Raw genomic sequence first — 226730 nt, forward strand, 5'->3', positions numbered from 1 at the left:
GTACCGACCGAATTCAGTCAAAAGTACCGGGTACCGATTCACGTAAAACCAAAAGGTACCATGTTTAGGTACCTAAATGCATCTTTTACCACATAAACACAAAAAAGTACCGAAAAGTGGTACCGGTACCGATTGCCAGGTATCGGGCATCGGTACCGTATTGTTTCAAATGTGAAAGGTACCCATCCCTAACAGTTACTGTTTCTGCAATTCTAAAACTACTGCAAAATTTCTTTATATCATTTTTTAACATATTTTGCTCAAAAATCTTACTTTTCTCAGTTTGATTCCTCGCCTTGCTGTAGCAATGTCAATTGTGTTTTTTTTTACACCTGACTGCACCCATCAGGGATTCAGGGAGTGATCACAGATAAGAGAACTTAAAACTTTGGATAAGTGTTATAGCAAAAGACTCTTTGGTCTGGTTTGGGGATTTTTAATGAAATGTCTGTTTGTAATGTTTAACAGATGTGTCATGCTAAGTGACAGATTAGGTGGTCTTCCGATCAATTTCTATTTAAAAGGAGAGGAAATGATGTGTTGTGCTGCTGCTAGAGATGAAATCTCTAAGTCCTTAGTGATCTTTTTTTATCCAGGCTTTGGTAGAATAACACTTATACTTTGTAGCAGAGTAGTTATCTCATATTGCGCTTTATATCAATCTAATTACTGGCGGTTGTGTGAGTGAAACGCAATCAATACACCAAAACTTGACAGAGAATCAAAACCAGGACCAGCCGCACGGTGGAATGTGTGGTATGCATGCTCTAACAGACGCACAACAACAGAGGTGAAAACAGGATCGAGAGGAACAAGTTCCAAACACACTGATAGTCAAAAAATTATAAATGTCACGACGTATTTTATTATGTATACAACTCTTGTTCACGTTATTATGACAGGAAACCCGTGGAGCTGTTCCGTGTTTTTCGGTGTGGTGTTAAAAGACCACCCCCGACCGAATCGGGAAATGGTTTCTCCCTCCGTAACAGCGTCTGTCCTGCGCAGCGCTGACTGCAAATCAATGAAGCCAGTCAAACAAACGGGGCTGGGCGATCGAAGTTGGGACAATTTACGGAGGTTTACCGGATAGTCGACGTCAAAAAGAATATGTATACAGTTAATACAAATAAAAAGCTATTTTTGTGTCCTTCCACGGAGTAAAGAGGATATCAAATGTCGATTTTTTTCTTTGTATCCGAGGACTTTGGTATATTTCTGTCGTGAATTGTAGCTTAACTAAAAAACTACCCTCCTCTTTGGAACTGAGGATGATTTTTGCAAATACTGGAAACCCACTAAGGACACCGTATCGCAAACAGGTAAATACAAATTCTTTTCATCATCGAGGATAATACAGTGTCAACAATGATTCTTTTTACAGATAAGAGCTGAAAACCCAACAAACTTAAACGACACTCTTGTTGAGAGAAAAACTTACTTTGGTGTATGTATTTCAGTCGAAACTGTAATGATGCGTTCACGTGTGCGATGTTAGATTCCGATCAGGTACTTTTGCATAATGCATATGCAGATACCTACAGCTCGGGCTGTTGTCCAGGGACGATCCTGCTGGAGTTACAGAGCAAAAGAGCAGTCTGACCTCTTTTAGTAGCATCAATTATGGGGACGCATTATTACGTACACATAAGGTGGCATTGAACTCACCACTTAACAAAAACTATGATATCTGAAAATTCAACAATCTATCGGGAAACGTGCTTTTCAGACGTGTTTGTGCGCCTCTCTTTGATTGATCTCACCTAATTGGTCATTTGAAGCATTCCTGCCATCAGGAGAAAGTGTTTGTTTTCCTGGGATTTGTACAGAATTAAACTCTATGGATAACTAATTGTCCACTGGTGCGTTCACTTTGTCCCACTTTCATATAGATTTTTTTGGGGGGGAAAACACTCCCTTCAGCCCATATATTTGAATAAGCATATTTACCGTGTCGTGCTCATGCTGTCATCCTGTGGCTATTGAGCTTTGTGGGCGAGGCCTGTTCCTGGAAGCTCTGTGTATTTCCAGCTCGGATATGACGGGGCTCTGCTGGTCTGGAGCTGCCTGATAAGATGCCGTCCTCTCCCCATCACGGTCCCTCACAGTCGCTCACCGTCCTGCAGTCTGAGTTGTCAGTCAGGCAGATGTTTGAAAACAAGATCTCCTTTCGAATCTGTGGGAAAAAAAAGAGAGTTGGCATGAGAGAAATCTTTAAAAAAGGAATCTTAATAGTATGTGACTGGCATTTTAAAGTACTTTTAATATGTTATGCATGCATTTATAGCTGAAAATCATTGTAAAATGATGCCTTTTGATACATTTCTGGATTTAATTGTGTGATGACTGCTAAGGTTGAATCTTTTTTCCACCCCCACTAATCTCCAACTTGTTTGCATTTCTTGCATTAAGTTGTTACTGGCTTGGATCTAGCTGCTGGACAACATGTCCCTTATATTTCTTCTTACAACTTCACCTCCCTACTCAAACACACAGGGAGAGGCTTAAATCACCTTTTTCAAGGTGTGTTGCATTATTTAGTATTTGCAGGTCAAGGATACATTTTGTGCGACACATCAGCTCTGACTCTGGCACTCTGGAAAAAAGTTTTTCACATTTGTTGTCAGACTTAAAAGTAGAAGGCAAATATAGTTTAATCGCTCAGTGTAGTCTATCTGTTGTCCATTGCTTGGAATAAACCATTTAGGGATCATGAGACCAGCTGTAATGTATTTCATGAATATGTAAACAGAGTCTCTCTGATTTTTCCAAGAATTGCCCTCGACTTCTCTTCTGAAACCTATAACCTTCCCTCCAGGCTCAAGTCCAGACTCGGGTTGCTCAATCCTGTCGCCACTTCATGCTTGGGATTCCTTGAGCTTCCTCTCAGCTTGTGATTCCTCAGTGAGGGGGGTGAGTGGGGGGATAATCAGTGCCGGATAGCAAAGGAGAAGAAGACAAATCCCTGAAGGGGACAGCTCTCTCCAACTAGGACATCTGTGTCTTATAGACATTAAAGATAAAGTTGCTCAACAACTGGTAGATTTTTCCACCCTTGCTCTCCAGCGTTTCGGCCTCTACAGCTATTATGAGTAATAGTTGGACTTTGTAATCAACCAAAACTAAATAGAACTTGGGAAAACCCAGTTTGGTTGTTTAGAAAGGAACTATTTTCAGCCATTGTTTTGGGAAAACATGCACAGTCATACACGAGATCCCTCCATTCAGGGGAAAAACAACGCTTCTGTCAGAGATAAGAGTGCTAAGGGTCAAGAAGTCACACGTGGTTGTTTATGTTGACCTGTGAGTGGCGTATTGTGCGCCTCCAGGCTGCGTGACATCAGTGAGACACTGATGTCAGAGTAACAAACCCCTGTGGAGATCGAATGTGCTGAATGTGGACGTGCCATGGAGATAGATTTGCAGGAATGGATCACCGCTCTATCAAACGTTAAACCTCAAACTTGGAAGTTTTTCTTTATTTAGATGCTTTGTCATCGTGTACTTTTACAGATCATCATGAGATCACCAGGAAATCACAGAGACGGAGGAATTATTTATCCTGTGACAAACCCACAGATGATACTCCTCCTACAGATTTTTAATTCACTGTTTTAACTCCACAGTCTGCAGCTTCAGGTTTAGCTTAGTGCTCTCATCAGCATGCAGACAGTTTTTTTTCAAAGCTTTAATGTCTCCTAATATTAGCTTCTTGCCTCATATCAATAAGAATGAAGCACAGTCAGCACTGAGCTAGTGTAGCCTTTGCAGCTAAAATGAATGGTAAATACTGGACTTTAATTCATAGGTGGACCAGAATTATTATGATTAATATTACAGAACATGTAGAGGATGTGAAAATGACTCGCTTTCACATACTGCTGTCTTACAGTAACTGTTTCTGTAATTCCAAAGCTACTACAAAATTCCTTGTTAAAGTTTTTTTTCAAAATATTTTGCCCAAAAATCTTATTCTGCCCAGTTTGATTCCTCACCTTGCTGCAGTGGTTTTAAAGTGTGTTTTATTACACCTCCAATCACACCGAACTGCACCCATCAGGGACTGAAGGTGTGATCAGACATGAGAGAACTGAAAACTTCTGATCATCGTGTCAAACCAGACTCTCACACCTGGTGTTAAGCTGTCCTTCGTGCTAAAATAAGGTTTGTCCTGTAAAGTCCAGTCCAGTTCATCCCTTCTTCTTTGTTTCTCTGCCCCGTTCCAGCCACCTGCGGCCCCATCGTCACACCCCATGGCTCCACCCAGCCCGAGCACCAACAGCAGCACCAACAACAGCAGCAGCAGCAGCAGCACTGCAGGCTGGGACCAGCTCAGCAAAACAAATCTCTACATTCGTGGCTTGTCCCCTTCCACCACAGACCATGATCTGGTCAAGCTCTGTCAGCCGTGAGTACAACACTTCCTGTCGTCATTATCCACTATTGAACAAGTATTGATTTTTTTGGCTTGGTACAGTTTTAATTTACAGCTGCAGCCCTGTTTGGATATAGAGTTGATCAAAGACAAATAGGATGTGGAAAAAGAAGCATGAAAAATTATGCTAGCGTCTACACACGAACCAAGCGTACATGGGGAGGTACGTGACAGCAGGTGTGGCGCTCTGGCTGCCTTTTCATGCATCATGTGTCAATAAAGGAGAGATACTGTCAGCACTGGGTTGATCCAATGCTCTCTTTGTGAGCTGGACATGTATTTTCCGAGCAGAAAGCCCACCCTGATGCACCATGGACATCATAACTATCCCTTTCCTGAGGCTTCTCAGTGTGACTCAAACAAAGCTGCAGAAATTTGCATGAGCTCTGATGAACACCTGTATTCTGATTCCAGGGCATCGTTTTTACATTGTTTGAATCTTTATCAGTGCTGCAGATGTTGACCAAAGAACAGCACAGATTGTTTTGTTACTTTCATAGCAAACTTAATTATTCTTATTCGTTTGCTAATTTATTTCATCTACATGTTGATGTGACATCTCAAACACAATAGTCACATCATTTGAGATTAAAGTTCAGATGTAGGTCAAAGGTTCACGCTCTTTCACCTAGTTTAGCATTTAGCCTAATCCGTGGTTAAAATACCCTCCTGGTGGAGAACAGGTCAGATCACGACCTGAATCTCTGTCACACCAGATTAAAAAGATCATTTCAACATGGCGCGGACTTACACTACATTACATGCAATAAAGGCACTTTTTGTACTGATTGGAAAAGTTTAAGAAATCAGTGAATTCAGGTTTTACACTCAGTGAACGCCAAATAGTTAGGTGGAGGATATATGGACTCAGCATCCCCAAAAAGGAGCTGTGTCCACTGGCTGTGTTTTTCTGGCAGCACCTGTTTCCTGTTCAAACCGAGTGGAGTTGAAGGTTTTCACCACTCAGCCAAAGAGCAAATATGCCCTCAGTGTCAGCTGCATTTATTAGCTGTGCTTACATCAGGACTCTCAGCTGAAGTAAATTAACTTCTGTAACAGATCATAATCATTTCTCAATCATCTGTGAAAATCAAGAAGGGAATTGAAAATGAGACTTTCTAGATTACACAGGAAAGTGAGCTGTGTTATCTAAGGGAAAGAGAAAAACGCGATGGGATTCGGGAGGAAACAAACAACTTCAGGATCAAAATTTTTGTGAAACATGCTAAACTTTTCTACCACTACTTCCCTGTGCTTTGCATTTATACCATGACTGTTCTGTTGCAACCTTTAAAACGACATAAACCAGAACAGACCACTGATGGTTGCAATCTCTTTATTGCTTCAGACATGTGTCTGCACCTATGTACAAACGTGTGATTCAAAAATGGAGCTGTAAAAAAAGTGAGCCATATGCAAAAAAGTTTTTTATAACCTTTATTTCAAAGCTTTCTTTTGATATCTATTTTATAACGAGCCCTTTGAAAATGTAATCATTACTTACATTCATTCACTTCTTTTTTGTTGTGTATTTGTTTTGAAAAATATTTTGTTGTGCAGTGTTGTTGCTAAAGGCAGAAGTATTTTATTGATGAGTGATTCAGAGCTGAAAAATAAGTCTCCCTGTTCATCTGTGATCTGACTTCTCTAAGGGAGATGTTGTTGAGTGAGGCTCAAATAAAGGGGGACTGTTAAGCTTTGCGCTCACATGGTGGGGATTTTTCAGCACCCCATGGAAACCACTTCCTGTTTCTCATATTTTGTTGGTGATGTCATAGATTGTAGCTCTACCCTCCCTCTGTGTGTGTGTGTTTTATCACTGGCGCTGCCTGCAGCATAATCCAGCTAACAATGCCTCGCCTTTCTGCTCCTCCCCCAGGTATGGCAAAATTGTGTCAACAAAGGCCATCCTGGACAAGACGACAAACAAATGCAAAGGTGTGTGAAGCTGTTTTGTCTTTTTGACACCGCCCTCTTTTAGCTCCTCTCCACTGAGGTGCGTATCATCGCTGCGTTTCACTCCTGATCACTTGTACGCTTTGACGTGAGGTCATCCAGCAGCTATGCAGTTGTCTCAGATGATCAGGGTTAGTCAGGAAACAGACATCCAGGCTGCTTGAAGCCGCCTCTCAGCTCGTGTTATTTTAAGTCGCAGCCCTGCTCTGTGGGTGTGTCGCTGCCGTGAGTGGGAAGAGCTGTGTGGCTCCTCCTCTTCCTGCCTGGCGACAGTGATGGTCTTGGTCTAGTTCTAGTAGACTAAAGAGCGACTTAGTGATTCTCACTGCTGCTGATGGGATTAGGAGGACGCTTTGTCACTCTCCTCTGGATTAAACAGATGCCAGTTAATCGAAAGTGTTCAGTGAAAGGCGACACCGTTTAAGACCTCGCAAAGCTCCGGCTGATTTGTAAATAGAAGCCACAGATCCTTTCAGCTGTAACTCCTGAGAGGAGATGAGTTTAAAAAGTATGTGAAGACAGTTTTTAACTTTGGAGTCAAACAATTCACTTCTTGACACAATGTCCCTTCTGAAAACACCCTGACATATTCACTAAAGTGTAGCTCTAATAGGTTATATATAGCAGCTGCAGTAGAGGTCCGCCCTGTTTGTACCCCCCAGGACAAAGAGCTGACCTGAGCTGTGAATGTCACACTGGTATCTGCATCCTCAGCATTTTCTACCTCTTTTTTCATGCACGAACACACAAAAGCACACAATAATACATAGTTAAACAGACCTATATGATATGGAAATGAATGTTTGTTATGTGTGTTATAATCTTTAATAATCACGCAGTGCAGCATCAGGACTTACTCAGCCCACACAGATGTAGAAAATCATCTTAACTCTCCTCCTTGTGTCCTCAGGATATGGCTTTGTGGACTTCGACAGCCCTGCCGCAGCTCAGAAAGCCGTCGCTGCGCTTAAAACCACTGGTGTCCAAGCTCAGATGGCAAAGGTGAGGATTCATTACAGCCTAATCCTAAAATCACACCCGCACAAGACACCCAGTGACACTGTTGACCACAGGGACGACTTAAACCTTAATCAGAGTGGTATTAAATAGCAAGACTGGATCCTTGACTGCAGTGTGAATGATCCCCTACATTCGCTCTGTGCACTGCAGCAGTCAGGATGAAGGCACGAACTGGAGACATACAGTAGAGCATTTCCAGATCCACTTTTTTGAAAGCTAACATGCATTTCTGAGTTAGCGTGAGTTTGCAGCAGCTCTGTCCTCGCTGTGTTCTCATTTTGACTTCTGTTATATAAACAGTGAAGTGAATGCTTTGTTGACACTTTCTCGATGATACCTTTTGGATTATTTGCTTACACTTTATTTATTTACATATAGTTTATTATTTATTTTACCATGTTTGCAGAATTACATGTCCGTACGTCTCTCAAAGGCTGGCTGTCAGCAGACGGCTCCTAACCAGGCTTCAGATCAGGTTCAGACAACAGAGGCGCCAAAAGTTTGGCTATAGGGTGTAGAGACGAGCGCTGCTGACAGCAGGATGACGTCCCAGAGAAACTATCCACCGTGTGAACATGTTTGTAAAGTAAGCCTTCCCTTGAGCTGAAGGCTAGTCTTTCTGTCCTCTCTGAATAAACATGACACATGCATTTAGCATCCCAGTGGACACGTGTGTTCGTTTAGTTTCTCAGAAATGTCCATGCAGGAGGGATGAAAATCTTTCCCTGCAGATTGACTCGAGGTTTGAATGGATTACACATTCGGTTTTAAACACACCGTACAGGAAACTGCTTCACTACTCTGAAGCAGAGCTGTGTTACTTCAGGCATCTGCACTTTCTGACATGAGAAGAGGAAGTAAATAATTGTGTGTTGTTATGGTTACAGGAACCAGCCAGGGGAAATTAGTTCCCATACAGCGCTGAGCAAGAACCCTTGGCCTGGTTTCCTTGTCTGGGGATCTGTGGAGCTTCTTGACATGCCTCCGTGCACCCATTTTACTTTTTTAATTAAAGTAGAGCAGCTTTGAGGGGCATGCCCAAGTTTAATCTTTGTATTGTGGGAGGTAAATGCCTTTATAAAGTGTGAGCCTTGGGCTTAATGGACTCTCTGTGAAAGGTCCCTTTTCCTGTTTTCTTATTTTATCTGTCCAGGCTGCCTTCAATGGGCAAGCTCTCATTATTATTTCAAAGGCAGGTGGTGGGAAATGGCGAGATAAGAGTTTCCTCTGTTTTAGCTCGTGTTGTTTCAGCACAGACAGGGGATTCTCCCACTGTGGATGTGGAGGGTTATAAGTGAGGTGAAGTTGCACAGGATGGATCTTTAGATGCTGGAAAAAATCTGTGCTTCATGTTCCTTTAATGTGAAGAGAGTCCAGTGTGTACATCAGCGGGCTAAATCAAGGATGGGGAAGTGAAATCAGCACATCCTCATCCTCTATTACCACAGCCAGAGCGCCGTTCAGGCTCAAACTCTCCTTGAGCTATTGTGAAATAGTGGCCTTACAAAGTCACACCACTCTGAAAGTATACAAATCAAGTATACACCTTTTAAAACAGCTAAAGAATAACATCTTTAGAGTGTGTCACGTCATTTTTACATAATTGCAAACTCCAAGACAAGCAGCAACCTCCCTCCGCCGGTCACACCCCTCTTTCTCAGAATCGTCCATCACACTTCAGCGCTGACAGATGGGTGGCGACCAATTTAAAGCGACAACAGTCGTCTTATCTCACCGCCATATTCCTGTATCCTCTGACCTTTTCAACACTTTGAGTTCTTTCTTTCAAATTTCCCTCAGGTAAAGGCAGAGGCGGCGTAAAACAGAGCAGACATCCTGCTAATTAAACACTTTATCAACTTCTCAACTTGAGGGTTAATTCAGGCAACCCCCCCGAGCGGTAGAAATGCACAGCTCTGCCGTCAAAAACGTGAGTGGCATTGCAGAAAAGCTGGATCTATACATGAGGGTCTCACATGACTCCATCCTCATGTTCAGCAGCAGCACAGACTGTTGCTCATTCAGTGTCCTCTGATCAGACATGTTGATTTTTCTGTCCGTGCATTACTTTTAGTAATCCAACCTGTCCCTGCAGCTGACTCTGAACAACACAGCGCTGATGAATATTAATGGTGAGAGCCTCCTCCCCAGGGACTCGTAGCCGTGTCTTATGTTTCTGCTGATGCTATTAAAATACGGCGAGAAATCGGCTGATGTGAGCCTTTAGCCAGCGTGGGCTGCATGCAAATCTCCGTTTTTATCCGCTCAGAGTGACCCTGAGACAGACAGGAAGGAACAGAGTCATGATAACCCCATCACTGATGTCAAAAGAAGAGATGAAGGGTCTCCTTTACTCCTACTTCTCCTCTTTTTCTTCACATGCTTCTGAAGCCGATATTACGAAGGAATGTGTTTGTGTTTTCTGGGTGTGTTTGAAGCATGTCCTGCAGTGTAATTACATTACAATACCTCTGACTTCCTCCTCACAGCAACAAGAACAAGACCCGACAAACCTGTACATCTCCAACTTGCCGTTGTCGATGGATGAGCAGGAGCTGGAGAACATGTTAAAGCACTTTGGACAGGTCATATCCACACGCATCCTGAGGGACTCCAGTGGGAGCAGCAGAGGAGTGGGATTTGCAAGGTTAGAGTCAATACTCAGAGAGTGTTTTCATACAGCTGGTATACATTTCAACAAAAGTCTGACACATGGAAGGAAGGAGAGGAACAGAGGAGACAATATTTACTAAGTCCTGGTGGTCAAAGATGAAGGGAAGTTTAAAGATGCCACAAAGAACACGTCGTCCAAAAATGCTCGAAAGTTTTGCGTCATAAAGCTCCTTCCTGCAGCCAAGCTCAGGATCTGTTTCGTTTTACTTTCATTTCTAAAAATAAAACTCAAAAAACACCGAGCTATGTTCCAGAAAACACGTCAGTCATTTAGAGCACACTGCAAAAAACAGACATCTTATCAAGTGTTTTTATCTTGTTTTAAGTAAAAAGTGTCTTATTTTTACTTGGTATGAGACACATTCAACTGGTCCGTCCAGATAAATGTCTTTAAATTTAAATTATTTAGAGACAAAATTGAGGTCTGAATTGCTTACAACAAGTAATAGAAATCTGGAAATGGAACAAGAAAAATTTGCTTAAAATTAGAAAAATGTCTTAATACAAGAAACTTTTATCTTCCAATCCAATCCAATCTAACTTCATTTGTTAAGCACTTTAAAAACAGACATTGTTGGCCAAAGTGCACAAAGAAATTAAATAATTAAAATAAAATAACATAAAATAAAATAAAATAAATAAAATAAAATAAAATAAAATAAAATACATGGCTAACAAGAGACAGGGGAGACAATTCATGTGAAATACAAAACAGTTAAAAAAAAAAAATTAAAACTTAAAGCATCATTAAATGGCACTAAAAGAGCAATCAAATAATTAATAAATAACATAAATAGAGTCCGGCATTACTGTGTGTTAAAAGCCAGAGAAAAAGTGGGTTTTAAGTTTAATTGGCAGATTTTTTAACTTGTTTCAATCAAATCAGACCTAATTTTTGTCTTTAAATAACTTGAAATGAGTCATTTTTCTGGACTGTTAAGGTTAATGTGGCTCATATTAAGTCTTAAAAGGCGTCTTCTACTGAAAATAAGAAAAAAACACTTGACAAGATTTCAGTTTTTTCAGTGCAGGTCACATATGGACGAATGGTTGCTCCTTTAAAAAGAATAGTTTCACGATGACTGCTGTGTGTAATTATAGTGGCAGTGCTCCTCACACTCACCTAGCCTGACGGGGTCATGAATGAATTATATCAAGGTGCATCTAAGGAATGTCTGTGGGTGTGGGTGTGCACTGTTTGATCCATGTGTGGCCTTCGGTGACTGTGCAAATTCCTTAATGAGCATGTACACATTAGGCCGGCTCTATTGTATACAAACCCCTCCCCTCTCCTCTCCTCCCTTCCTCCCCCATACCCAGAAATGCTGCACTTTATGGAAAGTACCTGCCTACCCTTACACTGCTCTATCACTGATAGCTGTGCTCTGTGTCTTTTATAACCTCAGGATGGAGTCAACAGAAAAATGTGATGCAGTCATTTCTCACTTCAATGGAAAGTTTATTAAGACACCTGCAGGTGTTCCAGGTAAGACACACCGTGTAATTATCTCACGCTGCAGAAATGTGACGTAAACACAACTTTAACTATCTTCTCATGAGGAGGATAGGAGGATTCAGCTTCAGATATGTTTTTTACTCCTGTGTGATGCTGATGGACGGGGTTCAAGTGGTCATCCAGTGGGAGTCAGAAGGTCTGCTGGTAAAGCTCGGTACACTCAGCCCTAAGTGGCAGAGCACAGACAAAGAGAGGCAGAGAGCGCGCTGCTCTGTGTGGCCTCCACTCCCTCTCTAAGCTTTTTAATTGGATTATTAGACTGAAATAGTCTCTGCTGGCCTTGCCTCCTCTAGGAAGGGGAGGGGATTACAGCTCCACAGCTGCCAAATTAGATGTCTGCTTTCCCAGGCTGCCTCGTAAATGCACTCCCAGGCTCCAGGGAGGGAATGTATAGCACGCAATGGCAAACAGCCCCGTGCATGTGTGTATGTGTGTGTGTGTGTGTGTGTGTGTGTGTGAGAGTGATAGAGTCTGACACTAACACAAACCCTTTATTCTTTTTATTCTCTGTTTAGCACCATCTGAACCCTTGCTGTGCAAGTTTGCTGATGGCGGACAGAAAAAGAGACAAAGTCAGAATAAATTTGCCCTGAATGGTCGAGGGTGGGGGAGGGACAGCGACTCTCGACTGGTGAGTGTTATTGGGTGATGTTAATCTCTAATCAGACAGGAGAAGAATAAAGTTTTTGTAGCAGAGTCATGTAAAGGAATTAAATGACTTCATTTTGTCATAATCCTGCTTTTTGTCCTCTGATGTTGATTATTTAGTCTTGTAGAGAGCGCTTTCCTACAGGTGTGAGCACAATAGGTACAAATAGACTTTGTGTGGTGCTGTTGTGTTTGTGAAGTGATGCGTGCTCTGGTTTAGTTGCCGAACCTGTGTTTTCTTTTGCTACCAGGCTGGAATGACACTTACATACGACCCCAGCGCAGCTGCTCTGCAAAATGGGTAAGTTTCAACAACAATTTGAGTCGCACAGTCAAGGCCAGATCTGTTTCACGAGCCTCACGTGCTTTATTTTGATCTAAATGTGAGTAATTCTGTGTGTCTGCAGGTTTTTCCCCCCAGCGTACAGTATTTCAAACAGGATGATCGCCCAAACGTCCATGTCTCCCTACATGTCTCCGGTTTCAACATACCAGGTTTGAATCCTTCTATTAAAAGAAAATGTGAAGCTTTGATGCAGGAACACAACTCAGCATTTCTGTCCTTAAACCACGTGTCATCAGGATTTAGAAATGCTTCCTTTGGGGTTTGGGGATGTGGGTTATATGTGTGACAAAGGGCGCTGTGGCCTTTCATGCTCTTTTGCTGTGCCAATCGCTGTAGCATGTGATCTCTGGAAATAGCAGCTGTTCAGTGCCAGGGTGTTTACAGAGTGTGTTTGTGTGATGTTCCAGGTGCAGAACCCATCATGGGTGCCCCATCAACCCTACATAATGCAGCACCCAGTAAGAGCAAAATCTTTCATCATCACAACTCTTTCTCTCCTCTTTTTTTTTTTTCCTGTTTGATCAAAACACTTCCCTCGATGTTTGTCACAGAATAGAAACATTTCTCCGTAAACAGACAGACACAATATGGATAGTAGTTTCACATAAGGTGACACTGAACCTTGAGAATTTACAGTACTCGAGTGCTTGTATAGGAACGTAAAAACGACCGCTTTGGAAAACTGCGTGTTTGACGACAGATGCCGAACATTTTACAGCAGATGGGTTTGAATTGAGAGAGAAGAGTCCTTTCTTGCTTTGAAACGGAGCCAGCAGAGATGAGAAAACACTGCTAGCAGCATCAGGACGGCCAAGATGCTTATAGACAACTTGCTCAACTTGTGACTATTCACCTTCTGTTGTGGTTATTAGATGTTGAGTCTTGTGAGAATACTCAGTTTCTCTCTAGTTGTGCAAAACTCACCCAGCAATGACTGACTGGGTGCGCTACGTAAAAGTCGTCTTTCTTCTTCATCCTCTCACAAGTGTTACAGGCTTGCAGGATATTTGGAGACAGTTTCTCTCATCTGCTTCCACTTTTCTCCCAGGGAACAGTAATATCCCCCTCTATGGACCCATCTGTGTCACTACAGCCTACTTCAATGATGGCTCCACTTGCACAACAGATGAGTCACCTCTCTCTGGGCAGTGCAGGAACGGTGAGAAAACTCTGCATTGATATCATCAAATATTTAATCTAGTCATTCATTTTACAATGCACAAATCTAAACTTGTGTTTTTTTGTTTTCTACATCGTACAGTTTATGGCGGCCAACACAGCTATGCAAGGAGCATATATCCCCCAGTATGCACACATGCAGACATCAAGTATTCCCGTAGAGGTACGTGTATCAACATCACTGCAGCCGCTGCTTTAACATTACATCCATTGTCGTGGAAATAATCCGTGTTTTTCTTCTTCCCCTTTAAGGAAAATGGTGCACAGTCACAAGTGGACTCTGGAAATCATTCCCCGTACTCCTACCAACAAAGCAAGTAGCGCTGAGGTAACATTTGGACAACAGCTTCAACAATCATGTCTACAACATGCAATGGATGCTAAGGTTTTTTTTTTTTCACTGTCTTTGCACGGGATCGGCAAACGTTGAAGTGAGACTATTTTTGGTATCATTTTTTCAGAGAGAAATATCTGCGTTCATCCAGTGATTCCGATTACACGGAAAAGAGTGAAAAAGTTTTATTTTCATACTAGAAAACGTTTATTTTGTTACCAAGGATTTCCACGGGATACACGCGAGAAGAATCATGTGACTCGATGTTCAAAGTGCATGAGAGTAAATATGTCTTTTGTTAATATTTCCAAACCTTTTTTTTTTCTCTTTCTGAGGACATTTTTGAAAAAATTGTGTTTTGTGCTTGCTGTGTGAGTGTTGCTATGGTGAAGTGTTCAGTGTTGTTTTCTTGTAAAGTGATTTCTCTTAGTGCTTTAGATTGATCTTGCTGTCAGATTTAAAAAAATGCCTTTGTGGTTTTTGATACAGCTGTACAGACCTCCACAGAGAGCGGCAATAAGCAAAAAAAAAGAGAGACATTGCCTTCAAAAAGAATTATGTAGGAGTTTTTAATGAAATCTGTGTTTGATTCTCCCCTCCAATAACTGATAGAAAAAAGGACTGCAGAGAAATCCCTAAATCTTGCCTTTGGATTACTATTTATTGCTGACTAGCAGAAAAAAAGAAAGAAAGAAAAAAATTTGGTAGGATGGGGGATGAAACAGGATAAATGTGTTTTGTTCGTCTGTCATGGTTTTGTCTTCTTGCATCATGTGAACTTTCATTCTAACGTGTCTTTTTATTTGAGAAACTAACAGGAAAACACAGACTCATGATTGTGCAAAAAAACTCAACAAAGCCTTGTAGTAGAGCTTCGGCGAAAGTCCAGTGAGTTGGGGAGTAAAGTGAGACAAATGTGTTGAACATGTTGCACCTCGCTCTTTGATAGGAAACAAACAAACCTGGCACTTTCAATTGTAACTTACTCCACCAAAGAAATAGCACGTTATATCTCTTCAACCAGAAAACAAGTGACGCTGCAGTCAGATGCAGTTTGGACAGTGTGCCTTTTTTTGTACATTTACATTCATTTGTTACCGGACAGACACACACAAGCATGAAGGAAGGCCTGGATCAAAGAAGTGCCACAGATGAATAATACCTAGAGAGAAATAGTGCTACACTTCCAATCCATTATGATCTAGCACTAAAATTAGATATGTAATTTATGCTTAGAGCTCATAAAAAGCTGGCTTTCTGATTTAGTGGTCCTCCACTAAGCCTGTGATTCGACCTGGTGTTCAATCAGACCAGATATCTACCTCAGAGTTTTCTTTCTCCTCTGTACTAGGTCGGGTTTGCAGGTCCAGCCCGCCCTTCCAGACCAAAAGCCACGCTCAGGAGCTGGCCACATACAGCTGTTTCCTTATAGGTTGTTTTGAATACTTTTCTATTTTCTTCAAACCATTTTTTTAACGATGTATTATTGTAACCATTAGGGGGTCGAGAAAAAGTTTCCATTCACATTCACAAATTCTCTTATTTTGAAAGTGCTGCGGCTTATATGGCAATAGATCCCAGGGGGTGATCTCAGATGTTTAAAACCAACAATGACAACAAAGCGTTTGGGTGTTTATCAGGTCCGCGCTCCTCTAAACAAATACATTTGTTGCTTTGTCTTGGGTCGAGACGAGCTCGCAGCACGATCCCCCCTCTGTAGTCCAACAAATGTAAAGGGCCTCTGTGATGATACTTGAGATTTTCCATGTAATGCCTGAGACTGAGAAGTAATACTGTCTTATGAGATTTATGCTGCTAGTGGTGTCTGAACCAAGTGCCATAGTATCTGGGTCAAGAGTTGCAGAGGTTGCATCAAACAAAAATTGCTCATATAGGTAATCACCATGTTGAACAGTCATTAAGTTATAAGAAATTTTTCTAATTTATGAAGATGCTTTTTTTGTACAGACAACTTGAGGAAATAAGAGATTTTCATAGAGCTATATGAAAGTTTATTGTTTTTATTTTCATTTTTACTTGTGCCACATGATTGCCAGTGGTAACTATGTACAGTTTAATAAACCTTCCTCTGTTTTTTTTCTTTTTGTAGTGTTTGTTAAAGCCAAAGACTTTTTTTTCAGTAGACTGTTGCCTAAGGTTCATTCTTTCATTTCTTTGACATTTTTGAATAAAAATTTTCAACTTTTGACCTGTTTTCCCTCTGATCTTTTTTGGCAATTACTGCTGCCTGTAGACTGTGGCGAGCCAGCCTCTGCCACTGCATTGATTCATCTTAAAATACACATTTGATGTTGTCTTCAATCACTGACACTTTGTTTAAATTTAACTACACTTGCTGCTGGATCTTGGCTGCAGCCTCAAAGGGATGAATTCCAAGAGCTGTCTATCACTTTGTCTCTCACCATCAGTTTAAGTCTAACACAGAATCTGTCCTTCTGCGAATTTGGGAAGTATGCACTCATTTGAATTATCTGTCACAAAACAGATGGAAATTATATCTGCTAGAGTTATATTTACATAAAACACAAATTATACCTCATTTAAAGTTAGCAATTTTCTTTTGATTGCATGTGAGTGAAACTCTGTGCTCAGGCATAAAAAGTACCCATTAATGTCTCTTTATTTTGCATCACAAATTAATGAAATATAACACATAATAATCTATAGTCTGTCCTGCAACACATAGCTATTAGGTAGTCATCTTTACAATGAGTGTTACAGCTTGGCAGTGAAGAATAGAGTATTTACATCTAAGTTATAACTATTGTTTGGCTCAATTACTGCTTTTAACCCATAGGGTGAGGACCCGGTAAGGCCTTCATCAACACTGTTACATGGTATTGACAACATACATGACCTAGACAAGGTGGGTTATGGGTATCAGGAGGTATGGTGTAGGCATGATAAGACGGGGTTGTCTGTGAGCAGGCCTCGCCATGACAGATGGGTCCCCATGGTATCCTGCAGGGTGTTGTGCCACCCTACGGGAGGCCACCCGCTCCAGACGAGGAGCAAAACTCACACTCCAGCTGCCTGTGTTTGTGCCACCTGCGCCTACTAGAGATAAAGTTTTACCCCTTAATTATACCACAAACAAAACCAACCTCCCCTCTTCTCTCTTAGTTGTCGGCCTTGTCCCCTTCTATAGTTGCCCAGGTAAAACACTCTGAGGATAAGGAGGGGCAGAACCTCATGTTTAAAAAGCTGCAAGCAGAGAGTTGTTTGACTGATGAATTGATCCAGTTGCTACACACAGGTTTTTTGTCCATGAACTATTTTAATAATCAACTTTTTTAATATCTGAAGAATATATTTTAAGTGCTGATTATACTATTTTGTCAACCTCAGTGGTTCTGTTCTTTGCTGGGTATGGAAAAGCTGTGATCCCTGCTGAGTCAAATAATCACAGTCATATAATTTAAAATACCAAATGAGTACTGGTGATAAAATTGAAGCAAGGCCATTGAAAAATCAAAATTTCAGTTACAATTACAAGTGTAAATTTCAATGAAACTAGTCAAAAAAAAATCCTCTGTATAAAGACTTATTTTGCATTATTACGGATTCAGTCACAATTAATTGATTATAATTGTGGCAGTCCTTTTAGTCATTTCTGTGAAAGCTGTTGTCTGACTTGCCTCCTTTATTTGTTGCTTAAAAATTATGAAACGACTTAGATAAATAAATAAAAAATGTAGTTTTGCTGTTTGTTTTAAGAATGTGCGAACAGCACCACCTAGAGGCCCCTGTGTACATTAAGAATTAAATGTATGTCCGCATTTTATCTTAACTTATTCCAAAATAACGAAGCTTTGTTTAACATAAACCATGCTGTTTGAATCAAGAGATGTTAAAAAATACTGAAATGTATTTTGTGTTTTAAGTGTTTTAAAGCATACATTTTAAAATTATCTCTTTCCAGGTATTTCCAAAAAAAATTGAGTTGGTGGTTTGAAAACAAAGCAGATATAATGAGTAGGTTTCTGTTGTGCTCGCGCCGTTTTCACCCGCTGAGCTCGTGTCGGTGAGCGCTCGTGCTCAGTGTGGGTGGGATTTCTCTTACGTTACTGCGGATACTTGAGTCGAGCAAGCAACAGTCAGAAAAAGTAGAGCCACATGACTTCACTGTCTCCTCATTCTGTCATGGAGTCTCTGAAGAAAATCCGCTCCCGACCTCTGTTGTGTTGTGTTTTCGTGTTGTGTTTTCAGCTGCAGTTGGCTCTGACAGGAGGTAAGAGGCTCTCTGCTACAATACCGTGATTGTTGTGTCTCGCGCATAGCGATGCATGCACGCAGCTGTTGAATTTAGAGTTGCGTAGGCCTGTGTTGTATTAAGTGTCCTCAAAACTCTCACTGTTTGCGTTAGTGTTTGTTTAGTGTCGAGTTAAAGTCGTGTCAGGACACACTGACGACAGGAAGACATTAAAACTGGATCAAACCAACTTCCCTGAATGTCGACACTGTTGTTGTGTAATTTAGTAACATAACCTTTAAACGGATGTTATCACAGTTCACTTGTGCAGGAATGTGTAACCTATTTGAAGGATGTGTGATTTCCAGTGTTGCGAAAGTCTGTGTATTTTGTTATCAAACATAAAAACAATGTTTAGACCTCAAGGACTGGGTGTACTACAGACAGGGACCCTTGCATTTGCAGGTGCCTGGCATTGTTAAATCCTATTGAATACACCCAGTTTTATGCTTAATGCAAGCAAATATTCATTTTTAGGTGATATTAAACTCACCTGAACTCACTACTAACTGACTTGAGAACAAGATTTTAAAAGATATTATATTTTTCAGTGAGAAAAAAAGGGAGAAAAAAAGACATACCAGAAGGAATTTCAGGAAAGCCTGGCTCGATTTGCATAAATACACAAATAAAGACAGAGAGGTGCACAAGTTGAAACAAGTCTTTTGACTGTACTGAATGTCAAACAGTATGTGTGATGACATCTTTTAACCAGAGCTGCATTATTAAACTAATATTCCTGCTTTTTTAAGTAGATTTAGTAATTCCAACCATTTTTTTTTTCGAGCCAATGTTGTTTTCAGGTTTAGATTGTTCAACTTCAATGTGTCACTTTGCTTGCACCATCATTGTAAGAAGTATTTCCTGATACAGAAATGTGGCAGCATCTTAAAAATGTGCAAATTTTCATGTTTACCCAACTTTGTGGTATGTTATAAGGTTTGGTGTAAAGCTTATCTGTCATTTTATGCCAATTTTGTCATGTTTTGTCCTGTGATGTTTCTTAGACTGCCCTGCAGATGGACGCACCTGGGTGTCATTCGGAAACAGCTGTTACCACTTTGTCCATGGAAAAGAGGAGATAACCAAACAGTACTCTTTTGACAAAGCAAAAACTATCTGCCAAGGATTCGGTACCTGAGACCACTCTTGCCTCTTTTTTCTAATAAGTATTTCATTTTGAGAGGTCGTGTTTTATTCTGTTGCATTAAAATATTTTGCTTTTTTCCAGAACTTTTGACCATCCAGAGTGCAGAGGAGAATGACTTTATCATCAATTACAGCCCTGAGGTGTGGAAAGGAGTTGTTAGTGTGTGGCTGGGAATGTATTATGACACAAATGGTAGGTACCACATGACCAGAGGACTTTTTAAAACCTTATATGCAATTATTTAAAAGTGTATTGGTAGAAAATAGAAACTTGATCTGAAACTTTTTATTGTTTTGACTCTGTTAAAGTTGAAGTTCCTCTACATCTCAACCAGCACATGACTGACTTTACTTGTCTTTGGAAGTGTTTTTGCTGTGTGTGTCAACGAAGTGTTGATGTCATGTCTCGTGTCAGGTGAAGACATGAAGTGGTTCGGTGACAGCCCAGTAAAGTATACTAACTGGGAGGACAGCACTTCCCCCTCCGACCTGGTGCCCATGGATACATGCGTGGCTCTCAACAGCAAGACAGGAAAGTGGGAAAATGTCAGCTGCCTGGATGATTTGGAGGGTGGAGTGATCTGTGAGACGAATCAGAGTAAGAGTGAAGAAATGATGTTATACCTGAGAAACATTAAGAAAAGTAACGCTGGGAATGTTTCACTGGAGTCTCACTGTGTTTTTCTTTCTTTCAGAGGCAGAGGAAGCCAAATCAAGTAGGTGAACCTTTGAGCTTTTTGTTCATGGTTTCTTTACTTATGCCTGTGTGATTACATGTTTATAGCGTTGAGCTTCCTTACATTGTTACTTCTCCGTCCTCTAGAACCCAGCCCGCTGCTGTCCGCGCTGGTCATTCTCAGCGTGTTAGCTATCGTGGGAGTCTCTGCAGTTATTTGGTTCCTGCACCAGAAGCACAGTCTTGGCTCCACAATCGTCACGGCATTCGAGTACCACCCTCCATTCCGAGTCCTGGACACAGACCAGTCCTGTTTGGTGGAGGCTGAGGAGACTGACAGCGCGCCGTAGGAGAACTTTACTTTCACACTGAAGGGAAACAAAAGCCCCCCCTTTTACTGGGTGGGTGGGTGTTTATGCAAAGATTAGTCCAATCAAACAGTCACAGAAGTAGTTTGGGATTTATGTCATGCTTTGAAATAATCTAGTGTTAGAGGAAGAAAACTGATGCCAAATATTAACTCCTCACAGTTTCTGCTTGTAGTGTAATCTGCACTTGCGAAAGAATCACCTAACTTTTTCAAGTTGGTTCATTTTCACCTGTAGCCTTGTCTACATGTGATCTGTGTTTGATTGAGCACTAGGTTATCTTCAGGCACAGCATTTTATCTTGAATAACTTTGAGTGTCAACTTTCTCTTTTACGTTACTGACCTTGCACATTGAAAGAGGATTGGACTGTATAAGACATTTCCTGTTACTCAACTACTTCAGCAACTTCAGTGTTGTATCCTGTAAACTTGGGAGGCTAAGAAGGAGACCGGATAATAATAATATATGAAAAGCAATGCTGGATTCTACAGCTCACATGATCCAAAAAGTTACATTTCCATCGTCAGACCTATTGGGGTTATTTTTTAAGTTCCCTCTGGATCATAATATAGATTTTGTGGAACTAGAAACATGATGAACAAAGTGACCTTTTTTGTGTAAAATCAGTGCACTATCCCTTTAAGCACTACTCAAAGAAGCAGGGATTCTCAATCCTAAGGGCACATGTAAATAGTTGTATTGAAACAGAAGCCTTGTTCGATTTTGAACTGTTGCCATTTTTATTCAACGTATGTTAAAAAAGAAAGAATTGCACATCCAATGAAAAGCTACTTTCAACTCATTCTGCTAAAAACATCATGATTTGTTCCTCGATTAACCAAAATATGTCAAACGAAGCTACATTTGTTCAAAAGTGTCGCCAGAAATTTATAACTCTTTATCCACTGATCAAAATAAGTTGTGTGCATTTTGAGTTGATGTTACTTTCCTTGCATTATCTGTGATATAGTTTGAAGAGGTTTATCCTGATTGAGGTGTTATTAAATCGACAATCTAGATGTGACTGTGTGATGTGTTGCTGCAGTGTTGTGTAAAATAACCCTTTTTACATGTTTGATAGCATGGAAGCTTTTGTGCAACTTGTCACAGTAAAGTATGTTTGACTGTAAAAAGAGCTTGTGTTTGATTTGATTGAACTGACCTGAGTCTAAAAGTTTTATTTGTTATAGCCTGGTGCCAGCACTTTGTTTCTTTTTGGGAACGGTGTCCAACTGTGGCAAAAATGTGCTTGCTGGGGAAAGAGGAGGAGCAGTTTCTTTCCATTCAGTGTGATCTACATAGAACATCTCAGCTAAATATATATATGTCAATCCATAATTGAAGAGAAAAGGATGAATTAGGACACCAAAATTGGGGATCGAGTCTAATTAGTTCTGAGAGGACATCTAAATCACTGTCATACGAGGAGTGTCACTCCCTCCAAATGTCCAGTGACTCTGTTGAAATCTCAGCATGGGCTCAAGATGAAAGCTGAACTGAGAGAAGTCAGCAGGAAATCTCTTCTTCTTCTTCCATTCATACGCACTTATTTTTAGACTGGAAGAAGTCTGTCGTCTAACAAACTTCCTTTGAATCTTTGCATCAGGTCCCTTTTTATGTTGAGTGGTTTTTTGTGATGTATTGGAAAGATTTAAGGCGCTTATGAGTCAGTTACTTTGATGTATTACAGCAGAAGACTAAAACAATAAGCACAGCATGTCAGAGTTTCAGGTCATTTCAGGATTTGGCCACAAGGTGGGATAGTGAATCACATATTTGTCAAATCCTGTGTTAGTGAAGCGGTTTTCTACCATCAGTAAAGGATGTTCTGAAATATAGATGATAGACAGTTTGACACAGTTGAATAATGATGAGACTTATGTTGACTTTCTACTAGAAATCAAATTTAGATGTATGAAAGGTCTTGAAAATGCTCTCTAAGGTATATCTTGTCAAATGATGTAGTTCCTGGTCTGGCTGTGGAGGGAGTTTGTTGTCATTGGGGAATGGAGCAAAGAGTCAAAGGGGCCGATAAGTATGGGGTTACATGTGAAGGTTTATGTTGAGCAAAGTCAAAACACAGCCTCTTTTAAGTCTGGATGTAATTCACAAGTAGGGATGGGTACCGAATTAGGTACTTTTATAGGTACCGACCGAATCCTCTCAAAAGTACCGGGTATCGATTCACATAAAAACAAAAAGTACCATGTTTAGGTACCTAAATGCATCCTTGTGACTGTGAGGGAGTGGAAGAGTAGAAGATTTTCCATGCTAGAAATAAACGCAGCATTGCAAGGTAATATATTGAAAAATAAATATGTCAAATTGAAACTCTTTTATATTTTATTATTAAACAAAGTGATATTTTTTACCACAAAAACACAAAAAAGTACCGAAACTTGGTACCATTGAGTACTGGTACTAATTGCCAGGTACCGGGCATCGGTACCGTATCGTTTCAAATGTGAAAGGTACCCATCCCTATTCACAAGTCTCCCTCTTATATGCATAACCTTCATCATTGCACATCTATTTTTCTTTTTACCATACACATGGTTAACTTTGTAAAAAAGCTGCAGACATGGTTTTCTAAAGGCTAATTTAAAGACTGAGGTGATTTGCTGATGAATATGCAACTAAGTAGAATTCATTCAAGATGCAAATTCTGATTCAAACGGCAATCTTTGATGTTATTAATGATCTATTTGGGAAACTTTAAGTGTGGCTCAACTTTTGATTTCATCACATGACAATGAAGAAACTGATCTACCAAGTCTCTGTACTGGTGTGGTTGTCTCACAACAGGGCAAATCTTAAACAGTACAGTATAATAATTGAGTTTATCATGTCTTAGTCTGACTGTTTTTCCTGTATGACCTGTACATATTGGTTAAGTATCACCAAAAGGCTGTTGTTATATCACAATAGCTGTAATGCCCCCCAGAAAGACAGCAAATGATTTTATTAATACATCTGCACACAGCTGCTTTAAGCAGGAAGCGTCTGCGGCTCCGTGCTGACCCAGACTGACTAATTAAAACGGACATTGGTATTCATGAATAAGAAATGACATACAGTAGTCCAGCGGATGGACAGAAAATGAGAGCCAAGTTGGATCACAAGACAAAGTTCAAGCCTGTGAATCATCAAATTATATGAAAATAATACAAACAGGATGAAAAATCAGGGCCCAATCTTAGGCTTTACAATATTTAACTTTAAACACACACACCGAAGTGCTGGCTCTAGTTTTTGTGTGGTCACAGCTTCTTCCTGCCTTTTCTTTTTTCAGCATGTTTTACTGTGTCAGGATTCTATATACAAATCTATTATTTTTGTTGAGCTCATCCGCTGTTCATTTCCTGGGAAAGGTGTCTGTATACAGACGTGTGAGGCATCTGTTTCCTTTGTCCTGGAAGTCTCATGTCTTTCCTCCATTCATCTATTCTGGAATATGAGACTTAAAACACAGGAAACAAAAGCTGCTATCAACATGACTAATCTGAGACCAGCTGCTATATATACAGTATGATGATATACTCTGTTTTTTTACCACCTAAAGAGGCAAAAACATGCTGCTTTTTTATCCTGGACTTCACATACTAACACACATTTTTTCAATCTGACATATTACTTAACGTGTTTAAGCAACGGCTTAGGAACACTAAGTTAGATCCCAAACACTCTCACATTTAGGCTCACAGATGCAAAATCAAGTGATGAAAGCACACAGTTTTTTAGTTCACACACTGTGCCATTTTCTAAATCAAATGCATGTGCTTTGCTGGAAGGCTTTAGTGTTAAAGGGATCAGAGCATTGTGTGCTAACATGATTAAAATCTGTACAGTTTAATATGTCACCCAAAAAAATCAATGACACAGAGTCCTGTGCCTTTGGGGCACACTGAGTTTTCAGTGGACTGATGGAAAATAATTATTAAAAAACAAAAGCAGCATCCTAATTTGTTTTCCATCAGTCTCCAGAGAGATCATCTTTGCTGTGTCTTTGGTATCTCATTATACTTTCTAATCAAGACTCTTTAAAAATCCCTTTAAAGGGGACAGACGTTTGCCCTTCCCCCAGCATGCTGCTGCATTGCAGCCATCGACTGCCACTTATTATGTTACAAATGTCCAAGGTAGGCTGACATTTGATTGTTCAAAGTCAAATAAAAAACCCACACAGTATTAAAATAAGGTTTCTGGATGCTGCTCTGATAGCTCTCCTTGCTCATTTCTCAAATGAAGATGGTCTTAAACAATTAAAAAGCCAGGTATCCTGCAGCTTGGCTGATGAATATACCAAATCACTTTTTTTCCCCTCGTGTGTGTTCATCCAGCGGGCGCATGTTTCACTCAATCCAGACAGTCAGGAGCTCCTGTGGGTTGGAGGAAAATCAATGAGCACAAAGGTGAGCAAGCAAATAAAGCTGTTTTAAATCACAAATGCTGATCAAGGACTCTTTTATCCACATCTTAAATTCAAAACAGGCCTTTGTGCTTTAATTACACTTTCCAATTAGACCAACTTCATGGGCAGAGGGCTGTGGAAAAAGGTGCATTACCACGAGCCTAAATCCACTTCATCCCTCTGAACACTGACAAATCTTTGAAAAAGATGTTTTGAAAATCACAGGGGTCTCTCAATAATTCATAAAGATGATAACCTCCTAACAAATGTTGCTCTTACCTGATATAAGATTATTACAGACCTAAGTAAGAGTTGTTGTTGTTTTAACAATGCGGCAGAGACTCAACAAGCCTATATCAGTGAGCAGCTTTTGTCTTGTTTATTACATTTCTATATTGTAAATGTTTGTTTAAGAGAATTATGACAAATCAGATATTTATCTTGCTTTATCATCATTCAAAAAGCTGATAGTGGTCCTTTTTTCATCACTGAACAAAAGGAGTGTGTCATGCTAATTCACAGCATCACCATCACCACCACCTTGGTGCACTTCTATTCTGTTATATCTATGTGGTGCTACTCATTTTTTCAAAGCAAGATTGTCTCTGGTTATACATTAAAGCTCCTGTGAGGACTTTTTTTTCTGCAACAACAAAATTGAAATTAACCGTGAAGCCTCTTAACGACCTATAACCCACTTCTATGTGGAACATTTTAATGTTTTTAAACCCTGTAAAGGAGTAAGTGTTAGACAAACACTGGAGAAACAGTCATTTTGATTACTTTTTCATAGTTACTATTCAAGTGGAGCTATACATTTCAGTGTGATAAGAAAACACGATGAGAATTCAACACATGATACACTTTGTCCACTGGGGGCGCCAAAATCAACACAAGCAGCAAGTTCCACGAAGAAGCTTTAAAACTAGAGCTGATCCTTTTAAATCAAATAAGTAACTCAACTCTTGGATAGTTATGAGCCTAAACATTTATAGTTTAGGCTTGTAGTATCAATAGTCTGAATCAATATAACAGCTTTTTTTAATCTTCAGCAGCAGTCTGAGCTTTTTTATATCATTTTTTTTTTTTACTGATGAACAAATATAAATGGATTAAACTGTTAAATTGGCTGAAGTGGAATTAAATATTTTTTCTTTCTTTCTTTCTTTCTTTCTTTCTTTCTTTCTTTCTTTCTTTCTTTCTTTCTTTCTTTGTTTTACTTCACTCAGTTTGTCTGCTTCACTCTTTGGTAATCAAGTACAAATGAAATACAAAATATGCATTTAAGCTCTTTACTTTAAGTGTGAAACCTAAATGAGAAAAGATAAAAAAAGAGGCAGGACTGTATAACCACCCTACCTGCAAACTAACACACACAACTAGTTTTGGTTCAATTAAAAAGAATCAAAACATGCACCTGTTTGTGATGGAGTCAATATAAGTCAGTCTGCACATTTATATGAAAGATAGACTTCACAATTTCTGCAGTGCATTTACATTTCCTTCAAACAGATAGGACTACAGATGTCAGTTTGTACACTTGTGTCGCTGGCTGCAGTTTTAGGAACAAAAGTTTGCATTGTAGGAGCCCTGAGCTGACGTCACTTCTCTTGAACTGCTTGGAGAGAAACGGAGGAGAGTGTGTGTGTGTGTGTGTGTTCAATATGCGAATAGAGACCAACACATTCAGTCACACTCCCACCCCGGACTCTATTACCTACTGACCAAATCTCCATTCATCTCTTTCAACATCCCTTAAACAGCGCTAAACTGGAAAGCAAATAAGTAGCTTTGTTTCTTCTTCACCGTTTAAAGGGATACACCGAGTTTCAACGGTAAGGTGAGGTTAATTCCACGCGCATGTCTCGTCAATGTATGTTCCGCTGTATGTTATTTTGCAATTGTGTGTTGCTCGTGCTAAGCTAAACTGGTAGCATCCTCTTCGACACTTGCCTCATTGAAACGTCTGCCCTCGGAGTTCAGTTCGGTTTCTAAGCAATTGACAAAGTTCTGGAAAAAGTAGATACAGCTTTTTGCTGGTGTTTCTTGCGTGAAGTTTTTCAGGCTTACAAAGAATATAGTGTCGAAGTTATAACTTAGTCACAGAACGGTGAAAGAGTTTAGTTTGAAATGTTAAAATGTCACCGCCGGTTAAATCGAGAGGCAACGCTGCTCATCTTATCTTTTCCTTACATAGTGATTTTTTTTCTTTTTTGCCAGCTGGTTCACTCACTAAATTTAACGTTTTCCCGAAAATATAAATAAGCAGTGATGAAATAACAAGTGTATGCACTCATCTTTAAGCCCCCCATGAGTGGGATATTGAAAGTAGTGATCGTCTGTATGTGTTTTGTTGGGTTTAAGCGCACAACATGTTAAAAGACCAATCTCCGCATGTAATAAATGTTATTCTGTTTAATCCTTTTCGGGTATCTTTACATTAAGTGGTTTGAAATCAGTGTTTAAGCCGGGGTTAGTCAGTCTCCTGCTCGTCTCCCCCCTGTTCTGTCGCTTCCTCTTAAAAAGCAGAGTGCAGCTAATGCTGCAGCTGCGGTCTGGGCTGAATCCTACCCTTTGAGATTATGACAATACCCTCCATTTTTCTGCTTTCATATTAACAACAAGGCAATCGCCATCTTGAGATATTTAAATTAGAAGGGGTCTGTTTCCGCGGTGTGTCAAAGTTATCAAACTTTGGAGACGGAGAAATCTGGATGATGCACATTTGTCCAGTAAATGGAAGCAGCATTTTAACCAAAACATTGATTTTTTTTGAAGTTATATGGAGTTTGATTCATCTTTATGAGATTTTTATCATTGTTTTGATTTTGCACTTTTATTTTCTGAGGCATGTCCTTATGTATTGAGACTGTTGAACTCTTAAGTGGGTGTGAATCTGGATGCAAAAGCACATTCAAGCCCTTTATAAGCATAAAACAGGGCATTGTAACATTGCCTTGATTTCCCTGCCACACATGCAGTGCACTAAGTGCACGGTTAAGTACAATTCTGCAGTGAAAGGCTTATGCATGTTTGAAATCAAGTGAGATTTAGCACAGGTTACTCTTTTTTTTTCCCTGCAGACACCTCCACATGTAAAGAATTATACGACTGTTTGTCTCCTAATTCTCATTATTCACAATAAAAGTTTTCTTCTTTGACACGCAGTCACTATGTTTATGGACAAGACTTATTGAAGAAGAGGATTTTTTTTTGCATTGAACTTGTTTCAGGCTTTGCCATGAGTCTATCATTCACACAGCTTGATGATTAGATTCATTTGCTTTTTCTGTTATAAAAATGTCATTCATTGTTTTTTTCGGGCTCTTTTCATTTGTTCTAATCATTGACTGTAATGAACTGATGTGTTGTCTTTGCACACAGCTTTGAGTGGAAAAAACAGTGAACTGATAAAGTCCATCATTCAAATGGGTTCAGTAGCCAAGGCAGCGAGATAAATCAGATCACAGCCTTGATGTGTTATGCATGCATCCAGTAACTGCCGATGAATCAAAACACAGGTAGAAGGTCACTAAATTTGCCTCATATTTATTCAGAGCACATGTCCTTGAAAATCTCTACAGAGAGAACAGTGTTGAAGTGCTGTGCGCTAGGATTCTGATAATTTATGTTAATATTTTAACATCGAGAAAGAGGAGAGTCAGCAGCTTGGCATTTGAATGTTAAAAAATATTGAAGGGTTTTGTTCTGCAGGCTCCAAATGCAAATGTAGGACGGGGTTTGTAAGTGATTCTAAAGGGCACTGTTACATGCACAGTCTCTTTACACGAATATAAAATCATCCAAACCATCCTGCTAAACAAGTCAAAGAACCCAACATCTGACAGATCTGTAATGTCACAATCGATACTGCACACAGCGTCTCATCATTTTGAGATTTCTGTGCATGAGGCCTGTAGCAGTGTACATCCAGTCATCTCATATTTAATCTGTTTGCTCAAAGTCCGACCTTTTACTCTTTGTCTTTTAAAGGATCGAAGAAAAAAAAAAGCAGGACTGCTAATAATTGTATTTTCACCCTGTCTCTACCACTCTTACCCTTTCCACGAGTTTGCACTCATTAATCAAAGGTGCCGCTCTCCTGCTGAGGGCTGAGCAGGTTCATCAATTTGGCAGCCGGCTTGCTGTAAGGAACGGTGCCGAGGCTCTTAACACACAAGCATAAATAAATCTGTGGTCTTTATATGCAAGGCCTGAAGGTTAATACTGTATAATGCAATGTACCCTCTTTGTCTGTTGTGATTGATGTTTTAAAACATGTAAGGCTTGACAGGAGTCCCTTTTTGTAGGTCAGTGTTGACACTTTATGATTGGGTGAGCTAGAGGGGGTGAACGGCACGAGGGAGGTGGATTATTAGGAATATGTCAGGGAGATTACTCTTTTTCACTCTTCTTTCTGGTCTATTTTCTCTCTCCGCCCTGGAGATGCTTGTCGCAGTGCTTTATTTGAACCAATGATGCTTCAGAGATTGAAGTCTCCCTGCTGTGTTGATGGAGCTGATGTTTTAAAACGCTAGTGGTCTGCTCTACTTTTTTTCGGCTGTTTGGTATTTATTTGTGTCTTGTGCTGCAGGAAAACGCAGCTTATCTGAGAATGAATGAACAGACCAAACCATTTCCAGTTTTTATTGTAAACTGCCCCCCATATTAAACAAATATTGACCTCTGCACCCCTCTTTTTATTGATCCTCATGCATTTAAAATCTGGTCACCACTGCAACAAAACACTTCCTGTTGAAGCTGTCTAATGCAACTGTAACAGACACATTTTTCAGTTTCACACATTAAAGCTACATTGTTTAACTTGAGAAGAGATTAGGGATGCACCGATCCAAGTTTTCTGGTTCCGATACCAATACCAGTACCTGGGCTTTGGGTATTGACTGATACAGATATTGTTAAGTAATAACCTGTATGACCTACTGTGGGATAAGACTGGCAATGTTTGGGGTAAAAGGCAAAAAATAAGCGGATGGAAATACTGAGGATAATTTTTATTTAAGATATAAAATATTTGAATGTTTACCAGAAAAATAAAGCTTCAGAATGGGGATGGGCACGTACCTATACCAGCTATCATTATCAAGCCGATACCAGCCTTAATTTAAGGTATCAGTACTCGTAAAGGCTTCTGATACCCTCCTCCCCAGTAGCTGGCGCTACATTGCAGCGGTTTGACACCACAGAAAATATGAGTCAGGTCCTGTTCAGACTATGAATGAACCAGGGAGAGTTGACAGTTAAAACTATTTTAGATAGCACTTAAGTTTATTTCAGAAAATAACTTTTTGGCTTTTTGCACTTAAGTTAATTTATGTTTTTAAAAAGTAAACTCAGGGAGACTTGTTTGCATTTTCATGTTGGACTTAATGGCAGTTTGACTGAGCTGCCTTTGTTTAAAATTATATGTCACTAATAATTAGGGCTGCAGCTATGGAATATTTTTGTATTTGAGTATTCTACTGAAAATCCCATCGATTAATCGAGTAATCGGATAAAATACATTTTTGTTTAGTTAAAGAGCAGTTATTTTTCAAATGTAAATTTTTCTCTTTAAGAAATAGAATTTTCTGATACAGCATGTCAATAAGAGCACTTGCTTTGGTAGCTCCAAAATTTGTAAACACACTTTGACACATTTTTTGTGCCTTGTACATCTCATCAAATGTTGCGGACCCAAATGGCACCCGTTTCGTAGAATGACCCATTAGCCTCCAAACTCCAGAAAAGAAGCTAGATTTGTTGCTAGTTGCTATTTTGTGTAAGAGGTAGCTTGAGGGGTCTGAAAACTCTCTTAACATGGCCTCAGCTCTGTTTGAAATACCACTCTTTGATCTTTTTAAAATCAAACGATTCCTCGAGGCAGAGAAAATTACTCGAGTAATTTTTGTAATCAAGTAGCTCGAATCATTCGAGGAATCGTTTCAGCTCTACTAATAATTGAAACTTTATGTCTCAAAAGCACTAGAGGTATCAGTACTTGGTATCGGTGAGTACTCAAGAGAGGGTACTCGTACTGGTATCGGTCTGAAAAAAAGTGGTATCGAACTACTTCAGAATATACAGAAATACTATTCAGTGGTAAACTTTTATTTCCTGTTGACTGGTAATGCAGCAAAAAAAACCCCAAAAAACCAAAACAAGAAGTAGCTGAGAGCGCCAGTTGTTTGCCTGGATAGGCCCCTCCACTGATACCGATCCAGCTTTGAGTGGCACCAATACTCAATACATGTAGTTGGAGACTTTAAAGGCAATACAGGATTCTTTTGAATGAATTAAAAGTCTTTTTTATACTATACCTCAAAATGTTTTTGCTGAATGGCTCAAATGGCTCACAGGTTCCCTAAACGTTCTCTGTCATGATCCGCTTCCCGTTTTATCTCCTGATTCAACACGCGTGGAAAAACATTTTCCTCCAGACCTGTCAACCAAATCCTCCCAGCCAATGAAAATGCCTTACATACATTTCCTCAGAGACTGCGCTCATGATACTACAGATGCAGTCATAACCAATATTAACGCTCACCCTGCCGCTCCAGTAAGCTGAAACCCTCAAATCGTACAACACAAGGAACATTAATCACGACAAAAGGGATTTGGTCCCAATGTTACCTGTCAGTTTATCACACATGAGGCTTTCTTCCCCATTGTGTGCTGCTCAAATGATGACATGGACTCAGTTAGAAGCTCAGCGAAGTAACTTGAGAAGGCTTAGTCTTGTAAAGTTCAAAGACACGTGGCAGCATCCAATTATTTGAAACTAGAGGGTGACCTTTTCCCTGTTGACGTATGCTCACATGTAGGAGACAGTAATCTCTTTTACACTGGGAGCCACAGTAAGGAAAGGTAAGGTGACCCACATGACGTACAACAAGTGTTGTTGCTGTTGAAGTGAGAGCGTTAAAGCCAAAGTTCTGAATACCATGATTTAGAAAACTCTCCTAAAGAGTGGTTTCTTTTATTTCTTTTCTTTTTTGTAACCAGGTCACAGCCCTTCATCTAAAACGTAATTCATATCTGAAACAATGAGGATAACACATGAACTGATGAACCAGTAGTATCCTGAAAAGTGAAAAGCAATAACAAAAAGTTAGAAAACACTGAGAACTACTTTTTCTCAATGTAAAAAGTGTGATACAGTCAGTTTCCTGAGGTCATTTGATTACTGAAAGATCAAACAACAGACCATAATTCTGTTTCCCTCTGGTGTTTTTGTCACGTCCCCTCGCCCTTTTGTCGTCTTTTGGAGATGAACTTTGATTTTCTGCTGATGTTGGGAATGGAAAACTCCTCTCCCCACGGGTCCGACCGTATTACCATTTTTATTTCATTTCCATGGAGGTTTCAGATCGGAACAATGCTGAAGGAGTAAATCGATACACTCCTGCAATAAATCTGACTCTCTTTGTCTCCTGTTTCAGGTGGAGGGCAGGGATGTCACAGAACTGAGGACAGACTCATATGGTATGTGTTTGGTTACATCAGCTACCCATCATCCATCTCTGCCATTATGCTCTTTGAAGTGCCTCTTTTGATTTCTGGACTGGGAACACTTCTTCTTTGTCAAATTGGAAAGAGTATCTAATGAATGGGAATACTGGACTTAGAGCCCACCTCATTTTAAAGTATTATTTGGATATAGGATTAGAATTTTCCAATTAGCTTAAGATTGAACAAAGTCCCCCTTTATGAAATTAGTTTGTGCTGCATTACACTTTGCTCTCATTTTTTGTGCATCTAATTAATTCCCGTCTTTCTTAGAATAAGGCTTCAGAACATGTTTAAATCTCTTGGGGGAGGGAGGCAAACTTTTTTGACTATGGGTCATATTAAGGCAAATTACTTTGGAGTTGGAGCTATTGTTTGGCTTTGTTTTACACTTTAATTTGGGCTACTCTGCTCATACACGTGTCCTAGCTCCTATTAAAAATGGAACTGTTGCCTCAAGACTGATTTGATGATTGGGTTAGTTTGAGTTCCTGTCAGCCTGAGCGCCTCTCTTTTAGAAAGTGTGACATGTGGTTTGTGGTTGCATTGAAACATTTTCTACGAAATTAGTTTGGGCTTTTTTTGTCTTGCTTGTGAAATCATTCTTTCTCTGTTGTACATGATAAAAAAAATATATGTAACACTGTTTTTTTTCTACGGTAAATAGGCAGGGGTACCAAATTAGGTAATTTTATAGGTACAGACCAAATTTCATCTGTAGCACTGAGTACTGGGCAGGATTACTATTGTAACAACACATCATCAGTAGGGTAAAACTAACCTGTCTCACGATGATCTAAACCTCTAGAGGTTGAACAATCCAACGCCTGGTAAATTCTGCTTCACAATGATAGGAAGAGCCATGGAAGGATCAGAAAGCGACATAGCTTTGAAAGCTTGGCCGCCACAAGCCAGTGTGATTTGACACGCCTGTGGTAACTTTTCTGACACCTCCTGCTTTAAACCCAAAAAGTCAGAAGTATTGTGAGGCTCTGCTGTCTGTATGTAACCATACTGAAAATCAAGATCCAGCAAGCTTTTTGCCCTTCTGCTCTACGTGAGCATTGCAAGATTATATTTAAGAATACATTTGTTAAATAAAAAAAAAACTTTTGAGATTATATTATTAAAAAGATATGTTTATTAACACATAAACACACAAAAGTACAGAAAACTGGTACTGTTGAGTACCAATACCAATTGCCACGTCCCAGGCATTGGTACCATATTGTTTCAAATGTGACAGGCACCCATCCCTAACTGTAAATAATTTGTTCACACTCAAGTCGTCTTATTGCCAAACACTTGGAGCTTACACATCAGTTTATTTGAATAAGACACAAAAAAATCTTTAATTGCATACGATAATATTTAGGGATGGGTACCTTTCACATTTGGAATGATACGGTACCGATTCCCGGTACCTGGCAATGGATATCTGTACTCATTGGCACCAATTTTCAGTACTTTTGTGTGTTTATGTGGTAAAAAAGTGTGAATTTGTGTAATAATAAAATGTAAATTCTTTTAAATTTAACATATTTATTCTTCAGTATGTAACCTTGTAATGCTATGTTCATGTCCAGCACAGAAAACTGCCTACTCTTCCACTTCCTCATAGTCACAAGGATGTATTTAGGCACCTAAACATGGTACCTTTTGATTTTATGTGAATCGGTACCCGGTACTTTTTATATGGTTTTCGGTCGGTGTCTGTAAAAGTACCTAATTCGGTACCCATCCCTAACAATATTTCCCAATTAGTAACGCTTAAGATTGTGAAGAAATAGGATGAATCCTATCAAAACCTCACTATTGCATCCCATGTTTTATTATTTACTTTTTCGAGTGTAGGTTGAGGCTTTTACATCTTTATTAAGAGGAAAGGAGATGGAAAGAGATGGAAACTTGCTACTGGTTGGAGTCAAACCTGGGGCCTCTGGCTTCTTGGATACTAACCATTAGGCTTAGCCGGCATCTCTTAACCCCAGATTTTCCAAAGCTAAGTATAACGGCGGGTGGGACTTCTCCCTGAACCTTTCTAGAGGCAAGAAAGCTGAAGTAATGCCAAGAAATTTATGACCTATACATATCCACCCTCTGATCCAGAGGAGAAGACTCCCTCTGTTTATGTGAGCGACCCTGGAAAGAGACAGGTCATCTGCAGCGCCGTACACAGACTGAGTTGAAATGGCAATGGCAAAATGAGCCTTTTCACAGGAACCCCATCATCTGTAAACCAGAACACTCTCACTCAAAGCCCAGTGAGTTGAAGCCCTAAAGGATTTATTACAGCGGTTATGAGTAACCTTCAGTTTACCTGCAGGGACCAGAGCGAAGTTTCAGAAACAGCTGCCAGGTTGGCCAGTTATTGCCAGCCAATGTTTTTTCTTTGCCAGGAGCTGATGCTGGGGTTGCTGTTGGGTATTTCACTGATCATTTAAAGAAAATAGGCTTAAATTTCTCATGATGTCACACCTAAAACACAAAAAAACATCTAATCAGCTTCTTTTAGAGACATTAGCTTCCTGTAAAAGGAAAACAACTTGGACTACTTCTGCTGAAGTTGCAATTTATCTTTCATCCCCACTTAAGTTATTCAAAATACTTTAATCTGTAACCTTTCTAATCTGTTTTCAAAACCTATTGAGAAAACAGAAATCAGAATGAAATGTACAGAAAGATCTGGGCTGTTTATAATGGAGAAAACCTAATCTCCATCATGAGCATTATGTCCCTGCAGCTGCCTTTGAGTGAATCCAGGCTGGCATTCATCTCATACCACTTCACGACAATGGAGATCCAGAGCACACAAAGGACATGTCTGGCTCCAGACAAAGCAGACGTGTTTGTTTCTGTCGAAGTGTTGAGGGAGACGAAGTGAAGCAGCACAGTTTTTCTTTAAACCTCTTGTTGAAAACTCCATTGTAATACACAGATATGGCATCGAGTCGATTTCACCCGACGGCTCAAGTTTATTCAAATATTTAAACAAGTTTTACAAGTTTATCAGTTTCGGAGTAGTTTACAGAGTTTTTAAAGTCTGTTTCACTTCCAGTCACGTTATGGAGCCAATCTGCCTTTGGTAACAAAAGCAGTGCTGTTTAAACAGCCGTCATAAATCATAAAACTGGTCCCGCTCTTGAATAAGAGGGAGGAGAGCTTTACAGATTGGTGAGTGTTGAGTTTTATGTGCACCATCATTTTCTGTGTTCTGTATTGTTACACAGAAGGAAGTGGAGTTATGACAGTTTTCCACCCTCCTGTTTTCAAATATTTATGGGCATCGGTTAATAGTGTTGCTTTACAGAATATAGGCTCCACTGTGTGACTCTGCCAGCAGAAAGCTTCGTCTGTATTATATGATGTTGTATGTACAGTATCAGAGCCCGCTCGTCAATGTGCCTGGCACATTTTCCTCCCAGAGGGGAGCTCAAAAAACATGCAGAGAGGAGAAAAGTAAAATGATGAAAGAGCTTTGTGAAAGGTATATCAAAGAGCCTGAGAATGATGCAACAACAAGATATATTAGATTTAAAGATTCTGCATTGACACTGGCTCTTCTCAGAAGTTTAATGAATACAGAGCCGTGTTTGACGTCAAGGCATCGCACCAATCCAGAAACACTGCTAAAATTCTGCCTCACCTCAGATCAAATCAGACAGATGAGACTAACTAATTCTTACTCACTTCCTACATGTGTACAGACACAGCAGAGATTTTGTAAAACGAATGAAAAGGGATTCAGGTTGCTCAAAAACTAGGGATGCACGATATTGGATTTTTGTCGATATCCGATATGCCAATATATCGAAACCCCTTTTGGCCGATACCGATACCGATAATCACAAGTTTGTTTTGTTTTGTTTTTTTTTTCACTGTAAAGAAAGCTAAGTCTATCCTGTACTGGAATTTATATGTTACTCTTATTGTGATGGTCTTATTTGTTTAAGAAACACACATAAAACAAAACAAAAAACATTTGATTTTACCATAAATAAGAAATGTATTATTTTTTCAAACTCAAGACATTCAGTATTGAAATACAGAAAAATAATTTCTTTAGATCACATGAACTTTAAATGTACAATGCATTTTTAAACAAGTTGCATTTGGTTATTTTATAGCTACTGTAACAACCTGGTGACAGACACAGAGCTCTGCAGTGCAAATAAATGAAGTGCTACATTTTATTTAAGAAGCTTATTTTTCAGATGGTAAATAATAATAATCCTAACTGAATAGCATCTTATCGGCTGTGCATATCAGCAGAAATTTTCAAATCTGCCGATACTGATAAACGTGTTTTTAAGCTTTTATCAGCCAATACCGATATTGTGCCAATAATATCGTGCATCCCTATCAAAAACATATAAAATCAACATTACTTAAACCATCCTGTTCACTTGTGTTCACTTGTCACGTTGGCTTTTCATAACTTAAACCAGTCTTTTCTTTGAGACAAAGATAAACCACGGCAAACCTGCCCACTCCATCTGACAGACTACGAATAGAAATGTCTGATTTATAGGGGAGAGTATTGGCAAGAATCGCATGAAACAATACAATATGTTGTGATATATTGCAATATTCTACACAATTAACTCTTTGATTGAAAAAAACTTTTCTATTGTGTGTTTGAAATAATGAAAGTCAGATGCAATGTTTCATACATACAGTTAACTTGAAAACATAAAGAGCATCAAGTTTGTCACTTAAACTACTGTGACGTTCGATTAATGTTGAAAAAAAAATTATTGGGTGAAAGACGTGCTCAGTTGATGAAACTGATGAATGTCACTTGGTGTAACCAACAATACTCATAAAACATCTAATATTGCACAAAACATGACTATGATTATTATTTTATCAGTCTACTACACTGTAAAAAATAAACTTCAAATGATTTTAAAGTAACTAACCCAAGAATAGAGAGAAAACATTGGTGTTTACGACATTAAAACCCACATCATCAAGTTTAGGAATAAAATATTTTTAATGAATTTTGAGATTATATTTATAATACAGTTTATGGGAAACATACAGCTGAGTAGCTCTGCGGTGCCATCTACCGCAGTGGAGGAGCAGAAGACGTATTGTACTTCCAACTCACCAAAACTGAATTTTTATTTTAACTAAAATATTGATATTAAGAGTTGAGATATCAATATTTTATCACAGGTCAAAGTATTGAAATATTTTTCTATATTGATATTTTTTCTCACCTCTACTTATTATGTTTTTTTTTTATTTATATAGGTTTGATGTTGAAAATGTGTGTTTCGAGTAGGGCTGAACCATTAATCGAATTAAACCTGACATTGCAGTGTAACAGAATGCAATTTTTATATCACAAAGGCTGCAATTAAAAAAGAAGAAGTTTCATATAGAGACAGAACTGGAGGAAATATAGCAACTTGTACTTCTTCTTTCTTAAACCCAGAAAAAGTCAATATGCTGTTTTTTCGGCAAAATGATCTTTTATTTTTCACATTATTGTTCATACCAGGCCTGTTGTTCTGCAGTGCTTTGTTCCTTTCTCTGACTTTATTTAAGGTAATTAATGATAGTTATATTACACATCAACAAGACTTTAAATTAAATCAATCAGTCAATATTCCACTGTGACTGTAGTTAAATAAAGATATGTTATTCCTATCAATTCATACATCTACTCATGCATCAATTCATCTCATTTCATCATAGCATGTAGACCTGGCCTACAGGAAACAATTGTTTATATGATGACAGTATCCTTCGTTGTGTTGTTCATACTAAAGAATAATTTATTGCTTGTGTTCTGTGAATAATGCAGAAGATAAATGTCCCCCTACAAAAACAGTATGCAGTATCGCAATATTGGCCCCAAAAAATTGCAAGTAGATTATTTTCAAAAATCGTTCAGCTCTAGTTTTGAGGATGAAGTTATGTAAGCTCAATATTAATCTCGTGATTTATTAGTTTCTGTTGTTTTCACTTGGAGTGGACCAAACGAGCACATTTATTCCAGAATAATCAGAGAATATTTGTCATCAGTTTTCAGATCGTGTGCCTTTCCTCTGGGGTCAGAGGTCAAGCAGGCCCGACCTTTGGGAAAACAGCAACATGATCTCCTGAGGAGTTTGTTGGAAGACTGTCTGCCTGTAAAAGCATCTGTGAGGTGTGCAGATGGCATCAAAGAAAATTGAATTTTCTTTGGTGTTCAAGGCCAGCTGTCTGCTGCTCCCTCTTCACTGTACGTCTTCATTTGATGAAAGGGACCTTATTTCTGAGCTTATCAGCAACATCAAAAATCAAAAACCTGCAGTTTGTCCTCTAAAAAGCTTCCAAAGTATGGATTTGCTGCCGTGTTAAGCTGGTCGCGTTGTGCTGCTTGTCTGTTTGTAGAGGAAAACAGGAATCCTGCAGCTGCAAAATCTCAAAAAGGAGAATACTTGAAATAAATGCTGATAAAATGCTTACTGCTCTGGAACAGCACGAATGCCACTTAAGTGGATGAGAGTTTTGTTGGCAGAGAGGATCTGTGGTGTCAGCGCTCAAACGGGCGTGGAGGTGACACCAAGGTGAACGCCGTGTTGTAGAATGGTTGGAAATCATTGATATTCTGACTCGGCGGCTGCAAATGGCTCGGTGGCAGATGGAGTCTTTGTCAGGGAAGAAAAATGGCAGCTCGGGAGCATCAACGCCATTTTCCCTATCAGCTCTGCTGGCGGGCGGTGACCTTCTGCCGCTCACAGACATCCCCAAGCACATGATCAATTATCTCACTTCCATTGTTTACCAAGCTGGTGGAAAAGGGTTGAAATGTCAATTTTTTAGAGAGAGGCTGCATGTGTAATCAAGAAACTTGTAGTTGTTGTTAAAGAGCAATGAGAGGGTGAGTAACATTTGGTGATCGTGCAAACACAGTTAAAATGTCAGAGCTGGAAAATGAACACGCAGCAGCTCTTTGACTCCTTTTACCTCATGTTGCTGATTTGATGTCGATGCACCAATTCTTTAAACTGCACTGTTGATTGAAGAGCGTCCTCAGACGTGTAGAAATATCACAAGGGGCCAATTTGCGAGTGGTTTTCATTAACACCGTTAGATTCACATAACACATAAACATTTAGAGGAGGTGAGGATGTTTATGCAAATAATATCAATTTGGTAATGGCTCGTCTCATTACACAGATAACACAGGCACCGAGAATAAAAACTGCGTTATGCAGTCATTATTTTTGGCTGTAAACAAATCTCAGGCAGAGTTAAATGTTGAATGAACTCTGGGAAAAATGAAGCAAATTAACAAAAGATGCAAAAAGCAAATGACAGTGAGACAGCGGTTTAATATGTATGCATTTCAGCTTGGTGGTTGATTTCATTAGTGGATCTCATTGTTATGCATCGAATGTCCGCCTGCAGAAAAATTACACTATATTCATGTAGTCAATACTCAGAGGCAAACATTTAGTGTTGAGTGGCACCTTTAATTTTATTAGGATCTTCCAAGTTTTGTTATGTTTTCTTCATTATAAATGAAACTGGAATTTCCGTTCAACTTAACTATTACTATTAGGTAATCTTAGTTATTAATATCCTGAGTTGTTCAATACCACTTTTTTCAGACCGATACCAGTACGAGTACTCCTTTTTGAGTAATCACTGATACCGAGTACAGACACTTCTAGTACTTGAGACATAATGTTTTGATCATTAGTGATGGATCATTTTGAACAAAGGCTTTAAGGTCACTCAGCCATTAAGTCCAAAATAAAACACAAATAACTCTCTCTGAGCTTACGATTTTTTTTAATAAAGTCATAAACTGCAAAATGAAACTGACAGCTGTCAGAGTTTTAGTAATTTTTACCTCTGCCAAGGAGTTTTTGGGAGAGTTTGTCTGTCTGTGAACAACATAACTCAAAAAGTAACAAACGGATCTTGATGAAATTTTCAGGAAATGTTCAAAATGGGATAAGGAAGATGTGATTAAATTTTGGAGGTGATCTGGATCACCTTCTGGATCCAGGATTTTTTAAAAGGATTCTTTATCATTGTGAGATAGGGCCGTTTTTACCATATGTGTATATAACTCCACCATAAATGGTCAGATTGCTTTGAAAAACGATACAAGACAAGATCACCATAATTTCTGACAGATGTAAAAGTACGATCCAGATCCTGGCAATATTCTGGATACTAAGATCCAGAATATGAAATATGTACTGAGTCATCATAATTTTCAACACTGTCAGGTGAAAAATTATTGTACAAACCTGCAACTAACAGCAAATTGTAGTAGACAGTCTGCTGAAAGGGAGTATAACATTAAAGTAGGACTAAAGTGTTGGTGACAATCACAATATGCTTGGTGGAGGTCTGCGCTCTCTGAGTGATTTTCTAGTTTAAAATAAACTGAAATGCAAAATAAAAAAGTTCAACGTAGTTCTCCCTGGTTCATTCATGTTTTCTGAACGGGACCTGACGCATATTTGCTGTGGTGTTAAACCTCAGCAAACCTCGATGTAAGAATTTTTTCTTGAGGATCAGCTGCTGGTATCGGCAGCTTTCGCGAGTACCGATACCTTGAAAAAAGGTTGGTATTGGCCTGATACCCGATGCCGATACTAGTACTCGCCCATTCCTAATCCTAAGTTCGTTTTAGCATTAGCATCTAGCATTCAGCTATACAAGCCCATGTTTTCCCTAAGCTGAATGTGTGCAACAGCATCCAGATTTGAAGTGTGAATGATTTTTAATAGTCTGCGTACCTCTCATGAAAAAACTGTTGTGATATAGGAAGCCAAACAGGAAAGTTGTTTTCTCTGTCTTTAAGCAGGATGATATTAGGCTGCCGTGCCGTGCACCTTCCAGCCCCTCTGTCAGGCCCGGCTGCACACGGCTTTTAGAGGACAGAGCTTTTCCAGCTTCTTTAACAAGAATTGTGGGAAGAATTCTCCATTAGAGAGGCTCTGTGTGCGCACAAGGTGCTCCATTTCACATCAGCCTCATACAGCCACTCTACAGTGAGTTAAACAAAGTGAATCCATTTAAGTCTGAATTCAGTTAATCATAACCTGGTCAAACTCAGCAAGATTTTTTATCCCACACCCTTCAGCTCACTTCTTTACCCCCTGTTTGATCCCACTGATTGAATATGACAACATAAAGAGCAAAGCTTCATTGAAAACACACATAATGAATGTTTAAAGAGGTGTAAGGAAAGGGGCAGGCAGAGGGAGGAGAGTAGGATTAGAATGCAGCAGACCTGCTAAATGTCTTTCTTTAAAGCATGTGATGATCTGTTTATTTACGGTTAACTTGCAGTCATTGCTGAAGCTATATAATCCAGTACACGGTGTGTACACAGAGGTAGGGTGAGCAGGTGATGGAAATATTCATTTTGTTGCTGAGAAGAATCTATTTTATGAACATGGCTCAGAGGCAGACAGGAAATTAGTTATTTTCTCGCACATTTATCAAAATAAAAATAGTCTGATGAATATCCCAGGTGACTCTTTCACATCTACTGAAGCCACAGCTGCATGTGCTGTGAGCTTAGTGTTAAATCTCTAAAGGTTTTCATGTGTTATTGAGTTCTGCTAAAACAATATTTTTAATCTCTGATAATAAAATGTACTTTCTATTTTTATAACCCTACTTTCCTAAATTTATAGTTGGAAACAATAGTTTGGTTTTCCTGCCCTCAACAAAGAACTCTGGTTGGCAAATCTGCAAGACAAAAAGAACGAGACAGAAGTGGAACGTTAGCAAGGATTGATAACAGTGCTTTGTTTTTAAGACAACAGTAAACCAAAAGTAAATAAATAAATATATTAAATAAAATGCATATGTAAAAGCTGGTTGAAACTTTTAACTGTACATCGCAAAAGTTTGAACCCCCAAAATGCAGCATTGCAAAATAAATAAATCAGTAGATAAGGTCTGATCAAAATTCATTTATTGAGAATTAGTGAGCTGTTTATGATTTTAAAAACTTACGGTTTAAGTTTGCTGCTTACGAGCTTAGCTTACAGATGCAGCTTTGCGGTGGAACTGGAAGTGAAATTGGCGGAAAAACACGATGAGTAACCAAAACAAGCATGGAGAAGAGGGGCAACGCCACGGAACTTAAAGGCGGTCGCCGCTTAGTGTATCAGTCCGTGTGCACAGCGTGCCAGAGATAAACAAACGCAGGTAGTCTGCCAGGACGAAGAGACACGATGAGAACCAGAGCCTTACTTAGTGGTGTTATTGTATGAAAGTAACGCGCTGAAAATTCTCTAAATAAAGCATGAGTGCAGACCCATATCAGATTCTTTCGGTGGGAGTCCATTTATTTATGTTTTTGGTCAAGTAAAATATGGCCCTGTCTGAGTGCAGAGGAAACCGGCAGAGGAGCAGGGAGGGGGTGTTTGGTGCGAGCGCTCTGGGCTTCTGCTGCACAAAAACACTGCTGTAGGGGTAATTTCTGCCCTAAACCTTGTGATAGGACCCAACTTGTTCCATCCTGGAGCATCACTTTAATGCCCTGACAGTGGCAATAAGCTTTAATTTTGTATTTACATTTTGTAAATTTGATTTGCACTAAATATGTGATTTAACTATTACTGTATAACAAGTACTGATTTAGTGTTTGCATGACAGATGTTATGGCACTTTAACAATGTGATTAATTATGATTAATCAGGGAAATCATGCGATTAATTACAATTAAAAGTTTAAATCGTTGCCCAGCCCTATTTATTTTACTTAGTTACTCTTAATCTGTGTATCATTGCTTGGACTCTGTAAGACAACTTAATGGACAGCTCCCTTTATTGAAATTTTGAAAAAATCTTTTCAAAGCTTTAAAAATCCCTGAAAAGTCCAAAAAAACAAAAACAAAGCAGCAGATCATGATGTAGTGTGCGGTGTCAAAGTTTGAAACCCTTGAGCCTTTCATATTGTTATCTTACAGATCTGTACCTGTGATTTCCGGACAACTTCATGTTTCTTTGTTTTCGAGGAATGTGTGCTGGTGGTAGAAATATGATGCTGGACCCTCCCTGTCTCCAAGTGAAGCCTGGCTGGCTCAATGGTCCAGCGATTGACAAATTGCGCTCTTCTTTTGGCAGCGGGACACTGCTCAACCGTAAGGGCATTCTACCAAATGACAAAGTCAAAATTCCTGATTATCCTACTTTTCTTTACCGTTGACCTTCATTCAGGACGTTGGGTGTATGCACAGGTGTTTGTTTGAAAGTAACCAGCATCATCTGCTTCAATAAAGCAGTGGACATATGGACACTGTGTGACTAATGCTTTGAAAGGGACACTCGGGATCTGTTTTATTGCTTCATTTGGCACACTGCAGTCCCACTTCCCATTAGGGTTGCCATGTGATTTATGTTGTACTCTTTGGAAGATGAGAGAGAGGCACTTGGAGTGAGAAAGCATTGAAAGCAATGTTTACCTTGATCCTTTTATTTCATCTTGGACATTGACGGTGGAGAGAATAGGTTAAAAGCCCTGTTAGGGCAGGTGTTTAATGCTGTTTCTTTAGTCATCCAAACCATTGGGATGTGTTTGAAATTACAGTTTCAAACCTTACAGACTGACAAAACCTTTGCCTATTCATCCACACTTTTAACGGCATGACACCTATGACAAGCAGCACCATTTTACATCATCACACCAACATCCAGCTATAAAAAGAAAGCACAAGTTTCCCATCATTAAGCACTATAAAAGTCTATCAAACGGATCCTTATGGATGTTTTTTGAACAATGAAATGAGCAATAACCACATTGTGCTTGGATACTTTTTCTGTCATTCTGCTCATTTGTATCTAAAAAGATAGAAGCATCTTTTTTTCCTGTTTGCCAGGTGCAGAGTGACATAACCTTTACATTGACACCCTGTGCTCTTGTTTAATTCGTAGCTGTCTTTCCTTCCAGATGATTGCACGTGAATAATGCTCAAGCTGTCTCTTTGTTACCATTTAAATGCACACATTTTTACATCCCACTAAGATTTTACTCTTGTATTCAACAGCTAAATAAGTAATTCAGGTTGAGACACGAATGAACAACTTACCTTCTTGTATATATTTGAGATTTTAAGTAAAAGTGCGAAAATATTGATATGGCGAAATATCGCGATACTTTGACCTGTGATAAGGTATTGATATTTCAACTCTTAATATTGATATTTTTTTAGAAACAAAAATTCATATATTAGGTGAGTTGAAAGTCTAATACGTCTTCTGCACCTCCACTGCAGTAGATGGCGCCAAAGAGCTACTCTGCTGTATGTTGCCCATAAACTGTAAAATAATTATAACCTCAAAGTATATTCAAAATATTTTATTTCTAAACTTGATGATGTGCGTTTTAATGCTCTTGACATTAATGTTTTCTCTCTATTCTTGGGTCATTTAGTTTAAAATTATTTAAAGTTTAATTTTTACAGTGTAGTAGACTGATAAAATAATAATCACAGTCATGTTTTGTGCAATATTATTATTTATTTTTTTATGAGTAACATTGGTTACACCAAGTGACATTTGTCAGTTTCACCAACCGACCACGTCTTTCACCCAACAATATTTTTTCAATGTTAGTTGAACATCACAGTAGTTGAAGTGACAAACTTGATGCACTTCATGTTTTCAAGTTAAGCGTATGTATGATACACTGCTAAACACTCTTAAATGTGTAGAATATTGCAATATATGACAGTATTGTGATATTGTGATATTTTCTATTTATTATATATTATATTATGTATTATTTATTATTATATTATTTTAACTGGTTTTAGTAGACGGCATCACATCACGCCAATTTTAGCCTCTCTACACTGGCTTCCTGTGATTTTTAGAATTTATTTTAAGATTTTATTGGTGATGATACTTTTAAAGCTCTCATGGGACTTGGTCCTAGCTACATTTCAAAGCTACTGACACCATACGAGCCACCTCGCAGCCTCAGATCCTCTGGTGTAGGTCTTCTGGTTGTTCCAAAGTCGAGGCTCAAAACCAGGGGTGATCGACCTTTCTCCATCAGAGCTCCTCGACTTTTAACGACCTGCCAGAGGAGAAAAGGTGTGCAGAGTCAGTCGCCTCATTTAAGTCTCTTTTACAAAACTATAGACTTGCTTTTACGTGATGCTGTCTCTTTTTGTTTTTTCATCCTTTATCTTGTCTTTTATCTTTTATCTCTTTCATTTCTATCTTACCTTGTTTTTTCTGTTTTATTTCTTGTTCATTATTTATCATCACTTTTATTATTATTTAATTGTTTCATTATTCTATTAACACTCTTAACATTGTTCTTTTTATACCTGCTGTCCTGTTCTCTGCTACCAACTCCTTTTTGCCTTTTATCTACTTTATTTTTATTTTCTTTTTCCCATTGATTGATATTTTTAGCCTTTATCTTGGTCCTCAGGCTCTGATTCTCATTTTATATTGCATGGTTCTTGTATCGCCTGGGTTCATATGGGTCAAAGCTTGTGTTCCATGTGTGATGCTTATGTTTGTTTTTATGTTGTGGCTGTCAAAGCACTTGGTAAACTTCTGTTGTTAAAAGTGCTATACAAATAAAGTTATTATTATTATTATTATTATTATTATTATTATTATTATTATTATTATTATTATTGTATAGTGGCATGAATTGTATCGTGAGGTTCTTGCCAAACCTCAACCCTAATTGTGAAGATGTGAAGATGAACAATGCTTCCCTCAAATCAGGATCTTTGATCACACGTGACAACTTTGAGTCAAAAAGTAAGAAAAAAAGAAGTAATCTTTATCGTAATGCGTGTTACAGAAGAATGCACAAACATTAGAGGTGCATTTTATGTCTTAACAATAGAAATCCAGGAAATTATGGTGAGTAAAAATGTAAAGTTGTCCCATAACATGCCCTACTGAGCAATATTCTTCCCCTCTCTTCCTTATCAGATGATAATACATATTATAAAGATGACTTTAGGAGATGCAGCTGCACAAATGATGCAGATTAAACAGGAAGGGTGCATTTAAATAATGTGTAATGTTGTGTAATGATTATAATAAAACCGTAAATGTGTTTACCTCGAATAAATATACATCAGGTCATGAGCAGTCATATAAAGGTATTTAGTCTGAAGTGATGCTATTTGTTAGGAAATATGAGGAACATTCTCCCTCTACCAGCTGCATTTTCTAAACAGCAAACAGATTGATAGCAGCTGATTGGGAGATGAAATTACCTGTCCTTTTTTTTACCACCCTCCTCCCTGCATGCGTCTAATTAAAAACTGCAGGCAGAGCATTACAATTTATGACTAATGTTTGCTGCTGATGGGGCAGCAGTAGGCAGGAGCTCGCACAACGTTTTCATGATGGATGCCTGTCTCTGCAGAACATGTGGGATTTCTGTTTCCGAGCTCCTGTCTCACCCTGATCACTTCTGGAGAAAATGATCCGCATGCAAACTGAAAACTGTGCTAACGCCACTGTGAAGGACGAACGTGTTTCTTGAAGCATTTGTCATACTGAGGCCTCGCGTCATTCATCAGAATCATTTGCCCCCCTAACTACCATCCCTCCCACTGCATTCATAGCAGCATTCAGCGGAGGGCGATATGAAGAGGAATTAATTATTTTTTTGCACTGAAGGTCTTCCTTAAAGATGGATGGGCCCTGAGAAATAATGATAACAAAACGCCTATACCTTGTGTTTTCCCTGTAATCCTCAAGAGCCAAATATGGATTATCCTCCCTGCAGTTTGAGCACAGGTGGATCTCTTTGCATCGCTCGCAGCATGTGTTTGCTCTGGCGTAGGGGGTCAAAGAAGTGATTACACTAATGCATACAGCAGTGGCTGAGACAAGCACATCAGTGAATAACAGAAAGCTTTGCCATTTGTTTACTGACAGTGATGGGACCCCCACTGTTTCATCATCAGACTGTCCCAACATTGCTTTGCCATCTGCCACCCAACCTTAAAGTCAGGGTTGCTGCTCCCTCCAATCTTTATTTACAGTCTACATCCAGTCATTTTATACGAGCCGTTCCACTCTCCATGACAGCCATACTTCTTACCCACATGCATGCCATACTTCTGCAGAGCACATTTTCTTTTTGCTCAGACATAAAAAGAGGCACTGAGCGAAAATGGCAAACCTGAGCAGAAGGGTTCCTAATCCTTTAAAACAAAGGTTTGATTGTTTTCCTTACTTATTGCTCAGAAAGTGGCATGGTAATAAGGGGCGTTTTAAATTATGAGATCAAAATTCTTAAACTATATTGATTTATTCTAGAAATGAGAAATATTGGAATCTCTTCTCTCTAAATGTTATGAATGTGTGATTCAGAGTTCTAAGAAACTCTCTGCTGTTCATGAAATTAGGAGTTCCACAGAGCTGTGTCCTCGGTCCACTTTCCTTTTCTTTCTTTTTCTCTTTCTTTCTTTCTTTCTTTCTTTCTTTCTTTCTTTCTTTCTTTCTTTCTTTATTTATTTATTTATTTATTTTTTACACAAGTAAAAAAACTATAAAAAATCTCTTATAAGGGAGTGTTTTTCTGGCGATTAGGGGCTGTACATCATGCTCCACTTTGCTTTTTCTTTCTTTCCGTCTTTCTTTCTTTTCTTTATTAATTAATTTATTAATTTATTTATTTATTTTACACAAGTAAAGAAACTATAAAAAGCACTTATGTAGGAGTGTTTTTCTGGCCATTGTTGTACATTTTGCTGTGGAATAACCTTTTTTTTCCAAAATATTTTTCATTGAAAAGGTAATACAGCACAACATCTCCATCCATAGAAATATGAATTACCTTTTCCTTTTTTTGTAACTATTTATGCATATGTAAACAAAACAAAAACTGATAGAAATTTGGAGAAAATAATATTAAATCAAAATTACAGAGTACACTGTAATAAACGAACAATGAAACCCCCCATCTCATAATGACAGACACACATATAACTGTGGTATACAAAATAATGCACAAACAACAGGCACACATTCAATCAGGGAGTACCTCTAAATTAGTGAAATAATAAATAATAGGTTATAAAGTTTTTCCTGATGTCTTTGAGCCATCAGGAGATAAAAGGATATTTAGCCGACTTCCAATGCAACAATAAAAAGCGTCTCACTATGAAGGATGTAAAGGTATAATGTCCTTCTGTGTAGAGTTAAGTGTATGTGAAGTATCAGGGATCCCAATTATGGCAATTTGAGGACAAAGTTGGAGATTTACTCCAAGAACAGTTGACGTGATAGTAAAATAACCCACCCAGAAACCTTTCAGATCAGAGCAAAGAAAAAACAAATGGCTAAAGGTGAAAGGGAGAGCCATGACATTTATCACATTTGTCTTCCACCTGTGGATATAGTTTAGATAGTCTGGACTTGGAGAAATGTACCCTGTGTAAAATCTTAAACTGAATAAGTCCAAGATGAGCACAAGAAGTGGTCCAACGTATCCTCTCTATGGCCTGTTCCCAGAACTCCTCCAGTATTTGCATTTCCAGTTCCTCTTCCCAATTATGCTTAAGTTTAGCATTTGAGTGATTGTTAAAAGCTAAGATAATGTCATACAACTTTGAGATGATTCCTTTGTGATGAGGAGCAAATGAAAGCATGGTTTCCCATTGCTGTTCTGGGGGTAAAAAGGGAACGTTGGGGAAACACTTAACAAAATTGTGAGTTTGAAAATAGCAAAATAAATGAGTTACAGGAAGGCCACAGCGAGATGACAAATGGCAAAACTATCAAAGACACCATCTACATACAAACGCTTTAATTGTGTGATACCCTTCTCATACCACTCTGAAAATGATGAGTCTGAGAGTGATGGAGGAAATAAATGGTTGCTGTGGAATAACTTTGTTGGAGTTTCCACACAGCGTAGTCACAGCCCAAAGAAGCTTGATCCTGCTCCCTTTAAATTAATATCAGGAATTAGTCCTCATGGGAAGCCAGTTGGTCCAAAAAATATCCAAAATTAAATACTTAGATTCCAAATAAGTTTGAGGAGCACGTCTTCATCCATAAATGGCTGAATCAACAGTCTCCTCAGTTAAACTTGTAAGTTTTCTTTGAGTACAAGTGAAAACAGAAAATAAGGAAAGGAATAGGCTTCAGTTGGCCTTGAGATTCTCCTCAATGTGTGGGGCTTCTGTAGTTCTGCCCCTGATGCAGGGCAGTGTGACGTTTCCTGGGATGGGACTACAGCACTCTTCATCATTGTCCAGGTAGAGAAGGAGTCAGGGCCGGGAAAAATAACTCGCCACCGGACGACACGGACAGAATAAAGAACTGATTGAAAATCACAGGAGCGTGGTATTTCAACTCAACTGTGGGTGTACCATTGAACTTCTACCTATCTGCAGTGACCTGGCACGCTCTATTTTCTGTCAGTCTCTGACCGTTTAAAAGCCGCCATAAAGCAGCCTCTCATCCTGCACATCTCGCTCGTGTGTGTGTGTGTGTGTGTGTGTTTGTGTGTGTGTACACAAAGCAGAGAACGGCAAGAGGCCGAGTGATTATTTACATAACTGCTGTCAGAAGCAGGAAAGGTTACTTTTTATTTCCTGCTATCAAGAAAATCACTCAGGCTAAACAATGAGTGGCATAGCTTTTTTTGTCAGAGCGTGTTGAATTAATTTGATTGTCCTCGGTGGGCTGAAGGACACTGGCTGTAATTTTGAGGTCTGGGAGACACGTTGGTTTCACAGTAATCATGTTTATAACTCGGAGAAGAGAGGCTGTGATATCATGCAGATTAGCTGACCTCAAGGAACGCTTACTAACTTAAAAAATTACTAAACTCCATTTAACTCGGCTGCTAGATTTTCATAGTTGTTTGAGATTGAAAATTTAGAAAACTAGCAGCAAAAATATGACACAAAGAGCCAGAACAGCCATTAACTCTGATAAAGAAAGCACTGCAAAATGGTGCAAGAAGCCCAGCTTTTAAGCTGACTGTATGATTTCTGTTTGGCTGTTTGTGTATCCAGGGCAACATGTTGTCTTAGTAGGTTAGTTCTGCCTCTTCACAGCAGGGAGCTCCGGTGCTTGATCCCAGGCTTAAGTCTCTTCGGACTTTTACTCCTTCTCATGTACCAGTCCTCTGTTTTTGTTTTTGTTTTTTTTTTACTCTCCCTTTGCATCACAAACACTCATAAAAGGGTTTCTCATCCGTTGGCTTGAGTTTACCCTTTACTGATGCAGGAATGTTTGTATGTGCATGAGGCAAATTTTCCTGCTGATTAATTAAAGCCAGTATTTGATCTTCTTTTTAAACGATGTATAAACTTGACTGCATGGCTTAAGAGTGATTCTATAATTAGGGGTACATTTCAAGTCCATGGGGTATACTTATCCTATCTCATTGGCTGATATTTCACTTTCATTTAATACAGAAAGTTAACAAGTTCCATCATTTATTTGGCAAAAAATGTAAATCATGTGTTGAAATTTGCAGTTTTTGTGCTGTCCAGTTTCTCAAATGTCAAGTTTACTTTCACATCAAAAGACATGTTTGTGAATACTATTTTCGGTATTGTTTAAAATAATCATTGAAATCTGACAAAGGTGTTTTCAAAAGTATTTTAATAATTTATATGGATAAAATAATTCATTTTGTGTGTGTCCGAGAAATCAGCGTCAACTGTGTTACCCATTGAAAAAAAGACTATAAATCAGCAACAGTTTGCTCCAAAGTCACATGACTTAAATCAGTTGAAGTCCCATCCTTTTTGGTGGGAACCATGAAGAAAGGGTGACATGCTTCAACTCCTCCTCATCAACATTTCATCAAAATGATTGTCTGTACATGGGGCGCATTAACTGTTCATCAACTGTGTTATCAACATTTTCTCCTGTTCTTACAATAGATTAGAGCCCGACCGATATGGGATTTTTGGGGCCAATGCTGATACCGATACTGGGGGCAAAAAAAAGCTGATATCCAATATATTGGCCGATATCCGACATGTCAACCGGTGTCCGATATATTGGCTGATGTATATATAATAAATTCATTGATATACACAGGATATTTACTGTATATGAACTCAAATTATTATAATACCCATATGATTCAAGACAGACAGAACACTATTAAATTAAAACAAGGAACTTAAATTAAAAAACTGTCAACATAAGAACTGTAGTTTAAACCAATGATAAATAAGGACAAGCTGTAAACACAATAATAAATAAAGAAGTTAAACTTTTAACACAGTAAGTAGAAAAAAAAGTCAAACTGTAAACACACAATGAGCAACTTACACAATGCCGTTCTATCGTCTTACATTAGATAATGTTGGACGGAGGTGGCGGGCACTCGGGCAGTGTGCAGCCCAACTTACAGACACACAGGAACAGGAGCGACAGAATCTCCGTGGAGCAAAATTTTTTATTATCGGCAACATTTTGTCCGATGTTGATTAATCAGTGACAGGCATAATTGGCCCGATTAATCAGGGCTATACTATAGATGTTAAAAAAACAAACTGTGAAGAAAATGTGCAGAAACATGAGGTGATGGAGGTCAGGTGGTGCCATGTTCGAGGTCTACAGTTAGCACAAGAGCCAGAAAATGAAGAAAATGTCAACCGTGTTACCATCACAAAATGTAGTGTTGTAGAGACAAGTTTGTCCCGTCATCTGTGTTACCATGTGTTTTCAACCGTGTAATATGTGATTTTTGTGCCATGATTCTTTTAAATTTTGTTTAAACTGTGATATAAATGATGAGGGACATTTCGAGGGGGCGTAGTGTTTCATAAAAATGTCGAGTTACTCTTAATTCAGTTGTTCCTGTAATGTGACTGACAGAATGTTGAGCATGAAGTGCTGTAACGAAGACAAATTCCACCAACTTTGTTGTGTGGCCATTAATAAATGATACTGATTCTGCTTCTGATTATACAGATGTATTTTGAAAAAGTCACAACTTTTGTTCATAACAATGCTTGACAAAATCATGCACCAAAATTTTTGTTACTAAAATATTTAAAATTCATGAGAGCTTAAGCTTGACAACTAATGAATTTAGTACATTCCAGGTGTAACATTTGCAATCAAATAGAAATTGAAACAAAAACACCTATATTTTTTCACTTTTTGTTTTCCTGAAATGTTTCCCTAACTATAGAATCACTTTAACATTTGGAGAGAATCCAGTGACATAAGAAAGTGATACAAGTATCAATTTTTTTGTGAAAATCCAAAGACATAAATCATCAAATCAGTCGCACAGCGTTCGTTTCATTAGCCAGATTTCTTATTTGATCAGTTATAATAACCTGTGTTTGATGATGGATGACATTTCTGTCCTGTGTCCCATTCTGTTCTTGTTGATGGATTTATTGTTTCTTGCTCAGAGATATTGTACTCAGGGACGACAGACTTCATTATGTTTGTGCCTTGCATCATATGGGTGAATATGGTTTAGATGAAATCAGAGTCATTTGTTCTGTAAATCTATAAATAGACACCTCTGGTGTATTGGCATCTGGTTTCAAAGGACCTACATACTGCTGCTGGAGATGTCTGCGCCGAGTATTTGTCACGTTATGTGTTAAAATTAGCTCAGTGGTGTTAAACATTAATCATGTTATCCTTGTAGGTTGAAAACACCAAGAATTCTTTCTGGCTTCTTCCTGGTTTAATAACCATTACACTCTAAATTTAATTTTCTCCTAAACATTGTGTTTATTTTAGTTATGATGCTGCAAACGCGGCTTTCTTCTGTAAGTATCACAGTGATGGATTTAGTCTGCAACACAAGCTGTCAGGAAGAGAAAACATTTTTTACATGAGATGCAAAGATCATTTACACAAACATACTGGACATTTCAGATGGCAGATGACTATAATATTCCTTTTTGAATGTTTCATTATCAATATGAAAGCACCTTTTGTTCTCTGATGTGCACAAACTCCCTCTCACATCACCTCAGGAAGGCAGTGGCCTTTGCAGCGAAGCATGTCTGCAGCTTTCATGTCATTTACGTCTCATCAGTGCTGTTCCTGGTGAGGGATGATACTTGATATTCAGAGACGAGCTTTGTCTCCTCAAATTAATCAGCCGCTCCTGTTTTCTTGTGCAGAGGAGAATCACCAGGGAGATCTAGGAACTGTTGCTGTAATGTATGATACTATAACAAAGGCGGGCTGTAAAACACAATCTGGAAGCATGCGGTAAAAGAGGATTTTTAGACATGGGCTTTTGTGATCAGTGGGTTGTGAAGTAGCATAAATAATGGAAAAATCCAGGAAATGCAGCACTGATGAAAGAGTACAGCTCGTGCTACGATCTCTGTGGTCTGACAGTCATCAGACAAAGCGGTGAAGACCTCCTGCTTGTGTTTATTCATCTGTATCTGATCTGGATGTAAAGATTGCCAAAGGGATAAAAAACAGAAAAACAAACATTAGCTTCTTTAAAAGCTCGCTCCTTGGTTAGACAATCGCTGCTCGTGTGGCTGACATCAAAGAGCTGTGAAGGTTTTTGATATGACAGGCATTTATGAATATTTAGCCAACTGAGCACAGAATCCCTGATTAAATAATCATGTTGATGTTAATTGGGATGAACTTTGTTCTGCTGATTTGCTTTACATCAGACATAAGTCTTGTAATTAGACAAAACAAAACAGCAAATTTATTACTAGTGCTAAGTCACAATCACAAATGTCAAATCATTAATTTAGATTTAGCAGAATAATTGTACAAGTATCATTTATCCAGAGTTAAACCCAGAGTTTTTCACATATTGTTTATTTTAAAAGATGATTCATTCCTTTTTATAGTTCAGCATTTAAGAAGACAAAAGTTAGAGTCGTGAATCGTGGATATCTGGGGGTGAAATCCATTGTTGTTTTGACGGTGATGGAAACAGAGTCTCCGTGTGGGTGTGTGGCGTGGGTGGGGGTGTGTCCCCTCCCTCTTTAAGCGTTGACTGGATTGTTTTCGACAGATATGGAGTTTGGAGAGCGGCTGGTGTCCCCGTCACTGGCACCATCCTCCTTTCACATGGCCTCCCCCTCCTCAGCCAGCTCCTCCCCTGCTCCACCCAAAACACCCTCCACCAAGAGCAGCCAGACCCTCGACCCTGCAGGAAGCTCGCCTCTCACCACCTGTGGTACGTACACACACAAACACACACACAACTTTGGTGCAAAATCAACTTTGACCCTGACTTTTCATGTGTGATTTACTCCCTGGTGAAAGAGTCTGACTATGCTCCACATTTTTGATGAGGTTGAAGATTTATTTTGGGGAGTTTTTGCTGTGAGTGTGTAGCACCAGGAACAAATTAAAAGTCACCCACAAAACAGCCTCAAGTTTATATTAATAAATGCAAATGAATGCACAATTTCACAAAACTTTGGAGGAAGAAAAATTAGAAAGAGGCTAATTTATTTGGAGAGCCGTCCAACTTAATTTCCTGGAAAACACTGAATTAAAACAGTGCATCAATAGGGGGGCTTAAGACACCTTCCTCCAGCTTTAACATGATAATTTCTGGATAGCAATGGAAGTGCCGTTGAGTTAATGAATGCCAACAATTAAAAAAGCTTTGTACGCCCTTGTGGATGTCTTTTGACAACCTTTAGCTCGGGTTTATCCTGTGTGATTTGACATGTCTGTCAGCCTCACAGCGTGCCAGCAGCCGCCAACATCCTCTTGTTTTCTCTGCATACTAATTGTGGTCAGAGCCATTATGCATTGAGCAGCGGTGATGCATAAGCTGTCAGATTACCCCTGACCACAAAATAATGTGCAAATTTACATACCATGGTTTGTGATTATTTTTTTTTCCTCCTCCCTGATAAGATGCCCTAAAATGTGTGTGTGTGCGTATTGTTTTTTTTTCAAGGTATCACAATGAAGAACACATTAGAGATGCTGTAATAAATAATTCATTGTCAGACCTCCACACAAAACGTGCACAGAAATTTCCTTGATAATTTATTTTGGACTGAGCACTAAACGCTCAAAGCACATTGGCACCTCTATAGTCGGATGAGGATCAAGTAAATTGAGTTCTGTCAAGAGATTTCTTATCCCCCGTGGGAGGCAAAGGGAAAAAAAGGAAATCACACAACCAGCAGTGTTTGAGTAGTGGTACTCAAGCTTTTTTCACTAAGAAGCTTTGTAATAGCTTTAAGGACTTGAGTTTACCTCAGAAACATCCTCATGAACCTTTTCCACAGACAAATGTGGGTCTCAATCCATGGTGGCATCTGAAGAAAGGCTGTGATATCTCAGAAACGCTCACATGAAGGGAACAGTAAAACTTTAGTGATCCGTTTTGATGAACAAAACAATCGGATGTTTTAGCATTTTTCCCATTGCATCAATAGGTATAAATTGTTTCTTTCCAATCAAATAAAGCCAAAAGATAGAAATATGTTGACATTAAGTTGATGTAAAAAGAAAAGATTAACTTGCAGATTCAGTTGATCATTCAGTTAACCCTAAACCATTTCTTCTTATGGATTAATTGTTAGAATCATGAGTTAATTGTTTAACTCTTTATTTTGTCGAGTCTTTAACTGCATTATGATTTTCTCTTAAGTCTGTATTTGTGTGCTGTGTGTGAACTGTTTGGTAGAGTTTCTTGATATTCAGATAAAATAAAGAAGAGAAGCACTGAAGTAGCATAAATTTAACACTCTCTCCACTGTGGTCTTTCTCCTCCAGGTCAGCTGCCAAAAATCAAAGGAGAAAAACATTTAAATCTGCCACCAGGCTCCAATGGTTCTCCTTTGGTCGGCCTTCCAGCTTTTGGCCCCTACGCATCAAACTCAGGACGCTCTGAGTTCGGGGGCCTCGGGAGTCTTGGTTTGTCTGCTCTGGCTGCTCACTCACAGTTTGGCGCAATTCCAGGTAGAGATCCTGTTAAATTTTAAAATAGAGATTTATTAAATATACTTTACATTAGGGATGTCCCAATCCAATACACTGATTGGTATCCACATGGCTATTTTTGGAGGATCGGATAGTATTGGATTGGAAGGGGGGAGTACTGGTATTGGTATAGGGTATCAGGCCGGTACCAGCCTTATTTCTTGGCATTGGTACTTGCCAAGGCTTTCGGTACTAACATCTGATACTTCTGATATTTATTTAAAGCATTTACGTCGAGCAAGTTCTCCTAGCCCTGATTTCTTCAGTTTAACACCACAGCAAATGTGCGTCAGGTCCTGTTCAGAAAGCATGAATGAACCAAGGAGAGTTGACAGTTGACAGTTTTATTTTGGACGCAATGGCAGAGTGACTGTGCTATCTTCATTCAAAATGATCTGTAATTGTTAACTGAAATTTTATGTATTAAAATACTAGTAGTGTTTGTACTCGGTATTGGTGAGTACTCTGGGGAATACTCGTGTTGGTATCGGTCTGAAAATAAGTGGTATCGAACATCCCTAGTATTGGATTTCATTTACGGGATCTGGACCGATCCAGTTTTCACGTGTTTTCAAACCACGTTGCAAACATGTCCGCTGTGTGGCACTACTTCTCCTTGGAAAACAATGATAGTAAAACAGCATCTTGCAACATTTGTAAAGTGAGTGTTCCTTGGGGAGGTACAAACAGGGCTCACTTTAATATAACAAATATGATTCATCATTTATGGAATCATTCAACGGAGTATGGGAATTATCAGAGAAAGTTATTGGCATCGGATCGGTACCGGCAACACATGTGAAAAAATGTGATCGAAAGTCAAAAAACCTGTATCAATAAATCCCTGCTTAACATTATCTTGTATTTCCTTTATGATTGAAGTGAAACTTTTTCTTAAAAACAACTTTATTTTCTTCTGTTTATCGGGGAGATTTCACCACTCAGAAATGGAAAATTTGGAGATACTTTTCTGAAATATCATACATAATACAAAAATTCTCTGGTATCTTGGTACTTGCTTTTGAAATTTTCATAATCTACCAAATTTACTTATCAATCAATAACTTAATCATTATTTTACATAGTGCCAAATTGCAACAGTTTATGACATCACACATTTTACAAAGTAGGGTCTGGATCTTAATCTTCATGCCAATCAACACTGTGTCATTTAGTAAACACTACTTTCAAGATTCATGTTGTCAAGTGTCTGGAGACTGCTGCAAAATTAGTAGTCGCAGGCTACACTTTGCCACCACCACCACCACTAACCTCTTAAGTCTTGACATGCTGGTAGTTTTGATTCCCTGCATGACTGCAGCAGATAGAGTGGCTATTCATGACTGACTCTTCAGTATCCCACTCTTCTATTTCAGACTGGTGGAGGCCCACTGAGGCACATGCCAGAGGAGCAGCAGCCTTCTTTCCTCCTCTTCTGGGTCTTCATCCTGTGTTTGCATCCACCTTCAAGGGCCACGATCCTATACCCTCACAGTTGTGTACCTCAGGTAAACAATACCCTCCACATGCGTTAAATCATTCAAGATGTTATAATTAAAATTGGAACATATTGCATATCCCATGTCTTGTTCTCACGAGTGTCCATCTAAAGAATCCATCCAGTGCCAGTTTCTGTAGGCGTTATTGGAACAGTGAATGGCAGGAGTGCTTCTTCTCCTACAGGGAACTCTGCTGTGAGCACGACTTCATTTCCAGCAAAGGGAATCAAGGAGAAGACTAAAGCCAACAGAACTCAAAAGAGCAGCCAGGATGTGAGCCAACTGCAACAGACGAGCATTCAGAAAACAAAAGAAAAGGTTACTGCTTTACTTGCTCTGCACAGAACTCAGCATTTGATCCAGCTGTCTTCTCCACTGTTAATCAAGACTTCCGTTATCGTTTAGAAATCCATTAAAAGACCACTAGAGACCTCCAGCATGAGTGGCAGCCAATCTGGATCGCTGTCAGACAGCTCCAGTGATGGTGAGGAGAGCAGCAGTGATGCTGATGATATGGAGGATGATGAGGAGGACAATGATGAAGATGAGGAAGACCAGAGCATTGACAGTGGGGACTCAGATTCAGAGAAAGAAAGTCCAGGGAAAAGGAAAGTCAAGGTAACAATCACTATCCTGCATTACTGTTTTTTTTACTCTATGCTTCTCTATGATATATAAAACCCTTTGCTCAGTTTGTTTCAAGATGCTATGAGGAGGATCTGTTTTAACTGCACTCCCTCACCACCTTGTGGCCTGGAGTCTCCACACACTGTTGTAAATTTCTTTTAGTGAGGTGTTTGTTTGTTTTGGATTTTAATGGAGCTCGGATTGAAACAAATTTTCTTTGTTCAAGACAAATTTTTACTGGATACAACACACTGAGGTAAGGTATTTATCAGTACAGTTACGTAGCGCTACGGTTTGAAATGTGACATCAAGCACATGTCAAACAGCTGGCTATATGTAGTGCTATCGGCAGCCCGGTGCTCTGACATATCTGTAGGCTAACGTGGCAACAAATAAACACTGTCAGTTTCTTATGTAGTTTAGTAGCTGTCAATATTTAGCTCAGCTGGCGGCCTGGTGCTCTAAGACATGTCTGTAATGTGTAATGTCAGTAAATCCTGGTCATGTCCTGTCAGTCATCTACCAATCAGAGCTAACGTAACCTCACTCTTCATTTTATTGATAGACTCTCAAGTTTGAACAGACCACTGCAGAATAACTGCTGACTGTGGGTTGGAATGAACATTATCACAAACAGATTAGCTCTTTTAGCCTTTAGCTCGTGCTCTATCTCTCTCTTGTTTATCTGTCTTCTGCTCTTCTGTCCTTTTTCTGTCTGACAGTTAGGCTCCAGTGTCCACCATCACTACAAAATTAATCACAGAAATCGTTTTCAGCAGAGAAAAACGCAGATCTCTGTGTTTTATCTCTTCTCACTACTAAACTTTGTCAGCTGACGTGAGACCAAGACGTGACGTAAATCAATCCAATCCAGTTGACCTGAACTGGAAGCTAAGAAGTAGCAATTTAAAATAATCTGTAACCTGTAATATTGGAAGTCCTGATAATCTCATTTTAAAGCATGGATTACCATCAGGCATATATCTAGAAGGAAGACTTTTTCAAGATCACTTTCAAACTCCTCACAGCCTGTTTAGGACTTAGAAGTTGTGGAAAATACAGTCAAAAAATCCTTATGAGGGTTTTGTGGCTAACAGGTTTAGTTGTTTTTTTTCTTAAGTGATAGTTTTCCTGCGTTAAAATGTCCCCTCTTTGGTAAATGTTAGATTGTCAAAAGCTTGGATGGTAGTGGGTGGCAAACAGGATGTATGTGCGAGCTGACAGGGTTGCCACAGCAGGAGCTGACATGACACGCTGTCTTCTCCCCCTTTTTCCTCATCCTCCCACTCAGCGGCTGACACAGAACACTTCACAGAGGAAAAAGAAGGGCTCTTGCTCTGCTGAGGAAAATATGACTCATGACAGTCACCATGACATTGTTGCTTTGACTTCCTATCGACCCCACTCCTCCTCTGATCCTGCTGCACAGCCACAGTCCACAGCCCTGTTCCTCCAGAGCTCCAGGACTGCAGAGGACAGCAGCCAGCAGCACATCAGTGTCATCCAGGCCACGGGGCTGGCAGCTGGAAACAGTCCTCAAGGAAAGTCCAACCCAAATTCTGTGTCCAGCTCACCTAAATGCTTACCTCCCTCCAGCCCGCCAAAGCACAGCTCTGTCTCCTCCTCGCCCAAACCTCTTGCTCTCTGCTCCCTATCAAAACCTCTTTCACTGTGCTCCTCGCCCAAACCTCTGGCCCTTCCTTCTTCAGCCAAGCAGACAACACAAGAGCCCCGACTTAAATCCAGATTCTTGCTGCCCTCTTCAAAACACAAAAAAATAGTTAACGGCATGATGGAGAGCACAGCGGATGAAAGATCATCACATCTGAACAGCTTTAAAATGAACCAGGTGAGTCAGTAGTGTTAAATTTGAATTGCTTTGTTGAAGCTGAAACTGCTAAAAGATAATCATCAGGTAATTTGGTGCTTTTTTTTCTTCATTTGCTTTTGTATCATGAATTCTTTCTCATTTGAACAAGATAGAAGATCTTATTGGAAATTCCACACTTTGAGTCTAACTTAAAACTTAACATACTCCCCAAAAAGATAAACCTATAATAGACCTTAAATGCATTTCTTATCATGTTTTGCACAATGAAAAGCCCTGCTTTTAGTCATTGTCCATCATCTTTTTCTGTCAGAGGATAAATAAAATCAGAGTATTCCCAGTGGACACAGAAAATTAATGCTTATGCACTATTATTAGGGCTTTTATTTTGCAGCATGTGAGTCTGACCGCTACATGACTACAAGTGACAAAGCATGGAGCTCCACTGGGAATACTTCACAAAACTGACAAGCAATTAGCTCTGTTATGTTTTGGGATGTTTGTTATCAAGAGAGAGAAATCTGTCTCTTTTAGAGGACTCTGTTATTGTCATTATTTTGAAAAGTCTATAACAAGAGGCTTTTAATTCATATGATGGTGGTACATTAAACACCAGACTCTGACAATGGCAACAAATACACGGTGACAGCTAAAGTCGCAGGATGGCACCGAGCCAAACAATTTGAAAATATTTTCCGCAGCAACTTTTTTTCTCCTCAGTTGTTGACAGGCATGAACCGACTCTTCATTGTTCCTGTCTCTTATTACACCTCGAATTTCTTCCTTCACAGCCCACAGCGATGTAATGTGAGTGACAGTTTGTGTAATTACTTCCTTTGTTCCTCTTTGTCTCCCTTTTCTTTTTCATTTTATTTATGAAGCCCCTCCATTCCAAGGACTCGATGAGGCAAGCTACGGCTCAGCCACCTAAGAGCCACGGCCGGTACAAAAGCTCAGCATCCTCTTCCGCTGATGAGCCGTGGTCAGATCCGTTGAGGAGTCATTTACTGTCCCTCCCACACAGCAACGACTCAAATCTGTTCCTGAGTGGCCCCCTTAATGGACTGAACCACAACACAGTTCAGGAAGCCCCCTTGGCCCTAATCACTAAACCTCGCAGCCAGAGTACCAGCAGCCTGGCTAGCAGACCCCTCATAGCAGCCTCAAGCCCTCCATATCCAATGCCCATCAACTTAAGTACTGGCACCAAGGAAATGTCAGGCAGCTCTTCTTCCTCTCTTAAATCTTCTGCCTCATCAGTGCTGGCCAACAGATCAAAGAAGACCAAGACTACCAAGTCTCTGAGAGCTGGGACGGGCCTCTCTAAAACTGACCCAAACTGTCCACCTGTAGACTCAGTGCAAGGCAGCGAGTCTGACATCCACAGCAGCAAAGACTCAGATGATTCTTTAGGAGATGACTGCGATGATGATGAAGGCGATGACTCTGAGGACGGAGACTCTGGCAGCAGCTTGTCAGGTTTTATCAAATCTAAAATTCTCTAATGACTAAATGGTTCTTTGAAACATAAGCATCACTTTTTTATGGCTTAGTCATCAAGGAAATGTAATCATCATTTCATTTTGTTCTTTTTTCCTTTCTGCAGAGTCAGAGAGCAATCTGGAGAGCGACTCAGACTCTGAAGAAATAAAAAAGAGAAATGGGATGGAAGCGGATAGCGACGCAGACAGGACTCCTCGGAAACTGTCTAAAGCCTCTGTGTCTACCGTCCAGTCCTCGTCCTCCTTGGATCTTTCAGCTAACTCTTCACTGCTCAACCTGCAGATCATCAAACCTCCCAGTTTACCCAGCAGCCTCCTCAGCCCTTCCATTACGATGACCAGCTCAGGGGCACTGAGCAACCACAAAACCACAGCGCCTCCTTTCACATTTTCTGCAATGCCAGGTAACAAATCGGTGGTTGCTTCACATTCACAAACTACAATGTACTGACTGTACGATCCACTCATAAGGAAAGTGTAACTATGAACTGAGTCTGCCAGTTATCAGTGGAAAAAGATCATTTTTACACGCTGGAGAAAACTGAAATCTCATCAGGTGTTTTTGTCTTAATTTCAGTAGAAAATGTCTTTTTAGTCTTGATATGGGCCACATTCAACTGGTCAGTCCAAAAAATGCTTGAAGTTATTTAAAGATAGAAATGATAAAAATTCTGCCAGTGGAACAAGAAAAAAGTTAGTTGTATTAAGACATTATTCGGGTTTTACGCAAATTTTGAGCAAATTTTCTTGTTCCAATTGAAAGATTTTTGGGATGCATAATATATTGGTATCAATATCGGTATCGGCTGATATTGGTAATTTTTTTCTAACATATCAGTATCAGCCAATTATTGTGTATATGTTATTACTCCTCATTAGCTGCCTGCATTTTCAGAACATCTTGAATGATCCCAAATAATCTTGTTTTCTCTGACTGTGTACACACAAAACTACCTAAGAAGAGTAGACTCTCTCCTTTTATGTCTCTCCTCCAGTTTTTTATCCCAAAATCAGACAATACGCACTGTTTTGATCATGTTCATCTTGGGCACTCCATCCTTTGATTCTCTCCATGATCTCCGTCATCTTTTATCAAGATTGCGTCGCCCTTTCTCTCTGAACTACCTCGACACATCATCTCAGATTGATTTTCCCCCCTTTTTTTTACCAATATCAATATCGGCAAATATCGATTATCGGCCATAACAACAATATTATTGTCAGTATTGGTATCGGTATCAATCAAAATTTTCATATCATTGCATCCCTAAAAGATTTGGCAGATTTTTTTTTACTAGTTAAAAGTAATTCAGACTTCATTTTTGTCTGTAAATAACTTGAAAAAAGACATTTTTTTCTGGACTAACTAGTTGAAAGTGGCTAAAATCAATTATAAAAAGACATTTTATACTTAAAATAAGACAAAAACACTTGATAAGATTTCTTTTTTTTGCTTTGCAACATGAACACATTTTGTTTTTGGCTGGAAACGAGCTCGCTGAGAGAAACTGGTCGCGTCATTGTTGTGATTCTTTCCTGCAGCTTTTGCTTTCATAACACAGGCGGATGCTTTATGTATCTGATACTGGATGAGTCACAGAGCATATTATGTTACAAACAGAGACAATATCTGACATGACATAATGGGAAAGTCTTCATTTCTTGTTCAGTTGAGCTGTGGAATAATGGACTCTTCATGTTGCGGCTCAAATTCTGATGAATTCATTTTATTGGAAACAAATTATAAACATTTACACCAATCAAAGAAGACAACACCAGCAATACCAACATCAGAGGTGTTAGGGTTTGGTGCTGATCGTTAAGTCACATGACTCCAAAGGTTTTGTTGTTGGTAAAACTTTCTGTCACTTGTGCAAAAGATCCCTGATGCTCCACTGGTGAAAAATTCAGTCTGGTTGTATAATGAAGTTTCCTGTCCAGTAAGTAAAGCCAGACCAAATGAATTCACTGTATATGTGTATCAGGGCGTCCTCTTGCAGTAGTAGCCCCCTCCTTTCTCCACGCACTGGATAAATCTGTAAACATGGCAGGTTTGTGGATTCGCTCCGTCACCCCTGGAGGTTTGGAAAGCGCTGAGTCATATCTCCTGTTTTGTTATAGGATCTGGGAAAAGGAGGAGAGTGACGGATGAGAGAGTTCTGCGGTTGCCTCTTGAATTTGGGTGAGATATTGTCCGTGCACTTCATATGAGAAAAAACACAAAGATCTGATTGTGTGACCATTTTCCACGGTGTTTACTGTTACTCCTCCTGCTTTGTTTGTGTTTATGCTGTTGGTGTTAAGAGGTAAATGTCAGGTTGCTGAAGGCTATCAAATGACCTTTCATAAAAGGTCATCTACAGATATCTTTACACTGCGAAGCAACCAAAGACACATGATCACCCTCTGCAAATGCGATAAGATCTTTGGGTTTGCACCATTTAACAGAAATAACATACGTTTGGGTTCATTTCATTTGGATTAAAGCTCCTCTGAGCAGTGTAGACGTCACTTTTAATGCCTGAAACCTTGGCACCAGGTGGGAGGATTACAACATTGAATCATAAATAATCCATCCTGCATCTATAGTTGTGACATTTGATGTGGACAAATAGTGAATTGCATCCTCATGCTTGAAGAAGATGGTGTAAATGTTTTATAAAACTATTTCTGGTTCCTGATTTTGGAACAAGCAATCTTCATGGAGATCTAAGTGGAAGTAGACCACAACAACATCCTCGCCTTCCTCTTCAGGGTCTTTACAACCTCAGTCTTAAGCCGTAGGTTGCAGTGAGCAGGAAATGAAATGAGGCCCAGCAGCTCCACATCCAGGGGTTAATTGCATCCAGCCTCCACACAGACATGCAACATTAGCAGCTCCCTGCCCACAAATTCTGCAGCCCTGGGATTGGGGCGCCTTTCATCTTCTGGGGATGTTTTTCATCAGCAGGTTCACAGGAAACAGAGGCAGCAAGACTGTACTGAACCAGCACAAGCTCTGTCCACAACGACAGCACCACGTGTCATATCTATAAGCCTGGGCTGCTCTCCAGCGGAGCGCAGGGGAACTGAGGGGTTACCCCGCTTGGCCCACAGCCACTTTGGAGTGTGATTGATTAAAGAGTCAGGGGATAGGGAGACCACAGAGTAAATGTGCAAAACACACAGCTGCAGAGATGTAGACTTTGTATTTCTTCTTGTGAGCTTGACGTGAAGCTGTCACTGCATTGTTACAGCTGTGGTTACAGTATTTCTCAGATGTAAATAATGACATGTCTTGTATGCATTTTGCTAATTCTATATCAAGGTGGCAGAGAGAGACCAGAATCAGGACTGTGGCGGGTCGTCTTCAAGGAGAGGTTGCTTACTTTGCTCCATGTGGGAAGAAGCTGCGTCAGTATCCTGATGTGATGAAGGTACCTCTTCTTCACAACATGATGCTTTGTTCTGTGTGAAGTAGATTTAAAACCCCTTTATTGATACAGGATGTTATTTAAAATCATGTGGTGTGTGTGGGTTTTTTTGTCTACAGTACTTGCTGAGGAATGGAATAACTGAAATCTCACGAGACAACTTCAGTTTCAGCACGAAAATCAAAGTTGGTGACTTCTATGAAACTCGAGAGGGACCAGAGGTAAACATTTCTACATCATCCATCAGAAAATACCTCTTCCTCTTTTCTGTTGTTGACTGATTTTGGCCCAAAATTCTTCCCATCCCCCTGACCCAGGGTTTGCAGTGGTTCCTGCTGACAGAGGAGGAAATCACTCCCAGGATCATAGCCATGGACGGGAGGCGCAGCCGCTCCACAAAGTCCGAGCATCGTCCGATGGGTGATGTCACCGCAGCCAGACAATGGCAGACTCATCCCATGAACATCGGGGAAAATAACTTCCAAGATGTCAGCGATGCCAAGCTGCTGCGCAAACTGGAGGCTCAAGGTCAGTTTATGTCTTCGAAAACTGTCAGTGGCACCTGTTCAAGAGAAAATGAAACACAAAGAACTACATATATCATATCTTCTATTTTTAATGAAGGGGTTTACTGCCTAAAGTATTTAATGGGTGATAATTGGGGAACTGGGAACAAAGCACTGTCACCTTCAAAGAATTTAAAATGTGCCCACAGAGAGAGAAAGTAGAATGATATTCTTTCTTTTAATTTTTATTTTGAATGATTTTATGTCTCAGAATTAATCTGCAAGGTCACTCCTGATAAAAGCCTTTTAAGAGGGGAGTAGCCTGTATGGATTGCATATTGCCGTTTTTGCACATCACTAGCTAATTGCATGACTTTAAAAGACTTTCTCTGCAGTATAAAAGGGATTTAGGGAAGCATAAGATTTAGACTCATCATGGTCTGTAATCTTAACACCACATTTCATCATGTTTCAGAAATAGCTCGTCAAGCTGCTCAGATCAAAATGATGAGGAAACTTGAGAAGCAGGCTGTGGCACAGGCAGCAAAAGCGGCGAAAAAGCAACAAGGTAAACAGCTGCTGTTTAGTCTGTCTTTGCTCCAACACCGCATCTTTATGCTGCATGCAAGCCTAATTTGTTTGTGTCTTCCAGCTATAATAGCTGCGGAGGAGAGGCGGAAAAAGAGGGAGCAGATGAAGATCCTTAAACAGCAAGTGAGGATGTTTCTTTGCATGCGTTGTTTAATTTTCCATGCAAGGCTTGATAACTATCTGCAGCTGCTCTGCTCGTATTCAGAGTACAAGAGCTCCAAGGTGAAAAGGTTTGAAGCACAGTTAAGCTGCTTTGAAATTTCACAGGGAAGTTTCTATCCTTCAAAATGCTGCACCTTACTCATCTGTATAGAGCCACTATACCTCCTCACTCCCTCCTAACCCCCTGCACTCTATAACATGCATGACTTAACAGTTAATTCATTTGATCTCGCCCTCATCCTTTTGCCAGGAGAAGATCAAGCGCATTCAGCAAATTCGTATGGAGAAAGAACTCCGAGCACAGCAAATTCTCGAGGTTGGTACTGAAAGTTATTGCAGAAACACTCTGAAACACTTCCTTTTTGCTGCTGAGAGGATTTTTTAAAAATCAACCGAGGGCTATTCCTAAATTACGTGCTCCCACTCTTGGTCACATCGAGTGAGTTCATGTGACTAATGCCTAATTGGCTTTTTTTTTTCAAAAGTGGCATTGAATATGAAAATCTGCTCAGACCACGAGGAAGCTTAATACATAATACAGTATTTCATTAAGAAGAGGGGGTTCACAGTTTACTGTGGCTAGGTGAAACATCTTTTCTGCTGTCTCTCACTATTAAAAGCTGTTAATATATTTGGGCTTTTCTAAATCAAATTTCAGTTGACACGCTTGGCGAGCGGCTCTCAACAGGATTTTGTTGAGGCTATAATTACTGATAGAATTCTTGCCTAATTTATTCTCAGTGCCTGCTGGTGTTTCATAATAACTACAGCCAATTTGTCTCTCTGTGTTAATGTGAAGAAGTAACCATCTCATTGCTCCAGATCTCAGTGTTAGATTTGACTGGCTGTGTTTAGCTGCTGGAGATGACATTACCAGATTGTAAAAAGGCTTTCAAGCTAACACATACAGGGCTAATGTATAATATTACTGTATATAGGACAACAACTAGTTCATATGTGTTTGAAAATGTATTTATAACATTTTGGATTATTTTTCACCAAAAGGAATTTTATCCTCCCGCTGATTTGAGTTAAAGCTTTCTTTGATGTTTGTGTTGTGTTTGGCTCATTTTCCATATGTTTCCCAGACGAAGAGAAAGAAGAAAGAAGAAGCAGAAAATGCCAAAATATTGGAGGCTGCAAAGAGAAATAAAGTGAGTAGCCCCCCAAACAGCATTTGTTCTGGCCAGGGACCTCCTTTGGAAACCAACAGACTTCAGAATATGTAAAGAAATGCCACCTTTAAGAATGTATTTTTAACTTTTATTCACTTTTCAATAATCATTACATTTTTTAGGAATAAGAAATTATAAATAAAGGCCAACAAAAGCCAGACTCACACGAGCAGGTTGTGGCAAAAGGGAGAAGGTGTTTCATGGCTTTGTCAGCCAAGGTGGGATACTCCTTTCTTAGATGTGGCCAGTAGTTAGACAGGGGAAGAGCCTCAAACTCAGTCAGGTTTTTTAGATAGTTTAATAACAGGCTCAAACCACCAGATCAACATGGATCATGACATTCTCATGTCGTTGCAGCTGTCACACGGGGTGTGGTTAGGTACAATCGGAAACTTGAGAATCCAATGATTATGGCACTTTACATGTTACATGTACAAATTGTTAGAAAAAAAACCCTCAGTTTCTATTTTTTCCCGTTCTTCCAATTTTCTGAAGCCCCCACTTTGAAAACCACTGGTTTAGAAGAAACAAATTGTGGTTTTAACTTGATGTCAAATCAAAACAGCCTGCTCCTGAGTTCAACTGCCACGCTGATCCTGTTTCTCCATTATGAGAAGCATTCCTCAAGAATCCATTAAAATGTTTACTCTCTAACGAGGGATTAAGTGTTGAGGCCTAAATGTTTGTTTGTTTTGGTTTTACTCTGATATTGATTCATGTCTATGTTTTTTTCCCTAAAGGAGAAGGAGATAAGGAGATTGCACGCTGTCATAATGAAGCACCAGGTTGGTCTTTTTTGTCAACAACATTACACGAATCAACCTTAATTTTTTTTTTTTTTTCATTTCTAATTTCTGAAAATAAGAATGTACTCATAACTACACCTGAAAGTTATTTTTAAATATATAAAATACAATATTTGAAACATCCTTTAAAACTTAGATTCATGACCAATGGTTCAATTTTCTCTTGTATTGATCTCCTTGTGTGTTTTTTATTTATTAATACTTTGCCGACTCTTTCTCTCAGGAGTTGGAGAGGCATAGACTAGATATGGTATGGGTATGTTTGTTTCTGTACATTTAATGAGAACATATTGTGGACGTCTTGTGATCACTGTAAAGTGTAGCGCTGGCTGCAGTCATACTACATCCTTAATCCCTCTGCATGGCTTTTCTCGCGAACTGTGTGTGTGTGTGTGTGTGTGTGTGTGTGTGTGTGTGTGTGTGTGTGTGTGTGTGTGTGTGTGTGTGTGTGTGTGTGTGTGTGGGTGTGTGTGTGTGCGCGCTAACCATTTCTCAAAGGGGAACACATCCATTATGTAGCCGATGCAATCAAAATGCCTTAGCTCCACAGAAAATGTAAGAGGATTCTGAAAGAGCACAAACGCCTTTTTTTTTCTTTTGGATCAATGAAATTAAGGTACTAAAAATCTGTTTACTCTGCAGCATGTGAGCCAACTGTTTTTAATCCATTCTATCACTTTAGAAATGTCAATACACAGGTGGTGTTCTTGCCAGAGAGTTTATAGATCAAAAATCTGTGTTTTTCATTTTTCTGACATGGGGTTCAAATATCTTCACAGGGCTTTTACATAAATTGTCTGAACAGATATATAGCAAACTTTAGGAGAGACACTGAGTGTTAGGATTATTTTAAAGGGTTATATTTAGTGTGATTCTTCAATTAAGGGAGTTTTTCCAAAAAAAAATTTTTTGACAAAAAAATAAATAAATAAATAAAGGGTTAGGTTGAAGAAGTTATGACAAAAAAAACTGTCTCTATATGATATTTTAATACTTTTTCTGTCTGTTGAAAATTCAGACGTGCAAGATTTTCAGTTTTGGGCTTGTCACCTGTGTGAGGGTACTAACTAATTTCACTTTTTGCAGAAAATATTGGTTAAGTTGCTAAGCTAACAGGTTAACTAGCATACAGTGTACACAAAATATATTTAAATAAGTGAAATTTCCTACTAATTAGTTAAAAAAATTTAAGATAGTAGCTTGTTTGGTAATGATCATAGACTGGGTAAAACATGGACAAAGCATCCGTGATGTCACCCGTCTGTTCCTGCAATCGTGAAATGAAGCCAATCCGCGGCTAAGTTTTTCTTCGAGCAGCTCCAGAGCGCCCGGCGGTCACGTGACCTGAGCTGTGCCTCTGATTGCACAATCAAACGATCCTAATAACTTCTAAACTGCAGTTAGAAAAAAATGTACCCACCATACAGTGCAGATAGTGAAATCAGCGTTTTAGACCCAAGACGTTTTTTGAACCAGGCTGCAAATGTGCTTTTTAATGCCGTAAAAGCCTGGCTGGGTTTGTACATGACTTCCGGTCTTTCTGCAGCCAGCCTCAAGCGGATTCTCGACGAACAGCGACTGTTAGCACTTCAACATTGGCTTCAGTTTTACTAAACGGATGTTGCCCAATTGTAATGACACTTAATAAACATACTCTCATATCAGGGTGTATAAAAGCTCAAGTTACTCAACTATGTGGGCATAAAAAATCAGGCTTCTGCCTCATGTCTTGGACGTTTCTCTGTAGCAACTAATTAGCATGCAACAATGTCAGTAATTTTTTTTGGAAAAACTTTATTGGTCTGTAAAATATCGAGTGACAAATTGGACAAATATAAACTCTGTGAATTTGAAAAATGTCTTTCTTAGGTGTTATGAGCAAATGTAAAGTGAAGATTTAAATGAATTTTGCACTTTTTTTGCTTTATTATAGAGGGGATGTTAAAATACCTGGATTAGGGACAACCCCAAAACAGTGAAATTCTTGCACATTTTAATTTTCAACACACAGAAAAAGTATTAAAATAATATCACTATTGATATACAGTTATTTTTTCATAGCTTCTTCAACCTGACTCTTACAAATACAATAATTATTTTTTGTAAAAAACATTCTCTTGTGGAAATCTACCCTTTAAAAAACTTCTTCAACTGAAGAATCCCTTATATCTGAGTTTACTCTGAAGGATTGATTGATCATTATTTAGCAGCTTGAGTTTTGCTTGTCCCTTTAATGCCCTGTATTTGCTTCTAAAACTCTTGGCTTGCACCTTTCAGTCTGCTGATTGCCATCTTTTTGATTTGATTATATCTGTTTCTAACTTTGAGCTTCTGCTTTGTGAATGCATCCGTTTCATCTCGTGTCTCATTGTGTCCATCGATATAACTGTTGGCTTTTGTAAGGTTTAGATAAGCTTCAATCAGCAACATTTTGATTTCTTCCTGTGATGTTTGTTGTAAATACATGTGCTTTGCATGGAGTTAATATTAGGTATTGTACACAGAAGTGGTTTTGTCCTTGAAAGGATGAAGAGTAAACTCTAAATGGGTTAAATGCTGTGTGTGCTCTGGCAGGAGAGGGAAAGACGCAGGCAGCACATGATGCTGATGAAGGCTGTGGAGGCCCGCAAGAAGGCAGAGGTGAGTGCACCTTAATCTCCTCACATATGTTTAGATTTGGCTTTAAGTGCTGTATTCTTCAGCTGTTAAGACCACGTTCTCTGTCTGCAGGAGAGGGAACGTCTGAAGAAAGAGAAGAAGGATGAGAAACGGTTAAACAAAGAGAGAAAACTGGAGCTCAGACGACTGGAGCTGGAGAAAGCAAAGGAGCTGAAAAAGCCGAATGAAGACATGTGTTTAGCAGATCATAAGGTATTCACACTGTGGAGCTGCTGGCAGCTGGTCATGAGAGCCCACGTTTGTCACAGTGGATACTCTCCATCTGTGGAGTGGATGTGTGTGGAAAGAGATTTTACAGCAGCAGAGGGTTATTTTTTTAAACCTGAAAATCAATCAGTGTAATCACTGTGGGAGCCATAGGCAAGAAGATTAGAAATGCTTTTGACAAATTTATGGATTCATTGTTTCACTTTTAGATCCACCAAAATAGATGTGTAATATCCCTGAAAGCATCTGGATTTGATTAAAAAGAGAGCAGGTGTGGGTCAGAATACTGCCACCAAGTGGTCACTGAGGTTATTACTCCATCCCTGGTAATGGTGAGAGGAATCAAATCTCCATGGACTGAGCCAGCTTTTGTGATGAGCTTGTTGAACCTGTCGTTATGTTCAGCTCAGGATGGAGTGGTCACTGTGGATTGATAGAATATCTGCAGAACGATTCTACTAATGTCTAAACAGAGTCAGTGTTTTAAGTCCCATTTAGTTTTAGTCATGAGACACACAGGATCTTTTAACCATCCACAGTGTCAGCTTCAACACTTCTTTGGGTGACTAAGTTCAGAGGTGTCTTCTGTTTCTTAAAGTCTACCATCAACTCTTTAGTCTTTGTGATCACTTGACTCTTGCTGAATACAGCCCACGATGGCAGTGTCATCAGAAATGTCCTGCAGGTGATGGGACTGTGAGTGAAATCTGAAGTCTGAGGTGTGGATTGCCGACAAGGAGCAGTGGGGGCAAAAGCATTCGCATTCATTACTCAAGTAGAAGTGCAGATACTAGGGTTTAAAAACACTTCTGTAGAAGTTGAAGTGTCAACTCTACTTTTTTACTCAAGTAAAAGTGTAAAAGTACTGGTTTCAAAACTACTCAAAGTGTAAAGGTAACTTTAATATATTTCTTTAAATCAGGTCCATTCATTATTTCATGGAAATATTGAATTTTTATATCAATTATTGTTTGTATTTCTCCAGCCACTTCCAGAGCTGTCTCGGATCCCCGGTCTGGTCTTACCTGGAGGTACCCTCTCTAACTGCCTGATGGTGCTGCAGTTTCTGCACAGCTTCGGAAAGGTCCTTAGGCTGGACATAAACCTGAACACACTCAGCCTCAGTGTCCTTCAGGAGGGCTTGCTCAACATTGGGGACAGTATGGGCAAGGTTCAGGACCTGCTGGTGAGCATGCTGTCTGCAGCCGTGTGTGATCCTGGCATACCTGCAGGTCACAAGGTGAGAGGCTCGTGTTGAATCTTTAATAGTTTATCCACTGTCATTTACATGTGTTTGGGCACAGAGGAATACAAAGACAAGAACCCAGCTGCTTCCTAAATATTTGCCTGTAAAATGTGCTGATTTAGATATAAATACTCTTGATGCATTAACTTTAACTGCCACAGTCAAAACTATTGAAAATGTTGAATTATACAATTCATAATAAAATTATGGTTTTAAAGACTAGATAAAGAAGCTGACATCATGACCTCTTTATTTTATGCAAAACTGTGTTTCCACCAGAATAAGACCAGTTTGGGGGACCACGTGACTAATGTGGGTATCAACAGAGACAACGTGTCTGAGATCCTGCAGATCTACATGGAGGCTCACTGTGAGCAGACGGAGCTGGCCGCTCTGGCTCTCAGCCTCAGGACCAAAGCTTTTCAGGCCCACGGCCCTTCACAGAAAGCCTCTCTGCTTGTGTTCCTGGTTAATGAGCTCTGCTGCAGTAAAGCTGTGATCAGGTGGGTCACCAGCCCTTCTGTTTGTCAATGTATTGATTTTAACACCTTAAAGAAATGTTAAGGCAGCAAAAATGTCACTTTAATGATCATAGATACAGTATGCTTATTGTAAGCTGAACACTTCTGGCTTGTGAGAAGGATTCTGTGCCACTGGCTTGTTTTATTCATGCCTCAGTTTTAATGAAAAAAGAGACTTATCAAAAGAAATGAGACAAAAATTGTGGTCTGATAGACAGTTTCACAAGGTTGCATCAAACCACAGGTCATCAATTTTTCATCAGCGCTGGTAACACTTTGAAACACATCTGCTGCACGCTGCAGTGTGATGCAAACACACACTTTTATTATACGGAAAGGTCACAGAAACATGTGTTTCATTATTGTCTGACACTTTTCAGCGAGATCGACAAAAACATAGATCACATGACCAACCTCAGAAAGGATAAGTGGGCTGTTGAAGGAAAGCTTCGCAAGTGAGTATTTGCATCATCTATTCAAGCTGTTGCTGGGTGATCTGAGCTAATCAAAATGCACATGAGAGAGTGTTCTTCAACCTGACTGTTCAGTTTTTGTCTTTGAAGACTGAGGAGGATCCATGCCAAGAAGACAGGCAAGAGAGACAGCTGTGCTGGGGGAGACGACAGGCAGGTTTTCGTTATACCTACAGCCAGGAACAAATCAAAAAGGAAAGAAGGGGACAGCGAGGAGGAAGAGGATGAGGATGACGATAGCGAAGATCAAGGAGATGACGATGAAGAGGAGGAAGAGGAATCAGGGGGAAAGAAAGGAAAGAAAGCTGAGACATGTGAGGAGGAGGTCAGTGACACCAGTGTTTGTTAAAATAAATGTCAATCAGTCTGGGCCGGTATTCACAAAGCATCCTAAGGCTAAAGCAGCTCTTAGCGACGTCATTCTTTAAAAAATCTTAGAAATTCTTAGGATTCAAAGATTTTTCATAGAATTTTCCCTCGGTAAGATAAAAGTTATTCAGAAAGCGTCCTAAGCCTCAAGAGAGCTCCTAAGATGAAAAACTGTTAGGGGGAGGTAGGAGGACTTTAAGGCCCCGTTTACATGACAATGTTTCCTCTGAAAACGCTAACATGGAGTGAAAACGCAGTGAAAAAAATCTGCGTTCACACGGAAACGCCGAGGGACTGAAAGCGCTGTAGTTGCATGCCAGGCCTGTAGTTGGCGCTATAACTGTTTTGTCCAGAAGCCACTTTTGGCAGATCTCCACCAAAGTAGAATTGAGCTGATCATCTGGTGTATTGGGGAATACTAAGTGAAAAAGTGGAGTAACAGATGCACATTTTGTTGAAAGCAGATACAGCAGATTTAGCAGCACAAGCACAACACGGTAGTTTGTGATGATCGTAACAACGGTACTGTTGTCCTGTTGAATCCGGTGCGAGGCGGAGTGTGACGTCAGCGTTTCCACTGAAAACGCAGGCTTACTGTTTACATGGCAACGGTATCGGCAGCGTTTCAGAAAAATCCCACTCTGGAGGCCGTTTTTCAAAGTTTGTGTTTAGGGCTGGTTGAATCGCCGTTTCCATGTGAATCAGCCTAAAACTAGATGGCCTTTAAGAAATGGCCCCTAAGAAGCCTCAGAGTGAACACCGATACTAGTGTCAGACTTTCCCAACACGCTGAACACAGTTCCTGCCACCTGAGGCAGCTGTTTATCCACTGATCCACCCCCTAAACAGTCCGGTTAATGAGCCTATGAAACTGCAACATTCATACAGTTGTAAATTTTAAAAAAAGATTAGTGCTAGCCCACAAAACTGATTAAGAACAACTTCACTTCGTGCTGTAATCTCCGCCCTCGCTTGGGATCGCAGCACGCACCAGCGCGTCTCACACTCACACGCAATGTGTGCAATGTGTTGGGCGATGAGCTCCCAAGTCTGTCTCTTCCCTTGTGCCATGATCTCGAGATCCAAGTTCCCTCTTAACACTCTTCATTCTCCTCCATAAGCTGAGCCAACAGCAGGCTCCTCTGTCTGTTTTTTTTAAATCCATGTCATTCGTTGTTTTGGTCATTCTGCCAAACCAAACAGCTTTTTCTGAGGCCGGCAGCAATCACAGGAAGTGCTGACAGCTTAGTCTGCCTCCACCATTAAAACCAAACACATTGAGTGGTAACATGAGCAGCATGTACAGTAACCGGACCAATAAGCAAATCAATATAATTGGTGTATGAATGAAGTTCATTCAAACGTTTTCAAGCTGTGTCAATATTAATTTAATTTAGCAGAGTTTCATCAGCATGATATGAAATTAATGTCACGATTACACATTTCTTAACACAGTCTGAGTTATGTGATCCATTGGTTTTACTGTCCATTCATTATTAGGAGCACAGAGCATTTTTCCCCCTCATCTTTTTACCCTTTTGTACCAACCAATCACAGCTTTCAGGAGACTGCGTCATACCCAGCAGCGGGATCATCGACACCTCCTCACTAAGATCAAAGTTTCTGTCTCCTCCTTGCTCAGAGTTGCTCTCAGAAGCTTCCTGAATCACTCTTAACCTAAGAATCTTTGCTAGGAATTTCTAGGCTAAGTTAGGAGCTTTCTGAGAAGCTTTGTGAACATTGATCTTTCACTTTTCATCCAGGACGACAGTGTTAACTCAGCCAGCATGGAGGAGCTGGAGAAACAGATAGAGAAAACTTACAAGGTAAATGAAACATTCAGATTGCTTTTTCTCCTCAGAAATCAGCAACAAATCTTAACATCTGCTCTTTCTATCCCTTTAGCAACAGAGTCAAATCAGACAGAAGTTATTTGACTCCTCTCACTTACTGCGCTCCATGACGATTGGACAAGACCGCTACAAGAGACGTTACTGGATCCTTCCACAGTGTGGCGGCATCTTTGTGGAAGGCATGGAGAGCTGTGAAGGTGCAGATCAAATCATGTCAGTCAGATTTTATTCCTAGTTCTGAAATTGTAAAGTCGTTTTCGTTCACTTTACCCTTACTTACTCAGGTTTGGAAGAGGCAGAGAAGGAAAAGATAAGGCAGAAGTCAGCAGAGGTAACCAGGATAAAAGAAGAGCACCTGGAAGACGCAAAGAAGCCGGCGGTGTTCAGCCCAGCACTGAGCACTGACAGTGAAACATCCACACCTGAGAGCCAGCAGGACAAAGAGAGTCTCAATCTCTTCCTTCAAAAACCAGGCTCCTTCTCCAAGCTCAGCAAACTCCTGGAAGTCGCTAAAATGGCTCATGATTCAGGAATCCATCCTCACAGCAGTCATGGAAATCCCTCCACACAAGTCCCTACCACCGCTTTACATCCGTCATGTCCCAGTCCTCAGACAGCTCTCCCTCAGCAGGGTCTGATAGATAAAACAGACGCTTCAGGGCTGAAAAGCAGACATGAGTTGATCTTTCAAGACGACCAGCTCTGCAAGGCATTGACGGAGAAGAGCAACCAGTGGTTTAGTCTGTTGCCTCGGTCTCCTTGTGACGAGTCCTCTGTCACGTCTGGCTCCAGTCCCCCAGGAGCGTCTTCCCCCTTACAGGCAAACGGCAACAAGTCCCCCTCCTCCCTCTGTGACCCTGTGGCCTCGGACAGCTCCAGTGCTCCTGCTGGGATCATTAACATGCAGTCATCTGCTCTTCAGGTTGGTGCATAACAACAACCTGATGCTAATCTGAGTTACAGTTATATTAAATCATCAGTGGACCTGAATCACAGCAGTAAAATTCAGCGTTTAAATGTGTTTTTCTGTGTAAATTATGCATGTGGTAGTAAAATAAAGTGTCGTCAGATGTTTGTTATAAGTTTGTGTGTTTTGATTTCCCTCTCAGCTTTTGAAGCCGGGCATTCATCAAAGCAGACCGACACTGTGTGACATGTCAAGCGCCTCAACGACTCCCAGCCTGCCCTTCTCTAGTACAGCTGTACCCCCCATGCTGGATGTGTCCTCCCAGCATGCCGAGGGTAATGTGAACAGGGTCTTCTTCCTGGAAAACAACAACAAGAGCCAGACCCAAGAGCCCTCGAGTGACAAGCCAGCTTGTGGTTCACGCCCTGCTGTAGAGGGGGCCAAGACCCAGGACTACCCCAGTCCTCAGCCGATCCATGAGGGTAAGACTGGCTCACTGCCACACACTGCACAACTAGACATGAATAAAACACACACTGTAGGTGATAAAACTCTCCTTTGTGGCTTGAGTAAGAGTCTTGGTGATATGTGTGCATGTGTTTGCAGAGATGCTGCGTGGCTGGTGGAGGGTGTCTGACATGGACAAGCTGCACAGCCTGATTAAGGCTCTTCACAGCCGGGGCATCAGAGAGAAGGCCCTACAGAAACAGATCCAGAAGCACATGGAGTATCTGACCCAGCTCTGCGCCAGCAGCAAAGACGGTCTGACCACGTTTCCTCTGCTCTCAAAGTCAAAAATCTGCCGACTGATGCTTTTTGTTTGTGAAGGGATGACGCAACAGCAAATAGAATACTAGCGCTGAGACGATATGCTATTCTCAGGATTTGATTCCATTACGACCTTTGGAACGACGACTCGATTTAAATTGCGATACTTCGATTTTTGTGGTTTTTATTTTTTATTTTTTTTAGAAAAAGTTAAAGGATGATGATAATTGCTACAGACTAGAGATAGACCGATATGGATTTTTTGTGGCCAATACCGATACTGATTATTAGTAAGCAAGGAGGCCGATAACCGATATTTGAAGCCGATATTCATTTGCAGTCGAAGTGCAAATATTGGCATTAAAAATTTTGAACAATACAAACTCCAACACTTAACTTCAAGCATATGTTTATCAAACAGCTCCCACACTTAGCAGCATGTGTCATAAAGTTAAAGGGGACATATCATGCTGATCCGTGATATAATACTTACATATAAAATGATAAAGTTGAAAACAAGACTTTTCACCCCCTGAATTCTCAAAAAATGAGATATTGTATTTTTTCTGATATCCTAGAACGAGATTTGATGCCTCTGAAAATAGGTCATTGATATTTGGCTTCGAGATTTCGACCGTCGTGACGACACGAGGATCCTTTCTTTTTATTGGAGTAATCTGATGAAGCAGCTCCTCCCCTGTGAAGTCAGTTAGTCACACAACTGCCATCGGGTCTGACTCGGGGTCCAATACAAAAGGACGTATCCTACACTCTGCCATTTTATTAGTGCTATCGTTGCCTTATGGTGAAGTTTTGGCAAACAGCAAACTCGCTCGGTCTGCCCCATCCAATATGGCGATTTTGTAAATACTGCAATACTGCAAAAACTGCTCCCTGGCTCTACCCCCTCCGCCCCTCTGATAGGACTGACCAATCAGAGCACAAAGGGCTGTGACGTTGCGAGGTTACTGGAGGTCATTCTGGAAACGGAGCGTTTCAACGAGATCTTCAGAATGGCCTAAACTGAGGATATGGAGAACGCTATTGTGGGGCAATGAAGGAACTAAATTACTTGTACTGAGGGCAGAAATGCTTTACAGGCATCCTAGTCTGGCATAGTGAAAAGGAGAAACAAGCATGATATGTCCCCTTTAAATGAAAACTTAAAAAAAAAAAATGTTAAAGTTTTCTACTGTTAAGTTTTCCAAAATTTCTATGTAACTGCAATAAAACTGGACAGAATGAAATGTAATGTAACAGGTATGTGATGCATTTTAATTAATTTTCTGTTTGGTTTTACATGACTGATTTTAAATGACCATCTAGGGCTTCAATAGTATAGACATGGAAAAACTGTGTAGAGAAGCATCAGAGCCAAAACAACACAGTTTTGAATGGGTTTCTTAACAGCCGTTGGATTAAAAATAGGCTGATGCCAATATGCCCCAAAATACCAAATATCGACACCGATAATTGGTCTGGCCGCTACTCAGTCTACCCTTACTACAGACTATATCAGGAGCCATATTTTGTCATAAAACGCACATTACGTGAGCCAGAGAGAAACATTTCACCCTCTGCTGGAGAAAAGTGGTAACTTTTTTCCAATCTAATTTATAAACAAAGACTGAAAAAAAAAGGTTTTCTTTTTTTAATTACGATATTTTCAAACAAAAATTCCGGATATCTCAATGTTCGATTTTTCCTCCCACCCCTATAAAATATTTACAGTAAAAAGTGATTTGCAATGTTATTGTGTGTTTGTTTTCCAGTGATTGATGTGGCACGTTTGGAGAAGCAAGAGGTCAGCGAGGAGACTGTGGAGAGTTGGTGTGTTGAAGAGCAGGCCATGGAGGTGGACATCGGCTTGTTGCAGCAAGTTGAAGAGCTGGAGAGGAAAGTTGTCTCCGCCAACCTGCAGATCAAGGTTTATACAACTGAGCAGCTCCCATTTCATCGTCTATTCTTTTTATCAAAAAGAAAAAAAGACTCATAAAAGATTCTCCTATATCATCCTAGAAAGGCTTCCTCTCCCTTTTGTTGTCTTTGTTAATAGTCGTTGACATCACTTGTCCCCTCAGGGCTGGATGCCTCCGGAGCCACAATCAGAGAGTGAAGATCTGTGCTACCATGAGCACAAGCCTTTCTCCTCCACAGAGAGGAACAGACAGAGAGAAACCAGCCAGGAGGAAGTTCAAGGCAATGTGGTGCGGCGGCCCCACAATCCTCTCGACATAGCTGTTATCAGACTGGAAGAGCTGGAGAGGAACATCGAGCGAAGGTATCTAAAGAGACCCTGGATTAGATCATGTCACTGTGCCAGAGTGGTAAAGCTAAGAGTTTGTCCCTTTTCATTGGATCTCGAGTGTTAACTGCCTTAATCATCTTTCTGATGTGACTGCACAGTAATGCTGCACTCTCTGTTTCTGTGACATCAAAGCAGAGAGGAAGCACCCGCTCCGGGTATGAGGTTGTGGCATAAAGCGCTGGGTGATGTCCGCAGCTCAGCTCAGCTGTCGCTCTGCATTCAACAGCTACGGAAAACCATCACCTGGGAACGATCCATCATGAAAGTGGTCTCTGTCTCCTCGAATTATTCTTTCTTTCTTTCTTTAAATCTCACGACACAGGGCATGTACTGATAACAGCAACTGTATTAGATTCCTAAATACATGCACATTTTGTAGCACAGTCATGGCTAAATTGATTCATTTTTATCGTGATGTATCTGAATGTTTTTGTTTATTTCCAGCTCTGCCAGCTTTGTCAAAAGGGTGATAACGAAGAACTGCTTTTACTTTGTGACGGCTGTGACAACGGCTGCCACACATACTGCCATAAACCCAGGATCACCACTGTACCTGATGGCAACTGGTACTGTCCTGCTTGTGTGGAAAAGGTAAACCAGCAACTTCATAGTCCCTCCACGTTAAACAGACACTCTTGACTTTAATGATGACATCCTTCTGCATTAGATCTAAAAGCCTCTCTTCATGCAGTCACTCTAAGTTATCATAGCTGTATTTATGTACACATCCAATTAACTGATTTAAATAAGTGTTTTGTGTGTCCCTACAGCAGTCTGCTGTGTGCGCTGTCACGCTGGAAAGTGGTCAATCCCCCCGGAGCAGGAGGCACCAGAGTCGAACAGCTGGAGGAGGGAAGAAAGGCAGCGAGGTAAAACGAAACAGCAAGCCATCTGTGGTAGAAGAGCTCATCAGAGAGGAAGCTGCCAGCAGCAACGGTGTGCCAAAGAAAGGTACCAAGGAGTTCAAGAGGAGGAAAGGAGACGACAGCCTGCACGGCTCCCAGGGCGAGGATGACAGCCTCGTTCCGTGTGCAAAGAAAGCCAAAACAGCCAAAGACGACAAAGCTAATGGGCTAGAGATGTGCCGGTGAGACCAAATGATTACCTGCTGGGAAATGATTAACCTCTCAGTGTCTTTGCGTTACATATCAATTATTAAAATCAGGTTAAACTTACATCTATGATGTTCAAACCTTTAAATTTCACTTGAACTTTTTGACGGATACAGTATTTCTTGGGGTGAAATGTTCAGCTTTGTTTTCTACACTCTCCACAGAGAGCTGCTGTCTGAGCTTGAGGCCCATCCACATGCTTGGCCCTTCCTCAAACCAGTCAACCATAAATCTGTCCCAGGATACAGGAAGGTCATCAAGAAGCCCATGGACTTCTCCACCATCAGAGAAAAGCTCACTAACAACCAGTACGTTGTCACGATAAATGTATTTTATCTGCATACACTTACACATAACCCATGATCCTTTATTCTTTTTGCTTCGATGCTTGTAATGATTTTAATTTGAACACTTTTCTTGTGATGCAGGTACTTGAATTTGGAAAGCTTCATTGTCGACGTGAATCTTGTTTTTGAGAACTGTGAAAAATTCAATGAAGATGATTCACAAATTGGACAGGCCGGCCACAGCATGAGGAGATTCTTTGACAAACGATGGACTGAGCTCCTGCAGTGAAATACTCCAGTCTGAACTTTGTATTTGTCTCTCTACTTATCAAACTTCATCTTTTGTCACAGGGGCCTCGCGGTCCTCTGTGGCACTAAACCAACTCATGACTCTGAAGTGCAATGAGAAATCTCTGGACTAAAACCTCAAAGTGCAATACTCATCTTTATCAAAACACTGACTTTGGACTTAACGTGGACTCTGTTTGAAAATAATAGATTCACTCTGTAGATACTGTATGTCATTTTCATCTTTTATATCAGTACTTAAGTTTATATGTGCGTATTTATTTTCTAAAGTATTTATGTTATAACTAGTCTTTTTTTTAAGAAAAGGGAGAAAATGGCATACTGCTTTAAATAAAAACCTAAGATTGTTATACAGACTATTCAACAAGCCAATAAGATAATTGTTTACAGCTTTTTGACAGCAGGTTGCAGCAGTAACTGCTCAGCTGGGTTTTTGAGTTACATATGTTAATACAGAGGTATCACTGTCACTTTCTTAAGGTCTTAATTCCAAACTGTTCACAGAGTAACAATCCTGAAAACTAATGCTTACAGATGGTTGTAGCACTTCATATGTTTGATACTGTCCTTTGTCTGCGCTGATTATCTGCTCAAACACTGCATCTCCTTTGTATTGTAGTGCCTGACCTCTGACCTCTACACACTGTACAGACAAGTGTTGTTTTTCTTTTTCAGTGTGTGTATTATACATGTTCCCTGCACAGTTTACTGCAGGAAACCCTAAAATGTAAACGTCTTACCAGCCCATGAAAAGAGTCAACATGGTGCATATACTGTGGTCCATCTCTAAGCATTTCCTTCAGTCACAGTCCTGTCAGACATCCTGCCAACAGACCTGAAGCCTGCGCTGGGCTTCAATCCAGCAGGGAGTCAGTGGGTGTCATGGTCCAGTGGAGGTGTCTCCAGACAGCTGAAGCCAGAAGACTTGAAGTTACTGTATTTTATGAATGTTGTGAAATGAGTAGTGACTTTTATTAGGAGTATTATTTTGAAATAATGGGTGTGTGGCACAGTTGAAATAAACCTGTTTCTCAAAATTACATTGTCAGGTCCACAATTACTGTCATTGATAAGCACTTTTTTTTTTTTTTTCAAATTTGGACTAAATATGCAAAACTTTAGTTCGGTTGATTTGGGTTATACACCTCCCCAGAATTACAAGAAATTGAATCTATGCACATTTAATTGTATTCACTAATAGTTGATTTTACACCAATGAACCCTCGATCTGCACTTGCGTAAACATGGATACTACTATAATAAACAAAAAATCAATGAAAGAATAAAAAGAAAATTCATTAACATTTATTTGCAGTTTAAGATATAGTTAAGAAGCTTTTTTAAAAATTTTTTTATTTTTTAATTGTACCATTAATTGAGTTTAAAACTACCAAGCAAGCTCCCAATTAAATTATTATTTAGAAATAAAAATAAAAACACAATATTCTTAGTTTTAACCTTTTCGGAAATAAAATGACGTCACATTCAGGAAATTCAAACTGTACCCGTTGATTGGTCACCTGTTTTTCTACCTGTGAACACTTCCATTGTCCACTGCTACTATTGTGTAATTGGACATAACTCCGTCACATGACAGATACCAGCTGTGTGAGATAAACAGTTTATGACTCTGCTGAAGGAGGAAATTTTCCACGACACACTCCGAGCAGCTGAGCTGAGCTGAAAGGTTTGTTTTTGCCCTGGTTTTAAAAGAAAAATGTCACAAGAGACTGAAAACAGGAAGTTTAACATCAGCATGTTGTCGCTGGTTTGTGTTCCTCTCTTCTCTTCCTCCACAGGCGGATACTTGAGCATTTTGCGCCACCTTGTGAGTGAACAAGCTTAAAGCTAACATTTAAAGATGGTGTCTCTGATGCGCACTCTTCGACAGCACACGGATGAAGTGAGCTGTTGTGCTTTTTCCACGTCACTCCTCGCGACCTCCTCAGGTGATAAGACCCTCCGTGTCTATGACACGGCAGCAGACTTCACCGAGCTCCCCTACTCTCCGCTGTCGGGTCACGGCTATGGCATTCACAGCTGCTGCTTCAGCTCGTGCGGAAAATACCTGCTCAGCTGCTCCACGGACGGTACCGTCCTCGTGCGAGTTTCTGAAACAGGTGAGACCGAAAGAGTGCTGCTGCACCCGGGCCGCAGCCCGCTTCGAGTCTGCGCAGTGGCTCCAACCTTCTCCAATGTGCTGGCAGGGGCCTCTGACGGCACAGTGACCCTGTGGGGCTTCTCCTCCAGGACACTAATGAGGTACAGAGTGACCTACAGTGAATCACACTAATTATACACTGATAATAATCTGCTCACAAATATTTGAGTCATCAACAAATTGCACAAATAAATCTTCAACCATGACCTCAAAAGCTTATTCTCAAACTTTGGAAATGACAGAATTCTCAATTACATGGTCCACAAACTTTTTTTTTTTTTTCTTATTTTTTTTTTTTGAGCTATAGAGTCACATTCTGTGGCAGGTCTTGCAGCCTTCATCATCAGAAAAAAAAAAAAAAAAAAGAAGAAGAAGAAGAAGAAGAAAAGAAAAAATATCTCCCAAGGTTATTCTGAGTCTTTATTTTGTAGTTCTGCTTGGTGCATCAGAGCATTTCCCCATTTGTGCTTTGGAGAAGAGCAAAAACAGAATGCTGTTAAGATTTAGACAGAAAATAGCTCCTACATTTAAAATGTTCTAGGATATTGTAACAACTGTAAGTTAGTCTGATCTTTTCAATCACATTCTCCATAAAAACAGTTGTCAGAAGAAAACAGGACTCCATTAATGCATGTTTAACTATAAACACATGTGGGACCAATCCCTGAGTAATAAACTCTAATGTTTGTAACAGTTGCAGATGCTATGATGCTAGCGAGGCCAGTGTCGTGGCCTGCTGCTTCTCCCCCTGTGGTCAGGTGTTTGTGAGTGGCTGTACAAAAGGGGACCTTAAACTCTGGGACGTGACGGACATGAGGGTGCTGCATGTGCAGAAGGATGCTCACGACATGGGGGTCACCTGTTGCAGCGCTGCACAACGATTTCAAGTTGGTGAGTATAGTTAAAACAGTGAGGTGTGTGTTATCAGACTTTTCTCAAAAAACTTCATACATCCTCAGCCTGCATGATCCACTCCATGTGTGCATGCTTGCAGGGAGAGCCTTCCAAACCTCTGCATGAGGAGTGACAGAGGGGTTGTAAGGGTAACATGAAGGTGCTGTTTTTGGGAGTCAGGAGAGTTCATCCCAAATCCTGCTGCTGAATTTGATCCCCTCTCACTTAGAGATAGGGTGCTTCCTCTGGCGGTGAGCGTGCCATCAGATGGGGTTTACCAGGTACTGTATTCTACGGTGGCCATGAAGGCTTACAGCATTGCAACTTAAGAAAACACATCTTCATCAATTGACAACACGTGCACAGCATTTAGAAAACGAGCTGCAGGGCCCACAACACAACAAAGTGTTTCCAAAGGACAGTTAAAAGTGATGCACATGTCCCGACACGCTTGTTGTTGACACAGATTTTCAGTCACAGCACTATTACACATACTCTAATACAATGTTAAATATTAAATCAAAAACACATAATTTTTACCTCATTTTTACAACACAACTGACAAAAAGAGAACCTCATTATATCAACAACAAGCGTGTCAGGACATGTGCATCACTTCTAAGTGTCCTCTGGAAACTGTATTTGCAGGGTATTTTTCTAATGTGTTGTGTTGAGGTATTTGCAGTGCGTTTTCTAAATCCTGTGCATGTGTTGTAAAATTGATGGAGGTGTTTTCTCAGTTTGCTTGTGTTTTGTCTTTTTGCATGTTTTTTTCTTGAGTTGCAGCGCTGTGAGCTCTCAGGGCCACCGTAGAATTCAGATTGAGGAGGGAGCGATTTAAGAAGGTTATGTATAGTTTTCAGTCTGTGTCCTCCAAGTGGTGACTTTAAGCATTACAGCAGAAGGATTGAACTCACCACTTGTCCACTTATGTCCACATTTTGAATTCAATTGAAATTATAAAAAACATTTTAGAAATTCTTGTGAACACTTCAAATGTTAGAATCTGAGTGAGCTTTATTTCTTGTTTATTGTAAAAAATGTCTCATAGGATAATAAGACAAAATAAAGCCTAAATGCTTGTAAAGGGTCAAGTTTCTTGAAATAAAAAGTCTAACAAAAAGTGTATACTGTTATGGAAATCAAGCCTCAATCCAAACATTATTTTAACACCACATGTGGTGCAGATGATTCGTGTTGTTGCATCTCACAAACAGGCTGTCAGATGATATTTGTCTCTTTTTGTTATTAAACTCAGTCAAGCATGTTCATCCATACACTGTGGCTGTTTTTGTCTTTTTATTTATTTATTTTTGTATGTTTTTCTTTTCTTTTTGCAGATGGCTGCCGTGTGGCGTTTCGACTGGCCTCCTGTGGGCAGGACAGCCAGCTGAAAATATGGATTGTTTCCCAGCATGAAGGAGCAGGTAGGCCAGCCTCTCCACTCACTTCCTCATCTTAAAACCTGCTCACTCCATCACCTGTGAGAGAGAGAGAGAGAGAGAGTGTGTGTGTGTGTGTGTGTGTGTGTGTGTGTGTGTGTGTGTGTGTGTGTGTGTGTGTGTGTGTGTGTGTGTGTGAGGGAGAGGCAGCTTACTGTGCTAACCTTGAATTCTCTCTGCAGAATGTAAGAATTTTATTACTGCATGGAATAAATCAGCTGCAGACTGACTCATTAATAATGGATCACTTTAAGACACAGCTGAAATACAGCAGCAGTAGGAGGAGAGGACAGTGTGTGAGAATGTGTGTGAGTGTGATGAAGAGTTGGTCGAGAGCCAGGTGCATATATCCCTCCTTGACATTTCTATCATGTTCAAGCAGGAGCAGAACAAGAACACTTCCTGTTCGCTCTCTGGTTGTGTAACCAGCCTACAGACTTTAGTTTCATTTTCGATAAACTCTGTGATGATGTTATTTTCTAAGAAGTGTTTCTGTGAGCATGGCCGTATTTTCTGATGCAGTGTTCCCTAAGATAAGATAGGATAACACTTCATCGATCCTGAGAGGGGAAACTGGGTTGATGCAGCATCACAGACGTGTGTTAACCTGCTGTACTCTGTGGGGTTTGTTCATCTTAAAGTGGGTTGTTCAGGGACACAGAGACATGGATGTGAGTTTCACTCCTATGAACTGAATGTTCATAGAATGTTCATCTTTTCTGCAGTTTAATACGGATCATTGATGTCTTCATGAATTGGTAGTAACATGTTTTGGTCCAAAAAGCCAATAAATCAAGCAGCATTGTTTCCAGGCTCTCATAGCCCCTCTGTTCAGAACGCTCTGATTTAGTGGGCGTGACCTTCATATGTAAATGAGCCACCGCTGATACCACCCCACTCTTCCGCGCTACTGAGAGCGGCGCCACAAGCTGCACAATGTTTAGAAAACAGCATAGCTAAAACAACAGGCTAACCACAGCTAAAGTTAGCATCCTGAAGCTAACACAGAGACAGGGGAGACACTGAGGAAAAGCTCTTACATCTGCTCCACAGCACACAGCATTTAAAATACTCACATTTCCAGGGTCCGAGGTTTGTTGGTGGATGGTTGGTAATGCGCCTGGATTCAGGACCAGTCTATTCGCTAGCCCTCTGTTGTGCTGTCCAAAGTTGGAAAAGCAGTCAGCTGTGAAGTGACTAGCACACACATGCACAGTTTTACTGAGTGTAACTGGCACATTTCCTTTATAAATAAGCTCTAGCCACTTAGACTTGTCTTCTTCCGATGGGAAGCTTGTGCATGGAACTATGTGGCTGTTTACAGCCATAAACAAAGCAGTGATGGCAGTGATAGCAGTGTTGGCTGCGGGGAGAAGAGTGGGCGGGGAGCTGGTTTGGGGATATCTGCTCAGGTGGACCAATCAGGTCAGACTTACTCCTGATTGGTCAAAAAAGGGAATCGCTGACATCGGCAAATCCCCAAAATCCAAATAGCTGGTTTGAGGTTAGGATTTTACATTCACAAGCACTACTAAGTACAGGTTTTGTCATTGAATATCACATTTTGTGGGCTGGGAGGAAAGCTAAAGACCCACAAATTTCACTAAAAGACTTAATACAGTGATTTTTGCATAATACGGGACCTTTAAAGATGAAAATGAGGTCTAAACTGCCTGTAACAAGAAAAAAAATCTGCTTGTGGTGTAAAAGAAATGTGCTTGTCAAAATTAGAATAACGTCTTAATACAAGCATATTTATCTTACCCCACTGGCAGATTTGTTTACATGTTGCAGGCAGTTTAGACCTCGTTTTTGTCTTTGAATAACTTGAAATAAGACATTTCCTGGACGAGTAAGGTGAATGTGGCTCATGTCAAGTCTTAAAAGACATTTTTACTGAAAATAAGACAAAAACACCTGTTAAGATTTCAGTTTTTTTGCAGTGGGGCCGCTTGCCTCATGTGGTCAGCCCTGAGTGAGAGGCCTGACCTTCTTCCTCTTTCCTGGACGTCACTCTTTACTCCCTCTCATCTCATTTTTGAGAAGACTGCGACTCACACAGATAATTAAAGAGCCAAACATCATAATAAAAACATGTTATCTCAGTTTTAATACAGCTAGGTGTCAGCTTTTGTCAGCAGTGTTTGTTGTTCATCACATGACACCTTTTTTCATTTGTAGCACTCAGCTCAAACTCATCAGGTTTGATAATGATTTTCCTTTTTGACACATTCAAATAAATAAACCTCCCACAGAGCCAGCTAAACTTTATTTCACACTAATGGAAAACAGGGAGGTTTAATTTAATACACATTATTGTTTACAGGCTTATTATTCAAATGCTGCCACAAAGCAATTAGTTGTGGCATGTGGAATTACTGCACGATGAATTATCACTCTCGGCTCAGAGGAGTCTTTGTGACTTGGGCTGTGAGAGTTCCAGGTTTATCAGCGAGAAAAGAAAATCTTTTGTTTCCGAGCAGCTGTCAGCAGGAGGCACAGCTGTGAGCCAGCAAGAGGGGAGACAGTTATTGACAAAAAGTTTGGAGTGTGAGCTGACTGAATGGATTCAGACCATGATGCACTTTGAAGAGTGTGTGTATGTGTTTGTATTTGTGTGTGTGTGTGTGTGTGTGTGTGTGAGTCAGCTTCAGAGACAGAACTTTGAAGATGTGTTTAGGGTGAGTTTGTGGAGAAGTTGCTGGAAGTTGGTTGCAGAACAAATAAAGACACAATATGATTCTGAACATGTGTGTGTGTGTGTGTGTGTGTGTGTGTGTGTGTGTGTGTGTGTGTGTGTGTGTGTGTGTGTGTGTGTGTGTGTGTGTGTGTGTGTGTGTGTGTCCTCAGCCAGGGCCATGGAGCTGCTTCACACCCTCTCTAGCCAATCAGCTCCAGTTCTGTCATGTGCCTTTTCTCCTGATGGAGAGATGGTTGTCTCAGGGTAAGAAACACACACACACACACACACACACACACACACACACACACACACACACACACACACACATACACACACACACACACACACACACACACACACACACACACACACACACACACACACACACACACACACACACACACACACATTAACACATCTTGTCTTTGATGCAGCACTAATAAACACCTCATGCTCGGGCGACTAAATCCTGACTTTGTGCCTGTCAGGCTTGAGTTTTGAAGAATGATTTATTTGCTGAGGAATCATTTACTCATTCAGGACAAATTAAGTGTAAATCAATCTGTCCGCTGCGTTTAAATTGCTCTTTTTTCCCTCCATTAGTTATAAATAGCAGCTGCCAGTTGCTGAGCATTGATCTTGCTGTTCCCTCAGTCGGCCACAGGAGGAGTGTATTTTGTTGCTCTGTTTCTGGCTCTGATTCAAACACAGTGAAGGTTAATCTGTGCTCTTTATGCAGCACCCTGAATAACATGTCTTTTCACCCTTTGACAAGAGTTTTTCTATTCATATTCTATAATAAAATGCACGCATATGAATTCTGTTTCCTCTCATCCTACAACAGTTCGGTGGATAAAAGTGTGGCAATATATGATGCAGTGAGTAAACAGCCCACATGTGTTGTTAAATTGTCTGTTTTCGCTGTTGCACAGAAATTCTATAATGCTGCCGCTCATATTTGTGTGTACTTTGCTTACAGAACCTGGGAACTCTGCTGCACACTCTGAAACAGCACGACAGGTAAATGACCGGCCCTCCCGCTGCGATGCAATCTCTGCAGCTATCAGGCAAACAGCGGCACAGGAGCCCTGGTGTTTCAGATCAAAATGTGCGATTTTTGCTTGATTAGTTTTTCCCAGAAGCACTGGGTGTGGTGATGCAATAGCATCCAACTCTGCTTTCCAGACAGTCATTGAAGTGGCACCGCAGGTGAGCACAGACAGAGCTCTTTGAAGTGCTTGAAAGGATTTAAGATATTGTATGATCTAAAAATGCATTTTTCTTTTTTTTTCTTTTTTTTTTAAGAACAGAGGCAGCCTGACTTTAAAGCTCAACTTTCCCTGTGCCATTTTTAAACCTGTCATACACACCTGTCACATTTGTGCTCCTCTTCTTCCTCCTGCAGGTACGTGACAGCAGTTGCTCTGTCTCCCACAATGCCCTGGATTGCGACCGGCTCCATGGACAGGACCGTGAACGTGTGGAGAATAGGAGGTGAAATCAGTGGAACTGGTAAATACTTAACAAAGAGTAGTTTAGTTTGGCGTCCACAGATGCACAATCACTCCTCTTTTAAAAACCAGACCGCTAGCAGTGGTTTTAAGCCCAGAAGCCATTTGGAGCCTCCCGGAAGAGTGTTTTGGGAGCGCTCCAGCAGGAGAAGGTCCCATTACATGTGTATTGCTGTCTGGCTGCAGAGTCTAGAGGAAGAATTGTGATTGATGTTTATTGGTGCAGCGGGGTAAACTACCACTGAGCCTCAGAGAGTTGTTGTTATTGAGGTGAATCCTCCTTAAAAAAAAAGTTTCAGCCCAACATGAAAGAAAAAGATGGGAATAGTAAATGAAAAAGGTGCAATCGTGAGACATCTGGAGGCCTTGAAGCTTCGTCAGGGCAGCAGGTTGATATTTACGAACCATATTTCAGCTCAGTGAAAACCCAGCTTTTTATACCTCTCCTTTCTCTCCCCTTTTCCTCTCTTTCCTTTAATCTTGTTTCTTCTTTCTTCCCACATATTAAAGTGATTCCCTTTTATGTTTTTCCACAGAAGCTGAATCACAGCAGACAGTGTGCCAAGGTAAATAAATGCATCACTCTGTTTTACCCATAAAAATCACCAGTTATCCACAGTTCCCTCTCAGCCAGAAAACACTGCCGCTTTATTTCCATATGTTCCTTATGTGTGCAAAAATCCAGCTTTCAGTTCAGCACAGGTGTAAAAATGATTTAAACATCCTGTCTTTTCATTTATTGTCGCAGTATATCGTTGTGATTTTTGCATGGGTAAAAGCTTTTATTTAGAGTTTGAGTATTTTCCTGTATGAACCCCAAAAAGGTGCTTCAGTAAAGCCTAAGTGGATAAAAAAATGAGAAGCTACTGTTTAGCTTCGAAGGATAAGGCTGGCATCATTAAATATTTTTCTTAATGTCAGTAAATCCCATGAAAGATCCAAACCAAACACATATTTGTCTGTGTTCGCTGAATTTTCGATAACCTATTAGTTTACAGCTCCTTCTAAAGAAAACAAAGAAAGGGACAAGGACAACTGTTTCCTGCTCGGTCCACTGTCCTGTCCTCGCTGAGGAATGCATTATGCATTTAAAGCTTGAAAAACACGACAGAAATGAAAATGACTGAAACACTCTCACATCCAAAGTCCACCTGCTCTGGTGTTTTCAGGCAGACCACCTGTAAAAACCAGGCTCCACTTCTTCCTCACTCTCCTACATGTTAAGTTTGTCTGCATCTATTGGAGGTTGTGGTGTGTTGGTGTGTTGCCCTAAAGTAATCCTCCTCCTCTCCAGTAACATGTCTGTCCCACAATACCTGTAGGCTTCATAATGTAGCAGCAGGTCAGAAATATACTTGGGCTGTGAACTTTCCAATGCTTTAACACCACACAAGTTGTAATTTAAGAAACAAAGATGTGTGTGATCCAGTGCTAAAGAAATGTTAGTAGGGGAGACTGGGGTTAGTTGTCACGCTCATTATATCTCACCACTAGGGAGCGCTGTCTCTCAAATGATGGTGTGGGACTTAGACAGTAATGGGATCAGAGCTCACCTACATACTGTTTTTCTGGAGTAAAACAGCTGAGCTTAATATTAGAGGACTTTTTGTATTTTTCATGTCAAATTGAAGTATTCAGCTTAGTGTTTTCCTTCTGGTCTTTTACACCACAGGTTTATGACATGACAGTTGTTACCCTTAAACAGTGTGAAGGGAAAGCTGTAGTTTAGATTGTTATTAGCTAGCTAGCTAACTAATTGTTTCACAGTTTTATTTTTGATGCTAGCAAAAAGTTCCAGTTGGGATGGGTCCTCACCTTAGACTGTAAAAAAACAATGGAGGTCATCTTGCTCGGCTTGAAGTGAGGTTGCCACAAAAACTGCTCCTCCTGGTGGCTGGTTGCAGTAAAGGTCGAAATATCTATCTCCCCAGTCATTCCAGATGGGCTGTGGTCAAACTTTAAAAAATTGATACACCCTGTAGAAATGTGTCTCACGTCCTTTTGTTGTGGTGATTTGAAGATATTATTTGGCTGTCTTGTATTCAGATCCCCTTTTTTCTGAAAAGTTTTGTTTACAGTAGTTATGAGAGGTTAAAAACAAGACTTTACGTCACATTTGATGATGACTGACAGCTGCTGTTCTTGTGTATGTTATTCGGGGATGGTAAGATTTGTCTGGAAGAGAAGCCCAATATATATATATATGTATATATATATATATATATATATATATATATATATATATATATATATATATATATATATATATATATATATATATATATATATATATATATATATATATATATATATATATAATAAAGATCTTTAGTAAATATTTTTCCTATTAAAATAACATAGTGGCAATCAACCCCACAGAGTGTGACAACCATCCCTGTGATGGGGTTGGTTGTCAGATGATGTGTGTCACCATGTGCCAGATGATAGTTATTTTCCTCTTTGTTACAATGAGTTGTAAAATGGGAGGGATACACATCCCAAGCAAACACCGTTATCTTCATTTTAATGTTGGAATGACTGTTTATGGATGTTTTGATGATGAGTAAACCACAATAGAGTAAAATGTGACAACCAACCCCATACTCCCCTACTATGTTGCATGGAGGGATAATCCATCTCTGCACTGATAACACTTTTAGTAGAACCCATTCATTGTTCTTGTCTTTATGGCATTCATTCACATTAAAGAAAAAAAGCTACCACCAGCCTCATCCTGCAAATAATGGACTTGATGAAGACATCTTCATGCATCTCTCCAAGAAATGAAACCCTGCAGAGTGAGCATTCCCAGCCTGCAGTGGAGCTCTGTGAGGTTTTCATACTTTTGGCACCATGACTCAGCCTGCTAGACTGTGAGACTCCACACTCTATCAGCCCGAGCTGCAGCAAGGAGGTGGTGTTACTCTGCTCTCACTGTAGCGTTGGACCAGAATGTGGATCTTTCCTCTAAGTGCTGCTGGGCTTGGGGCAGAATTTCCATTTGCATGGTTTCATCTCTGCAGAAAAGGAAATTTTAGCTCTGTTTCATTTTTTCCTTGTGTAAATTACTCTGTGGGGATGTTATATTTTATACACTGGCATTTCTAGGGCAGCCACATGAGAGGGAAACTAGAAACAGTGGTTTTATTAAGGCACATTTGGTTCTGTGATGGTGGAGAAACCCAAAACTTTGGATCTGACTGAAGTATTTTAACCCTTGATAACTTAAGTGCAGTTGATTTTGTCACAGATTTGGCCTTTTATGACCTTTTTAACTCCATTTTTCATATGATGCTAATGTTGGCAGGGTAAAATAAACATTCAGGCGTAGAAGACGTCAGTGTTTAGTGAGTTTTTTGCTAGAAGAAGTAGGGAGTAGTGACAGAGAAACGCAACATGTGGTTAGCACGGTAATGAGCAACACTTCCCGGTCGTCAGGGTTATCCTTCACGTTCCTAATGACGGGCGATGGGAACCATGCGGCTGCTGAGAGGTGTCATTAACGGGGTAACACACAACAGGTCGGTGTATCTCACCCTGGTGTGATAAATGATGCCTGCTCACTAGTGTGGTGTCATGTGAAGGTTGATTAGCTACATGCCCGCGCTGTGTGAAGAAACACAGCCCTGGATTAATTTGTCTTCTTCTGGGGATCACATGTTGGTATGCTAGGTCAGAGATCTGTGTGTGTGTTATTTGTCATTCCAGTATCAGTGCTGAGTGAGCTTTCCCTTCACGAGGGAGTGTATTGTTTGCAACACAAGTTTTGTCGCTGCAGATGTTGGGAGCTGTTAGCCTACACTTCCTCTCTTCCTGTTTTGTGTTTTACAGGAAGTAAGCTGCCGGGTCACTTCAGGCTGCTGCTCCCTGATTGGTCGGAGGAGGACGTGCAGGCTTGGCTGTGTGATGAAGGGCTGCAGGAGCTCATCAGCATCTTTAAATCCAACAACATTGACGGGCCAGAGCTCAACAAGCTGAACAAGGAAACAGCAGTGGAGCTGGGGATCGGTGAGGATGAAATATAAAACAAAGTCACGAACATAGGTGTATGCTACACACACACTCGTTTCGCTGTTTTCGTGCAGATTTACAGTTTGATCCTAAAACATGAGCAGATTGAATTGGATAGCAAGATATAAGCCGCTTTTATTTATTTATTTATAAATGTTCTGATTTATATTTTACCCTCCCCACCCTACGGCTCTCCTCAAACAGTGATCTGATTTAGGGATGTGAAGCCACAGTCTTTCTATCTGCTTATACAATCATAAATCACACTGTGAGGACAGCACCCCACAGAACGACCTTTACGTCACAAACAATGATAATCCCTCTGAAAATAAGATTAGTCTGCTCAGGGTTGTCCAAAGGTTCAGCGTGGAGAGTCAGTGGACACACTGTGGCTAGAAACAATAAAATACACTTCTCTGTGCACGCCATGGACAGGAGTACGTGAAAAAAGAGCAGGAACAAACAGAGGAATGCTTGCATCATATTGGAAGTATGTTTTAAAGGAATAGTTCACCGTTTCTGGGAAGCACTGTAAACCCAGATGATAACATAAGCCCCCTCCTGGGTCGAGTCATCTCCTAACAGTCTAGATTTTCTCATTTGAGTTAAACTAGTGTCATAGCAGGGTTAGCTTCAGCGGACTGTAATGCATCCTCTAAAACTGGCTCCATTAAAACAAGATGACAGGGCTGGGACGCCAGTTTGGGGCTCAAAAAGTGGGGGGTGACAAATAATTGGTGGTGACATGTATGTTTTTTTTGTCGAGTCTGTAAGAGGTTGGGTTTATTGTTGAGTGTGATGGATTTGAGACTTGTTAAAGTTAGCATCACCAAACATGTTGTTATACATAAAATTCTGCATAAATCCCAAAAAGAGTTTTTTATGAGGGAGGAAGCAGTGAGGCTATATTTCATTATCTTCAAAGAAAGCTGGGCTACTTTTCTAAGCACTAAACTAATTCACTAGTTAGGGGAAAGTGATTTTATCATCAGCCTGTCAGCCAATAGCAGCTGGGTGTTTGACTTGCATGAACTTCTGCAAACTTCATAATCTCCTCCAAGGAGGTTGTGTTTATGAGAGAGTTTGTCTGTGAACAACATAACTCAAAAAGTAACAAACGGATCTTGATGAAATTTTCAGGAAATGTTTAAAATGGGATAAGAAAGAAGTGATCAAATTTTGGAGGTGATCTGGATCACCGTCTGGATCCAGGATGTTTTTTAGAGGATTCTTTATCATTGTGAAATAGGGCTGTTCTCACCATATGTGTATATAACTCCATGATAAATTATTGGATTGCTTTGCAAAACAATACAAGACAAGGTCACCATAATTTCTGACAGATGTAAAAGTACGATCCAGATCCTGGCAATATTCTGGATACTGAGATCCAGAATATGAAATATGTACTGGGTCATCATCATTTTCAACTCTGTCAGGAAACAAATTATCGTACAAACCTGCAACTAACACTAAATTGTAGCAGACAGTCTGCTGAAAGGGAGTATAACATTAAAGTAGGACTCAAGTGTTGGTGACAATCACAATATGCTTGGTGGAGGTCTGCGCTCTCTGAGTGCTTTTCTAGTTTATTAATTTATTTTTTTCTGTACAGTATAACACTTAAAGAATTTTAAACATTACATTTTCTGTAATTGTAAATATGTTTTTTGATAACTAAAGCCAGCACTGTCTTCAATTCTTGTTTACTTGTATAATTTTAAAGGAAATTGTTTGGACACTTGCAGATATGCCATTACGCCAAGATTATACAAATTTGCATTAAACGCTAAGCACCTGTAATCAGAGCTAAGAAGCAACATCAGAGGCTTGTGTGTAATTAAGGTAAATACACACTTTCTGTTGTTGTAAGTGCTTTAATCAGACAACAGTACACTGAGCTTTCCATGCATGCTGAGTGCGTCCTCTGTCCTGATGTCTCAGTGTAAAGGACAGCTCTCATTAACACAGAATGAGGACAGGGGAAACTGCATATTCCCACATTTCCTGTCCTCTCTGTGCTGTGTATCCAACAAACTATCATTTTCCACGCGTGCTGCTTGTGTTAATGTGTGCTCTCGTATACACACACACTCACACACTGAGCAAATTAGATTCCAGCACACTTTACTTGATGAAATATTCATGAATCTTTGAGTAAGAGAGGGAAAAAAAGTTCCTCTTGGATATAATTCAGAGTATCTGCAGAGACAGCCTCATTCTGCACTTTTACTGTCGCGTCTCGTCAAATGATCAATCTAAATGTAAAGTGGACCGTATAGTACTAATGGTTTGTGCCCTCGTGAAAAATATGGGAGCTACTTATAGAAACCTTAAACCCTATAGAGCTGTTAAGAGCAGTTTTCCCTATCTAAGAGTAGTTTATAGGATGAATCAGAGGATTTAATGAGTTCAGCGTGTCTCATCGTGAGGAGACGTTTTGATTAAGCACTATCACTTTTCCCAAAGGCTCCAAACCAATTTTGATTGCGACAGTAGGCCACCAATGCTGCATGAGCCTGTTTTGCTTTAAACTCAATTGCAAGATTTGCAAAAGTGAGATCATGAAAAGATGCAACCACAATCTTTGTGGTTTGAAGTTCCCCCCTCTCGTTTTCCTCTCTGAGTTAGAGCAGAATGAAGACGGCTCAGGACGTTTCTTTTACTGCAGTAAATTATCACACATTAGTGAATATTTTAAAAGATGACCTTAAAAAGTCTTTCAGTATTTTTTATTTCTCACTGTTTTTTAATAATTTTCTCCTGATTGTATGAATGCCAGTTGTTGGATCTGTTTTTGGTGCTTGTAGTTTTAGTTTCTGAGGAGAAGAGATTACTTGAACTGGATTTGAGACACCTTACCATCATCACTGAGTGAGTGTGCATCTCTTTCTGCTGCAGCACCAATTGATTGAGCAGAGTCAGATTTATTCATGAGGAAAAGAGAAACACTAAAAGTTGCTTCTTGGAGGAATAAAATTAACATAAAATTGATTTAAGTTTATGTTAAGTGCCAGGTCCTTGTTTGTGTCCATTTTAATCCACTAGTTAATCATCAGTCTAAGTCTCACTAAGTTTTTAGTGTCAGAAGAAATAACACTGACTGTGAGTTTTTTGTTTGTTTCTCAGAGTCTGTGGGACTCCGTGGTCGTCTCCTGAGGAAGATTGAGGCACTCAGAGCAGAGCAGAACGGGTCAGAGGTCCCAGATGAGTTCCTCTGTCCAATCACCAGAGAGCTGATGAAGGATCCGGTCATTGCAGCAGGTCGCACAACAAGTTCAACATTAAAAAAAAAGGTCACTGATGTTTGTTTTCCTACGTTTTATATCAGGTGTTAAGAAATATTTCTTCTCTACAGATGGGTATTCGTACGAGAGAGACTCCATCGAAAGCTGGATCAGAGGCAAGAACAAAACCAGTCCCATGACCAACCTGCCCCTGCAGACCACACTCCTCACCCCAAACAGATCTCTGAAGATGGCCATCACACGATGGCAGTCGAGCCAGTAAACAGGCGCTTCATTTAGCCAGAATCCAGCTCCAAGGTAAAGGATGCTCTAATAGTGATGATTAGGGAATAATAATACAAAACTAGTAATAGTAGTTACAATATTGTAAACCATGTTACCATGTTGTCACCATGTCTGTTTGTATTCTATGTATGCTTCACTTTTAATTTGTTTCATGTGATATTTTAATGTCTCTGCTACATTCATGAGATGTACTCTATAATAACAGACTAATGGAACTGAAGTTTACCAAAAGAAAAAACAAACCAACCTGGTGATTTGTGACCTTCAAAGTTCTTAACTGCTTCAAACATCATTCGATGAGGTTAGACATCACGGGTCACATGACCAATTTATGACCAATTATAAAAATCACACAAGGGGTATTAAGCTCTCGAGTACATTTTTTGGGGGTATTTTTTTCAGACTTCCAAGTACTTTGCAAAAACATGGGCTAACCCCTATTTTTTCCCTTATTTCTTTATTTATTTATTTCGCTAAATCTTAAACCCGCAACACTCTTACATCTCATATAAAAAGTCCCACATAGGGCACTTAAGCTCTGTGCTTATTTTTTGATGTTTTCAAACTTCTAAAACTTTTGAAAAACATGGGCCAAACCCTTATGGTTTTTTTTTCCAAATTTTTAACCAAAGAAAAAGGCTGAAAAACCTTCTGGGGGCACTTGTGGGGACTTGAAAAAAGACACTCAAGGGTCACTCAGGGCTCTTTTTTGTGTATATCAAACATCTGAAAATTTTGGAAAAAAAAAAACAGACTTGGACTAACCCCTTACAGTTTTTTTTTTCTGAATTTTGACCAAATATACAATCCTGAAAAAAAAGATCAGTGTTAATTTTGGGGTGATTTTTTTAACTTCTAAATTTTTTGGAAAAACATGGGTCAACCCCCTCCTGTTTTTTTTTTTTGCAGAATTTTGACTAAAAAACAAGGAAAGGTTGGAAAAACCACACTGGGGTTACTCTTACTCTGTGACTCTTACAAACACACCTAATGGGTACAAACCCCCTCATGGTTAATTATTCAGTGTTTTGCAAACTTTGAAAAAATGAAATAAAATAAAATAAAACAGGGGATTTGTCCAGCCTCACTTGAAGTACTTTCATTACTTCCCTGTATTACATGACTCATGTTAAGGCTTACATGGTCATAATATCAGCCCCTGTGTCGTGGAGATAAAGCCAGCAGACCAGTTTTTTCCTCAGTGGGTCTTTATTTCTCGCTCCCATGATGGCTATGGCAGTAATGTTCTATTACAGTATATGATCACAGCTAATAAAGCTCACAATACTGGAAACATGGCAACAATTGCATTTAACGTACATATTAAAATAGAGCTGATGGCGCTGTGCCCTGAACCATTTCTGTTTTTATAGACTTTTTGACTCTGTCATATAAACTGCAATTGGAGCATGCACTTAAACTCAACATCATTGAGAATCATAAAATGTCTTAGTAGCTGTGCAAAAATAACTATAGAAAATATATTGCTTTTACAATTAACCAAGCCATTGGCGCTGTAAATAAATTAAACTAGACAGCAACAACAAGCAGATAAAGAAAGGAATTCAATTCAACGTTATGGTGATTTATATCATGTACAAACACATTGAACAAATGCTTTTTTAGAACCTTTAACACCTTTTGAACAACATTGTGCATAAAACTCAAAATACACAAGTCTGAACTTGTCATTACACATAACATAGACCTTCAGTGAAAAGAAGGAAAGTATATTTTATACATTATACACAACATGAGGATCTATAACATCCTTCCTAGAACACAGGAATGCCCGTCCTTTAGATTTCTTTACACCTTCACCGAGGACTCCCTCTGCGTATTCTCCTCTCAGCACCATGGACGTATGAACACAGATCAAACCTTAGTTCACTCAGAACTGTTTCGTAATAACATTATGCTGTAATTGAACATGTTGGGTATGCACTCGAGCGGCCTAAGTGTGTATAAAGTGCTTACTGTCACCGCTGCGTGGATGAGGACTGTACAGTTCATGTCCAAATACTTCCTTCAGTGCAATGTCTCCAGCTTGGCTAAACGGCGGCAGACATGTTGCTGTGTAACAGAAGCTGACAGCCACAAGCGACAGGTTGGGAGGAGAAATTCTGGAGCGTTGTCGACTCTTCCTGCAGTCTGTATTCACACAGGAAAACAAAGCACTCGCTTTCTGCATGTACTCGTTACAAGGCTTCGACGTGAGACTGTGTTTCTTCTGGGTTGATTAGAAAATTTAAAGAGCTCTTCCTTACTGGAGATTTTTGCAGGGGGTGTTTGTGCGTTTTTGACTGTACAAGAGATAAAACCAACATCTCTACACATTCGACTCTATAAAGGATCGCTTTGGTTTCATTGAAGCTACGTGGATGGCAGGATTATCTCGGGCTAGGCCAGGCTGCTTAGGCTTACTGTCCATGAAAGTGTGCGGCAGAGCCAGTGCTGGCTTGGACTCTTTGTAACAGTTGGCGGCTTGGCAGAACTTCTCCGCGAATTCCTTGGCGTGCATGCCGTTTTGTAAGCTACTCATTGCCATAGCACCCTGAGGTGGCGGAGGTTTGTGCTGCTCCTGGTAAGTGCTCACTGTTTTGGTGTAAGGCAGCTCGCAGTCGACGGGCAGCAGGCCCATCGCTGACATGTTGTGACACATGAGGCCGTCAGTGGAGTGGTTGATCCAGCTGCGGCTCTGGTGACTCTGCAGGCCGTGGTGCTGCTGCTGGATCTGCTGGATCTGCTGCTGCTGGAAGCGAGCCGTCTTGTCGGTGATGCCCATGAAGGGTCTGGGTTTGTAGTCTGAGACCTGTTGGCTGTGCTTGGTTTTGTCGGTGATCTTGGTGCGGACATCGGGTCCCAGTTTGCCGCTGTCTGAAAGGCTGCTGCTGGACGCCAGGCTGCTGGTGGAGCTGGACACTCTCATGCTGCTGCTGCTGCCTCCTCCCTGTGAGCCTGCAGCGCTGCACATCACCACCTCCTTTCCTGGGTCTGTGTGGTTCCCCTGTGGTCCAGGACCTGAGCAGGCGAGCCCATCCAGTGAGGATGCAGAGTGGGCAGACAGCCGGTCTTGTCCTGGGGCCTTGGTGGGGAAGTGGGGGCCCTCATTGTCACAGCTGTGACCCATGGAGACGGATGAAGTAGCTGCCAGAGATGTGCGGTTCCCGTACACCGGCTCATCAGTGGGGGGCGGCAGAGGGCTGATGTCGATGCCGGGGCCTGGCTTCAACACACTGGACATGTGCCGGCTGGGTAACGGGCTGGAGGGAGCATACTGAGATTTGGCCCCTGTGTTTCGGCCCCCCACAGCTCCACCCACAGCGCCTCCCACAGCCTGCATGGAGCTCATGTGCTGGTTGGTCTTGACAATCTGCGCCTGCTTGGAGGGCTGCAGGACCAGACCCTGTTGGGCCAGCGCCTCCCGGTGCTCTCGAGGGTACCGGTGTAGGGGGAGCCTGCCGGGCCCCGGGGGCGAGCTGGGACTCAGACTCTGGCTCTGGTGAATCAAACTGTTGGGCTCAGGGGGGATGACTCTGCTGTAGGAGAAACTGTTCTGAGACCAACTGGCTTCAGGTGGCCTGTCATGCAGAGAGACCTCCTCCTCCTCTTCCTCCTCCTCCTCCTCCTCCTCCAGGATGTCTCTTTGTCCGTCCACACTCCTGGCGAGGCTACGCTCTGAGAGGTCGCCTTGTCCTTCGTCCTGCTCCTGGTCAGACTCGTGTCCTCCAGCTGCCTGGCTGCAAGCAGCTGTGGCTCCAGCGAGGCCTCCTTTAGTCTGGACGCGCTGCATCTGTTTACACTCGTCCTCCACTCGAGCCAGCAGACGACGGATCTCTCGGTTGTTGGGGCACAGCTTGGCTGCCTCGTGCAGGTCAGCGAGGGCCGCTGTGAACTGCCTGCGAGGGGGGCAGAATAAAGACAGGGATCAGGTCATGAAATCTAACCCCAAAAACAGCCACAGCTCTGGTCTGGAGCTTGGTAGGGAGGTTACCTGCTGCTCCTTTTAGCTCTTGCTCGGGCGTAGTAGGCCTCGTAGGATTTGGGTTTCAGCTCCAGTGCTTTTGTTGCAAACTCCTCAGCCATCCCAAAGTCCTTCAAAGAAATAGATCAAATGATTCAAGACAAGAACATGCTTGTGTCTTTGTATCAAAAATCAAAGCAACTTAAAAGGAAAGTCTTCTGCTCTACAAAGGAGTTGTTGCACAAATGTATAAAGGGATTATCAGTCTATGTCAACATAAAGATGCGCACACATCTTGATCACAGATGCATTGTTTTTAAACACTAAATTCAATCTGTTATCAGCATAAAAATGTACGGTTGTTCTGTGGTCAGTTTTTAGAAATGATACTATACAACAGAGGCAAAGTCTATCAAGTTTTGACCGTCACAGAGCAACCGGTGTTTTGGAGGTAATAGCAACCATGCTAACTGGTGACTCTCAGTGGACAGTATCAGTGATTAACCAAGCAGCAACCTCTGGTCTAAGAATATGAGACAGTGCTGCAGTGCTAAAATCTGCTGTACCAGAAGTCACGAACACACCAAGCCAAAAAAAGCCATTTTCAAGCAGAAATTAACCTATTTACAGCCTGGTTCAAAAAACGTCCTCTGTCTGAGTCGTTAACTTTACTACTACACCCACTGTACGGTGGTGAATTTTTTTTCTAACTCAGCCATTCAGAGAATTTTAAGATCGTAAGCTTGCCCAATCAAGAGGCAGAGCTCAGGGTCACGTGACCGACAGGCGCCCTATAGCTGTATGCAAAGCCCTTGCCACTACCAATATGGCCGCCATAGCTGATGTGCTTCATTTTCCGTATCAGAAAAAGACAGGTGACGTCGAGGAGACTACGTCTAGTTTTATACAGTCTATGTGATTAACAGCTGAGAGTCACCAGTTACCAGGGTCACACTTTCCACTGGAACACCTGCAACACCAGCTGCTGTGTCATTAAATGTGTCTTCTTTATCCAACATAAGGTAACAAGGTTTAAAGGCTAAGAAATAATTTGAGTTGCGGATTTATTCTAAATCCAGTTCTTACTTTGTGTAATGAATGAAAAAAGTTGGTTTTGGGCCGATGCTACGACCTAACATGGACTCACTATGGAGGGTAATGACGGTAAACCTGTGCATTTACAATACAGATTCTATGTTCAAAGTGAAACTATGGTATACTCTTTTTGTTTTGGAAGAGTTTCTGTTTAATTGACACAAGTTTATGTCTTTATATTTCACAGTTTGGTCAATGCACTCATGAGCATTGAATGACAGTTGTGTGTTTTAATTGCTCTCTTGGCACATGCCAGACTTCTCCGCTAAAAACGTCTGTCCACTTGCTGATCTCCTCTGTCCACTCACTGCTATTTCACAAACCTGAGAGCTGTTTACCATCCGTCAAAGTGATGATACTTAGCTTAAAAATCTGTTTTTTGGTGATTAACTCCGTAATGTCAGTTGACAAACTATAATACCCCGCAGTGCTTCTGCACCCAAGTTGCGTTGTTGTTAAACAAATAATCCCTCTATATTAACTGCATGTGATCATCTCTCCTGAATGCATCAACAGCTGTTTCACCACAACAATCTTCAAATTCTTCACCACTAGTCTTGTGTAAACAAACTTTTATGAGGAGCCTCGCTGTGGAAACAATAATCCAGAAATCTGTACACGACAGCTTAAAGATGCCCACTGTTCTCTTGTTTGCTTCTCCCTCGTTTCAAATCCCCGGTCTTCAGTTGTTGAATTCATCACTCCATTAAAATATTGGGTAAAAACCCTGAACAGAAAGCGGCACAACTGTTCTGCATTGTTAAAGTGAGCAGACTTGTTGGCACGTTCAGGAGCTGGTTTTGTTGCTCAGAAAGATTTGAGATTTCCTCCACCTGCTGCCTGTGTTACCATCTGAACACTAACAAGCTCCCCCTGCCCACTGCGGCTCCAACCATCGGTCACAGATTTAACTTCCTGACTCATCAATTCTAAAACAATGGGGGATACTTCCCAAAATAAAAGTTTATTTCTTAGCTAACATCCATTTAATGATGCCCCATGATATTCATTTCACTGACAAATAGAAGTCTCGTGACAGATCAAGATCACTTGAAGCCATTAAAGGATCATGCTAAAAATACAGGCCAGCTGAGGAACAAAGGGAGAAGAAAGTGGAGTGTCTCTTGAGAGGCTTACGTTGGTTTTTCGGCGACATCGGGAGAGATTGAGATACAGAGACACCCTGAGGTCTTTAAACGCCTTCAGGTCATCTCCGAAGCCCTCTCTAGGAAACTTCCTCAGGGCATACTGGTACCTCTGGGCCGCCTCTTTCATCTTCCCTTTCTGGAGGACGCGTGGAGGGCGAACATGCAGAGAGGGAAAAGGGGACAGGAGGAAAACATGCAGGTGAGAGACGGAGGGCGAAGGATTCAACCAGATTCTCCCACAAAATCTGTTCCTTTCATCAATCACACACACACACACACGTACACACACACATAACACCTGACAGGTTTGTCCTTTCTGCCACAAACTCAATCTGTTAAATGTCAGGCATCGATCTCGACTGCTTTGGTGAGTGGAGCAGAACACAGAGATCTATTTATTCACTCAGCTAGAAACAGATGGCAATCACTTCAGTCTTATCAGTTTTTCCACTTCCACACAGAAAAACCAAGATTACACCGTCTCCAGCTCGGGCTACTTCTGTGTATGCCAGAACATCTGGTAAGTGGATCTCACTAAACATTACATAAACACAATAAACTGCTCCTGACAGTCAGTTTGTTTCTGCCCAGGTTTACCTTATAAAGCAGGTTTCCCTCCTCCATCAGCTTCTGCAGGAGGATGATCAGGATATCAGGCTTTGAAGTAGCCATGGCCCAAGCTGCATTTCCTGTAGAGAGTAAAAAAAACAGAAGTGGTGTGTTAGCGTCATTGTCTTGCAGCCGGCAGACGCTCAGTGTATTCTCAGTAAAATTATTACGAGTTAAAGTTACCTAAAGATTGTACCTGATCGATCGTAAGGAGACGTTCTGTGGCCTTAGTTTAGTGAAGGCAGAGTGGGGGAGTTAGGAGGGAAAGAGTGAAGAGAAAACAGGTCATGCAACAGTGAGAGTAGTCATCTGTAGTGAAAGGGAAAAAAATGTGCCACAAAGTGAAGTGTGACAGTGTACGATTATGTGTCTCTCAAGTTGAGACGGCCTGGTAAAGGCGTGCAGGATGTTAGCTGTGCTGACAGGAGAAGTTAAAGGTTCTTAGAGAGCAGAGAGCAGCGGAGATAAGCCACCGAGCAGATAGCTGTATTAAGGTTGTTTAAGTAATAAGTCACATTCTTAAATTAGTAAAGGAGCACGTGAGGGAGCAGAGGAAGGACGTGCACATGCTCTGAGACACCAGTGAAAAGGAGGGGACACATGCAGGACAGTGAAGCAGGAATAGAAGCAGGGTTTTTCCACCACATTCAACTAAAATAGTCCTTGTTTACACATGGTGCAACAAGATACTGAACGAGACTGAGAGAATAGAGAGTTTCTGTCTCCACAGAGGCATCAGGACCAACACAGCACCAACTATCAGCAGAGACTAACTGATAAAAGAAATCTGTGGTTTTACACTCACCCAGCTTGGCCCCTTTTTTCAGTAGAGTCACCACCACCGACGTGTTTCGACAGCCTATGGCCCGGTCCAGAGGCCTCATCCCACTGTAGTCCACATGCTCTATCACAGCTCCCCTCTCCACCAAAAACTGGACCTGCATGAGACAGCAGCAGTTAGACACACCAACAATACTGAGAGCCAGGAGCCAGGCTAACGGGCAGCAGTATGTGCTCAATAAGGGAGACAGACTCTCACTTGAGGCTAAATGGATCATTGTGTGTGTGTGAGTGTGTGTGTTGGAATGTTGAACTTCTTTCACTCACGATCTCTGCATCTCCGTAGAAAGCAGCGAGGTCCAGCGGAGTACGTCCATTTTTGTCCGTGTGGTCGATGACCGCACCTTTCTCCACCAAAAACTGCACAACATTCTTATGTCCTTTTAAACATGCCCAGCTCAGGGGGGTCAGCCCCTCTTTGTCCATCGAAGTCAGAGATGCACCTTTAAGACAAACAAAGTCAGTAAACACAGCTTCCTCGTAGAAATTAATGGTGGTTGTTTTTGAAAGATGTTGTCGTGACTCACCTTTAGAAAGCAGAAACTCCACGGTGCTCAGGTGACCCTCACAGGCAGCCACCATGAGGAGGGTCCTGCCCTGCTTGTCGCTGATGTTTATATCAGCACCGTGCTGCAGCAGCAGCTCTGCAATCTGTAAAAGAGACAAAAAGTCCATCAAAGAGCTGACAGCAGACACAGAAAGTAAAGTTTCATAATTCAGTGTGAATCGAAGGACAGCGCCGAGTCAGCTCTGAGCGGAGAAAACAGCAAATCTAAAAAATGAAGATCCCACACAGCTTTTGAAGGTTTAGAGAAGAAAACATTGAGGTGTAATTGTGTGGTTGCTGTGGCAACACAGGCCCTCACAGCATGCCTCACCTGCCAGTGTCCCTGTCTGACGGCGCAGAAAAGAGGAGACACTCCCCGCCGGTTGACCTGCTGCACCACCGCCCCCTGCTCCAACAGGAAGCTGCAAACCTCCATCTTCCCCCTGCCTGCAGCTGCTGTCAGGGCTGAAAGAGAGACGAGGGAGGAGGACAAACATAAAGATGTTATCTCTCATAGCACCAGGCCAAAGAGGACAGTGTACAGAGAGAGGATTAGTGAACCTGATAACGAGTCGAGTACCCAGAGGTCTGTGCTGTCCATGAGCAACATACAGCTGTGAAAAACACAACAGCTGGTGTATAAATAGTCTTTAATCCTCCTATTCTTCACAGAGCGGAGATAAGAAGAGAAATGCAGCTAATGTTTGGAGCTAATTGTGTTTAAAAACAGAAAATGATGTTATGCTTATTAAACTCATTAAAATCCTGCCTCGAGCTCGGCGGGTCTTTAACACAGAGATGAGAACTCAGACATTTCATGCATCTGCAAACACAGACAACAAAGTCAAACAATCCTAGCAACATCTAATTTGTTTATATTTTGTTGCTCCGTCATTCCCGGATTATCTGGAATTAACTGCATCTGATTCATTTTCAACCAAAGAGAGGAAGAAATAAACAAATGAGAGCGGGTGCTGGTATTCTGCTCTTTGAAGAAAACAAAGATGGAGTCTTTAAATGTTCGATGCTCACAGTTAATCAGCGGCTGCTGATGCACGAGGCGGCAGATGGGCCGGTCTTAAATGAGCGCTGGTTGTCAAAACAAAGTGAGATCCAGCGTAAGAAGCGGAGCGGCTCTGCTCTCACATTCACCTCTGAGAGATTTAAGGTGCTGCTGAGCCTCAGCGTCTGAGTGACATCATCCATCTGGATAAACAGCCATCAGAGCCAAACAGCCCCGCCCTCCATCTGCTCAAAATATGGATATCCTCACACGCAGGCCGGTGAGGACAATGAGAGCAGGAAGCTAAACTTAGGCTCAGGCGGAGCTCGAGGGAGCGGCTGAAGGAGCACCTGGGCTGGGCGATGGATCCAGAGGTGGTGGTTTCAGCAGCTGTACGGTTTGATGACTGTTTTTACACAGCTGCATGCACAGTGACATCCTCACACTCCAAATTTACTCTCACAAACACTTTCTATTCATTCGAAAACACCTCTGCGACAGAGATCTTTCTCTGTTTCAGTTTTTTATCAATACAGTCGTGCTTTCTTAATCTTATCTCCTGTGTTGTAAGCTATTTATCAACCGTGCCTGCTCTCACAGCCCACCTGCAAAGCAGCTTTGATAGTTCCTTAAGGCGGAGACCCTAAATCACTGTCTGATAAACAGATTTACAAAGTCAACGCATAATTATGTCCTTATCCAGCATCACTTCACCAGGAGGCTGGAACACAAGCCACAACAACAACAACTGAGAGGCTCTGACCCCACGTTTGAGCCAAAGCTTTGCAGATAAACAATCTGAAACTTCTTATCAAACATGAATTAAAGCTTCAAGTCTGAAACTCTGTTTGCTCAAAGCTCAAAAAATTCATTAACAACTTAATTTAATTTGATTCAGTAATTAAAAAAATGTCTATGAAGTAATGTTCGAGGCTATTTATAAAACAGCACACACTGATTTGTATTTGTAAATGCTAAGTTTGCTTCGCCTCAGGACTAGGGATGTGCGCGACTAGTCGTTTAATCGTTTAACCGCCTACTCATTTATTAAACGTTTAGTTTTTTACTAGTCGGTTAATCGCTGCACGCTTCTGCCTCGGCTGCTTTGTTTACAGGGGGAGCAGACAGGGAGAGAACTGCTCCTTCTCCACTCCCCCCATGCTCCCCCCACACGTCACGTAGAGGGCAGAGCGTCAGAGTTTGGGGAAGAAAGTTTGGAAAGGTGAAGCGGGAAAATAGCGACGCTACCGCGCAAGAAAATCAGCACTGTTTGGCAGTATTTCTACGCAGCAGATGACAGCAAGGTCGCCTGTCGGCTGTGTAAGCAGACACTCGCTTATAACCGCTCTACCGGAGTGATGAGAAACCACATTCATAGTAGACATCTCGATGTTGACCTGCAGGGCGAAGATAGTGAGACCGGGCTCGGTCACACAAAAACACAGCTAAATAAGGCTCTAGTTCTCATCGTGTCTCTTCGTCCTGGCAGACTACCTGCGTTTGTTTATATCTGGCACGCCGTGCACGCGGACTGATACACTAAGCAGCGAGCGCCTCGTAGCTAGCTGTGGCTCTGCAGCAGAGGTAGCGCCGTTTTTCTTCCCGAAACCTTGCGATAGGACCCCAACTTGTTCCATCCTGGAGTATCACTTTAAGTGCCAGGGTTTTCAGGGAAATTCTATTCTAGGCTATTATGTTGTATGTTTGGAATTGTCATGCAGCTGCATCCAAGTTTCATACTGAAACAGAATTCATAATAAATGCCATGCATTGCATTGGCAAACGCACCAGAAATGGATTTCTCTTTAATTTGTTCAACTTAATTCAGTCAGTTGTTACATCAATAAAATTTAAATTAACAGTTTGTCCTGAATGTTTGGGCTAAAATAGCTCCTAAATACACATTTGCATTTAAAACTTTTAACTTAATATGTGTATTAAATTGCAATTTTTCTTGCTTATAGACTAGTCGACTAGTCGCAAATAAAATTTGAGACTAGTCGGCTAGGAAATTAGTCGAAATTCCCATCCCTACTCAGGACTGAGCAGATGCTCAATTACATAAGAAACACATCCAAAGAGAGCACACAGGTTCATATTTTGCTTTGCTAATTCCACCACCTAAAAGTCTTCTTGCCTTTACTTTCCCCTGGTGGAAGAAAAGACTTTGCGACAACAAGAGAGACAAAATTTCCTGCAGCCCATAAAAGCAACTGTTTAAGATGTTTGTTTATGAGCACGTCTTTATTTACAGGACTTTTAACTTCCTGTTAACAAGCAGACTAGTTGGGATTCAAATCTTGCTGATAAATAAAGCTGATGGAGATAAATCTGTCCATCAGAGAGCAGTAAACACTGTGATGGTTTTAGCATGCACGCTTTAAAAGCTGGTGTTTGTCACTCGGTGCGAGGATAAAAAGCATCTTGTCCCCTGGCTCTGGAGGAGAGCCACAAATAGCTGCCTGTTGGCTCGTAGTGCGCTGTTACTGTACGACACAAAGACTGGAAACATGGAGTGCTTTGTGCAGGGTTAGAAAGACTTTACGTACAGTTTCAACTGCGGCGGCGGCCTGACAGAGATCGTTCTTCCCTTGTCTTTGTGTACTATGACAGAAAAACTAAATGCAGCCTCAAATGATGTAATTTACAGCAGATAATTGTCGTGCAACTCACAAACACGTCTGTCTCTCAATCTGAAGCCAATCCTGCTCCTGTGTGTGTTCACAAAGACTCGACTGTGCAGATAAATTACCCCTCTTTGCATATCCAGGAAGACTTTTTGCAGCCTAAAAGGGGATTTCAACTGGAGCCTGCCAAGATGTGCCTCTATGTAAACACACACACACACACACACTGCCTGTTTGCACAGACAGGTAACATTCTGCTGAATATCAAATGTGAAATGCGTCGTCACACTACAGGGTTGTTATCTGAGGATTGTTTCAGAGGCGGCCATGAACGGCCGGTTCTTAGGGGGATAATTCCTGAGCATTGTTAGTTTTTTGGTGTTCTCTGGATCAGAGCGAGGAGCCAGGGCTGGATTATTAAATCTGCACGCACAATGGCAGAGGAGGGATTTGAGGTGAAACTGAGATTTAATATAACTCACCACTAATCATTTCCACTGTTTGCATGCAGCCAACATGAACACATTCACTTCTTATTGTTGGCTCCTACAAACAGCATCTCTCACTAAAACAGCAAAAACAAATAATCTTTTGGCACGAGGCGGCGGACAAAAAACCTATTATGTCTTTAATTTGAGCTAAATGCTGAGTGAATGAGGATCATGTGTTAAATAACTGCCAGCTGGGTGAAAAGTGTTTGGGTGCAGGTCAGTCGTGCCATAACTCAGCACCTTTCTATAACTCTGTGACATTTCATCGCTACAGAAACATGTTCATGTTCAGGAGGCTAATTTAGCATCCGCTGCAGCCGTCACAGCACAGGTGGCTCCAATGTTGAGGAAAGTGGTGTAACTATCATTCTCAGCAGTATAGTCATCTCTGAAGAGCCAAAGTAATAAGGCCCAGAGCTTTGGATGGATGTATTATAGGAGGCAGGTGTTTGGGCTGTGGATTCTGCAGTTTCTCACAGGAACAGAACCAGAGGGATGGTGACTCCATATCCCAGGACTGCAGTGAGGTCTGAAGTCCCGCAGTCATTTAGCAGGACACAAGTTAACCAGGCTGTAGATGGCCTCTCCACTAATAGGCTGACCTACATTCCTGAAACAACAAACTTTTGGAGCTAAATCCTGCTGCCCTGCAGACACAAAGAGACTATTATTAAAAACTCCTCTTTCTCTAAATGCTATTCTGGTATCATTCTGTGAGAAAAATAACAACATCAAATGATGTTAGAAAGAGGGAGATGTGAACATTTATAGCCTCTGGACCAGGAAAACTCTCAAAGCAGAAAACTTGTATTGAAGATGAGCGACGCATCAGGTGAGGAGCTGCAGCTCTGACAGCAGGATGAGTCTGATACCTGGGAGTATTTTAAGCCCTTTGACTGGTCACAAGAAAAAGAGACACATTAGCTGATTTGTTTTCTTGACCATCAGCCAACTCCTGCTGTGTCCCATTACCTCAACTTAGGCCTGGGCGATAAAACAATAAAGATAAATGCCGCAAAATAACTTTTCCTAGATGGAAATATGAGACACGGTCGATAGAATTTTGATAGAATTCATTCGTTTATGTTTCGACAGACGTATGATTAGCCAATCCTATCTGGGAGAAGGAGATGCAAATATAATCATTAAGTGCTCGCAGAGTGATTTATCAAAGCTGAAACTGTTTTTGTGTCTATATTTAGCACGTTTGAAAGGGAAGGGGCTCATTGTGACGTAGAGGTGCAATGAAAGACAAGGGAGATAAAATCTTCTGTGTGCAAATCAACACAGTTGGACTGTTAAAAGAAATAAAAATAGTAGAGACATATGGTTCATCTGTCCAACAGCACCATTTTGAGCATTGATTGGATTTTTTTAGCTTTTTTTTTTTTTTTGGCCATCTCCTGTGGCATCTCTCCTCCAGAGAGCACAGGAGATGAACCTCCAGCGGCTCAGTTGAAGGACCACTGCCAATGAATGACCTCTGGACTGTTGTCAGGGCATTTACGATCAATGTCAGCCCAGACACAGGACCAACTCGAGTGTCATGGCGGAGGGTGCGCACCACATTGGACACAGCTCTCACTTCCTGTGCAGCAGCCTGTGACCCATACGTCTCAATTCTCAATTCATCGCTGCAAACTTCATTTTTCCTTTATGGCCACTCTGCTCTCCCAAACTCTCCGCACTCTCTGAGTGACAGCAGGTACCATGCGCCAAATCCTCATTTAAATAGGGCGGTTTGCTCTTGTTATCAATTGCGCACGCAGTCTTAAGCCCTATGCACACCAGACACACATTTTTGCATGGATATTTCGCACGTTATTTTTTTCAAACCTACTGTTTTTCCAATGCAAGCTTTCACACCAGAAACGTTCTTTTGCTGAGAAAAATTGAGGCTTTCATTTTTTCGGACTGAGGTCAATTTTTCTAAAGTTTCGCTTGCGACAAGTACACATCCTAACCAATCAAAACGATAGTTGTTGACAAGTCACAGACCAAACATTCAACACTGATTGTGTTTGAGTCCTAGCACCTGTTTCTTTACAATTAAACACATAAAAACTACAAAGACATCGTTTGGAGGAGAATAGCTGTGGAGATTGAATATGACGCCACCAAGTTTTCACAATTTTGTGCCGTTTGTTCGCGTCGCTGTTGGTGTACAAAGGCCTTTAGTAGATCACCTGGTCCATGCCCACTAATAGTTAAAGTAAAGTAGATGTACCCAAGTTATTTATCTAAAGTAGTTGTACTATTTTCTTCAGTACATCTGTCATGTTCAACCTCTGACAAAAAAATAAACCTAGTAAAAAATAAAACCTCTGACATCTCCACAACTCACTTATGAATAACGGAGCATTTAAGCTTGACAAGATATTTATATAAAAAATATAAAAAATTATCCTGATAAGATTTTTTCTCATATCGCCCAGCCCTACCTGAACTAACTTTGCATTGTTTCCAAATAAGGAAAACTGTACAGAAACTGTAGCTGACATCCAGCGGCATCTTGGGAAACTGTCTTCTTCGGAGGGGATGCTGTGATTTTCAAACACTAAGTAGAAACCCACATGACCCACAATAAGTAATGCTTTTAGCAGACAGCCCAGCGCAGGGAAAACTTGGAGCATCCATAAAAACGCACACTACATCAAAAAGAGAGCATTACTGTGCAGACGAGACAAACAGGACCTTCTGCTGCGGCACGCACTCACAGCAGCCCGGTCCAGAATGCACAAACAGCAGGTGACGACACCGGGCAGCGAGGTAATGCAAAAAGATGGATGAAAACATACCTGTCTCTCCCCACAGTGTGTCGTGGCTATCAATTTGAACAGCATGCTCATTATTCAACGCCAGCAAGCCTCTCACAACCTGCCAAAAAAAGAAACTTAGATTAATGGCGCAGTGTTTCAGCATAAGATATCAAATAAAGAGCTTCTACAGCAGAGTGATGCTGAAACAGAATAACAAAAGAATCTGTGGTTTGCTTTCTAAGCAGATTATTATGAATTAATCACAGCAGCTGGAGATGCACAGGCCCCTCAGAGACTTCCTGTGAGTCTGAGCTGATTTATACTCTGACTTTAAAGAGGTCTCCTTCAACTTGTGGGTTGACAGCCCGGCTTGCTCCAGATCTGTTATTCCAAGCCGGGTCTCTAATGAGGACGCCAAAATAAACCTCGAGCCTGTGTTGCACCTGGGCAGCTGAAGGCATAGTGCTGTGATCGATCCCCAAATCTTTCTTTTTGACATTACAAGGCGGTGAAACTCTTGGAATTTTAAGCCAACAAAAGTAAAGGAAAGGTGCCTCCATTCTTCACCTGCCGTGCTCTCTGCTCTCTGAAGGAAAATAGTTACTAAGAGTAAAATATTGGTTTGTCTGACCTGTGTGTGTCCCATGCTGGAGGCTGCTATCAAAGCCTGCTGCAGAGCTTTGTTCTTCAGAGCGCAGTCCTGCTGCTGCCCCTCAGCACTCCACTCCAGCTCCAGCAGGTACTGGATAATCTCCGGGTGTCCTCGGAGGGCAGCGTGGACCAGCGCACACTGGCCACTCTTATCAACATGATCAACCTGGAGGAGATGGATCAGGTGAGTCTCGACAAAACAAAACAAAGAAGAAAAAAACACATTTTAAGGTTTGAGACCCCTCACCGTGGCCCCCCTCTTGCAGAGCATCATGACCAGACTCAAGTGTCCTGCAGCAGCTGAGTAGCAGAGCGAGCTCATGCCGTTTTCGGACACCACGTCGACGCTGGCCCCAAACTCGAGCAGCAAAGAGGCGATTTCAAGGTGGCCGAGGTGGCACTGGACGCAGAGTACGGGGGCGTTGTTTAAGACCTCTGTGCGGTAATTCACGTTTGCACCACCCAGCATCAGCAGACGGCTCACCTAAAAGAAAAACACAACAAAACTCTTACAAGTTACTGCATGTGTGAAATCAACTCATTTAAAGCATTAAAGCTTTATATTTAAAGATGCTTTGAGGAGGATCTGTTTTAATTTGACTCCCTCACCAGCTTGTGGGCCGGAGTCTCTGCAAACACACTGTTGCAAATGACTTTTAATGAGGCGTGTGTTTGTTTTGGAATTAAATGGAGATCGGATTGAAACAAATTTTCTTTGTTCAAGACAACTTTTTACTGTATACAGCGGGCTGAGGTAAGGTTTTTATCAGTACAGTTACGTAGTGCTACGGTTTGAAATGTGATGTTAGGGCAGCTATACGTCAGCCACATCGTCAGCCTGGTGCTCTGACCTATCTGTAGGCTAATGTGACAACAAGTAAACACATGTCTGTAATGTGTCACATTAGTGAATCCTGGTTCTGTCCTGCCAGTCATCTACCAATCAGAGCTAACGTAACCTCACTCTTCATTTTATTGATTGACTCGAGTTTGAACAGACCACTGCAGAATAACTGCTGAATGTGGGTTGGAAACAACATTATCACAAACAGTTTAGTGATACAGCTCGAGCTAAAGGCTAATTAGCCTTTAGCTCATGCACTATCTCTCTCCTATTAATCTTTCTTCTGCTCTTCTGTCCTTTTTCTGTTTGACAGTTAGGCTCCAGTGTCCACCATCACTACAAAATTGATCACAGAAATCATTTTCAGCTGGAAAACACAGATCTCTGTGTTTTATCTCTTCTCACTCAACTTCATCAGCCTGTGTGGTGTCGTCATAGAGACCTAGACGTGCTGTAAATCAATCCGGTAACTAAAAGCTAAGAATTAGTTCGTTTGAAATAACCTGTTACCAGTAATATTGGTGCTGATAATCTCATTTTTAAGTGCAGATTACGATCAGGCATTTATCTAGGAGGGAGACTTTTTAAAGAGCACTTTCAAACTCCTCACAGCTGCTTTAAGCACTCTTGGAGAGAAGTCAAATTTTGCTAAAGAGGAGGAAACTATATCATCATGCAGACATGCTGTGGACAGACAGACATCTGACATTAATATCCTGGTTTTATAAACATCCTGAGACAATATGAAGAGGCATGTTAACAAAATAACAGATGCACAGTTCACAATTTTAACTAGCAGGCTCGTTACATCCTCATCCAGTCACTACTCCTTAAAATTTCTCCCAAAGTCCCCACAAACAAGTTGAAATACTGACTTTTCCCTGGAGATTTAACAGAAGAAGTCTGAGAAACAAAACTGTGGACTCAAACAGTTTTTTAAAGACCAAAACTTTCCCAGTTAATGGGTTCAAGGATTTACGGACAGCATGTCCAATGACAAATTTAAACAGCAGCAGAATCTAGGATACACTTGATTTTCCTCTTCTAGCCCATTCAAGTGAAAATGCTCATATTGCTTTAGCCTACTCTTGAGATTTTCTATCAAGCAAAGGTCAGCCACTAAATGAAGTGGTCACATTCTACTGAATGCAATTATTAAGTGTGTTATTCTCTTCCAGCGTGAGGAAATCAATAATAAATGCTTGGTCAAACTGAACCGCCGAGCCAAATGAGCACCGGACAACAGGAAATGAATTCTCTGTTATTTGTTGGAATCACTGCGGAATAAATTAACAGCTGTTTTCCCCTGAGGACGGAGCAAGGACAATCTGCAAAGGTCCCCGAGTTTAGTTACACTTACACAAAATAACATTAACACAAAATGACTCCTAAATACAGAACGAGGAGAAGGCTTAATGATCTTTCCAGGGAAGGCCGATGATTTCCTCCCCACAAAACAAAAAGCAGACACCACCACTGGCTTTGACTTGGCTGTGTGTTCGAGAGGAATCGATGACATGAAGAGGCAGATTCCCAACATGGAGCTCGAAAGACAACAAATCATTAACAAACCGTCCCAGGAGTCAAAAGTCGAAGTGAATAAATAATATAGTGAGCTTAATAATTGATATTCTGCTCTCTATCCATCTCAGCCTGACCTGTTAACTCGTCACGTTTCCTATTTTATTCATCCAGGCACACATCTCATCAATATCTCCCACCCAATTTCCTGCAAACATTTTTCATTTTCTGTGTTTCTCGTATTAGATATTAATATCCCTCGGCAATATTAGATAAATTATTGGCTTATCACTGCGTGAAATAAGCATCTGACTATTTGAGCCTGGAATGGCCACGATTCATAAATTATATTATTAACTGCCAAAGATGAAATCTGTGTGTGTCTCTTCTCCTCTTGTGTCCAAATAAGTATCCAGGCTGTTGGCATCCAAAGAAGCAACACAGTATTGACGGTTTTAATGACACCTGCTTGATACGGCGATGTGGCTCTCACGTGTATCAAACTGCTCCGTGTAGCCTCAGACTCAGTATCGACCTCGACAGCTCTCTGGGCTTCAGCAGCTCTTCTATTGGACCACATGCAGCAGCCTTTGCTATTCATGTGCAACAATCAGCCTCGACCACACATGACCCTGTTGCTAGATCACTGCTTTTCCTTCCTCTGACTCTTTTTTTTGTTGGTACGGACCACTGCAGGCAGGAAAACCCGACAAGAGCTGCAGGTTTTGGACACCCAGTCATCATGCCATTACAATTTGGTCAAAGTGGCTCAGTTTGTCCTGCTTCTAACACGTCATGTTTGACGACAAAATGTTCACTTGCTGCCTAACATGTCGCACAGACTGACAGGTGTCACTGTGTCATGATGATTAGAATTATTCATGTCTCCTGTCAGTGGTCAGAACTGTGTATGTTCACAAACCACATCACACATTTTCCTTAACATATCTTTATATAAACTCATTATAACGTCCATAAGAAGAATAAAACTATCCTATAGGATATACGGGTGGTACCTTGACTTACGAATGTCCCAACTAACCAGTTTTTCAAGATACGAGCCGCCTCTCACTGCAAACAACTGAAATCTTATCAAATCATTTTGCCTTATTTTCAGTAAAAAATGTCTTTTTAGACTTAATATGAGCCATATCTACTTGTCCAGTCCAGAAAATCTCTTGTTTCCAGTTATTCAAAGACAAAATTGAGGTCTGAATGACTTATGACAAGATAAAATCAAATCTGCCAGTGTATTACTTATAATAAGACATTATTCTAGTTTCATGCACATTTTCAAACATTTTTTTTCTTGTTCCATAGGCAGATTTTTTTACTTGTTATAAGCAATTCAGACCTCATTTTTGTCTTTCAACAACTTAAAACTTGTAAACAAGGTTCAGTTATTCAGATTAGCTTTTCTCCTCCACCTCTATCAGCATCTTCAAGTCATCTGATGGTAAATGCTGAACATTATTCTCACAATGCTTATTCCAGTACATCCTATTGTTTTGTGTTTGTATACAATAGTCATTATTTATGAGTACATTTTCTGATGTAAAAACTAGGGATGGGTGAATACTGATACCGGTATCAGGTATTGGAGCAATACAAGTCTTTTTTTGAGGTATCAGTACTCACAAAGGCTACCAATACCCGTAGCTGATACCCAGGACCAAGCAGCAGCCTCCAGTCTAAGAATATGAGACAACGCTGAAGTGTTGAAATCTGCTGTTTCTCCAGTGTTCGCTTGAGGCTGGTTCCATAAGTACAGGAAGTCACAAACACACCAAGCCAAAAAAAAAGCTGTTTTCAAAGCAGAAATGAACCTATTCACAGCCTGGTTCAAAAAACGTCTCCTGTCTGAGTCGCTAATTTTACTATTGGCACACACTGTATGTCGAGCAAGTCCTCCTCACCACTAGATGCTGCTAATTGCTGCAGTTTAACACCACTGCAAATGTGCACCAGGTCCTGTTCAGACAATATGAATGAACCAGGAAGAGTTAGCAGGTAAACTTTTTAATTTTGCACTTAAGTTTACTTTAAAAAATACTTAAACTCTGACAGTTGTTTGTTTTCTTGTACACTTTTAATATATATTTTTTATATTGTTAAAAAAAGTTCTAAACTCAGAGAGAGTTGTTTGTGTTTTATTTGGACTTAATGTCAGAGTGACTGTGCTGTCTTTGATCAAAATGATCAGTCACTGTTAATCAAAATTTTACGTATCAAAAGTACTAGGAGTTTCGGTACTCAGTATCAGTGAGTACTCAAGAAGGAGTACTCTTACTGGTATCAATCTGAAAAAAAATGGGTATCGAACATCCCTAGTAAAAACATGTAACCAAAAAAATTGTGGTGTCCAGAGGTCCAGAATGGATTAACCAAACTTTTAAGTCAAGGCACCACTGACTGTAAAAATGAAGACATGTGATGTGGACAATGACACAGTCCACAGTTGAAGCTTGTAAATAACAGATGCATATGGACAGAGTCAATGCCACTAACAGCCTTCACCAGTCCAGAGCCTTTAAACATCATTTATCTCTCCATGGTGACCCTTTCTCTGTGCTGTGCTCACACTCCCTGTGCTGAGGTTTAAGGAACAGCCTGTGACATTTATAGTAAATCACAACTTAATTACAATCTGTGAAATTCTAAAGAAATTCACAAAAAGAGATTAAAAGAAGACAGATGTCCCAATCACTGGGAGTTTGAGGGGAAACTTTTTTAATTATCAAGTAATTAACTGATTATTTGTTCATTAACTAGTCTGACTTATCAACAGAAAAAAGAAAGAGTCCATTACAGACAGACAAGGAGACATAAGGAGTAGAGTTTGCATGGAAGAAGATGACCTTGCAAATGTTTAGTTTTCAGAGTTATACCCAGTCTGTTTCCACTTTTTACAACAAGAGCCACAGAAGAGCTGGAGAGTGTGTTTACCTTGACGTTTGGTGTGTAAAGATTCCTCAGGGAGGCCAGAGCTGCAGAGAGGCCGTCAGCACTGCAGCTTATCCAAAGAGCCTGCAGCACGCTGGATGACACACCTGTTTTCTTACTCAAGCCCTGCACGCACAAACACATGAACAAACACACACACACACACACGAGCTAATGCATATGTGAATGCAAAAACACACATTCGTCAAGTCACTGAACCTGAGCATGCACAAGCTGTCACTGTTTCTCCTCACATCCCGTAGCTTATCCTCGGGTGAACTGCACTCACATAAATAACAGAGTGAACACCATGGAAAGTCTACAAAAGACTGACTATAATCTGAGATGAATGTAGAGAGCGTGTAGAGGCTTCATCCTCGTACCTTGAAGATGTGTGCTTTGAGGATGTGGTGTCCCAGTTCCATGGTCTGCTGACGATTCAGTTTCCCCTCTTGGCGAGACAGCATGAAGGCCATGAGAGCGTGGCCAGTCCTAGGGTTAGAAAACAACACAAAGGACATTTTGATGTTAATCAGACAAGGTGTGCCAACAGAGAGCTGGAAGACACGAGCTGCAGTGTAAAAGTTGACATTTGTATGATTGGTTTTTCACCCCAGGATAAACTCAAGGTAGTAACTCTTTGCTTGTTTATCTGCCTGCTCTATCGTGAAACTACTCAGTCATTTCAGCTGTGGATGCTCCTGGCGTCGCTTGTGCAAATAAGGTAGTGCATAAATGCTGAGCAATGCCTCACTGAAAGTTTGGAAACAGTGTGAAACCCCTGGGTTTTCTCCTCCTTCCTCGCTCAGACTCTCTGCTGTTAATTAATGCAGCATTCATTAAAAGGACATGCATGATTGCAGATCACTTTGATCGCGTTATAAATTCTCCCTCGTCATGCCCAGGCACAAACAGAGAGGCAGTGCAGCAGGCTTTTGTCTGCATGTGCGTTCGCCGTGCCAGACTGCGAGCCTTTGTTTTTTCTTTAATGACAGACTTGGAGGGCTGTGAATGACCAGAATATGAAGCTGGGCTCGGGTCCATTTAAGGAACACTGCTGTGAACGCAGAGGTGATACTGACAAGCAACAGGGAGGGGGGAAAAAAACAGTGAGCTGGGGTGACATCATCCAATTTATTGAGTGTGAATGACTGAGGCCTCTGATGTGTCTGAGGATGGGGTCCAGAATTACAATTAGGTAGCACCACTAGCATGGCAGGCTGTTTGAACATTTAGAAGCTAGACTGGATACGGGATGCAGATATCTATGATTCAATTTCATAAAGACAAGAAGAACATTTCAGATATCTGCAAATATGTTCTGTCTATCATCAACTGTCCTTTCAGATATCTACAACGTCATTTTGACAGGAGCCACTTTTCACCATTCATGTGTATGTGGTTTCTCATTCAAGATATCTACTACTTCATTCCCGATATCCAAAATGTGAATTATGGATATCTCTAAATGAATTGTAGATATCTCTACAACATTTTGACTAGACAGAATCAGAATTACAGATAACTTTAATTCGCTTGAACTCAACATGTCTACAATTTATTTTTCAGATATCCAAATTCAAATTTTGACAAGGCAAAATGAATTGTAGATATCTGAAAATAGAATTTTGACCAGTCAAAATGGAAATGTAGGTATCTTAAAACTGGAATTAGGGGATAGTCATACACTGCAAAAACTGAAACCTTATCAAGTGTTTTTGCTTTATTTTCAGTAGAAAATGTCTTTTTAGACTTAATATGAGCCACAATGACCTGAATAATCCTGAAAAATGTCTAATTTCAAGTTATTTTAAGACTAAAATGAGATCTAAATTGTTGTGACAAGTAAAAAAAAAATCTACCAATGATACAAGAGAAAAGTTGCTTGAATTAAGACATTATTCTAGTTGCAGGAAAATTTTCTAGCAAATTTTTCTTGTTCCATTGGTAGATTTTTTTTTACTTGTTACAAGCTATTCAGACCTCATTTTTGTCTTGAAACAACTTGAAACAACATTTTATGGACTGATAAGTTGAATGTGGCTCGTATCAAGTATAATATCTAAGACCATTTTTACTTAAAATAAAACAAAAACACTTGATGGGGTTTCCAGTTTCTGCAGTGTAATTCACTTGTAGATATCTATAATTAAATTATAGATATCTTGAAGTAAATTTTGATGACAGATATTTTACATTTGAGACCCAATTTGAATTACAGATATCTTGAATTAAAATTTACTATCCAAAATGTAGTTACAACTAGTCAATTGATATCTACAATGTTTATTTTGGATATTAAAACTTAGCTTTTCAATGATACTACGGCTTGCCACACTACTAAAGCATATAAGTCCGTCTCACAAAGTGAAACAATAAGTTTTCAGCTTCAAGTCTTTGAAATTCTTTCTACCTTACACAAAAGCTACAGCTGACTGTGTGCATTAGGGTTATATGACTTCTTATACTCTCCATTAGCATTTGAAATAATGTGTTCCTGGGATTTAAACAAATACCTGGAACATCACAGCCCGGATTTTCTCTGTGACTAAGACGTGAGTCATGCTGCACATTTTGATGAGGACGGTCGACTTGCTGTCTCTCATATTTACTTCTCATGCAAAGTGATGGTCATGACTCATACTATTAGCAACTAATTTAAAACCACTCGGAGAAGTAATGATGGTTGTTTATCAGACATGAGAGTGCCGTCTGCTGCTCATACTGTTGGCACTCAAAGAGCAAATATTTAATTATCGTCTTGGCTTGATTTGTTCTCTCCTAAAGATTTTTGGAGCTGGATTTTATATGTGTTGCAAGCATATTTATGCATACTTTTTTTGAGGAGTCATGCTTTGGCAGTCTGACGCAGTCCTTCCCATGGGAGAGCTGCTGAGTTGCTGCATTTGCTTACAAAGCAGAGCACTGACCTGGGATCACAGAGAAAGTCTGTACTCTCTCCGTCAGCTCTCCACACCAGCCACTCCCTGAAAGAGGGATGGCAGAACATGCGCGTCTTATCCCGCCGTTTGATCAGGAAGCACGACAGCAGCTCCATGCGTTGTTGGAAGTCGTCCCACTGCAGCTCGCCTTGCATGAAACCAGCATTGATGGCGTGGAACAGCTGCTCATCAGTCATAGGGTGCAGGGAGGCGAGCGCCACATTAAGGATGGGCAGAGAGCGCTCAAAGGCCGAGTTGGTCATGAATTTCATGTTGCACTGTAGCTGGTAGAGCTCGGCCACGGAGACAGGCACCACTTTGTAGCTGGAGCTCTTGATGACCAGGTGGCCCCTCTCGAACAGATCCAGGGTCAGCTTGAGGTACAGGTAGGAGCCCTGGCTGCGGGCGATCAGGTGGCTGCTGAGCTTGCCGACGGTGATGGGGTCAGCTTTGCCGTTCAGGTTAATGTTGTTCATGATATCCTTGCTGCCATTGATTCGGTACTGGATGTAGGCGTTGAGGTCGCTGCTTATCTCTTTGTTGTCTGTAAAGTCATCCAGGGAGATCTTGGAGAAGGGAAGGAGGCTGGTGATCTCCTGTGGAGGAGACAAGGTGACGACAATGAGTGACAGATTATACACCATGGTTTTAATGCCATTCTGTTCGCCAACTATACTAAAACACCTGTGGGGATCTTTCAGTTTGCATCTATCTTGCTGACCCCTGTGGACCAAACAGTGTTTATCATCTCTTTGTGTCCTGTCCATGAGGAGGTGAATACAATCCTCCTCCTGCTTTCTTTGTACAGTGAGACGAATCACCCACTGAGAAACTCTCTTTGGAAAATGTAAACACAGTCACTTTCAGTGTGAGGCTGCTAATCATCCTGACAACACTGCAAAAAAACGAAACCTTATCAAGTGTTTTTGTCTTATTTTAAGTAAAAATAGTCGTATTATACTTGATATTGTTGCTAGGGGCCACCCTGTTGTGGCTGTCTGCTGCGCAGCTCCCTCTTTCTTGTCTGTTTCTTGTAATTTTTTCACCTCTTTTTCATATTTTTTGCATTTGGAGTGGATCATTTCTTTGTATGGTTCATTTGTTGGTCGTGGACACCAAACTAGTTTTGTCTTCAGTGGTATTTTTACTATTATTGCTCCTGTGTAAGTCTGGAGAGCCTACATGTAACCATGGCTGCATTGTTTACATGTGAAATCAGCTGTTAGCAGCCTGTAGCAGGTCAATGCTAACTGGTGCAAGGCCTGATGTTTCCCACAAGCTGAGGAGAAGGAGATGAAGACGACGTGCTGGTTCTGAGGTGTGAGCTAAGAAGTGACAACATCGACCTGTCCGTCCATCCATCGTTATTGGGAATGTAAGATCTATCTCCAAGAAGATGGAAGAGCTAGCTGTGCTAACCCAGCAACAGAGGGAATACCAGAGGGCAGAGTAGCATCATGCTATTCACAGACATGGCTAACGGAGCTCACACTGAACACCAACGCCACATTGGAAGAGCTTCACCTACTGTGAGCAGACAGGATCCAGGAGACAGAGACTGAACAGACTGAAGAAGCTCAGTCCTGGACCCTGTGGAGGTGGAGGCTTGCTGAACTGGACAATGATGGACAAGCTGTCATCATCTATTTTCTTATGGACCTTTTTGCACTTTCTATACACTCTCTTTTGTTTTCTTGATTGCTGCTGTGACTCCTGAATTACTTCTTGTGGATAAAGAAAGTATTTTCTTTTTTTTTCTATTATATATGGGCCACAATCAACTTAGCAGTCCAGAAAATACCTTGTTTCAAGTTGTTCGAAGACAAAAAATAGGTCTGAATTGCTTGTAACAAAGGCAGATTTTTTTAACTTGTTCTAAGCCTTTCAGACCTCATTTTTATCTTTAAATGACTCAAAACAAGACATTTTCCTGGACTATTCAGGTAAACGTGGCTCACATTGAGTCTGTAAAGACATTTTCTACTCAAAATAAGACAAAATTACTGATAAGATTTCATTTTTTTGCAGCGCAATGCTGAGGTAACAGAAAAACAGTTTTATAACAGCTCTATAGAAATAATCAGACATCCTCCTGGCCATCTTTCCACATCAATAAATGCATCAGTTTTAAATCAGGTGAGTTTCATAACCAGATAAAAACTTTTACAGGAGCTTCAATAGAAAAATGTTTGACTGTAATCACAAATCCTGCACAAGGATGAGTCATTTTCTGGCTATTCTCCAAAAATTAACTTAATACAGACAAACAGATGAATAGAAGAGTCATCATTAACCTGACACCCATCATTTAGATAGAAAAAAAGCTTTCTGACTGTTTACTATCAGAGCTGTTGTTGAGCTGCAGAGAGAAGCAAACAAGCTCAGCAATCAGACCAAAGCCAACCCTTACAGCTGGAAGTGTGGCCAAGACAAAAACAAGACTGTAAAAGTGAGTATTAAGAGGCAGGGGATGGATTGGATGGATTGGATAGTGGTGGAGCTGGTGGGAGGGGGGCAGTGACACTTCTAGCAAAGGCCTGAGCCTGAGCTCACATTTCAATCTATGTCCTGCGGCTTGGAGAAATCAATGCACCTTAATCCTTCAATCCACAGCCGGTCTGAGGCTAAAGAAACATTGCCTCAGTGAGATAACACTTCTCCCTCCTTCATCATGACAAGGTACAGTAAACACACACACACACAAACACATGTATCCATCCACACATGCACAGAGTCACTGATCCTAATCCCAGAGGTGGGAGCAGTGCAAGCAACACCACAGAGATACAGCAAATATTAGTCTGGCAAAGCAAAGGCCGATATCTTTGAGACCTGTCCTTCGGGGGTGAAAGCCTATTTGTTTGCTCAAAGTGCAAAACAAAGCTGTGACATTTCCATAACACTCATATGCAACAATATGACGCTGGGGTTGCAAAGTGAGCAGTATTTTTAGTGGCTTCTGTTGAATGATTCATCTTTTTATCCTCTGCTCTCTCAAACGTTATGACATGTAAATTCACCTCGGTTTAAAACTGCCTTCATGCATCAGACGAAGGTATTCGATTTGACGGCATGTTTGAGAGAAATGCGTTTTGTGAAGTAAGATGTCAACATTCAATAAAACTTTTAACATCATAAATCCCTCCTAAAAAACAGGTGGAGGTGACTGAATCAGGCAGAGTAGAAATGTCAGAGTTACATTGTATTGATTTGCACATCCAGAGAAACTCTGCATGAACTGAATAATAATTCTGCCTCACTGTTGCAGGATAAAAACAAATGAATAAGGTCTGAAGTGCAGTGCATACTGATGGTCCCTACCTCTGCATGGCTTCTGCCTTTGCATTAATAACTGGATTCTGGCTTTCAGTCAGTCAGCTTTCACATTATTATCCCGGGCTCACAGTTTGTCCCAACAAAGAAAATCAGCCATAGTGTGACACTTCAGGCATGTCAAAGCCTCAGCTCTCCACAGTGTGAGCTCGATGCCCAGCCGAGCACGTCCCTGTAACTAGTAAACCTAGTGTCACTTTTGCTCCCAGCTAGTCGCTTCAAAGTGAATGACTGCTCCTTTACTGTCATGCAGCGCTGAATCCTGGGTCACAGATATTTCCATTCTTGTTGAATGTTCCTCGATGAGCTTAAAATTCGCTCAGCAGAGAGCAGAGGATGACAAGATGGAGAGGCAAAGGAAAACCTTTCAACTTTCACACTTGTCAGAATCCACCAGGTCTGACGTCGCTCAGTGAGACGCAGCAGAAGATCAGACTTAAAGTTTCTTTTTTATTCTACACTCAAGTCTGAGAGATCCTTTCTGCTTAGATCAGACAAAGTATTTACGACAAGCTCAACACATGAAACATAAGCTTAATGATGACTGGGTGTGTCTTACCAGCAGGTTGACGCGGACAGTGACCACCACTTTGAGCCAGGGAGGGAACTTGGTGATGATCTTTGTTATAAATGAAGCGATGGTGTCTCCGTAGTCAGGTTTATGGAACTCGGCTTCATTAAGTCCGTCTATTAAGATGATGTGGTCCTCCTCTGGAATCCTCCGCTCTGGAAAACAATGACCAACAAAGATCAGCTGTTAGCAGTGAGATGCAGTGCAGGGGGACACTGGCTAAACTAACCTGGATGCTGACAGGTTTCAACAGATGGTGTTAAAACTGTTGCAAAATTCTTTTTTTTAGTCTCCAAATCCTGATCATAAAACATGTAGATGGTTGCGCTGAGCAAAACAAATATCAGATGAAGTGAGTTCTGCTGTTTTTCAACTTTAATATTTATTTTGTTTGTCTTTTGAAGCAGTTACAGCAGCACATGTTCCTGGAATAAAATATTTCCTGAGAACTTCAACACTAATGTTATCTCATTCCTTCTGCAACTTAAGTCAAAAGTTTTCCTTTAATATGTGCAAAAGACCTGACCGTATTATTCTTCAACAAGCCCACATTTACTGGATGGAGTCAAGGTCAGAACTTGAGGGCCAGTCAAACATTTTCAATGTTCTTTTTTGGGTTCTGTTAAATGAGTATTTTAACATTCAAGAAAACAACAGAAATCTCTTAAATTTGCCAAGTGTTCCAGAATTTTGGAAACCACTGTGGTTACAAGAAACTTGTCTTAGAAGTGTGTGTGTTATTTTTGATATTATCTACTTTGTATTGAAGCTTACTATTATCTTTTCGAACTAAACTATACAGATTGAAGTTGTCTCTTTGTGTTAGATTAAATGCTGCAACTTCAGATTTCCCTAGCCTTCACCAGCTCTCTGCTTTACCACTAAGTATTTAAAGAAAGCAGAGGTTTAAAATTACGCTAATTTCAACCTGAGTCCAGCTCTACATTTGATTAAAACAACATTGAAAACAAGTTTTGTTTTTGTAAAATCCAGCATGTGCTGACTTTTTAAAGTTAGAAAAGTTCAGTCACACACGCAGAATGATTAGTATGCCTGTCAGTACTTCTAACCACTTTGGCATTTACAGAATTGTTCCTATTTTTATGTTCCCCAGGGAACTTTGGAGTAAAACGCATTTATTAAAGAACAAAAGACTTCAGCAGATTCAGGCTCAACACAGGAAGTCTTTAAATGTATTACTATGGTGTTTGTTGTTTACCTTTACGAAGGTTGGCCAATGGCTCCAGGACCCCCCTTCGGAAAGCAGCCATGGGGTCCTGCACACATGAGCGCAGACTGAGCATGCTCTGTAGGTTGGGCTCCTTCAGCAGCAGCTCCCGGTACGCACTGAGCTGGTGTGCTCTGCACAGCAGGGCAGCTATACTATGTACAAACTCCGGTACCAGGCAGGTGTATGTGTTATCAGCCTGGCAGTAGTGGTACGCCACCACCTGGAGAAGACAAAACACACAGATGTAGGGTTAATTCAGACTCCACATGAATCAGAAACAGTCATATACTTAAAGTGTAAATAAACTGAGACTTTAGTTATATAATAAATACAAAAGCTGGGAAATTTCAGTGAGCTGAAAGCATCTGAATAAAGTTTGAAGACTTAATGTAACAAAACCACATGTAACAATGTTAAAATTAATAAACACTTATATGGATCATCTTATGCAGACACATTTCGTCTCGTCATCAAATCATGAGTATGAGTCCAAAACGAGGAGATGATGAGATAACAGGGCGATGGCTGACCACCTCAGATAAACTCTACTATAAAAAGTACGAGGTGGATCCCAGATGGAGAACTAAAAGAAGGATCTTGTGTGTGTGTGTGTGTGTGTATGTGTGTGTGTGTGTGTGAGCAGAGTACTGCAGTGTTCAAAGGAGGTCTGATTTACAGGAAGAAGGGAGGGACAGCGATGAGGAAGAAGGAAAGAGCGAGGTGCCCTGGGGATGTTTGACTCTGTTCTAATTACAGTCCAACCTGGAGGAGCTGACACACTTCCTGTGGCAGCAGAGGAGGAGCAGGTGACCTGTTCCTCTGCAGGATGCTGCCGCCTGTTAATCCATCAACTATGATGACCACCTTCTTTAAAAGACCAACTCCTGTCTCCTTTCACCTCAATCCTTCCAGTCTGAGAGTGTTTTTATTTTTCTGTTCAAGTGAGTTATTATATCACTCACTTTTTATGCATGTATTTCAAAGAGAAACAATTTCCTCTTCAGCAGAGAACTTCTGAAACAAACTTGGATTGACCTGTAATGTTATTTCTCTTTCTTCTATTCTGGGCTCTCCCGTAATGTGTCTGGGCTCATATGTGGGTGTAAACTAGCCGATAATTAAATGAACTCCTGTGTCACTAAAATAAAAAGGTGTTGACAGTGATTTGAAGGTCTGAAACAAGGCTAGTCTAGACTGCAACAATAACACCACAGACTTTCTACAACAGTCCTCTGCGTCGTGACGGCTGTGCTCAAAAGAGGGGTCCGTGAGTCATACGAGTGATTGCAATTTAGGTGGAACAAAGGCCTGAGGTGGAGGCTTTGTCTGTGGCATTTTTCAACTAGTTGTCCCCGCACCAAACTCTTTACAAAGAGACAAAGTAATGTGAGGCTCTGCAAAGATAATGTGAAATCTCAGTGAGTGAATAATATTCGGTTGAAGCTCAGAGCACCAGCAGAGGCATTAATGATGGCTAAGTTAATACAACAGCCTTGGACTCACACAAAACACTATTTAGTTCAAGTTGCTTTACATGTCATTATAAAAATGCAAAAGTAAGACTATTAGAGATAAAAAAATAATTACAAAACAGTGAGGCAAAAACTGATTATTGCATCCCTTAAAAAAGAGAGAATATTACAAGTAGGGATGCACCGAAAGAAATAAATATTGGGCCAATACGATATTCAATATTAATATTACTGTTATGGCTGATAACCAATATTTACCCATATCAATATTGGTAAAAAAATAAATAAATAAAAAAACGATCTAAGATAATGTGTGGAGGTAGTTCAGGGAGAATGAGCGGCGCAATCGTGAGAAAAGATGACCATGAAGAGGATTAAAACATGGAGTGCTGAGGTGAACGTGATAAAAAAGGTGCATTTTGTCTGTTTTTTGGATCAAAAACAGGAAGAGAGACATAAAAAAGAGAGTCCACTCTTCTTAGATAGTTTTGGTGTTTACATGGTCATAAAAAAACAATAATATTTTGGTCTTGAAAGATCATTCAAGATGCGCTAAAAATGACCTGGCAGCTAATAAGTAAATATCGGCCCACTTTTACACACTGGCTGATACCAATATTGATACCGATATATATTGTGCATCCCTTATCACGAGGTAATTTCTTGACTGTAAAGTCATCATTCTGCTGCAGACAGGGGACTGGGATGTAATGTTTTCTTTAAAGCACACTGCATGGCAGTGGTGAGGACTCACTGACCCAGGGCGTAGAATTGCGTATGGACTGTATGGACCATATGGACATGTCCACACCAATCTCAAACGATGACTGAATTGTCCCCACCAATATTAAGGTTGAATGGGTTGAAAAAAATGTGCCTCATGCGGCACACAAAGGGTTAAATCCTTCCCCACAAGTCACCGTCTTTGAGACCGGTCTGGATACCAGGCAAAAAAGAAAGGTGGAAGACTTTAACACCCAACAAAACGCAAGGCACCTGAAGAAAACAGTCCCTCCCCATGGGCAACCGCTAATGAATGCAAAACACCATTTCCAACTGCTTTCTCACTCTTATTAACAATTAGTTTGTTACTTCCACTTTTCTCAGGCAACAGGTCCATCCTCTTTGTCAGACAGCAGTGGAGTGGCAGGGTTACAGCAACATGTGATCTTAAAATGAGACATAGTGGTCAATTCATAAATGGAAAATTATACATAAAAACCAGCTCATGTAAAGGTTTTGTCTTGAGCAAATAACTTTTTACTTTAAGAGACCTTTCATTAGAGCAGCCTTTTAAAAAAATAAAAACAAAAAACTCATAGTCTGGTTGGTTGATTTTGTTAACACCCAGTTATGCTCCTCAATGCTCCAAAGCTAGCATAATGCTTATACGTGAGCTGTCAATCTGCTTGTGTTTTGTTGTTAATGTATAATGCAAAGTTTAATGCAGTCATTTGAAGTAAAATTTAGTTAATCATCACAAAACAGCCACTTTATCTTTCATTATGTCATTACACATTTAAAAAATGTGCTGGTGCTGGCTGTGTCCCCACCAATGTTGAAATGAAACCTGCGCCACTGTCTCTGACACTCTATTCCTGAGGCGTTTCATGCCACACAAACTGAGAGCTTCATTCCACCGCATAAAGATGCAAAGTTATGTTCAGTAAATAAAGAAAATCAAAGTTAACAGCTGTTTGTTTGAGTAAAATAACGTGGACAGCCTCCTGTAGTGACAGCACACGAGCCAGGCAGACTACAGCCTCCTCAATGAGCATTAACAATCTCCAGAATTATGATGCAACGCTCTGCAGTGCACCTGCAGTATTCATCCAGCAGTACGGCAGTAAATTACATTCTACAAACAAAGATTTATTCTCATCCCTGTCGCAGGAGAATGACATAAAAACTTGCAATAAGCCATAAAGCGTAATGGTCTCGCTGTGTGTGCTTTGAGAAGGCCTGATTAAAAATGATTAAAAAGAACTGACAGAATTTGACAGAAGCTGCTCGCTGTTGCATCAGTATTCACACATCACAGGAACAGAGCCCCTGGGAGGGCGCCTGTTGGAAACACTTTACACAATAATTGGCTTGAGGGGTATTGCTTGGGCTTCATAGACATTTAGATGAGTCTCAGTGGCATAAAGTCAGCTGCCTGGTGCACAAACCTTCCTGTTCCCAGCGGTGGACGCAAAATGCTTGGCTGTCTCGTGCCCCATTTCACTATCAAAGAGGCATCTGTGACACGCGGAGGGTATTAAACCCGTAATAGGAACACCAGGATGTAATAAGTAACACTGAAAATGAGGACGAAAGTATGATCAGTGACACGAGTCCCATTAGACAGCTGTGTCACCCTTTAAAGAGCTAACAACCAGCCCTCACAAAGGTGTTTGAAATGAAAGCACGGGGAATCCATAATGAAGCCTTATATTCTTTATAAAACTCAGCGCAGGCAGAGAAATAAAAGTTACAGGATGCCTCTGAGAGTTTCAGTCAACATGTAGTCTTAATTCAACCAGGTTATCGACTCATTGCAGCGTATTTCAGTTGCTACGTCCCAAAATGTGGGGCTAATGAAACATTTAAAGAAGAAGAATGGTGCAGAATTTCAACACAAAGATGAGAGAAGAGTAGAGAAAACCTCTGACAGGTGAAACGCTGACAGTCTTAAACATGTCAGAGAAACTGCTGCAGAAATAAGGTCCTTTTTGTTTGATTTGAACGCTGAATCTTTGCCACTGTTCACTAATAATTTGAAAACAGACAAAATCTGTCAGCTGGTTTTGCCTGAAACTATAAAGCTTTATTTTCAGTGATTTGATCCAAATGAAAGAATCAAAACAAAAAAAAAGCCAAACTCTGTAAGAATCCAACTGGGGCAGCACAAACCTTTAACGGTAAAGCTGTTAAAATAGTCAGGAAGCACAAATATTTAGGAACCATTCTTGACGACATACTATCTTTTGAGCCCAACTCGCATGCTGCTATTAGAAAAGCAAATCAGAGGTTGTTTTGTCTAAGAAAACTGGGGTGTTTTAATTCTGACAAAAAGCTTCTTAAAATGTTTTATTCTTCTTTTGTTAAGTCCATTTTAACCTTTGTAATGATCTGTTAGTTTGGTAACCTCAGCATCACTAACAAAAACAGGCTTAAGAAAAAAAAAGGGGGAGCCAGATGAAATGACGCACCAGTGATATGTGCGAGTCTATATTTACTTATTTATCTGTTAATTCAATTGTATTCTGCTATTCTTGTTACCTCCACCAAGGTGGTCATGTTTTAGGGAGTTTGTCTGTGAACAACATAACTCAAAAACTAACAAATGGATCTTGATGAAATGTTCAGGAAATGTTTAAAATGGGATAAGGAAGAAGTGATTTAATTTTGGAGGTGATAAGGATCACTGTCTGGATCCAGGATTTTTTTAAAGGATTCTTTATCATTGTGAGATAGGGCTGATTTCACCATATGTGAATATATCTCCACCATAAATGGTCAGATTGCTTTGCAAAACAAAACAAAACAAGGTCACCATAATTTCTGACAGATGTAAAAGTACGATCCAGATCCTGGAAATATTCTGGATACTAAGATCTGGAATATGAAATATTTACTGGGTCATCATCATTTTCAACACTGCCAGACAACAAATTATCGTACAAACCTGCAACTAACACCAAATTGTAGCAGACAGTCTGCTGAAAGGGAGTATAACATGAAAGTAGGACTAAAGTGTTCGTGACAATAACTATATGCTTGGTGGAGGTCTGTGCTCTCTGAGTGCTTTTCTAGTTTTTATTGCTTTTTCACCTTGTTTGAGTTGTAAGAATGTTTATTCTTAACTCATCAAGTTGCCCTTAGGGGACATAAAAGATTTTAATTCAATTCAATTCAATTTAATTCATACTCTTCAAAAAGCAAACTCATAGTTCGCTAAACTTCCTCTCAACAGAAAACAAAAATTCAGTGAAAGGGTTAAATCATCGAGCTAAAGACCTGAAATGTAACCTCTGAGGACGCCTGATCTAAACTAAATGTCAGACTCTAGTGCATAAGAAAGTGTGCTGTTTAGTACATTAACGCTGGCCTTATCTGGAGTGTGAAGGAAAGAAAAGATGCTGCTAAGCTTAAACTTAAAGCAAATGCCATCAAAATGCTGAACACCTGAGCCAGAGTTTCCCATCTCCCCCTTCTTCACAGTCATACTGCAGCACTGAGTTGCTGTGGACATTAATATTGAACTTGCGTTTCATGGCCGAGTCTTAAACTAAGCACACTGCCTCTCAAATCAAACAGCCTGCGATATTAAAGGTCTCTGAAAGACCAATGGCAGAACTGTCTTTCATTATCTCAGCAGATGGGTATAGACACTCCATATTTCACTGTCTGAATATCAAATAAATGAACATAAAGAGTCATAAATCCTATACAAACAACATAAATCAACCGAGCAGAGCCGGTATCAGGTTTCGGCGGTGCATCTCATACATACTAAAAGCAACTCAACACGACTGTTATATCTCCGTAATAAGGAAATGCATCACTGGCAGGAACACACAGGAGCCTCAGTACAGAAAACACCTTTAAGCAGATTTCTTTCAGGACATCTGGCAGCAGAAAACTACGAATTAGTATAAATAATTCGCACTGAGGTGACAAATTGCTTTATGAAGCTGACTGACATAATAATAAAGGTTTAAAGGATTTAAAGGGCTTATTTAAAGTTTAATTTCCTCCTTCTTACAGGTTTTTCTGACACTGTCATTTCTCTTGGCTAACTTCATACCTTAGCAGCCAGGCGTTTGACTGCCTCCTCCCTACGCCGCTGCAGCTCAGGGGTCCCAGGGCAGCTGTTGGTCCTCAGCGTGTTGGTAGCACTGGATGGTGGAGTGGGCTGTGGGGGCTGGCTGAGGGGAAGCTCTGTGCTCTGTCCTGCAGCACCTGAGGACACACACATACACTGTGTCAAATATCAATGAAGAAACGTGGAAATTTAAACCTAAATCACTTCATTTCTTATTTAATGCATGAGCTGTGAAACTGCTTTCAAGGCTCCGTGATGGATAAAGCTTCATTTTCAGAAATCTTTGTAGAAAAGTTCAAAGTAGAGGGTAAGATTTGATTTATGTCAGTGGATGTATCCTCACTTGACTTTTAGACTCTGCAAACTAAAATAAAAACCCAGAACATAAAAACCAGAAATAGTTTGACATCCAAAGGCAAATTGATTACTTTTTGGGGAGGCACTGGGACTGTTGGAGGCGATCTGACGCATGCGGCCGCCGTGGCAGCTCAGCGCTACTAGCCGGGAGATAATCGCCGTCTTCCCGTAACCCACGCTGCCCACAACTACAGTGCCTTGGTTCTCCGGAGACTCGCTGGCCTTTAGGACATCCTCCAGCTGCTGAAAGAGCCAATCCCGGCCCACAAAAACGGAGTCTGTGGTGATGCTGGGCACCTCGAAGAGTAATGGCTTGAGCATGATGTCCACTGGCTTGTAGGGAGCGAAGCGAGCTGAGGAATAAGAATAAGACAGAAATGTTAAAATCTGAACTCTTTCTTTTTTAGTCTGCTCTGGCTCAGATACATGCTAATCTGAGTGAATTCACAGTGTGAGTGGACATGAGAGGGGACTCTATCCAGCCCACCTCAGCACTAATTAGATCTCAGAGCTCTTGTTCATTCAGGGACTCTTCTAAAAATCTGATCCTGTCGACTAACGCTGGGATCATTACACCTACCCGTTCTAGTGCTGCTCCTGCAGGTTTTTAAACTTTAAATCATGCCACTTTCACATTAAATCTGCTACATTTTTGCTCCTTTTGAAACTTCTGCACACTTAATAATAACAATTTATTTTCACCAAACCTTGTTCTGAATATTATCTTTGACTTCATGGTGGATTTCTGTTTTTTAACTGTGAAATGATGATCGATCTTTAACGTAGTGATAAGAAAGAAAATCATCAAACTAAAATCATCTCAGATTATTGCATTTAAAAAAAAAGTACACAAGAAGTTTTGATTCACAATTCTTCATTAATATATCACATTCCACACTTTTGGAAACTGCTGTCAAACTTTTCTCTTGGCCTGATGTGTGGGCTATGACATCTCTTTCCTGTACTCCCACTTTAACAACCAGAGGAGAAACTAATTTCATGCTTTGAGCAAACTTATTTCAGCTCACAACTTTTTCAGAGTGGCTCAAAAACTTGTGTGGTCCCTCGCACAAATGCACAGCAACATATGTGTGTATAAGTCAGGAAGAGGTATTAATATGTTTTTCTTCCTGCTCCTGTTTTTTCATGAACTGTGTAAAAATACCTCAAGAAAATGTTGATCATTTATGTTGTGTCAAGTACTGTTGTAAGCAAATTAACTAAACATGACTAAATGAATTTAAAGATGCTGTGAAGAGGATCTGCTTTAATTGCACTCCGACACCACCTTCTGGCCTGAAGTCTCACACACACTGTCGTAAATTACTTTTAGTGAGGTGTTTGTTTGTTTTAGAATTAAATGGAGTTTGGACAAAACAAATTTTCTTTGTTCAAGACAACTTTCTACTGGATACAACATGTTGAGGTAAGGTATTTATCAGTACAGTTACGTAGCAATGCAGTTTGAAATGTGACATCAAGCAAACATTGTAGAAGCCGGCTGTATGTAGTGCTATCGGCAGCCTGGTGCTCCAACATACCTGTAGGCTAACGTAACAATAAGTAAACACTGTCAGTTTGTTTGTAGTTTAGTAGCTGTTTATATTTAGCTCAGCTGGCAGTCTGGTGCTCTAAGACATGTCTGGAACATGTAACGTTAGTGAATCCTAGTTATGTCCTGCCAGTCATCTACCAATCAGAGCTAACGTAACCTCACTCTTCATTTTATTGATAGACTCTCAAGTTTGAACAGACCACTGCAGAATAACTGCTGACTGTGGGTTGGAGTGAACATTATCACAAATGGCTTAGCTCCTGTGTTAGCTTTCAGCTCGGGCTGTATCATTCTCCTGTTCATCTTTCTTCTGCTCTTCTTTCCTTTTTCTGTCTGACAGTTAGGCTCCAGTGTCCACCATCACTACAAAATTAATCACAGAAATAGTTATCAGCAGAAAAACACAGATCTCTGTGTTCTATTTTTTCTTACTACTAAACTTTGTCAGCCGACATGGTGTTGTCATAGAGACCTAGACGTGCCATAAATCAGGCCGGTCCCTCTTGACCAGATTGGGTCAAGAGATTGAGCTAAGAAGTAGCAATTTAAAATAACCTGTAACCAGTAATGTTGATGCTGATAATCTTAAGTGTAGATTATGATCAGGCATATATCCAGAAGGAAGACAAGATCACTATCAAACTCCTCACTGCCCCTTTAAATAAAGGAAGAAAAATTAAAAAAACAATTTGAAAAACACAAACAGTCCCAAAGACTTCTATAGCGCAAAAAGATGAATCAACTTTAAGTTTAAGAAAGGACTAAATTAAGATGAGGCTTCTGTGAAGGGTTAAATACTCTGAGTATCCAATGATGTTGAAATAAATTATGCATCTTCTTATCAAATATTCACTCTGGATTATTCCTCTCAGTATGACTGGATATATAACTATAAAAAGTCTGGTGAAGCAAATATATCCAACATGATTTAATTTTTTAAATAAATCTGTGCAGGAAACTAAATTTTAGCACTGATCAATGGTTGTAATCATTTTCTAGTTCTCATACTCTCTTCAAGTTTATGAAAGCTTGAAGGAAAGCTCCAGGAGAGTCAAAACCTGCGACATAAGGGTTTCTCTCTGCATCGGTTCAGTGGCTGATGAACAGACACTGGCTGCTCACCTTTAGAGTCCTGAGGTGGCCGTCCTCCTGTGTTGTGCCAAGGGAGGCGAATGGATGTTCGCAGGGGGGTGTTGCGTTGTTCATCAAGAAAGCTCAGGTCTTCCAGCTTGGTGGAACTTGTAGCTGTTGACAAAAAGAAAAAGGAGAGTAAAGTAGATGTTTTTAGTGACTTAAAACTCACTCAATCTTGTAACTCGACTGTACTTTCCAGAGCAAAACAAGAAAAGAAAGCACAGAAACTCAGCGTACAACCGGCGCAGAAAAGTTTTATTCCCCACATTTGGAATCCGTGAGAAAACATGAGCGAGGATGAGGCGTGTCAGTCACTCTGACATTTGTATGACGCTGGAGGCGAAATGTGCAGGTACCAGTCTACAGTAGCAGTGAGAAGAACAGTGTCCCTGACAGAGCCGCTTCTGTTTTCTTTGATTTGAGCTGACAGCTACACAAACAGCCACACACACACAAAAAGTGAGAGGTCTGTCCCCAGAATACAACCGCTGGGGTGTACGGAGAGGGCAGATTACAAAAATAGAGGAAATAACAAACAAAGAAAATCATATGGACATACTCAAATATGTGCACGGCTATATTGCTGGGAATTTACTCAGTGCTGTCTGACATCTTGTAAGTAGAGGACATTTCTGTCTAATTTCAGCGCCATAATGCAGAGCAGATAATATAAGATCAAAAAGTCACCAAGAATAGAACAAAGCAGAGAGGTAAGTCAGAGACATGGGCTTCTTTCATGGACATTAAAAAGATGTGCATTAGATCTACAAGGTCTCTCTTGTGATTGCTTTTCACTGCCTAACAATACTATCACCATGGTGATCCATGCTCTCTTGGCCCTGCTGAAGAGCAGTATCAAAGCCTCTGCTCTCTACTTCATCAGCCCCGGCTGAAAGAGACTGTCACAAACACTCAGCTCTCCGCTGCGCTCCCTCTCTGCCCATCACTTGGTCACTAACTTTCTCCCTGGAATGTCCCACTAATTAAAACCCATCTGCTGACAACAGGGCGACTGGGGAAGCCGCCATCCTCAATACCACTTTGACTGGTTTGACTGGTTTGAAAAGATGGCCCTCAGGGTTATTTTTACTGCTGCGGATGGAGCTTCCACGGTAAACCATGATGGACACAGTGGAGCTTGACCATACAAAGTAAAAAATAATGGGAAACACAATATGGTGTCAGTGAGTGTTGAAGTATACAGCACTAATGGTCCACTTTTCAACTTAACTGCACAAATAAAGTGTACTTACATCAAACAGCTGAGCCAGGATGGGCGGTGGGAAACCTCACACCCCTCCCCTTGTCCCGAGCATGAATATCCCTGGACAGGCGTACAGATAAGTAGGCAGGGTGCAGACCCTTAGCTAAATCTCTGGAGAGTGCTCCCAGTCGATGAGCTCACTGAGGGCACAAAAGCGATTCCTCTGCCCCAGTGCTCCCATGCAGGCACACTGGCAGCTTTCAGCTGCAGAGCAGAGGACTTGGCTGCCCCTCTCCAGCGCTTCAGCTACTCACAGCATCCGCAGCATGAGGCGCTCGCTGAATGAATGCAACGCTTCCCACAAGTCATCCCACCTCTATTTGTTACACAAATGCACACAACTGTGTGTATGTGCTGCATACATTTGGAAGCACACACCACATCTTGGGTAAGTACACAAATGGGATAATGAAAAAAGAGAGAATTAGGAGAATAATAAATGAAAAAGCTAGATATGCAGTCTCCAGTGGCTGATTACAGTCTCTAATGGGGAGCTGCTGTAGTATTAATCAATGATCCTGCCTGGAGTAGGGTGAGGGATAAGAGAGAGGCATGTGAAAAAAAAGGCAGAAGGAGTAGAATTAGAAATGAGAACATGAAAGAATATAACACAGACACCCAGAGAGGCAGAGGTGGAGGCAAAGGAGAAGCATGAAAACAGCAGAGAGAAAGAATATGAGCAGAGAATCAAGCCGATGCAGCAAATCACTCCTTACGCTGAGCACTGACTCACAACTACTTCTCCAACTCTGATTCTTGAACTCAGAACGGGGAACCTGAGAGCCATCGTGAGCCTCATTTCACACCAGACACATTCTTTCTGCCCATGGGTCTCATAAGCCAAAGCTTAAGGTAACCCTCACTTTGTCTTTTAAGGAGCCTCAGTACTCAAACCCACTCATTCATGTCAGTAAAAATGCCCCCTCCTTTTTTTGTTAAACCAGTATTCCAAAATTCTTTCATGGCAAAGAATTCCCACAGGAAGGCATCCTATCCCTGCCTCCCCCTCCTGGATCCCTCTGTTCCCTTGTCAGATTCCTTCCTATTCTTGCACACGCCTATACTCATTGATAAAAGGTACATTTGATAGCTTGAAGTCTGTGCTTGCTGTGACTTTGAAGCTGCATCAATGTGTCAAGACTGTATTCTGAGGAAAATGGGATTTTTTTCCTTTCCTCAGGCAGGTCTGCCCTTTGAATCCTTCAGCTCTGTGCTTCCCATGACAGACCAGAGGGTAAGCCTGATTTCCTTTGCTCCAACCACTGCCCCCTTATCTCCGTGACTCTACTCTGCTCTCCCCTTCACCTCTGAATACAATCAGAGCTCCCATCACCTTCCATCACCTTCTAGCTTTTTTTAAAAAGTTGTTGGGTTATTGTAACATTTTTTTGACACTGTAAAGAACAGACTTCAATTCAGTTCTTGAAGTACAACAGAAAGTTCTGGGAACTCTTTTCAAACTGCAACTCTATGTCTACTCGCACTGTGGCAAAAATTATTTCTAAAACCTGATTTCATAATTCATTGTTACTAGGCGCCACCCCGTTGTGGCTGCCTGTTACAGCAGCTCTCTCTTCTTTGAACGTTTGTTCCTTGTAGTTTCTTCATCTCTTTTTTGTCATTTTTGCATTTGGAGTGGGTCATTACTTTGTATTGCTACTTTTTTGGGACACCAAACTGGTTTGTCTTCAGTGATATTTTTACTATATTTGCTTCTCTTTGTCTGGAGATCCTACACGTAACCATGTCACATGTGAAATCAGCTGTTAGCAGCCTGTAGCATGTCAATGCTAACTGGTGCAAGGCCTGATGTTTTCTACAAGGTGAGGAGAAGGAGGTGAGGACGACGTGCTGGTTCTCAGGTGTGAGCTAAGAAGTGACGACATGGACCTGTCCTTCCATCCATCATTATTGGGAACGTAAGATCTATCTCCAATAAGATGGACAAGCTAGCCGTGCTAACCCAGCAACAGAGGGAATACCAGAGGGCAGAATAGCATCATGCTTTTCACAGACATGGCTAACGGAGCTAACATCAGCTTGCTGCTGTGACTACTCCTGAATTTCCCCTCAGGGATAGGGATGGGTACCTTTCACATTTGAAACGATACGGTACCGATGCCCGGTACCTGGCACTCGGTACCGGTACTCAACGGTACCAATTTTCGGTACTTTTTTGTGTTTATGTCGTAAAAAATTTCAATTTGTTCAATAATAAAATATATATTTTTTACAATTTAACAAATATATTCTTCTATATATATATCCTTGAAATGCTGTGTTCATGTCCAGCATGGAAAATCGCCTACTCTTCCACTCCCTCACAGTCACAAGGATGCGTTTAGGTACCTAAACATGGTACCTTTTGATTTTAAATGAATCAATACCCGGTACTTTTGACAGAATTCGGTCGGTACCTAAAAAACTACCTAATTCGGTACCCATCCCTACTCAGGGATAAATAAAGTATTTTGTAGTCTATTCTAAAGCAAGTTTCATGCTTCATCAACAATCTTCCACATGATATTTAATCTGCAATTGCTGCACCAACATTTCGCCCCAAGTTAGGAAACAACAAAATGCTGATGTAGCTTGGAACAGAAACATAATACAGCAGATACTGAAAACACTTGAAAGCAAAAAACTGAAATAGCAGCTTCAAAAATCCATGCACAACTTGCAGGAGCCAGGCTGTCAAAACTGATGTGGCTGATCAATAGCTATGAATGAAACAGACCTTCAGAGATCAAACACAGTCTTCAGAGTTAGTTTTTGTGCCTCTTTAACAGCTCTTACATAATTCTTAATGGTGGGGTGTTGTCAATCAAATGTAGCCAGATGGCTCGGTGGTGGCACAGAGTAGTTACATACACGCTGTCCCTTTGAGATTGGGCATTCGGCAAATTGTGATCTTTCGATGGAGTGCCACAGAGAGGAATATTAAATGGCTCTTCAAAACCCAGGCAGATTGATCCCTGCAATGGTTTTCACTTTGCTCCTGCTGTGACTTCAAGGCCCCGGCGACTCTCTGCGAGTGGACTTTTTAAAAAGACGCCGCTCTGACCTTTTCGCAGCTGGAGCTCATGAATGGGTTTTGTTTCCTTTTGCCTCCTTTTTGACGTCTTGCTGAAAAGATTAGCTTTTTACGTAGAGCTGAAGGCAAAAGAAAAATCCATGGCTACCTGCAGGCATCATAAAGCAGAGACGAAAAACACGTCGACACGGTCCGAAGATAACAGCAGACACTATTGTCTAAAAACAGCCAGAGAGGAGATGAGCTTACAGCATATCAGATTAAACCATTACATCATGCCACCCTGCCTTAGTACAACAGAGAGACAACAGAATATCAAATTTAATAAGCCAAAACTTGTTCATCCTACAGCTCTGCAGCAGTTTGAAAGATATCGCTTCTATTTCACTGTCTGACCTTTGCAAACATGATTAACAGACTGTGGTCAAACAGGGCAGGTGGAGATGACTTTATGCCCTCCAAATAAAACACAGATGTCCCTGCTGTCCGAGTTTTTGATAGAAGGACAACGCTTCCTTGAGGTTTCTTGCTGATGTTTTATAGCATCAGGTCGATAGACAGTCTGACATTTGATCCCAGCATTATTTCCCTTTGTGTAATCATCACAAGAGTAAAACTTTTACCTGGAGAAGACTTGAGAGGACTTCTGAGCAGTCACAAAAGTTTATTTGTATGCTGTATTCAAACACGACCACAGAGCTCTCTGTTGAATAGAAAAACACCTCAGCATGCACTGCGGCACCATTCCTGAGCCACAATGACCCTGACTCAATCTGCCTGTCTGAGAAACGCGACCACAAGCAGCTCAAGCTAAAGTTTCAGAACCAGGGAATTCCAGTGGCCAGAGCTAATATGGCCCTTTGACTCCATAAGCCTGGTTAAAACGCTTTGCACGAATGCCTCAAAAATAGAATTGTTATAACTTCAGAGTAATAAAGTCTGGCAGGAAGGAGTGGCAAAGACCGTGAAGGGAATATTGTTACCTTTTTAAGAAAGTAAACAGCGTTTTAAGCATCTTTTAGAGAGATGCAAAAGGGAGAAGTTTTAAAAACTGCAGGTTCTTGAGTGTCCACTTTTTGGCTGATGCCAACAAAAGGCAAGAAATCCCCATTAACACCCAGGTTAAAGTGCAAATTTTTACATTAGAACCAACAACACTAATAGTTGGCACTTTTAATGACAACTGTTTGAATTCTGGGTGAATTGTAGACGTTTACCAGGCAGGCAGCATGCATACAGCCTCAGCTTCTATACCTGTTTGTATATTAGTAAAGATATTAAATCAAGCATTTCCAATATGGTGACCACCATCTCTGAGCTTCCATGTGTTTTATAAAGTATATGGTGCAGTGGCCAGTAGGTGTCAGCCGATTTGCAAAAGCCACATCACAACAGAAGTGAAGAGAACAGTTGTGGATGTAGAAAACTTGAGAAAGTAAGTAAATGATTGTTTCCTTTTTCACCTTCAGCTTTGATAAATATAGCTATGATGCTAATGTTATTGATTCATAAAGCTGAATATAAGATGAAGCAGTTTTCAGGTAAATGAAAATATGTAAGTACTATGAAAGGTATAACAAAGTGAGACTCCTACAAAGCTTTATTTATCATATATGACGTTAAAAAAGATCATCATTTACTTACTTTCCCAACTTTACAGTGTTTGTTAGGATAACGAACCTTTTTAACTCCAGTTGTAGCTTTTGCATTTGTGTTTTTGCTCTTGCATTCATGTTGTGGCTTTTGCAACTCATCTGAGACCCGCAGGCGACCGTAATATGGGAATTACATGCAAGAATATTAATTCAGCTTTTCACTCTGTCTAATCATTACTGTAGGACATTTCTTTAACCTCCAAGACCCTGAACCCACATATATGGACATTACATTTCTGCCTCTCAGACCCATGATACTTGATTTTACAAAACTTTGACCCATCACCCACGTTAAGGGACACTGCCCATGTTGTGTTATGGCCATATCACAACTTTACACCCATTTCAGTGGGAAAAACAGTATATTTAAGTACAATGACACCAATAACTAATAGCAAACCTATAACACAAATAACCAAAACTCCTGGACAAGAAACACGTTTAGTTATTATACAGATTAGGTCTTATCCCAAATAGCCATTAAAAAAAAAACACACCTAACAAAAGCTCTGGTCTCAGTTTGTTAAAGCTCATACATTTTAAACTGAGTGCTGCTGAGGTGAAATGAGTTGGATGACCTAGGTAAAATTCTTAGCTTAAGAACATGTTTTAGTTTTTTATTTTTTTTTTGTAGGATCTTTCACGACATAAAGAAGCCAAGAAAAAAGCACCAAGTAAATTTGTTGTGTTGTGTCTATCAATTCCACAAAGCCCCCTACATGTGGTCAGCTGTGACCTTTACAACAAGGTGTACTTTCAGAATTAAACTTATGATAAATGTCTGCACTGCCTCTGGGGCTGCGCATGCCAAATATGTTTGAATGCTTCCTGAGTGTTATGGCAGAAAATGTTTTCCTTGAGGGATGGTAGTCCAGACGGTTCCTGACACAACCAACCAGCAATACAATTACAAACTGCTTCTAAAGAGACGTCTAAATTCTGCTCTGTCTGTGGTGACAGGTGCTGCAAGTCAGCATTTGTGCAAATTGGTACGGGACACGTGAGTCTGCATAGTGCTGCACGAGATCCAACAGCGTGCCAGAGACAGAATGGATGTTTAATCACGAAGGGAGTGCAAATGACACTTCTAGGTAACGTGCAGACATAACTTTGATGCCAGAGGCCCAGCTATACCGCTGATGGTGGCAGGACACAGACGGACAAAGCAAAATATTGGCACTCAGCCAGAGAGATTTTTAGGGATAGCTTGATTTTGTTTCTTTCTGCAATCTATATTTTCTAGTTGTTTGTATGTTTATATCAATAGATGATCAGAATATAGACTGACTCCTTCGTCACTGCAACAGTCCAGCACAAGATCTGAGTCAGAGCCCACTTAGCTCAAACCTGCCTGGGGAACTCATCCCCCATCACACTCTCAACCTGTCAACCAGACCGAACTCATTTGGAGCAGAAGTCTCATCTAACCCAAAGGGAAAAATCCACCATTTTCAAACAGAGTGCCATTTCTCAGACCTGGAGGTGTCGTAACTCATCCCAAGAGCATAGCATAAAAGATATTTACTCACACCTCGTGATGACAACATACCAGCTCTATCTTCTGCTGAGATATGTCATAATTGCCTGCAGGACCCCATAGATCATTAAGTTTGTGGTGTAGTAGTCATAAAAGTGAGAAATGTGGTGGAAGCAATCTAAGGATAGAAAACTGACTATGGCTGAAATATGCAGAGTCTTAAAGCAAATAAAACCTGCACATTACGTCTTTAAATGCTGGGTGTCCATGTCCTTACTTACTGTCAATGAATAACGTTAATGAGTATTCCCAGCGGACACCTTGTTATTTAATGTGCTGGCATATGAGCCAACAACGGAAAACAGTCACAGAGCTTCTGGCCTGTAGAGTGAATTCACTAATGATGAATGCAATTTTGTTTGTTTTGTACAATGAGATCCCTCCAATTTGGCTCCTTCCTGCTTTGGTAATTGCTTCTCTAGAATCATTATTCTTTATTGAATATAATTTCCTTGAGCATTAACTAAGAAGAAGCAGTCTACACAAAGTGACATTGCCTCACTTTGGTCGGGACCATAAATGAAGCCGCTTCAACGTGTCCTTGATGTCCTCTCCAAGGGCCCTGCCACGCGGCGTAAAAATCTGAGGTGTGAATTCTGCGGGTCCCTAGAGGGCAACGCTGCATAACTATGACATCAGCCCATAAAATCTTAGGAGCGTCAAGGGAAGACGAGCACGGCGGGCGCTGACACGCAAACCAACACACATAAACAGTCCAACAATCCCCTGGTTTATTTGCTTTATGAGCCAGTGTGTGTCTGTGCCGCTCGGGGTTTATGTTAGCGGTGAAATAATGGTGAGATGTTAAAGAGTGTGGAATCACAGAACAATAGCACAGCCACTGAACAAGCATAATCACCACAATGCCTTTCAGAGTTTGTTTCCACAGAGGGCACATACTCCTGTGTGGGATGCAGAAACAAAATGTTGAGTAGAAGCAGCTCACAATGGGTGGTATCAATAAGTAAGCAACAACACGCACAAATCATGCATTATTTGTTCTGCTGTCACATCTTGATCCTACTTTGTCTTCATCTTTAAACCATCACCAGCAAAGAGCCACCTCAGCAGATATGTTGATGACTTCTCGGAAATCGTGCAGGATCAAGGCAAACCTGTCACCTTTGCGTATCAGTTTTTTTTCATGTGGCAGATGTTTCTCGTCCAAGGCCGTTTACAATAAGTGGGTTTGAACTCAAGAGGAGCCTGAACTTGGTGCCATCAAAGAGAGAAAACACTCTGATGTGGCGTCAGAGCAGAGTGAAAAGTTGCTGTGTTTCATCACGGTCAAACCCAAGGGAGACATTTTGTTGAGGAGTGTTCAAGCACTTAAACTCTAACATTTGCAGCTGTGGCTTACAGGTGAAGGAAGGGAAAATCTGTTAAAACAAAAGACATCCTCTTTCAGCTAAAACCAGTCTCCTCGTGTTTAGAGATCCTGTCTGCTCTCAGTCTACAGCCTGGTGTTCTGTTTGCCGCCCCATACTGATTGTTTTTATTTTTTTACTTTGACTCATCTTTATCTTGGCCGTTGATCTGACCGGAGTGCACTTACATTTTTATGATGCTTCCTTCCTGGCTTCTGCTGAGCCTTTCTCTGCTTTTACAATTTCTTGTGATTTCTCCTCAATAATGGAATTGTCTGCTTTCACAGTGCAGTGACATGCTGTTCATCTGCTCCACAAACTGTGTTACAGTCTCCAGGATGCTGGTGTTTTTTGTTTTTACAAGATGATTTATTGAACTCTACCTTTTACATTCTACACAGTCTTGAGTCTGCCACCACAAACACATGTCCAGTGTTTTTATATCGCTGTTATTTCAGGCATGATGTCAACACAACAGCAAGCATGTGCTGCATGTTCCCCTGGGTACGAAGCAGGTTATGGCTGCAGGTAAGGCTGTGGGCTGAATCGCTTTTTACTAGAGGTGCACCAATCACAATTTTCTGGCTGTTCACCAATCTTTAAAAAGCCTGACCCACCGATACTGATTTGGGCTGATCCCGTTTTTTATTTTTCATTTTTTTTAACTGGCAGCATATACCTGTATAATGTTCCAATCTTATTCTTATTTTAATTCTCTTTTATTGAAATACTGTATCATTGAATCACTTATTCCATACATATTAGATACAATTTTTCCTATTATTTTCTCTCTCTTCCTCTGTTCATTTTTAACAGTCATGACATGGATTAGATACAAAAATATAATATATATTGTTAAAAATTAAAAATTATATATATATATATATATATATATATATATATATATATATATATATATATATATATATATATATATATATATATAATTTTTTTTCCTTTGTCATTTTAGGAGTCTGTCATGTGGTACTTCTAGAGTCTAGATTTTCAGCTAAATATCCTTTTGGTTAACATCTACAAGTTTAAAGAAGGCCCAGGGAAAAAATAATGGGTACAAAAACAAGAGTAAGTGAGGAAATAATAACAAAAGTAGTAAATTTATAAGGATTTTTTGAAAAATAAACCCTTAAGAAACATAAACTAATATAACTATGTATATCCATGGAAAGATTTTTTTAAAATAAAATGATAAAATGAACAACAGTTCTTAAAGTAATGCCTAAATTGTGATAGTAATGTCATTAATCAAAATAAAACCTACAATATTAACAATGGAACAAAACATGGAATAACAATATGAGTAACAGTTAAAATCTGAACTCTGTAGCGTGAACTAAGGTGATGACTACCAACCTTTATGTCATAAAATGCAACTTAGCTGTTTTTGTGTACTCCATCCATTTTTACCAGAGTCTTTCAAATTAATCAGTTCTAATCTGAGCAAGTACGTCATTTTTTCCATGGTATAAATTCTTTGCATCACTTCAACCCAGCCCTTGACCTTAGGTATCTCTGTAGTAAGCCATTTTTGTGTTATGGCTTTTTTACTTGATAGTAACATGACCCTTAATATGTATTTCTTTACAAAATCTGTCATTTCTGCTGTGATTTTTTCCAAGATGAAATATTTCAAATGAAAGTGAAAGCGTTTAACTTAAAACAACCAAAAAAGTGTCCAGAGTTTTAGGTCTCAGAGCAAAAAGCAACCCATTGCTGGCTGTCAGACCTCCCTGGAGGTGTATATAAGATCAGTTTCATATGTAAGGATGAGCATGTCTAGTTTTTACGTTTTACTAATGTGTTCAAATCCAACATCTGTGCTTGGTGGATTTACAAGGTTTGTCTCAGCTAAAAACTTATAGCTCTGAAGTATGAATTCAACCATGTCTGTCAGTTATGGCTCGATTTTGCTGGTACCTGCATCAACACCGTGTGAAAACTACCCCCCAAAGAAACTTTAAACGTTCAGGTTCCTAACAACAACAGGGCGAAGGTCAAAAGCAGCGGTAAAAACTGAGCAAGGCAGTGAGATGGAGATCTGAGTTTGGAAAATGGGGGAAAGACAGAGGAGGGAAAAGAGGGTAGCGAGGGGATATCAACAACTGTGACAGCTGTGTGGATATGGCGAGCTGAGCCATAACAGAGAGGCTCCAGGGCAGGAATGCAGAACAGATCAGCCAGACGGTGGCTCACGCCTGAGTCCAACATGGCAGGGAAGGGCTGAGGCACAACACACAACAGCTGCCTAATCCCAATCTCTGCTTTTAACCCCGCTGCTCACTGAAACCTGGCTCCTGAAAAACACCAACATCTTCATACTTTTTTTTTAAACCTCCACGTTTATTTTTCATTTGTGTGTCACTCACTTGGACTAGAAGTGACAGAACGCTTGTCAGCCTCAGGCAGCGATGGTATCTCAGCATTTCGATCTAGATCTGACTGGCAATGCAATGCTTGAAGACACCCCAGCACACACAGTCAGTTTCCTTGTCAGCATAACAAAAGGTTACCAGGCTACAAGAAGGAGTGAAATGTTTCTTGTAATGCTAAATGTACACTGAGGAAAGGTTAACAGAGATCTTTCTCACAGACAACATCCAGATGTCGAGAGCTGGAAACCACAGAGCTCTTACCTGCTACAGAGTTCGGCCTCGGCATCATGAGAGAAGAAGACGTCTGCGGCGGATATGGAACGGGTCCTTCAGGTGAGTGACTTGGAGGCTGCGCTGCCCCTGCTGATGTGCTGCTCTGCTGCTGATGCTGCTGGTCTGTCCTGGACGGGGTGTCGGCTGGTGAAGCTGTGGCGCTGTTGGAGTCTTCTTCGGCCACAGGAGAGCAGGTGTCGGCCCGCACGCTCTGTGCCAGGCCATGGCGCCCGCTGCCCCTCAGGCTGCCATCCTTACTCCACTCCAGGCTGGAGCCGCTGCGGTCGTCATTCTCTGAGGAACTGGTGATGGTGGCTGCGAGGAGATGAGAATCCAGAGCGGATTAGAGCAGGCGAGGGAGGCAGGACGAGGGTAAGTGGCGAGAAATGTGAGAGTAAGATTCTTTGTGTGCTATGAACATTATCTGTCTTCATCTTTGCTGAGATACTGAGCTGTAATGGAACTTTTAAATTTGAATAACTCTCTGCTTTTCCTCCGAGTCCTTATCAACACTGTTCACCACCTGAATTTTTATTGCAGAGACAGCCTGCTTACACTAATGAAAGATATGACGGCATGGATTTGCAAAAATCATTTTCTGAGCTCAGATTGTCTGATTGTGTTGAACTCTTTTCCTGCTGTGCTGTGTTACAGATCTAAACGTGGACGGAGGATTCCAAGTTTGTGTTTAGAGCTGAATCGGTAAGGTTTGATATCGAACAGGTGTTTTCCAAAAATGACAAATAAATCTTTTAATCTTCCCTCAGGCTTACCCAACCATCAAATACAAAAAGGAGAGTGGAGGGCCAGAGCTACATATTAACAGGCAGCTGGACACAAAAACATCAGTATGAGTTTGACAACAGAAACTGACTGGCCAGCTGGCTGTTTGCATCACATATGCCTAATCTGGATTTCATCATGCTGCAGCACATTGCATCATCAGTAACATCAACAGATCACATCCTGGACCTTTTGTCTGCTGTATTATTGACATGAAAGAATCAGAAATCATTCGTGACAGTCTGATGTAGCATGTATACGTAAATCCCTTCTCTTGGCATGGCATCAGGAATGAAATTCGTCATTTTACTTTCACCAGAACTGTTTTTTGGTCTTATCCAGTGGGGTTGTTTGCACTGAACTCCTTCTGGGAGCTGTTTTGAAAATGTTAAGACATTGCAAAATCTCCCCAATTCCATTAAGGAGCTTTTAACGTAATACAAAGCCAAATTAATGTGCTTTTGAAATCAGAGTCTGACTCAGACTTCAAAGACCAAAGAGCATTAATCAGCGGCTGGAATCTGACTTATGGACACAACATAGCTTTGTTCTTTCCATTCCTACACAGTCCTAAGGAGGCCTTTGGACGGGATGTCGTGGACCACCTTCAGCAGTGTGTAATTTTCCATCAAATAAACCTGTACTCAAGACCAGCAGAGCGGCTTTACAATGAGATCGTCTGCAACACGTGTGCATCATCCTGGGCGGCAGTATGTCAGCGCACTATGCTGGGAGATACTACATCAAGCTTCCATAAATTTTTTAGCAGCTAGCTATGATACTGCCCTGGGGGACAGGATGACTGACTCATCATAATCAACTCTGCAGAAATCTAACTTATAGTGATGGATCTGGCTTTAGCATGACGGCAACATGTCAGTCAGGCACATAAACAGCCATGAAATGTGTGATACTTAAGCTAGCTCAAACAAGCTCATTGCTAACAGCTGATTTGACTTTGTTAAAGTTCAACTTAGGATAGCTAGAGGATCATATGGTTACAAATTGGTATAGAATCATCAACACAAATGTTTAAAAGCCATTTTCAGGATGAATCTCAAGCATTTATACAGCTACTAAAAGCCATGCGAGCAGGAACAGTAGACGGATTAATTCATCAATAGACTATGCCATATTTCTGTCAGCTTATATAAATCCCTGAATGTCTTACAGCGCTATTACTAGAGATATAATACAACCTCTAACTGTGGCAACTGTCACCTCAATGCTCGCTCCTACCAGAACAGCTCAAGGCAAAGCCAATAAGTGACGCACTGTGGAGGATATATACAACCTGACACAAACGCTTTTCACTCCAACACAAAGATCTGACAGGCTTCACAGAAAGGATGAATGAGTGACGCCATGAAATGTGAGACTTATTGTTAAATCAGAGTGCACATGAGGTAACAATTCTCAGACTGGAACTTAGAAGAAGGAGAGCTTAACATAAATACTTCAATAACTGATTATAATGCAGGAAAATGCTGGAAAGAAAAAAAGTTGGGAGAGAACAGCAGAGCTATTGTTTTTTTGGTTTCTCGGTCAAACCCAGCGAGTGATGTAGCCACTGGTGAAGTTGCTTTTTTTGTCATTACTTTAGATTGGATGCCAGCACTCCTAACTCCACAGATTGGCTGTGCCGTCCTGTGGATCTGCAGCTGAGTTGGCTCAATGCGAGCATCCCTGGCATGGTTATATCGACTCTTCTGGCAGAGGTGCCACAGGTGGTTTAAAAATGCAGTGAAGTCAAACAGAAACTATTCAATGGACAGTTTGGAGCATTCTTTGTGTCAGTTTGGTATCTGCATCATTCTGCAAGCTTAAGACAATCAGTTCCAAATGCAGGGGCCTTATTCCACAATCAGGCATTTCCATTATTTCCATCTCTGCATATTCATGGATACAAGTCTGTTTTGTTTGCTCCTGTTGCCATTGTGACACTAATTTGCAAAGGAGAGCAACAAAAGGTCAAAAATGAGTTATGCATTGACAGCTTTTGTATTTTTTCATGGAGGGCTTTTTGTTTTTGTGTTGTTCTTTTAAAACTTCCTAAAAATAAAGACAAACTAGAAAATCACTCAGAGAACGTAGACCTCCACCAAGCATATTGTGGTTGTGACGCAACACTTTAGTCCTACTTTAATGTTATACTCCCTTTCAGCAGACTGTCTGCTATAATTTGGTGTTAGTTGCAGGGTTGTACGATAACCCAGTACATATTTCATAATCCAGATCTTAGTATCCAGAATTTTGCCAGGATCTGGATCGTACTTTTACATCTGTCAGAAATTATGGTGACCATGTCTTGTATTGTTTTGCAAAGCAATCCGATCATTTATCGTAGAGTTATAGACACATATGGTAAAAACAGCCCTATCTCACAATGATGAAGAATCCTTTGAAAAACACCTGGACCCAGAAGGTGATCCAGGTCACCTCCAAAATATAATCACTTCTCTCTTATCTCATTTTGAACATTTCCTGAAAATTTCATGAAGATTTGTCAATTACTTTTTGAGTTATGTTGTTCACAGACAAACAGACACACCCTCCCAAAAACATAACCTCCTTAGCGGAGGTAAAAAGCTACATGTTATTCAGCATCCACCTTGTTGATTCTCACCTATGATCCCACTGTCTTTGCTCTCAAGTGTGGAGCTGGGGCTCGTGATGGTCCCACAGGGGCTGGAGCGGCTGAGGGGGGGCCGGCTGGTCGTGCTGTTGAGTGTGGAGCATGGGCTGTCGGTGCTGGGAGATGCTGTGCTGCTGGTCAGCGTGGAGCACGGGCTGATGCCCTGGCTAGTCACAGAGCACTGAGGAAGGAAAAAACAGAAAAAAGTAGTCAGGTATATGAATAATGTGCTCCATGAATCAAATGTGTCGATGAAGAATGAAGCCAACCTGATTCAAACTGTCAGCTGGCAATATGCTCGCATTTTTTCACCATGAGCGGCTATAACTACAACAACAACAAATAACTTTCCGGCCTTATTTGGAAGGAGAGTTGAGAAAACTAAAGGGAATTACAAGCCTATCTGAGCTGAGAAAACTATCTGATCATGTGAAAGTAATGCAAAACTCTCTTTCACAAATAAACAAGCATTTCACGTGCGAGCATGACACACGAGCCGAAGGGCATGGGCGCTGCGAAGGGAGCAAGGCTTGATAATTACACACTCATGTGTCTGGAAGACCCGAAATAAGCCTGAAGAGAATCCCACGAGGGGAGAAGTCTCTACTTTGTTGTGACACAATGGATACCTTCCCTCTGCTACCAAGCCTGTCTGACAACCATACAGCAGCTGAATCTTTGACCTAACCGACAACCGGAGAAATCTGAATTAAAGCTGGTTTGTCCTGTTTCCCATCTTTCCTAAACTGTATTCTGATTGAAGACAATATACTGTAGCTCAGCAGCGTTAGCTTTGTTCTAAAGTAGGAAAAACCAAGAGGAGCCTCTCCTTGTTTTATTTACATAAGTTGAAGATCTCATCAAACTTTACTTTCCATGGACGTCTTTAGAAGATACAGTGCTCTATTTAAAGACATTAATCTATCAAACAGTCTATCTCCATATTTTTAAAATCTGGTGAAATCAGAGGAGTGCTTGTGTATTTTATAAATCCCTATCTGTTTTCATTTACAGCATTCAACACTCAGATTAATTAAACCAAGCCTCAGCCTAAGTACACCATCTTCACCTAACAGCTTTTGTTGCCTGAGGGACTTTCACCCATAGTTCCCACACAGCACTTACCACAAGGCTGCCTCCAACAAACTGCAATTAAATCACAGAAAACCACCACAAACATTTCAACCACTAGAGCTCAACTCCTTACTGTTTTTTTTTTGCAGAAACATTAAAAAATGATTCTTCATCCAAAATTGAGTTTGTTAGTAACTGAACTCACTCCTTCTGCTTTTTAAAGGTCTGCATGTTTGTTCAGGAAGAATACAAACAGCCCAACCAGGAAGGATGCTGAACGAGTAAAGGCATCATTAAAATGTGTGGAATGTTAATTTTAGCTACTAAACCCTTTTTCTAAGTTTGTTCTGCAAGAGCATGAAAGTGAGTTTTGCAATATTCAACCTAAAGCTGCAGCCCTGCACTGACGCCACCTCACAAGTTACAGGAGGAGCCGAGCAGCTTACTTACATTAAATAATTTACCAAAGAGCTAAAAACATCATGCTGAGCCAGAAATGTTGTTAAACAGCAGTATGGAGGAAAAAAGAATTGCTCGCAGATGACAGTAATGTACTCCTCCCTAACTGAAAACACACACCTACACACACACACACAGAGTCATTATGCTCCCACACTGTCAGGCTCCATTTTTTGACATCTCAACTTGTGAATTTCACTCGTGAGATACTTTTTACGTCTCTTTCCCAGAAATGTGGGTTTGAAGTCAAAATGTGTCCGAGGCATGAGATGAATGAGGGGAAGGGTAGCGTGCTGCGCTTTGCTCTGCTTTTCACACAGCACAAGCTTAATTAGTGGAGCCAAACAAACTGAGGCTCAGACCTAACATAACTCTATTTCTGGACCTGAGCTCAGACACTCTTGTTACACATTCAAGAGCCCCTGGAATAGCACTCAAGTTACCGTGGGAGACGTACACACCACGCTAAAGATCCTGCACTAAAATGTAAGCACATGCAGTCAATTTTAAATACAGATACTTTCTTAAGAAGATATTTCACATACAATAATAAGAAAAACACTTTTGACAGTTACCGTTGTTTGTGTCAGAAAGATAATTCCCAGAGGAGCTTCCTAATCCCCATCCAAAGATAATGCACAGAGGGAAAAATGCATCAAGCTGCAACAAAAAAAAATCCAGTCCACTGTCACAACTCCCTGTGCCTCTCATCCTCACCCTGTCTCCTCTATCTCTCTATCTGTGTGCAGCAGGAGTGGCAGCCGCTTCTGCTGGAAGGAGGGAGGGAGTTGGAGGGGAGGGAGGGAGAAAATGAAATACCTTCTTTTCATTCTTGTCGTCCATAGGTATGCGTGCCGTACCCGGGATCCCTTCTCCTAATAAAAAGCCGAGCCTTGTCATCAGTTCCTGAGTGGCAGGAGAGGAGGAGCTTGGCTGTTTCTCCGCTTGCAGCTCTGGAGAGGAGAGGGAGGGGGAGAGAAGGAGAGAAACAGAGAGGGGTGAGGAGGGGGGAGTCAGAGAGTTAGCGGGCAGATTCCCTCTCTCCGCTGGATGGCCCACACAGGGCTGATCCGCCTGCCCTGCCCTCAGCGGCTCAGCTCTCAAATGTTATGCTGCACTCTCCAGCTGCTGCTGATGTGCTGCAGACCAGAGGAGGAGGTGGGAGGAGGTGGGGGGAGATGAGTAAGAGGAGAGGGGGAGTTCAGTGGGGGGCAGTGGCTGGTGTGTGTGAGTTTTAAAGGAGTCTGAATGCATGTGAATGTCAAGCATTGTTAAGAAAGCAGAGACCTTGTGTGAGTGAGTGTGTGTTCAGTGTGTGTGTATGTGTGTGTGTGTGTGTCCTGCAACACGCCTTGAGTGCCAATTTCAGGGCTCCTGGTTGTTTACAGCTCTCACTCATAGAGCCTCTGAATATCAATGAGTGGACATGGGTTTTCTTCAGCCCAGCTTAAAATGTTTGTGGTCTCAGCTCTCAGAGCTTAATGCTTGTTGAGAGTGAAATTTCAAGGTTGGGACGCCATCAACAAGACAGAGACCACCGGCAATTTATTTTGTGTTTGCAAGTATTAAAATCAGTCTGAGAAGAGGCTTCGTCATGATCTATACACGTGTTATGCTTGTGTATGGTCCTGGAGTTTATTTTAGGAGAAGTCTTAGGTTTACCTGAGGGTAAATGACATCCAGAAGGGGAGGGAGGGGGGGGGGTGGGGGAGGGAGGGAGGAGGCAGTTGTCCAAGTTACAGAAGCTTATTATGCAGTTCTCTGTCAGCACCTTTCCCTCCTCTCTCCTTTATTTTCCCCTTTACCCTCTTTCTGTTAGGGTCATTAATAATGTTGGCAGCCACATGTACTTATGAAACGACCTCATGGAGTTAGAAATGTCCATCTGCACACACACACCAACACACAAACACAAATACTCCTAAAATCAATGATTCATTTACATGTGAGATGACCATTAACAAATTCTGTCTAAAGGAGGGAGGTTGATTTCCACATTTTACTGACTCTCAGATAATAAGTTGGACTTCCTGATGTATAAACAAGCAAACAAGCAAAAATGAACTACAACTTATTTGAACTAGAAGCCCATATGGACACTTAAGCTGCATTTACACTAAGCTGCAACCTCCAGTCTAAAAATATGAGGAACTATCAAACACTTCTGTGCACTGAATCTGCTAAAAAAACTAACACCTTAAAATGGTATTGAGCAGTTTTTTTCCCCGCCTCTTTAACCTAGAGTTGTGAAAAAACACTGATACGGCAAAATATCGCGATACTTTGACCTGTGATAAAACTAGGGATGGGTACCTTTCACAATTGAAACGATACGGTAAAACCGATGCCCGGTACCTGGCGATTATGTGGTGAAAAATATAAATTTGTTGAACAATAAAATCTATGTTTTTAAATTTAGCATATGTATTCTTCAATATATAACCTTGCACATGGCACCTTTTGATTTTGTGTGAATTGGTTCCCGGTACTTTTGACTGAATTCGATCAGCACCTATAAAAGTACCTAATTCAGTACCCATCCTTAAATTAGATAATTTAACTCTGATATAGTTTTTTTTTGTTAGAATAAACATTTATATTTTTGGTGAGTTGGAAGTACAACATGTCTTCTGTACCTTCACTGTGGTAGGTGGCGCCGAAAAGCTACTCCACTGTATGTTGCCCATAAACTGTATAAAAAATATAATCTCAAAGTTTATTCATATATATTTTATATATTTTACATATATTTTTATTATATTACATATATTTTATTCCTAAACTTGATAATGTGGGTTTTGATGCTGTAAACATCAACGTTTTCTCTCTATTTTTAGGTCAGTTGGTTTAAAATCATTTTAAGTTTAATTTATACAGTGTAGTGATGTGCTGATAAAATAATAATCATAGCCATGTATCAGATTTTTAATTTTTGATGAGTAACATTGGTTTCACCAGATGAAATTTATCAGTTTCACCAACTGACCACATCTTTCACCCAACATTTTTTTTACAACAATAGTTTATTGTCACAGTAGTTTAAGTGACAAACTTGACATATTTCATGTTTTCAAGTTAAGTGTATGAATGAAAAACTGCATCTGTCTGTCTTTATTTCAAACACAATAAAATAAAAAAGCTGTTTTCAATCAAATAATTTACTGTGTAGAATATCGCAATGTTGTGATATCCTGATTTAATCGTATCATGACCCAAGTATCCTGATGCATATCGTACGAGGTTCTAGCCAATATTCACCCCTACTTCAAACGTGTCAGAGCTACATGCTCTAACCTGCTGGATTATGTTTGACTACTGTTGTGTCCTTAATGCAATTTTAAAGGCCCTCGTAGAGTTTGGGGGATCCTCAATTAGATCACGTCATATTCAATATGAGCTCTCATATCTCTACCAAATGAAAGTGTGAGCTTCCTGATATCCCCCCATCCTTCCTTGAGGCGGTTTTTCATATAATTATATATGATTTTCCTCACAGTACAAATCCAAAGTTAGGTAGTGAGATGAGAGGGGAGTAACTCTTAACGTGCAGTCCTTGATTAATGAAATCTATGATGTGAGCTCCATTAATCAAAGAGTCCTGATGAGGGGCCTTAATTTGGAATAATCTTGAAGGCAATAATCTTTTTGTCACTTTTAGTTTCTCTTTAACATTAAGCAAAACATAGCCTCACAGCCTTTAGCAATGATGTATTTTTTCATATGCTGTGGGGGATGAACAGGACAGGAGACCATGGCAAGGCTGCATCATAATCTAAGCCAACATGGACCTGAAACCCTAAGCCCCCAACTTCCACTGAAGACCATTTAAAGGGAAAGTGAAACACTGCAGAGCCGCCTACCAAGATAATGTGTTTCTACATTAGGAAATGCTTTCATGCAGGGTTGGTGAGTACATATAGTTTGAGCAGAGATAGAGAGAAAAGTAAAATCCAATCCACCCTGTTCAACTCAATGTTCTCACTTTATTGAGGATCTACTTTCTTGAAGAGAGCTTCCATTTTCAGGATTCATCCGAAGCCTTTTCTTAACATCTGTCTGCATGCTGAGCCAAAATCACACGCGTGCAGACAAAATCTTCAGCTGGGAAAAGCCTGTTGTTCCACACGAGGTGAAACTTGCTGCTGTTCAGTCAGTCTGTCCTGCAGCTTAGAAAGAGGGAACAAACTGTTTTTTCCCTTTGGTGAATAAGAAAAACCTTATTGTTATATCTATAACTAAAACACTCTTGTTAGGGGACACTTCAAAGCAAGGAGCCTTGGGAAAAAGTAGCAGTGTCTGGCTGCCCTCTCCCTGACAAGCAGCTGAATTTTGATACGGTTATACGCAGCATGCCTAATCAAGCAGATTACACGAGTGGTGAGAACTAATTCTCCACTAATTTAAGAACACCAAAGGTTGTTGGATTGCCTTGAAAACTTATGCTGGACATGACTGAAATGCAAACAGCTGTTCAACTCTAAAGCTACCACCAGAGCAATTCTACAAGGGAGAGGAAAAGCATGCCATCCGTTTGTCAGGCTTCTCTGCAAGACAAAATAAAGCATTATGGCTTGGCACATGTTCGTCATGTGCTGCGCCTTCAGCCAAGAACAAAATGTGTTGGACAAGATACTGTAAGTAATGCCAGACAAGATGTATATCTAAGTTGAGACTGTACAGGAAATTTATGTTAGCTGGCTGACACTTCTGCCTACTGGGTTGCCTGTTTTCTTGTGTAAGGATGTATTTTATAGCTCTGACATACTGTACGGAGAGTGGTGCCTCTGAAAGAGCATTCATCTTCATTTTTGATGAACTGAGCACTTTACAAGGCTGACAGGAAACTAGCAATTGTCATGTGCGCCTAAAGGTTTTATGTTGAAGATGTGAAGATGCTAACGGAAAACATATTAGCACAAACAGTGAACTCAAATTGATCACTGCCACTGTACTCCTGAAAAATACAATACAATGTGAGGAGAAGAAAACCTGAAGCCTTTGATAAAATATGGGGTCTTTTTCTTGACATTTAGCCATCTTTGGAGTGGAGGAGGATGGACAGAGAGGTGTGGCCCTTTCTAGACCAACTTGAGATTCATTACCTGGATTAAGCTAAATATGAACAAATGTACGTGTCCAAATATAAAATAGGAAATGGAGAGTCATCAGTAAAATTTTTTTTCTTTGTATGTTTGTTATAATGTCACTTGAAAAATAGTAGCAACTGATGCATTTTCAGATATTGCAGATGAACGGACATTGGATTTGAATGCCCTTCCATGTGGCTATTTTTCTTCAGACTTGACCTTCATAATTATTGCTATACAATAATTGTGATTATTATCAAAATATCAATGATGATGTTGATGGTATTGTTATTAAGGCTGGGACAGTATGCTATTCTTCCGATTTGATTCTATAACGATTTTTGGGGTGCCAATTCTATTTAAATTGCAAATCTTAGATATTTACAATTTTTGATTTTCAGTTTGCTTTTTTAACACCAAACCATGTGAAAAGTTAAATACTGATAATAATGTATTGGACTGTATCAGGAACCATATGTTCCCATAAAATGCACAATCACTTGAGTCAGAGAGAAACATTTCACCCTCTGTTGGAGGAAAGTGGTACTTTTTCCAATTCAGTTTATAAACAAAGACTAAAATCAATAATTTGAATTTGAAAAAACAAACCAATATTTGTCAAAGAATCCTGATTTTGATATTGTCAAACAAAAAACTCCCGATATATCATTTTTTTCTCCCACCCCTTGTTGTTATTAGTACGACTGTACTGTTCTTGTTTCCTCACAACATGGAGTTGTTTGATTGAGATGAGGATGTACTGAGGCATTCATGCTAGCTTGATTCGAATTTGTACGTCAAGACTTTTCTGATCATTATTGTCATTGAAGTATATTTTTATGTTTATTTGAAACAGACCACAGGGTATTTGTTATTTACATTGATGGTGATTCATCTGTAAAATGTATGTTGTACAAATAAACTGGTTGCTGGTTGCTAGACGCCGCCCTGTTGGCTATGGCTGCCTTTTGCAGCAGCTCTCTCTTTTTTGTCCATTTCTTGTAATTTTTTTGTCTCTTTTTTGTAATCTTTGTATTTGGAGTGGTTCATTACTTTGGATGGCTCATTTGTTGGTCATAGACACCAAACTTTTTGTGTCTTCAGTGATACTTTTACTACTTGTTCTCCTGCATTTGTCTGGAGATCCTACATGTAACCATGGCTGCATTGTTTACATGTGAAATCAGCTGTTATCAGCCTGTAGCATGTCAATGCTAACTGGTGCAAGGCCTGATGTCTTCCCACAAGGTGAGGAGAAGGAGGTGAGGACGACGTGCTGGTTCTCAGGTGTGAGCTAAGAAGTGACTACATAGACCTGTCCTTCCATCCATCATTATTGGGAACGTAAGATCTATCTCCAATAAGATGGACGAGCTAGCCGTGCTAACCCAGCAACAGAGGGAATACCAGAGGGCAGAGTAGCATCATGCTATTCACAGACATGGCTAATGGAGCTAACATCAGACACCAACGCCACATTGGAAGAGCTTCACCTGCTGTGAGCAGACAGGATCCAGGAGACAAAGACTGAACAGACTGCTGAAGAAGCTCAGTCCTGGACCCTGTGGAGGTGGAGGCTGGCTGAACTGGACAATGATGGACAAGCTGTCATCATCTATTTTCTTATGGACCTTTTTGCACTTTTTAACTTTTGTTTTTCTTGATTGCTGTTGTGACTTCAATTCCGTTGCACTTGTTACAATGACAATAAAGGTCTATTCTGTTATTCTATTCTACACCTTTGCAAAAATAAATTAAAAAAGATCACTGCCAGTTTGTGCAGTCGGTGCCTTTTGAGGTCGCTGGTGTAAAGACAACATCAAGCCCTGAATGCAAACAATAAACACTTTATGGAGGGATTCGGGGTTAGTGGAGGACAGCTCACATCTTAAGTCTTTGCATCACTATGATTGTGTTACAGGCAAATCAAATTCATTGATCTCATCCTCCACAACATCAATGAATCTTTATGAGTCTGCACATGAGCAAACACAGTATTTGTTGGCTTTTAAGTGCTGACAATATAAATGCTCAATGCTGTGTTTCTGTGGCATCTTAACTGGAGCTTCTATCATTAAAGTTTGTGGTCCTCAAGATGCTTTTAATGTGCCCATCCATATACTCCACACACACAATTCTCTTCAACAATAAAAAAATCAATGAGTGCCTATGATCCTAATAACTCTAGTATAACATGATCAAGTGACAAAGCAGTATAACTGAGATTTATGTAAAGAATAAACATAGGGTTGTTAAATCCAGCCGCGTGATTTAATCATTATTGAGTGCCAGTTGTGGGTCAATAGTAATTCCAAGTATACAACAACAAATGGGATGCTTCATCAACTTTTATTAGATTGGCTACAGATAGTGGGAATCAGTCCCTGGTCTTTAAAAGGGGGCATCACGCGTTTATAGCTGGAGTACATTAGCGGTTAGTGATTCCGTCATGGGCGGGTTTTTCGTCCTACATAAAAACAAACATATTATGGATTTGCAGAGATTGATGATGAAGCAGACTCGGGCACAGTGAGACTCTTTGTTTTTAGGATTTTCATGCAAACTCAACCTGATGTTAAGGGAAAGCAGAAAAACAAGCAGGTGGGAGCTCGTTAGGAGCTTTGGTTCATAAAGATCTCACACAGCGATGGTGGAGAAAAGAAAAAACTGAGGCCAAATCAATAATGATATTTTAAGCCAGGACTATCTCTGCAAATCAAAACACTGCACCAAGAGAACGAATTAAAATCAGAGCAGCTGCAGTCACAAATATTCACTTTGCAAGCTAATTGTTCACAGAGTCAGTGTTGAATATAAAAAACCCATAGCAGTGTGTGAGTATCTCTTTTTAAGGCATGCTGCTGTTGTTTGCAGTTAGATTCAGTCAGATAGTGGCCTTGTCTTGACAACAGCTTCACAATGCACTGCCTGAGCCCAGAGCTCTGTTATTATTTCTTTTAACGAGCGTCATAATCACCAACATATCCCTCCTCACCTTCTTATTGCCTGCTGACAGCCAGAACACCTGAGAGTCACATGGCACGCAAAGAAGATCCTGTTCATACTAGGATCTCTACTTATTGTTTCACATTTATTTCCAAAGCTAGAAACTGCTCAAAACAATCCGAGTCATCTGCTGCTGATTAAGTGTCTTGCTTTAGGGCACTAAGAATGTGGTCCAAAAGAGACACATGCTGCTCTATAACTTTCCAGCCAGATTCCTCCAACCTGGCTGCAGATCAACTCAGCTACCTTTCAGTCAGGAGCTCTCTTCTGTAACCTTTCAGCCACCTTTCAGTCAATCTGATCGCATCTGAAGCTTCACTGAGCAGCCACTGATTTTAATGTAACATAGCAGCTATCACTGTTAACACTGCTGCTGCAGTTGTTTGACCTCACTGCTGTCTGTGACACCAACAAACTGTAGTTACTGGACACCTGAGGTAGAAAGAGACTGTTCGACGGCTTTACTTGTCATTATCTCCTCAAGGATTTCTCACAAAGCATGGTCAATGTTTGTGCCCTCTTTGACTACAACAGCTGTACAGACTAAAGTTTAGACTGTAAAGCCTTCAACTACAGTGTCTCCCATTCAGTAGTAACCGAAGCTCAAGGCCAAAAATGTAGTTTTCTGCTCCTGTTTAAAACACAAAGAAAAAAGGACTATCACAAGACCATGTGCACTTTTAATGCACAGGCACGAGACAGCAATTTGCATGTCTTTACACGTCGTAAATCAGACCATCTTATCCAAGTGTAGCAAATGTTTCCCTGGGCTATTGTCTTGTGTTCATCTTCAAACGAGTTCTGCAGTCTAAGAAGCAGAAACACAACAACAAAATGGATGGAAGTCACCTCCAGGTCAAGAGACACATTTCATCCATTTTAATTTTCAATAAAAATGTGTTTTCACCTACAAATGAATCACAAACAGAAATTTCAGTGTGTCGTTTCTCTGTTCTTCATGTATTTCCTGAAGTGCATCAAAGAAGGCTGCTAGTTTAGTGATTCCAATTGCTTTCAGCGCTGCTGTACATCTCACTGTAAGTGCTCTACCTTTATGCAGGGATAATTTAACCACAGTGTCATGACTGCAAGCTGGACTCCTTAAATCAGTGTCACAGATGAAGCCTCATATACACCAAAGAGAAAGTGGAGTAAACTGAGTAGATCAGAGTCTCTGGACTTCTGTCTCACTGAGAATGTATGAAGAGGGGCTAGATTTGCTGCTTTTGCTGCTTCTCCATGTTTTCAGCCCACCTGTTTACTGAACTGCACTCATTTTACATTCCACGTTTCAAAAGTTGCCTTGAAATCTATTATAAATCAGCCCCTCGTCTATTCCCAAAGCTGTTGCTACCCAGACCAGACTTTAGATAAAACTGAACAAATCTGCCTCTTGCTCTGGCTGTCCTCACCAGTTAGTGTGTGTGTGATTGATGGCAGCAACTTCAACAGCTGGAGGTGGACCAGATGCAGCTGTCACGTTTCTCCACATGACAAGTAGCCTTTTTGTTTCACTACCATCGTTGTCCGGTAATGTGCCAGTGGAACAGTTGAGCACTTTTACAAGAGGCCAATGCAGACACAGTCTAAGATACACAAATGTTCTTATTTCAGTCAAATCTATTGTGACTTGATGAGTTATATAAGTCATTTATGCCAAAATGTGTCGTCATGTTTAAAATCTTTCACTCTATGACACAAGTCTGATGAAAACATTGCTCCATTTTTATTTATTTTTTTCTGTAACTGTGTAGCTTAAACTGACTACAGTAAAGTTATATCTATTTGTGCTACATGGAATATCTTAATTAGGGATGGGTGCCTTTTACATTTGAAATAATACAGTACCTATGCCTGGTACCTGGCAATCAGTATCAGTACCCAACGGTACCACTTTCAGTACTTTTTTTGTGTTTATGTGGTAAAAAATATCAATTTGTTTAACAATGAAATATATATTTATTTTAGCTTAGTATATTGATTCTTCATTTTGTAAACTTGCAATGCTGTGTTCATGTCCACCATGAAAAATCACCTTCTCTTCCACTCCCTCACAGTCACAAGGATGCATTTAGGTGCCTAAACATGGTAACTTTTGGTTTCACGTGAATTGGTACCCGATAGTTTTTACAGAATTCAGTCGGTACCTGTAAAAGTACCAAATTCGGTACCCATCCCTAATCTTAATAAAACCACTTTTCAGTATTCCACTAACCCTTCAGCAAATGGAGACAAAAACAAAGCGAAATGTTTATCTACAGCCTGAGGAAGTTGATGAACAGGTGTGAAACAGCAGCCGTGCAGTGCAGTGATACTGTAAAAGAATGGAGACGGAGGCAGCAGGGGCAGAAGAAGGATGGAGGGGGAGGAAGGGGCAGGCCATGAACAGACCGGCTCCAGAGAGCTGTCTTTGCTCTCTCCCTGCCGAGAAAACAATCCAGCCGGTGCTCATTAGCAGCTGGAGTTTCATTACCACAACAGTGGAGCCTGTTTAATGAACCCTCGATGAGAACATGCATCCTGCTTCCCCGTTTGAGCTCAGAGGTACGAGGTGACGTGCCCCCCTGAAGCACAGTGAGTGCTCTTATTGCACATTCCAATGTGGGAAAGTGTCTTTTTCCAAGAACGTGAATGGAGAGTCCAATGAGACTGAGGAGGGACTGTTGATAGCACATTATCCTTCAGGTGAAATGAGGTTGAGAGCAGGGGGTAGGGTGAGGTAACGGTAATCACAAGTCTGACTGACACCTCAGCTTAACTCTATATATTAGTTATGGTTTTATTAAAAGCCATTCATACTGCTGGCCCTTCGATATCCACTTGACCAACAGTGCTAAGGCTTCTTCAGGACAGCAAAATGATGCTTGCATTAAACAATAAAGATAGCTTCCAGACAATGATAAAAATAGACTGTCTATAGAAAACAGACTGGGTAACAACTCTGAAACAGTCAAAGAGAAATCAGAGTCTATTCATCTCTGCTGCCACAAAGTTCCTTCCCTTTCCATCTGTTAGATGGTGAATAAAGGGTGCTTTAATATCATCAAGCTGGTTTCAATGGGGCCCTGATTGCACAAAAGGCGGCAAGTCTTGGGGATCAAACAAAAAATACAGCACGACTGTAAAACTGCTGTATGCACAAATGACCCGTTGCATTCGCTTCTGGGAAAGAAATCATCTCAACTTCCTGATACCCTGCATACTCGCATAAAGACATCACATTTCTGCCTCTCAGACCCATGATCCTTCATTTTCTTTAAAATGTTGACCTATTGGTCACATTTAGAGACACTGCTCTCACAACACAATCAATATCACAACACTACAGCCACTTCAGTAAAAACAAGATGTTGGAAATATCAGCAAAAGACTTCTACAGCAGCCACCGAAGTAAAATAGTGCAGTGTTAAAATTATCTCAAAATTTTCCGATTGAAACCAGTGTTTTTATGTATAACAATAACTTATTTTTGTTTTGTTACTCTTGTATCTGTGAATCAACACTTTGACCATGTAAGACAACTAAATGGAAGGCTCCCTTTGCTCAAATGTTAATGTTAAAATTAATGTTCCGATATAAAATATTTAAAAATCACTGGCAAATGTATTTATCTGTGTATTTATTTATGTATATACATGTGTACTTTAATTTTGCAACATGTATGCTATGGTATTCTGCTTACAGCTAAATGGTTGTAGTGACATTTCATGATTGGAATAGGAGTGCTTTACCAAAATATAGAATTACAAAAAAAACGAAACAAACAAAAATAAAACAAAACAAAACAAAAAAAAAAACCCCAAAAAATGACACAAAACAGGAGAACCTCTGACTAATAAAACTAATAACATCCTGTACCAAGTTTAGTTATTAAGCTATTAGGTCTTACTTATCCCAAGTAGTAAGGAGAAATAAAAAAATGCACACCTGACAAAAGCTTGGGTCTCAGGAGATTAATTTCCTTTTAACAAAGCAACAGGTTGAGAAGATCCAAAGTAAACCTGACATAACTTCTTCTGGTTTAAGGACTTTTCAATATAAAATCTGTATCCATTCCAACAGTGATGCTGGTTTTAAAAATCTGAGAAATCATCCCTGACATGCACCCTGCCTGGATCCCTGCTGTGCCTGTTAGAAATTACATCATTTGCTCTTTCTTTGATGACAGGTTTCTTCTGCCAGGAACCAAGAAAAAAGTCTGATCACACTTACCCGCTTCACGTATGGCTATCTTCATACTTTTCTTTTCATGTAGCCCTGGATTATATCTGCTATTCATAACCTCCTTACTAATAAATGCTAATGAATGCTGACATGATTACTCCAAAGGGCATCACAGTCACTTAGCACACGAGCTAAACATGTTGTAAAGAGAATGACATCGAATGGTTGTCTGATTGCTAACTTATGGCAGAGAAGTGAAAGCAATACAACACCATAGTTTCAGCACTGACAAGATAATCAGTACATGGTGAAACAGGTGGTTAGGGCTTGGCCTCCTGCCCGGGAGTTGTTACACGGGGAGGGGGTTTGTGAGAGGGCCACATAATTGTGGGAGAGGATGAGACCTGAGGTTTGGTCTTGAATGACAGAGACAGAGGTCTGTGACCACAGCTGAAACAATTTTGACAGGCGGACTGTTGGCCGCCTGTTGCAAAGGCACTCATGCACACAAACACACACACACATGCATAAATAAACATAAATGTTCTTGTGGACATGTAGACGAAATAAGAGCACACACTGCTCCGACACACGAGAAACTCTATCTGTCCTCAAAGAAGGAGCCATGTGAGATTACTCCACTGCAGGTCAAAAGCATGTTTCCTTTCCTAGCCTTCAGCACATCCTGCTCGTCCACAACAAAGAACAGTGGAGGCTGGCAGTGGAAAACAACTTAACATAATCAAACTCAACTTGTAAGCTCCAGCCAAACCTGAGGACAACCAAAATGAGCCACACTTAAAAAAACATACCTAAGATGATCTGTAAAAAGTACAACATGCAGCCTCACTTTGACCCTGCATGTGGTTTTTGCACATCCAAGCGAGGCATCCTTCAGCACAGCACTCAACAAAAAGCCTCTTTACGACTCCTCAGAACTCACTGTATTCAGGGCCTAAATGTCACACAGTTCTCATGCTGCAAAACTTTCCGTCTCTGATTCCTCCGTCACCGAATCAACATTCCACACTGACGCTGACCTTGTTACAAAAGCTGCAATGTCGAACAAGCGTCTCGTCCTGTCTCAGCGGTTCACAAAAGAAACTGCATTGTTTATCCTCTTAAAAGGAGGCGATAACACAGGCAGAAAGATGCTCTCTTCATTTACAAGCCTACATTGAATACGTCCTTGTCACAGTGACGTGTGTAACGCACATTTTAATCCAGTTGATGAAACAGGCAGACAAATAGGAGACACACTTCCTCTGACAGTACACTGCACATGGGACCCTTGTTCTACATGTGTTTGGAAAGAAAAGAAGGAGCACATGTGTCTGTGCTCTCAGCTGTGCGTGGAGCCTCACACTGCTACAGCTGGCCTTTCACAATTAGCCGTCATTAGTGTAGAATTTACACAGCACCTAATTGTACATAATGAGTCGAGCGAGTTCCTGAAATGTTTCAGCAGTAAACTTTTTTATACCTGCTGTAAGAGGCTGGGAGAGGACAGAGGTGCTTGTTTACCACCTCAGAGATACTGGACAATGTTCGCTCACCACCACAGGTGAGCTGATACCTGAGGTGAAAACATTTTTACAGGGTTCTGAGTCAATGTTTGGATCATATATCAGCTTCTGCTAAAGCACAATAAACCAAAATGTCTTAAACGCCTCGGGCAGTTCAAGGAGAGACAGACTTCTGGTGTTATTCGGTTATGAGGAATAAAAATGTCTTTAATTAAATATGAGTCTGAGTGTCTGAGGCCGCAATGTCATTTCTTGTGTCATAAATTGTCTGGATATGGAAGTGTTCTTTCTATTCATGGGGTGCACACGAGAGGCAGATATAAAAAAATGATGTGATAAGGTCCTTTGTTTGAACCCTTTCATCTTGAAACTAATGAAGTTGGGCGGTTTTCTTCATTTAGCCGAAGCTAAAAGATTCTTTGTGGGTTTGATCAGCAGATCATATACTAGTGGGATTGTGAGGCCTTGTTTAATCTCCCGAGGAGCAATTTTTACATGAAATAAAGAAGAGAGGCTGCTGAGAACAAAAGGTTAAAACATCTAGACAAAAGTTTCTCTATTGACACCACTTAAATTCACCTGGAGCGTAATGTTCTTCTCTCCTGCAGCGAGATGAGGAATGAGTCTTTCTAAGTCAGAGCAGTTATGAAGTGCAGGTTTATGATGCTCAGTGACACATTCACAAGAGAAATTTATGTTAAAAAAAAACAATCCAGTTTCTTGAAAACTTTCTTTTTGAATTCAGCAGCTCATACAATAATCTTTCAATCTGTGCCAGCACGCCAGCTGTCATGAGATAACATTTATCTGGTGTCCACAATCTGCCGGTATCCCGCTCTGAGCCGAGGCGCTGCTCGGTGCCAGCTGAATGTCAGACACACCCTCGTGGATTGGTATGTAACAGTCAACAGTGACTGTGCTGCGCTGGGTTACTACTGTCTGCGTATGCGAGCCAGTCAGATGGCACTACTTTCTGTGTTGCCTTTTGCTAAAGATAACGCTACCCTACATCACCGCTTAAGCCTACGGGAGGAATTCAAGCCTGCCTTGCTCTGCTGGAAATCAAAACAGACCACTTAGAGGAACATTACCCCTACACAAACAAACACACAACGCCCAACACTGAGGAGAATAGTTAGCAGTTACACCAAAAACACATCTCCCAGAACGACAGGAACACAAGAGCGTGTATGAAATGCTCAATTACTGAGAAATGTGAGCTCTTCTCTTCATTACAGTCAAACGAAACAAATCCACTGCTCTGGTCTGACAGTGTCTCCAACTGACTCCTCTGTAATCCAAACACATACTTTGAAATAAACATGGCACTGTTGTGTGTTTGTACAAGAGGTTACACAAAGGTGCACTGCTGGAACACACTCATACTGCATGGATCTTTCACACAGGAACTCATGCTATCTTTAAATGAAGCAGACCTTTTCCTGACCCCAGGAAACAAAGCTATGTATACATAAAGCTGTGCAGAGTGGACGCCACATGAGGGATAAGTTGGGAATTCCAGCAAGAAACTTGTATGTTTCTAAGTGTTTCCAGTTTCTGGAAGCAGACATAAGAAAATGAAGAGAAAACTCACCATTGTGGGAGGACTCCTTGTTATCAGCCACCTTCCTCAGCGCTGACACGATGGCATCAGAAGGAACGCGAGGACTCTCCACATATTTGGGCTTCCTGACTGGACCTGCGAGCACAAACCGAAGATCCAGGGAGAATGAGGAGAGAGGAGAGAGCGTGTCAGACAGGGCAAGGAAGGAGGGAGGGCAAAGGAGGAGAGAATGGGAGAAACAGAGAGGGAGAGGGAGAGTTCTCGCTGGATTAACGTGTTCCAGATGGGACCAGAGATGAGAGGCAGTGGTGTCTTAGTTGGACAGGCTTGGCTGCACTCTGGAGCTCACATAAATTCACTTGCACACACACAAACAGACACTCTCTTAGGCAGCTCCCTGCGCTGATAGCAGCTCTGCTCTGTCTGACAAACCAGAATGCTGTCTGCTTGGCTGCAGACTCCCAGTAAAACGCTGCTCACCAGCTATGGGAATGTAAACTGCAGCAGGAAACCACAACAATTAGCCTTTTCGTGAACTTTCAAAACGAGTGTTCAAACAAACACCAAAAGCGTTGTGATCCGTAAGAAGTCCGCTGAAAGTAAACCACCAAATAAACATGTAGTTTCGTTAAGGTCCGGGCGTCCTTGTGTAAGTCAGATGATGAATCTGGGGCAGCGGTACAGTCCTCTGTGGACCGCCTTTATGCCTTGAGTGAGGAGTTGAGGTTAGCTGGCTGCTCTGTTCTCTCTGCTCACCCTGTGACAGAATTAGAAAATCCCACAGCGACACACACACAGAATGCTTGCTCACCGTGCTGAACTTTATAACACACTCATCCTCCTTTTTGCAACATTTCCATCTCTGAGTGCCACTGTTGCCTAAAAAAGTCTGCCTTTAATCAACCTTGAGTAGAAGTAAAAACAAGTTTTATTGAGAGGTAGCAAAGAACTACTAATCTTTCCCTGGAGTGACGATGTAATTGTTTATACAAGCAGGAGATCCAGCAAAGACAGTAGACTAAATACTAAGCCAAGAAACAAACATCTCCAAAGAGACTGAGCTGAGCACATTTTGAGTCCTGTACTTCTATCCTTCTATCCCTCAGTTGCTTGTGTAACATAGAAATAAATTCCTGGCTCCAGAAACAAAAGCAAAACTACAGGAAATAACATAAAAACTGTGGAGGTCACTGTATAATTTAAACCCATAAATCCGCAGAGAATGCCAACAGCATGCTTCCCCTTACACCACTCCTAAACGCATCTCAAACCTTGACCCACTGTAACCCAATCCAGACCCCCCCCTCCTTCTCCTCCAGACTCCTTTTATCAGATGACTGTATGTGTAACCCCAGTCATAACATAAAGATTAGATGGGGGAGCAGAGATAGTCATTTCCTATTACCACATTTGATAACCAGTCACTCCCACCTCAAGAGAGGAAAAATCCCCTTAATCTGATTGAACAATTTCTTCAAACCACAGCTGTTATATCTTGGATACAGATACAAATAGTGGGGGTTAAGGAGGGGGTGCAGCAGGGGGTTAAAGTAGCAGCTATGGGAGAGGAAATGATCTGGAAATGTCATTGCAACAAACCGAGCAGGAGAGTTAAAGTCAGCTTGATGCACAGTGCCATCTATGGATATGCAGCATGAAATGCATAGAGGGATGGAGCTTTGATACCCTCAGAGAGCCTCTGTTTCTGCAGAATGACTCGCTTACAGCATGATTTAAAGCAATAAAACAAGAAAACAGAACTTCAAACTGAAGCCCATATTTCAAGGAGTCTATTAGAAGAGCAGGAATGAGTAGAGTTGGTATGAAGGGGAGTAACAGCGTAAACGTGATAATGTTAAAAAAGCAGAAACATCTTAGGAATAGTTTCCCGTCTAATGAGAGATTTAAAAAAGTGTTTGATTTGTGTGCATAGATAAGATCCAAACCAGAAGAGAGCTGATTCAGAGAAAAGGTTTGTCTGTTTTCATCTGCAGACGGTCAGGCACAACCTATTAACCAGGAGTCACACGGCACCAATTAAAGTGGAACTACAGAGACAGAGAGGGCTCTGTGTGAGACACACTTAGTTCAGGTAAATATCTTGAACCAAAAGTGCACCATGTTCCACTGAGTGTATTCATCTTAAAACAACAGGGGGCACGGTTTGAGTAATTTGAACCATATGCTGAAGTTCAGATTCAGTTAACACAACAGGAGCACACAATCCACGGCAAACATGAGGCGAGCAATCAAAGGGTAACTCTGCCCAACATCTGAGGTCTGATGATACACAGAAAGACTCTGATGTCTGAGCGCCAGTTCATGTCACAAAAAGCACACACGGGGGGGTTTCCTTGCCATTCAAAATCTCATCTTGAGATTTAACAGGGTGTCATTACTGCTCCGGCCTTCGAGATGGAAGCGCTGACGAATGAGCAATTGCAGTTTATAACAGGCATGAAAAGGTCGCAGAGATGAAAGTGTCGGACATGTGACCCTTGAAGGACAGAGTATAGAGAGAGTGGAGTGAAATACACTCTCACTTTCATCACACTTGGAGGGAAATATCCAGAATGTAAATCTGTTCATGAGCATGAGAATTTATGAACAATTTGCCCGGCAATTATGTATGGAGTTCGACAGCAACCCTTAAATTTGATTGTAGGAAATAAAGCAGGAACTTGAAGAAAGAAGATACTCTGACTACAAACACATTCACACTCCATCTCACAGTTAGACCTAACAAATTAAAAAGCATCAAGTCTCAGTGCTCTTGACTTACCACATGCAGAGAGGACAATGGGAAACACCTCATTCTGATGTCCTTGAAAAGCAGGAGATCATTAGCGCAAAGGAAAGAAGTAAGACTGTGTCGAAAAAAGAGAAATAGACTAGATGCACTGTAGGAACATTCACATGTTTTATTTTATTTTATCTATCTTTTTTAAAAAAAACTTTTTTATTACTTTTTTCTCTTGTAATTCACTTTATTTCATGTGTCATCATATTATATTTAATAGCTATCATCAAAAGACGTATTAGGCAATATTGCTGATATTGCTTGACTTACTTTATTTTTAGTATATGAATGCAGTGTTGTGTTTGGATGCAGGCCTAATTTCACTTGACACGTCATTCAGTGACAAAACGTGGAAATATGTGACAAAGCAATCAGGAGCTAGGCTAGGAAGCTAGTTTCCACTTCCTGCTGTTTTATGCTGCTGATTCATGATTTAATCCAACTACATCTGGTTTAAGCCATTAGTTTGTTCTTTCTCTCTAGATGTAGTTTTTTTTTGCCACAAAAAAGAAAAAAGTCCTTAGAGGCTCAAATGTAGATATAAGTTGTAAACTGTATTCAAACAGATAAGATGAAAGGTTTATGCTCTTGATGTACTTATGTCTTGGATTTCATGTAACTGTACTTAAAATGTCCTATGGTACAAATTAGGGAAGCATGTAATGTCGGTATAAATATGGCTATTGGCCGATGTTGGTCATTTTTTAACATATCTTAAACGATCTTTCATGTAAACACCAAAACTACCTAAGACGAGTTGACCCTCTTCTTTTATGTCTCTCTTCCTGTTTTTGATCCAAAAAACAGACAAAATGTACTTTTTTGGTCATGTTCATCTCGGGAGCTCTATCCTCAATCATCTCCATGGTCGTCTTTTCTCACGATCACGCCACTCTTTCTCTCTGAACTATCTCGACACATCATTTCAGGTTGTTTAATTTTTTTTTTTTAAACCAATATCAATATCGGTAAATATTGGTTATCGGCCATAACAGCAATATCAATATCGGATATCGGTATCGGCCAAAATTTTCATATCGGTGCATCCCTAGTACAAATAAAAATAAAATTGGAATAAAAAAGTAAAATAGAAATAAAGAAAGATGCAGCTATGTTAAAGAGTAATATATGTGATAAAAAAAAAAGGAAAAATGAATGACAACTTATTCCAAGTATAGTACATGTTCTTCATTTTCTTGTAGGAAATAAAGTTTGTTTCTGTAACTCTATCTCACAGATGTCAATATTCATATTTAAAATCCTCTCAGACTGTTTAAGCTTTCCAATTAGAGCATCACCTGTTCCCTTACACTGTTATTCTGGCAGAAAACTCACTTAACAAGTGTGATAATGTGCATCAAAGAAAATGATAGCTATAGCTTTTTGGTTTTGGGGACAGAAAGAAGCAAACTGTAGGGTAAGGGAATGGGAGATAGGTTAAGGAAGAAAAACAGAGAACAAAAAAAGCCTCTCCAGGGTAAAGCAGTCAGGCGAGCTGTGACTACAGAGGACATTCACTCTCTGGATTTCACTGCGAGACTCAGGAATCCATGACCAGGGAGCCATCAATCAGCAGGCATACATACACACATACCAAACAGCAGAATACCTGATGTGACCAACAACTTACAGCGCACAGAAGAAGCCGGAGAAAGAGCGGATTGTTCACAGTGAGGAAATGATCAAGGAGTTTTTTATCCCCTCTAAAAATTCTTCACTGTGGACTCTGACTTCTTCACATTTGAGCTTTTCAGTATGACAGTGTGTCCTCTTTGTGTGGCAAAGAGAATGAAGGCTGTCTCACAACAGCCCCTATTATGATCCAAAATGGCCCTCTTCAACTCAGAAGAGAAAAATAATACATACTGGTGAAAAAAGATGAATGCAGCATGCCGAAGTTATTCACTCATTCTTTTCATTGGGCGTTGTGTTCGGATGCAGGCCTAATTTCACTTGACACTTCATTCAGTGACAAAACATGGAAATATGTGACATAGCACTCAGGAGCTAGGCTAGGAAGCTAGTTTCAACAACAAGTTTCAACTTCCTGCTGTTTTATGCTGCTGATTCATGATTTAATCCAACTACATCTGGTTTGAGCCATTAGTTTGTTCTTTAATGAGAAGCTTTTATGCTGCACTCTTCTTCCTTGTAAAAGAGATTTTGTTTCTACATGGGAATTCTCCTGAATTAAAGCTAAGGTTCACTTTGTTTCTTCATTAGTGCCTGAACCCATCTCTGCCGGCTCAGTTGTGATTGGCCCAACATGAATCAAGTGGGATGAAAGTCTGTTGGAAGGACGGAGGGACCAGATGCATCCGTCAGAACATATCAAACCTGAGATCACAGATCCCTCAGTGTCTGACAGCATTAGATATACTTGCTAACAACCGCACCAAGCCTTTTATTTCTCCTCCATTATGGATACAATATAGCTGAGACAGAATTACAAGCATGGTGCTTTGTGAACTAAAATACAAAATGCTAATTTATGGTTCATTCCCTTCAAAGCCTGACAAATATTCTCCTGCGCCACCAGGAGAGACTGGTAATCTTTATGAAACACTACATTTTGAACAGTCATCACTAATCTCACACATGCTGGTTCACAGGCTGATATGAATTATGTATTTCTCTCTGCTCAGCCTGCACACAGTCATACATTTCCAAAAGGCAACAGTAATAACTTCAGCAATGTAAAGGAGACTCTCTCTTCCTCATAGCCATTAACAATCAAGCATACTACACCACTGTGTGACAGCTGACTGAGTGAAGGAGCAGTGGCAGTTTATTCTGGTCTCTTAGGCATTAGGCTGAATTGGGATTCCTCTGCAGATGAAAAGGGAGGTGGGGGGATAGGATGTGATAAGGAGCCAAAGCCAGGGTGTAGTGGAGTGCAGTGAAGTGGAGAGCTGGATAGAACTTTTCACTGGGCGCTGCTCATCAGAGGAACCTTTCAAAGGGTTCCTGCCGCATCACAAGGCCCTTTACAGCCCGGCTCTCAGAAAGGCATCAATATTCCCTCAGGGCTGTCTGGTTACTGTCAATACCCCCAGAGTTAACTTCAGGTGAGCTCACCTCAAAGGGGCCACAATGGGCTTTGAAGGGAGTTTCTCTTCTCTACAGCGAACTGACGAATAAATTGCATTCATCTCCAAACGTAGGAGCGAATGTACGATGAACATAAATGATAGAAAGTAAAATCATAGAGGAATGTGTCATGTTTAACAAATTTCACATCCACCTGTGATCCAGCATGAATTTTTTTATGAAGAAACTCTGAAAACAAGATAATTAGTTGATCTCACAGGCTATTATATTGCTTTGATTCCTCTGATCCTGTTAACAGAAGTGGTTTCACTTTAAAAAGCCACCGTCCTTGAACTTGCACATTCTGTTAATGACTACTATAAAACTGTGAGGATGAACAAAAACACATAAATCCACAGAGCAATCCTCATGAGTTTAAGAAATGATCTATTATGTGGTTTGCTGTGGTGATATTCTCTGAAGTAAAACTTCTGCTTCAAATGGAGAAAAGACAAGTCTCAAAGAACACTTTGGTTCTTAATAACCACAACAAAAACACACTGTAATGACTGAGCAGAGGTTCAAACAGCTAACCACTGATGTAGAGCAATCAACAAGGTTTTGGTCAGCTGTTGGGCTGCTGCAACAACACAGAGATAAAGAGGAGATAGGGAACAAAGAGGTCAAGGTAACAGACCACTGTTGGGAAAAGCTGCCATTTGATTGGCTTTCACTTGAACTCACACAGGTCTAGACGGCCTTAAGTTGTTATTGTTTCTCTTTGTTTCTTTTTGAGTCAAAGTAAAGCAGGATTTTCATAACTTAAAGAGTCTCCTCACACTGTCGTAAATTACTTTTAGTGAGGCGTGTGTTTGTTTTGAAATACGTAGTGCTATGATTTGAAATGTGTTAACAAACAAACCTTGTAGTAGCCAGCTACATGTGGTGCTATCGGCAGCCTGGTGCTCCATATCTGTAGGCTAACGTGACAACAATTAAACACTGTCAGTTTGTATGTAGTTTAGTAGCCATCATATTTAGCTCAGCTGGCAGCCCGGTGCTCTAATGGTGCGGCCACACCAAACGCGAATTTGCGGCGCGATTACATACAAAGTCTATGCAAAGACGTGTTTAGCCGCCGATTCGCCTCGGGCGGCGCGATTCGCGCGTTTGGCGCGGCGAGTTTGGAGCGTTCACGCGTTTGGGCGGTAGACGCGAATTCGCTCAAGTTCAAAATATTCCCCCACGACGTCATTGTTTTGACAACGTTGGGGGGCAACTGCCGCCTGCTCCGGCTCCAACTCCGCCGGAGGATGGAGGAGAAAACAATCTGTGTGGTGTGTCATCATCCAGAGTTATACGATACGACGTGTGTACTCTACAGAGACCAGAAAAAAAGGAGCAGGCTTGGTTGAAAGTCTCTGAGGAGACAGGTTTTGAATGTAAGTTCTGAAAACATTCGTTCCCAGCTGGATTTGCTTGCACGGGCTATCACTGAGTCCGACTGTGTTTTCCTCAGCGGAGTTTTGAGCCTGATAGAGAGGAGAAAAGTGCGGGGCAGGGGCAGAGCGAGGGAAAAGATGGAAGTTCTCTGTGCTCCTCTCTTTCCTCCAACCCTTCATTATCCCCAAGGAGACCTCCGGGAACATGGGTCGGGGGTTCAGGTAGTCGGGGGTAGGCTACGGGGGGTCGGAGGTTCGGGGGATCGGGGATGAGATCGCAGGGAACAGCCAAGCAGGGCTGGTGGATTACCAGGGAGAAGCAGCAGGCATTGATTGTGATCTCCAAAGCTTTCACACACTCTCCTGTCATGCTTTTGAAACCACAGCTCATTGTTTTTCAGATGCTCTTTTGGACTTTCAGTCTTTAAATGAACGAGCTCTCTACTCCGCATGCGCAGTACCGCGCATTCGCGTGTTCGCGCCTCAGCTTGTCAAAAAAGTCCAGCGGCGAGACTCGGGCGTTCACGCGGCGCGTGACAGGCCATTCGCGCGAGTAAATTCGCGTTTGGTGTGGCCGCGGCATAAGACATGTCTGTAATGTGTAACGTTAGTGAGTCCTGGTTATGTCCTGCCAGTCATCTACCAATCAGAGCTAACGTAACCTCACTCTACATTTTATTGATAGACTCTCAAGTTTGAACAGACCACTGCAGAATAACTACTGACTGTGGGTTGGAAAGAACATTAGCACAAACAGTTTAGCTCCTGTGCTAGCCTTTAGCTCGGCTGTATTACCCTCTCGCTTAGCTTTCTTCTGTCCTTTATCTGTCTGACAGTTTGGCTCCAGTGTCCACCATCACAACAAAATTAATCACAGAAATTGTTTTCAGCAGCGAAAAACACAGATCTCTCTTATCACTTCGAAACTTTGCCAGTTGGCGTGGTGTTGTCATAGAAACCTTGACAAGTTGTAAATCGATCCAACCCTGTTCAACCTGAACTGGAAGCTAAGAAGTAGCAATTTAAAGTAACCTGTAACCAGAAATATTGGTGCTGATAATCTCATTTTAAAGTGTGGATTATGATCAGGCATATATCTAAAAGGGAGACTTTTTCAAGATCTCTTAGAAACTCCTCACAGCTACTTTAAGGAGCATCGACTGTATGATCACCCTGCACTGATGACAGAGTAAACAACCTGCGGCCTTAGAAAACAAGCACTCATTCAAAGATGGCTAGAAGTTATTGTCTAGCCCTCTTCAAAATACCCCATCAGTATGAATTTTCACATTTTGGTTATGCTGTAGGCATGCAGGTACTAAAGTGCTAGCCTACCCCCACCCACTACCACCGCTATGTCTGTGATGTTTTCTTATATATCAGTTTGGTAGACATTTAGTAGACAACACCCAATTTTACCTACCTTTGATACCTGAAAAGTAAACTCTGCTCTCTGGTGGTGCTTTTCAGATCTACCTCTCCAATCAATAAATTAATCAGCTGCTCAACCAGCAGCACCCAAAACTCCATCAAATACTCTTAAACTCATGTGACTATACAACACCCACCACAGGCCAATGTCCCTGTGGCCTTTACCCAGATGTACCAATTAAAATTATACACTGCCCATGACAGCAGTAAATCAATATGAGCTGCTGTTTTATGATCCCTCCCAGGCTGGCAGGGAGGAAACGTGTAGGGCAAACACTTTAGTCATGTAAGTACAGAAAGGTCACAAATCATGTTATCATACGACGAAAACACCAGAATGACTCCAGTATCCACCACCCTTCACCCGCAGAGAGCCCCTGTAACTCATGTCTAATAAACACCGAATCATTTCTGATATATTGATCATAAATCATCCTGCAACAGGGCTCAGGGACGTCGTTCTGCTGTATTCAATGTGTGGTTGTAAAGATACGGAGAGGTGAACTTTTCTGAGGCTGCAGAATCATCATGATCATCAATGCAACAGATGTTTTAATCCCACTATGACACAGTAACATTTAACAACCAGAGGAGGTCACTGTGGAGATACCCAGGAGACTGGCTGAGGTGGAGCTCTGGGAGTTTTAACCATCAGGGGGAAAAGACTTGAAAACCACATTCACTGTGTCGTCAAGTTTACTCCACACATTTAAGACTGAGGTTCAAGTTCCTCAATAGGTGACCTCTGACCTGTATAGGCTGAATCCATTCAGGAAACATTCCTTCAATAAACGTCCCTCTCCGGGCATGCAGGGTGCCTGTAAACTATTAAGACCATAAAGCCTAGGTGCTGTTCAACACATGTCAGGCCGCTCTGTTTCATGGTTAAGCTCTGGGCTTAGCTGATCAAAGCCGCCGCACTCAACGCCACCAGGACTTTGCGGCTCAGGCATCCGTCACACTCCTAATTAACTGAATGTTTCTCTGTTTGTCCCCCTGTGAAGTTTTCATGAAAAGAACAACCGCTAAGTCTGAGCCGTCCCAACTGCCATAGATTATCCAATGTGTCAGGAAATGAAGCCAAGCCGCAAAATGCTCTCAGAATCTGTGAAACCACTTCCTCTTAAAGGCATCTGATAGAGCTGGATTGGAGAGACGACAAACGGATGTGTGAAAGAAGTCATGATGGATGTGCTGCATGTAGAGCGACATGTTGCAAGAATGACAGAGGTTAATTACGTCACTTGGAGACATGGCAGGTTTACTACACACCTGCATAATCTTGCCACTAATGCAGATTTTCAAAGTCAAAATACATCCAAGTCAGAAAATTTGCTATCCCTGAACCTTAAGTGAACCAAAGTCCTTACTTCTTTTTTGTTTGTCTTGTTGCATACATTACAAGTATTTGCTCAAAGCAACTTTTAAGTGTGTAACACTGAACAGAACAAGTCCCAGACACATTGACTTAATCATTCTTGTGCTGTGTTGTTATTTGGGTCGCCATGCGTCTTCTTTAATCTAGTCCAGTATCACCGTAAATCTTCACTTTATTTCAATGTTTTTAGGTCCATGGGTTCAACATCTGTGCCCAAGATGCAATAATCTTCCTCTAATTAAACGTTCTTTTGATACTGAGCCAAAGACTAAAAAGCCTTTTCTGTCAATCCAAAAATCAAGAAAATATCACTTTGAATAATCTGAGATGAGTGGACCAAACAAATCTCCCTCTTTCTTTCATAATATCTTCATAAAAGTGTAATATCTTGATCCCATAACGACTCATTAAGACTAAAGATAGAGTAAACCGTCGTTTCCTGAGCTCACAAGCACTATGACCTACGTTGTCTCTGTCACAGAGCTGAGACATTTCCTGCAGTATGTGTTTATTAACTGGAGGTGTGAACTCTCCCCCGATGGGTTTTCACAGTTACCTGTGAGGACAACGTAGGAGAGCCTACAGACCATCCCCCAGCCGTCTCCCCGTGGTCGTCCTCTATGACAGCCTATCTTGTCAGTCCATTTTTTCCCCCTTTTCCATGCCTCAGAGCACTCCAAGTGGGAATATGCCCTTAATGAGTCTTCCCCCTTCTTGTGTCCCAAAGGCCCTTTTCACCTTCACAGACGCACAGGCTTCTCTTTCTTCCCTTTCCTCTCTGGTCCTTCCCTTCATGTCTGTAAATGTATATTTCATCAGGACATCTCAAACCCTGTCTCATATGAAGTCATTGGAGATTTTGAGCAGTTTTAACCTCGGAGCGGTCCATACAATGTTCTGCTTCCCACCAAACGTTTGCATAATGTGATGCATCCCAATTTTAAGCATGCAAGGTCCAACAGTACATACAGAATTACTAATGAAGTGCACAGAAAATAAAAGTTTAAATCTTAAGCACAGCAGTAAACATAATGCCTCCATCACAATCTGTTGATGAAGTTACAGAAATGAGGTCGATCTGTTTCCAAAAGCTTCTTCAAAACCCACAGTTCAACAGTTAACACACAATCCCTCAACATAGATGTGAACTTGTCCAACACAAAGTTTGCATTAGGCTTAAACCACACTTCCCCCTTCCCATCAACTCATCTTTACACTAAACAGATCAAAGCTGTTACCACTCTAAACAAAGGCCACACAGCCCAACAGATGAGTGCCACATGTGAGTGGGGCCGCATTGACCACTTAAAAGATTTCTCTCCTCTTTGCCAAGTCTCCAGAATACAAAGGCTCAGGTTGAAACAAGTTCAGATACAAAGGTATCCCCCCCTCCTTGCTTTGAAGCACCACACAGCTGCTGACAAGCATGTTCCCAATGTGGTGGAGAGAAGGCGTCTGAGGAGGACTGACAATGAGATCCAGTGTAAACACACACCCATTACCAGTCAGCAAAGTGTAAACACATGAAGACTCGACTTCAACACAAGGTGATCAAACACGAGGATGAAGAGAAGAGAACAGCTCTTTGAGGCTGGTGTGGGCTCACAGTCTAACTTTGAGAGTGATGCAGCTATCATTACTATTTTATAGCCCTGTCTCCTGGATGGCTTTAATTTTTCCAAGAGTAATAAATGCTCAAAATAGTTTGACTTGTCACAGAGAGCTCTGAGTTGAAAGCAATGCTTTCGGGGCAGAGATGAACCATCATTCCTACAGCGCTGTCAGACGTTCAATAGATCTGCAGAAGCCCACAGAGACAAATGAAGCTGCCATTATGAGACTGAAATAATGTATAAAGATGAGAAAAGCAGCATTCCTGGAGCACATGAAGCCAGTCTGGCTTCACACTCTTAGCAACACAGCAAATAAAACAAAAAGCTGTAACACAAGCAGAAACAGTACCTGGTGATCTCTTTCCAGGACGTAAAGGCATCATGTAGGACTGTCTTGGCAGTAGAGGTGAGGATGGAAGAGACATGGACACTCCCTTGGCGAGGCTTAACCTGAATACATCATCTGAGATGTTAGGGTGACCAGCAGGGCCCTGGTGTTGAGGGTTTCCATCAGGTGGGAATCTTCTTTGGGCATTGTGGCTGTGGGCATCACCTGCTGGGAAAAAAACACATGGGTGTTAATGAGCAGGGGTGTGCCATATCATACCAGCTACAATAATACTGTTATAATTTATTTGATGATACATTTTTGTCATTTTGCGATATTCACTGTGCAGAGGCGCAATGACGTATGACACTCCCTGCTGTAGACAAAACAACAACGGCCTAGAGTGAAAGTAGTACAGCAGCATCAACTTCCTTCTCACATGAGGTATAGAACCTAAAAGAGGAGCTACCTCAGTGATGTGGAGGTGGTTTGGCTAACCATGGATCAGACATGTAGCGAAACACATTAAATGCAAAATGTGCAGGAGAACTTTTACCGCGGCGGGTGGCAACACCTGAAACATGTTCCACCACCTAAAGTTTTTTTTTTTTTTTCAGCTCCGCACTTTAGAGGTTATTAGGATCTAGACAGGCGGTGTTATAGCAAATGAGGCTGCGTCCGCGGATTGGCTTTATATCACGGTTTCAGGGACAGATGGGTGACGTCACGGATGCTTTGTCCATGTTTTATACATTTTTATGGGTGAAACACACAGCGGGATACAACCACGCTATGAAGAGACGTGAAGAGGACATGAAAGCTACGTTATTATCGGTGGATTGTTTTGCCTCTACGATGGATGTGTGGTCAAGCCGAACTTCATATGTAAATCTTGAGCGCAGTTTCGCAGATTTTGGCCACATGCCAATTCATACTAGATGCGTCTGGAGCACTGCGCGGCACAGTGCAGGGCAGCACCCATAGCAGCTAGATACCCGAGATCACAAGATCACAGGAGAACCACATGTTCCTGAAGGAATCCCACCCATGACAACGTCCTTTCATGGTGATTAATGAGCATGTTAGGCTCATCTAGCCCTCTTAAAACTTCAGCAGCATCAGTCCATGCCCTCTCCTTTCTGTTGGTGTCCTTATAGAAGGGATGTGTTGTGTTGTATAGAGTTATGAAGTTTTTCACCTGCAAGATTAACTTTTCCTCCTCCAAAATGTAAGATTTCCTCTGGATCTGACCTACTTACTATGTTTACATTTCAAACTTGTGTAGTAAATGGTTAGAAAAGTGGCTTCCATACTGTGTTTGTAATAAAAATGCTGTTATTCAGAAGCAGAAACCACTGATAAGTTTGTTTTTTTTCCCCCATATCGTCATAAATATCGTTATCACAAATTTCATTAAAATATTGTGATATAATTATGAGGCTACATCGCCAACCCTTATTAAAGAGCCTTAAACTTGAAAAAAACTAAAAACTCCAAACTTTGACATTAATATAAGGTTGACAGAAAGACTCAAGCTTACAATTAATGCTTGATATCTTTTTTTTTATGTACCATCAACGCTATAGATCCAGTGTCTTCCCTCCAGCACACAAAGAGTTACATTTCAGGCGACCTCACTGGTTTAATGTTCCCCCTCCATCCTTACTGTGGTCTGGCTCCACTGAAATAGAGATCTAGGTCACTAGTGAGCTGAACACTAAGCTTTTCTAACCAGTTGCTTGTTTGTAGCATCTCTCCCTAGCTACTGCTCCCTCAGCAGGTCAGATCTCTTGTGATAGAAATAGCAGCCTTTTGGTCATTTCATTATGTCCCTTTGCTAAAGGCCCACTGTACTCAGAGACAAGACATGTGTGGCACAATTCAGGGAGGCTTTAAATTTAGCTTCAGTAAGGGGAAAAACACTGTCTTAGTGTGCCTGAAGAAACAAATCAGCCCACAGAGTTCTCTTACTGGATTTCAGAGTGCATGACCACAACATGATGTGATACAGCAGCTCATTTCCACCATATATTTTATTGTTATGGATTTAACTGTAGAGAGAGTCCAGATCCTGCAGAAACAGTGCAAAAAAGATGACCAGAGATGACCTGACTCCAACAAGGTATCAAAACATTTTCTGTGCCCACCACCCAGAGTCTGAACACCAGGAATGTCAGACCTCAGTGGAAACCTCGCCATCATTTCTTTCTCTGCAGAAAGCTGCCTGCTTCTGACAGTTTCTCACAACAGTTGTTAGGAGCCGAGCATGAGTGTTGCTCCTAACTGGCCAAACTGCTGCATCTGCTACGGCTCAACGCTTCAATATTTGTTCAGCCCCATCAGGATTACAGCATTCACCTTTGGGCTCTATTTTCCCAAGAAGAGAAAGTTTACTGACATTATTCCTCTGTCGTCACTTCGCTGAGCTCTGTGTTTGCTTACAGCAGCTGATTAAGAGCCTTCCTGATGCCAAACATGAACAAAGTTCACACTGTGGATACGCATAATGAATTGTCAGAGGTGAGTTGGCCTCCAGACAAATTATTCCAGGAGTTTAAATTTCCTGACATTTGAAATATTTGCTGATTGTGATGTGGAAAAATATTCTGACAGTAACATATTTGACCACCCACATCTTGCAGTATGGTTTTGCTATCAAAAACTTAATCAGGGTTATACTACAGTTTCAAGACCCAGCTAAGCTCAAATAATTACAATAACAGACAGGTGGTGTTCATGAAATCACAGAATGCAATGCCAGAAAAACAGCAGAGATAAATCTATTCAGAGGTTGCCAGGAGCACAAACAACCTGGACTTATAGAGGTGGGAAAAAAGTAGAATGAAACCATTTCCTGGAAAACACATCATGGCCATGTAATATGTGTTTAGACCTAGGGTCATGGGCCAGTGTGGGTTTCTCACGCCATGTGGGCACCTGAGAAGGACATTCAGTTTGTGGAGTAAACAGGGATGTGTCATTGACCATTGAGGTAAGATGTCGAATCACTAATCACAATATCTAAATGTACCATGCTAATCATTTGTGGTTAAATAACTCATATCAAGCTCATTCAATGCTGCACTCTTTATAAAAGTACAGCACAATTTTGAAAAATCCCGACCTTGAAGCAGCACTTGCAGAAGTTGAAATTAGACAAAGATGTAGAGCATCTGCTTGCATTTTATCGCAATGATTTTGTCTCTTTCGTCATCTTTGCATTTAAAGTGGGTCATTACTTTCTATGGTTTGTTTGTTGGTCACGGACACCAAACTTCTTCAGTGATATTCTTACTATTTTTGCTGCTGTGTTTGTCTGAAGATCCTACATGTAACCATGGCCACATTGTTTACATGTGAAACCAGCTGTTAGCAGCCTGTAGCATGCCAATGCTAACTGATGCATGGCCTGATGTTTCCCACAAGGTGAGGAGAAGGAGGTGAGGACGACGTGCTGGTTCTCAGGTGAGAGCTAAGAAGTGATGACAACGACCTGTCCTTCCATCCATCGTTATTGGGAACGTAAGATCTATCTCCAATAAGTTGGACAAGCCAGCTGTGCTAACCCAGCAACAGAGGGGATACCAGAAGGCAGGGTAGCATCATGATATTCACAGACATGGCTAATGCCAGACACCAACGCCACATTGGAAGAACTTCACCTGCAGTGAGCAGACAGGATCCAGGAGACAGAGACTGAACAGACTGCTGGAGAAGCTCAGTCCTGGACCCTGTGGAGGTGGAGACTGGCTGAACTGGAGAATGATGGACAAGCTGTCAGCATCTATTTTCTTATGGAGCTTTTTTCACTTTCTATACACTTTCTTACTTTTGTTTTCTTGATTGCCGCTGTGACCCCTAAATTTCAACCGGGGATAAATAAAGCATATTTTATTCTATTCCTATTCTATTCTTAAACATAAACTCGAGAATGCATAGAGCATCAAAACTTATCTTGTCTCGTGTTACAATACAGAACCAGGATGCAGTTCTCGATTCAAAAAATGTAAAATAGAAAAACCTGAGACACTGGTTGTGACAGCCGTATGATTGATTCGTTCAGAAATCTGCTGGTTTGCAGTATGAGCCAGAAACATTTTCCTAGGGCATCACTTCTTCTCTTAAGTCAGTCATTTGTACTTTCACAGCAGCTATATTTCACTCCCTCTGCTGTCACACAGTCACTGGATATGTCTTTAGTTTTTGTCTCACCCTTTTCACGCCGACTCTTTTTTTTGTTCCAACAGAAAAGTGCCCCTCGGCTGATTCATAGGACTGGGTTAAAGACTTGGAAATGATTTAACCTGGTGACTAGTTCGCTCAATGGATTCCAAGCCCTTGATGGAAAAAGCAGGTTTTGCTTCCCTGAGAACGAAACCTTCATGGAAAGAGCGCTCCAACCATGGAGCCGGCTAACTGCAAAGTAATCTGTCCTGTGGCATCAAAGTTGCCCACTCATCATTCCCACAAATTAAAATGTATGAATTATCAACCTCAAGATAACATGTAATACCTTGCTAATAACACAGGCTATACGTCAGCAGACCAGGCTGAATCAGAACTGCAGATGTGGTAAACCACAGTAATGACAATTAGCTTTTCAGGACTGTGCTGCTCGGGAAGACAGCGGCAGATTAGCACTGACGCCTGTCTGCAGCCAGAGGTTTGTAAAAAGCACTGAAGACTCAAATACAAGAAGCAAGCTCCATCATTAGCATCCCGACTCTGTCTTTAGGGGAAATGAGTGTTTGTTGGGATGAAGGGCTAATCAGAAACAGAGACCCATTTTCCCCACGCCTCCGCCTCGCTGCAGGGGACACAAAGCTGTTCTGTTTTTTAAAGGGCTCCTAAACAAAGAAGAATGTCAGGGACAGGAAGCAGAGCGGTCGCAATGACACCTCTGCATGCTGTTAGACGTGGAAAAAGCTGTGAAAGACCCAAAGGTCACTGAGTCAAGGCCAGGATCTGCTGTAACCCTGACCTGAGTGGGGACCACTGCGTGCACACTGATACTGACACTGGAGTCCCTTTGGGCCTGTGTGTGTCTGAATGCAGGTTTGACACGCTTTGATGAGCAACATGAACCATATAACAAAGTTTATATTTGATAACCCTTCATGAATAACATGTTTCCATGTGTTTGAAAAAGATGTTATTAAAAATCAACCTTAGCTGAACAGTTTCAGGTGCATGGTGAAGCAGAGATACTGCAGATGGCAGACAAATTGGTAGATCAGTAAACTGGTTCCAGCAGTCCCAGTCCCATGTGGCAGTGTCCTTGGGCAAGATAATGACCTTCAGACTGCTCTCTAAGGTATAGGCATTGGTTGTATTTCTCAGTAAGAGAAGCTGATGTATTACATACCACAACATCCTCAGTTCCTGTTGACCAAAGACTTCCATTGCATGTCATGTTATCTCTTTCTCCTATCATTTCCTGTCATTTCTCCACTGTTTCTTTTAAATGAAGGCATAAATATCAATAAAAACACAAAATGGAGACCATATGTGTGGGATTAGGAGATTTTTATATAATGCTGTCTGAAATACAACCGTTCTGCTTTGTTATATCTCTTATTAATTCTCCAGGACTTCAGCACTAGCCACACTATCTTGTGTAACCTGTCGACTAAATAAAAAGTGTAACGTCTGACGTCTTTTTTTGATCCCCTTGTTGGCTAGATAATGTTTCAGCGTTGCACAGATGTCAGGGACACAATGCTTTACAAACTCTGACCAAACTGCTGGTGTCTAAAGGCTACATTGGTCACACACTGTAAAAGCTGCCAGCAGAGCGTTCACTCACAGTCACAGCAGGTCGTGGTCATATAGGTTCAGCCATATTGCATGCTCAAGAGATTATAACAGAGTTGTAATTTTGGTAGCTGGTTCAGAAAACAAGAGACGCCACATAAAAGCTTACCGTCAGGGTGCTGGTGGATGGGCTGCAGTGTGTCACGGTGACTGCTCCGCCATCTGACCGACACTTTATAACCCAGAGGGACACAAGGACAGAAACTCGCCAGCGCTATTTCAGTTTCTTTCCTAAACCCTGTTTGGGGCAAGGCCTGCAATTTCAGCCCCTGCTGTGGTCAAGGAAATCAACCCTTTCTAATTATACAGTGGTGCCCTAAGATGATGTAAAAATGATTACAGCCCCCGGCCTGCGCTCGTCTCCTCATCAAAGAGAAAGGCCAGAGCCTACGGGGACATGCCCAACCCATAAAGACGGTTCAATATTATTTCAAGACATTGATTTAGAAAAGTAAACTTTAAAGTACAAATCAATTATTGGAGCAGGTCAATCTTAAACATTTATTCCAACCAATGTTCCTGTCTCAGTGTTTCCTACATCTGCAGTAATGTCATAAAGATGGAAACTCTGATTTAAAACTTCATAAAAAGTAAAGTATCATCCTTTAACTCAAGCTTTAACATGATGAATTTCACTCCTCTGTTTTTATACTGCACTTGAACCATAATATGTAATGTAAATCTACCCTGTAGAGCCAACTCTATGGCTATGTAGTAAAGTGACCACACTCATCAAATAAAATTTAACCACTCTGAATTTGTTTTTTTTATGTATCATCCCTTTTCCTCTACTGGCAGGCTAAAGTACTGCCCATATTAAATGTTAAATACTTTGAGATGTCTTTTAACTCTGGATTTGTCTTTCACATTTCAAGTCAATCTGTGCAAAGGAATGTGACCTGTCTCTCCCTTGTGCGGGAATGCAATCCCCAACTAGAAAAACAGAGACTCCGTCCATCGTATGACTGACTACCTTTAAGTGTCCGTGAAAATGATACAACTTCAAGGCACACCGTTTAGGCGCACGGCAAACACTAAAACACTTACAGGCTATGTTCAATTCAGCACAAAACATACAACAATACAGCAGCTTTTCCATGAGTGGAACTTTGCATCTAAATTTTTTTTTCATTAAGTTCTGTTTCTACATTATTAAGAAATAAAACCAGTCAAATATCCACCTTACTCTTAGACAGCTTTTTATAAAATGATGTACTTTAGGTGCATATTTTGTCTAATATGAGGTTCTTACACAGAATATCATTTCCTGATATTACTGTTTGTTGCTTTGCCAGTTTTGTTTTGTTCTTTTACCCAATTGTTGCTAGGTGCCACCCTGTTGGCTATGGCTGCCTTTTGCAGGAACTCTCTTTTTTGTCCGTTTCTTGTAATTTTTTCGTCTCTGTTTCGTAATCTTATAATATTTAATATTTTTACTACTTTTTCTCCTGTGTTTGTCTGAAGATCCTACATGTAACCATGGCTGCATTTTTTACATGTGAAATCAGCTGTTATCAGCCTGTAGCATGTCAATACTAACTGGTGTAAGGCCTGATGTCTTCCCACAAGGTGAGGAGAAGGAGGTGAGGACGACGTGCTGGTTCTCAGGTGTGAGCTAAGAAGTGACGACATGGACCTGTCCTTCCATCCATCGTTATTGGAAACGCAAGTTCTATCTCCAATAAAAGGGACGAGCTAGCCGTGCTAACCCAGCAACAGAGGGAATACCAGAGGGCAGAGTAGCACCGTGCTATTCACAGACATGGCTAACGGAGCTAACATCAGACACCAACGCCACATTGGAAGAACTTCACCTGCTGTGAGCAGACAGGATCCAGGAGACAGAGACTGAACTGCTGTAGAAACTCAGTCCTGGACCCTGTGGAGGTGGAGGCTGGCTGAACTGGACAATGATGGACAAGCTGTCAGCATCTATTTACTTTTGGACCTTTTTGCACTTTCTATACACTTTCTTACTTTTGTTTTCTTGATTGCTGCTGTGACTTCAATTTTGTTGTACTTGTTGCAATGACAATAAAGTTCTATTCTATTCTATCATTATGTATGGATAATTTCATTTTTCATTTCTTATACATTCAATAAATAAATAAATAAATAAATAAATAAATAAATAAATAAACAAACAAATAAATAAAAATGTCACAGGTTAATGTATTTTTGATGTTAAAGTTAGACTGTTCCTCTTTTCATCATGGATTAGAATAAAAAAAGATTTTTTTGGATAAAATCTAAATATGATTCCCTCTTTAAATGGGACAGTTTTAGCGTACATTAGACGATTAACTGAGAATCTTGGTTTTGTCCTCATGCAGTGATTTCCACTACAGAGTCATTTCTGTTTTGGGGGGAACTAGGCCAACTATGACTCACAAGTTCACTTCCCGGTGACCTGTCCACCAGAAGAGAAATGTAATGCTTTCCACTCTATATTTAAGATATGGTCACTTCTGGTTGAGAGGAGCTGACGTGCTCCTGGAAGTTTGTTTTTGCTTGAAGGCTAACCGCTCAGCTAGCCACAAACAAAAAACTATTTACAGAGCAAACCATGAAGGCAAAATGTAATCAAAGCAATATGAGCTATGCTACCATTCTTTAAAGCATGCATTGTGCACGTAAATAAACACACACATACACAAACATCAACTCCATTAGGTCCTCGCTAGTTAGTTCTATAGAGCGCAGAGAAAATGAGGAAAGGCTATAATTAATGCAGATTCTTTCAGTGGACACACAAAGCACGATGACCATAGGACAATCCGCCAAAGGGGGGAATTCTCCCGCTAGACTGAGTGCCAATGTGGGTTCCCTGTGTACTTCCGAGACCAGGGTGACAGTCTCACAAAAGCTGTCATGGTTAACACACAGAAACCCACAGGGAGCAGAGAGCCAGACGACAAGGAGTACAGCGTGGGGGAGGGGATTGAATACATGCTGTCTGTGATGATGAAGGAAAAATTTAATCCTATATGTTACTGAGCAAAGTGTCAGCTGTAAATTCAAAGAGATGACTGTAGAGTTTGAGAAAAATTTCAAACAAAGCCTTTTAAAGAGTCTGTGAAGCTCTGTGGTTTTCCCATGAGACCATTCTAATTTCAGACCACTTAACTCAGTGGTAGCCAAGGAAACAGTCATAATACAGTATACAGCAGCATGACTTAAGACAGTAAAACACAGACTGATTTGAGTGATAAATAATGAAGCAAACCAAGCTTGGCGTTTTTCTTTGTGTGACTTGTGCATCACTGTTCATTGGGCTGTATTCTGGAGCAGAATTAAGCCGACAAAGGATCAAAGGGACCAAATGCATCTGTTTTTCCACCATTGGTCATTATATGGTCACTATTGAAGTGTAAAACAGAGTTTCATTTTGGTATATTTCCCACAAGCTGCCACTTTATCAGCATCAATCAGATTCCATTAACTCGTCAACTGTGCAGAGCAACTCTAACTGGTTTCAAAGGATTACTCATCTCCGCTGGTGGCCCCCGAGGAGAGAAAACGTCTCTGACAGTGTCTTTAGTTTTAACTTGTCAGAAACAGGAACAGTCCCTGCAGCTCTGAAACCCTCAACTCCGGTTCACATGTGCTTGATAATAGGAACAAATTAGCTGCTTTATGCAAAGCTAAGATGCTGTAGGCAAAGCAAGACTGCAGAAGGCTCTGAATCCAAAACACTGAGACTCTGTCTGTCTCTCCCCGTTTTCCCTCTGATGCACTCTCTGTAGAGGCCAGAGCTTTGGAATGCCTTCCCTACTGGCCCCAGGGGAAGGGAGGCTGACAGGGAGGGGGGTGTGTGTGTCTTGAGGAGAGGAGGAGGAGGAGGAGGGGGGGGGGTGGGGGCACTGGGCAGCCACCATGACATTTCCCATTCCTCTTCATAAATCGCCAATTTAGGAGGGTATAGGAGAACCAGACGGTATCCTTACCATTTTTCATTTCAGGACGTTGTGACAGGGAAGCTATAGTTAGGTCTTAAAAGGATTGACGGAGGAGAAAGACACTGTGCTAAATGAACACACAAAAGCCCAGACCCAGAAACTTTAACTATGTGGACGGTGGGATCAAGCAAATCTGCTATGTGTGTGTTCACCCTCAAGTCAGTCAGCCTCAAAGCCGCTGGTCAGTGCCGTGTTTCTCCAAGTTCAACAAAATTAGAATAATTCTACCAACTCAGCACTGAAAACTGTTGGGCGTGGAGAGGTAAAAACCCAACATTGAAGCAGTAAATTACCGTTTTGGTCAGGAATATGGCGACTATCTTAAAACTATCTGCATGAATTCAGTTTTCCATATTGCAGACAAAAGCCAATTGCACATGTAACACAAATGCAAATGTTTGACCATCCATGAAAATCTAAATGAAGTGCCAAGTGCTTGACCTTGATTCATCACAGCAGTGGAATAAATTAGGCCAGATCCACCGCTGACAGCCCTCGCTGGAGAGTTATTGATATTCATACAAGCAAGTATTGTAGAGGTCCCAGTGTGAATGTCTCTCTGCAGGCCTGCTCAGCAAGAGGCAGGAGGCTGGAGGGGCACACTGTTCACTCCCACACCTAATGGGAAATACCTTCTCACCTCTGATCTGCTCCAGTCTCTGAAAGCAGTTAGTAGGTTTAATTTAGAGCTTTACATTCTGTGTTTACATGAGGAAATACCATTGAATGTGAATAAAGATGGATGGCACGTCTGTTTTCTTCAGCCGTACAAAAATGAAACCAAAATACCACCAGTGTCATGCACTGATATTGGAATAACAATGTTGAACACAGATATCATGCACATTTGGAGACATGAGAGATGAGCTCTATGAAAAGCAGCAATGATGTTTTATCTTTTAAAATATAACTGAAGAAAAAGAAAAATCCCTTACACTGGCCAACTTCCAGAAAGAAAAACTTTGATGCAACTACCTTTATCAAGCAAATGTTTGTGCCAGCCAACAAAGCCATCTTAAATAGGAGTGTCTAACCAAACCAATCGCTTCTCCGTACGTAAAAGGTTTAAAAGTTAAAACATGATTAAGACAGCGTGATTTCACTGACAAATTACAAAACATTTAAAAAGAAAAATCTCTAAAACGTTGAGTACTGAGTATATTGGTAAAAACTAGTGACTTCAGTCAGAAGGAAATATGACACAAAGAATCTCATCATAAGAAAAAAAAGAGAGACAAAAGAGGAATTTATTATCACAACTGCAAGAATCTGAAAAAAAAACTTTTACAGAAGTTGGCCAGTGTGCAGGATTTTTCTTTTTCTTCTGAGGAGTAGATATGCAAAGATCTGTGCTTTTTCTGAAAATATAACTGACCAATAAGATGCCCTTTTACATTAGCTTGCTTCACTTTTGGGAATCCGTCATGTCATCCACCTTTTTATATTCCATATATCCGTCTTGTTACTGCTTTTTTTCTCTTTAGAAGTATCTCTGAGAAACTCTTTTGGCACAAAATTAGAACTATAAAATCAATTTTCAGAGCTTTCTAAAAACAATTTAATCTTTTTACTGGTAGTGAAATACAGATTTGTTAATGCTTCTAAAGAGGAAACTATAAACATCTCACATGGGCTTTACATGAGGTTAATGATACCAGCGTCCTCTATCAGTCACAGAAACAGCTGGTGCTGATGGATGATGGATGATCAGGCTCACTTGTCCATTTTACGATCAATCATTTTAACACCAGGACCACAGCTTTGGGCCACTGAGACTAAAACTGGAGGAGTCACAAAGGAGCCTGATGAGAGATAGACAAGATTTTTCATCCGTCCCACATTCTCTGATTTCTCTAAATATCGGAAAATCTGAGTCACCCAGCCAATTCCAGGCGTCTATCTACTAACAATATGGACAAAGCAGATCTGAGACGAGTGTGGATTTTATGTCCATGTGGTCTGGGGTGCTAGGTTGTCATGGTGATCTGGTTTAACAACAGATTTGGATTGCCATTAGCACAGGTCATTAGGCAGAGCTCCTTCTGGGGCCAGGTGAGGTCATGAGAACACCACTAACCCCTGGACAACGGCCTGTTCAGAGACGTTAAACGGACGAGGAAGTGGAACAAAAGCTGTTCATCCAATCCTTCCAAAGGGCCTAATCCCAAAAGCAAACAAGGACGAGGGAAAGTTTTGAAGCTTTGGACCATCTTTAAAATCTTTGTGATCTCTGTGGATTTGTGTGGGTTAAGCATCACTCACATATGCCTTTATTTAATGCTTTTAGAGAGCTGAAAGGAAGAGATTCTTTATCTAAAATCAAGTTGATAATACTCTGGTTATTTCTACTTTTATGCTAATAACGGAAACTGACTACATCTCTGACCTCCTGACGCCAGGCATTATAAATTCTCATCCACTTTAACCACCTCTGTCAGGCAAGGTGAGAGTGGTTCACTAACAGAGTTTTTAAATTAAAAAATGGTCTTCAAAAGCCACTTCTAAAAAGTGAGAGATGTAAATATGAAAATGGAGTGCTGCTGCTCTTTACAATAAGCACCATCCCCTCTTCCTTTGAGTCCACGCACAAAGGAGCCGAGGTCATTAGTTCAGCCTGTTTCAAACCCTCCTGAGCTGAGGATGGCAAGACATTCATCTGAGAGCACAATTACAAAAAAGAGTCTGTGTGTTCACAAATGCAGAACAGGGCAGGGCAGAGCGTAGTAAGACAGAGAGGCCCTCAAGCCCAAGACTGAGCGGAGGTCTCCACAGACTCTCACACAGACTTTTCTTGAGCCACACACAGCATGGGTTTAATCTGCGTAGAGAGATGGCAACAGATGAGACAAACAGACTTGGAAATATATCAAAGTCAACCAGACAGAAGGTAGGCGATGAGCAGCTAGTAGTCAGCATTTCCTCTGGGTCTCCCTCACAAAGAAGGGACACTTAAACGGCTCATTTTGATCCTAGACAAAGGATCTTCAAGGTATGAAAGCAGAACGGAAAAGGGACAGAAGGAATGTGTCTGCCCAGCTCAGGAAGGTCTCGCTGTAATTAGAACAACCAGTGGCCTCCTGACCTCCAGCCAATGAAACGGCATGACAGCCACTATCGTCCCTTCAAAGTCCCTGCTCGAGCAGCCTGGCATGTTGGCTGATAAACTGTTTTTCCTCCTCTTTGAAGTAGCAAGAGCAACTATTTGCTCATGGAAGGGCGGGGGGGTTGGTTGGGATAAGGGAGGACTATAACTGATGTGCGCTGTAGATGACATCACCCCCTGCTTCTCTGCTCCTCATGTATTTGTTTGGATCTTTGTCCGTTGCTGTGCAGACATTTCCAAGGTCAGAGGCACGATCGATGCTGAGTGTACAAAAGCCAAACTGAGGTAATGAAGAGGGGTCCCTGGCTGCTACTGCACATGGGAGAGCCTCTGAGCAGCGTGGAGGTACACTGCAAAAACTGAAATCTTATCAAGTGTTTTTGTCTTGTTTTCAGTAGAAAATTCCTTTTTAGACTCAAAATGAGCCAAATTCACATGACCAATCCAGAAAGAATCTTGTTTAAAGTTATTCAAGGACAAAAATGAGGTCTAAATTGCTCGTAACCAGTAAAACAATCTGCCAATGGAACAAGAGAAAAGTTACCTGTATTAAGACATTGTTCTAGTCTCAAGGAAATTTACAAGCAATTTTTTCTTGTTCCACTGGCAGATTTTTTTACTGGTTACAAGCAATTCAAACCTCATTTTTGTACTCTGATAACATGAAACAAGACATTTTTCTGGATTGATAAGTTGAAAGTGGCTCATATCGAGTATAATAAGACAGTTTTTACCTAAAAAAAGACAAAAACACTTGATAAGATTTCAGTTTTTTTGCAGTGTATTTCTCTGAAACTTTCACTATCAGGAGCCACAGGAGGAGCAGGTGACTAAGACCTGATGATAAGAGGCCCAGTTTAATCCAAATATAAGCAAGACAAGGTTTGTTTGGCTGCGAAAACGAATCAGTGAAATCAATAAGCGTCAACGTTTTTCCATAATCGTTGTGCTGTGCTGCATCATTACTGTATTAAATTGTCTTAAGATCGTTTGTCTTCTTTCTTTTTGTTGGATTATTTAGCAGTTGGCAACTAGCTGAAGGTGCATTACCGCCACCTAATTGACTGGAGTGTAGATTACCTGGGCTGTGGGGCTGTATGTGTCGAATAAACAGATCAGCGTGGTGGAGGAGAAGCCAAGCCGGCAGGTGAGGGAAACGAGTAAACGTGAACAATGGCAGAGCCGGGAAAGACATTAGTTTTTTTAAAAGGCACTTGAAGACATTGTTATTTAGGAAAGCTTTTGAATGATGTTTGTCTTTTATTTTTGGTATTTTATTTTTTAGTCCCTTTTAAGTTTGTTTTATTACACCTATCTATGTACAGCACTTTGTGATTTTTATCTGTGAAAAGCACTCTACAAATAAATTTTACTTACTTACTTACTTACAAGTTCAAAAAATTTCTAGAGTTTGGGAGTATTTCACACTGAGTAAATGCACACAGCCTGTTTATTGACAAAAATGACCTTGGATGGCAGGGCAGTACAACTGCAGTGATGCAGCACTCAAGACGCAAACATGTTGGGCTCATCGATGACGAGCCGGGGAGCTCAACAGTGAGGTGAGGAACTACAAAATCCCACATACACTCCTATATGTTGTGAAATGCATGGTATGTCTTTTAGGACTCATTTTGTCTTATTATTGAATCATCACCCCGTTTGGAAACTACGAGGAGTTCACTAAACTAACGTTAGCATTAGCGTTAGCTGCTACAGATAGTAGCAGGTGAAAAGATTGAGGACACACTTTTATTTATTTGCCTTTTTGGCCCACTAAGTTCTTAATCTGATGATATAACAATATATTTTCTGTTATTTTGCCCAAACTGTTGATTCTGTAAGTGACAATACATTCATGTCATTTGTTATTCTTTATAAATGTAGCATTAGGCTAGCTTGAATCATATTCAAATATGTTGTTTCTTTGTATATATCTTTAAGCAAACAACAGTCATCCACTAAAATACACACTTGGATTTGCAAATTTAACTATTATGCATTTCATCCTTTCTTTTTTCTGATTAATCGATTAAGTGTAAATATAATCGCCAGAGTAATCGATTACTAAAATAATCGTTAGTTGCAGCCCTAATCTTTGATACTTGCAACTAGAAGCTAATGCAATTCCACTTGACTCTTTCTCTTAGCTGTCTCTAGTCATGTGATGAAGAAGTGAAATGTATCCAAAGGGCCTGATGTTTGTTGTAGAAGTCTCTGCAAACACAAAACAGCCAGACTGTCCGAGCAGGTTCACAGCTTTCTCCAGGAGCCCTTATTTTGCTTTTCAGAGAGACAGAGAGAGAGACGGGAGTGCTGAACGTGGATACACCTGAGGTTTGTGGGCGTTCATGTGTGTTTGTGAAGGTGTGTATTAATACATGAATGTGTGTGTCTGTGTGAATGAGTGTGTGTTGGTGAAAGATGTGGTTTGAGCTACACCCTGCTAATGGTTGCCTGCTGGCTGCGCTGTGCTTTGATAGTCCTATAGGTCTGTGCGCTCAATGGTCTTCTTTGTAGATCAGGTGCATTCTTTTCTCCACCGTTTAAAAACCACTTCACGACTGTCTGGACACAGAGATCTAGACAAACATGTCTGGAGGCAAAAATAGCAAACATAAGCCAAAAGCCTCTTCACATTTCACAGCTCATAATTCTCGTTTAATTAACACAATGTAAAGAGCGCTGGATGACAACTTTGGTTAAACGCTGATAGTTTTATGCGAAAATCAAAGATGTATTTGTCCCAAAGTTATGAGACTTTAAATTTTAAACAACCCAAGCTACGAGATCCAAGAGTTTTTTCAGAACGAAGTGTTTTCCAAAAGGAAAACCATGAGCTGATGATAAAGGAGTCAGTGGTTCTGGTCCGAACACTACTTATTATGGTTAATCAAAGGATGTCAATAATGTCTCTTGAGGTTACTTGCCTCTCTTTCTCTCTCTGACTCTGTGTCTCTTTCTACATGGGTGTGTGTGTGTGGTATAACATGGAGTCTGTCTTCCTGTCCTGCACAGGTCGCACCGCATGTAATCTGCGGTCTAGACATCCTGTGGTCGACTGTGTGCATCTTATTTGTCTGTGAGTCCTCACAGTTTGAAAGCATCCGCGCCAAATTTATGAAAAGAGCTGTTATTATTTCTAAATTATCATATTTCTGTGTCACAGTGCTATAGTTTTCCAGCAACAACTCTTTTAATTTGACCTTCACCAGGACTATATCTTGTAGTACTTCTTCACCTGGAGCTCAACCCTGGTTTAAAAGCAGCTTCCCTAATAAAAGAAAAAGTTAAAAACTTCCACCCACATCGGAAGAAAACTATGAGGGAGTTTTCTCTGAGTTCCCTTACAAGCCACAGGACAAGGAGGGAGCGTGTCTCAAAATGGCTGCGGTAGATATGGCTTTGGAGGAGGCTGCCACCCAGCTGTTGGTGGAGAAGAAGCAGGCTCACGCTGGCACTTTGACACGGGAACCTGTGGGCTGACTGTGTACCGAGCTGTGTTTGTGAACGTCTGTGAGGTGAGGGTCGGCCACCTTGTATATTTAAACGCAGGGAAGAGAGTTCAAGGTGATGCTGAACCTGGTTTTTCTGTGTTTTCTCTCAGCGATGTTGGAAGACTGGGCCTCACCAATGAATGCCACACACACCTTGGAAAGAAATCTGTGAAGCCCATTTTGGTCACATGGAGCACATCCTTTGCCAGCTAGATGGACCAAAGTTTTATGAAGCAAAAACTGTTGGCATACATTTTAAAGACCAAGAGAGGGGAAAAGTAAGCCTGTAGAGTTTTTAGTAGCTAACTAATTCTGCTGCTCAAAGAACAGCGTGTGCTTAATTCTCACTCACAACTCAACAAAGATGAAACACTCCCATGTTTCTTCTGCCACAAAGGCTTGTAATTAATGCTGTTTGAGTTGCAGTTGCTGTCCCAAAACCCAGAATTTGTTTTGGATTTATCTCTTTTCTAAGCCAAGCATGATGAGCATAATTGTACTACTGCTAAGTAACCAATCAATCCAGCATTTCAGTTTGAATCTGTCTGTAAAAAGCTTGTTTTTCTCTTCAAACAACAACAAAAAAACAACATGCTGAACCACCTGTGGTCATTGTTTATTGAAGGAAGTCTCCACATAACAGTAAAAATTCCTCTTTCCAAACCCCCGGGTCATCCGAAGAAGAAAGGATACAGACAACAGGGAAGGAATCCCTGCAATGTCAGAGGAAAATGTACTGTATCACAGCAGAGAGGAAAGTGCAGGAAAGATAACAGATGGAAGATAACAAAAATCAATGCTGCAATGGCTTCATTGTGTGCTGCCTTGTTCCTCCAAACTGAAGCACAAAACAACACAATAGTAGAAAAAAACAGGTGCAACAACTTCAGAGAAGAAGTAGTTATTGTGAAGGAGATCCAACACAAAACGTTAACCTCTGACCTCTATCATCCTTGTGGCGCTTTAGATTTCAACGCTATATCAAGTGTACAATCCTACAAGAAAGTCCAGCTTTGTTTCCAAATTGCTGTCGTCTGACCCTTTCGTAACAAATCACTGCTTCATGTCAAAACACCCTGGAACTCACAGAAACTGCAGAGACAGCATGTACCAGTCACCACCACAGCTGAGGCAACAGCATGCAGCGCTTATTAGCCTTTCTCTCATACACACACACACTAAAACACACACCATTAGCTTGTGTATGTATCCTCTGCCTCATGAACACTCCCTGCGTCTTTTACTTACACTCCTGAAATCCAAATAAGGTTGAGAAATTAAAAATGCCATCCGGCATTCTAACGTTGTGTAAGTTGCTCATTGTGTGTTTACATTTTGACTTTTTCTTTCTATTTACTGTGTTTAAAGTTTGACTTCTTTATTTATTATTGTGTTTTCAGCTTGTTCTTATTTATCATTGGTTTACACTACAGTTCTTATAATGACAGTTTTATAATTTAAGTTCCTTGTTTTAATTCAATAGTGTTCTGTCTCTGTCTTGAATCATAATGGGTATTATAATAATTTGTGTTCATAAACAGTATATGTCCCATGTATATCAATGAATTTATATATATCAGCCGATATATCGGTTATCTGTTGATATATCCGACATTGGCTGATATATTGGATATCGGCTTTTTTTTTACCCCAGTATAGGTATCGGCATCGGCCTCAAAAATCCCATATCGGTCGGGCTCTAGTAACTTGTACCGAGATCCACAATAGAATGACCGTGGCTGGCAGAGCCATACCCGACAGAGGAGGATAAGGGCCACTGACAAAAAAAAAAAAAAAAAACTCATTTTTTTTTAATTACTATTTTTTATGAGAAAAAAATAAGAATTCTGAGATTAAAGTCAGAACTCTGAATTTTTGTAAAATATATATATATATTTTTTTTCAGTGGCCCTAATCTTATTCCTTAATATCCTTTGTTCAATTTGTTCTATATAGTTTGTTTTTCTTACTGACAACTGGTGGTCAGCCAAATTTCACAGTGTTTCTTTTTCTTTTTCAATCAAAAATTGCAGGAAAGAAATGTTTATATGTTGACAGTATCCTTTATCATGTTGGTTGTGCTATGGAGTGACTTAGTACCTCTGTAAAGTGAATAACGCAGAAGATAAATGTCCCTCCCAAACAAAATCGCATGCTACATCGCAAACAAAATTTGTCTAAAAAATTGCAATTAGATTATTTTCCAAAATATGGCAGCGAATGTCTTTGTCTTGAGCTTATCCTATGTTGTTTCTCATTATTTTTAATTGTCTCAAGAAAAAACATCCCCTGCTGTGGGAAACCTTGATGACCATAAAGGTAAAGTGACCTCGTGGTTACTCTTTAGCTGCAGGAGATTCTGAATATGACAAAAAATAATTAGATATGTTTATTTCTAGGGGGATTTTTTGCTGCAACTACAGTAAAACCACGTTCTTTATACTCCTCTGGTTTTACTTTACTGTCCCGCAGAGGACAGCCTGGGAAATTAAAGCTGCTCAGCGTGGTTGACCCCCATTTGCTGCCGCCTCCCGTCCAGCCAGGTGCACAAGCAGCTTCTGTCTCCCTCCCTGCCAAACAAAACTGAGAGAACCCCTGCCAACTGGTGATGATTGTGTATCTATCTGCATGGACGTGGCTTGTGTGTGTGTGTATGTGTGTGTGGTGGGGGTTGCAGGAATAAACAGCTGAAATCGTTATCAGCCACAAAGACTGCGCGGCAAAGCGTGCTACAGTGATTAACACTGCGTCACCCACAACAGACAGACAACTGTCGGGCAGCTGCCTCCACGAGTGGATCGCCCAAGTTGGTGGGCCCTGCGCAGTCTCACTCAGCAATTAAGGCAGAGACAGAAATGCAGTTTCTCTGGGTCGTATAATGAACGGGGTGGACAACACTCCCAGGACTACAGGCGAAGAAAAGGCTGAACACTTTCCTTTCATTTGTTTTACTCTATGGGAGTCAGCCATGAGGCCTCTGAGAAGCAGAAAGAAAAAAAAAAACAGAAAGCAGCCTGCAGATCACTTAGGCTAAAAGTGAATTTAATATTGGTGGGAAAATGTAGGCTTTTCCTCGAGTGTTTCAAGTCCAGCTTAACTTAGACCAAAAACTTCAATGTGGCCAAAAACTAGACATTCAAAGGATTAACTTGTGATCAAATTAAGCTCCATCCACTTCTTCAGGCTTCCAACAAGAGCCAATTGATGACAAGTGACTTTATTATGGGCACTGTGGGCTGGCATCACCTTATGTGCCTCACTGCTCTTTCTCCAAAGGCTTTCTTGTTGAAATGAGAACAAGATTGACATTTCAAAAGAATTCAAGAGGTGTCTAAGTACCTCTGTGCATGCACAAGGAGGGGGGGAAATCACTGCAGTGCACAAGGTATCCTCTGTTTGTAATTACTATAGGCTTATTATATCAACAGAGCTCTGCTGTGGAAGGATGTTTGCATCCAGAGGAAACAGGATGCAACATATCCTCACATGGGAACATCTCTAAACAATTCCACAACCCTTAGACGAAGTAATTTGTTTTGCAGTGAACTACAAAGCAGACACTGCTGTGCTGTAATGGGAAGTCATAGGTGAGACTGGCAGTAAAATCCAAGAGGGGCCTCTATCCTCAAAGAGAGCACCAATTAACACTTAGTTTGATTCTTTAAAATATAATCATCTTCTTGTGCCTTGGGGTCCGAAATCTATTAACTCCAGTGAGGCCTGTCTGCGATTTAACCTTTCTCAGAAAAACGTTGACATCAAAGGCAGCAGGCCACAGAAAACTTGCATCCCACTTGTGGAATGGCAGGCCATAAAAAAGAGAGACTACTTAAAAGGGATTAAAAGGACCAATTCCACACAGATTCCTTGAAGACTGAGTCTAGAAGTCAAGAGTGAGGAGGAGGAGGAGGAGGAAGGATCTAGGAGGAGCACATGATGGAGAGACTAAATTAGGAAGCCGTGTGTTTTTGTGGTCTTGGCATTGGGGAGATCCCAGAGGAAAGCTAATGACTGTAGCGGTATCTGGCATGGGGGCCAAGTTTCCTTGACTGCTTTAAAGTTGCCTCCAGTCCACAGCCACCATGTCATGAGCAACATATGCTGAGCTATCTTGCAATTATACCATTATCGAGGTCCTCCTTGATAACTCCCAGTACAGGAACTTTGTCTTTCTGGTCTTTCTGAAGAAAGATGAGTCAGCACTGGGTGACTTGACCCACTAATATGAGATTTCTGGGGCTTTGAAGCAGAAATAAACAGTGGCCAATGTGCAGAAGATGGAGTTTGAATGTGAATACAGTTTGTGTCTGTGGACTGTCCAGTATTATGATATTGTACAGGCGCTCAGAAGGCTAATTCCATTAATAACAAGAAAAGCACTCAGAGAGTGCAGACCTCCACCAAGCAAATTGTGATTGTCACACAAAACTTAAGTCCTACTTTAATGTTATACTCTCTTTCAGCAGACTGTCTGCTACAATTTGGTGTTAGTTGCAGGTCTGTATGATAATTTGTTTCCTGACAGTGTCGAAAATGATGATGATGACCCAGTACATATTTCATATTCTTGATCTTAGTATCCAGAATATTACCAGGATCTGGATCGTACTTTTACATCTGTCAGAAATTATGGTGACCTTGTCTTGTATTGTTTTGCAAAGCAATCTGACCATTTATGGTGGAGTTATACATATGGTGAAAACAGCCCTATCTCACAATGATGAAGAATCATTGAAAAAAGCTCTAGATCCAGACGATGATCCGGATCACCTACAAAATTTAATCACTTCTTCCTTATCCCATTTTGAACATTTCCTGAAAATGTCATCAAGATCAGTTTGTTACTTTTTGAGGTATATTGTTCACAGAAAAACAAACAGACAAACTTTCCCAAAAACAAAACCTCCTTGGCGGAGGGATTAACTGCTTATTGATATAATTTCTTAACAATGAAAAATACTTATGTCTGCAAGTGTGTCCAAATAGGGTTTTATTCAACAACAACAACAAAAGATCTGCTAAAAACACACAAAAAAAACATGTTGGAAAATACAACTAAATACAAACACACGCAAGCACCTGCTATTTCAAACCAGGCTTTGACCATTAACCCCTTTCTGCCAGAATTAATTAACAACTATATAAAAAGATTGTTTTTATGTGTTTTTGCTTTCTTACAGATGTTAAATTAATTGGAGAATGTAAATTTGAGTATAGTATACACAATAGTTATAACTAAGTTATATTATATATAAAGACATGAGAAGTTCATCCCCTGACCAATATATTGTGATATAGTGGATCTGATACGATCTTTGGTTTGTTGTAGAATATGAATCAATAGGTAATAATGAGATACAAAGGTCATTTCAGCTGCATCAAGACCTGACAGGGTATGTTAAAATTGCAACAACAGGCGTTTAGGGGTTGAATATAATAAAGGTAGAAACACATAGAAGAGCTAAGTTTAAGATCTCCCTTGAACCAGACATTTAAGTTCATTAAAAAAAGCATTGTCTCAAAAAATGAAATCTTCTCTCAAGCTTTGCTGAAGGTGAAGTGAATATTTTATGTGCAAAATGGAAGTATCTTGTCTCAGAGATCATTAACTGCAATGCAGGGAAGCTAATTTGATTAACATGGGTCTCAGTCTGTTTAACAAGCTAAATTTTAGAACCAACCCTGTAAGAACCTGACTTCACACAAGAATTGTCCTCCTCAAAGACAATGAGCCAGTAAATGGACAAATGGCACAATGAGGAAACGAAGCACATCCATTCTCATAAACTAGGTCTGAGAACAATAAGCCAATGAAGCCACTATTAAACAAAATCTCATTCAAGATCCCACAAAAAAATAATCCACAGGTTACTTGTTGACTTTTACACATCATTCCCCAATAAACCAAACTTTGTTGTCAACTCTGACCTTAAAGAACTTTTGACACTGGAAAATAAAAAGAAATTCAGCTGAATTTCTTCCCTCCATGTCGGAACAACAGAGGCTCAAAGTGACCACTGCGAGCTGTTGTACCTCTGTGACCTCTCATCTGTCCTAAGAGCCCTGAACAACAGATAGGAGTGGCCAGTTCTTATTGTCCCAGCATGAGAAAGGGAGACAGAGCTCTTTTAGCTTGATGGATGGGGTCCAACTGGGAGAGTAAGGCTGGGATAAAGGAGCTGTATCCCGCCATAAAACTCTGCTGCTCCCAACCTTCACGTACGCAGAAAACCTCCTGTGTTGAAATGTGCCATGCGTATGTGTGTTTGAGTGGGTGAGGGTGTGTATCTCTGAATAAATGGGAAACTGTGTTATCAGAGTGATTCATACATGTTACAGCAGCCTGACAGAAAACAAGACGAGCCGACAGCTCCACCCCCTCCCTCTGTAATGTACCAGAGAGCAATAAATGTGAATGATGCCTTCACTTTTAGCGCTGACTGCTGAGTGAAACAATCACGTCAGACAAAGACAGAAAGAGTAAGGCTATGAGACATATATCTACTGTGTTTGAACCAGACTACCTGTAAAAACCAGTCCCTGAGGTGGTAAATCAAGTCCAGGCTAGTAGATGCACTGTAAGCATAAATGGCTATTTGCTATGTCAAGACAGATCATTTGAGTGGGGCCAGTGTATGAATAAGAGACGAGTCAACAATGAACTACTCTGCGTGACTCAAGTTTAGTCATGTTGGAAAAAAACTTCAGATCTTAAAAAAGAAAAGAAAACATCTGTTATGACACAATGGCTGGGTTGTCTCTCCAGTCAAAACTTAGTTCAAACAGATTTAGACGTCTTAGTGTGCCAGTGGTCAAATGAACTGTGAATGATTTTTGCTGCGAGCCAGTGCCGGCTGTGGCTGGATCCATTCTGGCGTTCATAGTTGTGACTTTCTGAACACCATCCCTGTGAACTGTCAAGGTTCATTCATCCCAACAAGAGTGTTGCTTTATGGAACATTAAAAATATATATTAAACAAAATGTCAGATAACTCTTCTCTGAATGTGAAAGTTTTATCCAAGTTGTGATGAATCTGCTTACAGTAAATAACCTAACTTGAACTGTGTTTACTTCTTTCCTTTAGTGAAAACATGTTTCTCCACTCTTGCCTCAGGTATTTACTTCTGTCAATAACTAAGAGTTCACCTCACAGAAAAAGACTGCAAACATTCAATTATTGATTGTGTATACTGAGAGAATAACAGCAAACAGCGTTTTGATAAGATGTTGAAATGTTCTCTTGAGGCATATCATGGCTGCACATTCATGTAGAGTCGTTACGGTACCAGATCTTAGAATTGGAACACGAAATCAACTAGAAAAGCACTCAGAGAGCTCAGGTCTGTATGATAATTTGTTTCCTGACAGTGTTGAAAATGATGATGATGACCCAGTACATATTTCATATTCCAGATCTTAGTATCCAGAATATTACCAGGATCTGGATTGTACTTTTACATCTGTCAGAAATTATGGTGACCTTGTCTTGTATTGTTTTGCAAAGCAATCCAACCATTTATAGTGGAGTTATATACACATATGGTGAAAACAGCCCTATCTCACAATGATGAAGAATCCTTGAAAAAAGCTCTAGATCCAGACGATGATCCGGATCACCTCCAAAATGTAATCACTTCTTCCTTATCCCATTTTGAACATTTCCTGAAAATTTCATCAAGATCCGTTTGTTACTTTTTGAGTTATGTTGTTCACAGACAAACAGACAAACTCTTCCAAAAACATAACCTCCTTGGTGGAGCTAATTAGGGCCAAAGAATTATGGTTACCTGTTCCAATACCAAGGATTATTATTAAATTCTCTTCATCCACAAAATCTGAATCTCTACCAAATTAGGTACTTTTATATGTACTCTGAATTCCATCTGTGGTACCAAGTACCAATTCATGTAAAATCAAAAGGTACCATGTTTAGGTACCGAAGCCCATCCTTGCGACTGTGAGGGAGTGGAAGAGTAGGTGATTTTCCATGCTGGACATGAAAACAGCATTGCAAGGTTATATATTAAAGAATAAATATTTTTAATTGAACAAATTATTATTTATTACTACATAAACACACAAAAAAAAAACCCAAATTGGTACCAATACCGATAGCCAGACATCAGTACCGTACCATTTCAAATATGAAAGGTACCTATCTCTACTTTAGGATATGATGGTATTTGTTTCCTGAAACCTAGAGTGCCATTTTGGTTTTGTTTGTTTTGTTTTTTTTAATCTTGATCTCTCACATACCTGAATCTTTCTTGCTCCCCTTCCCTCCGTCTCTGTTCTTCTTTAGCACGGCCTTAAACATGGTAAGAATCTTGGAGTCCTCCCAGTATGGCCCTTGGGACAGGAACAAAAAAAATCCAGTCACTCAGAGTCAAAACAAAGAAACTTAAATGCACTGATCATCAGTCATATAAACCCATGGAAATTATTTATCAACACAGCAGGTCTATTTCAGTTCATAGGAAAGGACAGAGGCCATTTCCTCTATTCACCTGGACAAAGAAATACTCAAACACATGTTTGTTTTTTTTTTCTTTTACTCAGAACCAAACAATACAAAATGTCCTCGAAAACCTAACACAGCAATAGCAAAACAGTGTACATCCGCATTTCATGCTGCTTAGCTGGCACCAGCCTGAGAGTTTTCCCACAGCACTCCCAATCCTGCAGGTCATCAGCGGAGGGGCGTATGGAAAGAATGCTCCAATATTTAAACAGAAAAGTACAAGTTCTGCTATCTTGTTATGCAGGAAAACACTCGGTCAGATGCCCTGAATTCCACATGTAATTGATGCTGTGAGGATGAACCTGGGTGTCTGCAACTGCTTTCCATGCTTGTTGCCAACCTGGTGTGCATTTTGAATCCTCAGAGATAAACGGTATAACATGAACTCAAGGTCCAAGCTGTAGATTCTTCATGTGCTTGTTTACTTTGGAATTATTTATAGTCCTATGTTGTTGGACCTTGGTGAAACCTACATGACTAAACACAGCAGTGTGGGATTTTGGGTTTCAAACCCTCTGAACACATTATAGGTTCTTACAGGGTGAGCTACTGTATTATTAGCAGTAGAGCGATCTCTCCGATGAAGAGAGAAGAATGGTTTCAACCAAATAAGGGTATGCTTACTGCAAACAAAACACACAGTCCTTGCAGAGGCCAGACTTTATATATCTTGGTTTCTGTATGGCTGCTTTTAAGGCAGGCAATCAATCAGCCTCATTTCATCCTTTAAGGTGTCAGAGGAAACACTGTGAAGCAGAGCATCACTGAATCAGTTATGTGAAGTGGAGGTATGGGGGAAATCCCTCATGAGCCTCACACCTTAACACAGCCTTGGCTGGTCCAGAAAATCTTTCAACTTTCAAGGGGTTTCAGATTCAGCCGTAAATCACGTCTACAGATGCAGTTTCAAGGTAGAACATTTGAGCTCTTTCCAAAGCAGACAGAGAAAAATACGAGCAGATGCAATCGACCGTTTCTCTTGAAATAAATACACAAGTCTTGCTTCTTCCGTTGAATAATTAGTTTCATTGGGAGAAAACAAAAACCAAACGTAGGCACACTAACACAATCGGATTAGAAAGATTATGTGCTTTTAGGATGGTGCTGCTTTTTCAAGTAGCGGCTTGTTTCCAAAATGAAAGCTGCTCAAAAGTTAAATGCCTTGGTTTTGCCTGTAAGTCACTTGATCTTGATGATTCATTAGAGTTCTCACTAAACCACAAGGGCTTTAGTGCTGTGTGTTTGATTTTCATGAGACGTTTAAGTGGGTTACTCATTGGTTAAAACAATAAAATGTAAAAAAGTTTATATTATCACTCAAGAACAAATAAGCTCCCCAACAAGTCCCTCCCTCTTTTTCTGTTTTCAAAGAAAATGCATCAACAGCATGAAATATCACGAGGCTAAACCTTACAGCTGCCCATCATTTTCACAGTGTAACTCTTTATGACCCATACACTTTTTTTTCGTCTGCTGGAGTTCAAAACCAATTTCCTGAATCTGTTGTTCTGCCAAGGATGACATTTCTCTCCGAGTGATCCAGCATCAACAGTGTCTCTTTATCATCCGGCCGAGGAGAAAGTCTTCAAAAGCATTCTTTGATCAAGCACAGACATTCAGAGGAAACAAAGCCTAATATCACTCAGGTGCAAATCTTACAGTGTTACACTATTTCATACCATGGTCAACACAGTCAGATGAAAAAACTTTAACGAGGTAGACCTAATGACTTCTACCTAAAGGTATAACCAGAGAAAAAGTCACCATACCACCAGCAATTAATGTTGAAGGCTGCACCGATTGTTTCTGTGGTCAACCTTAAAAAATGGGCCTTTGATTTATGTTGTATGGAAAAACCTGCAAATGAAAATAAGTGACACTTGACAGAGTAGTGCAGGAGAGAGGTGCTGTCTAGACTGCCAAAGAAGAAAAAGATTTAAAAATAATAATAATAAAAAAAAACCTCTCCCTTGGACTTGTTTATACCCTGCAGGTGAGGGCCTCCTTGCTGATAGCTGTGTCCAAAGTAAAAAATAAATAAATTTAAAAAATAACACACTGATCCCTGAATTCATGTTCAAACCAGGATTATATCTCAAACTAAAATCATAAATCCAAAATCTCTAATCCTTGCATGGCTTCCTACCACAACAGGTTACCACCACTATGACAAGAAATTCTTAGACTAAACTACACTGCAAGCTAGACCCGACAGTGCATGTTCTCAGACTGTTGCCAGCATGTCACAGTGCAGTGCTACAACTCTGCTGAGGTCATTTAATGACGCTGACAAGTCACAGTGAGGTGAGATATGGCTTAAAATTCCTCAGAATAAAAGATAAACACAACCACGCCGACACAACTTATACTACACACCCTCTGGTACAGCCCTTTCAAAGAGATAAGTATAAATAATTCTGAATTAGTGTAATGTTATTAAATACAAAAAACTTAAATTGTGAGGAAAACAACCAATCAGATGGCTGTCAGGGAAGTCCTCTAAATAAAACATGGTATTTGTTAAAAATAAGATATAAAACATTAACAATGTATGACTGGTTTGTTATTAATCTCCTTTGATTAAAATACTTATGTTCTAAAGAGAGGTCAGAAGTGCAGAACTGGAACTGAATCCACATAAATCTCAGGAATGCACAGGTGTCTGAGCCCAGCCCATGGGTGCTCGTGTTTCTGACAACAAAAAAATGAGAGGGAGTTTAGTTCCAGGTGTTCCATGTGAAGAAACACAACCCAGAGCTGTTTCCCTCCATGGTGTGATGGAGTTGTGTAGTTCAGTATGACACAGACTAGTTGTCCTGGGTCAGAAGAAGTGCTGTGTGATGTGTGGGAGCTGGCTCATGCTCATCCTCACTGTAACAATAAACATCGCTCAGGTTAACCCGGAGGAAATGAGAAACGCCCTCTCCAAACTCCAAAAGCCAACATGACAAATTCCTTCCATCTCCCCTCCTCCGCCAGTCACCAGACACACACACACAGATACACACACACTTTTAGTGCCAACTGTGAGAATGAGACATTAGCCATTAGATCATCATTTACAGTCATCACTTCTAACCTGAGGAGGTATGACTTCATGTGCCACTTCTATCCAGAGTGAGGACATTTGGCCTGAATACTACCTGGGTAAACGCCCAACACATGGCTGTCTTTTAAAAAGTTACTAATGGGCAAGTGAATAGTTGATCACAAATAAAGGATATTGTAAACAAACCAAGAGAATAGGCGAATACATCTTAGCCAACACAGAGCACGATCATAGTTTAGAAAACCTGTTGCAGCCTAGCAGCAACCTCGGGTGTAAAAATATGAGACAATGAGGAAGTGCTAAAATCTGCTGTTTCTCAGGAGTCCGATTGAGGCTGGCTCCAGAAGAACCAGAAATCGCATGTACACCAAGCCAATAAAAGCAGCCTATTTCACTGCTAATATGGCCGTGATAGCCGATCTGCTTCAAAACTCCATTTCAGAAACAGACGGGTGATGTTTGGGAGACTACGTCCATTATTTATACAGTTTATGGTTGCAGCAGAATCCAGCTACTATACTAGCAGTGTGTCTCAAATTGCATATTCCCATACTGTGTACTCAAAATTTTCAAATTGAGTGTACTAAGCATACTACATACTCACTGGCTTAGTGCCTTAGTCTCAAATCACATACTGCCAAGCGCCATACTTACCGGGAATGACGACATGATGTCGACCTCTTCCTCTTCTACACCTAATTGTGACGGGCTTCCAGCGCATTTCCGCCAAATTTGCCCTCAAATTTTCAAAGCCTTTTCAGTAGTATATTAAACACAGCTAATAACCTGATCAAAATATCAAGATCTTACCATCTTTCATTGTAATTACAATGAATTTTAATCACGCTTTGCTACGCCGTAATCGTCGCCAACAACATCTCCTCCTCCTCTTACTGGCTGAAGATGTCCTGGTATGTATTGTTTATTTGTATTATTACCGTGCTGAGCGAACGGCCACAGCTCTCTTCTGCCATTGCTGCCAGAGGAGGAAATGAGTGCATTGAGTGTCCACAGCTGCATACTCAAAATCCGGGTCGATTTGAGTACATCATCCGGGTACTTTTGCATACTCATTTTTTGCATACTATGCATACTGTTTTTCATTTTGACGCAGTATACTCAAAATTTTGAGCAGGTGTTGGTCTTGGAAGCAGCACTGCCTCTGACATTTGAGCTAACTTCACGTTTTACAAAAAGCCAATGAAGCTATATATTTAAGTGCCAACGTTAATGATAGTGGGTATCACTTACATTTACTCCAGGCTAAGATTTCCTCTAAATTACAAAGTAATACAGCAAGTCCATGCCCTGCAGAGACAAGCCAATTTTCTGCAGGTCCTTGTTTGAACGCATTAAACTGAAAGAGGCATGAGGACGACATGTGTGGATGCTGCCTGAAGGCTCCGGCTGTTCGTTGGAGGTAGATTCCAGAGCAGGGGCACCACAGTTTACTTCAAACACAGCTACGCTTAAGCTGTAGTGAGGATATAATTGTGACCTTTCTGAGAAAGTCTCCTCAGAGAGCGGCCGTGGACTGCATGGTATGCAGCAAGACGGGCATGGAGATTCCTCAGGCCCTCAAAGTCAGGTCCATCCCAGTGCTTTTTAAGCTCTGTTTAGATATCTGCCTCAAAGCACGGGGGCCTTACGAGGGGGCCTCTTAATATTAAAACAGAGTACTGAAAATCCCACAGTGTCTCGCAGGTCTTTGTGGACACACACACTGGCTGAATGGAGCATGCAGACTCATAATAATCACAGCTGCTTTGTGCAAGGCAACCACAGAAAGAGCAGCAGCCCAGGAGAAACAGCAGAGCATTGTTTCATAGTGCTGCCTCTTTGTTTACATCCAGACAAAACAGGCTGGTAATTAAAAGTCCTCAACAGGCTTCAAATCCCCTAAAGCGTTTGAAGAAATAAACACAGCAGACCTTCTGGGTGAATTTGGATTTTTGGGATGCTTCCCTGCTGCATTGTCCACCTGGCGTGTGTCAGCTGTATGACCTTCACATGTCGGCTGTTTGATACAGCTCAAGGCAACAATAAAAAAGTCTCTTGTCGTTGATACAATGTAGAGACAGTTTCCTTTCACGCAGGAGAAATTGGAAACCAAGATGGTTAAGAGGTGCCTCAGGTTATCAACATGTATGTTTTTTTCCAGGTCATTCCTGACTTGATAGAGTTCAAATCCATACAGGCTGTGAGGAAGAAAAGATCCTCACCTGCACAATGCTGGTGTGACATGTGGCTAATGGGGCCAAGCAGCTATACCACAGTCACCTGAGAAGACGCTATATATAGAGCGGAAATAGGATTGTTTGACCCAATTGCCTCAGGCAGGGAAGCCTTTCACATACATTGGCGGTTGAGTTAGAACCTGTTTTGTTCCCTGTTTGGTGGCACACAATAGAGGGGGCACCCTTAAGCTCAGATCAACTCTGCCACTCTTCCAGGGTTGCAGTTATTTTCCACCCAATGATTTCACATCTTGTTTAAACGCTCTGCTAGATTTCTTTCTCCTACATGAGTGATCACACGCAGAATTCCACCAGCTCATCATGGCAACATGGAAATCCTCCCCACTGCCTGACCTTCAGGTTTGTTCATCAAACGGTGTCTAGAAGTGATCGGATATTTTCAGGCCCTCCTGTGAATTCCATAATTATCTGTTCTTTTGTTGTCCGTTCACTGAGTGCAGGAAACGGGCCCCGGCCTGGACGGTGAGTTCAAGTGCTCCACAAACAATGGGAAGTTAGCTAACAAAACTTTGAGGGAGGAAGTGTTGGGAGTAAGTATGGAGGACAGCACAGGCTCTGTGTCGGCCATTGTAAGCAAAGGTTGTTATTCACACTAACATAAGTGGAAGGGAAATAACAAAAGAACAGACATTTTTATGTCATTTGTCTACCGGTTTGGCTCGAGGGCTTTCTGCACTGACCTCCACCCAGCAGCCTGTGAGAAACAGGCCTTCATCTCATGAGGAAAAACAGAAATATCTTATTGGCTCTTGAGTCATAGTTGTTAAATTTAAAACTTTGTCTTTGAAGAGAAATGGAGGCAGTACAGAGGTCAGCTCAGGTGGGCCAATCAAAACTTCCCATCAGCAGCATCAGTATGCAATATAAGGGACTGTTTACACGATAACGGCTTTAGGTTGAAACGCAAAAGTTGTTACGTTTTGGCCTTATGTTTACATTTCAATTTCAGTTGCTTTTTTTCCATTTCTCCAATGCCATAGTCACATCACATGCGCGATGTGACTATTGCGCATGTGACTATTGCGCATGTGCATATTGCGATGGCGATGTTCAAACGATATATTGTGCAGGCCTAATGTAGAACACAGGAAAGATTATGTTTGTCAAGAGTAGTGGTCTCAGGGATTATGCTTTGTGGGTTGTACTTCATGTCTTTGTTGCGTACCTGTGTTTGTACTCATGCATGAAGCATACAGCGTTGAAGCACCCCTCTCCAAAGTGGGCCAAAGCCAATGTATTGTACCAAACCTGAGCAGGGTACACTGCGGTCACACTGGCCAAATGAGCTGGACTTTACTAACATTCCTCGGCACTGTACAGATGGCCAGTGGGACCTCCCCCTCGAAAGCCGAAATGAGGCAAAACAATCAGATCCTATGAAAAAAACTTGCAACATTCTGTTTTTCTCTCATCAGAAGTTGCAAAGCTTGTGCTTAGCATTGCCATTATTCAGTGATAAAAACTCCACCTGGAATTACAGGGATCTTATAAAAGTATCACCTTGGGAGCAGGAACACTTCAAGGAAAACCAAAAACAGGTGCATGGACTGAACCTGTAACCTGTTGTTAAAGAAAAGTTTGTTGAACCACAAGTAGGGCTGAAGAATTAATCGATTTTAAACCGGCATCGCAAAGTAATAGAATGCAATTTTCAAATCGCAAAGGCTGCAATTAGAAAAAAAAACAGTTTTATGTACACAGACCTGGAGGGAATAAGGTAACTTGTACTTGTTCTCCCTTAAAAACCAGCCAAAGTCAAAATGTTGTTTTTTTCTGACAAAAAACCCCGTGAGCTACAAAGATCCATCCAGTAGATCGTAGAGCCATACCTCTTGGTCACTTTTTTCTGTAAGGTTTGTTACTCTTACTGACAACTGGAGGTCAGTAAAATTTCACAGTGTTCCTATTTCTTTTTCAATTAAGAAATGCAAAAATGACTTGTTAAAATGCTAACAGTATCTTTTGTTGGTTAGTCATACTATAACATGACTTAAAACTTGTGTTAAGTGAACAATGCAGAAGATGAACACCCCCCTCCCCCCAAAAAAGTCGTATGCTAAACCGCAATCGCAATATTGGTCTAAAAAAATCGCAATTAGATTATTTTCCAAAATCGTTCAGCCCTAACCACAAGAGTTTGGGACTGCGCTCTGTGGTAAAAAAAATACCCTATCTCTGCTATATGGGTCAGCTGTAAACATTGTCAGCTCATCTGACAGAATGTACGACCTTTCTCGGCTAAATTCTTCCAAATTAAATGATGCAAAAAGACCCTGCTATTCAATTGGATACAGCTCAGATTATTGACCTTTACCTAGCGGGAATTTATACTGTCTCATCACAGACACAGGCAGATTTAAAGCTGCAGCTTGGGGCAAGGCCAGCTCACTCTTTATTGCGGAGGCCTAAACACATGGCTCAGTGTGAAATTAAAAAGGATAACAAGTCTGATCTACTCATTACACTGCCATGGGAAAAGCACTTTCATTTTGGAAAGATTGACTCTCCCTCTGAGCCCACTTGTCCTTGATCTTCTAATATGACTGATGAATAACTCCAGACACAGAACTACATGCTGGCTCAGCACTGACAACAGGAAAACCTTTGTCTTTTTTTATCCCAGCAGTGCTGCTCCAGAAGTGTCAAGGCATGTTTTAGAAGGAGATCATTGCTCTGAGTTTACAGTTACACCCCAGGCTCTGGAAACTGACTAAACCTACACTTAAATGTAGAAATAAAACTGGCAAAACTAAATAAACATCAAACTCTCTGCTTCACACAGATTAAATCATATCACCTACATTAATTCAGCTTGACGGATCAGTGTTGCCTTGATTTATGGATGAGATACTGATGCCCTCAAAGCTTTCATAAACCAGTTTTGCTGCTGTCAAATTACACTGAAGTCTTTTCACAATAATTACACACCACCACCACCACCACCACCCCCCACACCCCCTTTCTGTCATCATCATCAGGCGGCAACAGACCTAACTGCACGCTGAGTAACAACAATCATCTCATCAGAGTTACAGTCATTAACTCCTGCTATCACTGCTGATTAAACCTTATCACTCTATTACCAATTTGCCGAAGCAATCAAGTAAGTGTTAATGAACATCTGGAGTGAGAATAAATAAAACCAGACCACTGTTGCTTACACTCAGTTTGACATTTGCCTCCCAGTGAGCCTGGTATTTGATTACGGGTAAAACATTAACAAGTTGTGTTTAAAGTCTACAGGAAGTTTCTTCTAACACTTTGTGGGTCAGAGGGTCAGGTAGAAACGGATCAACATCTTAGGTCATTTTAAATTGTTAGGTCTGCAGGAAAATAACTGATTTGTGCCCAAGAAGGAAAGACTTTACAAAGTTAGTCAGCGAGGGTTTCTGGTGATGGACATTTAAGGGGGCTGCAGGCCAAAGAGCACTTTGTAGATAAGACGCCTTTATCACTTGTCAAGTGTGACTACAGGTTTATTTTTAGCCTCACTCTATTGCTATACCAAGTGGGCTAATAAAAATGTTAGTGTTTAGAAGCAAAAGTGGAGAATATTAGCCTCCACAACAAAATATTACTTACAATACTCCCTGGTTCTTCTTGAGGTTTCTGCATATTAGGAAGGAAGTTTGTCCTTGCCTCAGTAACTTGCTAAATACTGCAAAGTTCTCTCCTTATGGTGGGTTAAGAAAGGATAAGACTCCTTATCTTGTCTTGAAGTTGTGTCTTTGATAGTTTCACATTAGTATGTTTAGACCCACTGTTTTTTTTGTAAAGTGTCTTGAGAAAATTTGATGTGATTTGCTGCTGTACAGATGATGTAAGTCTAATGCAAGCGGCAACCTCTGGTTTAAAAATGTAAGGCCATGCGGAAGTGCTAAAATCTGCGGTTTCTCGAGTGTTCGCTTGAGGCCAGCTCCAGAAGGGACAAAAACCACATACACACCGAGCCAAGAAAAGCAGTTTTCATAGCAGAAATAAACATGTTTACAGCCTGGTACAAAAACGTCTCCCGTCTGAATAGCTAATTTCTCAAACTGTGCAGGAGTGTATTTTTTTCTAACTCTGCAGTTTAGAAGATATTAAGACTGTTAGCTGTTAGTGCAGGGGCTCAAAGCCCGCCCAATTTCCAATATGGCTCCTGTTGACGATCTGCTTATTGCTTCGCTTCAGAAACAGACAGGTGACGTCATGGAGATTGTGTCCAATCATTACACAGTCTATTGTCTCATGGTGGCACTCTGGTGGCATATTGGTTTATCAGTTCTGAAACAAAATGTGGCAACAGTTCTTATGAAATGCGAGCCTCACATTAATGTCTACACTCCTGGAGATCGCCATACTTCAGAGGAAAGAAACTAAAGCTGCGTTCCCGCCAAGCAGACTCTCTTCGTCCGTTTCTTTGTATCTGGTACGCCGTGCGGACTGGTACACTAAGCGGCAAGCGCCTCGCCAGCTGTGGCTCTGCAGCAGAGGTAGCGCCGTTTTACGACACAATGAGAACTAGAGCCTTATTTAGCAGTGTTTTTGTGTGAAAGTAACGCACTGAAAATTCTCTAAATAAAGCCTGAATGCAGACCGATATCACATTTTTTCGGTGGGAGTCCGTTTATTCGTGTTTTTGGTCAAGTAAAATATGGCCCCGTCTGAGTGCAGAGGAAACCGGCAGAGGAGCAGGGAGGGGGTGTTTGGCGCTCTGGGCTTCTGCTGCACAAAAACACTGCTGTAGGGGTAATTTCTGCCCTAAACCTTGTGATAGGACCCAACTTGTTCCATCCTGTAGTATCACTTTAAGATACTCCTTTAATGTTGTTAAAGAAGAAGTAGTCTTTCTTCATCAATTAGAAAAACACCCAAAGTAACTACATTATCAATGCTTTGCAAGTACCTGCTCACAATCACTGCTTTTTTCAGTCCTGGCAGATCTGTATAAGGCCCCTACATTACTACATCCACCTTCCTTTATCAGTCTCTGGAGCGTTCAGAAAACCTTGACAAAAATGTAAATCAGTAACAGCTGTTACCAGGATGCACTCAAACACACGTGCTTTGGATACACACATGCAAGAAAGAAGAGTGCCTATGTGCAGAGACCTTGACAATACACACACACACAACCATGCTCAACTTGATAATTCATACAACAGAAAGTACCCAGGCTTTGTCATGCTGGATTTAGTATTTAAATTGTATCTATACCAGCGTTATTGATGTCATTTCTGTCCAGCTGTAACTGATATCACATACAGGAGATAGTTCTTTTCTTCTTAATTCACTGTGACATGTCACCAAATGAACTACATGAAGTTTTTACTTCCAAATTCCTTCCAGAGTCTACACTCTTGGCTTTTAAAGAACTCAATAAATCTGAAAAAGAACAGGAGCTCAGTTTCTTAGAGACCCTGCAGAGAGTTATGGGACATTACACTGGTTTTAATATTTGTGGTCAGGCTTGATTTGTGGTATCAAGTGTCCTGGATTCCCAATTCCAAACAATCCCACACTACACTATTCAGGATTTGTTAGAGAGCCATCTTTGCCAGCAGCAAGCAAACTAAGGCCCAGAGTCCAACAAAATCCTTAAAAATATGTCCTTCCGATTGGAACGATGTGCTTCACCCATGAGTTGCCCCTTTCAAAAGTACAAAATCATCAACTTCATCATCAACAACTGAGAGTGTGCTGTCTGTCAGGTCACTGGCTCTAATAACTTTCCCTCCTCAGCCATAACAATGTGACTCCGGTGCCAGCATCTGTTACTGGCCAACTGGCTGGGGACCATGGGAACGAAGCTCTGCAGAGACTGGGAGGCAGACCCTTGTGGCTCTTTCAATAAGACGAGTACTCTGTAGTGCAAACATCTCATAACCCTGCAGTTGGTAGACAATCGGGGTAGCTCTAACCTTGGCAGCGAGGCATGCAAATCCACGGTAATAGTTCCATAATGAGCGTAAAATTGCCTGAAATTATGTTTGAAAGTTATTACCGACTGTCTCTAAGTTTACTTGCAGACAGAATGAGTGTCAGCAGCAGATCCAGTTCCACCTGTTGAGTTTAAAATGGATAAGCGAACATTGTATGAACAGTGGAATTGCCCTTGGAGCTACATTAAGACAAGCCCCTTGACACAGCAAACAGAAAATATTGTGGCAGATTATGTCAGAGTGAAGCGCCAAGGGGTTATGAGCTTAGCAAGACTTCAAAAACCTGAACAGAGAGTCCACCAGATCGATGACTTCATGTTCGCAGAGTGATCAAAGCTGCATCCTGACATTTACAAGTGATTTCTCAGAAGGAGAAAATGAGGCTCTGATTCTCAAACACCTGGCAGAGTTACAGGGGGAATCCTACATTGGAAATGTGCTTAAAACAGCAAAAGACAAATAAAGGCAGTGGTCAAACATCAGTGAGTCAATCCCAGTGGGCAGATGAGATTACAATTCTACTTTAGCCTTAAGCCTACAACTATAAATGGGCTGGGTTCTGGTTTGGAAAACCACCGAATCCAATCACAAAACTACAGAGTAGCATTAGCATCAAACAAGACCACACAGCTACAAGAAGAGTTATGAACTTTCTTGGATGACATCTGCATCATGCAGTCAGGAGGATATCACTTTACAACAGTTATTCAGTTACTTATCATTAAAATCTACCTCAGAAATAGTCACAGCTACTGTAATAAGTATTTAAGCCTACATAATAAAGCAGTGCTGTCATAGCTTATTAAACTTAGTTTAAAGACTAAGAAACTAGAATACACTTCACATTGATACAAAGCCTACTTTTGATAGCTATTTCATTCAGTTTTCTCACTTTGTACAGACGAAACTGTTAAAAATGTGTCAGCATGTAAAGAAAAAAGCCGGTTTTTGCGTTTGGCTCTTTATTAACACAACTATTAGCATGTATAACAACAACATACCTTTATAAATCTAATTTTATCAAAGTTTAAACTCAGAACAGAACTGAAACAAACCCTATAGACTTTTTTTAAAATACTTTGACTCGGGTTAGTGTGACATTTTGTTACATTAACCTTTAGTCTAACGGGAAAGTAGCACACCTGTAACCGCTGATTAAACTGTACATTAGCTAGTTTAACCTGCACGTGAGCTTGTTGCCATGACAAAGACCACCGTAAGTAAAGGTTTCTAGTTCACAAGAGGAGACAGAGAACATAACTTCAACGAAGAAGTTGAAAAGTAAACTTTGAGATAAGACACACTGCTGTCAGTCCCGTTGGTTTTGACGGCTGCTCAATGGGCATGTCCCGACATTCCTCCTCACAAACTGCCACCAAACTCCGGAGCGAAATTCCTCTACTTTACTAACCGCTGAACCGGCGCATCCAGGTTAACTACATCGACACAAACAGCATGAGCGTATTCCAAAAGTCTTACCTGCTAAATGTCATGGATATAAAGTACCAAGAAAAGTTTTCCCAGTCCTCCTCCAGCAGCTATCCCCAACACAAACTCCACTTGATCCACCAAGGTAGCCTACGGGACGCCGGGCTCCTCCTTCTCCTCCTCCACGCATGAGGTCATCTGGAGGGAGGCTCACCAACACAGGGAAGGGAACCAAAACAGGCAACCCCCCTCCGTTCCCTACCCCTCCTCTCCTTCTCCTCTTCCTCATGTTTCTGTGCATGCTTCACGGTCGTGATTTGATAAAAGAGATGCAAAAATAACCATAAATGAGAGATTGTTACATCGTTAAGGTTTCCAGTGGTTTATTATCCCACCAGCTGTTCAATGATTAATTCTGCAGGTTGACCTAGTTGGAACAGGGCTTTCAAGGAATTTCCTGACAAGAAAAATGTAATCTAACTACTAAGTATTGAACACCCACTTAGATAAGTCGACTGCTAAAGATTTTAAATGTGTTCATTTATTTATTCTTTAGTGCCATACATAGTTTTGTCTCTTAAAAGTGACTAAAATTAATCTACAAATTGAGGCACCAAAGATTTTTTATCTGCATGCCATAATAAAGGTTTACGCCCTCTGTCAAATATAAAATAACATTTCAAACTCTGACTTTTTCAATATTCCAGCATAGTTCCATCGAAAACAATGCAACTTGGTTGATGAAGTAACTTTAAATTACTAAATTCAAATGGAATTGGGGATTTCTTGAAAGCAAAGGTAAGGTAACCAAATATGCAGAGTATTTCAGAGGTGAAATGTTTGGGTACAATGGTTTATTTATCAAGTCATACTTTCAAATATTTGTACTTGTAGCTTGAAAATTTTCAATCTTTTATATGTTTTCTATTAAAATTAAACTAAATATATATGTTTAAATGTATATAGTTTTCCACTTTATGAACAAAATAACTTGTATGTAACTTTTCTCACTCTTATTTGTCTTTTATTGTCTGAATAAACAGAAGATGAATTAATCAGTGTTGGAAAAAATCCTAAACGACATCCTACAAGAAAATTTTCTCCAACTCGTACTCCATGTACCAACCTTACGTCCAAAATTATTTGCTGTCCTGCAGCACAAGATTTAAGACAAAGGCGCTCATAAAACCTGATGTATGGCTGCATTAAACTATCCAAGGGTAGATAAAAACATGGCCACCTGGACTGTCTGCAACATTAAAATGCTGCTTTGCATTAAAGATTTACTACTCAGAATTGGGCTCATCTGTATGAGGATTTTTTTTCTGCTGTTCTGCAAAGTGATGCCTTTAAATATGTAGCCTGCCAACAGATGTTTGTGCATTGGTTTGGGATGGGTTATTTTTGTTGTTACTATTTTTATTTTCTGAAAATTTTAAGCATGTTTTGGATGTTATGTACCTCTTTTACTCTTCTTAGTCCATTGTAGGCACTGAACAACAGCTTTAAAGAATAACTAATTTTAACAGCTTCATTTAATTATTAATTTTACATTACAGTATTTAATCATACTGTAATCATGACCATGTAAGCATAAAATGTGCAAAATAAAGCTTTGGCTGCTTTGAATCATTGAAATTAAATACTTGCTTTGCAGCTATCAGATTGGTCCTGGGTGATACACAACACACTTTAGCCTATAGTGACATCAAGAGGTAACAAAGTGTAATGCATACAGTGAAAGATATTAGCGAAGACATGTTGAACTGCAGGATGGAAAACACATTGTTAATTTTAAGTGCTTTATATTGCTCTTTGTAAGTCTGCAGTATGAAAAGTAGTCATCACACAGCCAAACTCCTAACTTTAAGATTTATATTTTAGCTCTGCAAACCACACCTCAGTCTTTCCACTCCTCTGTGTGAAGCAGTGTGGTGTGGTACAGTCAGCGTGCAGTGTTTTCTCAGCAGTGTGGTGGGCGTCACGGGGTCGGCGAGGCTCCTCAGATGGCCGGGAAACAGACAGACACTGGCAGGGAAAAGCACCCCGTCTGCAAGTCAGAAGACCACCAACTGCTTCCCCTCCTCAAGCAGAGCAGCAGAGGTCCCTAAACATCACATGCAGATGGTATCAAAGGCATGTGTGAACAGCATGAGCAGTACAGAGAATTTAGGGTCGGGGCATTGTGTTTACAAGGCTATCATCAAGTACTTTGTTGGTGAAGGAAAGAGCAGTTATTGTTTGTGGACTCTCTGATGCAAACAGACGAGCATGAACACACAGCCACAGGGACAAACACTTAGATTTCCAGGATTTACCTCTTCGGGGCTGAGGGATGGATAACAATTGTTTGTTTAAGGATGAGCTAAGAGGAGGGGCCCAGAAATCTGATTTGACCCTCCTAGTGCCATCCCAAAAGCAAAAGCTTCACCTATGATTGGTTGTTTGCAAATGCTAAAATCAGACATTTGTACTTTGTTGCAAGGCTGTTTTTTTCATGTATACAATTTATTATTATTATTATTATTATTATTATTATTATTATTATTATTATTATTATTATTATTATTATTATTATTATTATTGTTATTAATCTTCACTCTTTGAATTTAGACATACATCTTTTTAAGTCCTTCATAGATCTGTGAATGGGCCAGGGGTGGAGTTATGGGTGGGCCCAAAGGTCCCAGGCCCACCCTGAACTTTTCTGATAATTTTTATATTTTTAAATCAATTTGAAAAGAGCGTGGTAAAGTAAAATTTTTGTCCCTTCATGTTTGTTTTATTAACGTTAGATGCTTTGTCTTTGCAAAATGAGCCATTTTACAAAATGAGTATTTTAGGCTGCTGGGGAAAAAAAAAGTCATGAAACGTTCAGCTTCATATGAGCGGGATCAGAACATTAGTTTGGGAAAGATTGTCGATTTTTAGTTATTTTATTTTATTTGACGTGTTTAATGTCCTGGCTCTTACAGCTCACAACGCAGAAATGCAAATTAAAGGTGAAAACAGCAACCAAATCTGCTTAAAAACCACACAAAGTAATATTTGTACACTGTCAGTCATTTTTATTAACTAAATTAATGATCTACAAGCTTTTGTAACTTAAAGCCCAGCCAAAACTTGTCTGGCACTACCCAGAACTGAAATCATGGCTCTGTCCCTGCATGGGGCTGAAAGATTTGTAATTGGTAGGTTTAAGTAGTTCGGATAGGAAGACAGAAAGAAATGAAGAAATAAGTCAAGGAGAGGAGAGCTAAGAAAGCAGAGGAGAAAGGTGACTGTAGATGGGAAAGATGGGAATCTGTGTTCTGCAAAAAGAGCTGCTTCGCTGAACTCAGAGGGCAGAACATCGAAGGATGAAGGGAAAGGAGAAGGGAACAGTCAGGACAGCATTTATGAAGAGCTTTTGAGTTTGTTGGAGGACTGTTTACTCAGGAAAGGGAAGGAGACTCAGAGCTTAAAAGGAAGAGGTAGAGGTGAATTTAAAGGAGTCACACTCAGGAAAATTGAGACATAGGTCTTCCTCCTGACATACCAAGGAGTAGAGGCCGTAGTAAGGCGGGCGAAGGATTCTTCAGCCCCAGGGCTAAAGGGAGGACCATACCAGGTTCAAGATGTGTCTGCTACAGAAAATAACTTCTGAAGCTATACATTGTAACAATAAGGTTTTGTCTGTGTAGCTCTGATGTTTAAGTTCAGCACAATGGAGATCTTAATTTTTGCAATGCACAATCTAAAAATAAAACAGACCAAACGTTAACCTTCCAAAACACAAGATTAATGCTGTTGCTTTTGCATCTCTATTTGCTAGGTAAATAATCCAGAAGAAAAATAAGGCCCTGTCCATCTGTTCACATTAGATTGGACATTTGCAGTCTGCAACTACAACGGGTTAGGTCCACTTTGAATGGATCTACTGATATGTTTATAAGCACTGGCAGCCATCCATCTCACAAGTCAAGAAGTGCATATTGGATCCAACAGTTTGAGGACAAAGTCTCAAAATAAAGTGTACAAGTGGGATCGAAATAAAAGTTTAAAAGTTTCTGATACTAAAATTAAAAGCAATAAACTTTCCCCACAAGTTTATGAGCAGATGAAGGTGCTAACATTGTTATGTGAAGGACAAACATGATTGAATATGGTTTGGAGTTTTCTTTTGTGCACACTTAACGTGACAGGAAGCTGAAAGTTAGCACACTGAGGAATGTGGAGTATGAAGCAGCTGTTTATAACCCACTTGGCCCTTCGTCTCTCTTTCCCACCTCATTTACAATCCACCTCAGGCTTAAATTCCCAAGAAATTATTACAACCCAGATATTCCTGATCTGTCTGTGGACAATAATCAGTCATACAAGATATGTGTTAAGTTTTGGGGGGATATGACTTAGCATGATGAGGCACCCAGGTGTGTTTGGTGTGAGCAAGTACTGACAGGAACATCGATACTGTCCCACATCAACAAACCTCTGGGTGGCTTCGCTGTGGAAGAGCCTCCCACAGGTGTCAGGTATAGTATGGTCATTAAACAAAAAAAAAGAGATCTTGTAACCTTAGATCACCTTCGTGAATGTGCAAATTTTCCCAACAGCTACATGCTGTTTGAATAACTTACCCTCAAGCAGAGTCGTGCAATTCTGTTGAGTGGCACGACCTGGGAAGACTTAATGGGAAATTCCCATAAGCTGTACATGTCAGTCAGTTTTCACTCAGGCTTAGTAAGAATCATGTTATCAGGGGTCATGCTAAAAAACCTTGAGCTTTTTAAAGTAGAAGCTAAATAGTTTAAGGATAACATGTAAATGCAAATAAATTCTTAAAATGTAACAAATACATTGCGTTTTATGACTTCACAACTTTCAGTTTAAGCAGCCTAAAATGCTCTAAAGTCAATAAGCAGCTAAGTATTGCCATCTGGTGGTCAGTTTGCTGTATTGCAGAAGAGTCTGAGAAATAAAGAGATCCACATTCAAGTGATATCATGCAATATATTTTTTTTATTAAATCTAAGTGCCAAGCATAGTAAAGTTTCCACTGGAAAAAAACTGTCTCAAAAACATGACCTTACAACCTCCCACCCCTCACCGTAAACATACCCAGAATCCATCTGTTTTTCATCAGCTGGTAAACACAACTACAACACTTTTCTTACAACACTAGAAAAGGAGAGTTAAATGCTGGTTTATAGAAATCCCACATAGAAGCACAGCCTGAACAAAAAGCCTGTTCTCTCTTTTTTTTCCTAGAAAGTAAATACAGAGTTTGATGAAAGCTTCTTCTCCGTCAACACTGACACTTCACAGACAACCTCTCAGCCCCCCTCCCCCTGTGTCCAACTCTTCATGTTTGTCTTTCACAGTTGACTTAACAGAATTCCCTCTGGGGTTTTTTTTTTTCTTCAACATGTGTTGTTCACTGCTTCCTCGGCTGCTGGATGAAAAAGGTTCGGGGCAGGTGGGGCTTCTCCACCGCGGGCCGCACTTTGCTGTGCCTCACGCTCACTGGCGTCTCCGGGAAGTCATGGCTCAGCTGAAAAACAACAGGAAGAACTATCATTACCCAGAAGGCACAGCGGCACAAGAAGTGACTTCTTAAACTGGAGAAATTTTGTTTACCTTGTCAAGAGTTCCTGACAGGAGGATGCTGACTTGTTGCATCCTGTTGGAGGTGGCCATGGACTTGCTGCAAGATCACAGGAGTGAGACTCAACTTTAAAACTCATATTTTACAGCTGAACTGAGCATTTTCTGTCTGATGAGGAAGACCTACCTCACTTTATCAGACCTCTTGGAGTCTTTATCTGAGGACCCATGGGTGCCACTTTCATCCAAGCTTTTTTTGACCAGTCGTTTACCTCCAGCCTTCACTGTGGAGGCAGAAAAGAAGATGTTTCTTTAAAATTCAGCAGGAATGAGAAGCTTCATTTAGCAGAATTTGAAGTAATGCATGTGACCCTGCACTGTAAACACAGTAAAAGTGACTCTATGTTGTACAAAAACAAAGCAACAAAGCTTCTGAAACTTCCCCCACAGATGGTTTAAGTATCATTGTTTTGGTCATCAATAACTAGAGTTGAAGTCTAGGGGTTGGCCTACATTCCCCAGTCCTCTCAGTCTGGTCATAACAAGATGTTACATAAAGAGGCAAGTAGAAAAATATTTTTTCAACTAAAAAATAAATCTTTTATGTGACCCATCCATTTTCAAAAAAAATAAAAACAAGTATAAAAATAATGTTTTAACAGCCTTCTTACGCACACGTCTTGTACACATTCATACCAAAACCTGAGAATTATGGTCACAAAACTAGACTTGGCTTATTATAAAGGATCACAAGTGAAAAAGATTGAAAGCATGTGCTTCTGTATCTTTTCGACACTACAAAGTATACATGTTTTTTTTTATATACTTAAACCACTTTCAGAAACGCTTCAATGCTCATTGAATAAAACTCAACAAAACCACGCATAAAGCGCATATAGAACATAACGGTCTACTAAAGAGCCCCTAAGAACAGTTTGTTCCACCAGCAGGATGTTGCATGCATTAAAATCTGCCAACATGCGGATTTATTCTGTGAGAACACTGTGTTACTTTCACGCAGGGCCTGCCCAAGAAGAAGGCGTGTTAGTGAAACGCGACTGCAAAGGCTTTACGCGAGGGATGCAGTTTGTGCTACAACACAAATCAACGATTAACAAATAAAAAAAACACCCTGCACAGCGACCAAAATGTAGTAACTTGCACGTTTTGCGGTCAAGAAAGCAGGTAAAACACTGATGTTGACTTTGTGTGTGTGCACGGCTCGGTGCATGCGTCGTGCGGTGCAAAACAACATCGCTTTGTCTGAATGTGGAGAAAAAAATCCGAAGAAGTGATAGTTAGAGCAAAAACAACGGTTTACCTGCAGGAGGGTGTCCAGCCTTCAGCAAAGGAGTGTCCCTCGCTCCAGATTTGGACAGTTGCTGCACCATTTTTCAAAGTTTCCGAAGAATAGCAAAGAAAACACAAAACTCTTAACAACACCCACCTCGATGTTTTTATGCTCAAAAAGAGATGACGTAGAGCTGCGTGTCGACGGGAGGCTCACAGACACGCCCCCTTTTTTCAGTCTTTACTCATTTCAAGCTTTGATTGTAAGATCTGAATACTGCAACAGCGACACAGTGTCATTTAATGGTTATTTAATGCATAGCGTTTATATTTGTGCATAAAAGCTTATAATGCGGCAATCTGCACATATCTAATCAAGCATGGGGGACTGTGATTTCACACAAGGTCAACACCCACTCTGCAGTTTAACACCAAAGCTGCATCAAATTATGTATTTTTCACGTAAGAGAATTAAAAAAATTAAAACAAATACATCCAATTTTTTATGAATATTTTTTTCTTGAGAAAAAAAAGCCAGAATTCTGTTTTTTTTTTGTTTTCCCAGAAAAAAATAGTAATAAAAATTAGACTTATTAATTTTTTTTTTAGTGGCCCTAATCCTCTTCTTTAGTTTTTGCAATGCATTTTTTAATGTAAAACTACATATGCAATACCATTTTGGTAGTGAAAGTTATGGATAAGTATTTTTATGTCCCTTTAAATGAAGAAAACAATGCAATGCATGCAAAATTGTACAACTGTATGTGTACAAACGTGAAATTTAATGTTTTGATGTTTTGATGGCTGATATCTGACCTTTGCTGAGAGTGAAGAAAGACTGGATGTTCACTATGATAGTTTGCATTTCTAAAATAGGAGAAACCCTCCTCAGCTAGAAGAAATATCTAACAAAGCAACAGAAACAGGTCTGACAGGTGAGTCAGGAGGATTCTGATCAAAGAGATTTAGCACCTGTTTGCACAAACATGTCATCACATGTGTATCCTGTACATCTTGTTACTTTACCACAGATTACATTAATTCCTTCACCTAAGCTCGGTGAGAACACCTGCTCAATACAAAGCAAATGTGGTGCTCAGCTGCAATACTTTTTTCTTATGACACTTTATCATTATTATTTATCAGCTGCAAAGGGCAATGAGGAAACTATACTAAAGTGATACTGCAAAGGAGAAGCTAACTGCTCTACTAGGATAGAATTATAAGTTACCTTTAATAAATGTGCCTGATTGTGTTTATTTACCTCCCTTGAGGAGGTTATATTGTTGGAAGCGTTTTCTGTCTGTGAACAACATAACTCGAAAAGTAACGAAATTATCTTGATAAAATTTTCAGGAAATGTTCAAAATGGGGTAAGGAAGATGTAGTTAAATTTTGGAGGCGATCTGGATCACCGTCTGGATCCAGGATTTTTTTTTACAGATTTTTTATAATTGTGAGATACGGCCGTTTTCACCATATGTGTATATGTAACTCTACTTTAAATGGTTGAATTGCTTTGCAAAACAACACAAAACAAGGTCACCATAATTTCTGACTGATGTAAAAGTTACAAATTATCGTACAAACCTGCAACTAACACCAAATTGTAGCAGACAGTCTGCTGAAAGGGAGTATAACATTAAAGTAGGACTAAAGTGTTGGTGACAATCACAATATGCTTGGTGGAGGTCTGCGCTCTCTGACTGCTTTTCTAGTTTATCACTGTAACACTGACATGTTGTGTGTTGAAATGGAATGGAATAGGCTTCATTGATTACACTGCATTAGAATTAACATTTGAATATTGTTCATGTAGCAGCATGAGCAATGAACATCTATATCTATCATGTAACACAGATAAATGTCACAAACTTTGCAGTTCCTTTTTTTCTAAAATGGTCATGGCACTGAAAAGCAAGTTCTAATGCAAACTGGATCTGCACATTTTCATAAATCTCACACAGCCTTTGCATATGTAGACTTGTACTGATATATGATGAAAGTATGAAATAAATTTCAATTTAATTTCAATTTAAATTTACCTATGATGTATCTGCAAAAGCAAAACCACAAGTGTCATGTTGTTCCTGGGTTCAGGCTCCTCCTCTGCTCCTCTTGGTGGGTGAATCTGGATGTTTTAGCCAAACACAGACCATTCTGGGGTTTATTCACAGTAGAGGCTGACAGGCTGTGAATTCTACTTCTTTGCTCTTTTGTCTGTTTTGGCGCAT

At 40.7% G+C, this 226730-nt stretch overlaps 6 protein-coding genes across 11 annotated transcripts; 4 read left to right on the forward strand and 2 right to left on the reverse strand.

Moving 5' to 3' along the window:
- Nucleotides 1-1034: 1034 nt before the first annotated feature.
- On the forward strand, nt 1035-16229 carry rbms1b (RNA binding motif, single stranded interacting protein 1b). Its single transcript, XM_074694724.1, has 13 exons — nt 1035-1322; nt 4227-4408; nt 6315-6373; nt 7302-7393; nt 9901-10058; nt 11491-11570; nt 12116-12231; nt 12500-12549; nt 12656-12743; nt 13002-13052; nt 13643-13753; nt 13856-13936; nt 14026-16229. The coding sequence occupies exons 1-13, from the start codon at nt 1272-1274 to the stop codon at nt 14092-14094; spliced, it is 1188 nt and encodes a 395-aa protein (XP_074550825.1). The 5' UTR covers nt 1035-1271; the 3' UTR covers nt 14095-16229.
- A 1943-nt stretch (nt 16230-18172) lies between these two features.
- cd302 (CD302 molecule) lies at nt 18173-21708 on the forward strand. The gene is made up of 6 exons (XM_074694725.1): nt 18173-18359; nt 19388-19513; nt 19612-19722; nt 19945-20127; nt 20225-20245; nt 20353-21708. Exons 1-6 carry the CDS (start codon nt 18245-18247, stop codon nt 20553-20555), a joined length of 759 nt encoding a protein of 252 aa, XP_074550826.1. The 5' UTR covers nt 18173-18244; the 3' UTR covers nt 20556-21708.
- Nucleotides 21709-26602: 4894 nt separating this feature from the next.
- LOC141808126 (bromodomain adjacent to zinc finger domain protein 2B-like) lies at nt 26603-82550 on the forward strand. Of its 3 annotated transcripts, none has more exons than XM_074694506.1 (37): nt 26603-26826; nt 54459-54623; nt 56189-56374; nt 57772-57903; nt 58079-58212; nt 58300-58512; nt 59813-60370; nt 61231-61828; nt 61956-62255; nt 63973-64033; nt 65159-65267; nt 65384-65485; nt 65582-65792; nt 66246-66338; nt 66423-66484; nt 66774-66839; nt 67612-67677; nt 68439-68483; nt 68728-68754; nt 71079-71144; nt 71235-71375; nt 72376-72630; nt 72916-73139; nt 73538-73612; nt 73721-73955; nt 75763-75825; nt 75905-76049; nt 76137-76774; nt 76962-77241; nt 77366-77521; nt 79300-79454; nt 79609-79808; nt 79968-80103; nt 80280-80426; nt 80606-80922; nt 81112-81255; nt 81376-82550. In XM_074694506.1, exons 2-37 carry the CDS (start codon nt 54461-54463, stop codon nt 81521-81523), a joined length of 6651 nt encoding a protein of 2216 aa, XP_074550607.1. In that variant the 5' UTR covers nt 26603-26826; nt 54459-54460; the 3' UTR covers nt 81524-82550. The 3 variants fall into 3 exon arrangements, with proteins under 3 accessions (XP_074550607.1, XP_074550608.1, XP_074550609.1); XM_074694507.1 differs by having other exon boundaries at nt 79971-80103; XM_074694508.1 differs by lacking the exon at nt 68728-68754.
- A 522-nt stretch (nt 82551-83072) lies between these two features.
- LOC141808007 (WD repeat, SAM and U-box domain-containing protein 1-like) lies at nt 83073-98655 on the forward strand. The gene is made up of 12 exons (XM_074694285.1): nt 83073-83230; nt 83343-83805; nt 84399-84595; nt 85939-86025; nt 88891-88984; nt 89568-89601; nt 89703-89743; nt 90129-90235; nt 90771-90800; nt 94066-94242; nt 97375-97509; nt 97604-98655. The coding sequence occupies exons 2-12, from the start codon at nt 83405-83407 to the stop codon at nt 97753-97755; spliced, it is 1455 nt and encodes a 484-aa protein (XP_074550386.1). The 5' UTR covers nt 83073-83230; nt 83343-83404; the 3' UTR covers nt 97756-98655.
- A 325-nt stretch (nt 98656-98980) lies between these two features.
- Nucleotides 98981-217807, reverse strand: LOC141808006 (protein TANC1-like). 3 transcript variants are annotated; one of them, XM_074694282.1, is made up of 27 exons: nt 217672-217807; nt 204697-204789; nt 180087-180290; nt 168074-168178; nt 153516-153649; nt 151155-151344; nt 147734-148060; nt 136214-136336; nt 133608-133889; nt 133162-133316; nt 126886-127117; nt 125655-125821; nt 121751-122358; nt 119204-119312; nt 118824-118946; nt 113760-113996; nt 113493-113678; nt 112901-112979; nt 106313-106446; nt 105962-106085; nt 105702-105877; nt 105400-105532; nt 104791-104820; nt 104583-104674; nt 103975-104121; nt 101773-101873; nt 98981-101677 (listed from the first exon to the last, which is right to left on the reverse strand). In XM_074694282.1, the coding sequence occupies exons 2-27, from the start codon at nt 204755-204757 to the stop codon at nt 100108-100110; spliced, it is 5829 nt and encodes a 1942-aa protein (XP_074550383.1). In that variant the 5' UTR covers nt 204758-204789; nt 217672-217807; the 3' UTR covers nt 98981-100107. The 3 variants fall into 3 exon arrangements, with proteins under 3 accessions (XP_074550383.1, XP_074550382.1, XP_074550384.1); XM_074694281.1 differs by having other exon boundaries at nt 180087-180293; XM_074694283.1 differs by lacking the exon at nt 104791-104820 and having other exon boundaries at nt 180087-180293.
- Nucleotides 217808-222601: 4794 nt separating this feature from the next.
- Nucleotides 222602-224686, reverse strand: dap1b (death associated protein 1b). Of its 2 annotated transcripts, none has more exons than XM_074695087.1 (4): nt 224528-224686; nt 223394-223490; nt 223240-223306; nt 222602-223153 (listed from the first exon to the last, which is right to left on the reverse strand). In XM_074695087.1, the coding sequence occupies exons 1-4, from the start codon at nt 224595-224597 to the stop codon at nt 223037-223039; spliced, it is 351 nt and encodes a 116-aa protein (XP_074551188.1). In that variant the 5' UTR covers nt 224598-224686; the 3' UTR covers nt 222602-223036. The 2 variants fall into 2 exon arrangements, with proteins under 2 accessions (XP_074551188.1, XP_074551189.1); XM_074695088.1 differs by having other exon boundaries at nt 223240-223301; nt 223392-223490.
- Between the last annotated feature and the right edge of the window lie 2044 nt (nt 224687-226730).

Source organism: Halichoeres trimaculatus, unplaced genomic scaffold (genome assembly GCF_033239565.1).
Source record: "Halichoeres trimaculatus isolate MK-OKI-2021-1 unplaced genomic scaffold, fHalTri1.1 fHalTri1_scaffold_19, whole genome shotgun sequence".
Lineage (NCBI taxonomy): Eukaryota > Metazoa > Chordata > Actinopteri > Labriformes > Labridae > Halichoeres > Halichoeres trimaculatus.

Excerpts from the sequence above, each read along its gene's own strand:
- cd302 (XM_074694725.1), top strand. The coding sequence starts at position 18,245 with ATGACTTCACTGTCTCCTCATTCTGTCATGGAGTCTCTGAAGAAAATC. Across the intron at positions 19,514-19,611 it reads AACTATCTGCCAAGGATTCG|AACTTTTGACCATCCAGAGT; the intron begins GTACCTGAGACC and ends GCTTTTTTCCAG. Across the intron at positions 20,128-20,224 it reads GATCTGTGAGACGAATCAGA|AGGCAGAGGAAGCCAAATCA; the intron begins GTAAGAGTGAAG and ends TCTTTCTTTCAG.
- dap1b (XM_074695087.1), bottom strand. The coding sequence starts at position 224,597 with ATGGTGCAGCAACTGTCCAAATCTGGAGCGAGGGACACTCCTTTGCTG. Across the intron at positions 223,307-223,393 it reads AAGAGGTCTGATAAAGTGAG|CAAGTCCATGGCCACCTCCA; the intron begins GTAGGTCTTCCT and ends GTGATCTTGCAG. Across the intron at positions 223,154-223,239 it reads TGTCAGGAACTCTTGACAAG|CTGAGCCATGACTTCCCGGA; the intron begins GTAAACAAAATT and ends GTTGTTTTTCAG.
- LOC141808007 (XM_074694285.1), top strand. The coding sequence starts at position 83,405 with ATGGTGTCTCTGATGCGCACTCTTCGACAGCACACGGATGAAGTGAGC. Across the intron at positions 84,596-85,938 it reads TGCACAACGATTTCAAGTTG|ATGGCTGCCGTGTGGCGTTT; the intron begins GTGAGTATAGTT and ends TTCTTTTTGCAG. Across the intron at positions 90,236-90,770 it reads AGGTGAAATCAGTGGAACTG|AAGCTGAATCACAGCAGACA; the intron begins GTAAATACTTAA and ends GTTTTTCCACAG.
- rbms1b (XM_074694724.1), top strand. The coding sequence starts at position 1,272 with ATGATTTTTGCAAATACTGGAAACCCACTAAGGACACCGTATCGCAAA. Across the intron at positions 12,232-12,499 it reads GGGACAGCGACTCTCGACTG|GCTGGAATGACACTTACATA; the intron begins GTGAGTGTTATT and ends TTTTGCTACCAG. Across the intron at positions 13,937-14,025 it reads CATCAAGTATTCCCGTAGAG|GAAAATGGTGCACAGTCACA; the intron begins GTACGTGTATCA and ends TTCCCCTTTAAG.
- LOC141808006 (XM_074694281.1), bottom strand. The coding sequence starts at position 204,757 with ATGTTTAAGGCCGTGCTAAAGAAGAACAGAGACGGAGGGAAGGGGAGC. Across the intron at positions 113,679-113,759 it reads TCTGCAAGAGGGGGGCCACG|GTTGATCATGTTGATAAGAG; the intron begins GTGAGGGGTCTC and ends CATCTCCTCCAG. Across the intron at positions 104,675-104,790 it reads GTCTCCTTACGATCGATCAG|GAAATGCAGCTTGGGCCATG; the intron begins GTACAATCTTTA and ends TACTCTCTACAG.
- LOC141808126 (XM_074694506.1), top strand. The coding sequence starts at position 54,461 with ATGGAGTTTGGAGAGCGGCTGGTGTCCCCGTCACTGGCACCATCCTCC. Across the intron at positions 71,145-71,234 it reads AGGCCCGCAAGAAGGCAGAG|GAGAGGGAACGTCTGAAGAA; the intron begins GTGAGTGCACCT and ends CTCTGTCTGCAG. Across the intron at positions 71,376-72,375 it reads TGTGTTTAGCAGATCATAAG|CCACTTCCAGAGCTGTCTCG; the intron begins GTATTCACACTG and ends GTATTTCTCCAG.